General features: G+C 43.1%; 1 protein-coding gene across 1 annotated transcript; it reads right to left on the reverse strand.

Annotated features, from left to right (window-relative positions):
* Positions 1-3,263: 3,263 nt before the first annotated feature.
* Positions 3,264-181,484, reverse strand: EGFLAM (EGF like, fibronectin type III and laminin G domains). Its single transcript, XM_047073875.1, has 23 exons — positions 181,388-181,484; positions 119,415-119,524; positions 118,230-118,313; positions 115,114-115,140; positions 107,218-107,335; positions 105,840-105,975; positions 86,339-86,505; positions 54,933-55,048; positions 54,046-54,364; positions 53,300-53,400; positions 52,062-52,162; positions 49,999-50,143; positions 46,512-46,701; positions 39,654-39,779; positions 38,071-38,314; positions 34,935-35,046; positions 30,322-30,438; positions 27,649-27,829; positions 18,853-18,931; positions 15,059-15,202; positions 8,758-8,841; positions 4,214-4,317; positions 3,264-3,418 (listed from the first exon to the last, which is right to left on the reverse strand). Exons 1-23 carry the CDS (start codon positions 181,482-181,484, stop codon positions 3,264-3,266), a joined length of 3,057 nt encoding a protein of 1,018 aa, XP_046929831.1.
* Positions 181,485-288,358: the final 106,874 nt, after the last annotated feature.

Below are 288,358 nucleotides of genomic sequence, written 5' to 3' on the forward strand. Positions count from 1 at the left end.
TCATCTCTCGCATCTATGGGCTTGGGCTAATAAGACGTGGCAGAAGGGACCCGTGGCAGTTCCGAACCTAGGCTGTCAAAGGCCTTCGACCTTTACTCCAGTTTATTCCTCGCCCTCTCCTCCAGTACGAAGGGCATGTCCACCTACCCGCTGGTCCCACAGGGGGGGGATGAGAGCCACACGGAGCAGACCCAAGTCACCTCATCATCCCCACCGAGGCCATCCTAAATCAGCCAGCCGCCACCCGAGTGAACAGGTCCAGCTGAGACCAGAAGAACCACCTGGCCAAGCCCGGCCGAGATCAGCAGAGTTGCCTGGCTGACCGCTCAATACACGAGAGCAATTAGTCCTTACTGGGGTATGACCCTGGGGCTTTGTGGCCGCCGGGCGTGCAGGTTTTTGTAGCAGTAGACAACAGAGGGAGGGGAAACTGGGGCACCCACAGACCCAGCTTGAGATGGTCTCAGCCACCGACCCCAAGTCTGAGTCCTCAGCTTCAGAACAAGGTTTTCATCCCCACCACCTCCACCCATCCTGTATCTCCTGGGTTTTGTTCACTGCAAGGGCGAAAGAGCCTCGCTCTTGGCTTAGGGTATACTGTCTCCTACCCTGTTCTCTGATCCTGAGCCCTCAGGTGATTAGTTCTTTTTGGGCCACCCTATTCTGGGGCCCTCTTGCCAGCAGGATCCCTGCTGCCCCAGCCCACCACGGTGTCGCCCTTTCTCATCCCTTCTGGACCCGCCCAGGGTGGGGGCTGGGGGGCAAAGGGAGCTCACAATTCTTATCAGCTTCCACACTGGCTCCCAGGATCTCACCCCTGAGTCATCGCATTTTTCTCTGGAGAACACCTGCAGGGAACAGATCATCTACAACACAACTCTTGTGGCTTCAGCACAGCTATTTTGCTAAAATAACAATGGTTTTTGTTTGTTTGTTTTGTTTTGTTTTGGCTGGAGGCCATCTGTGCTATGAAAGCAGCCCCATAGTATCTTGGGAAACACTGGTCCTAGCAGTCTCCAAGGAAAAAGATGTTGAGGTGAAGGTGGTTGGGAGGTGGTAAACGCCACTTTCCAAGACATCTTCTGATCGATTCCCTGAAGGGGACAGAGAATACCGATATGTTGGCTTAAGGAATGTAAAATTCTGGGCTGAGAAAATGGCACAAAATATTGTGCAAAGACATGAAAATCCAGAGTTCAAAAAAGCGTGTAGGATACAGACTGAAGGATATAAGAATGTAACAATATGATAATTCTGTATTTTCGAAGCTGATCGCTAGCAGGAAGATTTTGCAATTAACTAAAACAGGGCACAAAACAAACAAGACCACACTTTCTACCACTTGGCTTTCCCGCAAACTGTACTCCCAAGGTGACCTCCATAGGAGAGAAGGAATTGCCTTGACTGTTGCTGTTATGACCCTTGTCATTATTACCTCTATTGCTGTTATTCCTCCAGGAGGAAGGGTCCTGGTCATCAAAGGTCCCAAAGGCAGGAAGCAGAAGGCTGAAGCACAAAGTGAACGTCTCTAGTTTATTCATTTTTTCAGAATAATTTTTTCTTCTTATTTTAGAAAGAGAGAGAGAGCAGGGGAGGGGGCAGGAGAGAGGAGGAGAGAGAGAATCTCTTCTCACATGCTCCACGCTCAGTGCAGAGGCCAACTTGGGGCTCGATCCCACAACCGTGGGATCACTACCTGAGTCAAATCAAGAGTCGGACGCTCAATCGCCTGAGCCACCCCGGCGCCCCATTTTTCAGAATTCGTAAACTGCCCACACTGGGCTTGGCCCAAAGCTCGAAGTCTTTGCTGCACAAATGGTGCACACGTAAGAGGAGATTCATGAAGGACTAATTATAGGCTCTTACGCGAGTTGGATCATATTTCCCTTCTCTTTGGGGACAGTGTTCATCTCACCTTTCCCTTAGCAAGTCCCATCCTGGAGATGTGCCAGTGAGCCAGCTGCCTGCAGGGTCACAAGTGCGAACAGCGCCGGGGCATGGCCGACGGCTCAGAGGAAGCAGTCCCGCGTCTCTGGTTCTTGCCCAGACACTCGGACCATGCTGAGGGGACCCCCTGGCCCGGAATAGCCTTAGAACAGCACTGTAAGACTTGCAGGGATCGTTTCTACTGTTCGTTCCTAATTGTGTTAGTGTCCCTTTGCGGACATCGCCTCTGTCAGGATCCGTAACACCGCCCCCAAATGAATACCAGACCGAATGAAAGAGTTCTAGCCTTCTCATCTCTTTTATTCAGGTTCCCTACAGACATCCCCCCTCGCTTGAAACAAAAACGACAGTGACCAACCTCAGTAACACAAGTAAGTGCCTTTTAATCTGCTTATTTTGGAAGCTTCATATTCATCTCCTTGAGCCAACGTTTACCAAGAGAGAATGGTCAGCTCCCCAACGTGCTCACCCCAAGCTACCTATCCCACTCCGAATGATGCCAAACGGGCCCAAACAAGTCTCTTTGGGGAGAAAAATTTTTGGAAGTGTGCAAAGAATTCAGGGTGGTCCACGCCCACTGGCAAAAGTATACCGTGCGGACAATCTGCAGCTATAAAAATATACACATACAAAAAGACAGCTACAAAATCATGGTGCCCATTTTCTTAGATTTCCATTATAAAAAGTAGGGGTTTTCCATTAAAGGTAAACTGGGGGGGGGCAGCATTATAACTGTGATTCCATGTCTAGTCTCCCCTCATCCTTATTTTCATGGAATAGAGCACACTGAACTAGCCACTGAGGAGTGGAAGGGGTTAATCCTAATAATTCTCGGACCAAGGTGAGAAATTCGAGGTTCAAGGTCAAATGGTCATTCTGCTGTCAGTAAGAGTGTCATGAGTCAGGGAAGGAGGGAAGTATTTTAATCCTGCCCTTTGGCCCTTTGGGTCTCTATTTTTTTTTTTTCTTTCTTTTTTTATGCACTATGAATCACAACACAGTCATTGAGCTACAGCAGACAGACTCTGGAATTTGCACTGATGTGTGATCTCTGGCAGCCCCTACACATTCAATGGAGAAAATTCGATGCTTCCTACACAGAGTATTCTGCTGGGTTTGGCCCACAGAGTGTCAGCAGGAAAGGCCACACAGGGACTCCTGTCTTGGGTCTCGTTTCTCATCAGGGCGTACTTTCTCCTTGATGAGAGGAAACACACCTGGTCCCCGTGCCTCTGCGTATGGCATCGGGCAGGGGCTCGGGGCCCCTGGGATTCTCAGGATAGAAGGCTGTGTCCCTTGGGCAAGGCCAGCTGGTGTTACTTGGCTCCACAAGTGTTGATGTTTTTCCCATCCACGGCGTCTTCCACGAGGGAAATGTGGTAATCGGTGGACAGGGTAAAATGAGAAATACAGCCCACAAGGCCTCGCATGTATTGCCTGTTAGTGTGCAGAGCAATTTCCTTCATTCCACCTGCCAGGAAGCAAGAGGGAGAGGAGGTGAGCCAAAGGGGAGGATGTCTCTTTAGGACACCTGTCTACTGACCAAGGCGTCCCTTGGCTGACACGATGAGTGAGGGCTATGAGCCCCTTGAACTGCTCAGTGCACAGCATTTGTCCAATTAATGATTGCCCCTGAAGGAACAGGTTGACTGATATCAATCTGACACACACAATCGCTATTTACACCCTCCTTGCATGTGATTTCTGACCCAACTGACCACTTACAGCCAAATAGTATCCAATAAAATTTGAAATGTTATATAATGTCAACAAAATGTAACATGTAAATGTGATGTCATCTTAAACAGAAAGAAATACACTGATATTGAATGCTTTCAATCAAGTGCACTTTTAGGAACTATCACATGGATAGAGATGTATTTTCAGGTTTCTGTATCTGCAGTAGCAGGTTCTAAACTATTTACAGAAACACCACTCATTCTAATTCTGAGAGGGCCAAAGAAAGATCCTCCTTCCTCAGAGGGAACTTTCGGAGCTAAATTAGGCAGGTTCCTGTTCTATAAACAAGAAAAGCATGGTTTTCCTGGTGGCTCAGCCCAAAAGCACAAAAGCATCTAAGTGCTTCCTGCCCCCTCAGCGATGAGTCAGAAGTTCAGAAAATGGAAGAAGAGAATATCTGGCAGGCTTCCCAATTTCTAAGTATCTGATCCAGTGAAGTACACCGCTTTGGGGAGCCCCACCATGAGAAATGGAAGATTAATGAGAAAACACTGGCATAATTTAGACTTGGTCAAAGGTCACTTACCCACATACAGAGCTCCATTGATGTTGAGCTGCCTCATCATGCCAGGTGATTTGCCTGTTCTGGCCCCATAGTCATCCACAGTTATCTTTCCAGATTGGCCATCCCTGTAGAAACCGTGATTTTTGGAGCTTCATTTCATTACCCTCCATTTTAATAAAACTGTATTCAAGTACCTACTCTGTGCCAGGTGCCATGCTAAATGATAGAGGTGCAAAAATGAACAAAAAATTCCTGGCCTACAGGAGTATATGGTCTACCGAGGCAAACAAAAAATCAAATTGTAAATGACCACATCGTGCCCCCAACTCTGCAGTAGAGTAATGCCAGGATGCTGTGCAATTACACAGGAGGAGAGAGGGTCAGGGAAAGCTTCAGAGGAGATTCTGAGTTTCGAAGGCTGGGTAGGTCAGGTGAAGGAGGAGGGTAATGTAAGCAGGAAGTGGCAATGCCAACGGGAGAAAAAACAGGGGACTGGTACAGATTAAGCATAGAGAATTCCGGAAGTGGGAGTAGAGCAGCCAGAAGCAGATGATGAAGGGCATCTCTGCTGACGGGAACCAGAGAAGAACGTGTAAGGGGAGAAGTGGTCGTGACATGATGGCACATGATGTGTTTGAATGCTATTCTAAGCAAAACGGGAAGCCAATGAAGCAGGTATTGTAGAGGGAGGATTACTCTAGGGGAGGACAAAGAACAGCTTAGAAGTTTCTAAAGGATTTAGAGAGTCACCAAGAAGGGACTCTGGGCACAGTGGAGTGGAGGTATTCATCTGTGGCAAGGGCTTTAACCATTTTCTAAGCTGATTTCCAAAACTACCCAGTCCCATGACCTTCAAAAAACTGCCTCTGTTTGTACAGCTTTTGGAGGGGGTGTACCAACACAGGTTGCACTTTTTTTTTTTTTTTAAAGGAGTTCATTATTGATCTTCTAATGTTCCTTTTTTATAGCAAACTGTTCTTGTTTCTTGGGTTAATAGCCTTTCTTCCCTGACAATTGTAATATGTTTTATCTTTTTTTTTTCATTCGTCTGTTTCCTTCAAATTGCTTTGTTATGTTAATTTGTTGTGATACCCATCTTTTACACTGGAGACTTTTCTCAAATGCCCAGTGATTTCTGACTGCCACTTCATAGTCAAGTGAAGAAAAAAAGCACTAAAAAGCAGATTGGAAGCTCTGTGTGCAGGATGGGCTCTGTTGACTGTGTGATGGGCTTCATTGTGCTGTGATCTGGCTCAATCATATTCCTGGGGGACACGCGAATTTTCTACTTCCTTTACTGTGGAGTATAGGCATGGCTGCCAGCGCTCTGTAATCTCACTGGAGGAAGAATTACAGGGTCCTTAATTCTTAATATATATTCAATATATGAGCTTGAACACGTCCCCAGCCCAGTATACGGTCCAGTATTTAGTTATGCCTAGTGCCTCTCATTCCAGACCCTTATTTCACTCTTCCAAAGAACTGCCTTTCATTATTTTCCCATGGTTAGGCAAAGGGAAGTGTGCCAAATATGGGAAGTAGAAAAGAAGTTTGGGGTCTAACTCTTCAAGTAAATTGAAGTACATTTTTTAAAACTGATCTTCCTGCTTTTAGCCCCTCCTTCACCTTCCAGAGGTTCCTGGCTCTACCTCCTTTTTGGGGGTACACTAATATAAATCTGTCGCCTGGGCCTCACATCTTGGTAGCAACTCTTCTAGTAACTAGCTTTAGAGGTAATTCTGTTCTGTCCTCACCCTCGATACCACATACTGCCTCCCCGTTTTGGATATGCTTCTTTTGGATCTCACACCTGAATGCCGTGATGGGCAATGCCCACAGTAGTTCGCTTTGCCTGACCTGCCATTTTCCCCCCTCCACTACTCTAAAAAATTCCATTTTTCCTATTTCATTTCATCAGTTCTAAGAATTTTTCATTTTGTTATATCTCTGAAATGAAGATACTTCTTACAATCACTGGCATCTTAGATTTGAAAAAACATGGTATCGACTTCTAATATAATAAGTAATATACTTCGCTATTAGGTCCATTACTTATTGTCTACTGCCTCCCGTTAGAACGCAAGACCATCAAGGCAAGGGTGATGGTATTATTCGATGATGTGTCTCATGTGTCTGGAATAGCACTGCAGTAGATGAATGAACAAGTGAATGTGTGAAGCTTCAACATCCTCATCTGAAATGGGAGTAACTATGCCTATCCTACGAGGCTACTGATGAGAGATTATACGTGCAAAGCACGGAGCATGGTACCTGATATGCAATTGCTGTACAAAGAGTAGTAGAGGAAGATGCTGCTATTGTTACCAATACCATCATCGTTCTCATCTGTAAAACGAAGATCACAAAACCCAAGTTGCTGTGAATATTGACCAAGATAAAGTATGTAAGGCACCTGGCATCTTGAAGAACCTTAACAAATGAAGATTTGCTTTCTCTTTTCTGCTAGGATTAATTCCTACAAGACCAGGATTACTCAGAGCAAGACAATGTAGGAAGCAGAGCTCCCCTTGGAGATCTCTTCTTCATTAATTCTTCTATTTCTGACTCTGAAGCCTGCTTCAGAGAATTAAGGTATTCATCCAACCCTTCTAGTTCTAGTTGAAACCCATGGCCTTAACACAGTTCCTGCTTGGATCTGTTGTACTAACCCTTCTAGGCCTATCTGTTCCTCTGGGGCACAATTTATAACATCTGCTTGAATCCTCCCATCTCTCCAGTTTCTGGTTAGTTCCATCTGTTCAGTCCTCACTGCAATCTAAGACCCACAGGCAGAGGTATCACTGATTACAATAATAACAGTCAGGTCTACTAAATCATTTTTGTGGTGCCAAGCTCAGTGCTTTGACATTCAAAGTCCTTCTGTTGGAACATGCCCTGTCTTATCCCTCTAAAACATCTGAAATCCTAGCTGGGGTGGGCTGCCACTCCATGGGGTGGGATGGAAAGAGCTTTGATCTAAGATTCTAATTTTGGTTCTGCTCACAGAGAGTTGTATAGTCTTGGGAATGTCACTTGACCTCTGTTCCCTGAGATGTCTAGGAAGTGCCTAGAATCCCCACCAGTGTGTATCTTGATGAGCATAATCAAACCACAACAATTTGGAGGATTTAATAATCATTCCACAATGTCTGACTATTCCACCAACCTTCTCGATTCAAGGAAATTAACAACAGGTGTTCTCTGATGTTCCCAGGATGGGAATTAAAGGGATCAAATGTGGTATTTCATATTCCTTTGGATGATTCTGAGTGAGCCCTTTTACAGATGAGTAAAGAGAGAAATACGAAGAACTCAGAAGCTACATTGTAGTATCTTGAAGTTGAACTACGAGCATTTAAATTTATATCCTAGAATATATTTGAGATCAACATTATAAATACTCACTATGGGAAAGACATTTCCTTTTTTCAACCAGTCAGAGCTAGGGCTTCATAAAAATCACTGTCTCTTTTCAAGGGCTTTCTGAACCCCCCGGGCAGTTGGCACGGCTCTGCCTCTTTACCCTTACACATCCTTTCAGGCATCAGAGGTAGGCAAAATGGGCAGGACACTGGGGTCCATCGAGGCTACTCCCACCACAGCCTACATGTGAGCTGAGCTGGAAACTGATCATGGTAGCCCCATGTTTCCCAAGCCTTACTCATGACCTCATCCACCAACCTCCTCACGGAGGGCTACGGTAAATGCTCAGGGAACCTGACCCAAAGACTCTGTTCAGTTCATCTCCTAGAACCTTCATCTAACATGGCAAGAGTGATTTTTTTTTTTTGCATTTCTTTTTTTTAATTAATTAATTAACTCATTTTTTCATTTACATCCAAGTTAGTCAGCATACAGTGCAACAATGATTTCAGAAGTAGATTCCTTAATGTCCCTTAGCCATTTAGTTCATCCCTCTTCCCACAACCCTCCAGCAACCCTCTGTTTGTTCTCTGTACTTAAGAGTAAGAGTGCCACTTTTTTATAGAGCTAAGTTTAAGCCTGGTGCTATTTGGTTTCTCAGAATATACTGTTAAGAATATGGACACAGGTAGTAAAACTCATTTTAAAGGAATCATTCACCCAAAGTTAATCAGAAGTCAAGGTAGTGACCTCTGTGAGAAGGGAAACATGTAATTGGGGCAGGTTACACACAGATTCTAAGGCTCTGTAATGTCAAAAAAAAAAAAAAAAAAAAAAAAAAAAAAGGAAAAGTAGGCAATTGCCTACACAATGAGAGTTGAAGCATTTCTTAAAGTCCACATGCCCGGAAATCTTATCCCACTAGAGATATCTAGCTCTCACTAGATAGCAAGGCCCCCTTCCACTTTAGCCATCAAAGAGTTCTTTCTCCAGAAGGTCACTGTTGAGTGAAGATTTGGGAGTTCAGCCTCCCTAGTCTGCCAGTGTTTGGGAAAAGTAAGGTGGAAGTCAGTAACAAAATGCCCTGAAAGACCCAGGTCAGAAGTAGTAGGATGCCAGGCAAGGTTGGGGAACAGGACACTGGGGCTAAAGGGACTGGGATAGCACATCGACCTCTGTCTCACCTTTTGGTAGGTACTCACCTAACAGCCTTGACTCGGTGCCACCGACCATCATTGAAGGAGCCATTAACCATGATGGATGCCACACCACTGCCCAGGTTATAGCTGACAGCGTGGGGGAAGAACAAGACAGACAGAATGAAGTACTATACTACAGGCAGCCAAGCATGCACGAAAGATTCTCATCGCGAACATTCTTTGGGACTCAGAATGCAGTTTTCTTAACATGAAACAAAACAATGTTATAAAAAGCATTAGGTTTCCAGGCTAGGCCATGAATGATTAAAAAAAAAAAAAAAAGTTTTCTTTAAATCTTAGTTGTAGTAAAATACACATAAAACTTACCATTTTAACCGTTTTTAAGGGTAGAGTTTAGCAGTGGTAAGTATGTTCACATTGTTGTGCAAGCAATGACCAAAGCTCTTTTTATCTTGCAAAACTGCAACTCTGAGCCCCATAAGCTACAACACGCGATCCACCCTTTCCCCAGACCCTGGCAAACACCACTCTAGTTTCTGTGTCTGTGACTTTGACTCTTCTTGGTCTGTCATATAAGTAGAATCATACAGTGGTTATCACTTTGTGAATGGCTTATTTCACTTAGCATAACGTCCTCAAGGTGTTTGTTTGTTTGGGCCCCATGTACAGAAGCATCAGTACCATAGTATTGGGAACAAGAAGGGTTTTATCATTTGTAATGTGTGCTACTAGGTTAAATGATGTCTCCTGAAAATTAAGGTTCACCCAGAACCTCAGAATGTGACCCTACTTGGACATAGGGTCTTTGCAGATGTAATCTAAGTTTATGATGAAGTCATACTGGAATAGGGCAGCTCTAAATCCAATATGTCCTTATAAAAAGGGAATTTTTGGACAAAGAGACAGAGACATGCATGGGAAAATGCCACACAAATATGGAGGCAGAGACTGAAATGATGCATCTATAAACCAAGAAACACCAAGAATTGCCAGCAACCACTGCTACGTGGGAGAAAGGAATAGAACATTCTCCCTCAGAGGCTCTAGAAGGAACCGACCCTACCAACACCTGTGTGTTGGACTTCTATCTTCCAGAATGGAGAGAGAATTAATTTCTATTGTTTTACGTCACCCAATTTGTGATAACAGTCATGGCAGCTCTCAGAAACTAATACACGTGTTTTCGCCTTTTGAAAAACAAAACAAAACAGAACGCTGCGGAGTAGGCTGAGCCCCAAAGAGATCAGGGGAACTTACCTGAAAATCCCCAAACTAACATATAGGACTTAACTTGGTATCTTATCTGCTCCTCCCTCCCCATTTTATTCTGACATCAGGTCTACTCAGTAGCTTTGTATTTTCTAGCGCAGTTTCCAGATACCTTCCTACCCTGGGGTATCAGAAGACGTGCACATGTTGTTTACGAGAGAGAAATATCCCTCTTAGTCCAGTGTTCATTCAATAATTCTAATTTAATTCGATTCAACAAATATTTGGTGAGTGACTACTCCAGGCTGGGCACTGGGCCAACTGCATAGACCTCCCCTTGATAATGTAATAAAGCCTGTGTAATCATGCTCTTCGAAGAAAATGTGTTCCACCAGGACACCTCTCTCTTCATCTTAGAAGAGGACATATCTCTCCATTACTTCACTGGCCAAGAATTAGGAATGTTGAAAGGAAACCTGGATTAGTTACTGAGCTCCTGCATGCACTCGCTCTGAGAAGAGAGCAAGAACAGAAAGCACTTGGCTTTCCCAGGGAAAGCACTATTGGTCCTTTCTGTAATAATGGCAGATCAACGGAGTCACACAGCCCATAGACACTAAACCAGGCACAGAACCTGGGCGACTTGACGAACCAGGAGACACAGTTGTCACTCTGATCCTGAAAAGTTTACTGCTTTCTAATGAATTTTCCCACATCCTGTGTCCCCTTGTATGAAGCAGCCTGCAGGTGGAATTGTCAGATTTCATTATTTAGTGGCTAAATACTTTTTGAAGAAACGAACGAATACGAAGCAGGGCCAAGAGCTGCTTGGCAGCAACTGAGCTGAATTCCTAGTGTGGCTTTTAGGAAAGGTAGCACAGGGTAACAGAAAGAGCATCAGCTCTTGGATCAGACTAGCCGGCCTTGATTCCCAGCGTTGCCAATGACTAGCTCTGGGACGTTGGCCATTTGCCTGATCTCTCTAAGCCTGTTTCCTCATCTGTGAAATGGGAGTAATATCTTCCCTGAAGGACTGCAGGGAATATTATATACAAAGAGCACAGCACACAGTAAGATCCAAATAACCCCATTACCCCAAATATATGCGGTCTTTAATGCAGCTCATATTCAGGGTTGACAATACATCTGCAGGAACCAGTAATAAGGAGAAAGTTGCCACCAAGAGTTAAACTCATCAGGCCTCTCCTGGAAGAGTAGTCATGTGTGACAGTAAACCCACAGTCTGTCAATATGTAACTAAAAAGGCCAGGAACACCAAGTTTCTGAATCAGGGTGACTTGGGTAAAATCTCAGGGACGCTAGACTGGAACGAGACTGTGATCCAGTGAGTGGAAACCTTTCAGTTGATAAGGCTCCTGTTCATGCAAAGAGCCCGAAAGTGCTCAAGGGAGTCAACACTGAACCCGGCAGACAGGAATCCAGCCCTCATTGTGGGGTGGAGGTTGGAGGGGCCGCTCGGTTGGCATCTCCACGACCTGACTCTCCAATACCCACCACCACTCTATCTCACCCTCCAAATAACCTCTTGCCTCTCCAGACACCCTGTCACTCTGGAATATCTGCTTTTTTGCAATGATAAGAGACCAAGAACAGTGGTTACCTGTATTGGGAGAGGGCATGAGGGAGCTTCCCTGGGTGAGGGAAATGTTCTCTATCTTGTTCTGGGGGTGGTTACACAGGCATCTACATGTTTAAAAATTTACCAAAATCAGGGGCACCTGGATGGTTCACCCGGTTTTAAGCGTCAGACTTCAGCTCAGGTCATGATCTCCCAGCAGTTCTTGGGTTTGAGCCCCACGTCGGGCTTTGTGCTGACAGCTCGGAGCCTGGAGCCTGCTTCGGATTCTGTGTCTGCGTCTCTCTCTGTCCCTCCGCCCCCCCTCCTCTCTCAAAAATAAATACACATTAAAAAAAATTTTTTTAAATGTACCAAATTCATCAAGCTGTATACCTAACATTTGTGTACTTTATGTAAATTATACCTCAGGTTTTTTTTTTTTTTTTTTTTAAAGGTGGAAATATAGAATGAATGAACAAATGAACGTATGTCTGGCTTCTCTATCAATGCCTTGTTAATCTGGTTAGCATAAATCGCTTATTTTAGTCCAAATTTACCTACTTAACTTGCTGTGCATGAGAAGCTATGGGGCTGAGCACCAAGGGGGGGGGGCTGGCTCGAGGAGCCACCAGGTGAGGCCTTTTGGAAGGAAACCACTCGGCTGCCTCCATGTGGTGACACCCCTGCTTAGTCACGTTCCCTTCGAACTGTAGCATAGGGCACTTTGCTAATGGCACATCTCTTCCTTTTTCTCTCTTGCCTGAAAATGTTATCAAGGTCACACGGAAACAGTGGGAAAAACGGTCAATCAAGCGATTGTCACAAACCTGTTCACTGGGTTTTATGCCCCATATCCAACCATAAAGCGTAATGAAACAAAACAGCCAGTATCCACACACTTGGATTCCCTTTCTTTTACTTAATCTTGCACACAGAAACACAGAAAACATTTGCTCAAAGATCACAATTTTAATAACCATTACCACTAACTGCTAGATATGCCAGGCCCTGCATTCTGTGAATTAACTCCTTCAATGCTCACAACTGTTTCCTTTCACAGAGGTCAGGTGACCTGCGAGAGGTCACACGGCCATGGGAATGGTGCAAACCTGATTCAGAAGCCCACGCTTTTGATCATTTCAGATGCTGTTTCTTAGGGCATGGTTCCTGATGGCACCCACTAGGACCTGGTCCAGCAGAATCTCTGGGGTGGTCCCAGGAGTCGACCTCGGAGAGGAGCTCCCTGCTGACTCTGTACATTGACATTTTCAACCCACTGGCCTGAACTCTAATTCCTCTCTCTGCTCAGCCTCCCGCAGCCGAGCTTCCTACGCAGTAGGTGCTGGGTGAATGGATGTGGGAAGGAACTGCCCAGAGGAAGGAAAAGCAGCAGAGGCAACAAGGCTGTGGCCCCAGGCCCAGGGGCGGGCGCAGATGTGTGCCTTGGTGGGGGTGAGGTGGGCGATCCCTTACACACAACACAGCTAGAACTCCAAGGCTTAAGTGAAAAACACTGGGCCCATTTTCAGAATCCCGAGGAAGAACTGGTATCCTAACAAAAATGGCTGGGATGCCGTGGAGTTGTCAGAAGGGTCTCTGGGGGTGTGGGAAGTGGGGGTGGCCGGCTGTGGGAGCCAGAGGGAGAGCTGTGCCGGGAGGGCCCTGGGCCGAGCTCCCATGACTGGGCTGAGTGGATGGGTTTTAGCTGGCGGTTTAGGGGGAAGTGGGGCCTCTCACCCACGGCCCAGCTACTGTTTCAGTTCCCTTTTCTGGGCACAATCAAGCACTTGAGGCCTTGGTGAGGTTAACCACAGGAAAACCACAAGAAAATGGCTTCGCGGCAGCCAGCCTGAAAGTGGGGTGTGAAGAGCTCTGCCTTTGACCTCGGGGCCAAGCGGGGGAAGGGGGACCAGCCGGTGAGAACTGCTCCCACCGGCCAGCCTCTAGCTTCCAACCACACGCGTTCTCACTAGAACCCGGCAATCACAGGACTGCATGGCTTAGCGTGCTCTGCTGTCTGGGGGCAAGCGCGATGTTGGGCAAGTGACATTTCCTCTCAAGATGCCTTTTGTTCAAACTGAAAAAGACTTAACGGTTATTCTACTCTGGCTGTCAGTAATCCCAGTGCATGATCCACAGAAGCCTCAGAATTAAATCTTCCCCTTCTCCACAGGTCAGTCATCTTTGTTTTAATTCCAACTGATGCCCTATCATGTAGTGAATTTGTGCTAGTCACCAGAGGAGGAATTAAAAAAGGGAAAGCCAGATAAATTCCTACCCCCGTGGAGCAGACAGACGATCTAGAGACATGCAGGGGTTTCAAACATTAGCGGACACAGGGTCACTTGGGGAAACCGTTAAAACAGAATGCTGGGCACCCCCCTAGAGTTTTTCTGGTTCAGTAAGTCGGGGGCGGGGCTGGGAATCTGCATTTCTAGCAAGTTCCCAGGTGACACGGATGCTGCTGGTCCACAGACCACGCTTGGGGGAGAGGGGCAGAGGGAGAGAATCTTAAGCAGGTTCCATGCTTAGCAAAGAGCCTGACACAGGGCTTGATCCCCGACCCCGGGATCACGACCTGAGCTGAAATCAAGAGTCGGACACTCAACACACGGAGCCACCCAGGTGAACCTGGACAAGTTATTTCTAAGCTCGAGTGAGGATGTAGCATCATAATCTCTACAGTAGCTTTTCCATATCACACAAGCCAGTGCCTGCCTGGAGAAACCCAGCTCCCGCCCAGTGTGGCAGGGAGCAGTGGTCTAGGAAACCCTTTTGCCACTTCACAACCATCCATTTGACAAGTTTGAGAATAGTCTAAAGTCACTCAAAAGAGGTAAGAACTTCTGGGACTGCCTTATCAGTATCACCCAAGAAGCATTTACAGAAAGCCAAATGTTGGGTCGACCTACTGACGTATGAATCTGTGCTTTGCTCTTCTTTGCCATGGGAGATCGGAAAGCAGGCATTCTCCTTCCAAGGGCTGCACAGCTAATAGGGAACAGAGTCATAATTTACATCCAGGTCTTGCGACCTTCGATGGCTGCATCCGTCTGAGCTAGCTTGAGCTGAAGAGTCATATCCATGCTTGGCGCTATCAAAGTCCTCTCTCTACGACTTCCTAATTTCCAAGTGGGGAGCATATGGCTGCAACATACTAGAACAGGGGTCAAAAAACTTTCCGTAAAGGGCCAGATAATAAATATTTTAGGCTTTGTGATACAGTCCCCACTGAAACTACTCAAGTGTGCCAGTGAAGCACGAAAGCAGTCAGATAATACATAAACGAACGAGTATGGCAGAATTCCAACAAAACTTCATTTACAAAATTGGGTGGGGGCTACATTTGGTCCTCAGGCTATAATCTGCTGACTACTGCTCTAGAAGATGGATGAAACATCGAAGCACCAGGAGCGTCAAATAAGCCTGGTGCTTCAGGCAACAGTCAATTCCAGCAAAATGTGTGCTGGCTTACTTCGGCATGGCTCTGTTTGGCATGATCAGCACTGAGAAAAATCGCAAGGTGGTGCTGCAGACAGCTGGTGAGGGGGTTACCTGAACACCAGGGCTCCATCTCGAAGGCCCAAGGAAATGAAGTCACTGTTGGGTCTCATGGGGCTGTCTCCCCTCCACAACAACAGGCCATCTTTGGCAGTTGTCTTAAACCTCATGAATGCATTTGTTCTTGATCCTGATACCCTGGGGAAAAAAGACAAATAATTGTAACAAACCAACCAGTGCCCACCGACATCCATTCTGCATAATCCCAGTTTTGGCCACCAGCCCCAAGAAGCCAGGAATGAGGGTCATCTGGCCTTCCCGAAACTTATTACCAGGAAATTAAAAATGGCATCACCGCCACGAGTCACAGTATGGGTCTAAAATGCTGGACTTCTCATTCTGCAGCAGTGTCCCCTCCCCACATGTGGTAAAACTCCACGAGGGAGTACTTGATGAGTCACAGAGTAGCCAGAGTCTGGCCAATGCCAGCATCAAAGATGCACCACCCCCTATACACACCTAGGTCTTTCCTCTTTCTTGTCCCACCTTCATGGGGCCTTGGAAAAGCACTCCTTATTCCCCAACAGAGAGTGAGTTTCTTAATTGCCAAGGGGTTCAAGTCAGCAGCCCTCTGGGCTATGATCATGGCCATCGATGGCTTGCTCTGGCAGGGACTGTCCTTTAGGGCAGAACAGGAGGCAGAGTGCCAGATGGGGCAGAGTGCCAGTCGAGGAAGGTGGCTTGATTGGATAATGATCTTGAGAGCTGTTGGGGCAGCAGCAGGGTGGGGAGGAAGAGGAAGCTGAGAGGAATGGAGGGACGCTCAGGCAGGTCAGCTCCATGCCCCTACAGCCATGGCTGGGCATATAATCACATGCTTATGTGTTCTTATCAATTCTTGGGAATAGACCAGTTCAGAAATCTAGTCTCACTAAAGCGACCAGGGTTTTATCTAATAAAAGGAGAAGAGCGAGCATGAGGTCCTTACATCAAAGTGAGATCAAAGTAAACATAATTTAGCATTGCTCCTCATATGGCACTACTGGGAAAGTCTCTTTTTCTATTTTCCTATCGCTCGTGCCATCCTTCTGTCTCACGTACCTGGTCAGGAGCTGTAGAATATATGTTAGTGCAGATCTTTCTCAACTTACTATGGGGTTATACCCTGATAAACCCATCATAAATTGAAAATACCCTAAGTCAAAAATGCATTTAATACACCTAACCTACCAAACATCATAGCGTACCTTAAACGTGCTCAGAGCACTTAAGTTAGCCCACAGGAGAGCAGAATCATCCAAAACAAACCTTAACGTAAAGTGTTGAGTATCTCGTGTAACTTACTGAATACCATACTGAAAGTGAGAAACAGAATAGTTGTATGGAAACAGAATGGTTGTAAGTGCTTTTGTGGTTCACCCTCCTGATGGCGTGGCTGAATGGGAGCTACGGCCACTGCCCTGCACTATGAGAGAGGATCGTATCACACATCGTAGCTTGGGAGAAGATAAAAACTCAAAATTCAAAGTATAGTTTCTCCTGAATGCACATTACTTTTGCACCACTGTAAAGTTGAAAAAATCATTCAGCCAAACCATCTTATCTGCAGTGAACAGGGGAGGGGACTTTTGTCTAGGTTTTCCAAGAGCCCGACCTACATAGAAAGAGATCAAGTTTCTGTCCCCATAGAGCGCATTAGAGTGAAGCAGTGAGAAGCAGGGTCCATAATGGTGACTTTGCCACCAGGCCGGGTGCAGAGAATCCAGCCCTGGCCTACTCACTAGAGATCTGCTTTTTTCCATCTTTTATTCCAAGTTCCTTACTTCTTTTACTTGCTCTGGATACATTGACTAGTATAAGCTGATCATTAATGGCTCCATTTCTCTTGCAGTGATTGGTTTAGGGGTGGCCATGTCACCAATATTGTCCAATGAGATAGAGGAAATTTATCAGGAGGATTCTAGGAAAGATTTTTTTCCTTTTAAAAAGAGTCAGATGTTGGGGTGCCTGGGTGGTTCAGCTGATGAAGCATCTGACTTCGGCTCAGGTCATGATCTCATGGTTCATGAGTTCGAGGCCCACGTTGGGCTCTGTGCTGACAGCTCAGAGCCCGGAGCCTGCTTCGGATTCTGTGTCTCCCTCTCTCTCCACCCCTCCCCTACTCGAGCTCTGTCTCTCTCTCTCAATAATAAACATTAAAAAATAAAAACAAAAAAGGCACATGAAAAAAAAAATGTTTACTTCCACTGGATATTGCCCTGATTTATAGCCATCTTATGAGCATCTTATGGACAGCTGTCTTATAACCATGAAGGGCGGGGCCGTTGGGGAACTTGTTGAGGATAACAGGGCAGGAAGATGGAAGAGACTTATTCTTTGATGATGCAGTTGAATCGCTGACTTAACCAACCCTGGAACCACTCTAAGTCTGGACCGCTTGTTATGTGATGTGATAAATGCCCTTCATTTTTCAGACATTTTGAGCTGAGTCTTCTGTTATTTGCAGCCAAAGGCATCTGACTGAAACAGACCCTGATCTTGACTTCCACTTGCAGCTTCACACACATCGCATATACATGCGTGTACACGCAATTGCTTTGGTTTGGGGTCCTGCACCTCCTCCTCTCACCAAACCCCTCTACTCCCCCAAACCACCTGGTGCCTCTTACTAAGTACCAGGGTGCTCAAGACTTGGGCCCTCTTCACACTGCCTTGTTTTCTGGGGACTGAATGCCCTTCCGTTTTGGGAGGAGAAAGTGCTGAAGAAGGAAGAAGCTCTCTCTCGACTGGGAATCCATATTTCCTAAGGCCCCATGCAAAGACAACCTAGATAAATACAACCTGGAATTAAAGAAATGAAGCAATGCCTGCCTGGTGTGTGTTCCGAGTTACCAGGGACATCCAATGCCGCAAGAAAAGGCCTCATTACTACTTCTGTCCCTTAAAAGCCCCCAGACTCCACCCTAAGAACTGGGTGCCTTTGGCTTAAAGCTTTGCCTTAATCTGTTAAGATGCAGTCAACCTGAAGATGAAGGAAAATTCTAGAATGATGGTGTTGGTGGCAGGGTTGGGGGGGGGGTGGCACCCTATAAACTACAAAGAACCAGAGGAGGAAAAAGGAGAGAAGGGCAAACCAAAAGCACCAAAGATGCATCTCACAAGGGCGAAGACTTGGCCTGGGCCAGCCTTTCCCTTGTCCTGTAAACATGCTCCAAACCAGGAGAATTGGACTGCAGAGCAGTGCTGGAGCTCCTGCCACCAGGGATTGAAAGCCACGGCTAGGATGTGGGCTTCTCCTTGTACCCACAGGAGAGCTGAGAAGCCGCTCCCTGAGTGGGCCAGAGCCTGCAGAGGACAGAGGACCTTTGCTAAGGAAGATACAAAGCGGCACCTGCATTTGAAGACTGGCTGGCCGCGGGAACACCGGGGCGCTTGGGCTAATGGTTCCGGGCAGAACCGCAGACTGCGGCCACAGGACAATGTGAAGAGAACTGCCCCTCCTGGGGACTCATACTCATAACCTTCTTGCTTCTCAAAGCCCGAGTATCGCAAATCCTGGAGCTGGGTAGTTTCTCTCTCCAGGCCCTTTGACCAGAAAGGGTCTGGGCTGTTTGTAATGGGGTTGTTCGAAGGGCAGCATTTTTCAAGTTTAGTTTGTTTTTTGTTTGTTTTGTTCTGGTTTCTATGTTTATGGTGTGTGTGTTCCCCACCCCCCCCAACCCCGAGGCCACAGCAAAAAGGACTTCTTTGAGAGTTATCTTCCGGCAAGTAAGATAAGGAAAAGTCTGGGAAAGACTCAGAAATCTACCCCCACAGAGATGAGAATGGTGCCTGCTGTAACTTCTTACCTCTTGAGGATGTCTGGATTGTCATAGATCAGGTAACTGCGGCCGATAAACTGTGGAATCTCGATGGCTTCCGTGATCGCTGAGACAGAACAGAAAATGGAGGTTACATGGAGTATGGCTCCCTTGACCCCAGCCCTCAACTACATGGCAGGAAAATACAAAGGAAGCCAGCTCCTGGAAATGGGACATTTAACAACCTGTCAGCCCCTTCCTCTTGGCTGCACATGCACTTGGCCAGGTTCAGAACTGCCTGTCGTGGCTGGGAGTTGGTGTCTCCCTGTGGTTGCCTCCCTGGGGCTGGCTGTCACTGCTATTGGCCTCAGCACTACTGAGAAGTCCTTGCAATATGTTGAAACTTGAACTGTGCCCAATTATTCTTGGAATCCAAAAAGCAGGTCCGGGGCCATGTGGGGAACAGCTGGGGATAACCCTAGATGCTCTCCAAGGGAGGCAGAGAAAACATTCTCTGAACAAAGCCCACCAGGACTGCATTGTTTGAAGCCAATCTGCCCCAGGACTCCTTCAGCCATGACCTCAAGAGATCGGTGAGGTGGGCAGGATAAGGTTTATGACTCTTTTTTTTTTTTTTTTTTTTTAACAAATCACCTCCCAGTGTTACATTTCATAGGATCTTCACTACAATCCCATGAAGTAGCAGGGAGTATGAAGGAGGGTTGGTTATTCCCATTTTACAGAAGAGGAAAATGACGCACAGAATCATCAAGGATTTACCCAAGATTACACAGCTAAGACAGCAAAAGACCATAAGCCAATGGGTTCTCCCTAATTCTGGCCCTCAGCCCACTCAGCAAAAACTTTCCAGTATTTTAGAAGTACGTTTCCTTCTTTCTAATTTCTCATCACTTTGTTTTCCTTAGGAATCACCCGTTTCCACACAGTTAGCAATATCTTTTCCTCTTTAGAAATGACAGTGTAAGGAAATTAACATGGAATGAATCTCATTTTCAAAGAAATGTGTATGAAATGAGAGACGAAAATCCAGCTTATTTTTTTATTTAATTTTTTGCAATGTTTACTTTTGTGAGAGTGAGAGAGAGAGAGAGAGAGAGAATGAGCAGGGGAGGGTGGAGAGAGAGGGAGACACAGAATCCGAAGCAGGCTCCAGGCCCTGAGCTGTCAACACAGATCCCAACGTGGGGCTCAAACCCATGAACCGTGAGATCATGACCTGAGCTGAGGTCAGATGCTCAACCAACTGACCCCCCCAAGCGCCCCTAAGGCAGCTTATAAAACGAGTTCTAGTTTCACAAAAATACGCAGTTGACATAAAGGAGACACTGAGCTGACTCTACACCCAGGAGAGGAAGTGTGTAACTATCTGATACTATGAACAGTAGGAGAGTTGAAGCATAACTTCTTAAACATGAAGAGAGAGAGAGAGAGAAAGACAACAGCAAACGCTCAAACCCAAGGACATGGAGCCCCAATAGAAGGTCCTCTGTTGGCAAGTTCCCAAAATCTTTTCATAAAAAATACAAAAAAAAAAAAAAAAAAAAAAAAAGGAAGGAGGGAGAGAAGGAAGGAAGGGAGGAAACAAGAAAAGCAAAGAAAGAGAAGTGAAACGTTTAAGATCGTTTCTGAGGGAACTATGAAGAAATTGGTCTATTGCTCTCTGGTGCAGCACAGCCCTGGACAGGGGGCAGCCAGCTGAGAGGGCCTATTAGAACCCAGAAAGGCTCTTGCCGTCCACACTTTGAGTCGCTTGTGGTCGGCCGCGGTGCAGAGGGACATCATCCTCCTGACAACCCTCAGGAAGTCAGTAGGAGCGTGACGCCTTCCACCTCACTCATCTCGTCACACAGGCATTTTATCATTTCATAGCATCACAGGGTGGGGACAGTCCAATAAGATATTTTGAGGGAGAGACCACAGGCACGTAACTCTTATTACGTGTGTTGTTACATGTATGTTCTATTTTATTATTAGTTATTGTTGCTAACCTCTTACTGTGCCTAATGTAGACATTAAACTTTATCGTAGGTAAGTGCTTACAGGAAAAAACATAGAATATATAGGATTCTGTACTGTCCGTGGTTTCAGGCATCCACTGGGGGTCTTGGAACGTTTCCCCCACAGATAAGCAGGGGGCTATTGTAGCTTAAAATTCTGGTCGCACCATCAGCCTCTCTCCCTTCTGGTTAAAGTGCGTAGGAGGAAGAGGGGAAGAAAAGGAGGGGAAATAGAGGAAAAAAGAGTGGGGTGCAAAACAGCACAAGTTGAGTAGAAAAACAAATGGGAAGAAGGAAAGAGAAGGGAAAGGTTAGAAAAGAAAACGATAAGGAAGGAAGGGAGATGGTGTGAAAAGAAAGGAGAGCCAGGTGGACAGGCAGCCTTCAGGCGGGGAAAGAAATCAGGGCAGGAAAGCCAGGCAGAGAGAGAAGGACCCAGAAGAACAGAAGCAGAAATGAGAGGGCAACAGTGGATGAGGTAAAAGGGGGCTTGCAGCTAGGAAGCGGGCCCCTACTAGCAGGATACGAGTGCCCAGAAGGAAAAGGGAGAGGCTATCCAAGCTGACGCGTCCTCGTTCCCAGAGCTAAACATAGCCAAGGCTCCCCTACTGGGCTTGGCTCACCCCCAGGGAGAGAGGCACAGGCAGGGCCCATCCCTGCTGTTACTGGCCACGGACATGGGCCTGTGGCCAAGAGCCATCGTTCCCCTGGACTCCTTGAAATGGTCAGGATGTTCTTGTCACATGTCATCAGCTCTGCACATGGAGAGCCTCAAAGGGGTCCGTGTGAGCCCAGGCTCCTCCTGAGACAAGCTGGGAGACCAGCGCATTCTCAGGGCTGGTGGTTTTAGAGGGAGGATTCCCACTACCCTGGTAGAGTGTCCAAGGCCCTCACCATTTCCCCGGATCCCTCTGCATGTGGTCGGCCCGTGCTGTGCCCGTGGCCTGGCCAGAACTCTCCCAGGCACGAACCCGGGGTGCTTTCCCAGTGTCTCGTGGAACGTACTGTACTTACTATTGAGGCAGTAGTTCCCACACTCTGCCAGGTGCCAGCATGGAACAGAATAGGGAAAGTCAGAATTCCACAGTCATTATAAAATCCCAATTCTCTTGGTTGCAGATCCCTGAAAACCAGCCTTGTTTCCCTCATAGATCCCTGCAGAGGGCCCAGCTCACCCTCCTAGGGGAATGTGAGTAAGAATCCCAAAGGGACCACTGGGATCTTTCTCAGCAGGATTACACCAAGTCACAGACTCACCTCCCTAACTAAGTCTTCACTGAACAGTGGGGGTGGGGGTGGCGGTGGGCAAAGAAGAGATTTAAGTAAGTTGTCTGACACTTCCGAGGCTCCCCTGACCTTCAACCAACAATCCCCATTTATTCTAAACCTGCAGAAGTAGTTCTTTGCTAAAGAGTCACTTACCTTGTCCATGATTATTACTTTTCTTGCCTCTAGACTACATGTGAAAGAGGAAAAGACGAAAAGAGCTGCCTCTTTTCTCTCTGTAGTGGACAAATACCACCCCAATTCCCACCTTCACCTCCCCTTTGGAAGATCCAAGAACCCTGCTTATTTTGTGATTAACAAACGTCAGGGGGATGCTCCAGAAATGACATGACTGAGTACAAAATGGAGAAAATGCACTCACTGTAGGCAGTACATATGGAGAAATATTAATTCCATACTAAAACATTAGAGCCAGAAATGACCATCTTGGCCCTTTCTGGCCCTTGTGGTTTATGTAAATATTGTAAACACGACGATATTTTATCCTAATCTAATTTTTTTCTACATTGTCTTTTTTTCTGCGGCAACTACACTAGTCGACAAGTATTTTTGTCACGTCTTTCCATTTATACCCAGAAGCTTGTGCCATCTGCTGACACACAAAAAAATACCCCAATGAATAGCAGCATCCAAGCCAGGCAAAGCGAATTTTCCACTTGAGGGACCTGAAATTCCCAAAAGACTCTAAATAGTTTGACGGGAGTGCTGGCTCTCTCACAGGACCACAGCAGAGGAAGGACCTGGGGGGGTGTGATCTGACTTTCCCAACACCATCCCGATGGTGGCAACTCCCTCATCCACAGGGCAGCTCCATCCCTTGCTGGAAAGTTCTACTTGGTACAGAATTCTTGGTTACATGACGCCTACTCTGTAGGCACAGAGTGAACAACAACAGAATACCTTTTTCTTTATGACCAGCTGTCAAGGATCTCAAGAGCAACATCTAGGCCGACCACCCCCACATGTTTCCATTGTTTAATGATACAGCATCCCAAGGGGAAAAACTTCCCTGTATTATGCATAATTAATATATTTTTTAATCTGTGGTTCTATATACTGAGTTTTCATATATTATGGCCTATATTTACTGAAGCTGTTTTTTCATACACTGGGACCAAATAAATAAATAACAAAATCATCTAAATCAGACCCAGCAATACGCTGTCCATTTGCTAAATACAATATAAAATGTTCAAAATGTTGCATTTGTGGTGTATCTGTAATGATGAGGCAAGACCGATCTTTTAGGACTGCGCTTCCCTGACAAATATGTGACCAAACCGGTTTGGCTGTCAGTGGTGAGTGGGGTACAGCCCACCTGCTACAGAGGAACACCCCCATCTAGTGGCCTGCAGGGTCCTGCACGATCTGAGCCCAAGCTTCTCGGCAATGCAGGGAAGGGAAGGGAGGACCAGGGCTGAGTTCTTTCCCAGGTGGCCTGTGTGCCCTTGGCTGGGAGAAGCCCAGGAGGAAGAAGCTGCACCCTGTACCCTTGTCGTAGACACTCGGATCATCGCCAAGGCCCTGAGATGTCCCGCAGAAGAGAGAGCTGTTTAATTGTGGTTGCTCAGGATTACCCAAGCTTATTTGACCACGGAACCCCACTGCCATTTTGTGTATGTGATTGTGTGTCTGCCTGTCTGTGTGTGTGTGTGTGTGCTCAAAGCAGTCATTAATATTTGTTAGAACCTAATTTTTTACACGAGCCTTGTGAAACTCTGCTTTAACTTGCTGGTCACTTACTTAGATACAGGAACTCTGAGGGACTGGACACAAGATGGGTAAATCTGGATGAGAGTAGAGAGAACAGAAATCCCTTAGGATGGGGCATACATTATATGAGGAGGGAGGACTTGGTGATGCCCCTCTGGTGAAATGAGAAGGGGGTCTCAGTATTGGGGTGCTATATGGGATGCCTAAATTTGAGGTGGCAGGAGGCATCTAAGAGTGAGAGCCCCCAAATGGAAGGTGAGAGAATCACCAAAGTCAGGCTTTATGGTTTTTGTAGGCACCTGAAGTTAGAAGCAGGCTGGGGGTTAGAACGTCTGGTACATATATACAATGGAATACTACCCGGCAATGAAAAAGAATGAAATCTTGCCATTTGCAGCAACGTGGATAGAACTGGAGGGTATTACGCTAAGTGAAATAAGTCAGTCAGAGAAAGACAGATATCATATGTTCTCACCCATATGTGGAATTTGAGAAACTTAACATAAGACCATGGGGGAAGGGAAAAAAAAAATCCAAAAAACCTTACAAATGGAGAGGGAGCCAAACCACAAGAGACTCTTAAATACAGAGAAAAAACTGAGGGTTGGGGGTGGGGGTAGAGAGAGGGGAAAATGGGTGACGGGCATTGAGGAGGGCACTCGTTCGGACGAGCACTGGGTGTTGTATATGAGCAATGAATCATGGGAATCTACCTCCAAAATCAAGAGCACACTGTATACTCTGTATGTTAGCTAACTTGACAAAAATATATATATTTAAAAATTTTTAGTAAAATAAAATAAAAATTATTTGGGGGGGGAAAGAACTTCTGGCTTCTCCTGTCCTGGTGGGTTCCCCACGATGGGCTGGAGAGGCTCAGGTTTCTGTAGCTCCTGGCGCTGCGGGGAGCCTGCTGTGCCCTGGGAGCAGCGAGGAGCTCAGCGGGAGCCCGATCCGTCTGGGCTCAGCCTTGCAAGAACAAAGGGGGAGGTCCCCAAACCATAGCGATGGTCTGAGTGTCTAGCACCACTCCAGGATTCGTGTGAGTTTCTGGCTCCAGTCCTCCTGTGCCACCAAGTGGTGAGGACGAGTGTCCATCTCCCAGCGAGGGCCCTCGTGGAAACCGCCTGCCTGCCACAAACTCCCTGACCGGGTTGGAGAAAACTAGACTCACGAGGATCCCCAAAACGAAATTCCTGAAGGAGGTGGTATGGACTGAATGAGGTCAGATGCTGGTGACGTCTGCAATATGTCGTTCAATGTAAAAGGACCGGTTTAACTTCTGGAGGGGATACTATGAATAGGTTTTTGCTTTTGAAACATTATCAGGGAGGGGGGAAAAAATTTAAACTTTTAACTTATGAAGCTAGGGATCACCTTGCTGGATTTGACAAGACTGTCTCCTGTCTACTTGTCAGGATTCATCCTGACAACCAAGGATGGCTTCTAAGTATTCTTGGTCTCCCCAACTAAGAATCCACCCAACTTTTAGAATGTTCTTATGCATCTCTACGGAGGAGTGTAGCTGCCTATCTCTCTCCCCTCTCTTTCCCATCCTTACTCAGGACTAGATGCTCACCCCAACGAGTCTTTATGGCAACTGCATACCACTGGGTGCCTGCTGGGGCCTGGAAAAAAATTGTCCTTAACAGCCCTAACCTGTGCCCAGGCGCATTAATCCTCTCAAGCCACATGATGGGAGAAGACATGATACAGGCCATGCTCCCCATGTATAAATCTTCCTATGGTTGGCAACAGCTGCCATTCTGCCAGGAGCATTATCTTTATTTCAAAGCACAAAAAAAAAATACTGAGATAACACAAGGGGAGCTCATAGTCTGCCTGGGTTTTACTCTTGACTCTAGCCTAGCACGTTGCAGAAAAAGAGGCCTAAACATCCCCTCAGGTTCCCCCGGCTGCTGTCCATTCCCTTGGATCTTGCCAGGAGGCCTAGGCCCTGCATGGAGATCTGACTCCTCATTCCAGTGAGATGTGTTTCTCCCTGAACCAGAACCTACAGTTATGAAGCTATAAATGTGAGCGCTTTGCACCTGTCATGGCTGATATTCTACAGCGGGAAAGGAGGGTTAACAAGATCACAAATTATCCCGTCCTTCTTCCTTTCGTTCTCAAAGCTGCATGTTCATTTAAGCCTGGACTTTATATATTGACCATTAATGTTAGCATTTAAGGCAGGAGCAAACCTGAATTGCCTGTGGTAAAATTGGAGACCCAGGAAATTCAAACACTAATGTGTAAAATCCAAACTCAATTTTCTGAACGAATGGGCTACTCTCGAACTAAATCTCTGCAAGTACCCACTATTAGCTAAACAACGATTTGCTTGTTAGAATTATAATCAGGATCTTTCAGAAATGGATCAATTACTCTTCTTTGGAGGTTCACCGCTAGGGTGAGCTATGTTAATAAATATATTTCATATAATTTGCCAGGCAGCTTTCAGAATTCATTTAAATATAATACTACTCAGGCTTCCCGCCAGCAAATTAGCATTCATATTTCCCAAGACTGTTGCAAAACAACTTCTCCTAGCATTCCATATACCGCAATATCTACCTGTAACTTAACAGTCTTTCCCTAAGCCTTAATTCTGATAAAGATTGGGAACCTGGAAATAAACAGGAAAGAGAGAGAGCACATCCCTTCACTTAGGCTGCCCCCTGCCTTATTTCCTTTGGCCTGTCTACCTTTTTTTCTTAGTTCCCGGACAGGTGAGGCCATACTGATGTTGGAAACAAGAAGATCCATATGGCCCAACATGATAACCATATGCTGGCAGGCCTCTTCTAGACACCAGATCCGTGGCCTCTGCCTCCCTAGGGCAGATGTGAAAATCTCAGTCCAGCAGGGACTCACCACCTGTGACTTGCTCTAGCTTTCAGACAACGGAAGGTAGGGAGCTGAGTAGCTCACCGCACCTGTAGTGCATTTTATTTTTCTCCCCAGTAACAACATGGCTAGTCCTGGTTGAGTACTTACCAGGCACTGTCTCAGCAATATGCATCGTCTCATGTGGACTAAATGAGGACACTACTGTGTTAGACACTATTGCCTGGTTATTCCCGTTTTACAGATGAGAAACTGAGGCACAGAGGAAACAGCATGAAAAACAGCACTTTACAGAAGGTTATTTGTACTTGTAGTTTGAAGCAACCTATTTAGAATTTATACATTTCTGTATTTGGCGCGATTTCTCAGCCACATACAGAACACTTTTTTTTTTAACTTTTTTTTAATGTTTGTTTATTTTTGAGAGAGAGAGAGACAGAGCACGAGAGGGGGAGGAGCAGAGAGAGAGGGAGACACAGAACCGGAAGCAGGCTCCAGGCTCTGAGCTGTCAGCAGGGAACCCGAGCAGGGCTCGAACTCACAAACCGTGAGATAATGACCTGAGCTGAAGCCGGAAGCTCAACCGACTGAGCCACCCAGGCACCCCTAGAACACTTAATAGCGTTCGCAGGAAGGGGTCAAAATAGTTACCATCCTATAAAGTCTCCACCTATGAGGACAGGCATGGCTCAGGTGCAGGGGTCCTGGGAACCTCCCTACACTATGATGTAACCTTTTGGTGGCTAGACCCTGAGAGGATTCTCAGGAAAGAAGCCATTTACCTACTGTTACAGAGGCATTTCAGCATTTCAATTCTTGTTTAATGTAACAATTAACCATCTCATATGCTATTGAATACATTACTGAAATCAATGATAAAAACCACTGGCACGGCTATCCCGGGGTTGCCAGATCCTTCTGGAAAAGCCGGTCCCCTCTGCTCCCCGGTGCAACGTCTGAGCCCCGCCCCGTGTACCTTTCTGGCAGTGGAGCCCCTCGAAGCCCAGGGGGCAGTCACACTCATAGCTGTCCTTCCTGGGCCGGCAGCTGCCCCCGTGCGTGCAGGGGGCCCCCACGCAGGGGTGGGCTGCGTTCTCCACGTTCACGCCCCGTGTGAAGTCGTGCTTCACGTGGATGGTTCGGTCGTTCAGGATGATCTTCGGGAGAAAATGTAAACACAGAAAACATCTTTGCAGTCTGCTAAAGCTCCCCTCAGCCTGTTAACCTCAGCTACATGTGATGGGGGAGCTTTCATAAAAGAGAAAGTGTCTGGTTCCTGTTTTTACCGCCCAGTAAGTGATGCAGGCACTGAAGTGATGCTCTGTGGCCCTTGGGAGAATCTGCAGAGAGTAAAGCGTCCTCTGGTCCTGGAAGATTCCGGGAGGTCGTAAAGAAGTCTCAATAAATACAAAATTAAGGTTCTCAACCTGGCTGCCTGTTAGAATCGCCTGGGGGACTTTAAGAAATACACTAATGCCCCAGGTCTCACCCAGATCAATGGAATCAGAAGCTCTGAGGGCAGGATCCAGTCAACAGTAACTTTTAAAAGCTTCCCAGGTGATTCTAAAATGCAGCCAAGGTTGAGAGGTGCTGCTATAAAGCCAAGTAGGGAAGAATACAGAACGAAGTATCATGCAGGCAGAAATCAAAGGGGGACTGACGCCTTCTAGTGGCAATGGGGCTGGGGAAGCTTCTCCCTGTACTGCTCTGTTCTTCTGGCTGATGGTCTCGTGTCATCTACAGCTCCATCAGTGGGGTCTCCCAGATTGTCCCATCCCTTCCTGCTATCCTCTCTCCCTGACACTCTTGAATTCCCTTCCCCACATCCCCTTCCCCACTATTAAAAAAAAAAAAAAGTGACACTCAGATCACATTCTTGTCATTGCTGTGCAAATTCACTGGGACAAGAGGGCTCCATTGCCTTCACTCCCTTTTCCCTGCAATGGGGGGTCTAGTGAAAATGATGAATTATAGGGAGAGGTCACTGGGTTTCCCAGCCCCAAATAACGCCTGGGGGACCCAATGTTTTCAGCCCTCCACTTGGAGTGTGTGTTTACCTTGAGCTGTTGGGTGTTTTGGTGTCAGGCAGGCTTTGCAGAACCAGGAGACAGAACACCTCTCAGAAAGACCCCCACCCTGCAGGGGGTCCTAAGAGGTTAGCCATGGTCCTTCCTGCCACTAATCCATGGTTCCATAGGCCTGCCTAGTCCTTGGAGGGTGTCAGGAGAGTTAGGAGAACACTTTTTCCCAGTCTTGCATCTTACAAGCTGCAAGAGAGTAGCCAGAATCCTTCTACAATCTTCCCCTTTTCGTACTACAAGGGAAAGACTGTGAAACTCAGTCATACGTCCTTGAGACAGGCCAAGAGGCTACCATCCCCTTCAGGACGTGGCACAGCCAGTGACTCAGCCACTGGGAGGGGTGGGTGGCCTTTCCGGGACGTGGGGAGGAAAGGGTTGTGTGTGCCACGTGAAGGGGGCGGGGGCAAAGCCTGACAAGGGCCAGGAGGGAGGCGGGTGAGGCCTCTTAGCATCTCAGCTTGATTTCTCAGTGAGAATTTCAAACGCATGATGAAACATGGCCAAACCCACTGACGGGGGACAATAGGCTGAGATGAGGTGTCGCTGACATCACAGTTCAGCAACAAAGGGAAACACCTCAGAGTCAGCAAATATTGACTGGACCCCTTTTCTGTGCTCCACACTGGGATACAAGGGGAGGGGAACAGAGCCCCATGGGGCCCTTCCTAGTGCCCAGATGTGCAAATCACAGTAGGGCTTTCTTTCACTGTCCTGCCTTCATTTTAGCCTCTCTCATGTTTCACCCCAAGTCTAGAAAGGATCAATGGCCCACATTCCACCACAGGTTGCTAAAGGAAAACAAGACGAAGCTAACATCCAGCAATCGAATATGCTTTTCTTCAAATGCTTTTTTCCCCTAATGTTTGATGGTCCTGGAAATCTGGTTTGGTGAGTCAGCCTGCACCTCTGTTACAGACAAAACATATTATCGAAACTAGAGAGGTCATGGGCAGCCCCAAGAGAAGGGATAACAGACAAATATGTGTGGGGTCAATGTCCTGTATCTTTCACTGGCTGCATGATTCCACCCCCCCGCCCCCGAACCTTCTATGGAAGGACTCCTTAATCTCTGCTCTTAAGAGCGTGGTTACATGATTGATGAGCTGCAACTGCTTAATCTCGGGGGTAGGAATGGGGGTGGAGGTGGGATGAGAGTTGGCTCTTGACTTGAGCAGGAACTTCAGAGGCACCTCAGAGAGAAGCACAGAGCCAAGAGTTGCTCTGAGACTCCACTGGCTTCCTTCCCTTTGGTAGAAGCCTGTCTGCAGCCACCTGATGCCCGCTGCCTCCCCCAGCAATGCCTGGATCCTTCGGTGGATGTATTGTAAAGACTCATCTTCATTGAGTTGCTTTCGTGGAACGTCTGCTGGACGGGGGCCCAGGAGCAGACGTTATAAGAAAATGGGGTTGGAAAGCTATGCTGCTAGCATTAAAAAAGAAAACCTTAAAACGTGAAAACTTCCTCCAAGCTTCTTTTTTGGATCCTGCAGATTCCACTGATCACGGTTCTTAATTCCATTGTCTGTAGTCAAGGTCACACAATAAACATGCAAAAGCGAAGCCTGTACCTTCTGGATGCTCCCACTAAAGGGCTTGAGGATGCCCGAGTTCTTCTTCACATCATCGTAATTAGGGACTCCACCAATAAAAATGTCCGTGTTGCACTTAATCTGTGTGAAGCCTCCCTGCCAACAGATGAAAACCAAAACACGGTATAGCTTCAGAAAAGGTAGTAAGGTCTGCCAAACGGTAGAGACACCTTGAGGACCCACCGCAACAGGCCGGCTGGACTTTCACGTTGTTTTGCATTGCGACCTTACTGCCTGTTTGTATGTTTGGAAATGTATTAACCTCTCTGGGACTCAGTTTCATCATCTATAAAATGGCAGCCATCATATCTACCACATAGACACGTCACGGTGAATGTGGTGGGTCGCATCACTGTCCACCAGCATTCAGCGCTTCTCACAAGAGCCCCTTCTCCCTGCAGGGAGATGACCTTCAACCTGTTGCTCTTGAGTGGGGCCAGGTAACCTGCTTCAGCCAATAAAGCGTGAACAGAAGGGAAATGAGTCACTTCCGGGCAGAAGGTTTCAGAGCCAGAAGGTGACTCACAGCGCCCTCTCCCTCTCTCTCTGTTCCTTCAGCCGGGGTGTCAGATTAGAGCTGCAACTGAACGTTGATGGACATGTAGTGCAAGTAAGAAATAAGCCCTTATTGTAGCTGATCTTCTGGAGCTGTTTGTGACCCGCTTGAGCGCAGCCTAGCCTCTCTTGGAGGCAGAGAGCCCACCGATTTAGCACTTTGCCCAGAGTAGGATTAATAATCAGCATTCCAGTCTGACCAGCTATTGTTATATTAGGCAGTGGTAAAAATAAAACCTCTTCAGGCCAAGAGAAAAGGAAGGCATGGTGGGTGGGAGGCATTCCTTGCTATCAACTACAAAGGGTAGAGAAATTCTCCTCTTTTCCAAATTCTCAGAAAACTACCCAGGTCAACCCCCAAAGCCTTGCCCTGTTACCGGTCATTTCAACAGCTTAAACTCTAACGGGTGGGCTAGACAACAAGCTGTGTATAATATTTAATGTCTAAACTCTTTCACACATGAGCTGGAAGCAAAATGTGAAAATGTCCTAAGACAACAAATAGAGATAAATGGAAATTTGAGACTCTAACATAAATCATTATTTCCTTTGATTTATGGTAAAAGGAAATATAAATAGTAGCAGCATTTAGTCATTAATTTAACAAATATTACTGGGCATCTACTGTGTCCCAGGCACTAAATGCTAGACAAACAACAGTAAATAAGGAAGACCTGGTTTCTGCCCTCAGAGGCAGAATCCAGACACATAAATGGGCAGGTGGGATTAGCTCAGCAAGGGCTGCTCAGGGGACTCTGGATGCACTTGAGGAGGGAGTGCACATATCCTACCCTAGACACAGATAGTCTGGGAGGTAGTAAAGGAAGAGTCAGAATTATAGAAATCAGTCAAAGTCAGGGCTTGAGAGGAATATAGTAGGTATAAGGGCAGAGGCAAGGAGGGGCCAAATACTGCATGCTTAGAAACGCCCTCTACCCAAAATGCATCAAGCTTTAAGCAGAAAGAAAATAGTTATATCTGTGTTTTAGGCAGATTACAGGCCAAAGGGAGGAGAACAGACTTGCGGTCAGGTCAATATAGAGAAGGAGAGACAGAACAGAGAGGAAGGTAGAGGAACTAGGAGAGTCTCACAGTGCCCAGGTCCCACCAGGGAACAGCATGGGGGTCTTGATTGGAACATAGACAGAATTTCCTTCCATCAGTAACCTTGGGGCAGCGTTCTTATTTAACTAGGCAAGGGTTTGGGGAGGGGGAGGGGAAGGCAGTGTTCATTAAAGAAGCAGAAGGCCTTTCAGGAATTGTAGTGGCTGGATGGAATGCTGACCCTGGAGGGAACTGTTACCACACCACCCCCGCCCCCCCAGACCCCAATCACTGTCTTAGCTCTTCTAAAGTTAAAATAAGATAGTAAGTGGAAAGGAGAAAGGTTGCAGGGTCAAAGGGATGTCAGAGAAACAGGCTGTTTTGAAAAACCTTTGAGTTACAGTTGTATCCAGTGAACAGGACCTGGCCTCATGGGGTGAGAGCTGGTTCCTTTTGGTTTCTCATCAAAACCCTCCCCTGCACCCTTTCCCCCCGCCCCCCCCCCCCTCCTGTTGACAAGAGACAGGGCTGCAGCTGCCACACCCACAGGGAACCGCAGGAGAAAAGCAAACAGACCCCACCGAAAGGAGGCTTCGCCTAGATCTGCCACTTCTGTTTAGCTGGAAGTGGTTGGAAAACCTGAGCAAAGCTGCTGGTTAGGGTTTTCTGGAACCCTCAGAGGCACATCCCATCCTTAAGTCTGGCATAGACTCAACCCTTGGCTGTTAGTATTTCTCAGCTGAGCAACCCAGAGTTTGGCTTTCTCATGGACACTGAGGGGCCTAGGCCCTGGGTTAATCCCCAGAAGAGTTCTTCCATCCCACCCATCTCTAAGCTCTAAGACCACTACTCCTAATCCCATTGCTCTCTAACCGAAAGAGTCACCTATGCCTTTGAACATGGTATGGACAGCTGGGGAGCAGAATCTGCTGCTGGGGGAAGATGTGATTAAGGCTCAACTCACTGAGATCAAGCATGGAGCCTTCCCACTCCTGTCTCAGAGCTGCCTCAAAAAACCCCAAAACAAAACAAAACACCCTCACATGCACACAGATTGGCTACACCTGTACCCACATGTGCACACTGCTTTCCAGGTGGGCAGCACTCCAGCCAGCTTGGTCCATTCAAAAAGCCAATAGGGAGGCACTGGTTCTACCATATTGGTTGAATTCTTACTCTCTGATTTTGTAGCAATAGAAATTCTGAGGTGTGGTTTTTACCTTTGTGTTGTCTCTTCACTGTAGGATCCCAACAGTAAATACTGTGTCCTAAAGAGTTTCTTCTTCATAATCAAAGGCCTTAATCCTACCACCTGCAAATATTCCATTCTGAACTTTTGTTCCTGTTTTACAAATGTTTGTAACTAAGGCCTACAGAGATACAATGCTTTTTCGAATTTATATTAATTCAACATATAGTCAAGTCTAGTCAAGTCTATAGTTGTGAGCTACTAATTCTATCTTGGACTGAAGTCAGTTGTTAGAATTTTCTGGATCATACCAGAAATTACTCCTGTTCTCCCTTTAAAATCCATTCCCCTTCATCCACCTTTCCTTCCTTTCTGCCTTTCTGCCTTCCTTCCTGCCTTTCTATTTTCCTTCCTTCCCTCTCTCTTTCCTTCCTTCTTTCCACAAATACATATATAGAACATTTTCTAGGTTTGAAGAGTGCTCACCTCTTGAAGCAGAACCCAGTTGGGGATTCTTCTTATCCTGAGAAAGTCCTTGGTTCTGACAGGACCTCCCACCACTACCATCTCTGATACTGGCCTTGGGACATACGTGTTCTTCCTTCTGCTCTCTTCTTCAACCAAATACCTCTTTCCTCACCAAAAGTCTTTTTTTATTCCTTTTCTTTTTTCTACCAATCCACTTTCTTATCAGAATACCCACATTCACAAATGCCCTCTTTAAATCTGGTGATGCACAGAACAATGACATTGGGAATTAAAATAGTGGAAACCCTAAGTCCCCTTTAGGGGACTAAACTTTTTGTGTGTAAAGAATCCTAGTAGGTTAAAATTTAAAACAAATCTCTCTTATCTTTTCTTAAAAATGTTATTTTCTTGGGGCACCTGGGTGGCTCAGTCGGTTAAGCATCCAACTTCGGCCCAGGTCATGATCTTGCAGTTCGTGGGTTCAAGCCCCACACCGGGCTCTGTGTTGACAGCTCAGAGCCTGGAGCCTGCTTCAAGTTCTGCGTCTCCCTCTCTCTCTGCCCCTATCCCGCTCATGCTCTGTCTCTGTCTCTCTCAAAAATAAATAAACATTAAAGAAAAATTTTTTAATGTTATTTTCTTTGGATACGACCTTGGAAATAAGATCATGGGTGAAAGTTATAAATTTGAGTAGAAATTCTGTGCTCTTGAGGTCATGAGAGTACTCTATTAACCAACAGGAATAAGTAAAGCTACATAGTGTTGACCATGTACTGTTGTGTTTTACATATACAGTTATTTTAATTGGCACAACTCTACAAAGTAGGCGCTATTATGGTTGCCATTATCCCCACTTTATAGATGAGGAAACACAAACTTGCAGGTCAAGTGACCCATCTGAGTTCACACTACTTGTAAGTAATGGAGCTAGATCTGGAATCCAGGAGCCTGGCATCAGAGCTGTGTTCTTGCCAGATATGTGGCCCCCACAACACTGGCCCGACCTCCAATGTATGTCCTGACCTACTACATTATACACTGACTCAACAAAGACAGGGATTGGCGGTAGGGGTGGGGGTGGCAAGTGATTTCATAAACGATGTACTTGTATTAGTTCACTTAATCCTTGCAACGGCCCTGTGAGACTGCTGCTACTATTCCCCCATTTGCAGCTGAGGAATAGACAGGTTAAGTAACTTGCCCAGTGGGGAGCTTGGGTTTTAAGCCAGGCAATCTGGCCCTGGAGTCCATGTACTTAGCCATTACTCTGCTGCTTTTCTCTCCAGGACAGGAAGAAAACAGTAACCCAGTTTGCACTGACACATGTCCTTCTTACCTCTGCCATTGCCTCCACTACCTTCTGCTTATCCACTTGTAAGATACCATTCTTTGCTGTGCGAGATACATGCAGCTCATGCCAGTGGCCCAGGGCGAGGGGGTCTTCACTCCTGTTGAAGGAAGGAAGCTGAGCGTGGGATAGCATCAGTGGTGGTATGGACAGTGTTCATCAAGCTGCCCTGATGAACCGATGCAACCTTAGCTACCTCATTCATTCCATCACAAGAAAACAATCACTCCTGCTTAGTGAACACAGCGGTGCTCGGTCCGTTTATTGGACCCCTTTATGGTAGGAGCATTGCAATTATCACTTTATTTTATTACTTCCAACAAGCCTGAAATGTGGGTAAGATGAGCCTGGTGTCCTGGAGGAGAGGTGACAGTGAAATGTGATCATACTTGCACACAAGCTTTGAAAAAGAGAAAATTACCTGGACTGTAGTGTAAACCACAGATTCTTTCGTGTGCTGATGGCTACGGCATCCTTTGAAATGCATAAAAAATTAGGATGGATGGATGGATGGATATAAGGATAGCTAGACATGTGATAAAGCAAATATAGCAAAATGTTAATTATAGATGACAGGTGGGAGGAATAAAGATGTTTACTGTATAATTCTTTCAACTTTTCCACATGTTTAGAATTTCTCATAATAAAATGCTGGCGGGGGGAAAGAGTCCATGTTGTCTGATATTGTGAAAAGGATTAAAACTAAAAATTCAATTAATTCAACGTGAAAGTGCTTGAAGTTTAAACGATTTCGATAAGAGTTTTGCACGCTACTTTGGACAGTGAGGTATGCAAGAAGAGGATAATTATTGCATTTGTATTTCTAATGATGTCTAGTTCCTGGCCTTCACTGAACCTCCCAATTATTTTTTGGTCCTGGATCATCCTTAGAAAACTGTCAGGAATACCAATGGGCACAATTATTGAAAGGTCTCCACCCCCTCACTTGATTTTTTTGCTCTGGCAAATGCTTTTGTGATTTGTCCTTAGCAATTAGAATTTAATCACCTTGGCTAAATCAATATGCAATAAAGAAACCAGAGGCACTCTTTAAGCAGCCCCATCTCCATAATAAGTACCACCGCCTTAGTCGTGTTCTTGTCCTGCAGAGGTCATTCCCTGTCAATACCCTGCCTTCCTCGGCACAGTTACATCGATCACAGCCGTCACGAGCTCATTTCAATTGCCTCGATTTTTGAATCAAGTTCATAATGAATTTGACCACCTTATCCTTTTCCTAAAGTTAAAATGATTTGGCCAATTCCACAACTTCCTGTGGTTCAGGATTTTACTGAATTTTCTTAATCAAGCAGGAAGTCTTAGAAATGATCTTCAGAATAAACATCTTGCAACGGGGCACCTGAAATGCCCACAGTAATCCCTGTTGTCAGGTTACCCTGGGGAGGGGATGGGACAGGGGTGGTCTTTCCCTTGGACATTCTGGGCACTTGCCTTCTTTTCGTTACACCTGATACTCTGAATTCTTTTTCCAGGCACTTTTCTGACAGGCAGGGAAACGATATCTTACATTAAAAAAAAAATTAAATAACACTTCTTGTCTCAAATAGGCACAGAATGATGAAACAGAGAAATGCTGGACACTAAGGTCCTATGTGTCTGTGACCCCAGAGCTGGAGCTGCCACCATGGATGGGAGCCATGGGGGGGGGGTGGTGCGATCTGCCCAAGAGGAGGGCTGATGAGCCCGACCCTCCCCCTCACTCTTTCTGGTCATTCCTTATCCAGGAGGAAGCCATTTGAAAGTACAAGGTGATATTCAAGGTGTCTTCCCTTCTGAACTTGACAAACAGTTCTACGTGAATTGCTTAGACTGTTTTGCATAATCTTATGTAAATTGAATCAATTAAACACCCACCAAAGTTGTCTTGAGACATAGGATGTTTTTGTATAACCAGAGGCACAAAAATGTTTGCCCATGACCCAAGGTGGGAGGTGTCAGTGACGTGCAGGAATTCAGCCATAGGACAAAAATGAACTGTCCTTTTTAAGAATTCTTGAAACCTAATGCAGAAAGCATTTCCCATCGGCCGTGAGAAATGATCAGCAATTAAGGGCGATGTATGGCTGTAACATCTCTCCCGCAGTCTTCCTAAAAATGACAGTCTAGCAGCATAAATTACAATTAAATGCAGCCTGCAATTTCCTTTAAAACAACCACTACCTTTGGATTTCCTGCTGCGGGGCACCATTGAAGGAAACATCGTAGAGAGTTTCAAAAGAGAATTCGTCGAATATAGGAACAAGGAGCATGTCTGCATTAGATTAGCAGGCCTCTGGCTGGAGGGTAAAAACTACCGTGGAAGGAACACAGTGCGAAGAGGGAGACATAAACAAATAAGAGAAACGTCTGTATCCACCATCATCAGGCTCTGAGGGTGTTGTAAAAATCGTGACGTGCTGTATGGGAACAATTGATCTTCTAAGTAAATTAATAGTACAAGCTAGATAACAGGAGGAAAGGTTTGAGGACCCAGAGCTACTTCTGCAGATACCAGCAAGTACTTCAGAAGCACCTGTTCACTGCCATGCTATTGAAACCACTCATCACACCGCCTTCTCGAACATATCGGTCAGGGATGAGCCTCTGTGATTTGCAGATTCGCTGTCAGACTCCTTATCTGGAGAATGGTCAGAGATGTGCTAACCATCTAGTCACCATCAAAGAAACAATGCGAGAGGGTGGTAAAAAAATCAAAGTCAGGTCACCAAGGGCATGTCTGTCCATTCAACTTCCGTTCATACTTCTTTCCTAGTCATCCTCTATTGACGGAGTGCCCACAAAATGATGCTAGGAGCACGGATTGATCAACTACAATTCATCAGGTTTTTGTGACGGCCTTGTGCAAAATGAAGGCAGCCTATCCATGGGTTGAAGCAGAGAGTTGCTACCTGCCGGGGAGTTACTTGACAAAAGGAAAACTTGCCAGTAGGAGAGAATGATCCATAATGAAGTATGTCATACCACCAGGACACGTTTCGGAAAAGAGAACCACGGAGGGACGACAGGAATAGTGCAAGCTATCAGGACAAGGCCATCTTTTTCCAAAGTGACCGCTGTTGAGCTTTCTGGGGGGAAAGGAGCCCCTAAAGGTCTCAGCCCTTACCTGAGAACACCAGTACCAGAGCCACAGTCAAAGCGGAACTCCACGTGGCCCCCTGCCATGTTGATGGACACAAAGTCTTTGCTGCCCGTGTCGTAGCTGTAGAGGAGGACACCATCACCCGAGTCCGGCCGAAATGTGATCTCAAACTCCATGAAGGAAAGGTAATGCTGGGGCTCCAGAGGCCAGGGTGTTGCAGCATAGGATCTCAGGGACTCTCTGAATTGAGGGATGGTCAGGGTGAAAGCTGAAGAAAGAAGCGTGCTGTTAGAAATCCCTCTGTGGCAGAACTAGCCATGTTCTCTTCCTCCTGGGTACGGAGCTGACCTACATTTCCCAGCTGCCCTGAGTGAATTGGGTAGTATAACTGAATTCCGGTCAGTGGACTGTGGGTGGGAGTATTATACGCATCCCAGGTCTGACCCCTAAAACTTCCTACCATCTTCCATGCACCCTCTCGTCCCTCACCTGCTAGCTGAATGCAGGAAGCAGGGGAGGATTCTAAGGGCCTGGCAGAGCCCTAGAAGGCAGGGGCCTGTGTCCCTGAATGACTGCATGGCACAGAGGCCACCCCCACCCAAACTCCTCACTGATCTGCAGTGATGTGTGACATGAGCAAGGATCGAGCCTTATTATGTTAGGCTACAAAATATGAGATGATATGTAACAGCTTTGACTTACAGGAACTCACACGCCCTCTTCTAGGTGATCTGAGATCTGAGATTATTCAGTGCTAAAGAAAAAAAACCCCCAGGATGGTGTCTTAGGTCCAAATTTGAATCAATGGTAGAAAAGTTAAAACATGTTCAACTCGGGCCACCTGGGGGGCACTCATTGGTTAAGCATCCAGCTCTTGATTTCGGTTCAGGTCAAGATCTCACTGTGGTGAGATCGAGCCCCACATCAGGCTCAGTGCTGGGCATGGAGCCTGCTTGGGATTCTCTCTCCCTCCGGTCCTCCCACACTTGCACGCGCTCTCTCTCTCTCTTCTCTCAAAAAAAGTGTCCAACTCCACACGTTCGCCAAAATCTTTGAAATCTTTGAAATTTCCCCTGATTCTGTGTGTTTGCGTATGCACATGTGTTTACGCGTATATATACCCACGTATTGAGACAGGTATAGTATCGAGAGGTGGACAATTCACTAGAACAGTAACAAAAAGAAGAAAGATTACTCTTGTGCCTTCCCATTGTTAACGACTCTGCGTGTCTCTTCCCCACATTTTCTCTGAACTTGTCAGACATTCTCAGAAGCATGAGCTGCAGATGCTCTGAATTCAGTCTGATACAGACCACACGCATAAAGGCTTTTCAAAGTTACTTGAGGGCCAAAAGGAGCCCACCAAAGCCTGGCCCAGAAGCATCTTAAAATGAACCTATCTTTGGTTGGCTTGACACTCTGACACTCAAAGGCACTCCAATCTGATAAAAAAGCAAAACAAAACAGATTCTCCCATCTCTCCCAACAATGTATAGATTTTAATCCCATAAACATTTATGGGACTTGCTAAGAGCACGCTGATGAAAAATTACATCGACATGAATTAACAGGGCAGGCAAAGTGCAGCCAACTTGCTTCTTTCTCACCATCTTCACAGTGTCGACCTTTAAACCCAAGGGGACACAGGCAAATGTAGGCGTCGGCTTTGACTGCTGCACAGGTGCCGCCGTTGATGCACGAGGCTTCGTCACAGAGTCCACTGCTGCACTCCCCTAAATACAGAACAGGAATGACAAAACCGATTCATCGCGTCAGCCAGTCCAAGACGCTGGAGCTGACCGCACCAGCTCTGAATACACACGCTCAGCTCCCACTCGTGTTAATTTGTACCCCTGCCCAGCTGCAAAACAGCCTTCAGGGTAGGTGGAATGTACCCTTCATTTTAGTTTGATTTTGGCTGTTCTTTATGAAGAGCCACAAAGAATCTTTAAAACACGGCGGACACAAGAAATCAAACAGTAAATTGTTTGGACGATTTTACGACCACCGACGAAGATGAATGAGTTGTTTCTGCGTTAATCCATCTGTCTCTTATTCCAACAAGAGCGTGTTTCAATCCCTTCCGTGTCAACATGGTGTTTCTGTTCCAAGCATTCTAATTTGTGTGGCCCCAGTTACCTTAAGTGCTACTGCCTTGTTGGTTCAAAGTTGAGGCAATAAGGGGAGCACGGAAGCCACATCTAACTTATTACCTCAACCTTCCACTGCTCTGTCTGGGGCAGGAAGGGGCTGGGGCGGGGGGTGCTTCATAATACCTCAGCATACGCCTTCCAGCATCCCTACTGCCACCTCCAAAACTGAGATCTTATGGGGGACAGGAGGGTGGCCTGGAGTAAAAAGCGCTGAGAGCTTCAACACAAGATGGGTCCATACTCTTTACCAAACACATATCAGAGAGGCCCATACAGGGTATACTCTCACTGTCAAGATCATCAGATGACATGGAAACACATGGACTTCTCCTGCTCTGCTTTTCTCCTGCTTCTTTGGCCCTCCTCTTCTCCTTGTATAGAAGAAATAAATTTCACAGATGGGCCACTAGCTGGCCCAGAACAACACAAGTGAGTACTAAACACTTGCTCCCGGGGTAGGGACAAAGGAGCACATCTCTGACCGAGCCGTGAGGGGCCCGGCCCTGAGCCCCGCAGGCTGTGATGCTGCGCCTGCCTGAACTGCAAGCCCACTTCTGGTGCGATGAAAAGCCTCCGTTGGCCATCTCAGCAGGGCAAGCCCCCCATCCTTTTCTCGTCCGTCCTCTGCATTTGTGGAGCTGACCCCGTCTTTTCTTCCACGAAGCCTCGCTGCGAGCATGAGCAGGGCTGGGTATAGTGTGCAGCCAGCCGAAGAGGCCGACTTCCGGAGCCGAGGACAGAGTTTAATTAAAGCCCGTCCAGATGGCTCGTCGCCACAGCCGGGGTGGGCTGGCCTCGGCGAATTCCAGCCGGGGCCACTGGAAGCTCAGGGCAGAAGTGACCGGTGGCCTCTGCAGCCACCGCCTGAGAACATGGCCAGCATCCAGTCTCCTCGGGGTGATGGACATGGAACCATGAGAGCCGGACTCTCACAGCCCCTGAGCCCCCCCGGGTCTGGGTGGGCTGGGATTCTTTCCCCGAGAAAGGCGGCTCCCACAGGAAGAAACGAGGTTCTTGGGTTATTTTAGCTACACATGGAAAAGATATTACTTTACAAATCTGCATTGTGACTATCCTTTAAGAGGGGGGAGTGGGGTGGGGGTGTTGATGAAAGCAACACGGCGGCAGGATTCTGCTGGCAATTGGTACGCAAGATGGCCCGTGAGCGGCGGTGTGGGAAAGAGGAACGGACTCCCACGGGGAGGGAACGTGGGGCTGGCCGGGGTGGTAGCAGAGGAAATGGACAGGGAGCGAAGACACGGGGAAGGGAGACCCAGCCAGTCCCTTCTAGAGCTTGAAGGCGGAGGCAGACCCTAGCAAGGCCTCCGGGTTCCTCGCCTGGCGGTCTGAAAGGACAGTGGCGGGAGTACAATGATGAGCACGGCTGTGAGCAGGAGCTGGTTTCTGAGGCACAGAGGACCTGGCGTTGGGAAGCAGACTCCGCTTCCCATTCTCTCCCTCCCTCTCTCTCTGCCCCTTCCCTGCTCGTGCTCACGCTCTTTCTCACTCTCTCAAAAGAAATAAACATTAAACAAACAGATTGCATAGCTTTATTTCAATGTAATTGTTCCCTACCATGGATGTTATTCTCTACATTTAAAAACATCATTTGTGTCAAAACATCCGGCTGGCGGGGTCAGTGGAACATGTGACTCTTCATCTCGGGGATTGTAAATTTGAGCCCCATGTTGGAGGGGGAAATTACTTAAAACTGAAATCTTTAGAAAAAAAAAAAAAAAAAGAAAGAGAAACACCATTTTGGGAAGAGTCCACAGGCTTTACCAGACTGCCAGAGATGTTCACAGCACACAAACGGTTAAGAACCTTTGGGTTACTAAATTGATGATCCTGGCAGCAAAGTCCAGGGATGTAGGGAAGGATGGGTGCAGAGTTTTAGAAAGGAGGAAAACTGTCAACTCTGAGAGTGGGAGGAAGGAAGTTAGTCGCAAGGTCATGTGCACAGAGCGCTGGCAGGACCTCATCATCAGTATATAACTTTTACTGACATTGAACCTACTAGATGCCAGCTTTACGCAAGACAATGAGGTGAGGGCAGGAGAGAAATTAGGCCTCGGAGGAGAGAACAGCAGGTGGGATGGGGCAGACTACATGAAGGACGCATGGACGGTGAGCAACCACCCGCCCCTTGTCCACCAATCCGTAACTGAAGCCAGTCTATTTCCCGGACTGAAGATCTGTCCACTCGGTCCACATCTCCACCACCACTACCAGCCTAGAGCAAACCGTCATTATCTCTGATCTGGATTGTCGTCATAGCCTCCAGCCAGTTTACATGTGCCCCCTGGACACCGCTTTCAATAAGCTTTCCACAGCCAGAAGGATCGTTTCAAAACACAGACTAGATCATGGTAAACCACCTCCCCCTCATACTCCCACTGGGACAAGCCATTTCCTCTGCCTGGAATGATCTTCCCTCTCTTATCTGCTTAAAAAGAAATGCTTCAGATATCAGCTTTGGGTTATATGCTCAGAATGGTCCAGCCCATAAAATCCCCTTATTATACACTATTATTACACCACCATTTCTTCTTTGTAACACGCTGAACTGTAATTTTTTCATTGACTTGTGTGACTATTTGATCAGTTTGGTCTTTCCTTGTGGCAGCTACATGAGGGCTGAGGTAGGATCCTGTTTTCTTGTTCATTACTGTCTCCCCAGGACCTGGCACCATGACTAGCATTAAGCAGATCCTTAAAAAAGTATCTTGAGAGAAAGCATGAGTGAAACAGTGATAAACCATGGTGAGACCCATGGCCACCTCACACGTCTTGAGTCTCAAATAACTTGAGAAGTTGGCTTCCCAATTTGTCACATTGACCCAGTGGGGTGTGGAAATCCAAGACAGGATTGGAAAAACTGAGTTCCGGTGGTTTAAGAATTTGCATGGAAATAATAAAAGAAAGTCTGGGCGAGCGAATACGAAATTTTGCTGAGATGACTGACTATTCTAGAATGTGGGTTTAGAGAGAGTCTAATTGCTAGGAATAATCTAAAGAAGGTGATGAAGGGGAAAGGCTTCCGTAATGAAAGGCCCCTTTGAGGAGTTGAGGTAGGCTTTAATGGAGGTGGGGAGGGGGACAGAGAAAAAGCTGTGGTTGAAGATAGCAGTGACAAGTTAGAGATACCAGACAAAGGAACCGTGACTCTGCTACTGTCATTACCTTCTTCTGGAAGCCTGTATCTCCACCAGAAATTCACTGCTGTTTGTATGAGCCCAGTCTTCCCTCATGGTGGCACTGCATTTAATTTAAAAGAACTTGAATTTCTGGAGGACTAACTCAAAGTAAAGCAAGTATGGAGGTTGAATAACCAGCTCTGTTCTAGCACTCAGGGGGAAAATGGGGAAAAAATGAAAAAAGGCAATGAGACTGATGCCTGCCATTAAAGTTCATCACAAGGCTCGTAGACATCAAATAATCCAATAGCAGCTTCGGCGGGGGGGGGGGGGGGGGGGGGTGGCCCAGAGCCAGCAAGGTAGGCCCATTTGGTACCACCTGCTCAATGGAGAGGCTGGTTTTGCACAATGTGAGAATTTAAAACACTGCCAGAAATCGGTCCTTGCTCAACTTTGCAAGGTCTCAGCTACCTGTCAGGGGTCACCATGCAACCTCAAGACTGCAGATCTGGATTTCAGGACTGTTTTCCGTTTGTCCAATGAAGAGAGAAAAAACAACTGATACCCTGCTGAATGGGTGGAGCCAGAATATTAATAATAATATTAATAACAAATACTTACAACATGCTTGCTATATGCAAAGCACCAACTCATCTAGACAAAGGGATTTTAGGAGGAAGTTACTAAAAAAATTCATAGATTGAAGACCGAATTCCCAATGTGACTGCATTTGGAAATAGGGCCTTTGAGAAGCTAATTAAGGTTAAGTGAGGTCTTAAGGGGGGGACCTAATTCAATCTGACCAGTGTCCTTATAAGAAGAGGGAGAGACACCAGGGATATAGACACAGACACAAGGCCCGATGAGGACACAGTGAAAGGATGGCCATCTGCAAGCCAAGGAGAGAGGCCTCAGGAGAAGCTAAACCTTCCAGTGCCTTCAGCTTGCATTTCCAGCTTCCAGACTGTGAGTAAATAATGTTACTAAAACCACCCATTCTGTGGTATTGTGTTATGGCACCCCTTCCAGGCTAAAATGGTCACTGAGTTAACCGACCTTAGAATTATCTATCTGCTTTCAGTGACGGAAATAAATGTCCTTACTGCTTTAAAGACAATCCTAGTCTTTTCAGAAAAATGGTTCTGGAACAACTAGACAACCACATGCAAAAAACTGAATCTAGACACAGACCTTACACCTTTCACAAAAATTAACTCAAAGAGATCACAGCCCTCAATGTAAAATGCAACACTATGAAACTTCTACAAGATAATGTGGACAAAAATCTAGATGACCTTGGGTGAGGCTTGGGATGGCTTTTTAGAGACAACACCAAAGGCATGACCCTTGAAAGAAATAACTAATAAGCTGGATTTCATTAAAGTTAGAGAAGACGAGCCATGTCTAGGAGAAAATATTTGCAAAAGACACATCTGATAAAGGACTGTTGCCCAATATATATATATATAAATCTCTGAAAGTTCAACCGCAAGAAAATAAACAACTTGATTAAAAAATGGGCTAAATAGGGGCGCCTGGGTGGCGCAGTCGGTTAAGCGTCCAACTTCAGCCAGGTCACGATCTTGCGGTCCGTGAGTTTGAGCCCCGCGTCAGGCTCTGGGCTGATGGCTCGGAGCCTGGAGCCTGTTTCCGACTCTGTGTCTCCCTCTCTCTCTGCCCCTCCCCCGTTCATGCTCTGTCTCTCTCTGTCCCAAAAATAAATAAAAACGTTGAAAAAAAAAATTAAAAAAAAAAAATGGGCTAAATAAAACCTTAACAAAACCTCACCAAAGAAGCCATACAGATGGCAAATAAGTGTATGAAAAGATGCTCCACATCATATGTCATCAAAGAAATGCAACTTACAACAATGAGATACCACTACACATCTGTTAGCATCTGAACTCTGACAACACCAAATGCTAACAAAGATGTAGAGCAACGGGAACTCTCAAACATTCCAGGTGGGAGTGCAAAATGGAACAGCTACTCTGGAAGACAATTTGGCAGTTTCTCACAAAATGAAACATGCTCTTACTATGTGATCACCACACCATCACACTTCTTGTTGGTATTTACCCAAAGAAGTTAAAAACTGATGTCCATCCAAAAAACCTGCACACTGTTTACAGCAGCTTTATTCACAATTGCCAAAAACTTGGAGGTAACCAAGATGCCCTTCAGCAGGCATGACAAACATGCCTTGCAGTACATACAGACAATGGAATATCATCCGGCATTAAAGAGAAACGAGCCACCAAGCCATGAAAAGGCGTGAATAAAACTCAAATGCATATTACTAACTGAAAGAAGCCCATCTGAGAAAGCTACATATGATTCCAACTATATGACATTCTGGAAAAGGCAAAATCATACAGAATATAAAAAGGTCAGTGGTTGCCAGAGGTGGGGGGTGGGGTGAGCCATAATATGAACTACGGGCTTTGGGTGATACTGAAGCGGTAATTCAAGTTCATCATTTGTAACAAAGGTACAAAGGCGTGTTGCTAATAGAGGAGGCTATGCATGTGTGGGGGTGGGGGATAGGTGGGAAATCTGTGTACCTTCTCCTCAGTTTTTTTTGTGAAGCTTAAACCGCTGAAAAATAAAAATCAGTCCTAGCTCTGCCTGCTATTTTGGAGAAGTTATTTGACTTTTACAAGCCCTAGTTTCTTCATGTATAAAATAGGTATCATAACAATTTCTACTTCCTAGAGCTGGCGTGAGGAGTTAATGAGAGGGCATATGAGAAAGTTGGACACAGTGGTCAAGAATTAGAATGTGACCATTTCTTTTGGAAGCAGAGAGCATACGAAACCTCTTCTTACATTACTGTGTTGGCTTTTCCACTGAACTGGGTGAGTAAGGGAGGGTGAAAGCGCTGAACTGCTTGCTGCTTTGTTGGATGAGACCATGCCATGCTTCGTGAAGAGAGCCAAGGGCAACAGGACACAACCGGGGGTTTGGTGCGCCATATTGTTTATCCTATCTTGCTATTCAGATCCAGGTCATCATGTCTGCAAAGCACCAAGCTTGTCCCCTGGGCCACCTCCCTCCTAAAGTTTGACATTAGCCAGCTGCCTAGGGTTTCAATCCATGAAGCTTCTTACTGCCCTGGCCCACACCAGAAAGGCAATCCCACAAGAGCACCCTGGCCCACTGGGCAACCACTTACCCACGTCGGCCCCACTGAGTGCTTTCCCCAGTGGCCAGGGCCTCAAGTCGATTCGCTTCCCATTGACAGTGAGCGACTGCACACAGCCTTGAAAGCCTCTGTTTGTTCCTGTTGCTCTGACCAACCAGTAAGCACTGGGGGCCCCACCAAGATAGAGGGGCGTCCGGAAGGTAATTTTACTGTACTGGCCCTGTAAGAAAGAAGAAAACCGTAACTCACTAAACAAAATCAAAAGCCAAAACACAACAGATTTTAATGAGGGACATGGTTAAGATGTAGTTTACAGCCCCACTGCTTTCTTCCATCTGTGTTTATGTTTATGACATTGCCTTACTGGAAAATTAAACCCCTGGTTACCGTAGGAAACTCAGTGAGCTCCTCAGAGGGCTGTGTTTCGAGAAGGGATGATTTTGGAAGCCTAGAAGGGAAGGGAAGGTAGGTCAGAGCCAAGAGCAACCCAACGGGCAGGGTACTGGGCCGGGCATCCAACAAAAACTTTGTCTTTCCAGTCTTGACACCAACTTACTGTGTACCTTGGATGGTTCACAGGGTTATTCTGCGTCTCAAAAGATGATAATGCTAATTTTGTGTATATGTGGGCCAACGCTTACCTTTCCTATTCCCAGCCACCCTTATACTATATCCTGCAAGAAACATTGTGTGTGCGGGGGAGGATTGCCACACAGATTGTGTTGCAAAATATTTTGAAATTTGCTCATGGATACAACTTGTGTGTGTGTGTGTGTGTGTGTGTGTGTGTGTGTGTGTGTGTTACTACGGTGAGGTAGGGACATTTCTAATCTTAGAGAAAACCACAAACTGGATTGCAGGTTTTGAGGTTACAAAACACAGATCTGAACATTAGGTGGGACAAAATTAAGGCACCCTTGGTCATTTTTTTTTTTTATTACAGAAATATTTCATTCATTTGGATTAAAGGGGACTGGGAAAAAGCATGTTGCCAGAATTTTTAAAGTCCAGAACGTAAGCCACTGAAATGTGGCAAACGAAATGTTGCCAACAAATAGAACATCTAATCGTTACTTTATCTTTTCTAATGAATGGATAAGAATCATTTACAAATAGTGTGCTGAATGTGAGCAAGGCAGCTGTAAAGTGCTTACAGTGAATTGTAAGGACTGTTTGCCAGCCTCTGGGCACACTGCTTTTGTGGGATGACCTGAATGCCCTGTTGGCTTATTTCGTTAAGATCCTCAGAATTCACTCCTGAAACCCATCTTCACTCTGTTCCCTGATTCAGGACTGTACCAGGAGCCTGACCACTTAGCGCTTTTTTCCTTTTCTGGAACAGCAACCCTGAGCCCCCCTTACAACGTCCCAGGCAATAGTCTGGTAAAAGCTGGCTTTTACCTTCCTCTGGTGAGGGTTGCTTTGGGTTTCTGGAGCCTGCTTTGCCTACGAGGCAGAGAATTCGAAGTGCCCTGGAGTTTTCATTTCCCCCAACACAGCACTTAACAGTGTTTGATGGGTGCCAAAGTGTGAAAGTCCAATTGACCAGCTTTGGGTTGGGACTGCTCTGAGGTATAACTTATACTACAGAGCTCCCCTAGGGTCAGGCTGAAGCCACACAGACCCTGAAGAACTTTGCAAACCTTGATATAAGACAGAGTCACTATCTCCCAAGATAGTTTACTAAACATTCCACAGCTGCTGTCCTGCTTATACAGCTTGCTAGCCAAGTCCCGGGAGAAGAGTGGCAAACGCTGCCCTGAGTAGCCGTAAAATTGTATGCTTCCTGCAGTTAATTCTTATATTCATTCAAAGGATAAGATTGGCAAAAATACAAACACTCATATAAGCCAAGTTCACATTGACCTCCCTACCAAAAGGTTTCGGTAACTTTTTTTTTCAACACCCCCAAGGACAGGACAGGAAACCGTCTCCTGAGATAGTCCTTTGCACTTCTGTGCACTTTTGTATGATTAAGTGGAGTTAAAATTACTCCCTTAGGCTCTCCCATTCAACATCAGCCTGGGGGGGGGCACAGAGTAAGTCCTTCTCTCCCCAAATTCCCTCTCTGATTCTATGAAAAGGCACCATCCACACCTTCACCTTCTTTTCTCCAAACTAAACAATGCTCCTTCAATGAATCACTCCAGGGATTTCAGGTCAGTTTCCTGTTTCAATGATTGCCTTCATGTTCCAATATGTCTGTGGTCCTCTTAGAGGACCTCTTCGAGTACAATCACAGAGCTGAATGCAATCCTCTTAGAGGATTAGAGTTACCATTAGAGCACTGGAAGCTATATACAGGGCTACTAGGATATCATACGATCATCACCTCGCTTTTTCTAGATGCTATGCCTCTATTAATACAACTTGTAATTTCTTCAGCTTGCTGTTACCACATGGCTCTGCTTATTAACCTTTACTGAACTTCCTTGCTTCAAAACATAAGACATTTTCACATGTGTTGTTGCTTTTATTACAGCTTCTCTGCCCTATATTCACTATTACTATTTTGGATCCAAGTTCAAAGCTTCTTTATTCCTATCAAACTTAATTTTAATCATATTTAGGGCTATTGTTCTGGGATTTATGTGATTCTGTAGTTCATTTATCCTGTCTTTTTTCCTAAGAAGTACATGCATATATGCATAAGCGATCTCACTGGATTCATATTCTCTATATTTGCATTCTTGTTCCTTTGGAAGCTTTGGGGTCCAAATTAATGGGAATCAGCAAAGCATGGCTCTTTATAGGATATATCTTGCCAGTAAAAAAGTCCAGGCAGGGAGGAAGCTATATACATATACACAAAGGTTTTCTTGCTACATTTTTCCTGAGAGAACACAGACACCTGCCTGATTATAATTACACACTCCGTTCCTTGGCAGGTTGCTAATCCAAACTGTTTATTCTAAACATGGTTCTGAAATTGCCCAGAGCATGACGAATATGTGAATACCTAGGTGATTTACTGAGTAGCCCCACAGTTAAATTGTTTTACCGCTTCCTATAACCATGGCCCCCCAAAATGGTAGATGAAAGGATCATTCCTGCATATTGAACCAAGTGAAACTTTCCGAACTCTTTGCTAAAGCCACAGAATTGCAACACCCTTGCCTTGAAAGCAAGCTTTGTGTTTGGCACTAATAATGGCTTCTATTCTTCTGATACAGGCCTTCTTCTACCCCTGGCTTTGATGTCCTTGTGGAAAAAGAACATGTCCCTGGGCACAAAGCCAACTGCATGCTTCTGCGCCCCCACAGTAATGACGCTTGCAAATCCGATTCTGCTCCTCAGTAGATGTGGGATGGATGTGTGCCCTGAAAGCCCACCGAGAGTGGTAAGAGCCACTGAGATACAGGAGCATCTCAGAGCTGGGGTGCACGGGTTTGCCACGAAAACCAGCCCATCCGGAGCTTGCATCCCACCAGCGTGGCCTGAGCTCGGCAGCAGGGCCCTCTTGGGACGCGCGTGGTGGGTGCTGGGTGGGTGGGCAGGTTGGGAGGCTCACACTCACCTGGGACTGGCCAGTCGCCGGGGTGCCATTGTTCAGCTGCAACAGCCCGTTCAGCCCATCTCTGTAGAGTGTAACCGTGTGCCAGCCCCCCAGTTTGATTTTGGTTTCACTTATAATGATGCCAACCCCGGTTCCACAATTAAACCTGTGGGGAAGAAAAAAAAAAAAAGAAAGAAAGGCTCTTGGATCAACCAGCTCGTTATGCTTTCAGGCCCCACGGATACCACTTCTGGGGCAATGGCTTCTCTGAGAGTCAATCTGTTTAGTTACGTTTATGAATATCAAGGACTGTTTAAATCTCTACAGGAAAGAGCTAAACACCTGCTTTCTGGGCCGGCCTCAATCTACTTATCTTAATCTGCCCGCAGACCTTTCAACTGTGGGCCTCCTTCAACCTGATTTTCTCTGCAGCTTCGAAAACGATGGGCAACTAAGATCCTCCCCCTCCTTCTCAGTGACTGCCAGATGCTTCAAGTGGATCCCAAGAGCAGAGAATTAGAACTTGAGTCATTTTGCTTCCAGGTATTTCTCTGGGGACTTCCCCCAACTCCCAAATGACAGGCTCCAGCGATATTATTTAAATGTCAAAAAACACTCAATTTGGCCAGCTGGCTAGCACTGCCATCTGTGTTCAGCTGTGCCCAAATGCAGGTGCAGTTTCCATAGGGGGGGAGGCGTGGGCAGAGGGGGAACATTCTCAGACGATTGCTTTATTCTTGTTTTTGCTTTGTTTTTTCTCCCAGCTTCCCTATGGCCCAGGGTACCCACCAGTCACTATGCCTTACACCCATGATTTTGACCCTTTCCAGTCAACTTCCAGGCAGCCACCATGCCACTCCCCCACAGATCCTGAGATGGCCAGTAGGGAAGGACACATGACCAGCACTGTCCTTCTCAGGACGTGCACTAATTACAGTCCCTTCTCATGGCTTCCCTTTGTCTCCACGATCCTCAGTGGACTGAAATGGGGTTGAGAGGCATTGCGGAGCAGGCTCATCTAGAGGGGGATATCAGACTCCACAGCAGCTGCCCAGTTGGAGAGCGGCCAGCAGCCAATCACAGCCAATGCCACTGGAAGTCTATCAGATCCTTCAAGGGTGAGAACCACTGCCCCAGATCCTGGCCCTAACATCAAACTCCCATGAATCAAAGCATTTAGCAGAGGATAGGGGACCACTGTCTACCCCAAGTGGGATGTTTCAGTCTTCTTCAGCTTAACCCAAAGAATTTTTGTGCTGAAATAATCAAAAGACAATGACAGTTAATGCTTATTGAGTGCTTGCTATGGGCCAGGCACTGCTCTAAGCACTTGTATGTATTAATTCACCTAATCCTCACAAGAGCCCTGGGAGGAAATGCAGGCTCAAAGAGGTACAGTCACTTGCTCGGAGTCAGGGAGCAGAGGAGCAGTGCCATCAGGATCTTAACCAGTACACTATGGAGAAGGACAAGGCTGATCCTCATTGGTCATTCTCAGATAGGTGCTTGTGTACCCTTGAGGGTGGCCAAAACACTCACACCTTCACAAAACTCTGCCCCCAGAAAACCACACGCAAACCAAAGATGGCTTCCAAGATATATTGGGAGAGAAATGACCAGGGCAGAGGAGGAACACCAGACAGCCTGCCACAGCCAGAGGGAAAAACAGGGATGGGCTCTGAGCCTCTGGGAGCCCTCAGGAGGTTGTAGGCTCCTCTCTGCTCCCCAGGAATGTCAGTCCGACCTACCACAGGGGACAGGGAGAAGATCTCAGCCTCCTTCCCATCACATCCACTAGGGCTGTAGGAGCAAAGGGACTAGATCACTTAGGCTCACTGTTGCATTAGCAGGATCTACAACAGTCCCTGGTACACCGTGGGTGCTCAAGAAATATTTCCTGTTGAACGAATGGATGGTTATAGGGTTCTGAAACTCAAGTTCCAAGGGTGACCCTGCAGTCCCGATAAGCCACTATTTAGTAACCTTTATCTCCAGGAATCCGTTCCATGTATTTTTTACTCTATATGTAAAAACATAATGTAGGATGGTATTTTAAAAATCTGTGGGATTTTAGTGAGAGTTACCTGAATTGGAGTGAGCGTCGGATGATGGCCAGAGACATGAAGTCACCCCTCCCGTGTTCATTCTCCCCGCAATAGAGCAGTAAACCATCTTCTGCCTCCGCCTGTTGTACAAACAAACGCCACACAAACAATGAGCACCACCTGGAAACACTCATGAATATGAAACCTGAGCATTCTCCCTGTGGTCCTATTTACAAAGGGGCAAGCTCATGGACTCCAATTAACTCCCAGTTGCCAATTCTCAGTTCTTTTCCCTTTAAAAAACGGCAGCGATATAAACAGTGTGTGACAAATGGCAGTGAGGTTAGAGAAAGGTGACTCCGCATTTGACCTGCTCTTTACTTGGCTTTGTGGGTCCACCAGCAGAGCTTCGGGAAAATGTGTGCAGAGACCACGGTCACAGAGAGGCTGTTTGCGTGTCCATCAAATTCTACTTCCCCAAAGAGCACTCTATTTGTTTTTGTTTTTGTTTTCATTCTTTTTACTTCCCTCCCTGTGGAGAAGCATGCAAATTTGCTTCTTTCCTTCTGTCAGGAGAACAGGACGATAAAATCAGCCCCACTGACATTCTAGTTTGGTTTTCACCCATGTTGGCTGCCCTAGCCTGAGACAGATCATCTTTTGGACGATCTCAACACTCAACACACTCAACACTGTGATCATGATCTCAAAGGAGGCTTGTTCCCAGGTCTCAAACCTTGTTGTCTGAGATGCCCAAAAGAATAACTTGAAGCTGAAGTCGCTGATTGAATTCTGATGTGCAGTTGATTCAAATCAGAGAGCGTCCACTGGGCCCTCACTATGTGCGAGGGCTTTGTATAGCAGCTTTCCTATTTGTTCAGCTACAGCCATAGCATTGAGGGCAGACATTTGGGCTCCCTCTAAAAGGGATTTGGGAATGGGGAATGCATTATACCTCTGAAATCCTGGCCTGTGAGGAGTCACAATTATGAGCAACAGAGCTGGGACCTACACATTCTCACTGGTCGGCCAGTCATTTCCATAGTTCAGTAGCATACAGGACCCACCCTCCACTCGCTGGCACCCTTGAATGTGTGAACGTGCCCAATGTTCTCATTACCTTGTGAACAGGTTTCAGGACAGGCCCTGTGTCATATTTACCTTCTCTACTTACCTCCCTGCTTCCTGCACCCCCACCCGACCCCGTCTGATGTGGCACAATGATGTGTTAAGCTGTCCATCCAATAGGCATTCATCAAACAACTAATCCTTCTTACCCTAAATTCAAGAGTAATTTGAAATGCCTGATAGGAGTTCTTCAGAGGTTCAAAGGTTACAAAGGAGTGGCCAAAGAACTGAGGATACTGTATAACAATATCTAAAAAGAGAAAAAGATAACATAAAAGAATGTTATTTCCTCACTTCTTCAAGTGCAAAAATCAATATATGCCATTGCCCGGATATCATTAAGTGAAAACCCCTAATAATCTATTAAACCTAGCTCATTATCGTCTCTACTTTTTACACTTATGATTCTCATTCTTGGGGACTTAGAGCTTCTGAAATTCTTAGGGAGAAACTGGAGATTGTTAAATTGCTACCTAAAAAGAAATCAATGGCTTTAAGACCACTGACACCTGTTTTCCAGCTGTACGTTTGTGTAAGTGTAAGTTGGCTCAATTATTATCTTTCTTAACCTTCACGCAACATGCTTCAGCTGCATGTTTTCGGTAGAGATGTGATCAAAGTAAAGTCCACCTCCCCAAGGTGCCTTTAGGATGATTAATTGCTTCAAAAGTACTACATGTGTGGCACACATAGACACAGGGCTGCTATTCAACTAGAAGCAACAGAAGTTGCCTTACCTTTTTCCTGTGTAGCTAATTTAATCACGAGTACATGGAAAAAGGGGCTTCTCTTAGAAAAAGGGCTAGAAGAAACCATGTGTGGACCACAAAACTGCCCTCTGGCTCCCAATGGGACCAACCTCCCTACCACATTCTTTTCCCCACCAAGGGCCTACCTTCTGAGCAGCTCTCACCACCTCTGCCCAGGTTGCAGTGGCACCGCGAGCCCCCCCAGGTGTAGTCATTGACACAAAAGCTGTCAGCTGAGCAGAGCGTTTCGTCACAAGACATGTCAAAGAGCCTCGGCATTACAGCCACACCATTCTTCCTTTTCCTCTCCGCTGGAGTGGGCTGGGGAGCCACTGTAGTCATTGGGAGAGACGCTAGGGTAGGGGGGACAAGCCTAGAAGTGGTCTTTGGGTTTGACCTGGGTGCCATCTTGGATTCCCCCCAAAATTTCTTATGTCCTCCTTTGATAGCAGGAAGTGGTTTAACCTAGAGCCAGAGAAGAGAAAGGATTCAGGATTAACACCAACACAGTGTTTAGACAGCCTCATTTACGGTTGGTGTCTAATACTTGAAAAGTCCCTTTTGTTATTTCTCAAAACTAGGATGTAGATGGGGCAGATAGTACTGACCCCAGTTTATGGATAAGAACTTTAGGCTCAAGGATTTTAAGTACCTTGCCCTGTGCTATACAGAAAACCAGTGGTAAAGCTGATATTACATGATTTTTATTGTTATAATATCACGAAGATGCCTCACTTTGTCAAAGAATTGTTCATTTCCTTCTAATACCTGACTTTGTACATTTTCACGTGGTGGGAAATCTAAATATGTTTTTGCCAGTCAGCAGGCAGGGGCTGGCTACACAACATTAGCGTGCTAGTTGCTACTAATTTATAAGCACCTGGGGCCTAATAGAGAAAATAAATACGTATTAAGAGCAAATGGGCCCACTTAAATAAGTTTTAAGTAAAATGTTCATGGTCCAACAGCTAACTTGCCTTGTTCAGCAGGAAAACCAAAAGACACAGGTTTTAAGAGCAGAGATTCTTGTTACCTCCTCGAAGGAAATATCCAAATCTAAGTCGTCTTCAAATCCGTCATCATCCTCACTGACTCCCATGTCGGTTGTATAGCGGGGTCCATAGCGGCCACTTCCTGCCTCCTCAGGGCCTTCACAGAGAAAGGAGCACACTGTTGTCAACATATGCCTTCCCTCTGCCCCTTTCTATCCTAATTCAGCCACAGACAGGACTCTGCCAAATGCATCGCGATGTCTTGGAAACACACAAAGAATTCAACACGGAAGAGGAAGCATCAACGACTAAACAAATAGAAAATGTTTCATCTCATAAGTATTAAGGAAATGCTAATTAATGCCAGAAAGAGCTGCCATTTTATACTGACAAGATTGGCAAAAAGGTAAACGCTGGGCAATAAAAGAATATTACCAAGGATGGGATCAACGGGGACTCATACACCAATGTTACATGTGTGCAACCATTTTGCAAAAATACTTGGAAATAAGTAGAAAACGTTCGTACCTTTTGACCCAGCAATCTCACCCCAATTTAGCAATCTCACCCCAACTTACAAAATCTGGAGAAACCCTCCCACATGTGTACCACAACATGTGCAAAACACATTCAGAGCATCACAATTTATAACAGTAAAAAGCATTTCAAATTTGCTATTTATAACAACAAGTAGCACCCCATATATCTGTCAATAGAGAATGGATAAGTGAATTACAGTAATATATATATATATATGGAATATATATATATATGGAATATATATATATGGAATATATATATGGAATATATATATATGGAATATATATATATATGGAATATATATATATATGGAATATATATATATATGGAATATATATATATATGGAATATATATATATGGAATATATATATATATGGAATATATATATATATGGAATATATATATATATGGAATATATATATATATGGAATATATATATATGGAATATATATATATATGGAATATATATATATGGAATATATATATATATGGAATATATATATATGGAATATATATATATATGGAATATATATATATATGGAATATATATATATGGAATATATATATATATGGAATAGAATACTACATAGCAGGAGAAATAAATGAGCATTTAATGTGTTGACATGGCTTAATCTAACATTATTCCATGCAAAATATGCAAGTTGCAAAAGAACATACTCAGTTTGATGCCATTTATATAAAATTCAACAACAAACAAAATTTAATATATTATTTAGAGATAAATAAATCTATATATCTAAGTATATATATATATATATATACACTTAGATATATAGATTTATTTATATATCTATATATATATATATATGGTTTAACTCCCCCAAAAAGTAAGACAATGACTAAAATACCTGGGGGAAGTTAGAAAAGGGATGTGAATGAGGTGTGAGGCACCGAAGCCTTTGGGTGCTCTGTAATAGTCTATTTCTTAAGACAGATGCCAGGTACCTGTGAATGTTCATATTATTTTTATATGAACTTGATGTATGAAATATTTCATCACAAATTCTTTAAAACAAGAAAGAGATATTGCACTAGAGCAAACAGTGCTACACCCAGAAAAAAGGGCCCCTACAAGGTTATCGTGGGTGCCACCATTTCCATCCATCTCAGGACAATGGGATCTTTCAGACCTGGAAGGTGGGCTGAGAAAAACTCTTAGGAGACAAGGCATTGTCCTTTGGGAGATTGTCACAAAATCTACTGATCCGCAGCAGTCCTGACTTAGGCTCACACAGGTGGCACTCCCCCAGGGTATGAGAGTCTTTCGAAGTGCTGCTCCATAGCACCCCTATTTCCTCCCAATGGGTTTTCACAGGCACAGGTACTAGCTGCCTTCTCTAATGGCCCCAGCCCTTACAGCATAAACAACTCTGGCAACAGAAACTGACTTTTGTAGGTTGCCAATGCCCATCAGGCGTCCAGTGTTTGGATGCCTGGTTAGGAAGGGAAGGGAAAAGAAGGGAAGGAGAGGGGAGGGGAAAGGAGGGGAAGGGAAGGGAGGGGGCAGGAGGGGAAGAAGACACGACAAACATAAACTGAACTTAAAGCCATTCTGCTTTCAGAATAAGCTAAGCCAAACACCTTTGTCATAAAAGCAAACTCACCCTCCTTTAGGCAAAAAATAGCAAGCAGGTTGAAAACAGAAGGATGTGACAGAAAGGACAGAAAGAGGGCGTGGGAAGCCTTCTGGTCAGGCACACTGCTGATCAGAAATCTCCTTTGGACCAGGACGAGAGAAACGTGGTGAACAGGTGGTCAGGAGACAGCAGGGAAGGAGCCGTTCTCAGGTGTTTGGGCACATTTTGGTGGAGGAGAGATGACACAGGGGACGTGGTGTTCTCACTACCCTCACATCAATTCTCCACAGTTTTATTTAAAATAGCCCACGTGTCAGTGGAAAATTCAAGCCTGTTGATTCCAGGTTTATACCTGGATGCAAGTTCTCTTAAGCCACCTGCATCCAGCCTACACAGCTGTGTGCCAGATGTCTTCACACAAAAATCCAGGAATCTTGAACACCACTTTCCTCTTTCTTGTCTCTCTGTATCTGTGTATCTTTCCACCTCTCTCCTCGACTCTCTTTTTCTGGGTCCTTTTCTTTCTTTCCATTTCTATGTCTATCTCTCCATATATTCAAAATCATCAGATTAAAGAGGAAATATTCCATTTGGCAGTAAAAGTACTATATAGCACATATGTGAAGAGAGCTGGGTCTTATTTCCAGGAAGCTGGCCTTTCTACCCCCAAGGTGTTCTCTCTGCCCTGTGCACATTCTTGCCATTCTTGTACTGTGTTCATCAAAGTCAAGGTACTCTTCACTTCGTCTTATGATGCCCTATCTGAAAAATAAAAACTTTCAAAGACTACCACCACTTACAAGATAAATCCTAGGCTCTTGGTTGAGAATTCAAGGATCTCAATGGTAACTCCTTGTTTTCCCTTTTTTTTTTTTTTTTTTTACCATTTATTTATTTTTGAGGGAGAGAGAGAGAGAGAGAGAGAGAGAGAGAGAGAGAGAGAGAATGCAAAGCAGGCTCCAGGCTCTGAGCTGTCAGCACAGAGCCTGATGTGGGGCTCGAACTCAAGGACTACGAGATCATGACCTGAGCCACAGTCGGATACGTAGCCAACTGAGCTACCGAGGTGCCCCCTGTATTCCCTCCTTCTTTCCCCCATCACCATGATTTCCTGAAACCTACTTTCTCCCCGCCAAATAACAGGTATGGTTGTGTGCATAACATAATACATTTCTAAACTTTATAATAATCTTGCAAAGTAATTATGGCTCATTTCACTTTGTAGATAAGTAAGTTGAAGCTCAAAAAGGTTAAATGATTTGACTAAGATCAAAGACTTTGTAACTGGCCGAGCCTGACTCAAAGCCAGGTCTTTCTGGTTGCTGCTTTCCCAGTTGTCTGTGAGAGAAGCAGCCACTATGGAGGCGGAAAGAGCCTGGGAATTAGAAAATCAACATTTATTGACCATTTTTACTGTGCCAGGAACTTTTCATGCATTGTTTTTATTAATCCTCAAAAAGTCCTGTAGAAGTACTATTACCTCCATTTTACCGTGTGGAGATAGAAACTCAAAAAGATTAAATAACTTGCTCAAAGGCATGCAGATGATAAATGGCAGAGCTAGCATTTATCTTTGGTCTCTCTTTTGACTGCATCATACTATTCATAATCTGATTCCAAATTGTGTTTTCAGCCTTTTTTCCCCTATTCAAAAGTCCTAGTGGCCAAACTGGTCTACCAGTTGTCTCCTTAATATATCTTGTGTTTTTTCACCCCAAGACTGGTCATTATGTTTTTCCCCACATTACCATCTTTTCTTCCTCTCCTATATCCTACACATAGCTTACCTATCCTTCCAACTGCATGCATTCTGCGGAGACAGAGCTGAATGTACATCATCAAAATGCTAAAATCAAGTGATATTTTAAAAAGAGAACATCAGACTCTTTCCAGAGAAAAAATGGTTATTCCACAAAAGGTGGAACTACCAAGACCTCTAGGATGTTCCTCCAGCTCCTCCTGATTAGGGTTATCCACCCATGGATGTGTGCTTCTAAATATGAGCTTGGAATAAACTTCCATATCTTGATAAAATCAGCATATATTTGAGGTGCTATTTCCACTGTCTGGACTCCAGGCCCTGGAATGCTGCCCTTGTGTTTCCCAACTCAGCTGTGAACCCCTTGACGGCAGGAGCCATAATTTTAGACTTCTTGACATCCCTTTTATTCATCCATTTAAGTAACACTCCACATACTCATCAAAGCTCCCTCTAGGTACAGAAGACTCTCCCACAATGGCTCTGTCCTGACATTCTGGCTCTGTCCTGGCCTGGCCTAGCTGGCCATGCCTATTTAAGCGAGAGAATATCTGGAGGGGAATCCTTACAGGGTGAGACTCTGCCCCTCAACCAAACATATTCCTATCAAACTACCACCATCCTTGTCCCTTTTCAATTCATCAATGTCCCTTGTCCCAACTCAGACTAAAGTTGAAAGTTCAAAGAGAGCCTAGACACCATCCAGTCCAAACTTCCCATTTCATAAATATGTAAACTGAGGCCACAAAGAAAGGTGACTTGAGATCAAGTTCATGAATCTCATTAGAAGATCTGGGGCCATACTTGGATCATATGACCTCTAGTTCAATATCCATAATACCCTCTCATGCAGACTTTTTGGTGCTAAGTATCTAATAAGATACTTCAGTCAGGAGAACACAGAGAAACTGAGGATGGGTGCAGGTAGCTGAGGTCTCCTCTTGCCCATTAGCCCACCTAGGAAGTCTGTCTTGAAGGCAACTCCTTAGAGAAAAGGACCGCAGATGCATTGCAGCAGCTATGAAATGGTACCTTGATGAGAATGGAAATCACTTCAGATTCCCTGTTCTTTCTAATGAGTAAAATAAGGCATATATTATTCATTGGATAAAATCCTTTGGTATTTATAAAAATTAGTCTGTTTCAACACGATATCACATATCTTTTTGAAGTCAGAGGCTACTTCTCAGTTTGGGGAAACAAAGGATGTGAGATAAACAAAGGGAAAGGAATATGGAATTACAAGGACTCAGAGTCAAAGAAATTTTGACTTTTAACGAAAGACTTTAGAAATCAGCGAGCACAAGCCCATTTTACAGAAGAGTAATCTGAGGCTCATAGAGTCCATGTGACTTGCCCAGAGGGACAGAGCATTGGTGGCAGAGCTGATCTAGAATTCTGGGCTCCTGATGATGCTTTCTGCTATCCTTTACAACCTGTCAAATTCCCTATCCCTCATAATAACCCGGGCTAATAGTAATTTCCCACTTTTAAGGAAAAGAGTACAGCATGACTAGAAGAAAGCTGGAATAAATCTCTCTACTCTTGTTCATGGACGGCCTCACCACCTCAGAGTTCAAATCCACAGCTTACATGAAGTTTTTACCAATGCCGTTTCTAAGTGAACACGGAATGCACAGTCCGAGATAGTGATAAGAATTCTCAGTGGCCTGGGGTTATTGTAATTAAAGTGCACAACTTATCTCTTTCTACTTGGCACATTGTTAATTAGGAAAAGAGAACATTAAAAAGGAAGCATTTATTTAGAACCAGAATAGTCAAACCACTCACTGAATGCAAAACAAGTTCAAGGGTTATTCCACTAGAGGAAAAACTAATATACAAAATACAAATTACTGTTAATAAGTTAAAGGATGACTTATTTTATAAAAACCTGTCTGTTTATTTGTATAAAAGCATCACAAATGTTCTCCAGATAGTGAGTTTCTCTGATATATCAACATGGTGTAGTTGGAAATACCCCTGGTCACGGAACCCAGATAATTAGGAGAGGGACACAGATGACTATGTGACCTTGGACAAGACACCTAATCTCTCTGGGTCTCATGTTTTCTAATAAAGCAAGGAATGGGATTATATTTGATGACCTAAGGATCCTTTCTAGCCCTAACATTCTGTGACCCTTAAGTTTACACTTTTGATTGAGACATATTGCTGGCACCTGTTATTCCAAGCAGCGTTTGAAAAAGAAACAACTGGGGAATTTTATTTATTGTGGATGAAAAAGAAAAAAAGAAGTTAGTTCAGCACAAAAGTTACATGCTTTGGGGATTGTGGCTTTCTGTTCAATATTATAAGCCTCCTAGAAGATAGGATATCATTTATCAGAATTCATCTTCATTAATAAGAACCAGGTTATTGCAGTCCCTTCTCTTAATAGCTCTTGGCAACGGATGAGAGAGGAACAGTTATTCCCCACTCCTGAAGTTGTAATCATGCAAAGAGAGTTCCCCAAAATACTGTTGGATTCTTGTCCAACCCCTTTTCCTCCCTACAGAAGTAGAGACAGTAGCCTGGTGGCTGGATGGAAGCATTTGGTACACATTTCTGAACTGACTGAAGCTAATCTATCAAAGAACCTGGGGCAGGCGAGGAGGACTTGGGGGCAAATTTGGTCCCTCCACCTTCTTTCTCAACCTAGAAAAGTGGAAAGCAGTGACCTGGGCAGGTGTGACTTTGCTGCAAATGCAGGCTTTCCTTCACGTGGGCTCTTCCCTAGTCAGAAGGGAGTCCACAAACCCACTTTGTACTGTAGAGTAAGCTACGTTCTCTGCCCGGCCTTTATCAGAAATAAGGATGGCAATTTGATTCTTTATCTGCTGACTCTGCTGCCGTATTTCTGTTGGTTCAGAAAATGGACAAAGGGGAAAGTGGTGTTAACTGGGCAACCTCAAAACCCTAACACTCACCAAAACAAGAAGGACTGGAGGAAAAGGGTCCCCCGTGAAGCAATGTGTCATGGACAGAAACTAGGTCATCCCTTCCAGTACAAATATTTAAGATTCGGCTGGTTGGATGGAAAAATGACAGGCCAGACCTGTGGCCTTTGTGGCTTCAGAGACTTTCTTGTTACTCTAGCTAAGCTGCATCTCACAGCAATTTATTCCTTCTCATCCTGTTCCATCCAGAAAGAACATTGGTTCTTCTTTCATTTCAGAGACATATCTCCCGCCTCAGGGACTTTAGACATGTTATTCCCTATGCTTGGAAATCTCATCTCTCACTGCCCAGCTTTTGCCTTTTAAATTCTTGTATTTGTTCAAAATCACTTTCTTAGAGATGTTTTCTCTGAACCCTAGATAAAGTCAGGTTCCCTTCCTATATACGCTCATGGTTCTGTCCTCTCTTAGAGCATTATTAACTTACAATTACATATTTATTTGTAGAATGATTTCATAAATGTGACTCTCCCAATAGATTGAAAGTGCCCTGAAGAAGGCAATACTGTCCATATTGGTTTCTACTATGACACCAAAACCTCACTCACTCCCTGGCACATTGAAGACATTCACAAAATGTGTAAGAAATAAAAAGAGTGAACTTTTGAAACAATGCAGGCAGAATAAAAATATATGACAGTAGCATTCATCTGGATTCTTAAATAGCAAAAGTCTAGGGACAAGAGGACCCCACATAAAGAGTTTAAAAGCTAACAATAATTCTGAGATCTTAAAGAAATCATTCCACAGACTTTTCCCGGAAAAGAATCCATATCCTGCACCTCTTCTGGGGTTGGTCTTTCAAGCGGCTCTTCTGCATTAAGTTACTCTGGCTTGGGCTCTATGAACTTAGTCCTGCCACCCTCGCTGAAAATGATGGAACCAGGACCTATGTCTGAGCCTAAACAACCATATCCAGACTGACCACCCCCGGGGGCCTCATGTGAAAATCTACCAAAAGGAGGGCTTCATATCAGAGGGCAAGGCGGATATTTCAACCTTAATCCCTCCTCCCTTACCTCTTCTCTGTAGATACTATAGGAGCTAAATAAATGTTGGATTTCTGAGCCTCCTTTGCATCTCGGTAGTTTGGGTCAGTAAGGTGCAAGTGGAAGTCTGTTGGAACTTCCCTTTCTACTATATTGTCTTTGGCAGTGAAGGTGGTTGTGATGCTGGAGTTTCAGTGCATTCCTAACTGAAATGGATGGGGATCCAATGACACAGTTAGACCCTCTCCTTGGGAAATGTACCCACCGACTGTGTGCATGCTGAGGGGGTGGGGCACAAGAGCTCCCCTGTGAACCTGAAGGTCACTGGGAGAGACTTCTGGTTGTGCATAAAATTAGCCTGCTCAACGTCAGCCTCGGCAGCATAAGGACTCAGAGGGTCTGCAAGGACACTGAATGGTTTCCCTTGCTCCTTCCTTCTCCCCAAATAATCTGCCTGAATGTTTTCTTCCAATTTGAATGGATCTAACCAATCCAGGGTATGTTGCCACAGTGGTAGGAGTGGGGTGTTGGGACAGAGCTGCTCTAAGTACCAGCCGTAGGCAGAAGTGTTTGCTCTTTTCTGCTCATGCTTCAAGAATCTCTCATCTGACTGGGGCTCAAGATGATACCCCAGGCATGGAGTGACCATTAGAGCCCTCACCTCAAAGCTTCTTAAACTCCTTTATCTTTATGCACACACACACACAGGGGCCGCACCAACTGTGCATAACCCCTGTGGGGTGTCGCCTTTTGAAGAACATAAACCATTCAACAGAGAACAAGCCACTGTATCTTTCTCCCTCAGAGCCTCCCTCTCTATGGATAATGGGGCCGGGGACAGTTAAGCAAACGGCCAGAAACCACCAAGGTGTTAGGCACTTACTTCTCTGCTACCCACTGAAGGAGGAGATGCACCGGCAAAGCATAATGTAAGAGGTGGCTGCAAACACAGCAGGAAAACCCAAGGCCATATTTTCATCATGCTGTGCTAGAAATTTCAGACTTGGAATCATTGTAACCTCAGAGAATGATGAATTAGAATTCACTGACAACATTCCATGGCCATACCTGGGGACTCGGGGAGGAAAGGGCAGCGTACCGTTTAGCTGGGCAACAAGAACATTTCTGAACAGCTGAAATCGTGGCTGGCATTAAGAATTCAGTGTTATGTATACAGCAGGCACTCAATATGTATTTGTTAGCTAAGAGAACACATGAATGACTGAATGTTCTCTGCAAGAGCCAAATCTTAGAGTGTGCTCTGCACATGGCAAGTGCAAAATAAATGTTTTGTGAAAGACTGCAATTTTAATCTGGTCAATGCCAATGCTCTAAATGTCTAGTCAGCCATTTTTACTGGGACTTGCGTAGCAATTGTCAATTATTGATGGCAGAAAACTATTGTCCACAGTTCAGGAGGATATGGCTTAAAAAGTGAGATCTCCCTCTTCTTCTCTCTCTCTCTCTCCTTTTCTCTCTGTGGGATAATTTGGCAGTATAATCAAGCATTTGCGTTATTCAATTTTGTAATTCTATTAGAGATTTATCTAGTCAGATGTATTAAAAATGTTCATTATTTTTTAAAATTATTTTCAACTGAATGGTGTGTGCTATGTTCATGGGACGACATTACGTTTGGAAAAATGGAGGTCATTGGCCCTCTTCACATGAGCAGTGGGGGTAAAGGCAGGTTGGAGTTGGCTGAACAGTGAATAGAGGTCAAAAAAAGGGAGGGGGGAGGTAACTGAATATAGACAACACAGTAACTCTAGCTTGAAGGAAAGCAGAGAAATGAGATGGTAGGGGAAGAATTGTGGGGTCAAGGGAGTCTTTTCTGTGAGTATGGCATACGTGTGTTGATGAAAATGACGTAGAAAAGCTGAGAGTGAAAGATGGATCCTGTCGGAGAGACTGGGGGTAACAAACACAAAACTGATGTAAATGGTGTAATCTCCAATCGGCCAGTACAAAACAGGGGTTGGTTCATACCCTGCCTGCACTTGGGACCCAGGAGGCTGAACAGAGACTGAGATGGGAAAGACAGAGGACGTGCAGCTTGAAGTGCAGTGGGGAGGGAGACACCCTGCCCCACAGCACGGGATGACTGATGCTGTGTGCGTGGGAACACCACTCTCTCCGTGGTGCCCTTTGAAGTGGCTTCACATATGGACATCAACTGTGGTCCAGTTCTCTTTTAGAGATCACCAGTTGGTTTAAACCAGAGACGGCGATAGCTTCTCATTCCTCCTCTCCAATTTGAGACACGATGCTAGGAGAAATCATTACCATCACAAAGTTTTATACGGGATTAAATAGTTTTTCAACAACGACAGTGAAACAGAGACTCAATCACAAAGTTAGAGAAAGTTTATCACCCTCTCTTAACAGACCCTCAAGAATTTACTGAAAAGTATACTTCAGGAAGAAGAAGTAAAGAATAAGATGCAGAGTAGTGGGCAGAGAAACTGGTAAACATTTGGATAAATCTAAAGAAGTGTTACTTAAAAAAAAAAAAAAAAAGCCTAACCTGTGGCTATTGGGTAGAATAAAAATACTGAAAGAGAACATGTAAGACAAAAAATAATTCACTTAGATTGAGGCTGGTAAGACTGAGGTTTATGAGGGTAATAGATACTGATTAATCTGAGACCATAAAAGTTTGGAAGTCAACAATTTATGGATGGTAAATAAAAGAATGCATAATTCATCCCAATAGAGGGGAAAGGTAGGGGGCTAAGAAGATGTAGTCTATCCTTTTTATTTTAATTTTTTAATGTTTATTTTTGAGAAAGAGAGGCAGAACATGAGCAGGGGAGGGGCAGAGAGAGAGGGAGACACAGAATCTGAAGCAGGCTCCAGGCTCTGAGCTCTCAGCACAGAGACGGACGCAGGGCTCAAACTCATGAACTGTGAGATCATGACTTGAGCCGAAGTTGGAAGCTTAACCAACTGAGCCACCCAGGTGTCCCAAATATAGTTAATCCTATAGAAAACAGGAAGGAAGCCAAGACAAAGATTCCCCACCCCTCATCACCAAAAAACAAAACAAAACAAAACAAAAAAACAGAGAGAGAAAAGCAGAGTAAAGAACACAAAACGGCGGAAATAAATAAAACATGTTAACAATTACAATAACTGTAAAAAAAAATTCTTGCCATCTAAAGGACAGAGCTTGTCAGATCGGATTTTTAAAAGTTAAGCTGTATATTGTTTCCAGAAAGTACCTACAACATAAGACACAGAGAGATCAAAAGTAAAAAAGATGTAATAGTTTCAAGCACTAGCAAAAGCTACTGGATCTATATTATTACTATATTATTATTAGGCAACAGAAACTTTCAGGGAAAAAAGAAGCAGCATCATTAATGTTAAAAATGGTGGCTAAGTCATCATTAAAGGAACCACCAGGAATATAAGATGATCCTAACCTTGTATGTACCTAATATTACAACCTCACATATATAGAGAGAAAGAGATTGAGATACAGGGAGATATGGTGGGAAATTTTAATGTGTCTCTCTCAGTAACTGATCAGGCTGACAATATAGATGATTTGAACAATGATATTACAAAGCTTGATCAAGTGGACATATATAGAACCCTAGACACCAAAATATGAGAATACATATTCTTTTTGAAAGTACATGGCAGGGGTGCCTGGGTGGCTCAGTTCGTTAAGTGACCTGCTTCGGCTCAAGTCATGATCTTGCGGTCTGTGAGTTCAAGCCCCACATCTGGCTTCTGAGTCTCCCTCTCTCCCTGTACCTCCCCTGCTCACGCTCTTTCTGTTTCTCTCAAAAATAAATAAAAACATTGGAAAAATGATTTTTAAAAAAGGACATGGGAAAAGTGCATGGAAAGAAAATTGTGACTACAAAAAAACAGAGAAAGAAAGATCCACAGATTAAACTAATTTCAAACAGCTTTCCAAGTATAAGAGACTGGAGAGTAAGTGTGACAAAACTCACTTAAAGACTTTAGAAAGATCCAAATAAATGGATGAAATTGAATACACATGACTCTATATCATAAAGATGACAATCCCTCCAGAATTAATTTATAAATTCAATATAGAATTCAGCATAATTCTGACTAAAATCCCAACAGAGTTTTTCACGGAATTGAAAAACTGATTCTAAAATTTATATTGATTAGTAAAGGTCAAGGAAAGACAGGGCAATTTCGAAGAAGAATGAGTGTAGAATTACCTACCAGATAACATAATTTTATAAAGCTGCAGACATTAAGACAGTGTGATATCAAGGAAAGGATAGAGAAATAGACTACAGAAAACTGAGAAACAGATACACAAATGTATGGAGCTGATACATTAGAAAGATGCCATTACAGATCAATAGGGAAAAGGATCAATGAATGACTCATCAGTTGGTGCTGGGCAACTGGTTATTGGTATGAAAAAAAAATATGAAGCTAGGCTCCTAGTTCTCCATACCTAAATGTAAATTTCAGGTAGAATGAGATCTTAAATATGAAAAGCAAAATTTTCAAATTTATAGGATAAACAAAATTTTGCTTAATGACCTTGGGAAAAGGAAGTAGTTAAAAAAACACAGGAAGCAGAAATCATAAAAGAAAAATTGAGATATTTAACTGTATTGAATAAAATAATTCTGTTTATTAATTGATATTATAAGTGAAGTGAAACATAAGTCACAGGCTAGCAGAAGATATTTGCAACACATATTACTAAGGATTAGTCTTTAAATGTATATATCAATGCTTATCAATACATACTATGTAATGATATATACATGTACACTATGTATATCATTAATGTATCTAAATAAATTAATGTATATTTACATATATGTAGGCATATATAGAAATAAGGAAAGGTAAAACATATAAACGGCTAATTCATAAAATGATTAATAAATTTATAAAATTATGTTTAACTTCACTAGAAATGGGAACATGCAAATCAAAACAATAATGCCATATCACTTTACCTCCATCAGATTGACTCTATTTAAAAGTCTGATAATACCAAGCACTGGAAAGGATCTACAGCAAGAAGGGTTTTGAACACACTGCCCATGGCATGGAGATAACTACAAACACCCTGAGGACCAATTTTCTACCCGGTGACAGAGTTGAAGATACACATGCACAACTCAGCAATTTCATTTGGAAGCACATACTCAGGAAAAGCTCTTCTACACAGGCTCAAGGAAACATATATGAAATTGCTCATTGCAATGTTGTTTTTAATGGCAAAAAGGGAACAATTTAAATGTCTAAAATCCAAGTAACTGATAAATAAACTATAGTGTATTTATGTGGTGGAACATTATACAGTGGTGAAGTTGCATGAATTCAAGCTTTACAATTCAACTCGCATGAGAGTCAAAAACATAATGTTGTAGAGACAAGTTTACCACGAAAGGATACCTGCATGTCACTGCATTTATCATAGAAACACTCAAAACGATACCCCATAGTTTATAAATATATACACGTTAGTATATTGATTAAATGTGTAGGGAAATCATAACACAGTGCAAATATATCTCCAGGGAGAAGACAGAAGGATGGTGTTGGGAAGGTACTGGGGACAGGGTACAGAATGTCCCTGTATCTGTGAGGTTTTATTTTTGTAACACTGAAGAAAATATGGCAACCATTAAGATTTCCCAAAGCTGGGTCATGGATATAGGGGTATCCTGACATTTTTCACTATGCTTGAAACTGCTCATAAGAAAAAGGAAGCAACGTAACAAAGGCAAAACTTTATTCAGAGAATGAAAAGCCACACCTAAGATAGCAAAGACCAAAATTAATGCTGTGGAAGCTTGAATTAGTGATGTGGGGGTGAACCTGAGAAAGGTTCCCAAAATGATGAAAAAATATGAGAGAAAATAATATATATGGATGTGGATATAGAGGACAAGAGCCAAACCAAAGGATTATGGGTATTTATTATTTACCAGATGAATGGAAACATAAATATGAATCAAAAACATAAAAATAAAACTTGTCTGAGCCGGGGGGGGGGGGGGGGGAAGGACACCAAAATTTGAAAGAGCTAATATTGCTGCTAAAATGAAAAGACCTGTACCTAGACACAAACTGACAAGATTTCTACAGCAGAAAGAAAAACCGTAGGAATCAGGATGGTGATTTCTGTGTAGAGAAGAAGTTGGGGAAGTAAAGAAATGACTTGAGGCTGAAATACATAGTCCATAAGGTGACTTATCTTGATTGGATTCATATAGACAGGTTAGGAGGGCAAAGGAAGTTCTACCACCTACAGAGAGTGTGTGGACTAAAAGGAATTAAGATACTTTTGAAATATCCCTTTGAACTACAGTTTAAAGGAAAAACCTCAGTATTCAATAACAGTATGTATTCGGTGCTGATCTCTAAAATATACATAAGGAATTTGCTGAATAATTCTGAAAGCATATTAACCATCAATGCTTCTAATTTTCTAAGGGTTTTCCTTCTGTGAAGTTTGATTATCCCCAGAGAAATGCCGTAACTCAACCGCAGCCCAATTTTTAATGAGGATCAGTAAAAATCTAGCTACACAAAAAATATTTCTTCACCCATTAAATCACTATTAAGGTCAGTATTATAATGCTCAATATTATTTTTTTTAAGTTTATTTATTTTGAGAGAGAGCGAGTGAGAGAGAGAACATGAGCAGGGAAGGGGCAGAGAGGTGGGGGGAGAGAGAGAGAGAGAGAGAGAGAGAGAGAGAGAGAATCCCACACAGGCTCCATGCTGTCAGCGCAGAGCCCAATGCGGGGCTCAATCTCACAGACCATAAGATCATGACCTGAGCCGAAATTAAGAGTCGGACACTTAATTGACTGAACCACCCAGGCGCCCCTCAATATTCTTTATATAATGATTCATTTGGTAATTTCTTCCAACAGCTGTATCCAGAAATAAAATTATTTTCACTGAATTGCATTCTTAATTTTTTTTTTCAACGTTTATTTTATTTTTTTATTTTTGGGACAGAGAGAGACAGAGCACGAACGGGCGAGGGGCAGAGAGAGAGGGAGACACAGAATCGGAAACAGGCTCCAGGCTCTGAGCCATCAGCCCAGAGCCCGACGCGGGGCTCGAACTCACGGACCGCGAGATCGTGACCTGGCTGAAGTCGGACGCTTAACCGACTGCGCCACCCAGGCGCCCCTGAATTGCATTCTTGAGTCAGATATGGAGAGTTCTGTAAAACCTTGATCTTTCCTTTGTCTTTGATAATAAGTTTAGAGGTTAGTGGCACCCAGGACTTCAGTGACTATCTCACCTCATACATTTGTGTTTGTATTTCTGATTTGGTTTCTGATCATCTTATCACATTTGTTTTTAATTACGGTGTGTGAATGTATGTGCGTATGGGTATGTATACAAACTGCCTCAAATGATTTTTGTGTGTTGGCGAAATACGAGTGACTTAAAAATGCATTCAAATGTCTTGAGTGAACTCACATTCCCAAAGCTTGCATGGCTTTAGTAGACAGTAGTCCTTACTGACGAGCTACAGAAGAGACCACTGGTGATAACAATTAGGCTGGGAGGGTCCCATGGTCTGCTGTCGTGAAGAAAACAATCCTACGTTGTGAATATCATCATAGGAGTAGAGCCAGTCTGAACTCAGGGAAGGGAGTCTGGCTTAAGTCCTTACTCCGACCCACAATCTTCTCTAACAATTGATTAAAAACCCCACAGAGAGTCTGTGACAGGAGGAAGCTAAATTCTCTCTGGGTCATGGATTAAGTTGTGCCCAAGAAACTTTTTTTCAAAATAAATGGAAACAAGAGTAATTTGTTCTCACTTTCAAATAGATATTGGCATATTGATTAAACCAAGACACAGAGAGAGGAGAAGCCAGGGGTTCAGTGGAGGGTTTCCAAGCCCTGAGCGTCACAAACCCTTCTCCATCAGGGAGAAAATCATGAAATGCTAATTCTGAGAATTCACTGTCTGAATAACAAATGGAAGCATCACAATGCTTTCGATGGAAGAATTTCCATTTTCCATGCTTGAAACCTACACCTGGAGAAATTATCATCTGGCTGGAATTTGCTGAGCAAGAAAAAATGAGGATGTGGAAGAACACACAGACTTCCGGAGACAGTGGGTACCCCTGGTATACCACCTGCTGGGGTGGAGGGCTTGGGCTATGATTGCCAGGAGCGATAAGGCAAGAAAAGTTAGCCGAAGCTAGACTATGAAAGATTGTGAATGTCAGGCTAAGGAGTGTGGCATTTATCCCGTGAACAGGAAGAGCAGGAGAGAGTAACATGTTAATGGGAGTGGTTTTACATTAGCCCAGTGCAGGGGTCCAGCGTGGATTTCCGCATTCTGCCTTCGTGCCCTGTATCTTTCGGCCTCATGCACATCCTCAAAGATCTCCCTCAACACCCCACCCAGAAAACCTTCTACCTGGATTCTCTCGCTCTTCATCCCCTGTCCCTTTGGAGAAATCCCACTCAGCCATCCCTGATGTCACCTTACTGGGGAACCTTCACCAATTCACCCCCCAGTTTCCTGATCCACAAAATCAATCACTGTGCCCCCTCTGAGCTGCAGAGTGCATTCTATGTGCAGAGTGCACATCACTATACAGGTAGTTGTATGATAGTCTGTTCACTGGACTGGATCATGAATCCCAGGAAGGCAAGAACGGGTTTAATTCTCTTTGAAGAAGGTTTGGCAAAAATAGCTATTTGTGAAATTAATGGCCGATCCTTTTGGTGACTTCTGTACAGAATATACCCTTACTTCATGTCCTTCCGTGCTATTATGTATTTACATGAAACTGTGTTCACTTTTCTTCCATATTTTATCCAGTATTATTCAAACTGCAGATTTCAAACACATTAGTGGACAGTAAAAAATAATTCAGTGGGGCGTGACCACGTTTTTTTATTTTTATTTTTTTATTTTTTTTAATGTTTACTTTTGACCGAGAGAGACAGAGCATGAGTGGGGGAGGGGCAGAGAAAGAGAGGGAGACACAGAATTTGGAAGCAGGCTCCAGGCTCCGAGCTGTCAGCACACAGCCCGACGTGGGGCTCTAATTCACTGACTGTGAGATCATGACCAGAGCCGAAGTCGGATGCCCAACCGACTGAGCCACCCAGGCGACCCGTGACCACATTTTTTTAAATGGAACCAAGTGGTATAAAAATATAAAGCTCTGCATTTAGCATGGGTGAGTATTGTCCTGTGAGACATTTGCGCGCGCACACACACACACACACATACATTTACAGATATGTTTGTGTGTGTTGGGCTGTAGTGCAAGGGCATATTCTTACTGTGGGTTGCAGTCCAAAAAAGTTTGAGAAATCCTTCATTCTAGCTGATATTTTTGAATGCTGGTTAATTTTCCCAGTCTGATAGCCATTTTATTTTGAGCAAGGGTTAGATTTTCTAATTTTATTTTTATCTTATAGTAGGGTTTCTCAACCTTAGCACTACTGATGTTTTGGGATGGATCACTGTTTGTTGTGGAGGCCTGTCCTGGGCATTGTAGGATTCTTAGCAGAATCCCTCATTTCTACCCACGAGATGCCGATAGCACCTTCCCTCATTGTAACGGATGAAAATGCCTCCAGACTTTGCCACCTGCCCCCTAGGGGGCAAAACTACCCCTCATTGAGGACTACTACTCTATGGTGCCCCCAAATAATGCTGAGCATTCAGGCAGCCTTTAAGACATGCATTAGACAGATCTGACACAAAGATCTTGCAGGAGTCTAATACAATAGAAGGCCTGGGGATACCGATCTCCAAAGCTTCTTAACCTCTTATTGGGTTCACAACCAGGTCCCTATGGGCCACCTTCTGACTGTACACAACATCTTCAGTCTAACCACAGGGTTTGCATGAATGCAGCTAGAATGTCCTGTGCAGCAGGACACAGCAAGGGTTCAGGGTCAGGAGGCGTTCTTGGAAGCCCCGAGGCAGGAGAAGGAATCCCAGTACTTCTGGTTGAAAGAAGTTGAGCCGTGCAACGAAAGAAGTATCTCAAGAAACTGGGACCACGGAAGCAACAGTCCCCTTGCTCTGAAAAGCAGCTACAAGTATGCAGGAGATACAGGAAATTAAGAAGTGACTCTGCTCTTACGTGGAAGGGCCTGACCATGTATGCAAACGGGGTCTTTGCAGCAGAGACGTGGGTAGGAAATGAAAAGAGCATTCGCCAGAAGTCCCATGAACCTAACACTCGTGGCCACTAACTGGGACCTGGAATTAGTCCCTTAATCTGGTGACTTTTCAGTTCCTTACCAAAAAATTGTGGAAGTTTGGCGAGGTCCTTAACCTACCTGCTAGTTCCCAAATGCCATGATTTGGTTTGGCTCTCTACCTTTCCTTTTCATGTATATTCTCCTTAAAGCTACAGAATTGCCTCTTTGTTGGTCTCCCTTGGTTTCTTTTGATTTCCACACCATAGCCGCAATGATCCTGATTAAAATGTAGGCCAGATCACATCATTCTGCCGCTCAAAACACTTCAAGGGCTTGGCATCTAACTTAGAATAAAACCCACTCTTCACCAGGACCCACAAGTTTGACCCCTGGCCTCTGGCTACCTTTCTGGCCTCACTTCCTATCATTCTTCTCACTCATCATGTCCCTGCCACACGAGCCTCCTTACTATCCCTGGAGTATCCTGAGGCTGTCATCACCCCAGGATCTTTGCACGTACTGCTCCCTGTCCATGGAAGGACTCTGCTCAAATCTCTCTTTTGATAGCTCATTCCAAACAGCAGTCCCCACTATCCTCTATGCCCTCTTACTCTGTCTCTTTTCCTCCTCACACTCATCATTAAAGACGTATCACTGGGGCACTGGGTGGCTCAGGTGGTTGAGCGTCTGACTCTTGATGTTAGCCCAGGTCATGATCTCACAATTCATGGATTTGAGCCCCACATCCAGCTCTGTGCTGACAGTGCAGAGCCTGCTTGGGATTCTCTGTCTCCCTCTCTCTCTGCCCCTGCCCTGCTCTCACACTATCTTTTTCAAAACTAAATAAATATTTTTTAAAAAGACATATTATTTGTGTCCTATAATAAATACTTATTTTATTGTCTACTTACTTTCTGAGACTGACTCTCCCACATATAAGCTCAATGAGGGCAGGGATCATCTACTTTGTTGACTGCTAGACATCAACATCCAGAATTTGCCTGGCATATTATAGGCATTAAATGTATACTTTAAAAAATGGATTGGCAAAAGGATGTATAAATAAGTGAAATAAGCACCGTACATTCAGAAACTAAATTCTTTACTTCCTCCAACATCCTCAAAACATTTTCCAGATTCACATAGAAAATTAGCAGTAGCAATGTATGAAGCAAAAAACAAAACCACAATCAAAAAAGGCCTGACTTCAAGTTGTTTATAGCTTTTCTTATCTCTCACTTTTGTAATTTTAGCTGTTCTAATTCTGAATTTAACAGCCCTTTATTCCCTTTTGTTTTAGAAACTCATTCTATCAGTTCTTGGTACCATGAGGACTCAGCATCGATTACAAGCAGGATGTTATTCAGGACTCGGATCTCTATTTCTGCTTCAGTTTCTGCTCGCCAACTTTTCTTTTGACTGCAGATACTAAAATCTGAAATCACTTGCCCTCTCCCATTTTGACTGGGACTAGTTAACCATGGAAGAAGTCTATCACGTTGGGCAACAGAAGGGAACTTCTCTGTGTCGCCCTCATCTCAACCGCTGAGGGTGACACCAAACTGATTCTAAAGGCTTCTTCCAGCTCTGAAAGTCTGTGAACTATCGCCATCTGCTGGATGACTCGTGAACTACCACCATCTGCTGGGTGAGTCTTCCTACTACCTCCTTAGGAGTTGTTGGTCATTCCCCAGTGGTTGTGATCCTTTGGATGCGTGGCCTTTGAAATTCCTTTAAGACCACAGGACTAGGACCAGGAAGCAACATTCCACTGGGCCAGAACAGACATACATTTACATTTTTAAATATGGTAGACACTACCGTTCCAGTAAGATGGCAGCACTATTCCATGATCTCTGGCAGATCTGTATCTCACCATTCAAGTGGAGTTAAGGAGCCGGAAACAAAAATTCCAATATGAGACCTGAGCTTTAAGGCAAATGATTCTTTTCTTTTGAAAAATAGTTTTGTCTTAAAAGTGTGTATGAACAATGCGCTTTACTATGTACATTACCTATCAAAATATTCACTATTAGTCAGAAAAAGCAGGTGAGAGTCTGAGGTTTCAAATGCCACCCATATTACCAATTGGCCGCAACATTAGTCAACCCATCAACAAATATAAGGAAGGGGTAACAGTCCTGACCCACTGTGCTTTACAGCAAAGTCAAAGGGGGAAACAGAAACGTAGACAAGCTGAAAGTTAAGTAAGAACATAATCAGGATATTGTATATTGCAGTGAAACAATCTAAGTGTCCACCAATAAAGAATTAAATAAATGTAGTAGAGCTTTACAATGGAATACACTATGGTTATTAAACTTAATGATGTAGATGTACATTTGTTGATATTTAAAGATGTGTATAGCATTTTGTTACACAGAAAAATTTTATGTACGAAGATCTCAGTACTGGATTTAAAAAAACCCTGGAAGATTATATACCAATATGTTAATAGTTGCTATGCCCGGATACTGAGATTAGATATAATTTTCATTTTTAGTTTTTCCCATATTTAATGTTATTTCAATGTTTTTATAATAATAAGTATGGATTACTTTTTTCTATTTAAAGACAACAAAAAGAGCTATTACTGCTTCAGAATTATTGCAACGGTTGTCTTGACTGGTCTCGCTTCACTTACTCTGGCCCCTCTTCAGTCCTTTCACACACCGGTAGGAGTGGCTTCATTGAAACCTAACTAAAGGGGGAACTCCCAGTCTTCCCATTTCTGTCCCAGAAAAAGCAAAATCCAATGACTTCCAATGGCCTCCAAGGTCCTAGTCAACCTTTACCATCACTTCCTACCCCTTCTTACCTCATCTCTTTCTAGGCTCCTCCCCCAAATACCCCCAACCCAGCCACACAACCTCCTTGTTCTTCCCTGAACACCCCAGGGTGCTCCTGCATTGGGACTTCTGAATGTGGCTGGAGCATTCTTCCCCCAGGTGGATGAATGGACAGATTAGATTAGATAGATAGACAGATCTATTGGTCGAGGTACATATATCCAGAAAGTTCACCTCAGCCTTCTTACTCAAATGTCACCTTCTCGGGAGGCTTTCTCATATTGCCTATCCCCTTCTCTGTTCTGAATTTCACCACAGCCCTTATCCCCGCATCTGACATACTATCTACATGTTTTAACTGATCTGTTTACTGTCTGTCTGCCTTGATTAGAATGTAAGCTCTGCAAGGTCAGGGATTCTTTTTGTCTGTCTTGTTTGCTGCTGAATCTCCAGCATCTGAAACAGTGCCTGGCCACCGTGGGCACTGAATATTTGTTTGAAAGAGTAAATGGGTATATTGTAAAATAAATTGGGGGCACTGATTTTTTAGGAAAAAGAAATCCCACAAACTTTAGGAATCAAATGGAAAACAAGGTTGTCACCAAACTGCGCTCTTATCCAGGATCTGCAACCAAGTGACCTTGAGAAGACTGTTGAGTCATTCTGAGCTGCAGTTGTCTCCGGTGCAAAACGAGGACACTGTCCTTGCCCACTCTGAGTTTATAAATTTGCAGTGGACAAAAGTTTGGCTGTGAGACCTGACTACCTCCTTTGTTCCAGGCAAAATGCTAAAAAGGCAAAGATGAATGAGGTAAGGTTCATGTTCTCAATCAATAAGAGAAAGACCAAAACATAGTCCATATTTTTGGAATCCATGTAAAAGGCACCAATCTCTTATTATACGAGATTATACTATGACTTTTTTCAGTGGATTCCTTCCCTCTGTCCCCCAGTCTTCCAGCATGTATCTCTGCTCCTCTCGCCTCTGCCCTGGGCCCTGGGAGGCTGACCTGTGAGGCTTCCAGCTGGGATCTGACCATCTGGAGCATCAGCAGGAAAGTGGACAGAGGGAGGAAAGGAGTCAGCATCTTTATTCCCCAACTTCCTTTCCACTAGGTTGTCACAGGATACATGTCTGAAGGTCACAGCTCTTGCCTGATGGCTCTCCCCGTCTGTCTCCAGATGCTGGTAATTGCATCCTTTTAGTTTCCTTACATCTGCCCAAACTTTTGCAAAAAAAATTCCCTCACTAAACTCATTTCACATGAAGCAACTGTATGTGCCCCCGTTTCCTTCTAGAGCCTGCTGACACCCAAGATCGTTAGAGAAGTCATCTTTTCTCCTGTGGTTGTTTCTTACTTGCACATTATTTGTTTCACGTTTGGTTGTATCATCAGAAGAGATCCACCAGACTAAGCCAGCATGCACTGTCACCGCCCACACGTCTGTCACTGCATCAAGCTGATTTCAGGTGCCCCCTCTCTGTGCTAAACCAGTACTGTGGTCCTACTCTGTCATCAAAGAACCTGAGTGATTTAGGGATTTAGATGCTAAGAGACAATCCCAGTGGAGAACTGTGTCAAAGCAAGAAGTGTTCCCAAGGACAGAATAGAAAAGATGAACTATGAAATAATGAATATACAAGAAAGAACAAAGCGAGTGATAAGGAAATAGAAGGAAACAAAAGGAAAACTAGGGAATAACACTCGCGTCGGGCTTCAATCTATTAATGTTTCACAATTCATTGAGGCGAGAGTACCATAAACAGCATATGGTTGCTCGGGTGTGGTCACTAAATAGCAGCTGAGCCAATGAACACATGCTACAGCTGAAACCAGAGCACCATGAGGGGCGCTGGGTGGCTCAGTGGGTTAAGCATCTGACTTCCGCTCAGGTCATGATCTCACAGTATGTGGGTTTGAGCCCCGCATCGGGCTCTGTGCTGCCAGCTCAGAACCCAGAGCCTGCTTCGGATTCTGTGTCTCCCCCTCTCTGCGTCCCTCCCATGCTCATTCTCTGTCTGTCTCTCAATAATAAACAAACGTTAAAAAAAAAAAAAGAAAAAAGAAAGAAACTAGAGCACCATAAGTGCCTTTTCTTGGGAAAATTATATTTTCTTATCCTTTATTTTAGTCTTTCTTCCTTAGCTAGGCAGAGGGGGTAAAATACCTGCACAGTGATTATAAGTAAATGTATGGTAATGTAAGATGTACCAAGGCCTCAGAAGAACAATTAATAGGTAGCAGGTATTTAAACAGCAAAGTGAATCATTCCCTTTAGAACCAATAAAGCTGTGCAAATGAGCGCTACTCAGATTTACATGCAACGAGGCATTAGCAAATCAATACAGCGATTACTGCGGAGGGCACCTGAATGTACAATCATGTCTGAAGTTATGTTTATGCACAAACCTCACACTTAAAATGCATTTTTATCTAGGCTATGGGGGAAACCAATGATTTGTTCTTTCTCCTGCTCCCTTTTCGGTCTTACATTCTAAAGATTTACAAATCCACGAAGCTCATGAATTTACAAGCCTAACCCAAGCTCAGGGAGGAATGCCCAGCAGAACAGCTTTCTCTTTCTCCCTGAAGAGCAGCACAAACCTGCCACCGAGGTTGCAGGCTTTTTTGGGGGCTCTTATTTGTTTCAGACTTTTCATGTGAACATTAAATTGCAGGGATTTGCCTCGAGGAGACAATGTCATCAGCATGCACCAAATGATTCCTTCCAAGTTTGACAAAATTGCTACAGGGAACATTCCCCAAATTTTCAGGACAATCCCTTAAAATTTGAGGGGGAACCCCAGAAATATACCACAGAGGTCAGCTGATTATGTCCCACTGGCCAAATCTAGACCAATTGCTTGCCATTATTTAAAAGAAATTTTTTTAATGTGTATTTATTTTTGAGAAAGAGAGAGAGAGAGAGAGGGAGAAAGCCGGGGAGGGGCAGAGAGAGAGAGAGATACAGAATCTGAAACAGGCTCCAAGCTCTGAGCTGTCAGCACAGAGCCCAACGCGGGGCTTGAACTCAGGAACCTTGAGATCATAACCTGAGCGGGAATTGAATGCTTCACCAACTGAGCCATCCAGGTGCCCCGAGCTGCCTGTTTTTATACTGAGGAAATAAATGTCTAAGCTCAAGATGGAGCCATTTTTGCCGGGGGGGGGGGTTTCAGTAAACAGAAACCCAGGTATCTTGCATGTTCCTATAAACGCTCCTCTTAAACCAGAAATGCAGTATATCCAGCCAGCCAATCCCAAATGCCAAGCCAACTCTGAGCTCTACACTTTTCTCCTTGTTCATTTTCTATTTTTCTCTTCCTGCTTCTTCTCATTCTTTCTCCTGCAAATCTTCCTGCCTTCTGCCCCATTTTGCAGTTCTCTGGACCCTTGAGAATAGAGACTGCTCACTTCTTGAAGTGTTAAAGTTTGCCTGTATCACCTAAATTATCTTCTTTAATCCTTTTTAATAGTACATGAGTTAAGTGTTTTTTACCTTCTTAAAGGGTTGAAAAAAAGCTTTAAAAATATTTTGTAACACATGAAAATGATATGAAATTCAATTTCCCATGTCCATTGATAACATTTTATTGGAACACAATCACACACATTCTTTATTGTCTATGGCTGTTTTCACACTACAACAGCAGAAGTGAACCCAAAAATCCTAAAATATCTACTGCCTTGCCTTTTATAGAAAAATATTCTGATCCCTGTCTAAGTAATTGGTTAACTTTGGGGAGGTTAAAAACAAGCAAACAAAAATCAGAGGTACAGTATCATAACCATGAGGTCTTTCTTTTTGCCTGAATTTGGGATGTGCTTGAGTGGTGAGAGAGATGAAATTTTGTTAGCAAAGTTCAATGTTCCTTATAGTTTTAATTATTGGATGTCTTTTAAATCCGCAGCCTTTTAAAACCAATCAACCAACCCAACCCATCTTAATGATTCTACTTGACCTAACTCTGGCAGTCTCTTCTATTCTTCCACTTCGGTCAAGACAGTTTTTGTCCCTGACCCTTTGTTTCTGAATTCCGAGATTCTAATGCCCTCAGGTCCCAGGAGCAGAACTCAGGGCACAGAGTCATAAAGGAAAATCAATTGACAGGTTAGCAATCACCTGGTCAGTTACACCATCCTTCAGAAATTAAGCATGGAGGAAACACATATCAACATCCCCTTTGTCTCAAAAAGTGGGCAAATGTCATAATCTCTGTTTCACAGGTGTTTCCTCAAAATAACCTTGAAAAATAAAAAATTTTACCTACCTCAGACATTATTATACCCATTTTAAAGATGAGGACACTGAGGCCCAGAGAGATGAAGTGACTTTCCGGAGTTCTCATAGCAAGGCAATAAAAGAATGGTTCTCTACTCAGACCCAGGCATGCCTGACAGATTCTCCTCCATCTAAAGGTACAGTATTTGGGGGCAGTGAGGAACTTCCAAGGTTTGGTGAGGACTTTTCATAGGAACTGACCAAAACAGGCAGTGAGCTGTACATATGTCATGGAGATTTGGGAAGAAACTGCTTCCAGTCCCTTCCTGTTTCTTACCCATCCCTAGAGCATGCCACTACATTCTGTCCCACTCACTTTCCTAATTCAAGGCATTGCTACCAAATAGGAGCCCTTGCTAGTGACTGGGGATAAAGGAAATCTATTCTGTGTCTAGGTATGTGACAACATGTACCAAGGAACCCTAGCTTGCTAAACAGGTCTCTGGGGAGACAATCAGGCAATTAAAGACAAGGACCCAGGGCACCTGGGTGGTTTAGTCAGTTAAGTGTCTGACTTCAGCTCAGGACATGATCTCACGGTTCGTGAGTTCGAGCCCCGCGTTGGGCTCTGTGCTGACAGCTCAGAGCCTGGAGCCTGCTTCAGATTCTCTGTCTCCCTCTCTTTCTGCCCCTCCTCTGCTGGCACTCTGTCTCCCTCTGTCAAAAATAAACATTAAAAAAAAAAACAAAAAAAACAAGGGCCCAAATCTCAGAGCAAAACTGAGCAAAAGCAGATTCACTCACGGACATTCACGTGATAAAGGTATAAACAGATACACAACCAACAGTAGCTGCGATGCCTCAGTAAGCAGGAAGGTAGAGAGCAGAAAAGTGGGGGTGGGGGTAGAGGGAACATTATGAAATCAGGTCTACTGTAGAAATTTTGTTGATGTGGGCCAGGGTGTGTTGTCTCAGCTCAGTAGAAGAGAGTGTTTTTCCAACTGCTGAAGACAATGGACTGTGGGGGAAGAGTCTGGTGAAAACCAAAGCCAGACTGAACCTCTCACATCTTCCTATGCAATCTCTGAAGATCTGAGACCATAATTAGGTTTACTAGAACCAAAGGAAAAATGTACGCGAATTTTGCATGGAAATGTTAAAGCTTATTCTAATGATCAAGAAAGAACATAGGAGTGAACACGGGCTTGCTTAGAAAATATCTCTCCCTGGGGTGCCTGGGTGGCTCAGTCGGTTAAGCATCTGACTTCGGCTCAGGTCATGATCTCACGGTTCATGAGTTTGAGCCCCACGTCGGGCTCTGGAGCCCGGAGCCTGCTTCAGATTCTGTGTCTCCCTCTCTCTCTCTCCCCCTCCCCTACTCACACTCTGTCTCCATCTCTCTCTCTCAAAAAAATAAATAGACATTTAAAAAGAAAAGAAAATGTCTCTCCCTTCCTCATCCCCTTCTTAGAAAACTGGGCTCTTTGGATCACTGGAATCTCTCTCAAAGGCCTCTTCTCCATCCTTATTGCCTTGAATTTAAACTTAAACCCCCAAGTTCTGCTTTCTTTCTTCCCTGCTTCTTCCCCCCTCCCTCTTTTACTCTTTTCTTCTTTTTGTGCAGTCCTGGAGTTGGACTTTTCCTGTGAACCACATGGACTGATTTCATCCCATGGGCTCTTGTCTTAAGTCACATTCAGTCATTCACGTACTCAATAAATATTTATTGAGCACCGACTTTGTACAGGGTGCTGGGAACACAGCCCTGAGCAAGAAAGCTTATCCTGGAGGAGAGATACAGATAATAAAATAGTTTCAGGCAGTGAAACACTCCGGAGAAATTAAAGCAGGAATGGGGCTGAGGTAGCTGAGTGTGAAGGTCAATGAAGCCTGTCTGAGGAAGTGACATCCAAGCTACGGGAGTGCCGACACTGGTCATGGAAAGATCTGGAAAAGAGAGTCCCAGGCAGAGGAAACAGGGGGTGCAAAAGCCCTGAGGCAGGAAAGAGCAAAATGACTTTGGTGAGGAACAAAATAGCACCTTCCGTTGGGACTGCTGTGACTATACCAATTCTACTTCAGTGAAGAATTTATTGGTTCTTTCTCTGCTTAAATAGTGAAGAAAGACCATGAGAAATTAAATGGTTCAGGGTGGTAGGACCAAGTTCCATTCCCAGGGAAATTTATATAACCCTAGAGTTGGTCAAACATGTGAGTTATTTTTTTCATTTTATTTCATTTGTCTTTGGGAAAAAGAAAAATAAAATTGGCTTTTTTGTTCTACCACGTCTATTGTTTCCAGTTCGTGCCCTTTTTGACGCCTTCTATCCTTCTCAACCAAGCTAAGCTTGGATCCCAGCAAGTAAGTGACCACCAGATGGGGTAAACGCACGTTCACAAAGCCCACACGTATGTACCTGTGTCCTCGAGGTTCCAAAGAGCCCCCTTTTCTGACTGGCTAATTTTTTTTTTTTTAATTTTTTTTTTTTTCAACGTTTATTTATTTTTGGGACAGAGAGAGACAGAGCATGAACGGGGGAGGGGCAGAGAGAGAGGGAGACACAGAATCGGAAACAGGCTCCAGGCTCTGAGCCATCAGCCCAGAGCCCGACGCGGGGCTCGAACTCACGGACCGTGAGATCGTGACCTGGCTGAAGTCGGACGCTTAACCGACTGCGCCACCCAGGCGCCCCTGGCTAATTTATAAGATCAATCACAGGAGAAAAAGAATGCCATGAAGCAATAAGGCAAATTATAATGTTGGCATTTCTTTCTTGAAGAAATAAACTTTAGGGAGTGGCAGACCGTGACCTTTGTCTTTGTATTTCCTAAGGGGAACAGTATAGGCCCTGATACCTATGGAAAGTCACCAGTGAGAGGATGGAGATAAATATAGGGTAGTAACCTTGTTACTCAAGGTCACTAAAATGATTCTGTTTCTGGTCAGAGGACCTGGGTGCTGAAACACCTTAGTATTTTCTTCCCGTTGTACTTGTAACTTGGTGGAGCTGAGGCAAGATGTGGAAGCTGGGCACAGCTGGCTGGCGACACTCCAGGGAAGCCATCAAACCCTCGCTCTTCCTCATGCCGGTGGAAGTCAGGGAAATAGTGGGCCCTGGCGTTCATTAAGGACACACACTAGCACCTGAGATCTACCCATTGTCCCCTTAAGCAGTTAAGCTGCTAATACGGTCTGGCATTAATAGGTTCAGGGGAAGCCAATGCTTTGTCAGTAGAGCTGAGGTGTTAGCTGTCCTTAAGAAATGAGGTATGTGTAGGTCTCCATTAAGCAACAGAGGGGCCCAGACTGTGGTGGCGTCCAGGGTGGGATCTAAGGATCCCCACTGGGCACTCTGCACTCTGGTAGTCAGCGTGAGCATTCTGTTCTGTAATTCACCATTCGGGAAGAAAGAAGGTAGGACACCAAGAGAACATCCATATGGGATGGACCTTGAGGTAAAGAAGAGGAGGAGGAACGAAGAGGACTGGGGAACAACCAACAGGCACAAATACTGATCTCACAGACCCCCTCAGGGCAGCCTTCAAAATGTTTAACAACTGGCTTGCCTCCCGTCTAACCAATCAGAAGGCTGCGGGCTGTAAATGCCGATGAGGACCAGTTGAATTTCAGATCTGCGTGTATGTTTTATTCCCATTTTTGTAATGTACAGTATACCTCACAACTTTTAAAAGAAAAAAAAAATCTATAGGTTCGTTCTGTGCTGGCAAACTTTCTTAGTCCGTAGATACCAACAGGACTATTCCTTGTTCTTTATCTAACCGCTGACGCTGACCCTGCCATTCTCGTGCTACTTTGCATTCGAGGAATTAAGAACCTCCCTCCTTCTGGATCTCACTCAGGGAAGTAATTTTGCCATCAGCTAAGCTTGAGTTCAAATCCTGCCTTTACAATTAGGATTCTTGGCAAAATCTGTCACCTTTCAAAGACTCGATTTTTAAAAACCTATTCAAAGGGATGCTGTTCCTCCATCCCAGGGTTTCTGTGAGAACTGGCGTGGAGTTGCCTAGGTAACATGCCCGGTGCAGGGCCTGGCACAGACATGGTTTTCACAGCGGAAGCTCTGAGATTGAGAACTTATTATAATTCAGATAAGTGCTACTTGGCGACTAGGTAATTTCATATATGGAAAAATGGGCTTGGGAAACTAATAATCTAAACTAATAGCAACGTAAGAAGTGTGAATGTGGCAGAATACAGGGTTTCCTAAAAATATTTGAAGCAAACGTGAGAAAACAACTCCCAACTGAAATACCAAACACAGCACATTCTTATGTTCATGAAACCAACCATCTAATCAATTCTATTGCTATTTTCCTGAGTTGAATAACTATATATATGTAAGAAAGAGTTAAATTTTATTTATTTAAGAATATTTCAAAATTGAGAGTTTTCACTGAACCAGCCTTCTCCCCTACACGCAATTACTTTACCATGATACGGTCTTACTTCACACTGGGGACCAAGTGTAACGAAATGTCACGTGTCTCTGAGGCAATTTCACACACCTTATCCCGCTTAATTCACAAATGGGGAAATAATTATCAGAAACTGCAAGACCAGACCAGTGTTGCAGTTTAAAAAAAACCAAAGTTTACAAGATGCCCCAACTTCTGTCCCCTCTGGTGATTCCCACGGCCAGGACCAGCACAAGTGGCTACATCTTGGCCTTTATTTCCCAGTCTCTGTGGAGAAGGAGACTAGCAGGCCTGGAGGGAAAGAAGTGAGCATGGGTTGGCTCAGGAAACAGGCGCAGAGGAGCTGGGCATTGAGGAAGCGAGTGGGGGCGGGGTACAACCACACAGCGCACCTGCTCAGTCTATAAAACAAAACGACGAACTGCGTATTTCACAACAGTCAGATCCCGGGGCCTGCCCCAGCCACAGTTGCCCCAGTTTTGGCCATGCACCACAGAGCTTAACTAAGGATTGTAGCATGGATCTCATGCAGCAAGAGTGGAAGGAGACCCTCTGTCTATTTGAAATAGAATTGTTAACATTTCTTCTAGAAAGAAGGAGGTTCATTCCTTGTCATATGACTGGGGAGTGTTAGCTTCTAAATTCTGAAGAACAACGAAACAATTGTTGGGCGATCATAGTTACTGTGTGTGTGTGTGTGTGTGTGTGTGTGTATTGTAGGTCTGTGTATGTATATGTGTGTGGGGGGGGTGTGTATGTGTGTGTATTTGGGTGTGGGGGTATATAGAGGTTATGTGGGGTGGCCTCACCATAGCCCAATAGCCCCCAACAATTCAATCTGAAGGAAGGAGCCCTGAAATTCAAGGTCAGGGTAAGGGTTTTTTTCAGATAAGCCAAAATTCCTAGGACTTGTGGAATGTAGTGAATCTGGAAACAGCCATGGCCTTGGAAGTCAGCCATGTGGATGTTGTGTGAAGACAGGGAAGGCGTTTATTTAGATCGACTAACAATATAAGTAGGGCTCTGTGTTAGCCAATAGAAAGGCAACTGATGGTGTTAGGTAGGCTTCTTTTCTGAGAGCTCCTCTCCTGGGTAAAGAGGACCCAGAAGTAGCAGAGATCTTTGGACACAGAAACCTGGAGGAATTTACTGTTAAAACTGAAAAGATGACAGAGCTTTCAAACAAAAAGTGCCAACATTTCAATTCTGAGATCTCCCCACTACACAGTGTTCTAAATTTACATAAATGTGCCCCTCATTTCCAAAACACAAGGATTCCTAAGCCAGCTTCGGCAGGTGGTGTAAGTAATCTAAGTGTGGCTCTTGCTTGAATCATGCAGGAACATCTTAAACCCTGGACCACAATCAGAATCTGACTTTTCACAAAGTCCTCAGGTGATTTGATAGACAGTGGCCCAAGCTTCCCCCAGCCTTCCAGCGAGCCACTATGACAAACAGGAACTTCCGCCATTGGCTAGAGCCCCAGCTACACGTCCACCTAACAATGACTTTAATTCTCCCTGACCATCATTCAGAGGGACTGATTTTACTTGAGTGTCCTCGGTTATGCAGGTGAACACAAATCCCGAAGAGTCTGGGAGCATTATCTTTTCTCCTATGACCCTAAGATGAACCCATTTTCTCAAAAGATGAAAAGGGCAGAGCTGGGGGACGGCTGCACATCATCTTGGTATGTGATTTGTTCTGTGATTGTGAAAGAAAACTGACCTCAAACTCCCCAAGGATCATATGTAAAAATAAACTTTCCGCTGACCTCCCGTACATAGAAACAGCCTGTTGTCCCTGTTGAGAGCCTCGAACTTCCAAAGTGCTGGGAAAACAGCAGGAAAAGCTAGGGATAACCTCATCCCAGGCTGTCCTCCTGCAGGGCACTAAGAGACCCCAGGCAGGTGGGTCCTCGCAAAGCAACCTCAGCAATGCAGCTATGTCTGTCCTTCAGACGGGCCCTGGTACTCACGGAAGGTCCTGATGGTGTCGCTGGGCCGGCTGCGAGGGCTGGGGCCGTGGGGATTCATGGCCCTCACGGCAAACTGATAGTTGGTATCTGGATCAAGGCCCTTGATAACCATGGAGTCCATCTGGATCCGCTCTTGGATTAAGGTCCAACTCTTGTCAAAATCTGGTCTTTATTGATTAAAAAAACAAAACAAAACAAGAAGCAGTAACTCAGGAAGAGCAAAGGGAAGGGAGGCTGGCTATGTAAACTCAGCATTCGGACTCTAGAAGCAACACTTATAAAAATGAGTTAACATTTCCTATCTAAAAGTCATCTTGATTTTAAATCATAGGTCACAATTTTTAAGTCCCTGCCAATAAAAGCAAGTAGATCATTTTTAGGGCCAGTTTTAAATCCTGTTTCAAGATCATCTGCTTCTCCTCGGCATGAGCTTGACTATGGTGAAAAGACCCCCACAGAGGAGTTCATTTTCAAGGACTGTGCCTTCCAGATGTTTCACAAACAAACCCTCCCCAAACAGCCGCCATTCCCAGAGGTCAGGAGAGCACAGATTCTGTCTATTCACAATCTGTTCACAAAGTAAACAAATGTTAAGTTTTATAGGGTGACTAACTGCATGAACGACCATGGGAAAACCCACGAAGATTGTGTTTGTGGCCATTCTTGCTCTTAACAAAATTGTGCAACTGTGCCAACTCGCTGACTTCTCACAGGTTCTGCTAAGAACCCTCTAGAGAATGTGGGCCCTCACTTAGAGCTCCCACCTGAGAGGCAATACACAGAGGGTAAGGGTACAAATCTGGGGTTGCTCACAGCTGCTCAAATCCTGCCTCTACTACTTACTAGCTGCTATTTAACTTCTCTAAGTCTCTATTTTCTCATCTGTACAATGGGTATAATAAAAGTACTTATCTAAGAGGACTATCATAAAGATTAAATGAGAGCTATATCCTCAGCATACTGCCTGGCATCACATGGTAAACACTCAGCATTTTTTGGCCATTATTTAAGGGACTTATCCACATCACAGAGCCAGTAGATAACCCTGTGTCACTGCTTACTCCTCTAAACCTGTGTGTTCTGATGCGATAGCACTAGCCCATGTGGCTAGTCAGCACTTGAAATATAGTTAATCTGAACTGAGATGTGCCACAAGTGTAAAATGTACATTGGGTTTTAAAGGACAAAAAAAAGGAATGTAAAATATCTCATTGATCATATGTTGAGATGATATTTTGGATTCAGTGGATTAAAATGCATGTTATTAAAATTAATTTTATTTGTTTCTTATTGCCTTTTTAATTCCACAATTAGAAAACTTTAAATTTCTGGGGTGCCTGGGTGGTGCAGTCAGTTGAGTGTTCAACTTCAGCTCAGGTCATGATCTCGCAGTTCATGAGTTTGAGTTCCGCGTCGGGCTCTATGCTGACAGCTCAGAGCCTGGAGCCTGTTTCAGATTCTGTATCTCTCTCTCTCTCTGCCCCTCCCCAGTTGCACCCTGTCTCTCTCTCAAAATTAAATAAACATTAAAAACATTTTTTTTAAGAAAAAAAAAACTTCGAATTTCACGCAGGGTTTGCATTGTATTTCTACTGGACAACGCTGTTGTCTGGTGTCCCAGTTGGAAGGGGAAAGGAGAGCATCCCAAGTAATATGAACCACAAGATGAAACTTGGGAATGATCGTGCGTGGAGGGGGATGGTGTGAAGGCCTAATTAGCTGGACGCTTTGTGTTATTAGCTAATTAATAATAATTAGTCTATCAAGTGCTTGTGAAGTTCCAAGCACTATTCATAGTATCTATGCAGGAGATATTACATTAAACACACTTCTCCCCTCATTTTTATAGAGGAAACAGAGCCATTAAATGATTAACTTGCCCAAGTTCACACAACTGATAAATGGTGAGGCCAAGTTGGGTTGATGAGGAAGGGTTGGATTAAGAAGATCTTTGACACTGGACACAAACTTGGGGTGATCGTGGCTGAGAGGCTGTTCTCCATCGTTTACTTTACTTCCTGACCACTTCTCAGTTGTTCGAGTGTTAAATACCTCTGCTCCCAGATATTTAGAGGATAACAGAAAGCAAAAAAGATTGATGTTTAGCTTTTATGAACAACTTATCAGGCAAGGAAATAGAGACTTATTTTGCAGAAAGAAGATGCCCGGAGGATACATGGCTGTCTTGAATGTGAGCTTGCTTAGTTTCTCATTGGCAGGAATTAAAAGCCAAACGGAGTCCTTAAGCCCAGTAGAAGATGCTTCCTCAAGCTCACTGTGCAGGCAAGTAGTCTGTGGGGCCTGTGTCTCAGTAGAATTCATCTGTTTAGAGAAGCAGCGGTCACAGGGCATGCTCACTGGAGAAAATCAGGGCTCATGTCTCTTTCTTTTTTTAAATTATCTATTTTTTAATTTACATCCAATTATGTTGGCATATAGTGCAACAATGATTTCAGGAGCAGATTCCTTAATGCCCCTTACCCATGTAGCCCATCCCCCCTCCCACAACCCCTCCAGCAACCCTGTTTGTTCTCCATATTTAAGAGTCTCTTATGTTTTGTCCCCCTCCCTGGTTTTATATTATTTTTGCTTCCCTTCCCTTATGTTCATCTGTTCTGTGTCTTAAAGTCCTCACACGAGTGCAGTCATAGGATATTTGTCTTTCTCTGTCATGTCTCTTTCTTGGTATCCTTTCCCTAAAGATGGACTTCTTGTGTAAACTAATTTTGTCACCAGAGAGAAAATCTTAGTGAGTGGACGGAAACACATTTACAAACTTAACTTAGAACAAAATCACGTCACAGGGGAAAGCCACCGGCGATACCTAAAATTTGACAGAAAAGATATGATCTTCAGATAAAACTCTCCCGTTCTCCATTGCTAAGCCTTCCTGTGGCATTTATAGAGGAAATGCCATGTAATTGCTCTCAGAACATGCCACTGTTTACCCAGGACTGCCTGCAAATATCTAAACAATCCTCATGTGGAAATTACAGCCCCCCCCCACGCAAAAAGGAGATTATACTGTATTTGTTCATTTAACGCAGGAAAGAAGGCTATATTTTAAGCGAATAAGAAACTGAAATCATTAACATTTAATTCCATGATATCAAGTGAGAGAGCAAAGCTCATGCGGACTGAATACCAGTTCAAAACCTTTAACATTTTGCCTCTGATTTTGTCATGGGTTTTGCATTTAAATGTTTTCAGCGTCTCTTGAGGTACAAAAGTGCAAAGGTGAGGTTGAGAGAGAGATAACCCGGCAAAAGCATTGTCTTAGATCATCCTCAAACAATAGCTTTATCTTTCTCCACTGAAGAAAATTATTCTATTCTGACTACAAAGTTGCCAGTCAAATCCCCATAGCAACACTAGCCTGCCAATTTCCCCATCAGCAAAAAGGCATGAGGGGGAAGTAAGCTAGGAATACACTGCCATCCCAGGTACAAATGGGCAGCCACCAGCGGGGTGGACACTTTCAGCACTCTTCCAAATAGTGGGATAGAATGGGGTTGGGAATTCTGCATCTCAGGAGATTAACTGCCTTTGGAAGGTGTTTGGGTGGTGGGGGTCAGGAGGGGGAAGGTTCTGATGGGGCAGACACAGGGCAGTCAGCAGTGGCTACTCAAAACCCAATTAGCTGATTCAAGTGATTGAGACTCACTGGTTCATTTTGGTGGAAACAGTACCACTGGCAATGTTAGAATCCAGCCTGGTTATCAGATATCTTACAGATCAACCAGCCCAGATATCTACAGGCTCTCAGAAATTACACGCAAGATTTTACGTGTGAGCATGATCATTTCAGTTTTCTAAGTACAGTGTCCTTAGCTTTTTATCAGATTCTCAAAGATAATTACGTCCCCCAAAGCTTTAAGAGTCACTGATCTAGTCCAGTCTCTCAACCTACTCATGGGAACACGGAAAAAAAGTAATTTATCTAAAGTCATAGAACCACTGGGTGGTCTATTTTTCTTATTCTGTTTCTTGTGGCATTTTGACCACCTTGCCTATTTTTAGCGTCAGTCTTGAGTGGAAAATCATTTTTCTTGGTACCATCAATTCCGCAGGTGGCTGCCTCGGGCTACTCAATTGGCATGTGATTGATTATCAACAGGGTATCCATCACAGAAGCTATATTCTAGGAGGTTCCAAGGAGCTGTAAACACAATTCCATTCTTACGGAGTTTATAATCTAATGGGGAGATAATATATCTAAGGATCAGTAGGAAGCCAGTACAAAATAGCATATTTCAAGTGTTATACAGCTGATCCTTGAATAACACAGGGGTGAGGGGTGCTGATGCCCTTGTGTTGCCCAAAAGCCATGTATAACTCTTGACTCCCCCCAAATTTAACAGCCTACTGTAGCACTTAACGATAGCATAAGTGAACACAAATTAGCACAAAGTCAATTAACACAAATTTCATATGTTACCTGCATTATATACCGTATTTTTACAATAAAGAGAATAGATAACGTTATTAAGAAAATCATAAGGAAAATACATTTACAGCACTCTACTGTATTTATCAAAAAAGAATCCATGTATAAGTTTATACAGTGCGAACCCATGTTGTTCAAGGTTCAGCTGTATTTGAGTGGGTCGGTTGTAGTGAAATGGAATGCTGTGGAAGGTATGTGAGACCAGAAAGAACTTAAGTTAGATTTCAAATGTATTTGGGTTTTGATAGCTGAAAAGGAATAGAGCATCTTTGGGTGAAGTAGAGACAAGAGCAACATCGGCTCTCTGTATGATCTGACCGTATTACGTACTAGTTACATGTAAAATACAATGTGGAATATCCCAAGACAGTAAATATATGGCTCCCAGTAATGAATGATCAATCAATCTATACAAAAAATGGGTATGACACATAAAAACCCGAGCCAAAAGTAAGTGAATGAATATATGGCACTTTTGTGCAGATCATACATAGTCAAAGCTTTCCTTATCAACCTCTACTAACCAACCTGTCAAATTAACCGTGATCTTCATTTGTTCCCACTAAGTCAGCTATTGGCTTGTCAAGAGTCAGTTGTGTTTATTCCAAAACCTATTGATGACTTTTGTGTTTGTTATTATAATTATGTTATTTAATGTAATATATAAACTTGTGAAATAGGAGTAAAATATAGAGCAACAACTATTTTTGAATGTTTTTGAAAGACTTGATAAAGCTGAACCACTAAAACATTATTGCCTTTGATGTGGTGTGTGTGTGTGTGTATGTGTATATTTAGTTATATATAATGAAGTATTATTCAGCCATGAGAAGAAAATTCTGCCATTTGCAGGAGCACAGATGAAACGAGAACATTATGTTAAATGAAATCAGGCAGAAGGAGAAAGACAAATATTGTATGATCTCACTTTTATATATGGAATCTAAAAAAGTTGAACTCAGAGAACCAGAGAGGTGAACGTTGGTTGCTAAGGTCTGGAGGTGTGGGAAATACAAGAGGTTGGTTAAAGAATACAAATTGTCAGCTTTAAGATGAAAAGGTTCTGGGAATCTTACAGAACAGTGTGGTGATTATAGTCAATAATACTGTATTGTATTCTTGAAATTTGCCGAGAGAGGAAATCTTAACTGTTCTCACCCCACACACACAAAGGTAACTATATGGAGTAACAGATGTGTTAATTAACCTGATTGTGGCCATTATTACACAAATGTATATACATATTAAATCGTCACATTGTATACCTTCGCAAAATCACACGGTACAATCTAAATATATACAATTTTTATTTGCCAATCACACCTCAATAAAAGTGAGAAGAAAATCTAAAATAATCAGAAGAATTTTAGGAAATGCAAATAGTTGCCTGCGAAGTGGCCTTACAAAATAAGATGCATGACAGAATAAAATATCAAAATGATCCCCACATAGAGAAACATAAGGCAAAGCCAACTCAAATGATAAATGTAAAATCTTATGTTAGGTCTTCTGAAAAAGCCAGCGGCACAGATACAAAGATAGAGAAAACCTGGGATGGCAAAAATCTATGGGGAAGGCAGAGGGCATAAAACTGGGCTTTAAAAATTGGTCACAAACTCAATATGAATTCTCTGGACAACGTGCTGTTGACCAGTTCAGCACCCATATCCTGGGGAGATGTGGTTTTCTAGGCCGATCGCTCAGCAGAAGGTGCTCTGGACTCATCTCCTCCTGAGGCAGAGTTCAAAGGGCTGCTACCGCTTGGCTTGAAAGAGCATAGGACAGTGTCTTTAGGTGAGAGACAGACTGTTGTCAAAGGAAGACGGTAAAGTTGCCTCCATGTTGTCCATATTGGACTAGGAGAACCAGTGGTTCCTGACAGGGAGGTCAATGGCAGGACATTACAAGGAAAACCCTTAATGGCTTAGGAATGGTGGACAATGAAGCCAGATGCCTCAGAAAAACTGAACTCTGCATCAATGGCTATGTTGAAGCGGACGTTGGATGGCCATCAATCAGGGATGTAACAAGTGCCTTTCTGAACAGGAGGTTGGACTTTGTTCAGTAACTCTGACGTAGGGTCACGGTAACAAATACATTTATGCATAGTAATGCAATACACTTATACCTATATGTATGTATGCACATGAGCACAAAACTGAAGAGAAGTTTCAAGGAAAATATTTATCCTTACTCTATTCACTTTGCTATTTTCTTTTCTATCTCTTATTTTCCTTTTTTTTTTATACTGGTAAGAATCCACCAAATCAATCTTACCACCCACTGAAGTGTGATGACCCATAATTTGAAAAACACTGGACAAAAAGGTTGTTTTTTTTTTTCCCTCGAATACTTTGGATGGAGCTTTCAACTCCAAAATTCTATGATTAAAGAAAGCAGATTTTGTCAGTTGTGGAAAGAAATCTATGGCTTATAGTTTAATCAAATGTCCCACAGGTGGCAAACAAAGCCTATTAAACTCCAAATAATGCTCTAGATATGTCGAGCTCTACAAAGTCTTTGAATGACCCCCAGGAAGACCTACATTGGACAGTGTGACCCTCTACACACCACACATACGCCAAAACACAACACTGAAGCAAACATTTCATAAAATAATTCCTAGTTTTACTCTGTATGATACCTTCTGATAGTCTCTCTTCTGTTCTATTTCACTTTTGAAAAACTCTTGTTCGGGACGCCTCAACTGCTCCCACTACCTTCTAATGAGTAACTACTCACAGTTTGAGAACCTTTCTCTTCTAGAAAGTTGGGGCTGGGCTGAGGAGGGCCGCTCACGTGTGCTTCAGACCTTAACTAGGAAACTGGGCTAAGAACAGTTAAATTCTGCTAGGGAAACACTTCTGAGAACGGAATTTGTTGGTGCAGAAAACAGTCCTCCAGGGGATTCAGCAGAACATCCAGAATGGCCTTGACAGTAGAGGCCACTCTACTGGTCTGAGAGGGAGTGGACTGAAAGCCTAATTATAGCAAACGAGAGACATGTGTGGCCTCCTTCCCTCAACATCAGATAATGTTTTGGGGAGAACCTTGGATTACTTGGAGGCTCCCTTCCTAAATATTTTCCTTCATATTATTCCTTCTCAGCTTCACCTCAGAAACAGAACTCTCCTCAAGATTCTCCCATGCCTTAAATCTAGTGCTAATATTACACCAATTATACTAACTTCTTTTTTTTTCATTTCTCATTTTTTCATGAGTTTAATGATTTATTGATCTACTTATCTGTGAGAGAGAGAGCGCATGCATAAGTGGGAGAGGGGCAGAGGGAGAGAAAGGGAGAGAGTATCTCAAGCAGACTTCATGCTCAGTGTGGACCGGATGCCGGGCTCAATCTCATGACCTGGGGATCATAATCTGAGCCAAAATCAAGAGTCTGACACTCAACTGACTAAGCCACCCAGGCACCCCATTAATGTTTTTCTTTAATAATAGAGAAGACAGTATCATTCATACCATTAAAATTTTTTATCACAATTTACCCATTTCTTTTTTTTTTTTCTTCCGAGTTTTTATCTAAATTCAAGTTAGTTAACATATAGTGTAGTATTGGTTTCAGGAGTAGAATTTAGTGATTCATCACTTACATATAACACCCAGTGCTCATCACAACAAGTGCCCTCTTTAATGCCCATCACACATTTAGCCCATCCCTCCCCTGCCCACCTTCCCCCCCAGCAACACTCAGTTTGTTCCCTATTGTTAAGCATCTCTTATGGTATGCCTCTCTCTGTTTTTATCTTATTTTTCCTTCCCTTCCCCTACGTTCGTCTGTTTTGTTTCGATTATACCACCCTCTAATGTTATTTTATATTTCTTTCTTTCCTGCCAGGCTATGTGCTCATTAAGCATGCTGATTGCCTTACTCATCTCTGTGTTCCTTGGAATGTCTTCATGATCCTTCAAAAGATCTGAAGGGACAGACTATATGTTCCTTTCCTGCTTAACACTCTCCATTGCTCCCTATTCCCTTCGGGACAAACATGAGCTCTGTTATTATGCCTGTTTTGCTCTGACCCTTTCTTGCTCTTACCCATCTAGCCTTATCTCTTGCTTCATAAAGCTTCAGATTTTCTAAGCAATTCCAGGAACATCTTCTTGCCTCCAAGCCATCACTCAAGTAGCTTCTTCTAGCCTCTTTTCATGCTGTGTCTTCCCTCCTCTTTGCCTGGTTATCACAGATGTGTCCTTCTTTGCTCCTGTAAGAAGCCTTCCCAGACTCCTTCAAAACGGAGTTAGATGTCAAGCTGGTATTCCTCTGGGCCCCCGGGCCCCACTCCTGCCTGCGACGCTCACCACTTGGACTATGGTCTCCTCTGCCTTCCCCACTGGATTGTCCAAGCAGGGGCAGTTGCTGTTTGACCCCTAAATCTCTTGTGCACACTTTGCACATAGAAGATATTCAATCCATACATGTTTGGACGAACATATGCACGTAGTAAGTATCTGATAAAGACTGGCTAAGCTGAATTGAAATACCTTCAAAATTTGACCTTAAGAATAACAAGATGTGGGGCGCCTGGGTGGCGCAGTCGGTTAAGCGTCCGACTTCAGCCAGGTCACGATCTCGCGGTCCGTGAGTTCGAGCCCCGCGTCAGGCTCTGGGCTGATGGCTCAGAGCCTGGAGCCTGTTTCCGATTCTGTGTCTCCCTCTCTCTCTGCCCCTCCCCCGTTCATGCTCTGTCTCTCTCTGTCCCAAAAATAAATAAACGTTGAAAAAAAAAATTTAAAAAAAGAATAACAAGATGTCCTAAATCAGGGGCTGGAAAACTTTAGCCGGCTCCAAGGTATTGTAAATAAAGTTTTATTGGGGGTGTGGGAGGGCACCTGTTAGGATGAGCACTGGATGTTGTACCGAAACCAATTTGACAATAAATTTCATATTAAAAAATAAATAAATAAAAGGCCAATTGTCCTTAACTGACAATTGGTTAGTATCAGAATAAAAAAATATATAAAAAATTTAAAAAAATTAAGTTTTATTGGGACCCAACCATGATCATTTGTTTAGTTATTGTCCATGACTGCTTTCTTGCTCCAATGGCAGAATTGTGTAGTTGAGACAGAGGCCATATAGGTGGGAAAGCACAAAATATTTACTAACTGACCCTGTGAAAAAAGAACTTTGCCAACCTCTGATCTGAGACAACAGTCTCTAACTTTGTACCACTTCAACAGTCTGAGGAAGATCTATGAACCCTTCTCAAAATATTTTTAAATACATCAAATAAAAAATCCTTAGGATTGCAAAAAGACACCAGTTATACTGAAAACAATGATCTAAACAATAAAAAAATTACGATTATGATAATATATGTACTTCTTTATTAGTACATTAAATAATGATGCCTAGTGATGGATTAAATAACTATAATTATTTCAAAGTAGTGATAAACATTACTGGTATTATGAGATATGTACAACAGTTGTAAAGGGACAAAATAACATACCTGTGATTCTATTAGTGGCAAAGCCACGGGAATTGCTAATACCACTGTAGTTTGTTGACTACATTCCTATTTGAAGGACATTAAATTTCAGTTGATAAAACTAAGAATGTAATTTTTGTCCAACCAAGATCCAGGGACCCCCCTGAATTCTATCTATCTATGGACCCTTTGGGGATCTATAGGCTACAGGTTAAGCATCCTACTCCAAGAGAAGAGACATGATCCCATAGATTATCCAGGGGTAAGAGAAAACCTCACACTCAGAAGAGCCTCTGATTCTCTGTCCGTTTTACAGACGAGTTTTATGCAGGATTTGCTCTACACTAGAATGAATTGCAGAGGAAAATCCTAAACTACTAAGTAGTCATAGTTTAAAAAAAATGTATTATTTGACCTTCAGCTTTCAGCCTCTTTCTTTATTTATGAATTGGTTCAACTCAACCAAATGACAAACAGATAAATACAATGGGGGTAATGATAAACTCAGCTGGCAATTTGTCCCAGGCAGGGCAACTGGAGAGCATGCTTTCATTTATAGTTTACAAATGTCTCCCAATGCTGTTACACCAGAATTCAATTTATGTGAGCTCACATCAATCTGACCAGGGATTACATCAGGATAGCTCATGGTAGGAGGGATGGAATCTTTACGGGATCAATTTGTAGAACTCTAAGTCAGACTTCTGCACAAACATTTAGAACCACCCTTCCATTTGACCCTAAGTGGAGGAACTTGCTGGCTACCAGAATGTCTGAGATCAGGCATCAGCCTAGAAGGTGGTTCTAAGATTTTTTATTTAGAAACTAAAGATAAGAAAAAGGAATTTTTTGTGAAGCACCACTTGTTAATATGAAATCTCAGCTGACATCAAAGCAAGCCCATTCTTGCTTCTTTCTGATTCTGGTGGTGGTGGTAAGGAAGACTTATACTTAAACAGCACAACTTCCTAAATACTTGCTTGAAAGGAAGATTTTTTTTTTTTTTTTGCTTTTTTCCCCATTCTTCCCCAAATTAATCAACTGTATAGGAACAATTCTTTAAATATTTTAAGCTTTATACTTTTGGGGCCAAGAAAACCAACACAAGGACTACATCACTGCTAAATATTGTAGCCATTTGCCTAATTATTGCTATAAATTCTAGTAAAAAGCTACACAAAAAGTTGGCAATTCACTTCCATCTTATGAAGAGTTCCAAAACACAGGTTATCATTCAACATGAAATAAAAGAACAATGGGAACTTCCAGTTAGTCTTATACATGAGGTATAAGCTTTGCCATCTACTGGTATTCCTCTTATGATGAGCAAACAAAAGCAATGAATAACTTGGGGTTGGGGGGAAAGAGAAGGCAGACGTGTGTGAAGATCCCAGGTGGGTTTTGCCTGGCTTACACTTCTGCAGTTGGTAAGGTAGATCGTTGGTTACTGGCCTCTGAGATTAGTGGTAAAGGGTTCATTGAACCCCTGTGGCTCATGTGCCAACACATTTCCATTTCCAACACACGAAAAATCTTCTACAAGCCACTTCTCTAAGTATGGTACACACAGCTTTTCATATTCACAAGCCTCCTGAGGTAGCCGTTATTGTCATCCTTACTTTACGGTGGAGGGAAATAAGGCTCAGAGAGGTTGAGGAGCTCATACGAGGTTCCAGTAGTTTTGGCATTCTCTAGGTTCATTCCTGCGACTGTCATGGCCAAATGTTCATCAGCACCTATTTGACACATGGTATGTTTACCCCATGCTAGGTGTTATATTCTACAAAGGGGAACACGTCAAGATGTTGCCCTCATGTCCTGGTGAGGAAGACCTTGAACAAGTAATTAACTACAAGTGTGTTGAGTGTTGCAAGTAAATGTTACAGGTGTATCTAACCTAGTCTGGGGAGGGGGGAAGGGTTTCAAGGAAGGCTTCCTGGACAAGGTGGTATTTAAGCAGGGGTCCTGAAGGCTGAACAAGAGATAGCTAGGCAAAGAGGTAGAAGAACTATCCTGGCTGAGAACAGCAAACATAAAGACTTCTAGCCAGGAAAGAACATGGCTCTGTACGAGAGCAGAAGAGATCTATCCCCAAAGTCACCATAGCAATGTTTCCTCCCATTGACTGAGCACATTTGGGAGCCAGGAGCTGTTCTGTACATTTCATGTGCATCAACTCATGTAAACAACTCCATGAGGTAAATAGATTGTTATCCTTATTCCTCTGTCTGAGACAAAGAGAAGTTAAATAATCTACCTAAGATGACACAGCTTAAAAGTGGTGGAGGGAAGGGTTGGACCAGGGAGCTAGCCCCCAAAGCCTATGCATTAAACTTCCAGTCTGTACTGCCTCACCTTTGTCACGAGGACAGCAAACCAGGGTCACTGGGTTCTAGAGGGCAGATGGTCCAGCCTTATTTATACACAAGGAAGCTAAGAATTAGAATTGAGCAACTCATGCCCAGGATTAGAGAGGCCAGCTCTGGCCTATGTCTTCTGATTCTACATTTGAACAAACTCTAACTTGAAAGATGACACCAAGCATCAGACTAGGAGTCTCAATTCTTTTTTTTTATTAAGTTTTTATTTTAGGGGCTCCCGGACGGCTCAGTTGGTTAAGTGACCAACTTCAGCTCAGGTCATGATCTCACAGATCATGAGTTCAAGCCCCATGTCAGGATCTGTGCTGACAGCTCAGAACCTGGAGTCTGCTTCAGATTCTGTCTCCTTTGCTCTCTGCCCCTCCTCCGCTCACGTTCTGTCTCTCTCTCTCTCTCAAAAATGAATAAACGTTAAAATTTTTTTAAATTTTTTATTTTAATTCCAGTATTGTTACCATACAGTGTTAAATCAGCTTCAGGTGTACAATACAGTGATTCAACACTTCTACACAACACCAGGTACTCATCACAACAAGTGCACTCCTTAATCCCTGTCACCATTTTCACCCATCTTCCCCACCCACCTCCCCTCAGTTTGGTCTCTAAAGTCTCAATTCTGAATGAGAAACTTTAACCTTCATAGGCCGTGACCTTGACCATGAGTCAAATCACATCATCCCTTAAAACTATTCAAGGAAAATCCATAATCCATTGAGCTTCTATTCTGAATCCCAGATTTCATCTTTATTTTAGTAACAGCCTTGACAAGGTAACTTCCTGCGAGCAAACTAATTAAATTCATTTGTTACTTGCAGATTAAGGAAGAGTTTTTGATAGGATGGAAAGACAGATGGCTTTGACAAAAATATCAATTTGTACAATAATTTAAAAAACCCACCCAAGTGTGTATGACCTTAAGATTCTCCCGCGAAACCAATAGGTAGGCATTGCAATCGGCTTAGAAGCAGCCCTGTGTGAAGATGAATTTTGCAAGTCTTATTATGGAAGGCATCTGCAAGAGACCAGGGAAGTATTTGAACAGAAAGGTGTGAAAGGGAAAAGAGGGCAAGCATTGCTTTTTCTCATTTATTAGGATAACTGTCTTGGGCTGAGATTGAGATCAATAGTTCTTGACCAGCGTCCTTAATACATACACAGAAGTATTTTGAACTTTCACATGTACCCCAAATAAGCCAGTGTGGACTTTTTTTTTAAATTAAAAACAGCCACTATCATTTACATGTGGAATTTAAGAAACAAAACAAACAAGCAAGGGGAGAAAAGAGAGAGAGGTAAACCAGGAAACAGACTCTTAACTATAGAGACCAAACTGAGGGTTACCAGAGGGGAGGTGAATGGGGGGATGGGTGAAATAGGTGATGGGGATTAAGGAGTGCACTTGTCATCATGAACACTAGGTACTGTGTGGAAATGTTGAACTTCTATATTGTACACCTACACCTAATATAACACTGCATGGTAACTATACTGGAATTAAAATTAAAACTCAAAAAGAAAACAGCCACTGAAAGCTTTAATCTACCCTTTCCAGCAACTGTCAATGCAAAACTCAAGCAATTTTAGCCCATCAGGTCACACTTGTAGAAAAACTATACTTAAGTTAAATGAAAACTGTTTTTCACCTGTAACCAACCTGATAGATAGCGTATGTGGGTCATGGCACCCCAAATGGAACATCAGAGATAGGGAATATTTTTCTAGGCCTTTAGTTTTCATTGCCACCATAGTATATATTTTTTGCTTATGAGAAAGGCACTTACCCTGGGGAAATTCTTAGGCAGGAGGAAAATTGCTCAGATATTTATAGCTAAAATATTTCAAAACATAGGTAGCTATATTTATGCTTGGTTCTTATTTTAATAAACAGTAAGGACTGCTGCCTCCAAAGAAATTTTCAGTATCACTTTAGAAAAAAAAAACTTCTCCTTCACCTCAAATGCATGGCTTTTCTGTTTTAAAAAAGCAGGTAAACGTTTGAAAGACATTGCAAAATATGTTACAGCCTAGGCTTACTTAGAATCGGCCTCTTCACATTTTTTTCTACACTAAAATAAAAAATCTACTGTTAGTAAGGAAGCAAATAAATAGCCCCCAGGCCAACTCTGGGGGAGATCAGATTACTCTCAACGAAAAGCTTCATCTTGCCTGAACCAGAGACTAAGACACTGAGAGCACCCCTTCAGGGTGGTCACCCTAAGGATGTCTTTCATTTTAAGGAGGTAGAAGCCGGATGAGAAACAAAATTTTGCTTGGTCCTAAGCCCATGACTCAAGACAGCATCAGAAATATACAATGTCTACCTGAAATATCACCCAAACTAGCAAGTAAGTAGTCAGTACCCCCAGACTCTGGTCTAGTGTAATTCCTCAGGTTAAGCTTTTATCAGCCAGTTAAATCGTTTTTAAAAAGGTTTTTTTTTTTTTTTTTAATTTTTTTTTTTTCCAACGTTTATTTATTTTTGGGACAGAGAGAGACAGAGCATGAACGGGGGAGGGGCAGAGAGAGAGGGAGACACAGAATCGGAAACAGGCTCCAGGCTCCGAGCCATCAGCCCAGAGCCGGACGCGGGGCTCGAACTCCCGTACCGCGAGATCGTGACCTGGCTGAAGTCGGACGCCTAACCGACTGCGCCACCCAGGCGCCCCTAAAAAGGTTTTTAGACTACTTCTTTTTAAAAATTTTTTAATGTTTATTTATCTTTGAGAGAGAGAGAGAGAGAGACAGAGCGTGAGCAGGGAAGGGGCAGAGAGAGAGAGGGAGACACAGGATCCAAAGCAGGCACCAGGCTCTGAGCTGTCGGCACAGAGCCCAACACGGGGCTTGAACTCTCGAACCGCAAGACCATGACCTGAGCTGAAGTCAGACACTCAACCGACTGAGCCACCCAGGGGCCCCTAGGCTATTATTTCTTAACAAAGCCTTTAATATCATCATCCTCATCGACTAAGAAGACCAACTGATGTAGAAGTGCCTGCCAAGGCATAGAGATGGAGGAGAAGCTGTTCTTCCAGGGACAGGACTGGGAAGAGAATTTCACATTAAGGTGGTTGAAATCTTGAGGATAACCTCTGGCAGTGAGCTGATTTCTACAATTTCCTAGTGTTGGCTTGCCAAAGGCCTCCCTCTTGGATATAACAAGAAACTAAAGACCTGTCACAGGTGTTTCTGTACACAGGAGGTATCTGGGCAAAAAAGAATTTAATATTAAAATGAAGCAGACCTTTCTGGGGAAAATAGAATGATGACTAAAGACTCCCAGAAGCTTCTCATGCTAATTGCAGTTTCTGATTTAGCCCTCAGAAAAGCTCTCTCTAAACGTATCCTTGAGCACTCACGCGTAATGGGATAGACTCTGAGACGTTTACAAGTGGATATGGGGATTTTTTCTGCAGCCAAACATTAAATACCACGAGAAGCTGTGAAAGCTTTCTTTCTAGAACAACAGCAAACAGCAGCCTAAGATGAAGCTTCGTGTATCCTTACCAGCAGGGCTCTGGGCGGGCTGAGTCTATGCTTCCATTTCTTTTTTTTTATTTTTTAGTTTTTAATGTTTATTTATTTTTTTGAGAGAGACAGAGACAGAATGCGAGTGGGTTAGGGGCAGAGAGAGAGGGAGACACAGAAGCAGAAGCAGGCTCCAGGCTCTGAGCTGTCAGCACAGAGCCCGCCCGACGTGGGGCTCGAACTCACGAGCTGTGAGATCATGACCTGAGCCGAAGTCAGATGCTCAACCGACTGAGCCGCCCAGGCGCCCCTATGCTTCCATTTCTGAAGGTGGATCACAGACATGAAAGGGATATAGGGCTTCACAAGAGTACTGAGCTGGAAGTCAGGAGACTTCCAATTTTGATTCTGTTCCCAACCAGTCATTTTACCTTGGCAAAGCAGCTTAAGCAATTGAGTCTCAACTTCTTTCTTTGTCACAAAGAAGCAGTAATGTGGAGGGGAGGAAACTAACAGATATTCAATATCTGCGAAACACTTTATGAAGACAGTAACCAACAATTTTCCAATGAGAATTACATCAGCTTAGTATCACATACGAGGAAGTGGAGGTTCTGAGATAAAATCATTTGACCAAAGCTACATATTCGGGAAGAAAACAGAGAGGCAGAATTCCTAGTATAGGGGCTGGGAATAGGGGTCAGCTTTCCCCATTCTGCCATGTTCCATTTGAAACTCCAAGATGTCCAAGAGTTTTAAATTCAAAGTTAGCTTTTCAGAATACTGGTAAAGTTTCAGAAAAATGGTAAAGTTATACTGGTCAAGATAAATAGATTTTTTTTTTTTAAAAAATTAAGAGTTGTTAGAATGGTATATAATTTTTAAATGCGTGTACATAAAAATTGGGGGCCTGAGTCCTCAAACGTTAGAGACTGTTTTCAATGTTAGAATGCATTTTTGTTGGTGACAAAGTATAATTATTACATGTAGGTACATAACACCCATATATATCTTACACTTTTGTAGGTTTTAATATCTACAAAGTTCCCTCTCATATGTGATTTCAGTTGATCCTCCTGACCACCCACTGTAAGACTGGAAGGTTTTCACCCATCTAATTGCAGATAAGGACTGGCAGTCAACGTCTGGGGCTCCAAGTCACCTCCCTTTGTCCCACTTCTGGTTGCAGCAGCAGCTGGGGGTGGAAAGTTTCATGTGAGCTCAGATTTGCCTTACAGACCAGGATCCAACTTCAATCACCTGCTGTGCTCGTATCACACCTTCTTCTATCCTGAGATCCTTGTCCTTAATCTACATGCTGGCAGAGCCTAGAAATGTGGGAAGTTATGCCCCTGAAGGAAACCCCTCAATCAACAGAGGAGAACGGAAGCCAGTGGGTAAATGGCTCCTGTCCTTTGAGAGGGATTCTGCATACTTCAAAGAGTGCTCAGTGGGATCAAACCTCCATAGAAGCCCCTGCTACCTCTAGAAGTGACTTCAGCGACATAGTTTTACATCCTCCTTCCCTGTCTCACCCTTTCCACTTTCTCATTCCTGCTTCCAAATAAAATAAACCACTTGCACTCTAGCCCTTGTATCAGGCTATCCTGTGGGGGAGCCCAAACTACAAGAGGGACTGAAGTATCAGGGCTGGAGGTGATCGGCGCAGGGCCTCCTGGCCGGCAGGTAGTGGAGGCAGGGCTCTCTTCCGGTTCTTCTGGTTCGAACCCCAGCGAATCACTTTCATCGTCCACTTTCAGTTGTGCACACAAGTTAAGAAGCTGCAATGTCTACCTTTTGTCAATATGCCAGACTTAAAAAAAGTTTGTTTTAGCTCACAATTAAAAATAAATGGTAGCCATCATCTTTGCTGGTGGTTATACAGACAGTCTGCTGGGCTCGCGGGAAAAAAAAAAAATTGCATTTCCCCAAATTTCAAAGTACTACATTTTGCTTTGGGTGTGCTAGACAGAAATGCATCACAAATGAATGAATGTGAATCAGAAATGTTAAGTTTCAGCCCAAGTTTTGCAGATGAGCAAGCCGAAGTTTTAGGACTTTCAGTGTTTCATGTTTACTCTGGGAATGAGCATTAGAATCTCTTCTATTCCAGGCACACCCCAGCTTTGCCTACCAAATTTGTTCAACAGCAGGTTTGCCGATTATCCTCAATGATGACCATCAGTCTGGAACTTTGCAGTGGGCGTCGTTTCCTTCCTCTAATTTTCTCAGGATCTCTCCTTCCCTCTTTCATTAATAGCACCACAATTTTCCTTTGAGGAGCCAACCCTTCCGAACTCTCTCCATCCGTGTACTTCAGGTGCGAATGACCCACCAGTTCCAGAGCTCAGAATATGACAAATGTTTGCCCAATTAGGGTAGCCTCCTCCCTGGCCACAGTGACTGGCTCAGAGAATGGAGAGGAACCCAACCCTGGCCAACTAAGGTGAACACTGAGACTCGAGTGGGTCCACTGAGAAATGACCACTCTTTTCCTGTGGGGAGCTACGCTAGTGGGTGGCAAGTCTTCAGTGCCTGGTGGCCGTCTTGCCACATCAGAAAAGCCTTCTTGAAAATGGAGCCAATACAGGGGAAAGCATAGCACAGAGATGGACGGAGACAAATGGCTGCTCTGGAACAGATCACATCTTCCCTGAATCTGGATTTTCCACCGGACTTTAGAGTCACAGGAGTCAACATAGAACTGCCTCGTCTTCTTCCAGGCTTCTGCCACTTGCAAGTCAATAAGTCCTGCCTGAAACCAGCTCTGTCCTCAGGCATTAAAGGGACTCCATGCAGTGCTTCTCTGAAGAAACAAGTATCTATTTTTCACTACCAAGGAATAGGCAAGGAAGTCAAGCCACAGAGCAGAGCTAATCAAATCTTGGCAGAATCATCTGTCCCAGCGTCAGAAAGCCTCAGGAATGAGGTGCTGAACTAGTCCCTTTATGAATCAGGAAGCAGCAGGCTTTAGACAAATCCCGCCTTTAATGTAGAGAATACTAACTATGCAGACGTTTCCATCAGCCAGGTGCTCAGTTCACACTCCAGCTGTTACTGGAGTCAGAGAAAGGACCTTAGATTAGGAATTCTTTTTGCTTGGTGTGTGTGGGGGTGGGGGGAGCGCGTGCACATTGTTTTTGTTGGGTTTAGTTTTACTTATTTTTGCTTAAAACTACATAGCAGCATTGAGAATCCATGGTTTTATATCTGTAAGCTTTCGGAAGAATTTCTTGTCACTCTTGTACCCTCTGATAAAGCTGAATAACAAGAACTGGAGAGGCAGATGAGAGAAAAAAACTGAAACTGAACCAAGAAACCGGCCCCACAGCAAATCAGGATGTGAAGGAAACAATGACTTATCGATGTTTTTCCCCCCTCCCTCAAGAAAAATCACCATCAGATATTTATTTCAGACGTAATGTTGCAAAGCCAGGGAGGCGGGTTTCAAGAGTGAAAATGCAGGCAGGCTTGTTGGCAAATGATGCCTTGGGAGTTTTCAGAGCTTAAGACAGTCCTGACTGTGGAGGGGAAATGAGGCGGAGGGATGGTGAGTGCAGATGGGTTTACCAGATGACTCGGCTCCAAAGAGTGGGGACAGGTGCTGGCCCAAGGGCCGGGTAAAAATGCAGGTCTTCAAGCCTTTGTCATCTCTTAAAGACACAGACAGCAGAGACGGCTCTCCATGTAGCATCCTATCGCGCTTGGAATACCCAAGGTCAATACATATGGCTTTTAAATGTGACACACAAACTTACCTGATGAATTCCACAGAATAGTACTGAATTGGGGAGCTTCCTTCGCTCTTTCCAGGTTTCCAAGAGAGGGCTACCTCAGAATCAGAGACCACAGTGACATGTGGCTGCTGGGGTGCTGATGGAGGCAGGCAGGAATCTAGGTGGGACAGCAAACACCTAGAGTTGGCGGTGGTCTTTGCTGCTGGGGATGTTTAATATATAAAAAGCTTGTGCTTCCCATTGCCTAAAGATCTCTGTTCAGAACAGCCTCAAAATCCAAACCAAACACAAAAAATAATCACAACTGGATTCACCATGTAAGGTTTGAGATACTAAAAGTTGGTCTTCCCTTCTTCCCCCAGCCTCCTGGCTGAAAATCCAACTAAATTACGTCCGGACCCCTGGCCCCGGGACACACAATGGTGTGTACCCTTTAAAACCCTCAACCACACTCCCACCTCTTGGTAACCTTTCATCTCTGTTTGCAGGTTGGAATTGATACCTGCAAGGAAAATTGAATGCAGAGCATTGCTGTCACTTACATTCAGTTCTTCTGTGTGTGTGTGTGTGTATGTTGTGTGTGTGTTTTGCCTTGACCATCAGAATGCATCCTAAAGGTAGGACATTTGGGAAATAACCTCATGGGTAAAGATGTAAGAGTCACCCGTGATCCTATCACCCCAAGGTAACTGCTATTACTCTTCATATCTAGACTTTCACATCTCCCGGCCTTTGTTTACACTATTGCTTATGCCAGAAACATTTTTTCCTGTCTTCTCTTGCTAGCAGGATCTTATGTAGTTTTCAAAGTTCGGGCCCCAAATATGGATCTTTCTAAAACCCTCCCTGATCCCTGGAGTAGGGGAGGTGCTCCCTCCTGAGTGCTCCAGAGCCCTTTGCGCAGACCTCAGATGCCCTGGATCTACTCACCTATCATTTGCCTCTCCCTCCACAATGAGCTTGTGAGCAATGATGATTGAGTAACCTTTGTCCCCCATTGTCCAGCACAGTGCCACATCAATGAGCCTTTGTTGGGTTCCCTTTGCCTGTAAATCTCTTCTCCCACTGTCCTTCCTCCCCTTTCTGATTCCCACTTACTGGTCAGACCTTCACTTAGCAGTCACCTCCCCAGAGAATTCTTACCTCACCTCTACATGGGGTCTCCATTTGTACATTCTTACAGCATTTACCACAATCTGTGACTACACGTTAACTAGGTAATGTCTTCACCCACCTCACTGAGTTCTGAGAGGGCAAAGGCTGTGCCTAGTTTTGTTCACCGCCAGAGCCCAGCATGGTGCCTGGCACACAGTAGGTCCTCATTGATACACACTGAAGGAAGGAATGAATGAATAGCACCCATCGCTTTCCTAATCTTAATGAATTGAACCCATTTTACCTTGGGGCAAAGTAGTAACGTGCCGAGGAGAGCTAAGCCGTCCTTTGCCAGTCTGGCTGTAAGCTGCTACACTCACTCGATATTCAGTGCCTGGTTTCAAGTCTCCGATCACTTCCTCCTGTCAATGACCAAATGGGAAATGTGTCAATGACCAGAAGTCCTAGTAGAGCAAACCAGACAATTTCCATGAGGGCTGCATCTCAAGGCCCCTGTGAAACTACAGGGGACAGAGACCCTTTTGCCGTCTCTAGGGTTGGCCAAGTTTTATAATTTGCAGAAAGGAAAACACCATCACATATTTCCCACAACTAGAGAATTACCCTTTACTGGAATCTATATACTGTTCTAGAACTAAGACTCATTCTCCCTATCAGATATGACTTTTAACATTTGAGTTCTTTGATCAGAGTACTGGGCTGCTAAAATCGAGGTAATAATCTTTTTGAGGGTCGGAACCCACCAGTTCTTTCTCTCCACTTGCACGACACAGATGTTCAGAGACTAGCCACAACAGCAAACTGACGTCTTGATTTGTACTAAAGTGGGGACTCCAAGTTTGGTTCTCAAATTTTAAAGGGCATCAGAATCTCTAAGAAGGCTTAAATCGTTGGGTCTGGCCCCCACCCCCACCCCCAGGGTTTCTGACTCAGTACCTCTGGGAAGGGGCGTGAAAATGTGCATTTCTAAGAAGTCTCCAAATGCTGCTGCTGGTCCAGGGACCCCACATTGATGAAGGGCGTATATGAACTTCACCTACACAAATGGCCCTGACCAGAAAGCCCCAGCTGAAGAACACTTACTCCACTTTAGGCTTTGGCAAAAGCAGTATGTCCCTGGGACTACAGTGCTGCGCAGTCAGTGGGAGTCTGGGTCTCACTAGTCCCAGCACACTGTAGCGGAAAGGACACCGGCTTTGGAATCAACGAGTCCTGGGCTTGAATCCTGATCCTGCCACTTATTCCTAGCCGTGGCCTTGATGTCACATCCCCTGAGCCTCAGCTTCTTCCTCTATAAAATGGAGATGATACATAACAATCCTGCAGAACTATACTACTTGGGATAATGTGTGTAAAGTGGCTGGTACCGAAGCCGTCCTCAAGAAACGGTGGTAATGGCTGCTGACTTGAGTGTGTGGGGCCCTTGCTCTTCTCTGCGTAGCTAGGCTCCAACACTTCTCTGAGACCCAAATCTTCCCCACTACTCCTGACCACCCGACCTGATCTTACCCTACCAACTGCTGTGCCGCTAATCTAGCACTTTCCTCTACTACAAACCATGTGCTACTATTTCTCCTATGGGATTGTCAGCGACTTGAGAGCAGGGATCCTGCCTTGTGTTTCCTCGTAACCTCTTCTGCAGATGACCAAACCTTCTTCCCTGTTGCTAAGGAGAATTCACCCACTGATCAAAAAAACTTTTAAAGCATTCAACAAATAGTTACCGAAGACATACTACAGTAGTTCTTAACTTTGAGTGCACGTTAGCATCGCTAAAAATTACCAGTGCCTGGACTCCACTCCAGACTATCTACATCAGAGTCCATGGAAGGCTGGGCTCTGGTGGTCAGTTTAAAGCCCTCAGCTCAGGCTAATGGGCAGCCTGGTGTAGGAACCCCTGGTCCAGGGCTCGGCTCCTCCCCTGTGCTCTGAATTATATCCGTTGTCCACCTTCTGTAACTCCATCCCCTCTCTGACCTACCTGGTCCTTCTCGATTTACTGTGTTCATCTCTCCCACCTTAAAAATGGTCAGCACGCATACACCCACCTCCTCTCTACAGGGGCAGGGGTTACCTCCACTTTCTCTCCTCCGATTCACTCCTCAGCAGGCCTCTCTACACTATAAACCTATTGAGATGCTCTTACCAAAGTTACTACATAACTCTGTAGTAAATCCAATGGAAATGACTCTCCATGCATGACTTTTTGCACCTTCCAATACTGTTGCTTATCCTTGCATCTTAAATTTCTTGGTTCCCTTGGAAGCCTTCTTGGCTCCTTCTTGGTCTCCTTCTACTTCTCTCATTGCTCCTTCTCAATATTCTCCACCCACTCCCCACTCTCTGCTTGCCCCGTACGTGTTGGTCCTTCTCAGGGACTCACCCCTCACCATCTTGCCCTCTCACTCTGTAGTCTTGCTTGGGGCAGCTCATCTACTACGTCCTTAGCTTCTAGCACCACCTCCACTTGACATCTTCCAAATCTGCCTCTCAGTTCTGACCTGCCTCTTGATGTCCAGACATGGGTTTGTGACTGTCTCTAGGACATCTCTACCCCACAACTACCAAGCCACTCAAGTTCGACATAACCAAAGCTCAACTAATCGTTCCTCCTCCTGCTATTGAAAACCAAATAAGAAACTGCCTCCCCTCTTGTGCTCTCTCTCCTCATTACCCAAACCACAAGTTCTTGACACTTGCCCCTTTGTGTTCACCCCTCCTTTCTAACCACCATTCAGTCAGTTACCAATACAGGCACCAGGACTCTTTCACATCACTGGAATCTATTTCGATCTATCCTCATGGCCACTTAAGCGCAAGTCCTCATAATTTTGACAGTGGGTTCAATTCTCCCTGCCACCCACGCTGCCTCCATCACCAGCGTAGACTCCACCTGCTACAGTTATGTTCCTAAACGTCAAATCTGAGCCTGTCACTTCCCATTTAAAAATCCCCTTAGAATAGCCTAGTGTGTCCCCCTGTTCATCCTTCCAGCATCATCTCATGCCTCTTCCCTTCCTTGCATTCTGTATTCCAGGCATACTTCAGAACTTGGCAGGGTGCAAATTTATGCCATTCAATTCCTTGCCTCTGGGCCTTTGAACCTGCTGCTCCCTCCACATGAAATGCCCTTCTCTCCACTCTTGCCTGGCTCACCCCTGCTCATCCTTCATGACTCAGTTCAGCTGAGACATTACCTCATTTCTCTGACCCCCAGCCTCCAGTCTGGTTAGGCCCCCCTCCTCTGTGCTTCCCTGGCGTCCTTGGTGTACCTCAATCTTAGCACCACTCACCTTAGATTGTAATTGTCTGTTTATTTGTCACCTCCTCCCCACCCACTTGAGGGAAGGAGCAAGTCCTTAGTCCTCTGGCAACCTAAAGCTTAGAATAGTTTTACCAGACAGGTAGCAAATACTCAAGCAATGCTTTTTTATGAATGAATAAATGAATGAAGGAAAAGTGAATGAATGAAAGAAATCAAATCAAGGCGTCCAATACAGCAGATTACCTCATCAAGAACCAGCTTCTACTACTGAATCCTCCAGCCCAATACCTCTGTCCCAGTCCCTGGAGTTAGCAACTCCAGCAACAAGGCTGACTTCCTCTTACCTACTTCCTTCCAGCCACCTCCACATGCCTTTCAGATCTGCTCCCTTCTTCCACTTCCTCTGAATCCTTACCTGGGCCATTTCTCCAGCCTCCCTGAAGGTTTCTGTCTCCAATCTTCCTCTCCTTTCCACTCTGACCCCCGCCATCCTACATGCAGCTACACAAGGGGTCGTGGCTGAACGTATGGACCTCACTCCAAAGCCCCCTTTCTGCCCTAATTCTCTGCATCTGTGCACCCTAGTTCCACTATCTGTCCCCTGGGTCCATGGCTAGTCAGAAATTAAGGGACTGGTGGTACCAAGAGGATATAAGGCTTCTCATTCTCTCATAGGCCATGACTAGGCTGTTCCTATGACAGTAAAAAATACACTTTCAAGCCAATACCCTCACAGCCTTTTGCTTTAGGATCCTTTTCTCCCATGAAGTCTATATGCTATATGACATATGAGAGGAGTGGTGTGGTTATAGATTATTAAAGATATTAGCTATGAGCCAATACCAAATACAACTACAATTAGCATGTATTATTGTGTGTTTTCTCTGTTCCAGGAACACATAGCTTGATTTAAATCTTCCTTCAGTCATATGTGGGAGATAGCACTCTTATTTTCATTTATAAGGGAGAAAACAGAATCTCTGAAAAGTTAATGATTTGCTCAAGGACATGAATTTATTAAGTGACAAAGTAGGGATTTGAATTCCACTTTGTTTGACTCCAAAGCCAAGTTCTAACTTGGTAATACATGTACAAAAAATATGAAATATATTTAAATTTTTTTAATGTTTGTTTATTTTTGAGAGAAAGAGGAAGAGAGAGAGAGAGTGGGGGAGGGGCAGAGAGAGAGAGAGAGAGAGAGAGAGAGAGAGAGAGAGAGGAAGATACAGAATCCAAAGCAGGCTCCAGGCTCCAAGCTGTCAGCACAGAGCCCGATGCGGGACTCAAACTCACCAACTGTGAGGTCATGACCTGAGCCGAAGTCAGATGCCCAACCGACTGAGCCACCCAGTTGCCCCTTAAATATATGTAAATCAATAAAAAATACTTAGCATAAACACTGCAGACTAGATTACTGCACAGAAGTTTATGTACCAAAAATTTTTAAGTTATCATTGAAAACCAAAAGACATTAGACTTGTAGAAGTTGCTTATCTAGCTTGAAAAACAATTAAACTGTTTTTTATATATGGAAGAGTAGTCCTACCTTTAGCCCGGGTAGATAGATAGATAGATAGATAGATAGATAGATAGATAGACAGAAGGTGGCCCTCCCAGAAACCAACTTTTTCCAGTCTTTTCCTGTGTCTTTCCTGTTTTGACTAGCTGGTTAGTTGGCAGGAGGGAGTGAGGGTCAAGGGCACTGAGTAGCTGGGGCCATGGAAAGAGGAGCTGGACTCAGTGATTTAACCATCACTTCTTCCTCTGATATAAATCGTCCCAAATGAAACCTCTCACTATATTGTGACTAGTGATAACCCTTGGATTCTTTATGAAAATACCACAGAAATCTTTCTACTTCCATCCTTAAATATCTTATAATGATTTGCATCAAATTAGATAAGATGCTGTATATGCACTTTCTGAAGTAGAAAAACAAAGTGTTTTGTTTTGTTGCCTTGTGGAAGTTTGAGAATAAGTCAAAATGCTTATCTCCCTTGGCTTTTATTTCTATAAAAGACGGTGAAAGACAGTGAGGGAAATTGCCTTCTTGGAGTAGAGTCCAGAGTGAATTCAGCAGTCCTCACTGACCCCTTCCCACACCCTTTTTGGGGGGTGAGGAGGCAAGGCTGGATGCTTTGTTGCAAAATAACCCTGCTTTGTGTTTGTCTAGCCCTTTCTGAAATGCAAAACCCCTTCCAAAAGCTACCTCCTCTGTCTTCTCAGCACCCCCAATGGTTGTCATGAGATCAGAGAATTCACATCTCTGATAGAAAAAAACAAGGCTAGTTAACGTTCACTGAGCCCAAGAAGAAAGCTCAATGACATATAGAACAACAATGGGTCTGGTTTCCCTCATACATACCATAATTTAATATGCTTCTAACTGCCCAACTCTCAAACATAGCATATCAAATTTTCAGGCTATTATTCTGTTTTTCAGATGTCCAGCTGCCTTACCCACATCTGCTTTACCAGTGCCATTCCTCTATTCAGTCTGTGACAGGGATGACTGTTTCCTCATATCCATTTTCTCCTTTCTTATAATAGAACCCCTGTATATCAGTTGGCCCATCACCACTCAAGGATTACATTTCCCAGCATCTTTTGCATCTAGCTGTGGCCATTTGGCTAAAGTCTGTCCAATAGAATTTGAGTTAAAATAATGAGGGCAACTTCTGAGTTATCCCTTAATAGGAAGGGCTGTGCACCCTTTCCTCGTTTCCTCATCTAGTGGCTAGAATGTGGATGTTATCAGTGAGCCAATTTGGACCATGGGAAGGAGGGCCAAAGGGGTTGGCAGAACAATGAGATGGAAGGATTCTGGGTCTCTGATGGAGAGAAGCCACCAAAACTGGTTATATCCAGACAGGTTATATCCTGAAGGAAACATGAATGCACATCTTGTTAGAATCACTATTATCTTGGGATTTTGAACGGTTAGATTTTTATCCTAATTAATACCTGACCCAATGTACAAAAATAATCTGGATAGCTATGTACAAGAAGCCCCTGAAAAGATGGGACTATTCTTAACTGAATACTTCTTGCTTTGCGATGACAAAACCATGCTGAATGGCTCTGAACTTAAATCTCTGACCCTGATTTCAGATTCTATCTTTACCCCCTTCCATGCCATACTTTTCTCCTATGGCTGGAAACCCAGGTCATTTGTTTCCAGAAATGAAGCTCTATGTTTTTTCATTTACTGGTCCAGACAGGTAGCTACTATTCCATAAGGGAATCCAGTGAGCATTGCTGGAAGAAAGCACAAAGTGGGAGAGCACTGGACCGGGAGCCAGGAGACCCTGGTTCTGCTACCAAATAGCTTTGCAATCTTGGAGATGCCACTTAACCTCTCTGGGCCAAAGTTTCAACACTAAAATACTACGATTGCTCTAAAATGACCTTGTTGGTAGGTAGTAACCTTGGGTGCAGCTTCACAGTTGACTTTACAAGTCAAGGCTCGGCCTTGGTTGCCTTGGTAGAAGTTGAGAATATCTAGCATCATGACATGGGAGCACCAGAGAAATAGAAAAATGTTATCTTCCAAACATTCTTTTTCCAATGGCCCTGATGAAAGCTATGCAGGCCAGAGTGGAGGGAAAAATTGGGGGATTCTATTCCCTTAGAGGTCACAGAAAGCTAGAAAGTATCTTCCAGGGTTTCACAGAAAGGGCAGCATTGACTTTGGGACACATCTTCCTTGTATGGGTCTGTCCTGTGAACCGAGGAAAGCAGCATCCCTGAAGCTTGTCCACTAAAATGCCCACACTTAGGCCCATTTGCCCCATGAGAACTAAGAAACTCCCAGTTGGGAACCATTACTAGGCCACCCCTTCATTTTACAGTCAAAGAGAGATTAGATCCAGAGGGGTTCAGTAACCTTGCCTAAGATTATCCTTGCTCTGGTGAAGGAAGGAGCTGGGACTCCATGCAAGTCTCATGATTCTTGCCTACGTCTTCTCTCTGCATCCTGGGATAAGACCCAAGTGCAATCACTATCGTGGGTCAACCAGACCAGTGGACTCCAAAGCAGGGTGATAGTGTATCTCCCTGGGTGAATAAGACAATGTCTTGGGATGACAGAAGAAAAGCACTTTCTATTTTTGTTTTATTTCCCCCTTTAAATCCTGTGGAACTTTACAATGTACATAATTTATTAGTAGAGTAGCATGTGTATAATTTATAACCATACACACACACACTCAAGTATTTTTCAACCAATCGTATGCATGATCCGAAAGTGTGGAGCCCACCAGTTTAAGCATTCATTTCCGCTTCTAACCCTAAAAAGGACCAGATTGCCCTGGTTTATTTTACTACTTATTTTTCCAGGTTGGAACCTGCAAGTTGTTCTTCTAAGTGTCAAATGCTAACCAAATCAGAATCCTCCGTGTAGGCAGATTATCAGAGGATACGATCAGTGGTCAACCTGATCTTCTGTTTGGCATTAAATCCAGCAAGCCAAGCAGTTTTAGGTGACCTGGTCCTGACGTACTGGGAAGGTCTGGAATCACTAGAGGCAGTGAGGAAAGGAGAAGGGAAAAGATGGGTGAGGGGAAGCACCTCCACAGTGATGCTCACTCGTTTAAACACCTTCTCTCCTTTTCAATCTTGCTCACCTAGTCTTGGAACAGAGCTTAAATTACTTCAACCTTTAAAAATGTTCCTCTTAACCTTACTCTGCCACGTGAGATGAAGCAACACATAGGAGAATAAAAGCGACTTCTTTCTAAATGATCGAACATTCATCTAGTATGCTCTGTGGTCCCTGCTTACACTGGAGCTAAGCACTCTCCCTTGGGCCTTAATCAGTATGACCGAGATGCAGGAAAATCAACATTTTGATGAAAAGAGACCCCCTGAATCCTGGGTTGGGGCAAGGGTATAACCTTTCCAAAGCATACTTACAAAAATCACCTGACGATCGGATTGTCCCTGCAGAGGAAAAAAAAAACAAACAAAACAACATGAAAGGAAAGTAAAACTTATAGGTCTAAAATGAAGCCCCTTCTACAGACAGCCAAGGGCAGCAAACACACATCTTCCCATCTGAACTCCCTTGACCGCTCACTTGGTTCTTGTTCCATGAGCGCTGTGGTACTGAGGGCTCTCCGCCCATGACCTTATTTGGCAATCACCGCATCCTTGTGCTACAGGCTGGGATGATACGGTACAGAGGTTCCCAAGCTTTCTATGTTCACAGCACCTTTGCTGTCTCAGTAATATTTTTACAGCACCTCTTAGGCCAAAGAAATGCCTAAGTGTTCCATTTGTTCGGTAGTTACACCCAAACAACTTGGCATTAGTAGTTCACACAGATGTCGCTCTTTCCCTTGAGAAGTTGAGACATTCCACAGTATCCCTGAGAGGTTGGCGCAGAGCCCCGGACACCCTGGCACACAGTTTGGGAACCAGAGATATACTCCCTATAATACAGTTATTATGTGCATCCCCGTTTTGTCCATGAGGGAGGTGAGATCCAGTAAGGTTAGCTTGTTGTAATACAGCATCTCAATACAAGTCTCTGAACTCAGAATTGCTCTGCTATACCAGACCCCTCCCCTCTTCTTGACTCACTGCCTGTACGTCTAGGCATTATTTCTCTTCCCATTCTGTATATTCTGCGCCTCCCCCCACCTCCCTACCTGAACACACAAGCACACGGGCATGTACACACACACAAACTTGTCCTCTTGGTTCAAACCATTCCCTTTGACTTCAGTGCACCTCCCTCTCATCTGCCTTCCAGAAACTGTCCCTGCTTCAATTCTCCGCACCTACTTTGACCACTTGTTTTTATACTAAATCTTCCCTCTTCAAAACTTCAGTCTGTCTATTAAGCATGTTGATCACATCCGGTCTTATGTTGCTCTCCAACTGTGTATCAGTAAGAATGTGATTTTCCCAGAGGACCGAAAGCTGCCGAGAAAAGGGGGTCTGTGTTGTCCTATGCTGGGTATATGGTAGCAGCTATGAAAGTTTGTTGAAATCAGCAAGGTATAATTTGATAGCACACTCTGATGCCTGGATGTAATTAACACACAGATCATATTTAACACAAAGGCAATGATCATCAGGAATGATCATTAACACGTACCTGGCTTTACATTTTAACACCAAAGGCTTTTTTTTTTTTTTAACACCAAAGGTTTTTATTTTTGAGAGAGAGAGAGAGAGAGACAGAGTGCAGGCGGGGGAGGGGCAGAGAGAGGGAGACACAGAATCTGAAGCAGGCTCCAGGCTCTGAGTTGTCGGCAAAGAGCCTGATGCAGGGCTTGAACTCACAGACGGTGAGATCGTGACCTGAGCCGAAGTCAAGACACTTAACCGACTGAGCCACCCAGGCGTCCGCCCACCAAAGGTGTTTACACACACCATTGTATTTGGAACTCACAACAATTATAGCCCTTTTGTGGGAGAAAGGAAAGGGTTAGTCAGATGAGGCGACTCCGGCCGAAGTTACTCAACCTGTAAGTGCCAGAAGGATGTCTGGAAGCCCAGGGTGCCTATTTCCCTCCTGGCTCTCTGCTTCATGTATGCACTGCAGTGACCTCCCCAGAGATGCCAGTGTCCAGCCCAGCTCCATGTGATGGGTCAGGGACTGGATTCCAGAGGCACCGTCCAGACTCCCAGACACCTGTCACCAGCGCTGTACCCTTGCTGCCTGGACTGTGGTGTAGGCAGAGCAGTGAGCCACACTCCCCTGCAAGATAGAAGGCTGGTGGCTGAGGACATTGCTGGCTCCTTGGTGGGGTCCAGATGCTTGTTGAAAGTTCCAGTGCTGCCGAGGTGAGACAGAACCTCTACTGGTGGCTTCCGACGCGGGCTAAGCCAATCTCCCCTTTTAAGATAAAACCATAGCAGTTGGGATGGAGGGCTTCTGGGGCAAATGAGGAAAGCTGAAGCAAAAGTCTGAGACTAAAAGCCTACCGTGCAAAGGACAAGCAAGCTGCAAATGTGCATCTCTTCTTTTTGAAGAGCTTTGGTAAAAAAACAGCCAACAGCCAGAGCAGGACTCTGAAGTCAGCCTGCCCTGGGTTTACGGTTGACTCTGTTACTCGCTAATGTATGATTTCGGGGAAATTATTTCACCTGTCTGAGTCTCAGTGTCCTTGTCAGTAAAATGAGGTCATAGATAGTTGTGAATATGAAATGGAAAAATGAATATAAAGCATGAGGAATAGTGCCTGGCAGGTAACAGAGGCCCAATGAGTGACGGCCACTTCTTCCCGGCGACAAATAGGTTTTCCACACACCAGCCTCGCGAACACTTACTAAGTAGGACTTACAAACAACCCCAGCACCACGGCCCCCATTACAGCAATCTTTCTGGGCACTGGTGCTAACTGCTTGCAGAGCAATTCAAAAGGCTCTAGCCTGTAGGATAATTGTAGTAGAATGGGGAAGGAGGCAGAGAGTGGAGGAAAGAAAACAGAACATGCCTAAGGCAGAAAAATTCACCCAGAGAGACCTTGACAGCAGAGAGAAAAGAAATAGATGGAGAGCCAACAACTGGTTAGTGGAAGGACGGGGTGCCTGCCGAGCTTGACAAGAAAAATAAACAACTTGGACCGTTGGAATATACATTTCAAATTACATCATTTTCTTCTGCATTGTGTCTCCAGGCTGCGGGGGAAGATACAAATGTGTCATATTTATTTATAAAGCTTTACTGGGATTTTTTTAAAAAATGGAATCGAACTTTATGAAGACAAAAAGGGGGGAAACAGCTGTAAGGTGGCTGTTTTCTCACATGACGAATGGGATGGGTTGAGTCCAGGATGGAAGTGTTTATGCCAGAACTTTCTTCATACTGCTGCCTTTCTGGAGATATAGATGCGTGTGGAGAGGGAATGTGCATGAAAGACATTTGTAAATTCCAGGGGACTATACAAATGGTTATTATTATTACATATACAGCATGCGCGCGCACACACACACACGATTAGAAATCCTTCTGGATATCGCTGAAATGCCAACCGCAGCTGTGTCTTTGTGGGAGCTGCCATGATGGAGATACTCACAAGGGCAGGGATGTCCTGGCTGAGTGGCACACTATGGGACCGCTCCTGCAGGGATTTATCGACGCCGACCTCGGAGTAGAAGACCTGGAAAAGACACAGACGTCCAGGGTGAGAGTAGGGCCAGCACTCCTCTACCAGATCAAGGTTCTGGGGTTCTAACTCCACTTACAACAGCAGTGGGTTCTGAGGGGCACCGCCTCTCCTCACAGACACCTGTTCTGAGGCAACAAACATCAGCTTGACCTGGCCGGGCTTGCAAACTCAGAAGCCAGAAGGGAGACACGTATTAGTGAAATGGGATAGAGAGGGCTGGACCCAGCTCCTACTATTTTTCCCCAAACCACGACTTTCTCAGGCAATCTTCCATCTTCCCACTTTGGATACAACATGACTTCAGAAACACATCTCTCTGCTTTAAGAAGCCGATGATGGGATGAGGACCTGTGTGTGTGTGTGTGTGTGTGTGTGTGTGTGTGTGTGTGTGTGCAAGGGCGGCAGTAGGGAGATGCAGGTCCTGGCGTTATTGGGGGAGCTTCCGTTTGACCTCAAGTGGGCAGCCCAGCTCCAGGGGGCTTGGAGCCCCATAGGAATGTGGTGCCCAGTGTGGCCAGCTCTCTGGACGTCCCCAGAGATTTCAGAACTCTAAACATTTATCTGAAATCTCCTAACTCCTAAAAGTTGACTTGTTTTTAAAAACCCTGTTCAAACAAAACATTTTAGTGAACGGAAATCAGTCAAACCTGTAACCTCTGTCAGGTAGGAACACATTCTCTGTTCCCTCCCCCACTTTGCCTGTCCATCCCTTTGCTTCAAGTTAGATTTTACAGTATTTTGTATTTATTGACAACATTCCACAGTGACTCCCTATTACTTCCCATGCTTCTGCTATTTAGCCTCTGAACTTGACTGTGGGTAACTGGATAGCAAGAACCACATCTTCTACTTAGTTTATATTTTCCCATCCCTGAGCAGAGTGAGGACTCCAAAGATCCTAACTGACTTTCAGGCACTTATAAACACCCTTAAAAGGGAAACATTTCCTCTGGTTTCATGTAAGGAGACTGGGGGAGTTATTAATATGGGAGGGTTGATATAAGGAGACCATATATAGACAGAGCAAGGGTGGGAACAGCACAGTTACCCCAACCACACCCACTACAGAAATTCCTGTGCCCAGGTACTCACGGTATACCCAATGATGGGGCTCCCAGGATGCCTTGGCATTTTCCACTGGATGCTGAAATCTGTGCAGTTCAGTGGGTACAGCATGATATCGAGAGGAGGTCCAACCTTGCCTGCCCCAAAGCAAAAGAGATTATGTTAGAGGCTCCACGCATCCCACCTTGAGTGTACTTACAGATGGAGAGCATACTTCAAGATGATGCCACAGGACAGAAATGCAGACATCTCTCTGGTATGCCACACCTCTATCAGCTGACTTCACCAGAATTCTGCTATCCCCTCCCAAACTGGCAATGGTAGGGAAATCAGCCCAGCTATTTCTCTCAGTCTCTTCTGTTAACTTTTTTGTTTTAATTTTTTTATGTTTTTTTATCTTTGAGAGAGACAGACAAGAGTGTGAGCAGGGGTGGGCAGAGACAGAGGGAGACACAATCTGAAGCAGGCTTCAGGCTCTGAGCTGTCAGCCCAGAGCCTGACTCGGGGCTCGAGCTTGTGAACTGCAAGATCATGACCTGAGTCAAAGTCGGGTGCCTCCCTTCTGTAACTTCTAATGCCCCAGGGACCAGTAAAGGGAGAGTCAGGGTAGCACAGACCAAACACTTCCAACTTGACTCTAGGAGCTTGGAATGTATTAAAGGAAGATGGTGATTTTATTTAGTAGCATATATATATATATATATATATATATATATATATATACATATTATGTATGTTATATAGCTATGTCTGTTTATATATATTCTTATTCCAGAACATTTCAAAAATATGGTTAAGTGTAAAACAGGGTTAGGAAATTTCAAATGTTTTACTGTATCCTTACCTTAGATTTTATGATTACAAATAATGCATTTTAGATTTATAAATATACTAGATGTGGATTGCCAAAATTGAGAAAATACAAAAAAATTACATTTAGAAATGAGTCCTGTTGAGGTGCCTGGGTGGCTCAGTCAGTTAAGCGTCTGAGTCTTGGTTTCAGCTCAGGTCACGATTGCGCGGTTTGTGAGTGGGAGCCCCCCATTGGGCTCCACGCTGGCAGTGCAGAGCCTGTTTGGGATTCTGTCCCTCTCCTCCCTCTGCCCCTCCCCTGCTTTTATGCTCTGTCTCTCTCTCTCTCTCTCAAAATAAAGAAATAAACTTAGGGGCGCCTGGGTGGCTCAGTCAGTTGAGCGTCCAACTTCAGCTCAGGTCACGATCACACAGTCTGTGAGTTCGAGCCCCACGTTGGGCTCTGTGCTGACAGCTCAGAGCCTGGAGCCTGCTTTGGATTCTGTGTTTCCCTCTCTCTCTGCCCCTCCCCAACTCGTGCTCTGTCTCTCTCATTCTCAACAATTAATGAATGTTAAAAAAATATTAAAAAAGAAAAATAAACTTTAAAAAATTCTCTAAAAATAGAAATGAGTCCTGTCAACATTTGAATACAGTACCTCCTTTGGTTATATAACATTTTTTTTGTATATATATATACACACACACACACACACACACACACACAAATACATGTACATACAAATTTATATATGTATATATAATTTTTATTTTTCTTTGTTGTGTTCATTATATATAATAAGTATATATACAGTCATAATTTTAAATCTTATTTTCACTTTGTATATATAGTATGTGTGTATATATGTGTGTGTGTGTGTGTGTGTGTGTGTATATATATATATATGTATATATATATATACACATACATATATATACATATATATAAACTGAAAGTATAGTTGTTCCCCCTTATGAGTGCAGGATACTTTCCAAGACCCCCAGTGGATGCCCAAAACCACAGATAGTACCAAAACCTATATATACTAAGTTTTTTCCTATAAATATATACTTGTGACAGTTTACTTTAATAATTAGGCACAGTAAGAGGTCAGCAATAACTAATAATAAAATAGCACAATTATAATAGTATACTGTAGTATAAGTTATGTGAGGTCTCGCTCTCAAAAGATCTTGTTGTGCTGTACTCACCCTTCTTGTGATGACGTGAGATGATAAAATACCTACATGATGAGATACAGTGAGGTGAATGATGTGGGGACTGTGACATAGTGTTAGGCTGCTATTAACCTTTTGATGACATGTCAGAAGGAGGATCATCTGCTTCCAGACTGTGGTTGATGGTGGGTAACTGAAACCAACAACATTGAAATGGCAGATAGGTGGGGGACTACTGTAATGCATATGCCACAATTTCCACTGTTTCTCATTCCACTATTGTTAGACATTTAATTTATTTCCAGTATTTTGCTATTTTAAATAAAGCTCGATGAGGGCAGGAAATGGGTATGTCCAGTTCAGAGCACAGAGACCAATAAATGGGAGAGCTTGAGTGCATGAATGTTCTTCAATTTGATTTCCCACTTGCTAATATGTCCTGATGATCCTTCTTTTTAACAACTGTGTATAATTCTCCAGCATAACAGTTAGGATATTTTGTCTGCAATTAAGAGAGATCTAATGTGTATATTTATTAGACTGCTGCTGGGGCCTCCCACCAATGTATTTAATAACATAGTGGCTCAAGTGATAGAGGCTCAGTGCCATCACTTGGCAAGAACTACAAGTCCAGGAGGCAGCTGCCACCCCTCCCTGCCCATAGACACCTACCACTGCCACCAATGCTATCACTCAGGGATTTGGTCTTCGACTACTCTCTAGCTCTGCCTTGGTTCAAGATCTAAAGTCCCATCCAACTGGCCAGACTTATGTAATGTGACACCTTCTTGGCTCAACCAAGGGGTCAGAAAGGAAAGATCAGTTTTTTTTCTGGTTTCCCAACTGTGAAAAGATGAAGGGAGTCTTAGGAATAGTTCTATCAATCCCATCCATAGTACAGAAGGCTGCTTAGAGGAGAATCAGACCCCAGGAAAAGAGCAGTGGGAGGTGGGAAGGCCTAATACTCTGCTACTCAGAGCATGCATGTACATTAACTGTTACTCTGTCGATTGACATTTAGGTTGTTTACAAAATTTCACTGTTAAAAATAATGCTGAGAAGAACATTTGTGTATGTACCTTTTTGCTCACATGTCCAAATATTTCTAGATGGATACCTATTAAAGATTATGGGTACATCTATCCTAAAACAGTGAAATGCACATTCTTTTCAAGTGCATCTCCAGAATAGATTACACGTTAGGTCACAAAACAAGTCTCAACAAATTCAAAAAGATTGTAGTCATACCATGCATCTTTTCCCACCACAACTCTATGGCAATAGAGATCAACCAAAAGAAAAAAAGGAAAGAAAAAGAAAAAGAAAAAGAAAAAGAAAAAGAAAAAGAAAAAGAAAAAGAAAAAGAAGAAGAAGAAGAAGAAGAAGAAGAAGAAGAAGAAGAAGAAGAAAAGAAAAGAAAAGAAAAGAAAAGAAAAGAAAAGAAAAGAAAAATCAATCACAAGAAAAAAATCTCAAAGACCACAAATACATGGAGGTTAAATAATATGCTTCTAAACAATGAATGGGTCAACTGAGAAATCAAAGAGGAAATAAAAAATACATGGAGACAAATGAGAATGAAAACACAATAGTCCAAAATCTTTCAGATGCAGCAAAAGCACTTCTAAGAGGGAAGCTTATAGCAATACAGGCCTACCTCAAAAAGCAAGAAAAATCTCAAATAAACAACGTAACCTTACACCTAAAGGAGCTAGAAAAAGAACAAACAAAACTCAAAACCAGTATAAGGAAGGAAATAATAAAGATGAGAACAGAAATAAATGAAATAAAAACTAAAAACTAAACACACACACACACACACACACACACACACACACAATAACCAGTAAACTGGATCAATGAAACCAGAAGCTGGTTCTTTGTAAAGATCAACAAAACTGATAAAACATTAGCCAGACCCATCAGAGAAAAGAAAGAGAGAGAGATAGAGAAGACTCAAATAAACAAAATCACAAATTAATTAAAGAGGAGAAACTGACACCACAGAAATGCAAAGGATTATAAGAGAATATTATAAAAAATTATATGCCAACAAATTGCCAACCGAGAAGAAATGGATAAATTTCTAGAAACATATAACCTCCCAAAACGAAATCAGGAAGAAATACAAAATTTGAACAGATGTATTACCAGCATTGACATTGAATCAGTAATCAAAAAATGCCCAAAAACAAAAGTCCAGGACCAGACAGCTTTCACAGGTGAATTTTGCCAAATATTTAAAGAGTTAATAATGTATTTTTCTCAACTATTCCAAAAAAATAGGAGAGGAAAGAAAGATTCCAAATTCATTCTACGAAGTCAGCATTACCTTGATCTCAAAACCAGATAAAGACACTACCAAAAAACAAAAAAGAGAGAACTATAGACATAAAAATCCTCCACAAAATATTAGTGAACCAAATCCAATAGTACATTTAAAAAAATCATTCACTACTATCAACAGGCATTTATTCCTGAGATGCAAGGGTAGTTCAATAGTCACAAATCAATCAACATAATACATCACATCAAAAAGAGAAAGGGTAAAAACAATGTGATCATTCAATAGTCACAGAAAAAGCATTTAACAAAGTACAACATCCATTCATGACAAAAACCCTCAATAAAGTGGGTTTAGAGGAATATACCTCAACATAATAAAGCCCATATATGAAAAACTCATTGCAAACATCATACTCTGGTGAAAACCTGAAAGCTTTCCCCCAAAGATCAGGAACAAGACAAGGATGTTCACTATTACTACTTGTATTCAACATAGTACTGGAAGTCCTAACCACAGCAATCAGACAAGAAAAAGAAAAGGCATCCAAATTGGTTAGAAAGAAGTAAAACTTCCACTATTTACAGATGACCTGATACTATACATAGGAAACCCTAAACACTCCACCAAAAAGCTACTAGAACTGATAACTGAATTCATAAGGTCACAGGATACAAAATCATTATACAGAATTCTATTACATTTCTACACACTAACAATGAAATAGCAGAAAGAGAAATTAAGAAAACAATCCCATTTACAATTGCACCAGAAATAACAAAATGTATAGGAATAAACTTAACCAAGGAGGTGAAAGACCTGTACTCTAAAAACTATAAAACATTGATGAAGGAAATTGAAGATGACACAAATAGAAAGATATTTCATGCTCATGGATTGGAAGAACATTGTTAAAATGTCTGTACTACCCAAAGCAACTTACAAATTTAATACAATCTCTATCAAAATACCAAAGCATGTTTCACAGAACAAGCACAAATAATCCTAAACTTTGTATGGACCCCCAAAGACCCTGAATAGTCAAAGTAATCTTGAAAAAGAACAAACTGGAGGTATCACAATCCCAGATTTCAAGATATGCTATGAAGCTGTAGTTATCAAGACAGTACAATATTGGCACAAAACTAAATACAGATCAACAGAACACACTAGAGAGCCCAGAAATAAACCCATGATTATATGGTCAATTAGTCTTCAACAAAGGAGGCAAGAATATGCAATGGGAAAAAGACAGTCTCTTCAACAAATGGCATTGGTAAACTGGACAGCCCCATGCAAAAGAATGAAAGTGGACCACTTTCTTACACCACACACAGAAATAAAATCAAAAGGGATTAAGGACCTAAGTGTGAGAACTGAAACCATAAAAATCCTAAGAAAAGAGCACAGACAGTAATTTCTCTGACATTGGCTATAGCAACATTTTTCTAGATATGTGTCCTGGGGCAAGGAAAACAAAAGCAAAAATAAACTATTGGGACTACATCAAAATAAAAAGCTTCTGCACCGCAAAGGAAACTATCAATATAACTAAAAAGCAACCTATGCAATGGGAGAAGATATTGCAAATGACATCCGATAAAGGGTTAGTATCCAAAATACATGCAGAACTATGAGAAAGAATGAAATCTGGCCTTTTGTAGCAACATGGATGGAACTGGAGAGTGTTATGCTAAGTGAAATAAGTCATACACAGAAGGACAGATTCCATATGTTTTCTCTCCTATGTGGATCCTGAGAAACTTAACAGAAGACCATGGGGGAGGGAAAGGGAAAAAAATGGTTAGAGAGGGAGGGAGCCAAAACATAAGAGACTCCTAAAAACTGGGAACAAACTGAGGGTTGATAGGGGGTGGGAGGGCATGGTGGGTGGGTGATGGGTATTGAGGAGGGCACCTGTTGGGATGAGCACTGGGTGTTGTATGGAAACCAATCTGACAATAAATTTCATAATAAAAAATAAAAATTAAAAAAAAATTTTTAAAAAAACAAAATACATGAAGAATTTATATAACACAAATAATCCAAATTAAAAATGGGCAGAAGACATGAACAGACATTTTTCCAAAGAAGACATACATATAGCCAACAGACACATGAAAAAATGTTCAACCTCACTCATCATCAGGGAAATGCAAATCAAACTCAATGAAATATCACCTTACACCTGTCAGAAGGGCTAAAATAAAAAACACAAGAAACAACTGGTTAAGAAATTAACCAGTTTAGAAGGAAGAAGATACACCCTTATGTTTATTGCAGAATTATTTACAGTAGCCAAATTATTTATTTTATTTTTATTTTTTCAATATATGAAATTTATTGTCAAATTGGTTTCCATACAACACCCAGTGCTCATCCCAAAAGGTGCCCTCCGCAATACCCATCACCCACCCTCCCCTCCCTCCCACCCCCCATCAACCCTCAGTTTGTTCTCTGTTTTTAAGAGTCTCTTATGCTTTTACAGTAGCCAAATTATTGAAGCAACCAAGTTTCCATTGATAGATGAATGGATAAAGAAGATGTGACACACACACACACACACACACACACACACACACACACAGAGGAAAATTACTCATCCATAAAAATAATGAAATCTTGCCAACTGCAATAACATGAAGCTAGAGAGTATAATGCTAAGTGAAATAAGTCAGTCAGAGAAAGACAAATACCATATGATTTCACTCAAATGTGGAATTCAAGAAACAAAATAAATGAACAAAGAAAAATAAGAGACAAAAAAATAGAATCTTAACTATAAAGAACAAACTGTTGGTTGCCTGGGAGGAGGTGGGTGGGGGGATGAGTGAACAGGTGAAGGGGATGAAGAATCTACTAGTCCTGATGAGCACTGAGTCATGTACGGAAGTGTTGAATCACTATACTGTACAACTGAAACTAATATACACCATATGTTAAGTATACTGGAATTAAAATGTTTGAAATTATGGGTATATGCATTTTAAGTTTTAATGGACTGACTTACTGGTCTCCACAAAGGATTAAACTCATTTGATTTTATTCATTTGGGCAAATTCTTAAAGCAGAATTCTTGTATCTAGGACAGAATTTTTCAGTATCCACACCATTGACCTTTTGGGCTAGAGGTGTTTTGTGGGAACTCTCCTGTGCACTGTAGGATGCTGAGTAGCATCACTGCTCTCAGCTCACTAGATGCCCCAAACATAGCTGGAAAAACCAAAAATAATCTCCAGACATTGCTAAATGTCTCCTGGGAGCAAAATTGCTTCCAGTTGAGAACTATTGATCTTAGAGAATGGATTATTGATTTAGTTATTTATTTATTTATTTATGATATTTATTTATTTTTGAGAGAGAGCACAAGTGGGGGAGGAGAAGAGAGAGAGAGAGAGAGAGACAGAGAGAGACAGAGAGAGAGAATACAAAGCAGGTTCCAGGCTCTGAGCTGTCAGCACAGAGCCCGACACGGGGCTCGAACTCAAGAACCGTGAGATCATGACCTGAGCTGAAGTCGGATGCCTAACCAACTGAGTCACTCAGGTGCCCCAAGAATGTATATTTTAAAGACTTTTTATAAATATTACCCAACTAACATCTGAAAAATTAACCAGTTTAGAAGCTTATGGAGGTGTATGAGGATGCCCAGTAGAAGTAACACACCTTCACCAGATCTGAGTATTACTTAAAAGTCTTTGCTAATTTGATAAGAAAAGAATTGAATATTTTAATATCTTCTTTGGCTATTTTTCTTCATCTATTCATGTGTTTTGTACATTTTTTCAATTGGGTTGTTAATTTTTTTCTTATTGATGTAAAAGAACTCTTACTAGGTTAAACATCCTAATCATTCACCTGTATTTTCTCTGCATATTTTTATTTTGGGGTCTAGCTGTGTAATTAACCACTACTGGCCAGCTTTCCTGCCAAGTTAAGAGGTTTATGCTAACAAAATCTCATAGGAGACTGGCAAGTGGGGGGAAACAGAGTAGAAATGACTTATCAGACCCTCACCGAACCATAGAATAACCAGTAAGCACACCTTCATCCTAAGTCCTAGGAATAGAACTTTCTCCATTTACTTTGGGGAAAATGACAACTGATCAAGGCGGGCTGCTTGGGTCAATAAGCAGGACACCAGTTCTCATGTCTTTTGTATATCTGCCATTGTTCACAGAAACAGAAAACACTCTGAGTATTTGAAGCACAAGCATGGTGACAAAATTGGTGAGAAGGCCAGTGGAATGGAATTTAGAACCCTCCGTTCACTGTATTTTATAGATAGATAAATACATAGATGTATGTATTTCGAGAGAGAGAGAGAGAGAGACTGACTAGCTATAGTGGTGACCCAAAACTAAGAAGCCTCTGCCTTCACATTCAGTCCTGTCAATAGACTACAAGCTGCCTTCACACACCCGCTGATGTGGGGGTGAGCTTTGGAAGGATGAGTTCTCATGTTTTGATGGCCTCGCTTAGCAGGAGAAACAGCAGGAGGAAAGTGGCCTTCATCCCACTCCTGTCTTCCATTTGTCCCAAGAATGCATCCCATTGGCGGAACCTAATTTACATCCAGAATACTGCCTGCAAGGCAGTCTGGAAAATGTCGTTTTAATTTTTCCAGCCTGTGCGTTACAGTAACGGCACCTAGAAGGAGGATGAATAGATGTTGAAGGAGCAAGCTATAGGTTCTATGACATATTCGTACCATACAAAGCATAAATTCCAATATGCTATCCCCTTTACTTTCATATTCTGTAGGAAAATATTCTGGCCGAGCCCTGCTGGGACACAGTTAGGTACGACTTCTATTTTACTGGCATATTCACTCATTCATTAAATCTTTCACATACATAGCAAGTATGTATCGAGTTCCTGTATGTATGAAGCACTGGGTTAGTCAGTGAGGCTACATTAAAGATGAGAGAGATAGAGGACCAGGAACGAGTTAGCAGGACATTACCACTGGGTGTGATAAGCCTAAGGGGAGATGTGGGGCACTTTTGAGGCAATGGCAAGGATGCACCTGAGGCAAAGTGGGGGCGGGAAAGCGTTCCAAGCACAAAAAGCAGTACGTACTCTTCCCCCAAAAGCAGGAAGAAGAATCACATAATGGAACCACTGAGGCGTTGTAGTTGGGTCAATGTGGGGGCGAAGGAAAGGAGTCAGGAAAGCTGCAAGGATTCTGCCTTGGGCAACACAGGGGAGGAGGGTTTAGGCCATTCAGTGTCTGGGAACACAAAGATGGCCGTTACAGTGATGAGGGAGGTGTGGTCGTGGGCAGCTGGTGAGCAAGACATGGCCAGGTCAGACATTCGGACCAAACACCAAAAATATTCCAGATGAATCAAATGGTGAAAGGCTGGAAATCAAATTATAGAAGAGAATTGGATTTTAAAATCAGATTTTTGTTTTTGAGGAGAAGCCTTTCTAACCTTAAAAAAGGTAAAGAGAATAAATCAAAAGAAAATGATGAATTCTGCACCATAAAACTTTCACTATGCTCTTCAAAAATTGCAAAAGAAAATCAAAACAACAGACTGAAGGATAAACGATTGCAGCAAAATGACAGGCCAAGGGCTATCTTTATTTTAAAACTCATACATATTGATTAAAAAAAGACATATTCAGACCCTAATAAATAAAATATGAGGAGACAACTCACAAAAGAGAATGTATAGCTGGTAAACGTGCATGGTGAAATATTCAAATTTGCTAGTTATCAAATAAATACAATTTTTAAAAATTGAGATGTCCTTCTTACCTATTAAATTAGCCAAATATTTAAGTGATAGTAACTAATATTGACAAGAGTACATGAATGTGCTACTCTCAAAAAATTACTTGTGACAGTGTAAATGAGCACAGGCATTTTGGAAGACAATTTGGCAATGTGCAGTGATATCCAAAGCCATAAATATGTTCCTTTCCTTGGGCTCTCGAAGTGTGGTTACAGTCTTCCATGAGGAAAGAATCTTAAAAGAAGAGAAGACCACTCACATGAAAATGTTCTGCCTGTGATCACTTGTGATACAGAAAAAATATAAATAATCTAGATATTTAGAATCAGGGTGGTAGGCCATTAGTGGTGTATTTCACAGGTGGGCTGTAATATAGACATTAAAAATGAGATTTGAGGGGCGCCTGGGTGGCTCAGTCGGTTGAGTGTCCGGCTTCGGCTCAGGTCATGATCTGGCGGTTTGTGGGTTCGAGCCCCACATTGGCTCTGTGCTGACAGCTCGAAGCCTGGAGCCTGCTTCGGATTGTGTGTCCCCACTCTCTCTCTGCCCCTCCCCAACTCATGCTCTGTTTCTGTCTCAGAAATAAATAAACATTTTTTTAAAAAATGAGATTTGACTAAACATAAAGTGGTATCTTGGATTGGATCTGGAACAGAAAAGGACATTAGTGGAAAACCCAGTGATATCCTAATAGTCTGTAGTTCAGTTGATAATATGGTACTGTGACTACTTAGTACTATCCCTAGTTAATTTTTTATTTTTTTTAATTTTTGATTTTATTTATTTATTGAGAGGGAGACACAGAATCCGAAGCAGGCTCCAGGCTCTGAGCTGTCAGCAGAGAGCCCGACGCGGGGCTCGAACTCACGGACCGTAAGATCATGCCCTGAGCCGAAGTCGGACGCTTAACCGACGGAGCCACCCAGGTGCCCCTATCACTAATTAATTGTTTAGATTTGACAAATGTGCCATGGTTATGGAAGACGTTAGCACGAGGATAAACTGGGTGAAAGGAGGACAGGAATTCTTTGATCTTTGCAACTATCTATAAATCTAAATTTCTTTCAGAATTAAAAGTTTATTTCAATTTTATTTTTTTAAGTTTATTTATTTTGAGAGAGGCAGAGACAGAGCAAGTGGGTGAGGGGCAGAAAGAGAGAGGGAATCCCAAGAAGGCTCTGTACACTGCCAACACAGAGCCCAACGTGGGGCTTGAACTCAGGTCATGAGATCATGACCTGAGCCGAAATCAAGAGTCAGAGGCTCAACTGACTGAGCCACCCAGGTGCTCCAAAAGTGAAGCTTGTATCACTCTTCAGCAAAAAATATGATGTGGTATTAAATAAAAAGTATGCCCAATTGCCATGGATACTATTACTAGACTTCTAGGAAGTACTCGAAAATAATTTGAAGGCAAGAGTAAAAAGCAATTGTTATGTTAGGGTGGCTGAGATTAAAGATGATTTTTCTTCCTTCTGTTTTCTTCTATTCGGTAAGCTTTGTAGAATGTTAGTCTATTTTTTTTATGATTTTTAAAAATTACTCTGTAAAGTATTTTTTTTTATTTTTTTTTAACGTTTATTTATTTTTGAGACAGAGAGAGACAGAGCATGAACGGGGGAGGGTCAGAGAGAGGGAGACACAGAATCGGAAACAGGCTCCAGGCTCTGAGCTGTCAGCACAGAGCCCGAGGCGGGGCTTGAACTCACTGACCGCGAGATCATGACCTAAGTCGGCCGCTTAACTGACTGAGCCACCCAGGCGCCCCTGTGTAAAGTATTTTTATAGTCAAAGACCATTGCTCCTTTGTAGCAAAGGAGATCCACAGACAACTGCTTCATGAAGCTTGTATTAGTTGCCTTAAGGCAAGCTTTGTTGTCTCACGGATGCAATCTGTCTCTCTCCATTTAATGGGAAGGCTAAAAATAGTTGGCAATTAATGAAGCAGATCTATTAGCTCTTAACCACCAAAGGTAACATATCTGCATAAAATATTATTCCTGTACCAGAAGTTAATCGTCATGGTAAAACGAAGGCACCCAGGAAGGAGGCTATCGCTGTCATGAGCAGTGCCACACAGCACTGTCAACTGGTAGCAACAGAAGTGCTATTGGGGTGACCTGGCATTGGAAAGAATACAGAACAGGCACTCTCGTGCTCCTCCCTACTTTGGTGGCTGGCTCTATCAGAACAGGATTTTCCAAAAGTTTTTGCTCCCTATGCCCTGGATTCTCTAGAGCAGCTCTGATTCTAAATTGTGTCTCACTGGGGCGCCTGGGTGGCGCAGTCAGTTAAGCGTCCGACTTCAGCCAGGTCACGATCTCGCGGTCCGTGAGTTCGAGCCCCGCGTCGGGCTCTGGGCTGATGGCTCAGAGCCTGGAGCCTGTTTCCGATTCTGTGTCTCCCTCTCTCTCTGCCCCTCGCCCGTTCATGCTCTGTCTCTCTCTGTCCCAAAAATAAATAAACGTTGAAAAAAAAAAAAAATTTAAAAAAAAAAAAAAAAAAAAAAAAAAAAAAAAAAACTAAATTGTGTCTCACAACAATGGAAGTTACAGGGGCATGGCCACGGGGTCTCCCAGAACATGGGTGGAGGATGGCCAGGGCCATGTCTCATTCACAGTGTCTCAGAGAGGAAGGACAGGTCCCTGACCTTCATGAAGATTCTAAACTAGAGCTGGTGGGGAAGCCAAGTGCTCTGAGCATGCTGCCTTTACATACACCCATTTCCATGGCCCTGCATACTGATGAGATTTTGTTTTTCCTTTCTCAAAATAACTAACATTTTATCTAATGGGAGAAATATTTGCAAACTATATATTTGATAAGGGGTTAATATCCAAAATATGTAAGGAACTCATACAATTCAATAGCAAAACAAAAACAAAGCAAAAACAAAACAACACAAAAATACTACAATTAAAAATGGGCAGAGAACCTAAAATTTTCCAAAGAAAGACATTTTCCAAAGAAGATACACAATTAAATAGCCAAAAGATATGTGGAAAGGTGCTCAACATCACTACCCAACAGGGAAACACAAATCAAAACCACGATGACATATAACCTCACAGGAGATATGGCACATTGGGGAGGATGTACGGAAAAGGGACTTTTCTTGTGCACTGTTGGTGGGAATGTAAGTTGGCACAGCCCCAGGGTGCCTGGGTGGCTCAGTCAGTTAAGCATTGGACTCTTGATTTCGGCTCAGGTCACAATCTCACAGCTCATGAGCTCCCGCCCCATATCGGGCTCTGCACTAACAGCTACTTGGGATTCTCTCCCTGTCTCTCTCTGCTCCTCCCCTGTTTGCGTGCATGATCTCTCTCTCTCTCTCTCTCTCTCTCTCTCTCTGTCTCTCTCTCAATAAATAAATAAACATTAAAAAATAAGTTTAAATTGGCACAGCCACTATGTAAATCTATATGGAGGTTCCTCAAAGAACTAAAAATAGAACTACCATGACTGGGTATCTGAAGGAAATGAAAACAGGATCTCAAAGAGATATCTGCACCCCTGTGTTCATTTCAAGCATTATTTATAATAGCCAAGGCAGGGAAACAACTCATGTCTATTGATGGATAAATGGGTAAAGATGTTGTTTTATATATATACACACACACCACCACCACTGATCAGCAAAGTACTACGGAGCCATACAAAAGAAGGAAATCTTTCCATTCGTGACAACACAGATGAACCTGAAGGTCACTGTGCTAAGTGAAATAAGTCAGATAGAGAAAAGCAAATCCTGTTTTATTTCATCTGTATGTGGGATCTAAAAAAAAAGTCAAACCCCTAGAAACAGAGTAGATTGGGGGTGGGTGGGGAGGAGAATGGGTAATGGTGGCCCAAGTATACAAGTTTCCAGTTATAAGTAAGTTCTGGGGACCTAACGTACAGCATGGTGACGACAGTTTACAATGCTGGAAAGCTGCTGGGAGAATAAATGTGAAAAGTTCTTACCGATGTAATAAATGCATCAGCTAGCCTCACTGAGGCAATCATTTCTCAACAAGTAAATCAACTGTGTATGTCAAATTATCACATTGTACACCTTAAACTTACACAACGTTATATGTCACTTATATCTCAATAAAGCTAAAAAAATAAATAAATAAATATGGGGACGAGGAATAAAATACAGCCAAATCTCCATTCTCTATTCCTTTCCTTTTCCTTCTTCTCTTCCAGAGGGAACAACCCTTTGGTGTTCTGTGTCTTATCCCCATGTAGGTTTGCATACTTTGCTTTTGTCTACACATTATTTTTACTGGAAACAACGTAACTGTCCAGCAGTAAGAGAATGGATAGACTGTGGTTTATCCATACCATGTACCACCATCTTTCCCCCTTGAAGGTTGGTTTCTTGAAAATGAAAGAGAGATCTATCTGAGGAAAGATAAAGAGAGATACAGGAGAAAACCCCTATAAACTTGAAAGCATTCCTCAAATAGTAGTCAGCTTCTGAATCTCCCCTCACTGCTGTCCTGGCAATCGTCATTCTTTGGTTTCTAAATCCATTGCCATTGGCCTGTGTGCATGTCAGTTTCCAAAATGTCTCACTGCCATCTTCTGCCTATTCCCTTTTGTCCTGCTCTTTGCCCCAAATTACAATCATTTGAGTGGAATTTGGGAAGGACCAGTAGTAAATACATTTGTTCGACCCAACATCACCAGAAATCAATTGATCCGCATGACAATATGGGACACAGGAGAGAGAAATTATTCCCATTTTCCAGATGAAGAAACTGAAGTCTGAACGGGGTTGACATAAAATCTTATCAATGGGGCAGGAGGCAGAGACAGTGAGTAATGAGGTAGAATTGTTCTTCCTCCTCGACTTTTTCTTGGCGATTCTGCACAACCTCTTCTTCTCGACCCCCACTAGGTGCCCTCCTCCCGGGGGCTCCCATCCCCGCCACTCACCCCTACATAGATGCTGGTGGCTCCCCAGTCTATTTCTCCAGCCCAGCCACCTCTTCCAGAAGGGCAGGTCTATGTCCCTAACTGCCAAGTGGACCCAGGTGTCACATGGGCTTCTCAAACTTCACATGTCAAAACTGAGTTTGTCACCTTTTCTCTTTAACTTCAGCCGCGTCAGTAATCCTTGTCCTGCTAGGTGGCATTACCATCCACCACGATTCCCAAAAGCCTGGAAGTCACCTTCAACATCAAATTAATCACAAGGTATCAATTCTCTCCTATTCGTGCAGGCCTCAGAATCCTCCTCAACTCAGTGCCTGGAAGCAACAGCACCAGCTGCTGTTCAGGGAGGTGCGAGCCGTGGAACATGTTTACCATTTGTCCAGACTCCCTTGGTGGTTTTCTGGTCTTTCCAGATCCTAGGGGATACAGTTTCCTTCTCTCTGCATTTACTCTCCTCTGAAGAGTATGTGTTCATAACTAAATGAAACTTGTTTTCTGCAAAGCAGTGGAATGCAACATTAAGGGTGTCAGAGTCAGGCTGGTGGCTCTAAACTCTGTGTGTAGGAGGCACAAATGAATGGCCAGCTGCTGGAAGGAAGCACCAGAGACACATTTGCATTGTGAGCACAGCTTTTTTTTTTTCCTTGTGTGTTTGTTTGAAGTGTCCTCGAGGGTAGGGTAGGGCGGATCTCCAGCTGGGGGCTGACTGAAGCTGAATTTGCAGAGCAAGCACATTGTTTGAGAATGTAGATTACTGGGGTATACAAGGAGGGGGTAGGTTAAAAGCCGGAGAAAGCTACCCAGTAGAACCACCTTTGCTATGGAGATAGATTCCAGGCAGGGCAGGGTGGTTCTGGAAAGGTCGGAGAAACCATGGGGAAATCTTGACACAAGGCCTGGCATCAGCTTCAGAGATAAGGAGAGAGTGGACTATGGCCCTAACTGGGATGAGAGCCAATCAAAGTATCCTCTCTAAATCTCTTCCAGCTAAGTGAGCGAAACTAAAGAGACTTTCCTTCCATCTCTACAATCTCTGAGTCATCAGGAGAAAGTCCGATCTCTGAACGGGGCAAGCCCGAGCTACAGTCTCCAAAAACACCCAATAAAGCAGAAAGTTTTGAGAAGGGTTACAACACTGAGGTTTTTCTGGGATTTTATCTACTATGATTTAAAAACAGGGGCGCCTGGGTGGCGCAGTCGGTTAAGCGTCCGACTTCAGCCAGGTCACGATCTCGCGGTCCGTGAGTTCGAGCCCCGCGTCAGGCTCTGGGCTGATGGCTCAGAGCCTGGAGCCTGTTTCCGATTCTGTATCTCCCTCTCTCTCTGCCCCTCCCCCGTTCATGCTCTGTCTCTCTCTGTCCCCAAAATAAATAAACATTAAAAAAAAATTTTTTTTTAAAAACATACTAGCACGTCCTCATTATTAAAAAAAAAAAAAATAGTAGGCCACGTACATGTGGACTAAAGACTTAAGCAGTTGCATACAAAAATCACACTCCTATTTAACCAACAATGGTTAGAATGACGGAAAAAATATATTACACAAGAGAAAACTAGTTTCGAAGAACTGTAGCCTTGAAAACTAGGATAATGCATTTATACAATGTATCCTGAAGCTGTGTTCTTGTAAGCTAAAAGCTAAAGTTCTTAAGAGATAAATAAAAACTGTGTTACGTTGCCACAAGGGAGCTATATTCTTGGGCTTTCTTCTTTGGAGGGCTTTCAATTCTGTATTAGGTTTTTGCATTTAGAAACTTCTGAATAATTAGGTCAATTTCTCATGGTAATTCTATTTCATAAAATACTTCAACTTCTTGAGCAAAATTCATCTCTGATTCAATTAGTTTTGTAATATAATTCATAAAAACACTTCAAAACGCAAACAAAAGTATCATCTGTGACAGAAATACATTGCTAGCTTTTTAGTTATTTGATTTTCATGGAATGAACCAAGTTATATTCACTGATGCAATGGAAAGTGCCCAGACTAACTAAAAATAATCAGGAAATTCTGGACAGGGGGAAAAAAAAAAAAAAAAAACCTTATTTCCATCTTTCTGAAGCTTGCTCCAACTATTATTACTAAAGCAGCACAAGGAATATGTAACCACAATCTGTCACTAGAGCCTTCTCCGAGGTGATGCCTTCAAGGCAGCCGTAAAAATGTGGGTTTAAGACAGAACAGTGTTTGTTCTAGTTACCCGGGGATTCAAGGAATTCTCAGACTCTGAGGAGCAGCATAAAGTGTTTTCCAAAGCCCTGCCAGCTTCTCAATGTGGGGCAGTTCTGTTCACATCACAGTCATGTTTCTCTTTGAAATCCACCATCGCCGCACAAAATTCCAGAATATTAATCCCCCATTCCACACAATGTAATTCCCAAATGAAATTCACCCTTCCGGGGTGTAATTTCAGAATGTAGTCCACAACTCCAGAGCGTCAATCCACCATGCCAGAACCCAACTCGCCACTCCAGACCACCTTGATTTTCTCACGTGTTAACCAAGGGGTTTGATCAGATTATTTCTTTTTGTTTTTTGTTTTTTTAAATTTTTTAAATGTTTATTTATTTATTTTAGAGAGAGAGAGAGAGCACAAGTGGAGGAGGGGCAGAGAGAAGAGGGATACACAGGATCTGAAGCAGGTTCCAGGCTCTGAGCTGTCAGCACAGAGCCTAGCGCAGGGCTCGAACCCACGAACCGTGAGCTCATGACCTGAGCCGAAGTCGGACACTCAACTGACTGAGCCACCCAGGCGCCCCTGATTAGCTGATTTCTAATGTCTCTCATACTCTGGCATTGTATGATATGTCCCTTATACCACAGCAGGGAGTATCTGCAGAATACCAAAGCGAGAGGGGACAGGATCAAACAGTTCCTGGCTGCCCTTTCAGACCCACACAAACAGGAGTCCTCCTTTAGAAGCCCCAGTATGGGTCCTCCTTTTGCCATTCAACACTCCTTGGCTGGAGTGTGGTATTCCAGGCTACATGCCTATGAGAGTCCAGGACCCCATGTGTAGACGACTCCCCAAGTGCCTAAGCCCTGGATTCTCCACCCAGATGCCTGTTTCCTGGTCCTCACTGACTTCTCCCCTGGTCTTTCCTTCTGAGGGCGGACCTAGCTGCTGATGTGTGCACCCTCAGGCAACAGGGACGGCGAATGGATTGCCATTTGCCACAATAGGTGGTGGACAGGGCCAGGGTTGGCCGGGTGTCTGCCCATGTGCACGGGGGCCCCCTTCGGAGAAGGACAGAGCGAGAGGTGCACCAGACCAAGGGTTAGAGGCCAGTTCTCTCCGCATTGCCTCTTTTCAAAGTGGAAATTCAAGCGGTCTGAGAAATCTAAATTTGAATGTGGTCTTCCCGGTCACTATATATCTGTCAGGATGGAAGGGGAGAAAATATTGTATCCAAGAGTTTGCTGGCTTAATTAAGTAAGTTTTTACACAAATGGTATATGAGCGTCCGTGTGAATTCTGAGCTTGGTTCACTAGTGTCAGGGGCAGGCCTGCCTCTGAGCGTCACGCTGTTTCATAAACTGGGCTCAGCTGGGTTGTGAGGGGACCTCGCAGAGGACTCTTCCTGGCCCAGCCGGTGACTTCTGACAGAAGGAGAGCTGGGCCAAGAACCTCGAGCAGCAGCTCCTGTTAAGAATCAGCAACAAGCCCAAGGGAACACAGATGCCAGAGATGAGGGAACTACTGGGGAGAGTGATAGCACACGGAGCTGGCACTTAGTAGAGTAGCAATTATTCGACCTACTTCTAGGCCCACCTATACCCCGGACTCCAGCTGTGTCAGGGAAGGTTAAGGCAAAACACAGCTTTTGAGTGCCCCTCAATGCGGGAGTTCGTGCATTGCGATCTTTGGTTTTCGCTGACATAGCTTACTTTTCACTGCGTCATCCAAGAAAACAAGCAGGACGGCCCTAAGTCTGCACTCACCAGCCTCCTGTTGCCCCACACACGCATGCACACATGTGCACACACATGCATACGCACACACACATCCTCCTGGCCCCAAGCAGAAATAATTTAAACTGTTTAACGATGATTCATCTTTAACGATGATTCAATGTTAAGATCATTTTACATGGTTGGGGGGGTGGGGGGCAAAGAAGCATCAGAGGCTATTAAACTTGACAAAAGCATGTGAACAAGAATACAGTAGAGAAGCTTCTAAGCTGGAAGGGATTTTCAAATTCGTCTAATCCAGTGGTTCCCAAACTTTGGGGAGCGTCAGAATCACCTGAAAGGCTGTACTAACTGATGGGTGGCCCTGCCTAGAGTCAGTAGATCAGGGATGGGGTCCGAGGATTTGCACTTCTAACATGCTCTCAGAGGATGCTGGGGGTTTCCTAAACCACAGCGTGAGAACCACTGGTGTGGCCGAACCTCTGGTTTTAATTGTGGAGAAATTAAAACTCAGAGAAGCTAAGTGTCTTGCGTGAGGTCATAGCAGCTACTGAAGAGCTGACATTAAGACCTTGATTTATTGAATCTCTACTCTCAAATCTCATGAAATTGTAGCAGCCTTCAATTTGACCCAGGCCCCTTCCCAGGTTGTACCAGTGACTCTCAACCCTTTTTGTTGCCTTAACATACATCGAACTCCCCTAAGAGGACATCTCTGGTTTAGGGAGACTGCCTCTATGAGATATTTCAAAATCTCTAACTATCTAGGTCAAGAACACTTTTTCACGGAGTTTGGAGAAGTTCCTCGGGTGGTCCTGATGGGCACCTGCCCTTGGCTGAGCCCCACCCTGAGTCCCACTCTTGGGAATGGGATCTCATCCATTCCCACAGTGTCCCCAGGCTTATGCCACGTGTATCTTTTCATATCTAAGTAGGCATATCTAAGTGAGCATCTCAGCCTTGATGGCTCACAAACATCCCAAACTCCAAATGTTCCAAAATGAAACCATCATCTCCAACCTCCCAATCTCTCTCATGTTCTCCATAGCTCAGAAACCTGCAGTACCTTTAACTGCTCCCCTTCTCTTATGTTCCAAATACAGCCCTGATGCTGCCCCAGGAGACCACAGGATATAAACTCTCTGAGCACAAGGACTTTTGTATTCACCCTTTATTCTTGACACCTGTGATAGTCTCTGGAACACAATAAGCATTCCATAAATATCTGCTGTCTGATTGACTAAATGTTTGCCTGAATAAATCCCTACCTTCCTGCTAGCACTCCTGCCATGACCTTAGTTCAGCCTTCTATCAAACAGGACTAACATCCCCAAATAGCCATACACCTGGATCTGTTCTTTCAGGTGCTCAAGGTACCACAGGACAGCCAGAAAAGAAGAAACCATGGGGGCAAGAGTGGGTCTTCTCTCCAACACTAGACCCCTGTCTTGCTCGAGACCAGAGTCCATTTTCTCCAGGCCAGAGACCTGCTGAGGTTTAGCTTAGGCTCCAGTCTGAAGACTAAAGGGAATGTGACCCCTGGGGGTCAGGGGCTGCTGCAGAAAACTGGATCACCTTTCCAAAGAAGGGACACTGGGGAAGGGCCAAAGTAATATTTACTCCTAATATTAATTCTCCTCATCCCATGAGCCTGAGGCCGCAACCATATAGGAGATCCTTGTAAGGGCTAGGGATCGTAATGTCTATAACCAGCTTCTTATAAAATTCTCTTGGATGACCTCAGGGAAATGGCCTATTCTCACAGAAGACAGCCTTCGTAATTCTTCTGGCTCACTGCTAGATGGATGACATTTTGGGTTCTTGTGACTACAATGAGGGTCTTTATGAGGAGAAAGAGAATCACCACGAGAACACCACCATTAGTGACAGTTGCTGCCAGCAAAATCCATGAGTGAATGCAAACTTTAATGGGGAAGCTTTGATAAAGAGGACATTTGCACAGCCTCAAAGAATAGTTACTAATCACTGTGGTGGTTTTAACGTGTGTCCACAAATGCTTTGATAGTCTTCCTCCGGAAGGTGGAGCTTAACTTCCCTCCCTTGAGTGTGAGCCGGATTTAGCGGTTTACGTCTAATAAACGGAATGTGAAAGGGAGAAATGGTAGCTTTACAGTGGAGAAAGATGGCAGGCACCATTTTCACCAAGTGACCCAGGTTAACATCACCAGTGAGAAGACACGTTGGTATCATTTGTCCCCTGATTTGATTGGATGTGAAGGATGATTCAACCCTCTGGTATTCCTGCCCAAAATGCACAGCCCCAGTCTAATCATCAGAAAATATTCGACAAACCCCAATCAAGATGACAGTTTCCAAAATAACTGACCAATAGTCTTCAAAAGTGTCAAGGTCATGAAAGACAATGAATCTGTCACAGATTGAATGAGACTAAGGAGATACAACAAAACGCAATGCAATGTGGTACCCTCGATTAGATTCTGGAATAGAAAAAAAGACTGGAAAAGCTGATAAAATTTGAATTAAGACTGTACTTTAGTTAATAGCATTGTGCTAATGTTAATATCCTAGTTTTGATAGGGGCGCCTGGGTGGCTCAGTTGGTTGGGCGTCCGACTTCGTCTCAGGTCATGATCTCACAGTCCGTGAGTTCGAGCCCCACGCCAGGCTCTGTGCTGACAGCTCAGAGCCTGGAACCTGCTTCAGATTCTGTGTCTCCCTCTCTCTCTCTGCCTCTCCCCCACCCAAGCTCTGTCCCTGTCTCTCTCAAAAATAAATAAACATTTTAAAAAATTTAAAAAAAAATCCTAGTTTTGATAAATGTACCATGGCAATGTAAGATATTAACGTTGGGAAAAGCTGAGTGACAGATGTACGGAAACTCTATACTCTTGCCACAATTCTTCTAGAAATCTAAAATTAATCCAAAATCTAAAATTACTGAAGAAAAAAAATGTGGATCCTTCCTTTTCATCATAATCCCAGCAGGAGACCCTTTTCTCTCAGGCAGGACCCCTTTCACTAGGCAAGGCTCTCTCCCTCCTGGAGCAAGACTGTCTCAGGTCCTGCAAATCAACAACAAAAAGCTGGTATCATCCGTCATTGCCCACTTGTGGTGACTGGGCAGCCCTGTAATTCATCGCTCCTTCTCATACTCTCAGGATCAGGTTTCTTTCCTGTCTCCTCCTGCCAGCACGGACTCCACACCAGATGGCCGTACATCTGGTGAAGGGTGTCTAGGCTACACCTGCCTTAGGAAGAGGTTTCCTCCTTTCCCTTGTGCCGGGCTACAATCTGGCCTCTGCAATTTTCAGGATGGCAGCAAAAAGCATTTTGCCAAACCTTCACCAGGCTCCTTCCTGGTGAAGTCACTGGGTTAGCAGAACATGAAGCTTAATGAACAATGAGCTACATAAGCATGTACACGATCACAAAAGGTTTAAAATATCTTGTCCTACAGAGAACAGAGATTAACAGTCATTTAAAAATGGAAAAGGAGGGGCGCCTGGGTGGCGCAGTCGGTTAAGCGTCCGACTTCAGCCAGGTCACGATCTCGCGGTCCGTGAGTTCGAGCCCCGCGTCAGGCTCTGGGCTGATGGCTCGGAGCCTGGAGCCTGTTTCCGATTCTGTGTCTCCCTCTCTCTCTGCCCCTCCCCCGTTCATGCTCTGTCTCTCTCTGTCCCAAAAATAAATAAACGTTGAAAAAAAAATTTTTTTTAAATAAATAAATAAAAAATAAAAATGGAAAAGGAACCAACTGTATACCTTATCCCACAATGCTGGAAACGTTAAAGACTGTAGGTTCATAGTTTGGGCATGTGAAAGACGGTGATAGCTGTAATTTAGGAACCACTGTCTCTAAGCCTGACACTCTTCAGCACTTTATAAGGAGGGTCCCTTCCACCACTGACCCAACTCCATAGGACAGTTTGGGCAAATAGGAAAAAGATTTCCTGTCTCTTGGCAGACACAGACCCCCAGGCTGGGCAAGAGGACCGGACAGAGGATGGAATTTCTGCCCCCAGGCCACTGCACCCTCAACCACTCAAGATTAACAAGGTGATCCCCAGCTGGATTCCAGAATTCTGCAACTCCTGGCGGCATATAAACGGCCCAACATTATGAAGCTTGTTTTTTTGACAGCGCTGCAAGGTAGGTGTTGTTATACCCATTTTTAAAAGGAGGAAACTGAGAACAGCCGATTACTGACACATTCAAGACCATAGAAGGAAGAATAGCCAGAATGTGACCCCAGACCTCTTTGGCTCCAAAAGGGATATTTGCAATCACTCGCAGGATCATGTGATGAAACAGCCATTGGAATGGTGATGGCAACAGATTTACCACAGGGGCAGGGGCTGCTGGCAAAAATCCTATCAATTGCATATCTTGCTTATTCTGCTTTTGCACCCAAACAGCAAGTCTTCCCTTGCCCTCTGCCCTTTCTTAGTAACATCATAAAAGGTAACATAAGAAAATGGAAAAATTTTTATTTCCCCAGATTCAGGGTTAGGGACAAACCAACCTAGCAAGTTATTCCTCAACAGAGAAATAGTGGTTGGGAGTGCAAACTGGTGCAGCCACTCTGGAAAACAGTATGGAGGTGCCTCAAAAAAACTAAAAATAGAACTACCCTATGACTCAGCAATTGCACTATGAGGTATTTATCCAAGGGATACAAGTATGCTGTTTTGAAGGGGCACGTGCACCCCAATGTTTATAGCAGCACTATCAATAAGAGCCAAAGTATGGAAAGAGCCCAAATGTCTATCGATGGATGAATGGATAAAGAAGATGTGGTGTGTATGTATATACACACACACACACACACACACACACACACACACACACACAATGGAGTATTACTCTGCAATCAAAAAGAATGAAATCTTGCCATTTGCAACTACATGGATGGAACTAGAGGGTATTATGCTAAGCGAAATTTGTCAGAGAAAGACAAATATATGACTTCACTCATATGAGGACTTTAAGATAGAAAACAGATGAACATAAGGGAAGGGAAACAAAAATAATATAAAAACAAGGAGGGGGACAAAACATAAGAGACTCTTAAATATGGAGAACAGAGGATTACTGGAGGGATTGTGGGAGAGGAGATGGGCTAAATGGATAAGAGGCATTAAGGAATCTACTCCTGAAATCATTGTTGCACTATATACTAACCAATTTGGATGCAAATTAAAAAATAAATAAATAATTTACAGAAAAAAAAAATAGATATACCACATGATGTAGGAATCCCACTTCTGGGTATATATCCAAACGAAATGAAAACAGGATAGACATTTACACTCTTATGCTCATGGCAGCATTATTGACAATAGGCAAGATTTGGAAACAACCTCAATGTCCACCAATGTATGAGTACATAAAAAAGTATGATTAATTACACCTACACACACAATGGAATATTACTCAGCCTTTAAAAAGGGAAATCTTCTCACTGTGACAACACAGATAAATTTGAAGGACATTAAGCTAAGTAAAATAAGCCAGATACAGAAACAAAAATACTCACTCACTTATGTGAAATCTAAAACATCATCTCACTTATGTGGAATCTAAAACAGTCAAAATTCATATAAGTATAGAGCAGAATGGTGGTTGCCAGGCATGGGGAAAGGGAAAATGGGGAGATGCTGACCAAAGAGTACAAAGTTTCAGTTATGCAAGAGATATAAGTTCAGGAGATCTAACGTACAGCATGGTGATTCCATAGGCCTGGAAATCTAAGGTACAGTTAACAACACTGTATTGTGGTGGCGCCTGCGTGGGAAGGTTAAGGGCAGACTCTCGATTTCAGCTCAGGTCATGATCTTATGGACATGGGTTCAAGCCCTGCATTGGGCTTTGCGCTCAGAGTATGGAACCTGCTTCGGATCCTCTGTCTCCCTCTTTCTGCCCCTACCCCACTCACTCTCTCTCTCTCTCTCTCTCTCTCCCTCTTTCACTCTCTCTCTTCCTCAAAAACAAATAAATGTTAAAAAAATTTTTTTTTAAAAACCAACACTGTATTGTGTAAGTAAAATTTGCTGAGTAAATCTTAAGTGTTCTCAACACACACAAACACACACACACACATACACACAGAAAATAACTATAAGATATAATGGTCTTGTTAATTGGCTTAATTGTGTTAATCATTTCACAATGTGCATTTGTATCAACATTATTGTTGTATACCTTGAATACATTTACAAGTCTTGTTCCTTTTACTTCAATATAGCTGGAAAAAAGAAAAAAATACTTACATTTACTCATTGGTAGGGTATTTCAAATTAAAGATAAGTTATTATTTTCTACTCTTTTTAAAAACTAGAATGAGAACATGCAATTGTAGTATAGATATGTACACAAAGTATAGAGAGTAACTTTTTTCAAAAATTGTTCTGGAAATGTCAATGAAAAATATACCCTACGACCTCTTAAAACTTCCTTCGTGAATCAATCGTAGAGAAATAAAAGTGCTTTTCTGAAAGTTAAAAAAAAATAAAAAGAGAGAGAGAGAGAAATAGTGGGAGCAGCTGAACTGGACCTCATGTCTCAAGGAGCTTCACAGGGGTAGCAAGGGGCATGTGGGAACATGGGCTTTGGAAGGCAGGAGAATGTAATGGAACTGAGCCTGCAAGGTAGAGAAGAGGTCAAATCTTTAATAAAAATTGCCAAACTTACAAAAAGGTGGAAGTGGACAATAACAATAGAGGAAGTTTTTTGATTGCTTATTATATGTCAGGCACAGTTCCAGAACCATTGGATGTATTAACCATCAGTCCTCGCAACAACCCTGTGAATTAGGCGCTACTATTTTCCTATCTTAGGAGTGAGGGATCTGAGTGGTTAAGTAGTTATTCCAAGGTGAGGGAGATAGACCATGAATGGAGGACAACTCCAGAGTCTTGAGGAGAGATACATGGAGTTTTAGTGCCAAATGTAACTCACCAACCAACCAACCAACCAACCGAGGAACAGGAGGGCCTCCAAAGACATCTGGGCTAAACTAATCATAAAACAAAAACAAAAACAAAAATTTCTGGTTTTTAAGGACCAGATTCTGTGCTTCAATACCTTACATATATTTTCTCATCTAATCTTCACAAAGATCCCCATTTTACAGATGGGAAAAGTGAAGCTGAGAGAGATCAAATAACTTGCCCTAACCACATACTTCATAAGTGACCGCTAGAGGTCTAAGTCAGCTGGAGTCCGGAAGCCAAGCCTTTCAATCACTAGGCTTATAGCATTCCCTCTTGTGGGGGATGGTGTTAATACCCTTCCTCTTCTCTAAAGCTCCTAGTCCCACATCACTTGTGCAGCTCTGTTCCATCAGGAGCAATAAGCTTTTATGGTCAATTAAGAAAATGTAATAGGAGCATCTCACAGATAGACTTTGGAAACATAAGATGCTGTTAGTACATATTTGTGGAATGAGTGAAGGAAGGTCCAGTATGGTGCTATAACCTGTGAAGACCCTGAAGTTGCATAAACATTGGCCATGCCTATCAGGACTTATGACATCAATAAGAAGAAAAGATAAACCGAACTGAAGCAATAAAATATGAAGAGTTGTCTACTGTCCAACACAGAAAATCATGCCATAGGTAATAGAGAAGAAGGGCTAGGATCACTAAAGACTATAAAATCTAAGTTAGAAAATCAATACTAGTAAATGAGATCTGAGATATGCAAAGTCACCTTTAAGAGATGGGGCAACAAGACTTAAATGAAGTACAAGGCTAACAGTCATGCTGGATGCACCTCCATGGTGCCCTCCTGGCTGGCGTCCATTTTGATTAGTCAATGTGCATATCATCCCAATTGTTAAATATTTTGACTCCTGGGCACCTGGGTGGCTCAGTCAGTTGACCATCTGATTTCGGTTCGGGACATGATCTCGCGGTTCCTGAGTTCAAGCCCCACGTCGGGCTTGCTGCGGTCAGTGCAGAGCCCGCTTGGATCCTCTGTTCCCCACCTCTCTCTTTGCCCCTCCCCTGCTCGCACACTCTGTCTCAAAAATAAATAAAACATTAAAATGTTTTTAAATATTTTGATTCCTGCAATCAGTCAGGATAGGCTAGGTCATGCTGCTGTAATAAATGACCTCCAAAACACAGTGGCTTCCAACAGCAGGATTGTTTTACCATTCGTTCTACAAAATCACTGAAGGTTGACTGCAACTCTGCTCCATGCCATCCCCATGGTGGGGCCCAGGCTAATGGAGTAGCCTCTATCTGGAGCCTAGCGAAACATGTGCTGGCTCTTCAAACTTCTTCCTGGTAGTGACACATGTCACTCCCACTTACCTTCATTGACCAGAACTAGAGACATGGCTCCTTTATACTCAACAGGTCTACTATAGTCAACTAGTCAACAGATCATCTTTATGGATGAGTAATAGCATTCTACCAAGATGTGAAGAAAGACGCTGTCATTTAGTGGAGAAATGGGTACTCATGTGGAACCCAGAAGCAGGCGACAGTGGTACCCATCTAGGCTCTGTCCAGGGGAGCCAGTACCTGCGAGGCTTTCGCATCCCATCTACATCTCTGGATATCTATCTCCCTTCAACAAATACCAATCACTCTGTTCAAGGCCCAAAGATGGGCGAGGAGAGCAAAACTATCAGGCATGTGTAACTATCTACTGCCCATATTCTCCCATTCACATAATTGTTCTGGCTCTGCTGGGCTCTCTCTTGAAATAGTGGACTTAAAACACCCTTCAACTATAATTAAAACACCATGGTATTGGCGTAGAAATGGACAAGCAAATCAATAGAACAGAACAGATAGCCCTAGAATGTATAAAAACTTAATTTATGATAAGAAAGGCATCTTGGATCAATGGGGAATGGAAGAATTATTCAACAGATGACATTAGGACAGTTGGTTAGCAAATTAGAAGAGAAAATCAATTTCTGGCCTTAATTCATGCCACATACCAACATAACTTTAACTCCAGATGGATTAAAGAATTAGAGAAATTTACATGTGTAAAGCCATAAAACAAGAAGATTCTCCCCATTCACCCCCACTCACCCCAGCATATTTACTTATAAATTTTTGTTAACAGAAGAAATCATACACAAAATAAACAGATTATAAAACTAAAAAAATTTTAAGCATTTCTTCCTGTCAAAACAACAATCAAAGTTAAAATACAGCCTAGGATAAATATTTATAGACAGAAAAAAAGATTCATATCATTTAGTATATAAAGAACTCATACAAAATACAACAGCAACATTTTATGGTTCATAGAGAAAAATTGACAAGTTATTAAAAAAGATAAACTTTAAATACACACCCAGAACAACATTCAAAACTCATGAGTAATTAAAAGAAGGGACACCTGGGGCGCCTGGGTGGCTCAGTCGGTTGAGCGTCCGACTTCGGCTCAGGTCATGATCTCACAGCCCGTGAGTTCGAGCCCCGCGTCAGGCTCTGTGCTGACAGCTCAGAGCCTGGAGCCTGCTTCTGTTTCTGTGTCTCCCTCTCTCTCTGCCCCTAACCCACTCACATTCTGTCTCTGCTTCTGTCAAAAATAAAACATTAAAAAAATAAATAAATAAAAGAAGGGACACCTTATTGCAAAACGAGAGCCACTGCTTACCTATAAACTGAAACAAATTTTTTAAAATGATACCACCCGGTTTTTCAAAGGATGCCTTTGTATACATTTTGATTGTAGTTTTACTTGGTGTAACTTTTTTGGAAATTAACTGGGCAATGTATGAGAACTTTTTTTTTTAATGTTTAATTTTTTTTTTTTATTTTGAGAGAGAAAGAGAGAGAATCCCAAGGAGGCCCCGCACTGTCAGCACAGAGCCAGACTTGGGGCTCAGTCTCACGAACCGGGGAGATCCTGACCTGAGCCAAAACCAGGAGCTGGATGCCCAACCAAACGAGCCACCCAGGCGCCCCATGAACTTTTAAATATATACTAACATGCCTCAATATTTGTACTTCTCACACTCTATCCCAAGAAATAATCTCTGCTATGGAAAAAAAAGGTTTATGCATACACATGTTTATATCAACATATTTATAATACTGAAAACTTAAAAACAACATTAATTCAGAATGTTTAAGTAAATCACAGTAACATATACATACATTATATATATATAATTGGTAGTCTATCATTAAAATGATGCTTGCAAAGTGCTTATAATGACATGGAGAAATGCTTCTGTTATGACACTATGTAAACAAGGCAGTCTACAAAATGAATGTATACACAATACAAAATTAGGCAGAGCAAAACCCTGGGAAAAATTCAGCAGAAATTCATTGTAGCTGGCTCAAAGTAATGAATTTTTCTATTTTCCCATATATTTGAATTTTCTCTAAAGAGCATGTATTACTTTTATAAGAGGAAAATAAGCATCTTAATCATTAATAATAATAATAACTGAATGTTGACAGAGTCAGATGTCATGCTGAGGCCTTACAAAATCAAGGCAGAAGCGCAACATCTAACATGTATTCAATGCTGGATATGTTCTGATTGATCCCATAGGTTATCCGGTCATTCGGTGTTACACCCCTATTTTATAGATAAGAACCTGATGCACAGAGAGGTTGAACAACTCTTCCAAAATCACACAGCTGGCGAGCATGGGACGGAGCCAAGATCTGAACCAAAACAGACTGACTGCAGAACCAGTGCTTGTAACTATATAGTGATTGTTGCATTTAGTCACTGCAACAACCTTGTGGACAACATTTGATAAATGAGAAAACTGAGGTTCTGAGAACGTTAAGTGGCCACAGTTACACGCTTGGCAAGAAAGGAGCCTGAATGTGAACTGAGGCAATCTGATTCTGGACACACACACCCCTCCCGGCCTCAACCCTCACTCCTAACCCCTGCACAAACTGCCTTGTCAAATAACCAGTACATATAGCTCCCACCCTTTTCTCATTTTCCCTCTGTGCTCCGTTTTCCTGAGTTAAGAAAGTATACTCTCGCCTGCTCAGTGTGTCTACTGCCCAAGACCCTCACTAGTCATCCCTTCCGTTTCTCAGCCTGTTTTGCATTCCTTTACTTTCTCAGCATTTGCAGTTCTAAGCTTGCCAACTTTGTTCCACATTTGCGATTTGATAAAGATCTCTGTAGGGAAGAGTAAGCATGTTACAATGTTTTGTATTTATTTGTATTTACTTCCATTCTTGCTTGCATTAAAACAAAATACACACCCACACCCACACACCAAGACAGGTGGCTGCTGCATACAAGTGTCATTAGTAACCAATCCATCCTCCCAAGTGGGAAAGAGAAAGAAGGTGGAGGGCAGTCAGAGACTAAGCAAGGGGAGCTGCTGATCCCACATCTGGCCCACCTCTAGAAGCAGTGTCCCCAGTGCTGGCCCCAGCACAAGGCTTTTTGGCACAAGACAGTACCGCCCTGAGCCGATCACTCTTCGGTTCACGTGAACAGATCTCTGTGAGAAAAGGCTTTATTGACCACATTGTTTTAAACGGTGACATGTCAGATAAAATGCCTACAAGATCGAGATCTTAAAGAAGGTCAATGCCACTACATTTGCAACCTTGTGCTATGCTTGAAAATTACCTGCAAATTCAGGCCGGACGGGTAGATGATAATGGCCCAAATATGTACCCTAAAGCATTAGAAATAAAAAGACACATTTTTTTTTTCTTTTTAGTAGCTTAAAGTATAACATTCAAAGAGATTCCTAGAGGGGCACCTGGGTGGCTCAGTCCGTTAAGCCTCCGACTTCAGCTCAGGGCATGATTTCACAGCTTGTGAATTTGAGTCCTGTGTCAGGCTCTGTGCTGACAGCTCAGAGCATGGAGCCTGCTTTGGATTCTGTGTCTCCCTCTCTCTCTGCCTCTCCCCGGCTCATATTTTATCTCTCTCTCTTTCAAAAATAAACAAAAACATTAAAAAAAAAAAACCAAAGAGATTCCTAGAGGAGGAAACAATATGAAGAAGACAGGAAAGAATACTGAAATTGTACAGGGGTAGCTTCATAAAAAATAAAGAATAATTATAACAGACACTTTTTGAGCCCTTGTGTGTCACACAGAGTCTGAGTGATTTAACTCAGTAAATTACTTTGTTTAATTGATTGAATCCTCATGATACTCCCATGCAACAGGTGCTATAATTCCCACTTCATAGATGACAAAACTGGCACACAGTTTAACCTTCTAAATGCAGCAGGATTTGAACCCCACTGTGTGACTCCAGAGCTCATAGCTCTTAACCACTTTCCTGATGTAAATGAAGCAACCTCAGAGCAAAATGGTGACTTAAATAAAACAAAGAAGGAACAATTACACTGTTTGGGGATTTGGAGAAAAAAGAGCTAGGAAAGCCTCTGCGGAAGATCACCTAAATCTGTTTAAGCACTTTAATAGACAAGATCAACTTTTGTTCTGGGGATGAAGTACCATCTAGTGTCCATGCTTTGTGTGCTATCAGGCATTCGGCAGCCCTGGAGGCTCCGAGTGCTATCAGCGACTTGGCATTCCCCGTTGTGGCTTATCTGAGCCGTCTGTCACTGCCGATGCTGTGGTCTGGCGTTAGGTCCCGCGGTGGCATTTGGTGCTATTGCGGAGATTTGGGTTATTATCATTCATTATGGTAATGGGCAGGCTGGACTTTACCTGCCCCTAGAGAACTGAATTTACTGTCCTGAAGTGCACTGTGTCCGCTTTTCATCCCCACCCCCCTTCACATCATCACTTAGGTGTTTTATCATCTCACATCATCACAGGAAGAAGGGTGAGTTCAGTACAGGAAGATATTTTGAGAGAGAGAGAGTACATTCACATAGCCTTTATTACAGTATATTGTTATAATTGTTTTTTTTTATTAGATATTGCTACTAATCTAATTTATAAATAAATCTTATAGGTACATATGTATAGGAAAAACACAGTATATATAGGGGTCGGTCTATGTGCAGTTTCAGCATCCACTGGGGGGGGTGTCTTGAAATGTATCCCCCCCGGGAATAAAGGAGGGGGATGACTAGAGTTCTGTTTGCTTATTTTTGCTTTTGTTGCCCTTGCCTGAGGACACAGATTCCGAAAACATCGCTAAGGCCGATGTCTGTGAGCTTACTGCCTCTGTGCTCTTTTCTGAGCGCTACCTTTAAAAGAAAATCCCACCAGGTTATTTCTCTGCTCTGAACCCTGCCCTGGTTCCTCATTTACTCAGTATAAACCTGCCTCTTGAGACCTTGCGTATCTGACCCCCTACTGCAGCTTTGCTCTCTCACCCCTTACCACTCAGCTCCAGCCACCCTGGCCTCCCAATGTTTCTGGAACATATCAGGCACACCCCCACCCTAGGACGTTTTTGCAGATTGTACTTTATACCACTAACTCCCCCTCCTTTAACTTTCCAGCCTTCTCAATGTGACCAGCCCGAGCACCCTGTTTAAAACGGCAGCCCATCTCTGGCCCTGCCTAGCACCCCATATCCTCCTTACCCTCCAGTATTTCTTATTTCCTACACCACTACTAATGTATACTTACATATTTATTTTCAGGTTATTATTTATTGTCTGCCCCCTCTAGAATATAATCTCCCTGACGGCAGAGATCACTGTCTGCTTTTGCTCGCTGAGGCATCCTATGCACTTCAGATGGTGAACGGCATACAGCAAGTGCTCAATAAATGTGTATCAAGTGAATTCTATCTAGCACCTTATTGGAGACCAGCCATCAGCATTCAATGCCATAGCTGAGTCTCACTTGTCACAGTGTCCTGAATTCTGTTCCATCTCACTAGGCTTTAGCTTCTCTATGTAAGCCACATAGTGCATGGATGCTTTAGAAGGAAAGAATCACAGGTGGGCATGGGCACACTGTAGAAAAAGACTCCTTTGTGTCACAGTATCGGGCACCTGAACAGGCACAGTCTGGCCTGCACTCATCTATTCTTTCGTGTTGCGCAATACAGGCAATGACCCGGGGGCAGGGGACCAAGAGCACCATCTCTGAACCCTGTCACCTGGGTTTGTGGCCTGCTGCTACCACTCACTAGCTGTACTTACTGAGGGGAATTTCTTTAACCTTTCTGTACTTCGGTTTTCTCAGTTGACAAATGGGGACAACAGTTGTACCGACATCAAGCATCGTACAAGGATTAAATCAGCTAATACAAGGTAAGAAACGTAAAACAATGCTTAGATATAATAAACATTGAATAATTTTAGCTACTATGGGTAACGTATGTATTTATAGTTTATATTTATAGTTATTTGGGTAATTTAATGGAAATCTTAATTTTATATTCATAGGCACTCAAATAGTTATATAATAGTATTCAATATATAGTAGAGGACTCCATACCATCTCAAAACCCCACACATGAGCTTTTATTTTTTTTTTCCAACTTTTTATTTGAATTCCAGCTAGTTAACAGACAGTGCAATATTAGTTTCAGGTGTAGAATTCAGTGACAACACGTGAGCTTTTGTAAGTGATTAATAGCCCCAGGATGGTCCCAAGATAGGGGCCTGTGACCGTGTGGGCTCATTAGGACTCAGCAAGTAAGCTATTTGTAAAGCACCTGCTAGCGGGGAGCAACAGGAAGGTGCAAGAACCAGGGGTGTTTTACATCTCTCCTAATTGAAGAGCCCTGAAAGCGAGTGGTTGGGAAATTATCTCTAAAGATGACTCCAACATTGCTCAGATATGGCCGGAGCCACAGTCAATTAAAACTGAAGGCTTTACTAATGCCAATTGCTGAAGGGAAGGGAAGGGAAGGGAAGGGAAGGGAAGGGAAGGGAAGGGAAGGGAAGGGAAGGGAAGGGAAGGGAAGGGAAGGGAAGGGAAGGGAAGGGAAGGGAAGGGAAGGGAAGGGAAGGGAAGGGAAGGGAAGGGAAGGGAAGGGAGGGGAGGGGAGGGGAGGGGAGGGGAGGGGAGGGAAGGGAAGGGAAGGGAAGGGGAGGGAAGGGAAGGGAAGGGAAGGGAAGGGAAAAAAGAAAACATCAGTGAAAGATGTACCATCAGTAAAGGTTCTTAGAGCCCAAACTCCACAGGGCAGCATCGAAAGGAATAACATATCCAACTGACAGTTGAATGCAAAAACAAAACTGTGGTATTTGAAATTCATTGCCAAGAGATTAGGTATTTTAAGTATTCTGGGAATATCTGTATTTGTGGATAAGTAAAAGATGATAGTAGTCTTTGTTTGGGACAATAAGATCCCTAGTCTTTATTAATTTAAACTATACCATTATTTTCTTTATTTTTCTAAACTCTTTATTTAATTTAAACTTACAGAAAATTTAAAAAAATAGTGGAGAGTTCCTGTATACCCTTCGCCAAGTTTCTCCTGATGTTAACATTTTCCCTAGCACAAGGAAATTACCATTGTCTTAATACTATTAAGTAAACTATAACTCTTATTCATGTTTTGAAACTTTTCCCACTAAGTCCTTTCTGTGTTTCAGGATCCAATCAAGGATCCCTTATGGCATTAAGTTATCATGTTTCCTTAATCTACTCCAATCTGCAACAATTCCTAAATCTTTCCTTTTCTTTCATGACTTTGACCCTTTTGAAGAGTACAGGTCAGTTGTCTTGTAGACTATCCCCTCCGTTTGGCTTTCCTATTTTTTTTCATGGTTAGATTGAGGGTATACCTTCTGGGCAAGAATGTCACAGAGGGATGCCCTCTCAGTGCATCCTATAAAGGAGTACGGAACGAATGTGTCTTATTATTGGTGGCTGATGCTAACCTTGGTCACTTGGATGAGGTAGTGTCTACCCACTTTTTCCACTGTGAAATTACTATTTTTCTCTTTGTAATTAATAAATTTCTCTGGGATGGGGAGATACTTTGTTACTATGAATTATCCTTATTCTCTTCAAACTTTACCCACTAATTGGTGGATCTTGCCAGCATTAGTTATTAATGCAGCATTTGACTAAGTGATTTTCTATTTCTCTCCTTCCTTCAACATTGATTATTTAAAAAAAATTTTTTTTAATGTTTATTTATCTTTGAGAGAGAGAGAGAGAGAGAGAGAGCACGAGCAGGGGAGGGGCAGAGAGAGAGGGAGACACAATCCGAAGCAGGCTCCAGCTCTGAGCTGTCAGCACAGAGCCCGACGTGGGGCTCGAACTCACAAACCGTGAGGTCATGACCTGAGCTGAAGTCAGACACCCAACCGACTAAGCCACCCAGGCGCCCCAATTTCCTTCAACATTTATTAATGAATGGGAAGTCTTCTGTAAAGAAGATGCCATTCCCTTCAAGTAAGAGGCAGTTGTGCACACTGAGTCTAGATGAATAGACGTCAGAGTTAAACTGCCCTCTTTCGGAATGCAAACTTTTCAACTTAGTAGGGCAAGTATTCAGCAAGTGGATTCTATCATTATCATCATCAAATTATCATTTGCCTCCTATAGAACAATTCCTTAGTTTGGTTTAGAATTGTTAAAACAGTACAAATCACGAGGTGTTCCTTCTATCTTTCTGCCTGGGCTTCTTCCATAAAGCGACTGTGTGGAGACCACCCTGCTTGTATCCTGACCCTATCAAGACCCCACGGGTACTGCGTTCTTGCCCACACATCGTGTCTAAAGCACTACATGGCCAGGAGTTTTGGGTGTAACCAGAAGTAGATTTGTTAACTCACCAAAGTGTCTGAACAGTTATTCTTGGGCTTGCTTCTGGTTGCATTTTGCAGTTTAAATAGTAGCACTAACCCTATATATAAAACAAGCAATCCTCTACATTTCAGAATTGCTACTTGTGCTGCCTACACTGTGAGACTTGCCTTTGCAATGTAGACAGTGTAGAGCTATGGTCTTTCAATCCACTGCCAATTGAAGCAGGAGGTTTCCTTAGCAATAGAAAACATTTTGCTTTCCTTGAGCAGTCTTTCCTACTAGAAATGTGTAAAGTAGCCTTTAGTAGTTGTCTGATAATCAGCACCATAATCTTATTTATTGTCTGGGAAGCGGGGAAGGCATAGCAAACTGCAAAGTTCAAATCAGTATACCCCCTCTCAGTTGCAGCCTAAAGTTTTACAAAAATCAGTCAAGGGGCACCTGGGTGTCTCAGTCGGTTAAGTGTCCAACTTCAGCTCAGGTCATGACCTCACAGTTCTTGAGTTCGAGCCCCGCATTGGGCTCTGTGCTGACAGCTCAGAGCCTGGAGCCTCCTTGGGATTCTGTGTTTCCCTCTCTCTCTGCCCCTCCCCCGCTCACACTCTGTCTCTCTCTCTCTCTCTCCCTCAAAAATAAATAAAAACATTAAAAAAATAATAAAAAAATTTTTTAAATGAGTCAAATTTCTATTTGCAATTGTATTATTTTTTAACTTTTTCTGCTTGATGAAATATTGGGGCTCTTCTAACATACACCCAGAAGGAGAAAAGGAATGTCCTGTTTGGGCATCCCACATTAGACTGCTTGTCCTTCTATGCCTTATTCATCAGCCACATACTTTTGCAATTTTTCATATATATTATGTTAAAACACCCATATACTCAAAGATCAAACAGTAGGTCTCTCCGTGTCTTGATTACTAATGCAAAAATGCTTTCCCTTCCAAGTAAAAACTGATAAAAAGTGAAAAAAAGCCCAAGTCACTACAACACTCCATGAACTTTGCTCTGTGGTCAGCTCTCCAAACACTGGTTAGTGGCTGATGGAATATAGTTGTAGTTCTCAGTCATGACATGCTGCCATCGGTGTGAGCTTTATCACAAGCCATCAATTACGAATTGTACCTAAAGTACCAAAGTTTAAGAATGATTTGCTTTTGAAAAATAAGTCAAGGGAGGTAAACTTTCCTGAAAGGGAGGGGAAAGTAGAACTATAGCTAGAACCAAATCAAACTTGCAGAACCTATAGTCTTTGTTATCTTTTTTTAACAGCGGAAATGACTCTGTATGGGAGTATCGTCCTGTGAGCATCATTTTTATGTGACACTCCGGGATGGCCATTTTGGAGGGACATTGGACCTTCTCTGTTTATACTGTAGACTGGCACCACACACGTCTGTGTATTTCACTTACAGGAACTCAGTTTAAGCACTTGACAAATGGCTCCCTAAATGAGAGTCTCCTGTGTAGACATCAAAGCATATATATACTATACTTAATGAATAGTAACAATAAAGACTCAAAGACTTGCACTTGATTAGATTACTGACCAAAAATATTTAACCTCCCTACACCAACATAGAAGGACCATACTTCCCAGCGCCTTTCACATTGGGCTTGGCTATATGATGTACTCAGGCTTCATGGTACGTAAGATATGTATACTTCCCTATTCTTTGTCTTTAAGCTTAGCGATAGTATTTGCTTTGACCAGTGAGACGTTAGCAGACACGAAGCGATAAGAGGCTTCAAATGTTCTTGTGCACTTGGGTGTGCCTCTTGTGCCCTGTCATGGCCATGACAGTCCCTGCATCCTGCAACAGACACCTAAGGAGCAGACGTGAACCTAACCTGTAACAAGGAATCAATCCCAGAGGAACCTGCACCTTGAAACAGTACTGCCCGGCTGGGTCCAGCCGAGATCGGTCTGTCCCCAGCCAACCTGCAGAGACATGCATGAAAATAAATGATAGCTCTTCTAAGTCATTGAGTTTTGGAGTGCTTTGCTATCCAGTAATCGCTGGCAGAGTAATAAAGAAAAAAGGGGGAAAAAAGAAACATCAATATAAAGGGTGCTCAATGAATGAGCACCAGGAGCGAGTGTGAGATGAGAGTCTTAAATCTATTTTTCCTTAATAGCTCTCAATTCCCACATGCATCTCCCAGTGTGAGTATCAACCCCATGGAGTGTGATTTCAGAGTTTAAAGAGAAATGCTTTTCCTACAAATGGCTCCCTAAATGAGAGTCACATGTGTAGACATCAAAGCACACACACTATACTTAATGAATAATAATAACAATAAAAACTCAAAGAATAATGCCGACTCCTTGTGCAATTTTGACATCATGCACTGACCTTAGGAAATAACCCCACAAAACATACAGCTCCATTGTTCGTATCTTGAAGAACCACATATGAAGACATTTTGCAGGCCTGGTATAGGGCAACTGCTAAGGAAAAAAATCTGTTTTCTGTGTGGTTAACTGTTTACAATTAAAGTATTTCAGGCATGGAAGAAGACATTAAAGGAGAAATTCTTGGCAGCCAAGTCTCCATACAAAGCCAGTACAATTATAGCACTGTTAAAAAAAAAAAAAAAGAACTTAAAATTATATAATGCATATGATGGAACTTAATTCTTACTGTAATTCTGTGGGCAAAAAGTACTGCTATCCTTATTTGACTTATTTTGCAAACAGGGAAATAGATGTTCAGAGAGGTTAAAGGTCTTATCGAAAGTCACACAGCTGAGACTGGTAAAAGGGCCAGGACTCAAACCCAGGTCTTCTGATTCAAATCCCATGTTCTTCCTGTAACAGGGAGGAACTTAGCACGTCTGACTCCATATTGCTTCTATCTCCCTTACTGCAGTGATCTATAGCTTAAAAACTTCTGCTTCGCCCTACATGTAAGCATGTTAATTGTTGAAGGAATTTTGCTTACAGCTGAGATTTGCAAAAAAACCCTGCTTTTACCCACCACCTACCTCACTCAAGAAGATAAGGAAGTATGTACAGAAATGACTGTGCCATGTTTAAGATTTACAGGAAGGACACAACCAGATTCCTGCAGGCAAAGATCAACTCTACAAGGACAAAGACGTTACAAGCCCTTTCTCAGATGTCTACGAACGTCAGTCACCTTTTGACTCCTACTCCCTCCCACTTCCCCCCCTTCCTAACATAGGAGAAGCTCAAATCTTATGCTGAGAGAGATGGTTCTTTGGGACAATAGTCCATCATCCCCTCCGTTTGCTGGCTTTCCAAACAGAGTCACTTTGCTCACCCCCCAATCTTGCCTCTGAACTTACTGGCCTGTCGCATGGCAAGCAGAACGAGCTTGCATTCCCACCACGCAGCATAGGAGGACAGCTGCCTACAGCCCAGATTAGAAAGCCCAGGGTCTTCCTAGTCTGAAACACTAGACAAATTAAAAGGTTAAAAACAAAAAGCCTTATTAGATTGGAAGTCTGCAGTCAACAGCAGTTCACACTCTTCTGAGTGGAAATGAAAAACATATGGAGTCAGAGGCTTAAAGACAGAAGGAAAAGCTGCAACCTAAAAACGACAAAAACAGGAAAGATTTCCAATGGAGCTGCTTTTTCACAAGGACACTCTCTGTCATATGTTCCATAGTGAGAGGAATAGACAAGAGAGCAGGAATTGATTTTTTTTAATAATTGTTAATGGTTCTCCACAGAAATACCAACTAAATCACCAAATACAATAATTATAAATGTTTACATGACTCTCTAGAGCATTATGTCCTTGCCTTCTAACACTGGCATAAAACTTGATTCTTCCAGAAAGTACTCCTTGATTAAGCACCACTCACCCTCCAGGCCCTGACAACCTGCTAACACGGGTATATACGAAACTCTCATAATATCAACATGTACCTTTGCAAAATGTAGTTAAGCTGCCTACACACGTACACCTGTGTACTACCCTCTTGGTACATCTGGGATCTCTGTGTGATTTCGATCAAGGGATCATTATTAACTCATTGACTGTGGGTACTTGGATAATGTAGAACAGTAAATGGGGGGACATGAGTGAGGTATAAGTGGGACAGATATCAGAATCTGGGGTATAAAAGCAAACTTGCAGTTGGCTTGTATTTGCAAGTACTCACAACTGAGCTGCTGATTTTTTTCAACGTTTTCCTTGTAGACTTTCTACCTAAGCAGTGGAGACAAACACATGAAACACAGCAAAGCCATCCTTAAACTCTTACTCAGCCACATGAGAATAAAAAGGCATGGGGCACATGGGCGGCTCAGTCAGTTAAGCATCTGACTTCAGCTCAGGTCATGATCTCAGGGTTCATGAGTTCCAGCCCCATGTCAGGCTCTGTGCTAACAGCTCAAAGCCTGGATCCTGTTTTGGATTCTGTGTCTCCTTCTCTCTCTGACCCTCCCCTGCTCACACTCTGTCACTCTCTCTCAGAAATAAACAAACATTAAAAAAAAAAAATAAATCGGGGCGCCTGGGTGGCGCAGTCGGTTAAGCGTCCGACTTCAGCCAGGTCACAATCTCGCGGTCCGTGAGTTCGAGCCCCGCGTCAGGCTCTGGGCTGATGGCTCAGAGCCTGGAGCCTGTTTCCGATTCTGTGTCTCCCTCTCTCTCTGCCCCTCCCCCGTTCATGCTCTGCCTCTCTCTGTCCCAAAAATAAATAAACGTTGAAAAAAAAAATTAAAAAAAAAAAATAAATCATTGAAAAAAAGAATAAGGGGGCAGTTAATGAAATTGAAAGGCAACTTATTTAAAACACATAAAAGAAAATGAATTTTTTTTTGGTCCACTACATAATTAATTTTAGAATTTGCTGTACAAGAATTGCTAAGGCAAATTATTTGATATAGTTTTTTTAAAAAAAGGATTTGACTGAGAATGCAATCTGTTTTTGCATTCACGGGGGGAAGAAAAGATAAGGGTCATCTATCTTTGTTAAAATGAATCACCATCTGTGGCCAGAAGTTCCTCTCTGGCAAAGCATCTTGAAACAGAACGGCAATATTAATAAGGAGGGGTTGGGATTACCACGTTACAAAACCTCCTGGGTGCACAACCTAGGAAAGTGACACTGTGGATGAGGCCAGGATCATCTACTCTGCTGTTATTTCCTTTCATGAGCCTCGCTGTACAGTGGAAATCTGAAAGCCATGCTTCAGCACCACAAGAATGCTTCTCTGAAAGTGAGGGCCAGGTGGAATCCCCTTCTGCAGGTTACAGCCATTTTCCTAACCCATCAAAAGGGCAACTCTGAATATCAGGTGAAAGCACTTCCAGAATCATCTCCCTTTACGCAGTTCTGAACCAAAGAAAGCCAAAGGTTTTTGTCACCTCCTAATCATTAGCAATCCTTAGCATATTGTGGAGTGTCACCTTTTTCAAACAATGTTTACTTATGTATTGAGAGAGAGAGAGAGAGAGAGAATGCACGTGAGCGGGGAGAGAGGGCAAGAGAGTCCCAAGCAGACTCCTAGCCGCCAGCATGGAGCCCGATGTGGGGCTCGAACCCATGAACCATGAGATTAACACCTGAGTCAAATTCAAGAGTCAGATGCTTAACCAAATGAGCCACCCAGGCATCCCTGGTGTGGAGTGTCACTTTAAGGTGAATTACATTCTCCTCTCATGTCACCTGAATCAGGCAAACTGTCTTCAATGCAATCCTATTTCTTAATTTTTTTTTTAACGTTTATTTATTTTCGAGACAGAGAGAGACAGAGCATGAACAGGGGAGGGTCAGAGAGAGAGGGAGACACAGAATCCGAAACAGGCCCCAGGCTCTGAGCTGTCAGCACAGAGCCCGACGCGGGGCCCGAACTCGGACCGTGAGATCATGACCTGAGCCGAAGTCAGACGCTTAACCAACCAAGCCACCCAGGCGCCCCAATGCAATCCTATTTCTAATGGGAATAATGACAGATACACATTGCTCAGACATGATACATGGAGGGGAGCCTGCCACAAACTGCTGGAAACTGTCCTGCCCTCAGTCGTCAGCTCCTGCCCTTACTCAGGAGTGGCAATTGTAAGTGCAACACAGAGGCCAGAAGTCATGTGAGTAGAGAAGCTGACGGTGGCACAGTTAGCCTAAAAACAGAAACCTCCCAACATCCAGACTTCAACAAGACCTTCAGGAAAGTCAGTCAACATGGACTGAAAGCGAAGTAAATGTGCATATGGATGTGTGTATGCATGTATACAGTCATATTTATCTGTCTGACTCCACTAAGCATTTGAAGTGACTGAATAAAACATGGTCTAGGCTCACAAGGAGCCTGGTCTAATCCAGAGAAAAACCTATAAATGCATCCCTGCCATTTAAGACAGTACAGGGTAAGTGCTGCTGGTGCAGTACTGGACTGCTTCAGGGTTAAGAGGTGAAAGGCTGCATTTCTGATGATCAAAGAAGGCTTCATGGAGAAGGCAGTGTTTGAGCTGAGCAGAGATCACGGACAGAATTTAAATAGAAGGCACAGAGCAAAGAGCGCTCCCAGTGGAAGGAATGGCACGAACAAAGAGATGGAGAAGAAAAAGGACAAGATGGTTTGAAGAGTGATCAGTGACCATTTGGGCTAAAGCACGGATCCATCTCCTGTGTTAGTAAGTAGTGAGAGGTCAGCGTGAACAGTGGGATTTGGAACAAGCGCGTTTGGGTTTAAATCTTATTCACTGTATTCCTTGGGCAAGTAACTTCACCTCTCCATAGCAGAAGCTGCCAATGCCTGTATTCCCCGGGGTTACCAAGATGGCTCTAGAAAACAGCTTGCTCACCTCTGTCAAAGGGTATGTTCTGGCTGATAGCATGTGCTTGGCTTATGGACAGAGCAGGCCATAAGTTCTAGAGAGTTAACATCTCAAGAGCAACCTCCAGCAAATGACATACAGGAGGAAAACTAGCCCAGTTCCTTGGCCCATAAGGGAGAGCTGAGCTCTGTTCCCCAGTCTCTCAGAGGGTCTGCAGCTGGACTGAAAGCCCTCGCAGCCCGCAGTGGTAACTCACTCACTATCACATTCTTGACACTCCTTTCTTGCTGTTACCACAACCCCCTCCCTCACTGGGCTTCCTGGTATACTGAGTCCTCGCCACATTGTCTGAATTTGGAGAAAACTAAACTGGGATATTCTTTAATCCTCAGTTTCCTTATGTGCAATATGGGATAATAACAGCAGCCTTGAAGAGAGTTATGAGAAACAGACAAGATAATAGATTATCTTACTGACGTCATAAGTGCTTCATAACTGTTGGTTATTCAATAAATATTAGAGATTGAATATTCAATCTTCAATATTCAATATTAGATTGAATTGTAGATCATCTGATAGAGATAGGCAGTGGGAACCACTGAAATGTTTTACTTAAAGAAGTGCTTTGACAGTATTACCAATGGCCTTCCTTGGAGGACCCTGGCCTTTATTGGAGGACCCGCTCTTCAGTGTAGGATTCTGGCCTTCACTGTAGGATAGAATAGGGAAGCCTTCGAATGCTCCTCACTATCTCTCTCTCCACTTGTTAAAAGCACATGAGAGGGTCACACATTTCTGCCATGTGACTACCTGTGGCCAGTGACTGTGAGTGAAAGTTAGCACGTCATACTGAACATCTGTCAGTATAAGATTACCCAGTACCCTCTTCCTGCAATCTATGATGACCATGTAACATAAACTCCAAGTACATTTTGTTTTAAACCACTGGGATTTTCTGTTTGTTTGTTACTGCAGCATAACCTAACCTAGTCTGGTTAATACAACTGAGAAGGAAGCAGAAAGACTTTGGCAAGTCAATTCAAAGGCCACTGCAGGCCTCAAGTAAAAAGGATCTGAAATAAGACCTAAAAACTGGAATGTGAGGGAGGGAAATGAAAGATTTATTCCCAAGAAAGAAGAATCAGCAAGTAGGGGAGGAGAGAAAAGGAATTAGAGATAACTCCAGAGAGGCAAGCTTGGAACACTGGAAGGAACACGGCACCATAGAAGAAAAAGGCAATCTAGAAAAGTGGTTTGGTATGAGACATGAGTTTAAAGGGGTTCTACTTCCTATCATAAAAAGAAAGTTTCCTATCCCCTCTAGCCACAGAGGACTCCTGGAATTGAGGGTTAATAATGAGGCAAACCACGCAGGGTTTCCCTATAACATTGTTCCTCATAACAATACATGGTGATCACAGATCCAATCATAGGACATAACAGTGGGGTGGCTCATACCAGGAACCCCTGCCTTCTAACCCAGTGCTCTTCCTACCTCTTCAAAATTGCCCCAGTATTGAAGAAGTAGCACACATCTGGTCTACACAACCAGATGAGGGATTGCTCAACAATGCAGTTAATTTAATATTGTCTAGACAACTAAATTATGTAACTTTTTAGGAAAATAAAGCAAATACTTGTCACTTTTTTCCTTCTTATAGTCAGAGACTATTTTAGTACAAGAAAAATTAGCACTCAGGTTGTCCTCAGCTCCACTATGTAATTAAAGAACACCACTTCTCCCCAAGAATGCACAGAAGCCCTATATTTTCTCAACCTATGGGCCAAAGTCTCAATAACTCAAGACCCCACTCTCAAACCTTAAATGTGGACTACTCAATCAGACTCTTTGATATTACAACATTTTATAAAATTATTTAGGTTTTTTTGGTTTTGTTTTTGCTTTTTTTTTTTTTAAGTACAACTGTGAGATGAAAGCTTTCTACTTGGCCAGAAGATGACAATAATAATATGAATAATAGATAATATCAAAAGGGAGGTCCTTTCGTTCCCACCAATATGTTTTTCCCATTTTCCAGTTTTAAAAATGACCATCTTTCTTTCACAATAGTTACAGCTATTTTACTAATTATATAGAAAGTGCTAGAAGATGTCAAGAAAATTGGGTAATACGATAAAACAGCCTTATCAAATACATTAGCCCTTTTATCTTTAACAGGTTTTTTTAAACTACAGACCTGTGCACTGAATTTTCATTTATGTATGTAAAAATACATTAATAAAGATCTATATTAAGAAGTTATACTGGAAAAGTAGTTCATAATGTACCTTTCAGCTTTATAATTAGTTCTGTAATCTGTAATCAGATGATTTAAATCTCACAGAGTTAAATTACAAACTAACTAATTTCTATTCCAACAGGAATCATTATATCTTTGGAATTTTGCAAAGCGTTAATGAGTTTTAGAGAAATTATTATATTTCTTATTCACTTTATTCCCAGCAGTTAGCACAATACCTGACATAAGGTAGTTACTAAATAAACAATTGCTGAATGAATAAATTAATATGTAATCATAAGTATGTGATTACCAAAAGCACATTATTTATTTGTCATTGTCCCCATCCAGGGCATGAAAGATATTCACTTCCATGTCTCAACTCAGAGTACTGATCCATTGTCTTCTGTTTGGTTGGGTGTCCATCCTGACTAGAAGGTTCCTTTGCCTTGTGGGTTATTAAATGGAAATGTGCTTGCCTCTGGACAGTGTGTGATAAAGTGCGGTGACTGCCAATCTGAATCGGAAGATATAGGATCTGATTGTTCACATGTAAAAGGAAATCTTCATTAAACCTATGGCAAACCGGGCTCAGTGCTAGGCGCATCTAGGTATCATAGGACCTAACTTCTAAAACTCCAAAAGATAAAGGATTTAGCCCCATTTTACACATGAAAAAAACTGAGGCTCACAAAGATTAAGGAACTAGACCAAAGTCACAGATCTAGTAGGCAGGATTGTAAAATCACTCTGACTCTAAAATCTACCACCAGTAACACACTAATGATATGGCAAGAGTTTTTCAAACTACAGCTCTCTGTAAGAATGAGCTATCATCATCATCAACTGTCAGTCTCCTATATCTCCATCAATGCCCTCAGAGACACCTCCTATCTGAAGGTGACAAGTACCACTCAACACATCAGTGGAGCCATTGTTTTGCCAGACCATCCTGGTAGGCTCCGAGCAGGCCTGCTGCATTCAGTTCCTTCTTGGTCTGTTTAGGTCGGACGTGACTGTCTGAGCGTGCTCACCCACTGGTCATCACTTTGTAGGTGCACAGTCACTGTTCAGGAGTGATATCTGCTCACTTTTTATAATCTGTGTAAAGTGTAGCAAGATGGCGCTGGTGGCACGGTACTCCATATTCAGATACTCAATGCAGTGACACAGCTTTCTAATGGCAATTTTATATCCATAAAAGCTGGAATTTCAGGGCACGTGGCTGAGGATTAAAGAGGCTTCTCACACCCTAGCAAGAAAGACCTCACTCTGGGCTGGAAGTCCACCACGGCCCCCAAGTCAAGCGTGTCTCCCTTGAGGAATTAGGCAATCTGGAAAGCTGTACTCCCCTAACATGCCCCAGGCTGATGCCTCGTGATACATTTTGCTGAGAGCCTATCATTTGTACTTATGAGAGTGAACTTTAAAATGTAAAAGATTTGAGCATCAGAGTGGCCATTTGGGTCAAATCTCCAACCTCTCTTCTGCAAGGCAACTTCACCCCTTGAGGGGGCAGAAGGGAGTGGTTGACAAGAAAAGCTTTAGCCCAGTCTGGCTTGGTTCAAATCCCAGTTCAGCCACTCAACTTCTTTTGGCTGAATTAGGATTAGGGGGATTAGTCTCCTCATCTGCAAAATGGTCATGAAGTACCTCAAAGGGATGTTAAAAGGAGTAAAAGTACAATTGTTTTTAAGCATTTGAAATAGTACTTGGCATGTAGTAAAGCCACATGAATGTTGAAGCTATTTAAAAATTCTGAAATAGTTTACCAGTCGCTGTGTTTTTTTGTTTTTTTTGTTTTTTTTAAACGTTTATTTATTTTTGGGACAGAGAGAGACAGAGCATGAACGGGCGAGGGGCAGAGAGAGAGGGAGACACAGAATCAGAAACAGGCTCCAGGCTCTGAGCCATCAGCCCAGAGCCCGACGCGGGGCTCGAACTCACGGACCGCGAGATCGTGACCTGGCTGAAGTCGGACGCTCAACCGACTGCGCCACCCAGGCGCCCCAATCGCTGTGTTTTTTTACATTTGTGTGTCATTACACACAAATTTATTCAACATCGTTGAGTAAATTTCCCATTGCCATCTTTTAAGTGAAAATAGAATGTATCTATATTTAAATTGTCCCATTAACTAACTCTTTCAATTAACTAACCAATGCAAATTGGATTTGATAGGAGGGTTTCTATTGTAATTCTATGAAAATAGTTACTCTTGAGAACAACTGAGTTTTATTTTTTCTTTAAAACAAAGCTATTATCATTATTTTAAAATAAGAGCAGAATGAGAATTCTAGGAAGGGCTCAGATCTATAATGCTTTCTACATATGTGTGTTTTAGATATAGTTATTTATTGCCCATTATCTATGTGAAATGAAAAATTTATTGGTTGATAACTTGATTGTTTCAGGATTAGACCCCCATACCCATGTGAAGCTAACTGCCCTGGACTTGCTCTAACAGCCAACGTTCCTTTTAAGCACTATACCAATGCCATCTTTGTTGGTGTTTAGGAATTGAATGAAGCTATTTGCCAGAAAATAAACTTTCAGCAGAAAAAGACAATGTTAATGATATTAATGATGAATAAAGACACCACAGAGGAAGCAAACAAAAGAGAGCAACAGGCCTGCTGACCTGTACCACCTAAAGGCTTTGGGCTGACCAGAACTCCAGAAAAATATGGCCCTCTGCTTGTTTTGTAAATAAAGTTTTGTTGAAACACAGTTACACACTTTTATTTACATAATGCCTATGGCTACGTTTGCTTTACAATACCAGGCCGAAGAGTTGTGATACAGACCCAATAAATAAAAATAAACGAAATATTTACTATTTGGCCCTTTACAGAAAGTTTTCTGACCTTGGTTCTTAAGGATCAATTCTATGTAAAAAATTCTATGTAGGCAGTGCTCTACAAGGTATGACTGTAACTGTGTTTTTTAAAGATGTTCTGGAACTTTGCCATCATGGATTAATTCCTCAAGGTGACCCCCAACAATGAGAGGCAAGCCAAGTGATTAAGCCACTGATACTGTCTTATGACACAAATTTCTCCTCAATTTCCCCTTCAGGGTGTCTCCTGGAAGGATTCACTTAAGAGCATGCTATGGGGGTAATTCCACATGGGAATTCTGATCCTGTACAACGTTACTTTTTTCTCTGCCCTGACACCCCTGGCTATCTACCTGTGGGTCTCAGTGTCTTAGAAGATGGTGTCTCTCACAGATTCTATAGTACAGCGCTAACCAGGAGGAGCCAAGAAGGTAGTTTGGGCCACGACTGAGCAGCAGGAGCAAGCTTTTCACAGCTCGTTTGTTTCTCTGGACGTGGCACTGTTTTAGGAGCCTGAGCTGAGGGCTCTTTACCTCCAACCAGATAAGCAAAGACCACATTTGAAAGGAAAGAAGAGCTAGTCAATGAAAGCAAAAGTTGCACATAAGAGTCTCTACCTACTCCCCGGTCACAGAGGTGGTGGGGTCTCGCAGACACAGCATTGGGCCACAGGTCAAAAGCCTTGGGTCCTCATGCTCATTCTGCCACTAACTAGATGCATGATCTCAGGCCAGTGACTTACCTTCACTAGACCATACAGAGTTAAGACAGCTACCCGTCAGGTCCCTCCTTGTGCTAAAACTCAGGGTTTCTATGATGCCGGCCTTAGGAGGCTATGCTGTCACTACCAATGCCTGGTATACAGCAAGTACTACATAAATTTGGGCAATCGTCATTGTTTTGTGAAAGCAAGATGCACGCCTTTAAATGCAAATGGAGTTACCTAGAAGCAAATTCTAAACGGAGCATACTCATAAGTAGTGAAGGCTCTAACTCCTATTGGCCTTCTCAATTACTCCTCAGGCAGGACAACTCTGAACCATGTGTTCTGGACCAGTTCCTCCAGTTTCTCCCACCAGTTGAAGCTCTATCATCTAAAATGTAACCTGCTTGCCAAGAAAACCTTCAGGACTCTCCTCTCAGTAGACAGTCTCACTCCCCCACGCTCCTGTTTTCAGCTTTTGTTTTGTTCTGTTTACCTTTCAGATAAACTATTTGTATTCAACTCTTTGTCTGTTACTGGGGAATCCAAACCAAGACAAAGGGTGTAGCCTAATTAATTCTTTTAAGTTTGAACGATAAGCATTTTCAGTTCAGTTCCACTCATCGGTAGAATATCAGATACAAATAGCCAAGAAACCAGAACAGAGTCTAAAAAATATCAAAAGCCTAAAAACCAGCAACAAACCTAAAAGAACTGGGAAAAAGTCCAAGCTTCCCATGGTCTTTTCCCTTGAGATCAAATTCACTGGAGTTATAAGAGGTTAGATTTGGTTCATGGTGATTTTCTCAAGAAATGAAGAATGATCCTCCCTTCATTTCATATGTGTTCTAGAAAGCTCTGGGTTCCTAGAATTTCTACTAGGGGTCATGAATATCACTGCGATCATTTCTCAACACCACACAGCAATGTATAGGTTGGTCTTGATATGCTCTTTCTTACACAAGCCAGCAGATTTGGGCCCAGAGAACAAGCTCATCCTCAAAAAGATCAAGGTTCCTGTTAGTCTTGCCAGGAATCTACAGCAGGCATCCTTAAGCTCAATCAGACCTGATCCTCAGAGAGATCGGAATGCAAGGTACATACAAATCAAAGCATTATGGTTATGCCTAAGGAGGGAAATCGTAGAAATAGGGCATATATTACAAAGCAGTAGTACCAAAGGTATCAGTTAGGGTCCCAGCAGGAAGAAGAATTTATTTAACTAAAAAAGATTTTAATTAAAAGACTACTTACAGACATGTGAGCTGCTTTAAGGGACAGCGAGGGATGTTGATGGCAACCCAGAGCCCAGCACTCCAGAAGTGTTGCCATTACGCCATGAAAATGCGTGTGGAGGAAAACCAGGGGCGGAAAATGCAAGTGGAGAAAAACCAGGTTACTGGAGCTGGCCAGGGCCAGGATCCATGAAGGGGCAGGAGCGGTGGTTTCAGAGAAATGCAGTAGCAAAGCAGGGGGAATCAGGGAAGAAATACACTGGCTTCTCTCCCCTGCTCCCCCTCATCTCCTTCCAGTGCCTCAATCTGAGTAATGCCTTAAGGAGCCCCTCAGGGCAAGGAGTGGGGCAGAGATGAGAGGGAGTGGATATGGGGTGAGGGGTAGGACAAAGATGAAAAACCCCAGGGTGTGTGGGTGCACAGCACAATACGCTGGAATCTGTCTTCATGGGTAAAACTCTGTAGTCGTTGTTTATTTAATACTCAGTTCACCCTTTCCACCCCTTGATTATGAAAATATTCAACGTACAGAAAAGTGAGTTTTCCAGTGAACATGTATTCACTCACCACATGGATTCCACCATTGACATTTTACTACTTGCTTTATCGCGTATGTATCCAACAATCTACCCCTTCTCCATCCATCAGGGAATCTTATTTTTTATGTACTTCAAAGTAAATTTCATATATCAGTAAGCTTCCCCCTAAATACTTTGGCAGTATATCATTTACTTAGTTCAATTTTAATTGCTACTAGAATGCAACTTATTTTCAGCTCTCCGCTCTCTCCATATATATCCAAGTCATATATATGCATATACATGTATACGTATGGGAGTCAACTGGTGAATGGGTCAATCAATTAAATGGGTCAATCAATGGGTCAATCAACCAAACTCTGTAAGCTGCTTTTGGTTAGGCTGCCCAGGGGCATTCATTTTATCAGACATGTTGGTCCTTGCAAAACAAAGACTGGAAAAACCTTTGCAAACACTCCAGCTTTTGGTTGCTTTACTTTCCAGGGATTACAGAATTGATCTTCCTAAGCAAGCCAGGGCCAGCACAATAAAACTGAAGAAGAATGTTGAAGAACTTGAGTACTGTTTTCCTCCCGACCTCACAGTCAGATCTCATTACGAGAGAAGGACTGGCTTTATCCCTTCTCCCGCAACCTGACCTTTTCAATCATGCCACCAATGCCATTCCCACACAGCCTCATTTTCCTTCGGTTTTAAAGACAGGTGGGGGAAGGAGGGGAATTGAACACTGGACTGTTAACTCCTCCTCCCCCACTATCTTTTGATGTACCAGTAAATGGTATTATTGCCTTTGCTTCTTAACCTTCCAAGACATGATAAAAAACAGATCTGAGGCAGCCCTGCATGTTACTTCAAACTCTACCTGTTCTCCACGTATGGAAAATGACATATTTCACAATTTGGACTCGATCAGACACTCCGTAAGAACCCACAATTCCAATAGCCTTTGGCAGCACGTAGGTAGGATTTAAATTACATACTGCTGCAGACTGAGTGCTGAGATATTTCCTTCTCTAAACCAGACTGCAGTGCGGGTTTTCAAATGTCTGCTCAGGTTGAGCAAAACTGTTGGCACATGGAAGTGACACCTCTCCTGTATTGTGCTGGAGGGAGGAAATGAATTCGGGAGCGGGGAGCAGAATCAAATTAATCACACGACGTAAAAAGGTGTTTGCCCACAACAAGGCCATCTCTTTCCATTCCACAGCTGCCAGGGGAAGGCCAACTGCATGCAAGACACTCCACCAGGCGATGGAGGAGACCCACAGGTGAAAGATGTCATAGTGCTTTCCTCAACAAAGTTACAAATCTAATAGAAGGCATGAGTCAGGCACACCGATAACATAATACAAGGGAGAACGGGAGAAAACAGAAATGGATCCTGGCTGGGAGGGAACATGAAGACTTCACAGAACAGGGGGCAACTGAGCCATGCTTTGAAGGGTCATTGCATTTCCCTGAGCAGAGACGTGGGAAGGATGTTCTAAGGAGGCAGATCAGCATGTCGACAGGCTCATATTGGAAAAATGAAGAAGTAGACTATAGAATAGCAAATAATCTAGTTTGGCTGGAATACAGGTTGTGTATTCAGTGAGAAGACAGGAAAAGTAAGTTGGAGCCATATTGTGACAGACCTTGGATGTTCAGCTTTAGAGTTTGGAAGGCAGCAGGGAGCCAGAAAAGAATATTAAACACAAGAGTGACAGGATTAGAACTGCATTTTAGGAAGATTATTCTGGCAGAGAGCACGGTTGACTCAAAATGGGGAGAGAATAGATATCATAGAAATAGCATCTTTTATACTTATTCTCTTAATACCACAGTAAAGAAGGTAGCTAAGGAAACTTTTTGTTTATATTCTAACTGCAAATAGCCTCTTTTTGGGTAAGGAGCCATACAGCTGATATATGAAAATCTGTTACTACTCTAGTAGCTACGTACAATTTTGATATATGATCTTGATTCTTTCGTCTCAGTTTTATACAAAGCCCAAAATGGATGTTGGCTATTTTTATTAAACTCTAAGCCACTTCCAGATCGTTCATCGATAACATGATCTTTATGACTAATCTAGATACCAAGAGTCATCATTTAAGAACATAAACTCCAAGAATCTATAATATAAAATTAAGGAAATGAAATCATTTTCAATTCCATTTTCACGGGAGCCTAACTAAACTCAATTATACATCTGTGTCAATGTTGTCAATATTTGAGGCCTCTCGAGTATGAAAAAGCAACCATCTCCACTGCTGTACAAACTCTACAAATTGTAATGAATCAAATTAATATGGACTAACTCTGGAGTGTAATTATGTACCAAACGTCTAAGTGCTTTCCTAGGTGCATTTCCAGAAATCATCTCATTTATTCATCACACAGAACCTTTGTGGCAGGTACTATGAGCCTTAAGTTTCAGATGGAAATCTAAGGAATAAAGACATTAAGTTCCCTATCTGGAATCAGACAAGAATAAATTTGAAAACTAGGATTCAAACCCAGGTCTGTTTACTGGATTCTCGTTATAATTGCTCGAAGCTGAAGGGATGTGTGTTATGTGTGTAGGTTGTAACCACAGCCCATGAATTACTTTAAAACAGCTAACAGAGGAATGCTTCTTTCTTCAAACTAATGGTTTATTTAACTACACTAATTAGGAACTCTTAGAATATCACAGAGCTGTTTAAGAAACCAACAGCAAGTCTTGAGACTTGAATGATAAACCTTGAAATACACCACGTTGAAGGTCTAGCAAACATCATTTGCCACTAAAGAAAATGGGCTAAACAGTACAGGAATGGAAAGCTTCAAGGCCAGGCTGAGTCCTCTGAGTGGTCCCCGAGACCCCAAAAGGGTCTTCTTGGGGAGACATCTTGGGGGACTCTGGAGCTAGCCTCCAGCTACCACAGTTGTTTCTCGATTGTAAATAGCCCCTCAGTCACCGTGTACTTGACAAAATGCACAACTAACCAGCCAGGAGTATGACCGTACCAGTACCAGATCATTCTACACGGTGTCCTGCGACATGCACTGGAGCCTTTGCAAGTGAAGAGTGGCAAGTCTTGGTAAGTTTCCTCCCGACTGCACGTCATGACTGCAGAGCTGCTCAGGCATGTTGTAGCGATCAGGTTTTTATCTGTTAGCTGCAGGAATACCTCTGCAATGCTGGGAAGCAACAAGGGCTAGGGGCTGGATGACCTAGGTTCATGGCCTGGCTATGCCTACTTCCTCTTTGCTAAGTCATCTGCTCTGGACTTCCCAGTAGAAATGATCAAATGAGATCATTTCGATGAAAGTGTTTTAGGAAGTGCAGTGGTTCAATCAAATGTATCAATTTATTTTTGTTGGGATCAGTCCACACCATCTTCGTTCCATCAAAGCAGGCTGTGGTGTCTAAAAACTGATTTTTATATTTTAAGATGTATATCTCACTGAATAAATTATCCTACCATGAATAGTCCTTTTTGTTATGGGACACAAATAGAAGGAGCTTCCAAAAAACTATAGGGAAATCACTGGAATTCTGGTCGATGTGCCTTAGAAATTTACTCTATTTAACCAACTGGTTAGTTATTTTACTTTTTAAAAGGGATTAGTTTTACTTTTCACAAAATGGACAAAAAAAGTGGCAACAAATAGCATATATTCACGCAAACATATACCCATTTTTGCATCCTTTTGCAAACCAATCTAAGTCAATTTGACTGCCTAGTGTTTAGGATCTTTTGTTAAATTATGATGATTTCCAACACATAGATAGATGGTAGCCATCTGCTTTTCAGCCAGACTGCACACTACAATGGATGCAAATTCTAGGCCAAGTTCTGCCACGTACACAAATATTCGTTGGCAAGAGGTCACCAAAATTCTCATAAACTTTACTCTTTTAACATCCCTTGTCTATGGGTTTAGAAACTCCAAAGGACTGCGTCAGAAACTATCCACCACATCGGGTCACTTTCTTCCGGTGCACGTGGCCAAACTATGTTTCCCAGCCTCCTTACAGTTAGGTGGGAGCCACAGGACCAGGTTCTGGCCTGGCAAGTAAAAATCTCCCACAGGGGCCTTCCTTTTCTTTTCCTTCCATGATAGCTTGGAAGCCCATTCTAAAGACGATGGCATTCCAAGACAGAGGACACAGGGAAACAATGACTCAAGTCTCCAAGTCACACTTGGAGGGGAGCAGTCCAGGAGAGCTTGCCCAACAAGGAGCATCCACTTTGGACCTCCGAGTAAATAAAAAATAAATCTTGTGTTAAGCCACTAGATTTGGGGTTGTTACAGCAGCAAGCACCTTGCTGAGGCAGGTACATCAACATTCTAATGGCGGAATCAGCAAATCATCTAGGGGAGCAGGCAAATGAGTCTACTGTTAAGTGAGCAACATCTAGGACTGAATGAAGCTTTAGCCCACCTCTAAAGCGGCTGGACTGTTGGGTTTAGTGCTTCTTATTCTTTTTCCATTCAAAAAATAGAGGGACATGTATGATCTTTCTAGCTATTCACATATTTCACCAGTGGAAACATTATTTCTAACATAATTTATGCTAGTTAACAAAACCTCTAGATTGGATTTTTGCTAATACTTATTTTCATGTATTTCCCAAGTTGCTTTTGAGAGTGGACTTTAAAAGTTCAAGTGGTAACTCCCTAGCCCTGGAGTGTGGGTTTCTGCCTAGCAAGAGATCAAGTTCAAAATATTTAACCACTGGTACGGCACAGGCAGTGAGAGATTAAAATAAAATGTAAAGTCTTATGCAGGAGTGGTACCTTCTAGGCCGGATTACTTCAAGTGTTAATTAAGCACCCTTAGGGTAGAGATTAAAGTAATTCACACAATGACTGTTTATACTGAAGTATTTTAAAAATAAATTACAAGCAATATAACAAGCATCTAATTCACAGCCACCACCCATTTTATTTATTTCTCTGCTCACTCTAAGAATTACAAGCAAAGGATCATGGGACCTAGTCCTAAGTGTAAAATTAGATCAATAAAATTAGCCATCTGTCCAAGGAAGGCTCTACACTCAGGTTGTATTTAAGTATTATGTTTCCAATTGCCCAGATGTTACAGAAAAGTGCCTGCTGATACAACTCCTTTTGCACAATGTAAACCATTAACTGGCTAACAGAAACTTATTGTGCCAAGATAAATAAATAGCATTAACATTGCATTAAATCTGATTCGGGATCTTGGGTGCCCTGTCAGCAAACACAAGTGTTAAGATTTAAATTGCTCAGGATTTGCAGAGTCAGATGAAGAAAGAATCAAGTGTCTTCAGGGCAGTGAGGAGGAAGAGACTGGAAACGAGACGAAAGCTCGGAAAGTATATCTTTGGTTGGCTAGTTGGGAAGGTAATAGTAATTACGATGATTATTGTCGAATGGTAATATCCCATCTTTATGTACTGCTTCGGCTCTTGCAAAGCACTAGTCTGTTTTATTTCCTTCGATTCTTAAAATAAGCCGGTGGGTTATCTGGGGGGATGCAGGGGCTGCATGGCCGAGGAAATGCAAGAATCATTAATAGGAAAAGAAGAGCCAATGGAGCCTGACCTCTAACATTCCATGTCATTGGTAGCGGCTCATGAATTACTCCCATCTCCCGATCAATGAGCAAACCTGAACCATTTCTTAACTCCCTAGCTTCACAGAGATTTTCTCCGCTCCCAGTTACACATCAGTCTGGCTAATTCTCGTTTAGAAACAGCTGCTCCCCCTGCGCCCCACACCCTGCAAAACCTCCCCAAGACAATTACCAGGCAAAAATCATCCACCACCCTTGGGGTTACTGTTTCTCAAAGGAATCCATTCAAGCAAGACCACAAACCTGGCAGCTGCATTTTCTAAACCAAAAATCAAGGCATGTGGTTGACCAAAGAGTCCTTCTGATATGCCAATTAATTTATCTGAAAAATCTGACAACTCAGTACAAATTAAATCACATGTAATCAATCATATATTAATATGTATGGAAAAGGAACACGAAACCTTAAGTGTCTGCGTTCACTGCTGTTCCTGGAACATATTCTTTCAGTCACACATATTCATTCCGTTTCTTTTTTTTCCTCTGTCCAGATTAAACAATCCCAGTTTCATAAATATTGCCTTCAGCCTCAGGCTTCTGTGCCTTTTAAACGCTTGAGTACATGTATCGCTAGAAGGACTGCATCCTTCTAGCAACCTTAATGTCAGGTTCTTTCCTCATCTTATTTTTACAGACAAAGAAACTAAGGTTTACCAAGCTAATATAACTTGCCTTACATCATCAAGTAACTAACAAAAAACAGTGTCAGAACTTGAACCCAAATTTGCCAAATATTAAAGTCTGTGCTCTCACCCAAGGAGGAGGCAGCTTTGGAGGCTGAAAGAACAGGTGCAGGGTGGGGGTTGGGAGGGTACAGTGGGTCTGAGGAAAATGGGGGCCGAGGGGCTAGCTACACAGTTCCATGGGGCTTCTGTTCATGCCACTACAGGCTTTCCCTCCTTTGTGCGGCCACCTCTCAACGAACGGGCTGGTGGCGGGTGGGGATTTGCCTAGTAGAGATGTTGCTCAGCTATCTTCTGAAGACCACAAGCCCCAAATCTAACCTTGAGAAGACCTGTGGGGTCTAAGGTTACAATACAGACCCAGAGCAATGAGTTGTTGCTGCCAATCACACGTGGTGTGGATGAACAAAGCAAGGGGAGACTGTCAGTGTCCTGCAGAGTATTTGGGGAGCAGGTGCAGAGGAGGAGGAGGCTGAGAGGAGCCTAACCTCTCCTTTGTCACATCTCAAATGGGGCCTGCAAATCACCTCAAGTCATCTGAGGTTCTTGTTAAGAAGGCAGATGCCTGTGAGGCACTCCAAGAATTCTTAACCCACATGGAAGGTCAGGAATCACTGGCCTGAGATCTGCAGAGGTCAGATCTGCTCCGAGCCAGCTCTGAAAAGTGCATCCTCTGCTGACAGCGGTTTGACTTGACTTTCCCTTGTGTCCCTTGCTGGCCCGTCCCCACCCCCGATCCCATGAGACTGCGGGGCAAGTAGTGACTAGGACGCAAATGTCTTCCAGCTCGTTTCAAGAAGCTGAAGCCACACTCTGGGGTCTTTCTTCAAAACAGGAGTGGAATCAAAGATGGGTTTGGGGGTGTCCACTACCAAGTGCCATTTAGGCTCTGAGGTACCTCTTATCCGTTTCCCTGTTTCTATCCCTGAAATAGCAGGTATACTTCCCATATCTGCAGTTTGACACCTTATGGCCAAAATCAGTGGCAGGGGTCCTGACCAGCTCAAAAGATTTTCTGTTGCGATCATGACATCACATCATTCATTTAGTCGATTGAGAAAAACTAGTCCAGCTCACCGAGTGGGTGTGGCAGGAAGACTCAGGACATCCACAGGACAGCCCAGTGGAAGCTGAGGTCCCACTACGGCCTCAGATGCCCGAGTCCCTGTCTTCCCAGAATCTAGTTCTGTGTCACTGGACCCCTTTTGAGCTAGACAGATGGACAACTACTCCCAAAAGGATTCTAAGGTTATGAAAGCCCTGGGCTCAGGGTAAGAAACAAAAAGCAAAAATAAAAAACACCACTCAGTTCCTTTCTGGCCAAGTCACTCTTCCATGAGAAAGAATTCTGAGAAACAAGTACCGCCACATGTTATGTGACATTTACCCCTGACCTTGACCTCTCTGTCCCTTTACCTCACAGAGACTCAAAGGAGAGAGAGAAAGCCATGCAGGGGCTTCTTAGAGGAATTAGATATGATGTGAAAACAAATAAGAGGGTAGGAGGGCTAATGAAATGAAACAGCAGGGGAAATATTTCTGCTACATTGCCTGGACTGCATGGATGCTAGTAGTTAGGTCCTGGGGATACACACACACACACACACACACACACACACACACACAGACACACACAGAGCATTTATGGGGGGATACATACGTGGCCTTTATGAGCCCCGGTTTTCCCCAAGAAGCCAGACAATCTGGATAGCATTGTAATGATGTACTTCGGGTTGAAAAGGGACAAGGAGAGACACATAGAAAACATGAGCCCCCAAAGACATGCTTTGAGAAGGGCGCTTGCATGGGAGCCATGAGGACATAACCAGTCTCTTGCGACCAGCAGGTTGTTCAGATTGGCATGGGGGGAAGTAGAGCTGGAAGATCCATGACCCCTAGCCATTGAACCTCACACTAGCAGCAGCAGAAACCACCTAGAGGCACGTGTATTCACCACCATCAACGAGCAAGATCACTGCCCATGATCTAACTCCGCTCTTCCAGACTTTTGTTTTTTGCTCTCTGAGTTTCTTTGGATCTTCCTTGTAGTCCGATTTTACAGGCAAGGAAATGCTGAGGAAGCAGAAAGGAAAAGATCAGAGACCCGCATCTCCCTAACGATAGTTCTGGAGCCCCAGCTCTCCTAGGGATGACCTTGAATTCTCAACTCCGACCTGACCTGGTCTCACTGACCCTGGGACCTCAGGCAAACTGGAAAGACAGGAGGAAAGGCAGGGCCTTTATGCAGTCCTCCAGCCCCTGTCTCTGTGCCAGAGACTTAATTAACACCATGAGTTACCAATCTGCCTATGGAAACGTGTGTGTGGCTTGATGAGCGCTGGCTCTAGCACATGTGTCTGGATCTCCTTTTCCCATCTTCCTGCTCCACATCAGAAGCACAACCGTCTTTCCCGTACTTCCTGGTGAGACTCCGGATAAGGGAGAAGTACCCACTCAAGAGGGCCTGGGTACTAGTTCCGGGTCAGCTTCTGATGTAAAGTTGGACAAGCCCCTTAATCGCCCTCAGCCCAGTCGTAAAATGAGGGCTTTTCACTTCCTTCCAGGTCTATGATGCTAATTCATTATCTGAAAAGGAATGAAGGGTATATTATGTTTCCACGCCATGAAGACCCAGAAGATGACAGTGTCCTATACCCTACCTATCTCAGAAGCCTCTTTTTTCTCCTCCAGGTACTTGGATGGATCCTCTGGCCCTCCCGAGCCTTAGCACCCAGGAGTTCAACAAGAGAAAGGAAGTGGTTCAGCAGCCCGTAAGATTACATCCCCTGATTCTTGCGGATGAGCTCAGTAGACAGTGGCTTCCAGGACTCCCTCTCAGTATATCACTCACACTGTTATCTTTAAAGGCCTGGGCATGATCCCATGTACAAACGTTTAACAGCATTTAACAGGCTCCCCATGCGCAGCAGCAGGGATAACGCCCTCCATCCAGCTCTGTCCATGGGAGCTCCCTGGTTCAGCCAGGAGGAAGATGCCCTCCAAGGCAGGCTGCGTACCCCTGCTAACAGGACGCTAAGGACTCCCATTCCTGGTCCTGAATATCACAGCCTGAATCCTGTTCCATAACTCACTAGTTGTGTGACCTCGGAAGAGATATTTAATTTCTCTAAGCCACAACTTCATTTTCAGTCAAACAGAGGTAATAATAGTACCCATCTCACAGAGCTATTGGGTTGATTAAATATCAGTATGTGCCAAGTTCTTAGAACAGTGTAGCAAGCACTTCATTAGAGTTAGTTATTATTATTTAATTTGACTTAACTTAAAAGCTGTCATTTCTTGTTAGTCTCAGCAAATGCAGAGGATTCCTTATTAATGCTCGATGACAGCAGATGAGCTATCTTGGGGTCGAGGGAAAGGCTACCTACGTCTGACTCAAATTAAACTCATAATTAAACCTGCTACTTGTTTACTTGTTTTTTTTCCTACTAGAGGTAGGTGGGGACGGGGAATTTTCTGGTTGATTTTGAATACAAGACTTCTCCACCAAAGCTGTACTTGTCAAAAGTAGATTTAGGGGCATTAGGAAACATACAGGGTCATCTAAAGAAAACAGGACTGGGGGCACCTGGGTGGCTCAGTCAGTTGAGTGTCTGACTCTTGACTTTGGCTCAGGTCATAATCCCAGGGTTGCGGGATCCACGCCACGCAGCGTGGAGTCTCCTTAGGATTCTCTCCTCTCTCTCCTCTGCCCTTGTTCTAGCTTGCACTCTCTCTCTCTCTCTCTCTCTCTCGCCCTCTCTCTCTCTCAAATAAAAAAAAGTAATAATAATAATAAAAACAAAAACAAAAAACCAGGACCGTTCCAGTACACCTACATGGCAGTCACACCACCTTCCAAGTACCGCTCACAAACCGATTTCTATTGAGGAAACAAGGTACGAAGAACTCCTATATGGATTCTGGCAGGACTTGCTGGTGTCTGGGGAAGATTACAAATTAGCTGGTTGCTGTTCACATCAGAGCCAAGCAGGGCACATTCAGTTTTTAATCTGGACCAATTTTCCGGATCAAAAACTAGTCTTTCCAAGGGATGTAAATGAGCCCAGGAGAAAATTTTCCCCTGAAGTTTATGAAGTAGCTGTCATTTTAATCTGAGCAGCTGTCCAACCTGAAAGCCAGTGTCTGGATAAAATTATAAAGTAATGAAAAGCTCTTCTGGGCTGAACCTAGTCCAAACACCCCCTCTACCTCAAATTTGATGTATTTAATATGCTAAAAATATTTAAAAGATAGAGTTTCCACTATCAAAACCCTATCCATGCTTCAGATAAAACCAAAGAGGCCACAACGGCACATTCATGGCATGAGTATCAGAATGAGATCCTAGATGAACTAGGTAGAAAATATTTTTAGGAGACAAACTACAAAACATAAGAAAGGAAATATGGTAAACCACAGGAGCAGTTTTATACAGGAGACAGTTATGAAATGCTTTTTAAAAAATTCTGCTTAAATGGGTTGAAATCTATCCTTAAAAGAATATTACACACAGTGCTTAAGCTTAAGAACTATAGGTGTAACTATGCGTTATTCAAAAATTGTGACTAGATGGTTTTATGTGAATAAACCCACAGAATACAATTGATCATGATGTGGTCACTTTAGAAGGAAAGTTAGAAAGAAGCCCCTTCACTGAAATCCTTGAAGATGTGTGTACGTGTGCATGTAAGAAGTAAAACAATATAATATTGCCTTGGACTGCTGCTAGTATCTCCAAAATGAATTGAACAGAGGCTATAGAATAGCTCGTAATTTCAGTGCGTTGAAGATTAGGATAATGACTCTAAATTTCAAGGCAGGTAACAAAGCACAGGTAATAGTAGATACAGCTTGAAGAGTGAGTGCGTCTCTTGGAGCTGAAAGGCAACAAGTCATGTTTCCAAATGGAAAGATCCTTGAGCAGTGAAAATATTTAAGAAGCCATATGGGAACCGCCAAGATTATTTTCTTTGCCCTCTGATAAATTTCCCCCGGTTGGTCTCTTATAGACAAACTGCACTTTCTGCAGAGTTTTGCAGACGGCATTCAAGTAAAGTTACATTGTTTCCCATTGTTCCCAAGATGTAATTAATCCCATAAGACAACTTTGCTTACAAAGTAAATTAAAAAAAAAAAAAACCTCAAAACCAGGAAAACACCGATTTTTCAGAATTCTAAATAAGTCTTAGCAAAGAAGAATAAAAATCGTTATTTGGGAGATAATGTTTAGAACTTTATTGTTTAGGACGTTGTATTTTGAATAATCTCACAACACATACCAAGTCAAAGTAGACAGAAATAGATGAAGAACTTTTTACCCGTATAACCAGAGGAAATGCAAGTTACTGTGTTTCCAGTTCTCTACAATTCTTTGTAATATCGTACAACACCATACATCTGTGTTTAAATTGCCGAGCAAACAAAGGAGTTCAAAACATTGGGCACCCCTTTCTGAGAAAATGGCCCCAGAGAGGGAAGCATCCTTAAAAGCAGAGGCGACATCCCTACACACTGCAGGGTAAGGACCAGAGATGGGCATATAGGGAACTCCAGGCAAATCTTCAGACGCTTAACAGGAAATGGCCGGGCCCTGGGCAATATGAATTCAATAAAGATGTTTAGAGACACTGGAGGAGCTGTTTGACTTCTGCACAGTTGCAGTCCTCTGTAATTGAGACAGCATGATCGCGGTCCCTACTCTCAGCTCTCCGTGGTCAAATACAGAGCCCTCCATCTATACTGTGTCTGCAAAACAGATCATTCCTTTAACAAACAAACATCCCTGGAACCGCCTGAGCCGGGGAGAGGGCGAGGTTCGCACCTTTTCTCAGCTTTGGGCAGAGATGGACCCAGTTAAACCGCCGCCGGCCAGGGGAGAGAGGGGCGGTGCGTCGCCCGCTTTGCGTCCCGGCGGGGACCGAGACCCGGGCGCTCCGGGCGTGGTGTCCCCCGAGCGCACTGAGCGCGTTACCTGATTTTCGGAGAGCCGTTCTGAGCGACACTGCGCTGGGTCCGAGGCTGGCAGCCAGGAGCAAGAGCCGGAGCAAGACGCCTCGGATTAAATCCATTTCACCGCGGGCGCCTGCAAAGTTTCACCAAGTCCCGGACGCACAGAGAAAGGGCGTCTCCTGGGGGACCTGGGGGGGGGAGGCGGCCCCCGTGGATCCCCTGCCCCGGGTGAGGTGGTGCAGGGCTGAGGGAGGTTGGACCAGGTACGACCGAGGAGTCCAAGGAGGCAGGACAGCAGCCGGGAGGTCGGCGTGCGGGAGTGAAGTCGGCGGCGAGCCGCAGGGCTTTTCCGGGGAGGGGGGCGGGGGCGGCGAAGGAAGCCGACGGGGAGGGACCTGCTGGCCGGGGGAGGGAGGGAGGCTCGACCCGCCGGGGGATGGAATTACAATCGAGTGGAAGTGAGAGGGGCAGGCCCTGAGACCACTTACTCTTGGCCCACCTCGGGGGCAGGCAGCCCGCCCCTCGCCCTCTAGCGATCCCCCTGGCTCGGCCCTTCCCTGCTGGTGACCTAGATTGGGGCGCTAGGAGGGGCCGACTTCAACCACTAGAGTCTCGCAGGGCAGGAGTTGGGTGACTGTGAGCCCAGGACCCTCTGCTGTGGTTCAGACACCGAAATCATGCGGCGCCTCCCCGCGCTGTACCCTCCTCCTGTTGCTCCCCTCTAGGTCATTTCCACCAGCTTGGGGACTTTCCCCAACACCTCCAAAGGTTGCTCGGGTCGGTCCAGCGCACTTGGGGGAAGGAGGACTGTGTGCGATTTGCAAGTGGGGGAGGATAAGACAAGAGGGGGCGGGGCCGACCGAGTCTCGGGCGCTAAGAAGATAAATGGGATTTAAGGCGCGCAGATGGAGAGTGGAGGCCACGCCACTCCATTGGAAACGCGGGGTGGAGATTAGGGCCCAGCGCAGGGGATTGGGGTCCCCTCCCTGGGCAGAGGAAAGCAACTTGAGACCCTCCAGGGGAAGAGATGAAAGTCCAGGTTAAGCCTGGCGTCGGGGTGAGGGATCCTAGCTCAAGCCCCCTGGCGGACGGAGAAGACCCGAGCGGGACACCGCAACCTCCCTCTGGGCTGGGGTTAGGGGCGGGCGCGAGGTCCGGGCCACTGACTCCACGGGATCTAGGTTCCCGGGTCGGCTCCCTTCTCTGGATTTGCTGCCCTAAGACTCAGTAAAACACGCCTTTTCCCGGGTTTCCTGGTGGCACTGCGAGAGGGGGAGACCCCGGGACTCAAGTCAAGTTACACACACTGGCGTGCTGATCTTCAAGCCAGCGAGAAGAGAAAGCAGATACAATAAATAAACCAAGAAAACAGTCTTCGCCAGTCCCTGGGGAAAGATCAAAGGCCTTAGGAAGTGCCCCGCAGAGGGAGACAGTGGCTGCTGGCTGGGAGGACCTTGCACCTTCTCCACCCTGTGGTCCTGCGGAGGCTCCTGGGGGTCCTGGCCCTTCATTGTTAACCTAGGTTTCGGAGAGCCAGAGGGAAGGGCATTGATAGCTGATATCTGTCAGCTGATAGCTGAGAGCTGCTAGCTCTCCCCGCCCCCGAAGGTTTCTCCTCCTCTTTTTAGGAATGAATATTCCATGGCTAGAGGGTTTATAATGAGCCCAATCTTGTTTGTTTGCCAAGCTTGAGAATATGTTCCCTTGGCCTTCTCCCGCGCCCGACTGCCCGTAATAAATTCAAGTCCACTCTGACTTGAGTATTTGGAAGTCTTAGCTGTGACACCTGAGCTTGTCCTTTTACGCAGAGCTAGAGTAGAAAAGTGAAACAGACTGTGTTCTTCACTTCCAAGGTGATAACAATGCCGTGTTTGAAAGCCAGGCAATGTGACTGCCCCCAGGACTGCTAGGCTCAAAAGTAGCAGAATCATAGACCCTTGGGGTTGTCGGGGGGGGGGCACCCCAGAGGTTATCCAGGCTCTGCCCCCATTCCCTGCAGAAATCTGCTCTCAGCGTCTTTGGCAGGTCATTCCCCTGGGTTTAAACTCCACCTGTGACAGAGAGACCCTACCTCACCACTGCCCCTAAAGTTGTTGGATAGTTCTCTTTATGAGAAAGTGATTTTTTATATCAGACCTAGGGTGATACCAGGAACCAAGCAAGTGTTACCAGGAAGAGAGCTTCCAGGTTGGTTCCACTCTTTCCCACTTAAAAATAATTCTCCCTGATCTAAAAATTGGAAGTAATACTAACCACTATATGGCTAACGTGTATATAATACCTACCGGGTAACACACCCTCTCTGAAGTGCTTTATAATCCCACTAACAACCACACCAGGTAAGTACTATTAGTATTACCCCTTTGACAGATAAGGAAACTAAGGCATGAAAAAGTTAAGCAACTTTCTCAAAATCACGCAGCTCCCAAGAAACAGAGCTTCCGCTGAATCCGGGTGGTCTAGTCCCAGAGTCCAGGAGTTTAAGGAGACCGAGGGGGAGCAGACAGAAAAGCAGACCAAGAATCACAAGCTCTTGGTGTGTAATCTCAGGCTCTGCCCACAGTGTACCTTGGTAAAATGAAGGGGCTGGATGAAGTCATTGCTATCTCCCAGGTTTTGCTTCCTCTTCATCATCTGATGAACAGCACCATCTAGTCCAAGGCATTTTTTTGCTCTGAATGTGCCTTTTAAAAGACATGAACAAGCTGTCCGTTGTAAATTTTGCAAGCCCGAGTTTCACCCTTCTTGCATACCTTCGACCTCCATGGGATGATGGAGGTGCCCATATCACCTCCTCATCCCTGGCATGGGCTCCCTTCCGTCTCTTGCAGATGGCTACAGGTGATTGGGAAGCCGACTTGGGGTCTTCAGAGTCCCCACTTGTTTCTTCCTTGCGAGATCACCTTCAATTATGTTATTATATTTTACTTTCGAGTGCCCCCAAATGCTCTGGGTCCTCAGGCCTTTGGATTAGACCTTCTTGGGATCAGCTTGTTACAAATCTAGGGAACACCTTAGAGTGAAGTTATTTCCTTCCTTTGAGAGTCAAATCACATCCTCCAAGGTTCCCTCTCCTTCCAGTTGGACAACCAGTTTGTGGCATTTATAAATCTGACAAAAGATAAATAGACACTTGCCTTTCACTTCCTTCCTGCCTTCTGGGAGGAGAGGAACTAGAGAGGGCAAAGAGGCTTTGAATGTTTCATTTTTAAAAATCTGTTCAAATTCACCAGAGGTTTAAACTCAATTAATAAGGTCACCAGCAGAAGAGTGACCTGCCTGCTTTGCTCAATATCGTGGGAGAAGCGTCTGACCTTTGCTCCACGGAATGGATTCAGAGGGTGTTTAGATGAAACAAAGACAAACTTACCAATGACAGAATGTTGAGGAAGTCCTAACACAGGATTCAGGAAAAGCGGCCGATAATTAACGTTAGATCTAATTCATTTTTTTTTTGAAGAGGTTCTATGTACATATAAAATTTGAAATATGCAGAGCATATGGTGAAAAATAAGTTTCCTTTCACCCAGCCTCTCCCAGAAGCAACCACTATTATCAGTTTCTCGTGCACCCTTCCAGACACACTCTATGAACATACAAGCACACACATATACTTGACACAAACAGGAGCAATTCATACATGCTTTTTAACCTGAAAATCCACCCAAATCAGCAGATAGAGATCTGTCTCCCTCTTACTGACTGCTGAATATTCTGTTGTGTGACGTACAATTTATTTGTACTCTCCTTATTGTTTCCTATGGCGCTATTATGGACAATACTGCAGTGAATGACCTTGAATAACAGTTTGCACATGTTATAATAGACTGTAGGGCACAATTCTAGACTAGCCATTGCTCAGCAGAAGGGTAAATGCCTTTTCATTTTGACGATCTGGCAAAATTGCCTCCCTAGGAGAGCATACAAATTTACATCCCCACAAGTGATATGTAAGCCTATTTCCACAAACTCTCATCAACACAGTATCTTATCAAACTAGAACTGTATATTACTTACATATCTGTTACATGTTTTAATCATCACTCAACATATAAAGAAAAGTAAAGCATACCAATGAATCATAGCCAAGTGAGTACACTTATATAACTACCACCCAGATCAAGAGCAAGAAAACTGCCAGCACGTCCAGTAATCCTTCCTCACACTTCCTCTCCAGATGTGTATGTTCTTCAGGAAGGATGAGAAGAGTTCAGACTGCCCATTTAAATACACAAATGAAAATTAAAGTTACACAAATAAAATACACAAATGAAAATAAATCAGTTGAAAAATGTAAGCATCCCTCATCCCCAATACGAAATAAGCATTCATCGAGATTTGATCCCACGACATGTAAGGCTCTGTACAGAGAAGACTATAGGAAGGAAAATACAACAATGCCTTCTGCACTCAAAAAGACAGTTGAGAGAAGGGAGTTGCATAGCCAACTTCTCCACAAAGCAGAACAAAAAGGACACTAGATAAGAGTGCCAACAACATGCTGTTGGTGTGACAAGGGAGGAAAACCCTGTATTACAAACGATAACCTATGTAGCAATATACTGTAAAAGATAGCCTTCGACCTCATGAATGTTTTTCCTTTTTCTTAAGTTTATTTATTTATTTTGAGAGAGACAGAGACAGCATGAGCAGGGGAGGAACAGAGACAGGGAGAGGGAGAATCCCAAGTAGGCTCCTTACTGTCAGCGCAGAGCCCCAGAACCCAACACAAGTCTTGAATGTCATGAGATCATGATCTGAGCCATAATCAGGAGTCAGATGCTTAACCGATTTAGCCACCCAGGCACCCCATGAGTTTTTTGTTTTTTTTTAAATTTATTTATTTATTTTGGGAGAGAGCGAGAGAATGGGGAGGGGCAGAGAGAGAGAAACCCAAACAGGCTCTGTGTTGTCAGCATAAAAGCCCAGCGGGGCTTGAACCCACGAACCGTGAGATCATGACCTGAGCTGAAATCAAGAATCAGTCGCTTAATGGACTGAGTCACCCAGGTGCCCCGGCCTCATGAATGTTTAAATCATGCTAATATACTTAGTAGGGTTCACCAGGGACAGGACTGGAGTTACAAGGGTAAATTACCTGGTATTCCCAAATCTGTCCTTCCTTCTGCATACATTTCTGAAAGCATAAATTAAAAATGACTGGGGAGGGGCACCTGGGTGGCTCAGTCGGTTGAGCGGCCGACTTCGGCTCAGGTCATGATCCCGCGGTCCATGAGTTCGAGCCCCGTGTCGGGCTCTGTGCTGACAGCTCAGAGCCTAGAGCCTGTTTCCAATTCTGTGTCTCCCTCTCTCTGACCCTCCCCCATTCATGCTCTGTCTCTGTCTCAAAAATGAATAAACGTTAAAAAAAATTATTTAAAAAAAATAAATAAAATAAATAAAAATGACTGGCGAATTATAGTTAAGTTAGGCAGCCTGATCCTCCAGCCTTTATTTTAAGGTAAACTTTTCAATGAAGTATAAAAATGCGTAAGTCCTACCTACATGTATAATTCAGTGGGTCATTATAAAGTGAATAAACCCATGGGATAAGCCCCCAGATAATGAAATATAACAATTCCAGACCCTAAAAGCCTTTATATTTCTCCTACTAATTATAAGCTACCCCATAACGAAATAGGAAACCATTTTCTAATTTCTAACATTAGTTTTGCCTGTTTTTGAACTTTATACAAATGGAATCCAGTAATTTCCAGTGACATAGTCATTTATGTCCAGCCCCTTTTACTCAATGTTATGTTTGAGATTTTCACCCAAGTTGTGTGGTTATTTCTTTTCATTGGTGTATGGTATTCCATTATATATACACATTACAATTTGTTTACATGCTACTGCTGATGAACATTTAGGTTGTTTTCTAGTTTGGAATTACAATAAAAAATGTTTCTGTAATTATTCTCATTCATGTCTTTGGTAAACTTCAGTATGCATTTCTGTTGTGTATACCTGTAAGCATAATTACTGGGTTATGTGGTAAGCATATGTTTAGGTTTGGAAGATATTGTCAAGTAGTTTTCCAAAGTGGCTACACCAATTTACACTTTCACTTACACTTACACTTCCAGTCATTCTACAATCTCACCAACACTTGGTATTGTTTGTCCTTTTCTTTTTAGTCATTTTGGTGACTGTGCAGTAATGTCACATGGCAGTTTTAATTTGTGTTTTCTTGCAAACTATTAAGTCAAGTACTGTTTCACTTGTGTATTAGCTATTAGAAATCCTAGTTTGTGAAGTGCCTGTTCGTGTATTTTGCCCATTTTTCTAGTGGATTGTCAACCTATTTCTTATTGATTTGTAGAAGTTCTGTATATAGTCTGGATACAAGTCATAGGACTTTTTTGTTGGTGGTGGATATTTATGTTGAAAATATTTTCCCCATTCTGTCTTGTCTTTTAACTCTCTTAATGATGACTTTTAATAAACAAACATCTAGCATTTTTAATGTCCTATTTAAGAAATATTTATTTACCTCAAGATCATGAAGATATCAGTTCAAGTTTTCTTCTAAAAATGTTCTTTCTTACCTTCCACATTTAGATCTGCAGTTGATTTTTGTGTATGATGTAGGATAGTCCTCAAGTCTGTTGGACTGGATGCTCCCTCTTGATTTAGATGAGGACAGGTGCATCTTCATGGGGAGATGTGGCTTCTAGAGTGTGGCTTTGGAAGGGTATCTTTTCCTCTGTAAGCATCAACCAAGTTGATATTCAAGGCTAACACTGTGACTACACTTCTCACCAGGTATATCCAAGTGGATAGCTACCTTGCATTATGTCTTTTGGAGCATAAACAAAGCCCACTTGCTCCAAAATATCTCACCTACAGGTCTCTCAGTTTCCTTGAAATTTCTATCATTTTAAATGTTTCCATGAGTTCAAAGTATTACTTGTTTACGGCCCATATCCATTATATCCCACAGAGCATTACAGAAAGATGGAAGAGAGATATTTTAAGAAGTTTTATCCAGGTGGTTCTCTTAACATGGCCATATTCTTCCTGAAAAGGAGAAAGGACTCATTCATTAATACTCTGCCTGTTAACAAAGAGGTAAGGACTAATTTATTAGCTAATTTAGCTGTCACCTACAGTATCAGCTCCAGGGTCTATAGAAGGTAAAGTGTATGAATTTGAAAGTGACTTGAGAAGGGGAAATTTGTGGTGGGCGAGGTTCAGAATGTGGGATATGGCTTGTTTGCAATAGCACAACTCTGTAAGTAACAAACAAATCCATCACTAGGGGAGAGCAGGTAAAACACATTATGGGTTATAATGGAGCAGTAATCAGCTATCTAAGAAGTAATAGATTTAGAGCTTCATGTACCAAAATGGACAAAGTGGACAAAGCAAGATGTTGAACAGAGTGCAGGTGTTCACAGAGTGTGGGAAGGGGATTAGGGGATCTGAGATGAATGTGGGGCAAATGAGCAATGTTATTTTTTTTACTGGTTGTGTTTTTAAATTATAAGGCTATTTTAATCTGGGCTAGGAAAAAAATGTATGAATGCATTTTATTTTTTTTATTTATTTATTTTAAATGTTTTTTATTTATTTTTGAGACAGAGAGAGACATAGCATAAGCACCGGAGGGGCAGAAAGAGAGGGAGACACAGAATCCGAAGCAGGCTCCAGGCTCTGAGCTGTCAGCCCAGAGCCCAACACGGGGCTCGAACTCACGGACTGTGAGATCATGACCTGAGCTGAAGTCGGATGCTTAATTGACTGAGCCACCCAGGCGCCCCAGTATGAATGCATTTTGAAAGAAGACAGGTCAGTCTGGGTGCTGTAACAGTAGGAATCATGGGGACTGAGAAACCGAGAGAAGAAACACAGGTCTCACTCAACTTGAGAGAGGGAGAGAATGAAGAGTTTGAGACAGGCATTCCCAAAGGGGAGGAGGTCATGAAGGGCAATCATACATCATGTGATTCTGTCTGGTGCTGCCAGATCTCACGTGCAAGGAAAAAACCAAAGAGCTACTGTCTTCCTGAAATGCAGGGAGACCCTGTAGCACGTTGAAGATTGGGGCTCCACACACAACACGACAAAACACAGGAGCGCTCCACAGTGGCGGCAGGTAACTGCTCACCACACTAAAAGACATCTGTTTTGAGAACCTGCATCCCATTTCAAAATGCAGGGCTTGTTTGGGAACGACACGATGTCCGGAAAATCTCATTGGACTGGAGGTCAGGAGGCCTGCACTCCTGCTCTGGCCCTGTCACTAACTGTCAATGGGACTTTGGTGACTCAATCGACCTCTTTAGACCTTACTTTTCTCCTCTATCAACCAACAGTGCTGGATAAGATGACGTCTCAGCTTGTCCTAGGGCTCACAGTATCATCTTCCATGGAAGAGCCTCTTTACTTTTTTCAAGATAGACAGATGTCACTACTTAAAAACAAGGAGTCTTGTAAAAGGTTTGTTCTCAGAAAAACTTTGAAATTGGAAAGCAATAGTCTTTTGCCAAAAAAAGAAAAGAGAAAAAAAGAACACAAAACAAAACATTTAATACACATTCACACACACACAGAGAAGGCAGGACAGAGGCAATTCCTTGCCTCTGAGAAGGCTGTAGGAAGCAGACTCAAAGTTTCCAAGCAGCCCACATCCAGTCCATCCAGACAGAGGAAATGGGGAGGTGTGAGTAAGGAGGGGCAGGGAAGACCAGGGCTGGGAGGTGGGCGTAGGAAGCAGAGGAATGCTGGCTCCGTTTCTGGGTTAGTTAGTGACAGTGCAAATAAATGCAGATTTTCTGACGCCGAGAGAAAACCTGTGGAAAAAAGAAAAAGGCCAATCTCTTCATCTGAGTTTTATTATACTTTTATTTGTGCGTTTCTTAAGAGACGAAGTGAGGAGGAGGGGACTAGAAGATTTAAAGGTATGATCTGATCGGTGTCCCCAAGCACAAGGGGTTAAGGAAGTGAAAAATAGCTGGGTGAGGGTGACACTTGGTTTGTACCCAGCCCCAGGGGAGGAGGGTACAAGGTTTAAGCAAGAGAATAAGTTGTGTGGCTTGCCAGGATGGCAGTGCTGCGGGAGGAAGGAGGAATGGGACAGCTTCAAAGGCTGATTCAAAAAGTAGGAGGGGATGGCTGAGATTCATGTTTTTAAGTTAATTGACAATATGAAGAAAGACCAACAGTGCAGGATGAGGGAGAAGTTAGCCTGGGTGTCCTCCCCTGTGTAATGGGATGTAACACCCACTGCGAAGGCTGTGCCCATCAGATGGGATGACCCAGCACACTGCATACCATGCACTTGGAACTCTGAATGTGGGCTTTATTTCATTTTATCACTCGCATCTATCACAGAGACAAGCTAAGTGCTCTCCAGAGTTAAATTCCAGAAGCGCTAGTAGATTATTGCCAGCATGACAAAGGAGACTCAAGGCCGAAGATGAAGCTTTGATCCAGACACGTTCAACATGAACTGGAGATAATGGAAAATCAAGGTTTGTGTTTTGGGACAATGAAAGACATGCCCCAAAAGATTATGACATCCTAGATAGGGATTCTCCCAAGAAGTAATAATAGCTGAGCCATCGACATGAATGAAGCCACACAAATAAAATAAGTGTAGGAGAAACCTACAACTGGTAGGATGCCAGTTGGTTCTGGATGCTCCTGGGACCATCGAGCTTATTCATAGTTTCCTTCAGCTTTAGTGCCTCTTAATTGATCCAGTATGCATGCCTTTCATGTTCCCTATTTCCTTCGTTGTTTATTACTCATTATATGTCCCTGGATGAGTCACATTGCTTTCCTAACATTAGTTTCCTGGGCTGAACTTGGATGGAATTCAAGATGCTTCCCAGCTCGGACAATCTTGCATCCGTGTTTGAGCATGGTAGCCCCAGGCACATCCTCCTCAGTCGTGTCTAGACCCCAGCAACTTATCGTGGGAAATGCTACCATGGCTCTGCCGTCTGAGCCAAAGGAATAGACCAAAGTGGAGATGTTGACTTGCATGTAGGGTAACAGAGAGGGATGGCTTTAATCGCTCTTTGTTCCCAAGCTCTATTATAATTGTGGGTTTAATTGGAAAAAAGCAAACAACACAGGTCAAGCACTCCACTTTCAATGGGGTGAAAAGCAGTGTATGGCAATATAATGACTTTATTTTGAATGCGTAAGCAAGTACATGTGCATATTTATGTGTCCCCCCCCCCCATATCCTCACCATGCAGGTGTATGCCTGGGCTTTCACAAACAGTAGAGAACTATATGGAGGAAAAGGAGGACAAAGAAAAAAACCCCGAAGTCAAGAAAACAAATAGAGAGTGGAGAAAGGAACAGAAGTGGAGGATACAGAGATAGGAAGAACATTCTCACCATATTCCAAGCCGTCCACAGAACTGTAGCTCAGAAGTTTAATAGCACAATTTCAGATTTTAACTATTTAGCATTTTAATAAGTCAAATAGATACACAAAATTGCCAGTTCAAACTGATGACTCTTTACAAATGTGTCCTTCTATAAGAAATCTAAATTTATGCAAAAGATTCATTTGGGGGATAATTGGGATTTTTTCATGATTTTTAAGAAAACTTTTAGGTAGTAGTTACTACAGGGAGATTTTTCCAAATGTTTTGAATGAGAGTAAAATAGACACTTAAGCCAAAGTACAAGCTTTAATTTAATTTATATGTATTCAAATATAAAGATAAAACATTACTGAAGTGAAAATGTAAGCCAATGAAAAAAGTGGAATATATATAATCTAAATTGCCATTTTGTTAAAATTTTTAAAAATACAAATATTTCATTATTGGAAGAAAACAATTAGACTTAGGGAAAAAAAAATCATTCTTAAAATGTTCTCCATCTTCCTCTCCCACATTTTCTTAGGAAGCCAAACCACATGTTCCATAATAGAAAACAGAAATACTCTAGGGGCTCCTGGATGTCTCCATCGGTTGAGTGTCCAACTCTTGATTTGGGCTCAGGTTATGACCCCAGGGTTGTGGGACTGAGCTTCATGTCGGGCTCTGCACTGAGCGTGGGGCCACCTTAAGATTCTCTCTCTCTCTTTCCCTCTGCCTCTCTCCCCCACTTGCATCCTCTCTCTCTCTCTCTCTCTCTCTCTCTCAGGAAGAAAGAGAGAAAGAAAGAGAGAAAGAAAGAAAGAAAAAAAGAAGAAAGACACACTCTAAAACTCAGCTTACCTTGTCAAGGCACCAAAACATATCCTCTTTTCCTACAATACTTGCTTAGTCTAAAGAGTAAACTTTAATAGCAAACTATCTCTATGATTACCTATTGGGATGTTAAAGAACTGAGAATCAACTTTATAAATCCCTAAAGCATCTAAAGCTGTCAAATGTGTCAAGTCCATGATTAAACCATGCTCTAACATGTTTATCAGATTGGAAGGTGAGGCAAGCTGAAAATGAGAGGGAGAAGGTGTGATGGTATTTTATTCTCAAACATCCAAACTCATTAGACTACTTTATTTTGCAAAACAAGTAAGCATAAAAAAGAGTTTGTAAACTATTAATTTTCTAGATTGTATGTTACTATGTGAATGATACTCAGAATCTAAAATGCTAGAGCTTCCAAATTTATTATTGTTTGTGTATTATATTTTTATTAATCATAAATTAATATGACTGTGGGTAGTTGATTTTCCTTTTATTTATTTATTTTTTTTTTTTCAATGTTTATTTATTTTTGGGACAGAGAGAGACAGAGCATGAACGGGGGAGGGGCAGAGAGAGAGGGAGACACAGAATCGGAAACAGGCTCCAGGCTCTGAGCCATCAGCCCAGAGCCTGATGCGGGGCTCGAACTCACGGACCGCGAGATCGTGACCTGGCTGAAGTCAGACGCTTAACCGACTGCGCCACCCAGGCGCCCCTGATTTTCCTTTTAAAGTAATATTTCCTCCCTCCTCCCCAAATTTTTTACTTGATCCTATATTTAACCTGCTCAGAATTACTGTTAACATGATATATATATTCCCCAAACAATAATTAGTTTAATGCAACAATATCTAAATAAAACTAGATAATTTAGGGGTACCTGGGTGACTCAGTTAGTTAAGTGTCCAACTCTTGCTTTTGGCTCAGGTCATGATCTCACAGTCTGTAGGATCAAATTCTGCTTCAGGCTCTGTGCTGACAGCATGGAGCCTGCTTGGGATTCTCTCTCTCCCTTTCTCTCTGCCCCTCCCCTGCTTATACGCTCTCTCTCTCTCTCTCAAAATAAATAAACTTCAAAAAAAAACCTAGATCATTTGAAAGCTAATAAAACGTCAACAAAATCGTTTTCCCTTCAATCTTACAAAAATAAATAAAAGCAGATTTCAGTTTCTCGAACAGTCATGTCACAAACAAAAGGGCATATTACTCAAGAGGACTACCTTGTGAGGAAAACAGCCAGCCGCTTTTAGGCCAGCAAGATTATGACGTTAGCAAAATTTCTCTTAGCACCGTCAGGCCAGGACTATACTGGCGACCCCATGCACAGCGGATGGAGCTCACCAGCCTGGCAGCTGTAGAGGTTTTGACTCCCTTCTCCTCCCTCACCCTGAGGACTACGGGTGCAAAAGCAACAAAATGGGCGGCAAGTTTGAAGTGGGCTGGTCAAAGGAGAGCTTCCGGTTCTTGGCCTGGCCCAGCGCCTTCCTGCCCATGGTAATTCAGCTGAGAACTGGTTCCCAGGAGGCGTGAAGTATACCCCTCAGCAGCCTATCTGCCTGTCATACACTTTTGTCTCATTCCCAATCCCTAGCTCCTCCATCACCGAGTACTGCTACTTGTCAAGCCTACTAGCGTATGCTGTTGAAGAGTTTGCAAGAAGTGATTTAGGCTGCTGTTAAAAAGGGCCCTATTCCCAAGCAAAGTGCAAATGAGAGATAACAGTTTTGCCTTTCTGAGGGGCTATTTGCATTTCCACAGAATATCCAAGCAAGGAATGAAGTAAATAGCCCAAAATGCAAACAGGTGGCTCTCGATCAGTGGCTCATAACTTAGATGCACATTAGAATCTCAAGGAGAAATGTCATAAAATTGTAATGCCTGGGCTCCATCCCTAGAGATTCTCATTTAGTCAGGGCTGAGGCATCAGCACGGGTTTTTAGAAGCTCCCCGAGTGATTTCGGTGTGCGGTCAGGTTGGGAACTCTTGATCCAGAGTGAGAGGTGTTAACACTGAAGCTGGAAGGTGAAGGCTGATGAGCACTGGAGAAGCAGTCAGGAGGAGGACGGTGCAGATAGGACTGCTCTAGCGGATGGGAGGCTGGTCTGGAGCAGCACTTCTCCAACTCTAATATGCACACTCATCTCTTGGGGTCTTGTCAAAGTGAGGATTATGATTCAGTAGGTCTGGGTGGCTCCTGAGAGTCTGCATTTCTATCAAGCTCCCAGATGATGCCCATGCTGCTGATCCAGAGGCCATATTTGACTGGCAAGGATCTAGATGATCTTGAAGATCCCTTCTGATCCTAAGATTCTACGATTCTCTGAATCGAGACCAACGGGAGCAGCAGAGAGATTTTTCCAGACGGGGAACCTGAAGGCTTGAACCACAGCACTGTATTTTCCTAGCCCTGAAATGATGATGAACAAATTTGCCATGGGGCAAAATTCCCTCCTTGTACAGTCAGAGGAGTCAGGTTGCTGTGGACCCAGTCAAGAAGCAGATGTGCTAAGGAAGCATTTCAGAGGTCAGAGGGAATCAAGGAGCCTACTCACATGCTCTCCTGAGTAGACCTGGAATAAGCTTGGAAATCCAGGCATCAGAGTAAGGTACAAAAAGGTAGGAACAAGACTGGGGCGCCTTGGTGGCTCAGGCAGTTAAGCGCCCGACATCAGCTCAGGTCATGATCTCGTGGTCCGTGAGTTTGAGCCCTGTGTCGGGCTCTGTGCCGACAGCTCAGAGCCTGGAGCCTGCTTCGGATTCTGTGTCTCCCTCTCTCTCTGCCCCTCCCCTGCTCACGCTCTATCTCTCAAAAATAAACATTAAAAATATTTTAAAAATGTGAAGACATATTTGGACAAAAGAACTAAAGATAAATGAAGTAAATGCACATAAAGGATAATCATACTAGCTTTAAGTGAATTGATACAATAGCAGGTGGGATGATCTATTTTTTTTTTAATCTTTTAAAATTTTATTTTAGAGAAGGAGAGAGTGCATGAGCAGGGATGAGGGGCAGAGGGAGAGAGAGAGAGAGAGGGGGGGGGGGGGGAGAGACTCTCAAGCAAGCTCCATACTCAGCACGGGGCCTGATGCAGAACTCGATCCCACAACCCTGGGATCACAACCTGAGCCAAAATCAAGAATTGGACACTCAACCAACTGAGCCACCCAGGCACCCCAGGATGATCTCTTCTGCAGCAATTTAAAAATCTTGCAGGGATTCAATAAAACACGTTTTTAATTTTGGTGTTATTCTTTATCAAATATTCTGTCTAAAAGCAGTACTACCTTTTGGGGTTTTGGTTTTCTGAAGAAATTTTTTAACTGTGCTGAGACCATGACCACGACCCATCATAGGACAAAGACGAGGATGTAAACTGCAACTGGAAAAGAAACAAAATCTAGAGCTAGAAAGAGTATTTTCACAGAACTTCTGAAGTCAGCGATTTTACAAAACACCAAAAGCCTATCCACACAATGAACGTGACAACTTTCAAAGTCCTCCAGGATTCCCAAGAGTGATCTAGTGCAGTGGTTTTTTAAAATGGTATGGGGGGGGGAGGGTCCGTGGATGGGGTCTCTGAGACCTTTTCAGGGAGTCTGTCAGTTAAAACTATCCTGATAACGATAGTAAGATGTCATTTTGCCTTTTTGACTTACATGAGTCATGAATATCTGCTGGAGATTTCCAGAGGCTGTGTGTCATGTCATGTCACAGCAGACTGAATACAGAAGCCGGTGGAGAACTCAGCTCTTTTCTACTAAACCTGACATTAAAGAGATGTGCAGAAATGGGAAATGATGTCATTCTCACTAATGTTTTTATTTTGAAAAATATATTATTTTTTATTAAAATATTTTTATTAAAATATATTAGTTTTTTATTTTTTATTAAAATAAAATAATTAAAATTTTTTATTAAATTATTTTTTATTAAAATATATTAGTTAGGGGCGCCTGGGTGGTTCAGTCAGTTGAGTGTCTGACCCTTGATCTCGGCTCAGGTCATGATCTCACAGTTGGTGAGTTCGAGCCCTGCATCAGGCTCTGCATTGACAGTGCTTTGGGATTCTCTCTTTCCCTCTCTCTCTGCCCTTCCCCACTGTGCTCTCTCTTTCAAAATAAATAATAAGCATTTAAAATAAATAAGTAAATATATATATATATATATATGATTTACATGAACATATATAATGGGTTTAATTATTTTTAAAAATATTTTTAAAATTTCTTAGTTTTAGTTTTTACGACAGTAAATATTGACAGAGACAACCCATGTAAACAAAAACTCTTTGGTGTCCTCAATAATATTTAATAGTATAAAAGGGTCCTGAGCTAAAAAAAAAAGCTTTGAACCGTTAGTCTAGGTCCTTGTTCTCAAAATGTGGTCCATGGACCGACAGCATTGGCCTTGTTTTCAAAGTGTGGTTCACAGACCAAAATCTTGGTGCCTCCTCAGACCTATTGAATCGGAACCTGCATTTTTGCAAGGTCTCCAAGTGATTCGTGTACACAGTTAGGTTGAAAAGCATCGGACTATAGCCTTTCTTTATTCAGTCAATCCTAATCTTGATACAGCACCGTGATGAAAAATGTGGACTCTTGGAATTCCATCTTCACTACACCCCAGTTGGGTGAAGTTAGGCAAACTACATAGCATCTTCATGCCTCAGTTTCCTCATCTGTAAAATGGGGGAAATAATGATACCCAGCTCATAGAGTTGTTACGGAGATAAATGAACTAATATACGCAAATGTGTAGAATGATGCCTGGCCTAGAATAAGCATTCAGTGAATACTGAGAGCTTAGTAAATTTTCATAGTTTTAGTTGCTGTCCCTACTTCAGGAAGTGTAAAGATCAGTGGGAAGACAGAGATCCAAGCAACTGCCATACAGTGAAGCTGCCAGAGGACTGCTTGTGTGTTCAAAAAGGCAGAGGGAGCCTGGGGCCTGCCCTAGGAAGCCATGGACTTTATTCTGAAACTCCAAAGATAATGGGTCTTTCCAAATGGCCAAGTATGGAGAAGGCACAGTCCATAGTTTCTAGAAAGGCAGAGAAACTAGGGAGAGTGTGACACAAGTGAGGAACTACTGTTCTCCTTGCCACAAGCCTTTGAGTTCCACAGATGAGAAAACTGAGGTACCGAGAGGTTAAGGAACTGGCCCAAGGTCACCGAGCTAATAAAAGAAGCAGTCAGGATCCAAACAAAGGCAGGTGGGCTCCCAAGCCCTTGTATTTCCCACTATGTGAAACAGCCTCTGTCCATAATGCCAATACTCAGAGATTTTTGAAATTTGTTCTATGGCTAATAAGTGACATACATGTGTTTGCAAATGTTCCAGGTTCTCTATTCGGTGGGGTATTGGGTTCTATATGCCTCCATAAATCAAATCTATTTGCTGTACTGCTCAAATCTGGAGTCCATTCACAAAAGGTTTGTTTGCCAGACAAAGGAATCCAGATACCATCCTGTAAATCATGACGGAGCCTTGCAGACTTGTTATGGGAGGGTGGAAATCTAATCTCAAGATTCTAAAGATCGGTCCATTGGATGTTGTGGCAGATTACATTCATGCAAAGTGATACCATGATGAAGATCTTCTAAGAAGGCAAGAAAAAAAAATACCTCAAAGAGCATGGGACATAAGCTAGATCCTACTAAAAGTGCACCAATGTTCACAAGTGGAGGTCTTCGCCTACATGCGCGGGTTGGGCATTGTTCTCAAAGGAGAGCCGAACCAAGGAGGGCTCTTTGTTAAACTCTACTTGGGGATTTGGGATTTAAATTTATCCTTAGGTCATGAGACCTCTGACCAGGAGGTGTATATGTTTTAATCAACAGAAAAATCAGTCTAAAAACTATGTTGGATTTTGGGAAGTCATCAAAATGGGCCATCTGAGCAGGTTCCTGCCTCCTTTCCCATGGAGTTGTAAACAAACAAGTTGTAGAAAGCCCCAGCAAATACTTGTGCCTGCCGCCCCACACCCTTCACCCATCAGAGTAAAGTGAAAGGGACCTTCCCTCAAATAAGTTCCAGTGGTGGCCAGCCAGAGGGAGGGGGCTTCCTTTCAGCCCCTAAAGGGGCAGATGCCCATCCACATAAGAAGGGGGCAAATCAACACATGTGGGTAATTAAAGGAAGGGGAAAAATCCATATTAAAGGCAAAACTATAGGGACATTAAAAAGATTAGTGGTTGCTAGGGGCTGTGGTGGGTGGAGGGATTGCCTACAAGGGGTATGATATATTTTGTGGGGATGATAAAACTGCTTTATATATTGACTGTGGTTACCCAAGTGTATGTTTGTCAACTTTTCTAGAACAGTATACTATATGTAAATTATACCTCAATTAGCCTGACTTTTTAAAGATTGCGTATTACTTCTCTTCTATTTTTAATTTGTTCTCTCTGTATTTCCTTAACATTCTTTCATAGCTAATATTTCCTGAGTGCTCAGTATTTGCCTGGTACAAAGCTAAACGTTTAATATCATGTCGAACCATTTCAAATTGCAATTTCCATAGGCCAAAAGATACTCAAATATCAGCTATTTCATGTGCTTTAACTTAATATTTACCACAACCCTAGTACCATTATTATCTTCATTTTGAGGTATAGAATGAGGCTCAGGGTGGTTAAGCAATTTTCCCCAAAACACAGTGAGGAGTGAAGCCAGTTCCAAAAAATATACATACTTAATGCAGCAAAGTGGTAAAACACTGAGATTCCCAAGGAAGAAAGAAGACCCTCCCACAATACCATCAACCAAAGTGATAACATCTTGGTGTATTATCATCAAATATTTTCCTAAGCGTTCAATAAAAACTATTCTGATGCTTTTTTTTTTTTTAATAAACGAAGAAAAGAAATACAGACATTGAATAACTACAGGAGAGGTTATAAATGAAGATTTTTGTCTTACTTCAGCTTGCCAGGCATTCTGATAATTGAAAAACAGTTTAATGCTATTTTCCGCACTAACAGTTTTAATTTTTCCAATTCATCTTCTCCTCTCCTCACTTTCTACCCCTTAATGGTGGAGTCGCCATCACATATTTAAGATGGCTATTGATAATTATCACGAGTTTCCAATGCAACGGTAGCACTTAGAAAGAGCCTAAGAATACAGGGGTCCATGTAACTAATTACCACACGAATTTATCTCAAGGGCCTCCTTATCTCCTCCCTCCTGTGAGTCATTGATAACTTGCCGGCTCCAGATGAATTCACTGTGTCAGAAATAGAGAAAGAGCATTGTAGAGTTCATTCCAGCTGCCAGAGAGGCTCAATAAGCCCCCAAGAAGCTTTTGAAAAATCAAAAAACTCTTAAAAAGGTCTTTAAAAGTAGTTTTTCACGTTTGGCCCAACAGAGTGATAATGCTTCTTTAAAGATAGCGGGCATATGAGCCAATCAATACACTATTAAGACACTGGCAGCACTGAGATAGGATTACACGGTGAAGAAATTGTGAAACCTTTAACTTTTCATTTTCAGCAAGAAGAATTGAGGGAAGTGGCTTTTTAAAATTTATTTTTATCTGAATAGCCTTAGGTAATGCAATTTTTCATTTTAGATCAGGAAGTTCACCCTCAGTCCACATACAACCGAAGGCTCGAGTTAACTTTATATCTTTTTTATAGCATGACTTTATCCCCAGGTCTGGTCCAGCTTCCTGGTTTGGTGGGAAAACACAACTCCTTAACTCATAAAGACTTTTTCCAATGACTGCCCTTATCCCATTATTGAAACTATAGGAGCTTAACCAGATAAACTTACAAAGGAATCTGGCTGCACTTACACGTTAACTTGAGGTCTGAAACACTTTCTAAATAGAAGTCGGTGGTCTGTAAGAGATTTTTTAAGGCTGGAAGGATCTGTAGAAGTCATTGTATTCCACCCCCAAATTCACAGACAACGAAATGGAGACCCAGAGGCGTTGACTTAAGACCACACAAATGGATGGATAATATTGGAGTTCAAAAATCATCCTAAAACCTTGGCCCTTCCTACTCTACGTGTATCTTAGTATCACTTTAGGGAGCTTAAAAAATTCTGATGCGCAAGCTACACCTCAAAATAAGTCAATTACAATCTCTGGAGTGGGACTCAGGCATCAGTGTTTTTGTTTTTTTTTTAACGTTTTATTTATTTTTGAGACACAGAGAGACAGAGCATGAACGGGGGAGGGGCAGAGAGAGAGGGAGACACAGAATCGGAAGCAGGCTCCAGGCTCTGAGCCATCAGCCCAGAGCCCGACGCGGGGCTCGAACTCACGGACCGCGAGATCGTGACCTGAGCTGAAGTCGGCCGCTTAACCGACTGAGCCACCCAGGCGCCCCGCATCAGTGTTTTTTAAACTTTTGGGGAGACCATGATGTTTACTTCCAAGTGCAGAGAACCACTGGGTTGAGCTTCTTGCTATTTTGAGTATTCACTTTTACAAAGGCAACTATCAACATTACTAGAAGCATTTGACATGCATGATTTTGAACATACTCCAGGTCAGATCTTGTCCTTCAATTTTAATGACATGTGGAAGTCATTAGTACTATTTCAAAAATATCTTTGGCTCTTTGTCTTCCAAGTACTCAGTAGGATGACACATCCTGGCCCCTTGTGATTGAGTGGGGCATGTGACCAATGCTGGTCAATGAGTTGAGAACAAACATTTCTTTGGGCCTGAGTACTTAATTCCTGGTCCAAGCCCTTCCAAGGCTCTCAGTCTGTCTGTGACAATAACTAACCGTGATCCACAGAGTGGCGACTCTGTAATCCTGGTCCCAGAGTGAGGTCAACACTCACAATGGATATGTTGCATGGATGAAAAATAGATCCTGTGTTTTGTTTTTTGTTTTTTTAAGCCACTGAGATTTTGAGGTTCTCTGTTACCACAGGATAACCTAACCCATCTTGAAAGATTCACCATAGAATCTTAAGATTAGTATTACATGAGGGGCACCTGGGTGGCTCAGTCGGTTGAGCGTCCGACTTCGGCTCAGGTCATGATCTAGCGGTCTTTGAGTTCGAGCCCTGCGTCAGGCTCTGGGCTGACAGCTCAGAGCCTGGAGCCTGCTTCCAATTCTGTGTCTCCCTCTATCTCTGCCCCTCCCCCACACATGCTCTGTCCCTCTCTGCCACTCAAAAATAAAGAAAACTAATTTAAAAAATGAAAAAAAAAGATTAGTATTATATGAAAAATTATTTTTAAAAGAGAAACATGTTTTCTCTAAAATCAGTATTCAAGATTTCATTGTTTTCCCCTTTCTGCTAAGAATGGATCTTAAATACTTAATCTCAAACTCAAATTTTTGAAAAGTCTTGTCTTGTTCCCAACATTCACAGTGTTATTTTCATGTATCATCAAAAGTCAGCTAAAAGAATCACATACAAGATCCCCAGATATTCAGAAATGAGAACATTTCTTTAGGAGACTTAAGTCTTTTCAACACACACATGGGGATTTCTTCTAACATTACTGCTGTTGTAATATTTACCAGCGGACTCACACCTGAACCTATGTTTGTCTTTTTACACTCTTGAGTTGTTGTTTAAAGTTGTTTAGAATTTTTAAAGTCTCCAATGGGGTCAGTCATTTGCTGTTAAAATCCATATGGTTATATGACTTATGACCCAAGTTATTGGCCAGACCATCACTCTGGGGTCTGGAGACATGACCTCTAACTTACTTCTTGAGCTCAAATCTTAATGTTGTTATTCCTGAATATAATATCTGTTCCCTTCTTCTTCTTCCCTAGAAATTTTGGTAATAACAGAGGTCAACTGGAGCCCATGTATATGACTGCCTCAGAGGAAAGGCTACAACTCAACCTACAGGTGGAAGAGGCAAAATGCACCAGCACCAAATACGGGCTTAATCCAGCCAAGATGATATCACGGGATGGGGAGAAATAAATAATGGGTAACTGAGGGTCAGAGCCATGGGTATAAGAGGCTAGGAAAAGGCTGGGGAGACACCACACGAGGTCTAATAACCCCTAGCCAATTAATAATAAATTCACTTCGCATGCAGGCAAACGCAACTGACAGGACAATCCAGCACTGTAAGGGTGAAGTGGAGCGAATTTGTTGACCTAGTAATGAGCTTTTCCTCTTCTAACATGTATAAGTCTATGACTAGCACTGGAGCCTTGTTACGCTGTAGTACTATTATAGACTTCTAAGTCAGGGTGGTCCTTCAAAGGCTTCTTGGACCCTGTAGGGTCTCATTTTATGTAGTTGATGAAACAGATCCATTTTCAACATTTACTTTCATTCCTTTGATTCCTCTGGGAAATTTCTCCACACCTCCAATAGCCAATCCTGCAACTTAGTGATGGTTCCACAACTTCAAGAATAAAAAATGTGAAGAATAGAGGTGAAGTTAGTTTGGAAGACAATCAAGAACTTTCTAAGCATGCTTTTTTTCTCTGAAAAGGGAATACATTTCTACTGACTGAAAGTTAAAATCTGCAATTTGCTCCAAAAATATGATCAGAGTAGTAGCCTCGACTATGGTCTAGAGGAGAGACTACACATTTCGAAACAAAGGTTTCAGATTCAAGTCTCACCCTCTCTTTCACCAATTCTGCAATTGTGAGAAAATTAGATATACTTTCAGACCTTAGGCTTTTTATTCTGTAAAATGGGATAATAATAAACTTGCTCTGTCTCAGCTATGGCATTGGGATCCATTTGAATGATATACTTTTCAAACTCTGGGCTTCATATTGTTATTGACATAAGAGTATCTGAAGGTTTAATCATAATCATTAATGAAAATGGGTTTTGAGAAGCAATAAAAGAAAATGTTATGATGATTGCTATTTATTTTTAAAATTCCAAAACTGGCAAAGTTCTGGAAATGTACTAAATACTCTGAGGCTATTATTGCCCTGGTAGGACAAGCACATTTCAGGGGTGTCCTTTAGCAGTTAATAAGCAGTCCCTATTTCAGAGGCAGCTGCTGTAAGCACTGCAGCTATCTTTATCCCTGATCCATACCAGAGGTTTTGCTAAGTAGCAAAATGTATATTAGCAATGGGTTTTCGTTGTCAAAAATAGCAGTGCTTAATATATGTGGATTGGCTGGTGCAGTGGTCAGAAAACCTGTTTTGTAAAGGGTCATATGGTCAATTATTTTTGGCTTTGCAGGTAAACGGCCTCTGCCACAATCACTCAACTCTGACATTATAGCACAAAATCAGCCATAGACAATATGTAAATGAATTCTCATGACTGTGTTCCAATAAAACTTTATTTATAGGCACCGACCAGATTTGGCCTGTACACCATAGTTTTGTCAACCGCCAAGCTAGAATAGTGTAGAAACACTGTCCTTGAGTGGAGAGAGTTTAAGAATAAAAATCTTTTCAGATATTAAAATGTTTCCCCAAGTTGAGTTCTAAAACAGTCCTACGGGGCGCCTGAGTGGCTCAATCAGTTGGGTGTCGGAGTTTTGGTTTTGGCTCAGGTCATGACCTTGCGGTTCGTGAGTTTGAGCCCCACATTGGGCTCTGCACTGACAGTGTGGAACTTGCTTGGGATTCTCTCTTACCCCTTTCTCTCTGTCCCTACCCCACGTGCACGTGCTCTCTCTCTCTCAAAATAAATGTAAAAAAACAAATGTAAATAGTTCTGAATCCATTGCTGTCATGGAGGACTCTGGTTACCTGGTGGCAACTACAAGGTTAACTGACCCCTGCCTGTGGGATGTTACGGAGTTTGCCCCAAAGGTGCCATTTAAACGGGGAATAACTGGAGCATTTAAAAGGGAAAAGACCTCAAGTCACTGACTGAGTTGCATGCTTTCACGCCTGCTTGTCAATAACTGTGTAGCAGCAAAATTCGTCAGAGTCTTGCTTGTGTTACTTGTAGCACGACGCCGGGCTTGGAGATCTGTAGTCCTCACCTACCTCTGACTATGGATACACATCCAACCTGAAAACTCTATGCTGCCAAATTGGTTTCGGCCACTTCGGGGCAAAAGTAGACACCAGAAGGGAGACAGTATCACCAATTCAGGAAAAGAAGAACTGAAATTAGAGAAAAGGCAAAGGGCGAGCAAAACAGCCCTGCTCCGTGAGGTCATAACAGCACAGCCTTCTGTGTCATGGGGAACCCAGTCCTTCGGAGTCAAAGATGGCATTATCTCTGCAGGTCTTTGCGGCTGGAGAGACCACCCCCAGATTTAACAGCCCTTTCAACTCAGGGGAAGACAGTTCTTTGACTCCGGGCAGCAATTACTTTTACAAAGCTTGTTATTGTTGGCAAATTCGCTGCTTCGAATTGTGGTATGTGCTTAGAAAGATCTCCTTCTTTCCAGCGGCTGGTCACCAGGCAGAATTTCCAACAACCCTTTTATAGGGATTGTAAGGATTAAGTGCAACAAGGTATGTAAGGCCTGGCCTTTAGTAAGCACTCTATAAATGTGAGGTGTTTATTATCATCTCCCAAATGTAATTGGCTTCTGTCCCACAGAGACCTTGGACTTTTTTTTTTTTTTAAGTCCCTGCTCTTTCCCTTGTGATTTGGTTCACAGAATTCTACAATTTTAAGACAGAAAAGGACATCCAAGACTGTCTAACCCAATTTCCTCATTTCGTTTTGAAAACCTGATCCCTGATTGGTGACAAAGTGTGAGGAATTTCCTTCTTATCTATCTTCTTCCATATGGAGACATAAACCACATTAATGCTTAAAGGAGGCTTTAGAATTATGTAGCCAACAAAAGGGAACTAGAGTGCATTAATCTATTTCAACCAGAACGTGGGTCAAAAAATAGTTAAAAACTACAGAAAAATAGAATATGGGGTAACTTTGTTAATAGTTCAAATCACTGTAATATAAATATTTCAAATAAAAATATTTCAAATTTCAAATAAATATTTCAAATAAAAAAATTACTCTTTCCTTCCTCCTCTAGGATTGGGGAGCCCAACTATTCCATGAAATAATTTTGGAAAGCATCCTGGAAAGTTTATTCATTCCTTCAATCAAATCGACAAATTTTCATAAAATACCTACATGGTTAGGTTTCCCTTATAATGTTAGGACTAATAATTATAAAGGTAGAACTCCTAAAACTATATCTCCAGCCATAATCAGCCTCTCTCTTTGCATTGCCATTTCCTTCCCCAGTTAGGTAGAGATGACCTGAACTTCATTCATTCAATGAATGTTCTTTGGGCACCTATTCTGGGTCAGTCATAATTCTGGGCATCAGGGACACAGTAGTGAACAGGACAGACATAGCCGCTGCTCTCATGGAGTTGATGCTCTGATGAACTTTCTATAGTGAGTAGTCCTTCATGCTTACACATGTCAAAACCTAAATTCATTCGGATTCCACTGACAGTTGTTAAGTTTATAGTGTTTACCAGGCATTTTCACACGCGTCCTCTCTTTCTCCCTTACAACAATGCTATAAAGTAAGCTGTTCTATCCTAATTTGTCCAAAGTGACACAGCTCTAGTAAGGGGTAGAGCCAGAGCTCAAACACAGGTCTTCTAACTCCAGGCCCCATGAGGTCAGTCTCTCTCTCTCCCTCCACATTCGTACATTGATCTTCTCCAGGTAGCTGCCCTTACCCAACTTGTGCATTTCCTGGCACCTTCAGCCAGGCTGTCCTTAATTCTAAATGTCACCAGCCTACCCCTCTCACTCTTCTCTTACCTCCTCCTCCCCCCAAGCCCCACCATCTCTGCATTTTGTAAATTTGCTATCTTCAGGTCTAGGCTTTGTATCTATTTAGCCCTTCAGTTCGGCCCAAAGAGGCCAAACAAGTTGCTGGCTCCGTGTATCATGGGAATTCTTTGGGAGAAGTCTCCCTAGTGGAGGAGTCCAATACCAGTCATTGCAAAGACATTATTATGTAACCGTACTCCTTCACGATATCTCCCAGATTAAAAATGTCCCTATCATGGGGCACCTGGGTGGCACAGTCACTTAAGCATTTGACTTTGGCTCAGGTCATGATCTCACCATTTGTGGGTTCCAGCCCTGCGTCACGCTCTGCGCTGATGGCTCAGAGCCTGGAGCCTGCTTCAGATTCTGTCTCCCTCACTCTCTGCCCTTTGCCCACTTGCACTCTCTCTCTCTCTCTCTGCCTTAAAAATAAATAAACATTAAACAAAATTTTTTAATGCCCCTATCTTCTGCTCCTTGGTGTAATAGGTCAACTTATAAGATATCAGAAAGCTTATTGTATATAAGTTCAGCTTAAACTCACCTTTCATGAATAATTGAGATAAAAGGCTTATGTAGTTGCCTATTAGGGTTATCAGAAATTACTAACCGCCCTATCTCGCTTCTGTGACCTCGCCTGCTTGCTAAATAGATAACTTAGGATGCAAAATGCTCCCTCTCCCCCTCTACCAAGATCTGGTCTAGGCAAGACCAACATGTAAAAAGTCATGTACTTGCTGCCCTATGGTATCTCAGGTATCTAACTATGATTGGTCATTTTAAACCCTCTTAGGACAAAGAACTTTAAATTGATAGGTTCCCACCAAAACTAACTGCTGTGTGTCACAATATAATTGGCTACCATGAAATGTTGTAAATTGTAATTGGTTAACCAAATAATGACGTATTCTGACTTGCTAAAATCCATATAAGCTCACTGCTACCTTTGTTCGGGGCCATTCTCTGCACTTTTCTCCTTAAGATCAGGAGATCAGGTTTGGCCTGGCTGTGAATAAAATCTTGCCTTGCTTCTGTTCAGCGTCTGGTGGTTTTTTCGACAGCACCCTGTTTCACTTGGTATTTAGTTAACAGACACTCTCACATGCACAAATGGCATTATTGGGCAAATCTACTCACTGGAATATCGTAATAGCAAAAGACTGAAAACCACTTAAATGTCCATTAATAGGGACTAGTTGAATAGAACACAGTGCATTGGTAAAATGAGATAACAGAGAAAATGGAGGAAGTTCCTTAAGTATTAATATAGAAAGATCTTCTATACAGTGTTGTTAAGTTAAAAAAAAGTTTCGAAGAAGTATTTATAGTATAATATATTTGTGTGGAAAATGAATATATACATGTTTATTTAAATATACATAGAATACTTTTGAAATGATATGTGGCTGACTCTTAAACAACTCAGGTTCATGTCCACTTACACATGGATTTGTTTTTTCAATAACTACAGTACAGTAAATGTATCTTCTTTATAATTTTCTTTTTTTTTCTTAATTTTTAAAAAATGTCTATTTTTGAGAGAGAGAGACAGAGACAGAGCACAAGCTGGGGAGGGGCAGAGAGAGAAGGAGACACAGAATCTGAGGCAGGCTCTAGGCTCTGTGCTGTCAGTATAGAGCCTGACATGGGGCTCGAACCCACGAATGTTGAGATCATGACCTGAGCCAAAGTCAGACACTTAACCAACTGAGCCACCCAGGGGCCCCATCTTCTTTATAATTTTCTTAATAACAATTTCTTTTCTCTAGCTTACCATATTATAAAAATACAGTATATAATACATATTTCATACAAAACATGTGTTATCTACTGTTTATGTTATCAGTAAGGCTTCTGGTCACTGTAGACTATTAGTAGTTAGGTTTTTGTGGTCACAGTTATATGTGGATTTTTGACTCCATGACTTCTGGGGAGGTCATCCCCTAACCCTGTTGTCATTCAAGGGACAACCTTATAGGAAATAAGTAACAGTGGTGACTTCCAGAGAAGGAAACTAAGTTTCTGGAAAGTAAGAGAGAAAGAAAGACGTGCTATTTTTCACTAAATGGTCTTTTACATTGTTTGGACATTAAATGCATTATATTATCTATTCAACAATAAATTAAATCGGGGCACCTGGATGGCTCAGTCGGTTAAGCGTCCAACTTGGGCTCAGGTCATGATCTTGCGCTTCGTGAGTTTGATCTCCACGTTGGCTCTGTGCTGACAGCTTGGAGCCTGGAGCCTGTTTCAGATTCTGTGTCTCCCTCTCTGTCTGCCCCTCCCTGTCTTGTGCTCTGTCTCTTTCTCAAAAATAAATAAATGTTAAAAAAATTTTTTTAAATAAATTAAATCATTTAAAAAATGTAAAAGCGATATGCCCCAAGCAGATTTGTGTAGCTCAAAAACAAAGCCAATTTTAAGAGCATTACATGCTTCCCTGAAGCTCAAGTATTGGTACCTAGGAACGCTCCTTAAGGTGTCTTGTCTGCCCAGATGCCTCCCAAAAGGCTAAAAGTCAAACAATATCAGTGCATTAGCTCCTGATAAGTAGATTGAGATTTAAAGAGAATTGCATATGTTAAAGATGTGATTTGAATTTGAATTTCCGTAGCCATCAACCTCATTAGGCTTACAAACCCATTGCTCTCCAATAATGTACAAGTGAATACTTAGAACATCATTAGGAGCCCATTAAAACAGAACCACAGAAAAATATTTTTCTGTTAAGCAAATCAGGAAAAGCAAAGGGGGAAAAAGGCCATTTACAGCTGAACTTATAACCAGAAGCATATGCTTGGCCACCAGGAATCAATCTCCTAAGCCGTTTAATTACCAAATCTGATGACCACATCAGAATTTCTTTTTGTTTTAAAACCGGCTTAAAAAATAAATACGTATGTTTTAGATGCCATGGCTTCTGCATTGAAAGCACTATCAATCTGAAAAAGAAAATGACAGAGTGTTTTGTGGCTCGCTGCTTTAAGTCTCCTGGGTAAAAGAGCTGGTTAGCAGTCTTTTCACACAAGTATATGGGCAGACGCGACTCCGTGTTTTTTGTATGGACAACCACCAGTCCCATCGTGCCCCTTCCCAGGCTGGACTTGGGTACAGCCAGAGGAGAACTCCGTCTAAGAATGCTGGGAAACGAGGTTTAATGCGAATTGGTGGGAGAGTGGGAGAAGGAGGAGGGGAAGGGGTGGGTTCTGCTCCAAGCAATCATTCAGGACCACAGGGTCCTTCTATCTTGCGACCCCATCACCCCCAAAGCAGAGACTCAAACGTTTCCGTGCGATGGAACCCACTTGGCAATCTGGTGAAGCTTAAGGACTGCTCCCACCTCACTGCCAAGGAGCGTGGGACAGGCAGGCCCACTGTGTGCCCTGGAGGAAAAGGGCAATGATTTGGTGAAGAATGACACAACCTCTGCAGGGCTGTTTTGAAGACCGAGTCTGAAGTTTTTACCCTATTTTCACAATGGGGGGAAATATGTGCTTTTTGGTCACTGACTCTTTTGCATTCTGAATGTTTAGTAATTCCCTCTATTGTGGACAGAGCATGATTCTGACCTCAGGGATATTTGTGCATACAGCAGGGCCAAGACTTAAGAATGGCCATCTGCCCTGGGCATTAGGATTTCAGTTCCCACTTAGCCCGCATTAAACATCAGAGACTTCATGGGGTGCCTGGGTGACTCAGTCAGTTAAGCGTCCGACTCTTGGTTTCAGCTCAGGTCATGAATGATCTCGTGGTTCTGGCTCTGTGCCCACAGTGCAGAACCTGCTTGGGATTCTGTTTCCCTCTCTCTCTCTGCCCCTCTCTCCCCTCCCCAGCTCTCTATCTCTCTCTCTCAAAAAAAAAAAAAAAAAAAAAAAAACAACCAAATTAATTAATTAAGAAAAACTCGGGACCTTCATCCTATAGCAAATACACTTGCTCTGTTTCCTATAGACAGACCCTGTGTCTTGTCCCTTCTTGGCCCCCAGCGATTTTCCCTGTTCTCCTGTGTGCTGGAAGGCAGCAAATGATCCACATGTTTGTTTTTACTATTTTTTTTTGTTTATTTATTTATTTTGAGAGGAACAGAGAGAGCATGAGTCGGGGAGGGGCAGAGAGAGGGGGGGAGAGAGGATCCCAAGCAGGCTCCACGCTACCAGCGCAGGGGCCCAAGGCAGGGTTCGAACTCATGAAACCTGGAGATCATGACCTGAGCTGAAACCAAAAGTTGGATGCTTAACCGACCGAGCCACCCAGGCGCCCCTGCTTTTACTATTTCCAAAGGTGGTGCCTCTTCCATAACCTGACACATCATAAATGAGAAGAATTAACAAAGGAAAGAAACTGTAGTGAAGCCCTGCAGGGGGTGAGAGCCAGCTTCCCTGGGAATCACTAGCCTTCAGCCTCACACCCGCATCGCATCGGAGCCATTCAAGTGCCTGCTCCCAGTGTCCCCACCCCCACCTCCCCACCCCCAGCGGAGGGCTGAGTTCTCATGTCCTGTGTGATGCACACACGCCACAAGTGACAGAGTGGCCTGTAGAAAAGCAACCTCATTCCATTCCCAGACCGAGAAAGGCCAAAAATTAGGACACGTATGTGGTGGCGGCTGCCCTTATTTATTGTCAGAAAGCATTTAATTCTCCACGCTACACTCTTCTGAAACGGTATCGGCATCTGCCCTTACTAATGAGCCCCCTGACGTGGGCTTTCCGCTGGAGAGTAAAAGAAATCACAGCCTTCATGGCACAAACATTGATTGACAGGATTATTTACTCCATTGCAGTAGCATCCAGAATAATACAAAGAACAGGAGAGTTTTGTTTTTTTAACTCTTCTGGGAATTCAAATATCAGCTTATTTGGAATTCAAGAGGGCAAAACAAGTGAACTCCAGTAAAGTGCAAATAGATTTCACTTAATTATGTATGTATTTACTTTATAAATCTATTATCTGTATACTGTTGATTTCACTTAATTATCCTATTGTCTGTTGCTAAGTTTGTAGTCTAATTACCATTCCAATAACACTTTTTCAGAAACTCTAGTGGAAGTATTTTCTTAATTCCGCATCCAGTAAGTGAGGTTTGCAGACAGGTAGCCTCATTTTCCCTGCAGTCATTAGAAAGCACGGCAGACTTCTATTTGAAACATGTATGAAGCACACACAACGAGCACACACACACAGTATGCTGTACCCAGTACAGCTCAGACTGCCCTGGGCCTGGTGGAACTTAGGTTAAGGTCAAATACCCGCACCTTGAGTTTGAGGCCAGGCAAGGGACATGCACCCCTGGCTGTGTGTCCCCTGGGCTGGCCGTCTCCCTAACGAGCAGGAAGCAATATGCAGAAACAGCCAATTCTCAATTACTCAGGGGCTCTTGTCAAGCTACTGGATTATCCAATACCTCCATATTGTTTTCTTTTCCCCTCATGAGGCTTACCCCTAGAAGGTGATGGTGCAATCTGCGATTTTACCTCTTTCCCAAAGTTTTGGTGGGGCAGATATAGCACACTGCTGAGGATGGGGGGGAGAGAGAGAACTGTTAGCTATTTATTAGGATCATTTTCACTGGAATTGGTTCATCATTATAGGCAGAAATCAAATGTTTCCCATATGTGCAAAGCAATTCCCAGTCCTCAAAGTACTTTCTTTCTCTCTCCGCCTCCTTTTCTCCCTCTCTCTTTCTTTCTCTGTTGGCCCACTTCCTTCCAAGATGGAGAGGTGCTAAAAACCAGCAATTTCAACGTCTTGTTTTCATTTACAGAGTATGTACGCTCTCTGATTTATCCTCACAAGAAGGTCCTTGTTTTTCTACTGAGGAAATTGAGCCTCAGAGAGGCTAAGGGACTTGTCCAAAGCCATACAGCTAATAAGCAGCTGAAGATGAGATTCAAAGACAGGTTTTGTGATTCAGATGCTGTCAGCGTCTGTCCACCAGAGCCATCCCACCTGAAATAGCATATTCTTCAATGTGAGCTGCTGGCTAAGGTTGAGGGGCCAGGCATAGGTTAACGTTGAGGGAGAACTTTCTGCAGCAAGGGTAGGTTGACCTATAAACTATTTTCATTACATAGCATTCACCATCCATGGAGAGTCTGGAAATAATTCAGAGATGTAGAACTGAGACAAAATAGCAAATGCAGAGGGTAAGTGTGTTGCTCCCTTTGGCTTGAGTGAAGAAACGGAAGTCGAGGCCAAAACCTACACGGGGAACACATATTCTTCAGACTTGACAAAATCCTACTGCTAAAGATCACTGCTCCTTGACCTTTGCAAGTTTTGAGGGCCACCTTATTCCTGATCTTCCAACATTTGCAAACTTACAGTTGCTTATTTATGAAATCATGGGCTTTAAAAAATATCTGCAAGATGAAATGAAAATAATTAGATGGGATAATCTCAATTACCTAACACTGGGTTGAGCACATAGTTTGGGCTCAATATGACAGCTGCTACTATGGCCATTATCGTCACCACTGTCGTGGGTGTTAGAATAAGGCTGCTTTAAAAACGTTGAAAAAAAAATTAAAAAAAAAAAAAAAAGAAAAAAGGGGCGCCTGGGTGGCGCAGTCGGTTAAGCGTCTGACTTCAGCCAGGTCACGATCTCGCGGTCCGTGAGTTCGAGCCCCGCGTCAGGCTCTGGGCTGATGGCTCCGAGCCTGGAGCCTGTTTCCGATTCTGTGTCTCCGTCTCTCTCTGCCCCTCCCCCGTTCATGCTCTGTCTCTCTCTGTCCCAAAAATAAATAAAAAAACGTTGAAAAAAAATTTTTTTTAAAAAGAATAAGGCTGCTTTTCTCCTTATTATGAAATAGCCAAGCTATATTTCTTTACTTTGCCTCTCATACAACACATATAAACATTTTGTCTGAAATTGTATACCTTTTTATTAAAGATAAGCACAGTGACTCATGGTGATAACCAAGCCAACTTTCATACCAAATCCACTTTGATCTAGAATATGTTCTAATCCCAATGCTTAGACACTCCCACCAGGGTCGCTACTAAACATATAACTGGATTATTAGAGAGGTATTACTACATAGCCAGATAGGGTCAATAAGCTATTTCAATTAACTATGCCAAATAGTATATTTCCTTTCCTCCCTCCTTCCTCTTTCCCCTTTTTGTCTCCCCCCAAGCATGATGGTTCATAGTACATCACATTTAAATACCTTGAAAGAGAAAACAGAAAGCATCTGTGAGCAGTAATCAGATTTGCACACAGTGGTTTGGTTGGTGTCTTGTTTCTCAATCCTGTCATCATTTGATAATTGTTTTCCCCACTGGGATTTATGGGTGGAAAGCCCCTCCCCCCAAATCTTCCCCAAGCCTGAATTTCCTCCGCTGGGGATTTGTACTAGGAACTGCCTTGTCTGTTTCCAGAACTCTCTTCAAAAAAGCAAAGAGTTCTGGGAAGGGTGACCAAGCCCTTACAGCTTGGGATAGAAAAGTTTATTGGATGCTTTCTTTTTTGACCTGAGTTATCCAAGTACTTTGAGGATGTTGAGCAAAGGGATGAGGAGGTGGAAGAAACAGTGAAGGATTTCTGAAGAGAAGCACTATCTTCCCCACTGTTTGCCCAGGGCCAATCTTAGCTCTGAGTTCATTAACTCTGCAATGCAAACACCTTCCAGTAACACCAGACCGAACCTCTGATCCTCCCGCAGACCAGCTGACTTCTACAAACAGGCTTTCCATAAGGATTATCAAAGAAACAAACAAGTGGGTTTACACCAAGTGACTCAAGCCAGGCTCTTTCATCTTCCCACACTGAATCCTGCAGCCTGTAGCCTCTGTGCACGCTCGCTCTGCGTCCACTCTGGTCAGACCCAAGGTCTCCCTGTTCCTATGAGAGACCAATCTTCCATTTGTCCTCTTCTCCTCAAGGACTTTGCTTCTGCGGCAATTTCTTTCCTCCTCCACCTTCGCTTTCCTCTATTCATTTATTCCCCATTTACCTAAAAGCATGCTAACTTCTCCTGGCTCTCCTGTGTCAGTGTCCTCTCCTTCTTAGCCTCCTTTCCCCTCCAACGGTTCTACAAACAGAGATTGCCCAGGGCTTTGCCTACTCACTTCATTTTCCTAACTGCCCCTCTCCCTGACCTCATCCAGCACCAAGGCTTTAAGCAGTATCAGTATGATGCTGCTGCTCATATTTGCATTTCCAGCCTAGACCTACCTCCTCAACCCCACACTTCCCCTTCTTTGGACTTGATGTATCTGTGTGGGTGACTAATGGGCTCTGGTAAGGGAACTATTGATACCTGCATCCCCCCAGCCCAAAGTTACTCCTCTCTCCATCTTAACCATCTCAGTAAACACTCTATTTTCCAATCAGGAAATCCAGGAGAAAAGCTAAGAGAACACTTTTTCTCCCCATGACAAATCCAACAGGAGATTCTATCACCTCTCCCTCCAAAGCGCCTCTCAAATCCATTCAGTTACCTCTATCCCCACTATTGCTTCTTTGTCCACACCATAATCGTGTTTTCCCTAAATTCACCTCTTACAGGCTTCCAGATTCCATATTTACCTATACAACCCATGTTTCATGATGTCAGAATTATCTTTATAAAATATAAATAGTGCCATACCTTTTCTTTTCTTAAAACCCCCAAACAGTTTCCCATTGTACTTAGAATAAAAATCAAAGCTCTTTATCATGATAGCCATGGCTGCCATTAAAAAAAAAATCTAAATGGACATAAATGAAAAACTCCTAAGCTCACCAGCACAGGTGTAGATAATAAGAGATTGTCCCAATGCTGACAGAGCAAAAATTTCCTGTCCCTTAACCCGGTCATTACACCTAGTTGACACAGCTTTCTAAATCAGAGTGATCACCTCATGTTATACTTGGGCTTCCTCACAATGTGGAGGCTGGGCTCCTAGTGTTAAGGATACTGGGAGGTGAGAACACTAAGTACAAGTGCATTCTTTTTTTTTTTTTTAATTTTTTTTTTCAACGTTTTTTATTTATTTTTGGGACAGAGAGAGACAGAGCATGAACGGGCAAGGGGCAGAGAGAGGGAGACACAGAATCGGAAACAGGCTCCAGGCTCCGAGCCATCAGCCCAGAGCCTGACGCGGGGCTCGAACTCACGGACCACGAGATCGTGACCTGGCTGAAGTCGGACACGTAACCGACTGCGCCACCCAGGCGCCCCGACAAGTGCATTCTTTTTATGACCTAGCCTTGGAAGCCACAAAGTATCATCTCTACCATACTCTGTGGGTCAGAGCAGTCACAAATTTCTGTCCAGATTCAATAGGAGGAAACACAGAGACCACCTCCCAGTGATGGAAGTGACAGTCACATAGGTCATGTGAAGAATATGTGGGATGTGATATGCAGATGAGTGTGGCCATTTCTGGAAAGACCATCTGCTACTCATGTGGTCATGGTTGTGATATTACATTGCTTGGTCAAGATTCAATAAAATTGTCCCTAGTTCATATCTTAGGAGTAAGCAGATGATAAATTCTACAGTATTACACAAAGACTTGTAGGTGGTCTGCCTCCCAAATCTGAGAACTACTGGGGTCACCCAGCTGTTTCAGTTTGTAACTGATGGACCAAAGGACTAAAGAGATGATTATGATCGCCTGCTGGGAGATTGCCTGAAGCACAGCTATTACCAATCTCATTCCTATTCTGCCTGGCTTTAGAGGCCATTCTAGAGCAGGTGGAATTGGACACTGATACTAAATGATGGAAGAGATTGGGCAAGTACTCAGGTGCTATTGACATGTGGGATGGACTTTGGGAAAGTTTGGGGTCACTTGGGTTTCCCCTTGATGTGGACCCTGAAGAGTTGTGTCTGGTGGTAGGTACTGGAGAGAGTACAGGATGAGCAGTAGGGGACAGCGCCTGGAAGGGGATAAAGCAAGGCAGTGTTTCTCAAAGTGCCGCTGGTGGACCAACTGTGCGAGAATCAGGATCACCTAGAGTGTTTGTCACAGGGCAGGCTTTTGGACCCCTCGCCTTCTCAATCAGAATCTTTGGGAGTGGGGCCCAAGGAGCCATAGTGTAACAGGCTTTCAGTGGATACTTCTGCATTGTAATGTTTGAGAATTACTGAGACAGATGATGAGCCTAAGTCTGGCTTATAAAATTGAGCCTGGCTCAAAAATAAGAAACCAGCAAAAGGGCCATGAGTATCTTGTGTGTCATCAAGATGAAGCTAATCAAATGCAGCGGAAAGATACTCTAGCAACGAAAGAGAAATGAAGATTTCAGTGCGCCTCAAAATAAGAACATAATTTAGGAGAAACGACTACATAAATCTCAAAAGACTTCAGTTTGTACCCTTAAAACGCGATTCAGCAATGTTTTACAGCCTGTTGTCATTGTCATTTTTAATAAATGAATCTTCCCAAAAGAAAGTTTACAGTTTGACTTCAGAAACTCCCTCCATCTAGTGCTTCACAGAACTCAACAGGAGAGGGAACACATCTCTTTCTGTCACATTCGGCTGATTTGCACATGCAAGAGTCAGGGAGCATACATTTCCACAGAAGTCTAAGGATGAAAAGCCAGAACACTATTTGTATTGGGGGCACTTATGATATGATCCCATTCTGCTTTGCCTCACAACCCACCCGTCCATGGTTTCCATTAATATCTTCTCTGTCTCATCTCTGAAATTCTTCATCATCAATGGCTTATTGTGAAAAACTCTCTTCCTTAGCTTCGGGCTACTTTGCCAGACGGCTCCATGTTCCCCTGCCCCCCACCAAGGATTCTTTTTTTCCTGACTACTAAAGAATGAACTTCCTGATGATGGTGGAGACTTGGACGTGGAGACTTTCAAGGATGTGGAGACTTTCTGTCCATGCCAATGGGATTTACCCCCTGGATCTTATTGGGCTGGTAAGACACCCTCACCCATCTAATGAACACCCCAAAATGCCAGAGGCTCCCAGAGAGCTTTGCCCTAGACAGCTAAAAATCTCCATGGCAACAGCCATCCATCTGCTTAACTTTTCCAGACAAGTTTTCTCTCCCTGGGGAGAGCTGATGGTGGAGCCTGTATTATTAGATCACACTTTGCATTCTTATCCCACGTATCGTTTAAAAAAGATGTTCTTTAACTTTGTTTCTGAAAGCAAAATCGTTGCTCTTTCTTTGGACGTCTCTGCCTCCTTTCCACCCTGCCTCCTCTCCCCCTGCACTCCCCACCCCGCACACTGGCCGGCTATTAAACAACTTTAACACAGTTGTACTTTCTTTGCTCCATATCTGTGTTTTTGGCTTTCTGAGAGGAGGTATTGTGCTAGGCAGGACTATTTGATTGGAGAACTGTTTGGACTGGGGCAAGTACAATAGTTAAACAGGATTTTTTTATGGAGCTCAATTTCAAGGCAAAAGAAGGCATCGTGAATGCACAGATAAGAAAAAATGAAAACGTTGGCATAGACAGGACACTTGGGTCCTCCTAAAATAAGAGTCCACACACACAACTTCAACTCAGCTTCACTGAGTTGGAAAGTTGACTTTGAAATGGAATCCAATTGCTGAACATCTCAGTCTGTGAAGAGACAGAATCAGAAAAAATAAAAAACATACACGCTCATGAACGCAAACCAAAACTTTCACAGCAGTACTTCTTAAAACCCAGCGTCTTCGTTTCTTCACAATTCTTCGTTTTTTCCACCGTGTGGGTTTCACCAGCAGAATGGCCTTTCTTTCTCCAATGCTTTTTATAAAACTTCTAGGGATTGGAAGACATAAGCTTTATGTCAAAATGGCCCCCAAATTCTGATGCTGCAGTGAACCACAGCGTAGTGGAAGAGAAAGGTTGCATGAACTCAAACCCTCACTGGAGAGAGAACAAGGCACTGTGACCCAAGGAAACAAACACAAACACATGGCCAGGAACCAGAGACCAGGATTCTGAGCTCGACTCTTCCACTTTCTGGGTGGTCTTCCATGAGCTTTTCAGCTTATCTAGGTATTGATTTTTCTCACCCATGAATAGGTTAAATGAATTCAAATTTCTTCATAGCTCCAAATTTAGCAGGTACTGCCACTTGAGAACTAATATTTCTTTTTACATTTCTGGCTCATCTTGCAGAGGAAACTAAGCATGGTTTTCTTACCGCATGAGTGCTACAGGAAATCACTTGCCAGTGTTATTAGGATGAATCAAAAACTATTTTGTTCATTTTATTTTCATTTGCTGTCAAAACGTCTGTGCTCCTCATGCTCAGAATGCTTCATATTGAGATAGTAGAGCGGCTTGCATAGCAACTTCATTTTCCACGACATCTTTCCTATACACTGTATCTCCAAGCACTTTACCGAGGTTCCGTAAATACCACAATTATGGAATTACAGGGGAGAAAGGAGTTTGAGAAAAACACAAGGAAGAAAAGACATGAGGTGCAGATTTTTCCCCCCAACGTTTTTACTGTGTGTACTGATATAAAGAAATTCTGCCCTCACGAGAGAATAATGTGGGCTAAAAAATATCACCTGTCCGGGGCTTTTTAACGTGATGGGACTTGTTCTCTGTGCTATTGCATGTGTTATGAGCTCAAACAGCTAGGACAAAATCTTATTAATTTGAAAGTCCCCACTTTCAAGTGGATATGCTGGATGTTCCAAAGTTTGGAAGCTTAGAAACCTGGGGAGCATTTGGGTCTCTGAATCTCAGACCAGAACACATCAAAGTAACACTGGTGGGTCAGGGGGGAAAAAAAATTCCATAATAAAAACGTTGCCTCAAACCAGAGGTTTATTAAATATCAATACGGTGCTTTTCAGTTCAGTTAATAATTACTAACGGGTTGGGTACACCAAGCACAGATGTTGACGTGACACGACAAACTTTTGGAAACAAGAAGTTCACATGTCCTCATGGTCCAGATGTCAGAAATACTTCCTGCCTTTAGACACACATCTAGAAAGAGGTGAATTCATCCCATGCCATGGCTGATGCTCATTTATTCTCAGCATCACCAATGATTAGTATAAATTAATTTTTTTAAATTATAATTACTGTATACCTATACATAAATTATTATCATTATTATCAATCAACGTAAATAACTAGTAATACATTAATGGTGTGCATTTATGTTGCCACCTCTTTTTTCAACACACGAGTTAATTTTGTCAAGAAGAAATAGCTATTGCCTTCTTTGATTATAAAAGCAATATGTACTCAAAGTAAAAAAAAAAAAAAAAAGGAAAGAAAAAGCAAGCAAGCATTGGAAGAAATTATATGATTTAGGCTGCAAAGCCTTCTCATCCCTCTAAATTCCTGAAATGTGTTAACCATATGTACTATTCATTTGGGTTCCCTGAAACGTAGTGTTGACTTTTCAGGGTACAGGTTCCCTCCTCTCTGGCTCTGCCCAACAGGGGCGGGAGTTCCTACACTTCCCAAAGCCCCTCATCCCATTCTGGCTCTAGACCTTCTTTTGTCTCCTTTATACAACATGAGTTCAAGGTTGCACTCCATCTCTTCCCACTCACTCAGCTCCTCGAGAGACCCCCCTCCTTCCTGCCTTGACCCCAGAAGAGTTAGCCTTGAAAAGTTGACGCATGCCTTGCAAAAGTTGGTCACTCTCCATGGCATCTGGGAGGTGAGATGTTAAGAAGAGGTTGGAGAGGGAGAAGGTCACCACTTTGCACAACTCCTGAGAGCGCACTCGTGCTGCGTTCCGTGGGACGAGCATCCACGCAGCCCCTGACAGGAGTGGATGGTACCTCAGAAGCTGTGTGACGTGCTGGCTTGGTGGCCGGCATGCTCAGAGAAGGATGGTGAGCTGGCACAGAGGAGGCACTCAGTGCACGCTCTCTGTTGTTGTAGGGGAAAGGGCAATCAATGGCTCCCACCACGGAGGCTCATCCACTGCTCACACACGAGGCCTCCTGACACGGCTGCCTCTTGGCCTTGTCTATGCTGGTCACACAGAAGCCCACCCACACTTCAGAATGACCTGTAGCTCATCTTAAAACAGACACTAGTTGCCCTTTCCAGGACAATGCAAAAATCCTCCAACCTGTAAAACAGTTCCCCCGATGCCCAAATGTGGTGAAAGTCTGCCAGTCTGAGCCAGCGAACCTTCCACACATCAAATGCCCTGCACTATCAACCAAACGTGCAATCTGGAAGTATTCTGACTGAAAATGGGAAGGGAAAAAAGTAAATGGCTTACAGTTCACATAATTTCTGTCGTTCCCTCCCCTCCCCGACCTCTTTTTGTGCCAATTTGAATCTTTTTAAAACTGGATTGATAAAAATGATGAAATGGCCAACCTCTTTCTTTTACTTTCTTAAATTAAAAACTCATAGCACTCCTGGGTCTGACTGACATTTGAAATTGTGTCAGAATGATTAACATTTGTATCTGTTCCCTCCTCCTCCTTTCCCTTTCAGCCCTCCCTCAAGCCCAGCACCTTGAACCCTGGCTGCTTTGGGTTCTCCATTTCCAGGAAATGTCTATGTATGAGCCTTTCCCTAAATCCTTCTCAAAATGTATTTCTCTTAGGCCTCATTCATTTACCTTCCAGGTAATAAAACTTGATGCATTGGTTTTTATTTATGACTGCTAATAACTTAACGTATTACCCTTTCTATAACTGCGCACCTGCATGCATTTGCACATACACACATTTTAGTAAGAGTCTTTAGTATTTTACCCAAAGGAATGAGCAGTGATGAAATTTTAAAATGGCCACAAATGCAGATATTTGGGGGTTAAGACTGCCTAAAGCTATGATGGAAGTAACAACAGGGCAAACTGGGTTGTCACCATCTTCATTCAAAGAGAACCTTGTCCCCCTCCTGTCCTCTCTCCTACACCCTAACTAAAATACCCTAGACACAGCCAGCAGTCACCCATCACTTCTCCACATCACAGGGTAATAACTTCCCATGGCAAAGACAATGAAGATTCTACTCCTGAAGAGGAAGAGGTCCTTGGGTTCTTAAAACTCCAGAGTTTGACCTGGAGAGAATCTTAGTGGCTGACTTGTTGGTCAGGATAGGTTAGCTGCTACTTCAGTAACAAACAGCCCGGGATCTCAGTGGCTTAAAAACCAAAAACAAGTGTGTTAAATGAGGATCAACCAGGGGTTCTGCTCTGTATCGTCCACACTCTGAGACTCAGCTGGCAAAGCTTCCACTTTCTGGTTCCAACATATCTGGTTGCCATGGTAGAAGGGGAAAGATGGGATGGGGGAAGCGAGAGGGGGTGTGTGCACAAGCTATGAACATTTGATCAGAAGTTCCTCTAACAACTCCTCCAACACTTCATTCACCAAAGCAAGCCCATGGCCACACTCACTACCAAGCAGGTGTGGAAGCAAGATTCTACTGTCTGCCCGCAAGAGCAGTCAGAATATTTACGGAAATTCCAACCGATTAACTTAGAGTATCACACACTATCATATTACAGTAAAATGCTGAGAACAGAGCCTGGCATTTAGCAAGAGTTGTTGTTGCTGCTGCTGCTGTTGTTGTTGTTGTTGTTACTATCTATGGGACAACAGATCCAGCTACATGAAATGATTACCTGAGGTCATACAACTAACTGGGAACAGTGATGAAAATGCACATTTATTGAAATCATATAGTTTTTTTTTTCTCTTAGTTCATCTGAATTCCTAGAAAAGACATGATCAAACACAATAATTGGACCACCACATTCAACTAGATAACCAGTGTGGGGTTTGCTTTGTTTTCATACAGGATGACTTTCTAGAAGAGGGATCAGCAATTTTTTTTCTGCAGTGGGCTAGTTGGTAAATGTTTTAGGCCTTGCAGGCCATACGGTCCCTGTCATGTGACTCAGCACTGCCTAGATTCTAGCACAAAGCAGCCACAGACAAGACATAAACCAGTGGGCAGGTCTCTGTTCCACCAGAACTTTATAAAAACAGAAAGTGGGTTGGATTTGGCCAGCAAGCTGTACTTTGCCCAACCCTTCTTCTGGAACATCCTTCACTGGAGAAAGACCGGTCAATGGAAAGTCAGAACAAACCCAAAGAACCCTTGGGCGAGTTACCTCACCTCTCTGTGCCTGGGGGTCCTCTTCAGTACAAAACCTACTGTACAGGGTCGTTGTGAGCAAACAGGTCTGTATGTGCACCACACTTAGAAGAGTACCTGGCACACAGCAAACCCTCAAGTCACTGCCCCTTACTCTGTGCCAGCCGCTGTCCCCAATGCTGGAGGCTGGGTGGCAAGCAAAACAAAGTCCCTGCTCTCTTGAAACCAGTATTCTCGTCTAGCAAGTCAGACATAGAGACAACCAGATATGTAAGATGTCAAGGAGTGACAAAGGCTGAAAAGGAAATAAAGCAAGATGGAGGGGAAAAGGGGCAGGGGCAAGACTCCAAGCAGAAAACTCCATGGTGGGAGTAAGCAAGACATGTGGACACCTGGAGACACATGGGGCTAGCACGTTTCAACACAGGTAAGAGCAGGTGCAAAATCCCCGAGCAGGAGCCTACACCAGTGTTCCCAGAGGGGAGAGGGGGCCTACCCAGCCGGGGGAATCACTGCAGAGGGAGGAGGGGTTCAAACTGAGTCCGGGGGGAACGTGAGGAGGGCAGGTGACTGGCCCTGGTGAGGACTCTGGATGTAATTCTTCACGAGACGGGGAGTATTATCACCATCATCGGTCCTAACGATTGTTATCCTGTATGGTCAGCCCTGCTTGCCAGCACTTTTTCATCGCTCTTCCTTCTCCCCACCTCTTGTCCTTCTGCCCACCCTCTCTCCCCATCTATCTCTGCCTCTTTATCTGTGCTCCTGTAGGTGCTTTTTTTGCCCTTTTGTAATCTTCTTTTGGGTAATGCTTAGCTCAGTTGGTGGCACGTGAAACCAAGTTGCTCACTGCCCCCTGGGAAGGGTGGCCCAAGCCAGGGGGAGGATTTGACCTAATTCCTCAGATGCTGGGCATCAGACTGAAAAGGTTTAAGAAGAACAAGATGAGAACTAAAGCAAAGACCATCAAGAATATTTTGTTATTTTTTTTTAAAGATGTATTTTTTTTGAGAGAGAGAGAGAGTGTGCAAGTGGGGAAGGGGCGGGGGGGGGGGGTGGACAGAAGATCTGAAGCCCAAAGCAGGCTCTGCACAGATAGCAACGAGACTGATACATGACTCGAACTCATGAGCCTTGAGATCATGACCTGAACTGACATCAAATGCTCAACCGACTGAGCCACCCAGGTGCCCCTTCCATCCTTTTTGCCATGGGAGTTGTGAGTGCATGAGCGTTTACCCCAGAATATAACCAACTCTGGGGTGCCTGGGTGGCTCAGTCGGTTGAGCGTCCTACTTTGGCTCAGGTCATGATCTCGTGGTTTGTGAGTTTAGGCCCCGCATCGGGCTCTGTGCTGACAGCTCAGAGCCTGCAGCCTGCTTTGAATTCTGTGTCTCCCTCTCTCTCTGCCCCTCCCCTGCTCATACTCTGCCTCTCTCTGTCTCTCAAAAATAAACAAATGTTAAAAAAGAAAAAAAGAATATAACCAACTCTGGTTGCCAGGACTAATGGAGGTGACATAAATATTCCAAGTAGCTAAAAGTCGTCGTGCTTTCCACAGATACCTTTGTAAATAAACTGTTGTGTTCTGGTTAAACAAATATTACATATAATATCTATATCATATATAATATATATATATGATGGTGGGTCTTTGGATATATATTCCACATAGAGAGGAGTGAGAGATGGCTAGGAGAGAGAGAGAGGGAGAGGGAGGGAAGAGGGAGGGAGAGAGAGAGACAACACAATATGACCATCAATAAATCAATATCCAGGATTGCTGTGTAATGTGCAGATTAAATCCAAGCACAAGAGCCCCTGGCCAAAAGTGCCAGCGGGTGCTGAAATCTTGTTGTGCTCACACATTTGTGGCTGCATCTGTCTGCAGGGAAGTGCTTTGTAAACTTAATTTACAGAAGACCACATGTGGGCTCCTGACTCTTGTGTGCTTCTCAAACTCAAATGCAACATGAATCACCTGGGGAATCTTATTCAAACACAGATTCTGACCCAGTGAGTCAGGAGCAGACCCCGAAATTCTGCATTTCTAACGAGCTCCCAGGTTTTGCCCTTACCGTCCTCCCTGGGCCATGCTTGAGTAATACAGTGGGATTTTTAACACAACAGTAAATTCAAAAGTTTAAGTTACATTGAGTGTCTATTTTATTGCACTAAATGGTAACATTTGTAATAACGTCTTGGCCAGCAGTGGACAGGTGTGTCATTTTTGGGTTGGGGACCGCTAAAGTTTCTAAAAGGAAACTTCCACAGTAAATTGACTTGGAAAGATGTTAACACATCTGTGGGAAAAAAATTCCAAATGTAGTTTGAATGTTGGCCTATTGGTATCCAAACGGCTGCAACCCAAGTGGATGCTTCAACTCTCTGATCAGCTGTTCCAGGTTGGACCCTCTGGCATGAGCATGGTGTGAGGCCTGTCGTGAAAGGGCCAGAATATTTGGCAAAGTGGTGCTGGGCAGTGACACAGGGCCAAACGAGGTTGGCTTGTTAGAGCTTGTTGGCCTTGGGCGCCATCTCGTGGTGAAAGCAAGAAAAAATGTTTTAAATCTGGAACCGACCAAATTTACTGCAATTCTCCCTATCTCACAACTACGCTGTTGTGTGAGGCATTCGAATGAAGAACGGTGCATCTTAAAAATATTGGATTTCTAAAATGTATGAGTGGGAGTTTATAAATTCCTCTTATAAGTTGCTTTTCTAACTGTAAAGTTGACATTCTTGTTAAATTCACCACGTTGAGCTGGTGTCCACTCTTATTTGCTGTGTGACCAAGGCCAGATTATTTCATATTGCAGGGTCCTGAGTTCTGAGTCTGTAAATGCGACTAATAAATCTACTTCATGACACTCTGGTGCCCAGGGAAGGTGCTTGGCCCCAGTGCCTGGTAAGTGCTCAACCACGAGAGAACAAAAAGTGGCAGGAATTGTTATTGTTGGTTATAGTAGACAAAATAACAATGGTGATCAGGAAAAAAAAGAAAAAACACAACGTTTTATTTCCAATTTGCAAACTAGGAAAATGAGGTTCAGAGGTTGAGCGATTTATCCAAGACAACAAATCCAACGTCAGATCTAGGGTTCAAATGCGGGTCTTTTAACTCTAGATCACGGACGCTTGCAATGACAAAGCTGCTTTCATCGTATGTATGACAAAGGGCAAAAAATATTAGTCAGCTTTCACTGAGTTATGCTGAAGCCACAACGGACTCCAAAGTCTCAGTGGCACATCAAACACAACGGCCTATTTCTTGCTCATGTCACATGGGCTTCAACAGTTGACTGAGCTCTGACTGCTCCTATCAGCTGTGGGCAGAGAAAGTGAGCAGAGTTGAAGGTCCACTGGTGAAACTGGTGGGAAAGCAAGGCATCTGTATACTGATTATTTCTATATTTTCTATGAAGTTATGAAGCAAGGTCACCTAATGACCATGAGGCAAGAAAAAGATTTTGGAAATGCAAGGAAAGATAAGGTGGGGCTGTGTACTTATTAGGAAAATGTAGTCTTCTGTTCCATGGTAAGAGTCCATTGGAGCTATTGGTCATAAGTGTGAAGCGGGCTCAGCCAACTCTGCTGTGTGATTCCCTCCAGGAACACTGAGCTTGCTTGGGTTCTGGTGTGGACTAGGCAGAAAGTTGGGTTGAGGTCTTGCTGGGTGAATACAACATTGGGAGAGGGGGCAAGGGAGGTAAGGATGTTTTAATATTTTTTGTCAAAAACATAAACTTCTAAGTCTGGAGGGAACTCGGAGGTCACGTAGCACCTTCTGCCCACTCTACAGGTGAAAAATGGAGGCTCTAAGTAGACAAAGGACAGCCTGAAAGTTATGAAAGGAGGCAGAGAGTATCCTGGAAAGTAATCCTTCGTGAGAAAAGAATGTTCACATGGTGTCGCATTGCTGTGGGCCACTCCTGTGCCTGCTTTCCTTCACACACCTCTGCCCCTGCCTTGAGAGGTCCCCTTATGCCACCAGAGCTTTCTGAAATGATGATTTTATCCAAATCCTGGCTATTCATGGCTTTGAGTGCAGCAGCTCCTGTCCCGGGAATTGGGGATATGGTAGATTGAGTTCGGTGGCCCCAATTTTTCAGCCCTCTCCATTTTCATACTGTTTATCATGTGGCTTTGAAGTTCTTCCTTCCCCATCCTCTGGCCTTGGGTTTGGCCATGTGACATGCTTTGCCCAGTGGGATGTTAGAAGAGGTGATGTAACCAGAGGCTTGAATTGTGCCTGGCCAGTTGGATTGCTGTCCTCTCCATGACAAAAACATGCTCAAGAACCCCACTGATCCGAGGGTGAGGAGAGACTCTGAACAGAACTGTCACCAACCTGCAGCTTTGAGCCCAGTCTAGCCCCGCCTGGATCAGTCGCCTGCAGCTGACCTGCAGCTGTGTGAGCAGTGGTAGATAATCCCACCGAGGTTTGGGGTTATTTGTTACACAGCATTTTTGTGGCAATAGGTTACTATGTAGAAGTATCCTTTTGAAAATTGATTATGCCTACTTTCTTGTCATTCACCTTTCTCCTAAATATAGGGCACCACAGCACTTGTAGAAAATTGAGGATCTCCATTTATCAAAGCTTTGCCATAGCGTGATGCCATTTCTGACTAAAAATGTACAAGCCTTGTGGGAAGAGAAAAATGTTGACGTGCATATTCCAATTCCCCGGAAAAAAGTTAGGGGAAGGGAGGAAGCCACTTTTACTCAGATTTTTGGTTTTTCATTTTCATTTGCCATCCACATATCAGCTGTAAAAGAGAGATGACAAAGAAGAATGGTGAAGTGAGAGTCTGAAGCCAGGGAAGGAACATGGGTGGGTAAGAGCAGGAGGGGAGAGGGGAAGGCTGGAAAAAAGTCTAGACAGAAAGGGAAAGGGGCAGATTTCCCACTGGAAAATACAAGGAGTTGGGGATGAAGAGAATAACAGAGAAGGTGGCCCTCCTTATTGTAGAATGTTAACAGACATATTTATTTGTTTTAACAAACAAAAGGTATTAGCATAACAACTAAATTTCTGAATTGTGTTTCATAGTGTACGTAGCTGATTTCAGGTACTTCTGTATATCATGCCATAGTACATTGGAGACAGTTACAACTCTCCCCACCCAGCCCCACCCAGCCTTTGGGACATCATGTTGGAATTTGGTAGGTTACAACATAGGCAATATGGACCCCCACTCTCTGCTTCCCCACCGCCGACACTGTTGATATTGGGAAGTGGCATCTGGAACGAAAGGTAGTAAGAACAGGAATAGGGAAAGAGGAGAAAAGAAGAGCCAGAGTGGTCACCAAGAGATGGTCACCCATTCTGCTCCAGCAGACACTTTGCACTCCTGGTTGACAGCCCAGGCCCAGCCCAGAGCCAATGGTTGGCTGGCCTCCGTTCTGCAGCCTGAGGACAGGAGCGGGGCATGGGTTTGCAGGGCTGGAAAGTGGGCAGATGACGTGACCACCATTTTCTCTACCACATCTAAATGTATTTATGGGATCTGGGTTTGTGCAGTCATGCCTCTGTCCTTTTCCTCATTCCCATATTTCTTTCAAGAAGTCTCCCAGTTCTCAAGATGGAACCATAGGTATAACTGCACCTATGCCGGAATCACGGCAGGTCAGCTTCCCCTCGGAGATGGCCCACTGGGGCCTCCAGAACACCGTTCTCCCAAGTTATTTCGCCCAAAGACATCACTTTCATTCACTTAATTTCCAGTGTGCTCTCCTGAGTGGAGGAGTAAAGGGGAGGTACACAGGTCAAGGCTGGGAGTTGTGCACACCCATGGGGAGTCATCAAACAAGTAAATCCAATGTGAAGAAAGAAAGGTTGAGAACCATATTTCGAATGCATCTTCTGCCATAAGGCATACTATGTCCAAGCTTTCCCATATAGTATTATGTACCCCATTTTGAAAGCTTTGGGGAGAACAAGGGCCCAAACACTCCTTAATAGCACAAGCCTCTGAATCTTTCCTTTTGTGTAGACATATTCCCTCAAACATGTTTTCAGGTAGGCTCTACCTCCCAGCCCTCGCGGAAGTAAGTGGCTTATTGGAACACTCCTGCTGCCCTCTGCCTTCAGTTCCTCTGCTATTAGGGATGCTGGCTGTTGAATTTTGGTTTTGCCACTTTCTAGAATTTCTAACTTTAGGAAAGATGCTTTGCCTCTCTTCCTCCATTTCCTCACCTATAAAATGCGGCAAGTAATAGGATGTCTTTCATAGTGTGGTTGCAAAGATCAAATAGTAAAGTAAATTAAGTACCTAGAACAATACCTAAAATAGTCAGTGTTCTATAAATATTAGCCAACAATAGTCAAATTATGGAAAAAACCCAAGTGTCCATCAACTGACAAATGGATAAAGAAGATGTGATATATATATATACACATACCTACATACATACATACATACATACATACATACAATGGAATACTACTCAGCGATGAAAAAGAATGAAATCTTGCCATTTGCAACAACATGGTTTGAATTGGTGGATATTATGCTAAGCTAAGTAACTCAGTCAAAGAAAGACAGATATAAAATTTCACTTGTATGTGGAATTTGAGAAACACAACAGATGAATACAGGGGAAGGGAAGGAAAAATGAGATAAAAACACAGAGCGAGGCAAACCATCAGAGACTCTTAAATAGAGGGAACAAACTGAGGAGTGCTGAAGGGGAGGTGGATGGGGGGTGGGTTAAATGGGTGATGGGCATTAGGGAGGCCACTTTTCGGGATGCGCACTGGGTGTCATATGTAAGAGATGAGTCACTGGGTTCCACACCTGAAGCCATGACAACACTGTATGTTAATTAACTTGACTTTAAATAAAACAGTCCGTGAGTTCAAGCCCCACGTCAGGCTCTGTGCTGACAGCTCGGAGCCTGGAGCCTGCTTCGGATTCTGTGTCTCCCTCTCTCTCTGCCCCTCCCCTTCTCATGCTCTGTCTCTGTCTCAAAAATAAATAAAAATAACATTAAATTTTTTAAAAAAAATTAAAAAAACAAATATTAGCCACTTGTAGCTGATTTTGCCAACAAAACAAATCTAATAATAGTAATAATAATAACAACAGTAATAATGACCATTGTTTGAGGATTTATCATACCTTAGGCAGTATTCTACATGTATTTGCCTATATCAAGTTGGTGATTAAGGTTCTAGAGCCAAACTGTATGGTTAGATAAGGGGATTGGACAAGATCAGATAAGCAGAATCTATGTGCTAAATTCCTCAGGAAAAGGAATTTACAAACCAGATGGAAAGGAAAAAATGACTTATTGTTGGTGGAATTTAGGCATCAGCTACAATGTAAGACAAGGGGTGTGGTGCAGAGAAATGACATTTATGCCTGGACATTTCCAGTACCCTTCAAATAACACCTCATATAGCTGGCCATGGAAGAATCTTTTTTCAGCCAAGTGCAAGATGAGCTTACTGGGGCTATATTTTCAGGTGTTTGGGGGCCAATACAGGGATAGTATGGAATGAGCCTCCCTTTTGTACCAGGGCACATATGTTGCTCTTAGTCTCCTGGCCCAGAAAGCATATCTGCTTCTATAACATCAGCCCCTGAGACCAGAAGTGGCACCAATGAAAAACCAAATAATAAACAGGTGGAGAAAAGTAATAACTTGAGCTTTGCCTGGACTGGATTCAATTTCTGCCTGCAGCATTTCAGTTTCAACTCACTAAACCTTGGTCAGAGTCTTGGGAGAACAAGACAGTACAGTTCTGAAAAGCAATCAAAAAGTGACTGCCAAGTTATTGGGAGGTTCCATGGTGCGTTCCTAAACCAGTGCTAATCTAATAAATGTACGGGCAATGAACTGCGAAATTGAGAACATGATTGTCCACGTTCCCTAAGCCAAAGGAATAAAACGGTCATTTTCCCCTTTATTTCATATGAAAAAGGAATGGCTAATAATATGTTATTTTGCACCTTTGTATAAAACACGGAAGTCTGTATGTCTAATGGCATTTGTTAGCAGGGAGAAAACACTTAGAGAATTATGATCCTGGGTTTGCCAGACCCCACCTTCAAACAAAAGGCAAGGAGGAGTACTGACTTCTGAGCCAAAAGGCCTGGATTAGGAGCCCAAACTCTGCCATTTAGCACTTCGTGAAGTGAGTATTAATTCCTATTTTACATCATTGTGTGAGCTTTAAATGAGATAATGTTTGTGGAAAGCACTGTTTGAAGTGCATGAATGAATGAGTGAGTATAAGGCAGGAAATAGGGAGAGCAAATATTTTCATTTCAGTTTGGGGAATTACCTTTTTTTTTTTTTCACTTTAATCGCAGTTTTAAAAAAACCCACAAATTTTGTGGGTACAACTTTTACAACATAGCAAAAGCAGTAGAACCATTGAGGACTGGCAATGACACTCTAAGATCTTAGGGTTACCTTCTGGGACATCAATTCAAATCAACCAGTGTTTGCTCAGAACATCAGCTGAGTTGTGGAACTGAGCTGGTTGCTGTAGAAAATACAACAATGATTAGGATTCAGTGACTGCTTCTGATGTCATTACGAACTAATGGGAATCAGATGGGATAAAATAAGTGAGTTTTAGGCGAGATGAAAAATTGTAAGTGCAAAAGATGTTCAAAAAGCGGTAGCTAATTGCAAATAGTTACCTCTTGCTGGGTGATCAAAGATAAGACTTCATGAAGGAGAACGCATTAGGGATATACTTTGAAGAATGGATAGTGTATCATTCTGGACCTAATCTGGAAAACAGATACCAAGCTAAACATTTCTAACATAGAGGATTTAATTCAGGAATCAGTTACAAAAATACTGAATGAGCCAAGAAAGCAAAAACGGGAAGGCCAGGCAAACCAGAGATTTATAGTTTAAGGAAGAAGTTTCCATCCCTCTGGATGTAGAAACAAAGAAGAGGGGGCCATCTTACCCACAACCAGGAGCTCATTCTCCTGCACTGCTGGGGGTGCCCCCCCAGCTATCTGGGACCTGCTGTAGAGGGGCCTTTACTTGGAAGTGTCCTGGAACCATAAAGGCCCAGCAGCTGGCACTGGGACATCCCTGATGGGAATCACCATGCGTGCATCTTTCAAGTAGCACTAATTTAATATGAATACCTTCCTCACCAACCCAGGAATGTTGTATTACTTTAAAACAAAATTTTTGATAGGGCTTTTGGGGTCTTTTGGATCCTTCCAAACATGAAATATCTTACTCCACAGCTAAGGATTCTTTCATTAAAATACTGATTTTTAACTATATACCCAAGGACTGGTGAAATAACCAAGATGTGCTTGGGATCGCATTAAGCTGTATTTAAGGTGGATTTGGACAAAACATCACTCATCAATGCATCAGCCTCCATAAGCCCCCTATTTAGTCTCTAAGAATTTGTTCTTTTTAAAAAAAAATGTTTATTTCTTTTTGAGAGAGTGCATGTGGGGGGGGCAGAGAGGGGGCAGAGAGAAAAGGGGACAGAGGATCTGAAGCGGGCTCTGCACTGACAGCAGTGAGCCCAGTGTGGGGCTCAAACTCACCAGCCACGAGATCATGACCTGAGCCAAAGTTGGATGCTCAACTCACTGAGCCACCCAGGCACCTCCAGTCTCTAAGAGTTTGTTAGAGTATAGTTGGTGTCGAAATAGTATGTTTCCCCAGTACCCAGTTAGTCTGGTAGGTGGTCTTCAGGTATCTTGGAAAGCCAGGAGGAGGAGCCACCGAGTGTGCTTGAGGTGTTATTGCAGAGTCTTTCCTAATGGCGCCCAATTCCTTCTTGTGCTGCCTATGGCTCCACCTATTGTCCCCTTCTGCCATGGTGCCTAGTTCAAGTCAGACACATGGTCACAAGATCTGGAAGTTGCTTACGTAATATAATATTGGATCAACTTCATTGCTAACTTGCAAATGAGGCATCAGAGACTGAGAGAGAAGTGTTCGATTTAGTTTATCAAAATACTTCATGTTTCTAGTCGAGTCAGGGATGTTGCCTTATCGCCAGGTTGCCAACAGGGTGGACTTTTCCATGCGGTCAGTGTACTGGAATACTTGAAACAAGCATAGTATCTTGCTCACTACTCTGCCAACAGGGAGGTCATCCATTCTAAAGTACTGTTGGATTCCATCCTTCTTCATCAATAATAAAGAGACCTGAAGACTGTGTCCTGTGCTCTCCATACATGATAATTCTTTGAGATCTGATGGGTCAAATCTGAAAGAAGTGAGATCTCCCCAGACCCAAGCCCTCTTCATGGGGAGGGGGGAGGTATTCCTTCTCACTATAACAGGTAAATCATGAATCAGCAGGGCATGCTATCACTTCAGTCTTTATAGATCTGAAGTCTCAAGTCTGTTGCTAAATCGATCATTTAACACAAAAATGTGAAATCAAGAAGAAAAAAAATATATGGATTTCCCTGTGACCCAGTTAAATGGAGCTCTTCGGGTTCTCCATTTGTCACTGCTGATACTTCCCAGTAAGGTGCACATTTGGCTTTGCTGAAGTGCAGGCAGTGGTCAGGCACGGGCACCCTACATGCCTCTCTGGTGTCGATGCTCTGCCTACATCAACGTGGCACTCCCTTCCACTGTCCTCAGGTCTGACTCCCATAGGGAGTGTTTCAGTGTTGTTCCTCCCTGGCCATGTGTTCATGTTACCTAAATTCTGGCAAATCCACAGTCTCTCACCCTGAAAGTTACTTTTACTTACACCAATCAAGTAGGACCTTGATGAATTATCCATATACTCATGGAGCTTCAGAATCAGTTAACTTCTGCCAAAGATCCTCGTCAGTCAGCTCATTGCTATTACCAAATCCACTCTGCTGCCTGTTACAGTAAACAAACACCTTTGTCTCTGGTAAGTCTGGTAAGTGTAGGCACGCTTCTCCTATGGAGAGGCCGAAGGGCTCTCCAGCCCCACCGAAATCAGGGAAACCCATTTCAATCGTAGAACCTCCCACTAGCATACTCAGTCCACATTCAATAGCCATAAAAGCACCACTCAAAGACAACATTGGGCGGGTCTCCTTCCCAATGTTATTTCCAAAGGCCTTGGTGAAGAGCATGGTAACTGGACCCTCTCCGGAAACACAGAGGATAGATGCTGATCAAACACACTAAATGTATTCCAGCTTTCCCATCTTGACTTCTTTTCCTACATCATGATAAGAAACTTATCTCATCTTGATATCATTTAGTGGCTTCAGTCTATCAACCAAGCTAACAACAAGCATCGCTTCCAGATGATTGAACTAAATTCATGGGTAGGTGCTCTTTTATTGATAAGTCCAGTCCTGGCTAAAATTATCCCCTTTCCTCCTTGGGCAGGCAACCCAAGAAAACACTCTTATGTTATTCCCCAGATTTTTTGCTGACAACATTAGAAAGAGGCCACATTTTTGGGGTGGGGAGATATAAGCTTTTATCTAGATTTGTCTTTATCAGTGTACCCCCGAGGGCATGGCTACTGCTGGCAAGGAAGAGACTTCAACACCTTTTGTTGGTTTTTTTAATGTCCATAACCCTGCCCATACCTCTGTTGATAGTCTCTTCATTAAGAAATCTGCAGCTAAACTCTCTGAGTGTTTCATCTGATACCACTTGAGTACTTTGAGGGATCTGTCAAAATTCAGAATTTCAAAAGTCCCTCAAAATTCAGAATTCTGAAGAGTGCTTCACGAGGGTAGGACCTTGTGAATTGTTTAATGTTTCTTTTTCTAGAGGTTAGTCCAGCGCCCGGCAAACAGTGAGTATCCAAGCAATATTTATGATTGAGAGCCAAGAAACAAGGATTAATTAGGAAGCTACTGAGTTAGCTCTGCTGAGAAAAATCAGCCCTGCATGGGAGGAATCAATCTTATGATGTACATATTGTTTCCATTTTACAGAGGTTTAAATGAATTAAGTAAAAAGTCCACATTCCTACATGTAATGAACAGCAGAGTTGGGATTTGAACCCAGGTCTAACTGTGAAACTCACACTCGCCCATTATATCATGCCATGGGGTGGGAAGGGTGGTCCAGCAGTGAGGACCCAGTAAAAAGAGGCAAGATACAGGAGGTATCGGCAACTGACTAGATGCAGTGGGTGGGACAGAAAAATGAGGCAAAGTTGAGGGGTTCTGGGTTCTGGGCCGGAGTTACAAGGAGAGTGGTGATACCATTAAAAGAAATGGAGAAGCCAAGGAAAGGCACTTCCAAGGACAGGCTTCTGGGGTCTGCTTCGGACTAAGCGGGGCTAATGGAGGGACAACTGGATGGAGCTGTTCTCCGGGCAGCTGGATAGAAGTAGGCATCTCAGGATCAAGGTGGTGGTAAGGAAATAGATTTGCAAGTGACTCATATCGAGATGCTGATCTGAAGGTATGAACACTGAGGAGAAAAGTTACCCAAGTACAAGGGGTGAATGTTTGTGGTCCAGGCATGACCTGTGGGTGGTGCTGAGTACATACAGATCCTAACGTATGTCCTAAAAGCAGGTCTCCTTATTAACTCTTCCTATCAGCGGTTTTCTTGTGATTTTCACATTTATTTAAGTGGGGTGTGTTGGCAGGGGATGAAAAACACATAGAGGATCTCTGACCAATGAAGGATCCACTCTTGGTGTGAGTTGGGTTCTGTCTGTGCATGACTTAGTCTTCTCAAGGAGACTTTATTTATTTATTTTTTATGTTCATGTATTTATTTTGAGAGAGAGGGAGCATGCATGCACACCAGTGGGGGGAGGGGCAGAGAGAGAGAGCAGGAGGGAGAGAGAATCCCAAGCAGGCTATGTAATGTCAGCGTGCAGCCCAACGCGGGGTTCAATCCCACAAACCACAGAGGATTATGACCTGAGCCGAAATCAAGAGTCAAACGCTCAACCCACTGAGCCACCCAGGCGCCCTCTAGGAGACTTTAAATAGCCAAGTGAAGAAACTGCAAATGCTGGTGATTCTCTGTCTGGGGGCTGAAAACCCAACCTCCGGGAGCCATGACTCCTTGGGTCACCCACCCGTCAGCGGGGCTTTGACTGTACAATCCCCAGGCACAGCCTCCAGGATTGGGTGTCTGCGTCCGCAGGCTGGGGATCCCCTTTCCTCTCCATCCTTCCCTCCCTGCCTTCCCTGAAGATTTACTGGGCTGCACCACCTTGTCTGATGGGTCTTGGCCGGGGCTTTCTAAGAAGCCAGGTTCCCCCATGAAAAATAGTACTGAAATTCCACTTCTCGGGTCAAGTTGCCCGATTACAGCCGTGTCAGACATGGCCACCTCTGTCTTTCTATCAAATCAAAAAACGACCTCAGATTTCTATCTGAACACAGATAATCCAAAACGGCTGGATTGATTTTAAAAGAGTCTTTCTGCACGCAACATTTTTATAGTGGAAAAGTACCCTGATTAATTTAGGAGAGCATTTTACCCTAATTTAGTTATAAGTGACTGAAAATGTGCTTTTGCACCTGTTTAGGATGACATTTCATGGGCATCTACCCTACATAGCCTTTCCATGACAATAAACACGTAGACTTGTTATTTGCTAGTTGCATAATTGCGGTTTTCTTCTGCTTGTTCTCAGAAAGCTGGAGAGCTGCTGGTGTGCTCTTTGTTCCCCTTTCTTTTTTTTTCCAGGGGAAAAATGTAAAACGCATCAAACCTAGGGAAAGAAACAGTCAATATGCCATTGCTGCATGTAGGCTGCTGCACGCGTATTTATTTGCCAGTTCATTCTCTGAATTCTCCTCTGAAGCGCTTTGCGGGCTGGTTGGGCTCAGGGCACGCTAAGTGGCAATGCATGCCAATGACCGCCAGAGGGCAGTCATGCCCTCATAAACTTTAGGAAGGCAGTCCTCCATCCGCAAAATGAGAATGGCTCTTGCAATCTGTAACTCCAACCACCTCTCTCAACCACTGAATAAATAATTGCTATGATAGAAAAATCACTGCATGTGCTCTGCAGTCAGACTGCCTGACTTAAATCCCAGCTCTGCCACTTACTAGCTGTGTGACCTTGGCTGAATTACCTAACCTCTCTGGGTTTGTTTCCTTCTTGTTTGTAAAATGAGGATATTAATAACATCCATCTTGTAGGCTTGTTGTGGACATCGAATGAGTTAATATTTGTCAAGTGCTAAGAACAGAACCTGGTGCATGATAAGCTATTATATTTGTTGTTGTTACTAATAATATTAAATTAAACCGGTTTTATTTTCTCTTTCAGGGGCCCAACCGAACTGTCTAAGGAAAAGGGACATGATTGAGGAGAAAGGGGGGGAAGCTGTGCCCGGAATCTCCGGGTGACGGAGAAGGGGGTGTCAAACATGGCAGCACTCTGGGAGGAGAGCAGGAAAATGGCTCTAGGGAGGTTGGAAGGGGCAAAGCCTGACAGGTTTGTCTGTTTCTTCCCAAAGCTGGAATGACAGACCCAAGCTTGGGCCGCGGGAAGGCCAGCAGGCGTCTGGGACAAAAAGGGCTTGAGGCGAGCTAAGAGCTGTTTTCCCCAGCAGCGTTCAAGCAGGGCGCAATTAGCTGCAGCCTGGGGAGGTGGCTGTGGGGTGCCTGTCGCCTGGGCACCTCCCCTCACAGGCTGGGGGAAGGACAAAGGGAGGACGCCAGCTCTGAAACTGAGGCCTTGGGGTTGTCACCACCAGCATGGCAGAGGCCGAGGAGACAGGGGGATGTTTCCAGCTGCCTTTAGCAAAAGCTTTAAGGTGGGGGTAAGGCGTGGGGGATTTGCAGCAGAAAGTGGGGTGCACTCTTGTGAAGGTTTCAGAGGCCTCTGGTAATGATGTGGAGGTAAGTTCTGGGCAAGCTTCTCGAGGGCCAGGGGCTCAGCCATCCTTATAAACCGGCAACCGCACCTGCCCTAGGGCTGTGGACAAACGCTCCGGCTCCCCCTGCTGACACACAATAGGATTGCACTTCCCGGCTGTTTCGAAGTCGGTGTAACTTTCGTGGGCTAATGAAATAGAAGCAGCGCTAAGAGCCAGTGCAGACTTTGCTGCGTTCTTTTTCGCGCCTGACCCAGCGGTGCGACTTCAGTGAGCAGAGTGTCCCCTACGCCGGCCTGTGGCAGACGTGCCACACGAGTTAAAAAAAAAAAAAGTCAACCTTGGTTGCTTTAGGCCATTAAATGCTGGGGCCACCACAGCATGACCCGGCCCACCTTGGCACGGCCCTCTGTCATACACACGCGCCTTTCCCCCGCCCCACCACCTCACTGGATCCTCTGGAAAGCGCTGTGGGGTAGAGCTGTTACCTCAGTTTTCCAGGTGAGGAAACTGGGTCCCAGAAAGGGCGAGTCTTCAGGATGTCAGAGCAAAGCGACAGAGCTGGCAATCCACCTCAAGCCCCACGACTCCACCACCCTCCCTAAGTATGACACCCGAGGACGCACAAACATGCATTGATGTAATGGAAATGGTAACACCGGCCACCAGCACAGCCCAATCACTGCCATCACATGGCTTTCACGTGGACGAGTCTTTTCTGGGGCCGTGAACACAGACGTACAGCATGGCTAGTTCTGTGAAGAGCAAAGGCCAGTAAGAAACAGCGCCTCAGAGAAAGGACACACATCGGAAAACATTGCCTCGGCAAGACTTACTGTGAAGCATCACCTAACACTCATTACGGTGGCTTTGAACCCAGTTTCTCTCATACCACTCCCTTCATCACCGAGTCCCTCACCACGATCATCCCAAGGCTGGCTCTCTCGTTCTTTATACCAAACCTCCCTCCGATCACACTGACCTGTTCTAGTGCCTCAGTCCCTCAGGGCCCTTTTCTCCCCCTTGGGAAACTAAGTCAGGAGAAGGCTGTGCGTGTACTCTGTCTCCCACATATCACTCCTGTGGGTTAACCTGCTCTCCCCGCGCTGGTCCAGCAGTGAGGTTTTGGACCCACTCAGCCGGCTGGTACGGGAGGTGTCTGGGCTCTGGCCGGCTTTTCATTGCACCTCAAATCACATCCTGTAATCGGCAGTCGATTCCACCCACGCTGAGATCGCTTTCTGCATCCATCCATCCTTCGCTGCTAACTTTGGAGGGATCAAAAGAGCCCTGTGTGTTTTCCTAATCTCCCTAATCCTCCTGACTCTCCCTGTGAGGATGCAGGTATCATCGCCACCAGTTTTCAGATGAAACGAAAGGCCCAGAAAGTTTTAGCCACAGGCCCAAGGTCACCCCCGTGGGCTGGTGGCAGGGATGGGAGCAGAACTCAGGCCGGCGGATCTCCCGGGCCATCAGTCTCCATTAGACCCTGCTGTCTCGCTGAATTCCCCCCGCAGTTTTAATTGAATATCATGTTCTTCACTTCCTGCCCTAAACAGAGCAACAGCTGCCACTCACCCTCTGAGCCGGCTGGCGGTACTTCAGTGGGGGGAAGTTATCCTGGGATATAAAGTGGGTGAAGCGTTTCAGGATAAAAGGGCCCATCCAAACGGAAGATATTCACGAAGGTATAAAAGAGATGCCTCGACTTTACTGCTCTCCCTGACTTTCAAATGACATCGTGTCGGGCACCGGGCAATCCACAAGGGAGGGTGAGTACCGGAGTTGGAAGGAGGGATCCTGTGGAGGAAAAAAAAAAAAAATGTGGGTGTAATTGGATGAAAACTTCTCCCCATAAGAAATAAAAAAAAGCGATATCATTGGTGAGACGCCAGTGTGCGGCCTTGTGGGACCGTCCTGGGTTCATCTTCTTTTCTGGGGAATGATGCGATAGGGTTTCAGGAGGATTAAAAGGAGGAGGAGTGTAATTCGCTGCACCCTGGTCCATCCACTGGACGGGGTCTACACCAGGAGCTCTCAGACTTGGGGCGTGTTGGCCTGCGCCACTGGGGAGACGCGTTGGTCTCTGGCCCCGTTCCCGGGAGGTGTGACTCGGGAGGATTTGCGGCTGACTCGAAGGGAAGGCCCATCTGTGCCCCCGCCCCAACCCCATGCACTTTGAGAGGGTCTTGTCCGGTGGAGGACAGAGGAGCAAGCCCCAAGGAGGGGCTGGTTGTCTGCAGTGCAGCGTTGGGTCTGGTCAGCCCCAGGCAGCCTGCTCCGCCAGGGGCGACTGTCTGCCCGCTGAGTGAGGCCCTTGATCACACTTCAGGGCACGGAGGACCCGTGTGGACAGGGGAATCTCGCCCTTGGAAATCTGAGCGGTTTGGTTCAGGCCAGGAGGAAATTGAAAAACTTCCCAACCAAAACGTTTACTTCCCGAAGAGATAAAAAGCAGCTCAGGGTCATAAATCTGTGCCAACAGTCGGGACCCAGAGGTCAGGCTGGAGGCCCAAAAGGGAACCAACGGCCCTGAGAATGAGAAGTGTAAGGGGGGAGACCCTTGGCCGTCAGGGTGCACAGCTTTTCCACAACCGCTCGGGTCACAGGAGCCGAAAGGGTGCCAGGGGACACCTCCCAGGAGGCAGGGGCTTCGGGGTTCATGGCATTCGCACACAGCGAGGCAGCGGGGCCCTGGGGATGTGGTCCACCCGGAACCCCGGATCCATCACAGCCTCTTTGTATTTTGCAGAGTGGCATTTTTCCTGGAACCCAGCTAGGCAAGTTCACCGAAAAGGAAGCAAATCATCAGGGAAGATGGTGCAAACAGCTGGCAGGCTCTCTTTTCTAAACTGAGAAGCTGAGCTGAACCAGGAGGCCGGCGGACCAGGCGCCCAGTCCCAATGCCCAGAGGGGGGCTGTTTGTCCTACTGTGCCCCATCTTGGGCAAATGGGCCCCTGAGAAGGCAGCCCTAATTACCCTCAGGAACCTACGCAGTGTTCAGGTAATCGTGGATTATGACTGCCACAGCAAGGACTGAATGAATTATGACTCAGGATGCCTTTGACTGTTAATTTCCATCTGCAGGGGCTTCTTCTTCTTCTTCTTTTTGTTGTTGTTTTTGTTTTCTTCTTCTTCTTCTTTTGTTGTTGTTGTTTTTGTTTTGTTTATTTTGCAGGGGCTTCTTATTTCAACATGCTAACTTTCCCATTCTGGGTAGCCTTACCCACACTCCCTCTCCCCTGAAAGGTTCCCCAAGGTTAGGAAAGTCTGCAGAAGAGTGTCCTTAGAATCAAGGAAATTATTTATAGTATCCTCACTGAACCCTTAAGATTTGAGGATCACACTAGTAGGGAGGAATTGTCATTTCCAAGGACAAATGGTGGTCCTGCTGATCCTAAAACTTCTTTATTTCTATATTTCAGTCATCTCCCACTGCTGGAGAGTGAGGTAGATAATCATCCTCTGATATGAGGGTGCGGGGGAGTCAATGTGAACTTAAAATAAAGCTTGTTTCCCTCAAGAATGGCATTGTAATGTTACATAAGTCCTTTAACCTTCCTGGGCCTCATGTTTTTCTCACCATAATACAGCTGTCATTTCATCGAGTAAGCAAATCATGACTCTTAACTGCCTCCGAAGGGCCTTGAGCTCTACATTTGGAAGGCAGAGAAGGCTGAGCAAAATATTCATGTGTGAGTGCTTATAATAAAATCAGGAACTCAATTTAAGAGCCTGTAGATGTTGGATGGGCAAGCCTCACAAAGATATAAGTAAACATTTAGAGACATCACTGTTCAAAAAAGAGTGGATTCTCTTCTAGAGCAATCATCACAGAAGGCCATCTCACATCTCTGAAATGGAGTTACAAATAAAACAGAAATCAGAATAAGGAGAGGTGGTAAGGCATAGGAAAAGGCCAATGATCTGGACTTAGCCAGTCCTGATTCTGTCCCAGCACTAACTAGTTCATGATCTTGGGTAAGTCATCTGTCACTTTGGCCCTTGCTTTCGTTGTGTTTATGTTTTGTTTTGATTGTAAAAAGAATATAACAAAAACTCACCCTCTTAATTGTTAACTATATACTGGGCACTGTGTGGTACTATGGATTCTAAAACTTTTTCATCTTGTGTTAATAAAATTATACCCACTGAACAACAGCTCTGTGTTTTCCCTGGCCCCCAGGCCCTGGCAACCACCATTTTACTTTATGTTCCAATCAATATGATTGCTTTAGATACCTCATGTAAGTGGAGTCATGCATATTTGTCTTTTTGTGATTGGCTATTTAAGTTCACATAATGTCCTCAAGTTTTAGCCACATTATTGCACATGCCAGGATTTCCTTCTTCTTTAAGGCTGAATAATATCTCATTGCATGTATAAACCACATTTTCTTTATCCACTCATCCACTGATGGACATTTAGGATGCTTTCTAATCTTGGCTATTGTGAATAATGTTGCAGTGAACGTGAGTGTGCAAATATCTCTTCGAGATCCTATTTTCAATTCTTTTTAATATATACTCAGAAGTGCGATTGTTGGATCATAAGTAGTTATATTTTTAATTTTTTTGAGAAAACTCTATACTGTTTTTCAAAACAGCTGCATCACTTTGTAATCCTACCAACAGTTTGCAAAAGTTCCAATTTCTCCACATCCTCGCCAACACTTGTTATTTTCTGTTTTGTTCTCGATTGTTTGTTTGTTTTGTAGTGGCCATCCTAACAAGTATGAAATGATATCTGATCATGGTTTTTATTTGCATTTACCTGATGATTAGTGATATTGAGCATCTTTTCATTTGCTTTTTGTCCATTTGCACATCTTTGTTGGATAAAATCTATTCAAATCCTTTGCCCATTTTTAATCAAATTAAACAATATTTGTTTGTTCTTGTTGTTGTTGTTGTTGGGTTGTAGGAGTTCTTTATGTATTCTGAATATTAATCCCTCATCCAATATAAAGTTTGCAAATATTTTCTCCCATTCTGTAGGTTGCCTTTTTACTCTATCAATTATTTCCTTTGTTGTGCAGAAGTTTTTAAGTTTAATATAGTATTGCTTAACTAATTTTGCTTTTATTACCTATGCTTTTGGTGTCATATTCAAGAAATCATTGCTATTTCAATGTCATGAAGACATTCCCCATGTTTCCTCCTAAGAATTTTATAGTTTCAGGTCTTACATTTAGGTCTTGAATCCATTTTGAACTAGTTTTTGTATTTGGTATAAGCATCCATCTTCATTCTTTTGCATGTGGATATCTAGTTTTCCCAGCACCATATATTGAAGAGAATATCCTTTCCCCATTGTGTAGCCTTAGTATCACTGTCAAAGGTCACTTGATCATTTATGTGAGAATTTATTTCTTATCTCTCTATTCAGTTCCATATATGCTTCTTTATGCCAGTACCATACTGTTTTGATTACTATTACTTTGTAATATGTTTCAAAACTAGAAAGTGTGAGGCCTCCAGTTTTGTTCTTCTGTCTCAAGATTGTTTTTGTTTTTTGGTGTCTTTTGAGATGTTATGCAATTTTTTTTCCCTTTCTGCAAAAAATGCCATTGGGATTTTGATAGGGATTGCATTGAATATGTTTATGGGTTTGGAAAGTATGAATATCCAATATTAAGTCTTCCAATCCATGAACATGAAAGGTCTTTTCACTTACTTGTGTCTTTAATTTCATCAGTGTTTTGTAGTTTTTAGCGTACAAGTCTTTTACCTCCTTATTTATGTTCATTACAAAGAATTTTATTCTTTTTGGTGCTATTTTCAATGAGATTTTTTTCTTAATTTCCTTTTTGAATCATTCATAATTGATGCAGAGACATGCAACCAAATTTCTAGTGCTGGTTTTATATTCTACAACTCTGCTGAATTCATTTATTCTAATAGTTTCTTTTTTGTGTGGCATCTTTAGGGTTTTCTACACAGAAGATTATGTCATCTGCAAGCAGAGATAATTTTACTTCTTCTTTTCTAATTTGAATGTGTTCTATTTCTTTTTCTTGTGTAATTGCTCTGGCCAGTACTATGTTAAATAGAAGTGGTGGGCATTCTTATCTTGCTCCTGATCTTAGAGGAAAAGTTTCCAGGTTTTCACTCTTCAGTATGATGTTAGCTGTGGGATTTTCAAATAAGACTTTATTGTATTGAGGTAGTTTCCTTCTATTCCTAGTCTGTTCAGTGTTTGTATCATGGAAGAATTTTTAATTATGTCAAATGCTTTTTCTGCATCAATTGAGATGATCATGTGATTCCTGACCTCCATTCTTTTAGTGTGGTGTATTACATCTATTGATTTTTGTATGTTGAACCATTCTTATATCAAGGGATACAGCCCAGTTGGCCATGGCATGTAATCCTTTTAGTGTGCTGTTGAATTCAGTTTGCTAATATTTTGTTAAGGATTTTTGCATCAACATTCATCAGGGATATTAGTCTGTAGTTTTCTTTTCTTGTAATATCGTTGTCTGGCTTTGGTATCAGGGTAATGCTGGTTTTGTAAAAAGAACGTGGAAGCGTTTCTTCCTCTTCAGTTTTTTGGAAGAGTTTGAGAAGGATTGATGTTAATTCTTTTTTTAAATGTTTGGTAGAATTCTCCCATGAAGCCATCTGGTCCTGGAATTTTCTTTATTGACAGGCTTTTGATTACTGGGTCAGTCTCCTTACTAGCTATAGGTCAGTTCAGACCTTCTATTTCTTCATAATTCAGTCTTGGTAGGTTGTATGTTTCTAAGAATGTACCTTTTCTTCTCGATTATCCAGTTTGTTGGCATATAATTGTTTACAGAAGTCTCTTCTGATCCTTTGTATTTCTGTGGTACCAGTTGTAATGTTTCCTCTTTCATCTCTGATTTATTTGTCATCATGTTAAAAGGAGATTGTTGACTTAGATTATTTCTAAGGCCTCTTTATCTCTTAAATTCTTTGGCACCTCAAAGGAACACTTAAAAATGTATTACAAAATATTTAAGGGATACAAAATGATATAAAATACAATGAATACCTACCTGACTTAAGAAATAGAAGTTATCAAGGTAATAGACAACCTTCTGCGTATCCTTCCTTAAATGCGTTCTCCATCCCAGAAGAACCCGCCATTCTAAATTTTGTGTTTTTCATTCTCATGCATTTCTTCATAATTTTATTGTACACATATAAATGGATCCATGAAAATTATGTGGCATTTTTGCCTGCCTTTAACTTTGCATCAGTAGTGTCATACTATATTTATTCATCTACAAGTGGTTTTGGTTCTCTTAACATTTTGTGACCTCCATCCATGTTGATGTATGTAACATTTGTTCATTTTCAGCCCTGTCTAGTAATGATTATATAAAGGTGCCACCATTTATTTGTGCACTGCTGATGGACATTAGGTTGTTTCCACTTTTTTTAAGCAATGCACTCATATGATACTTGCTGTAATAGTGGATTACTTGAAGCACAGGGAATGTACATTTTCACCTTGACTAAATAATGCCATTTTTTCCCCTAAAGTAATTGAATGAACGTATACTCCCACGAGCAAGGTACAAGATTTCCCATTGTTCAACATTTATACCATCACTTGGTGGTATCAGGCATTTTATGCCCAATTTGATGGACATAAGATGGTAACCTGTTGGAGTTTCACGTGCATTTTACTAGTAACCATCATGGTAGTTCATTTTGTCGTATGTGTAGCAGCCATTCATGTTTCTCCTCTGTGAATTGCTTCTTCATATATTTTGCCTACCTTTGATTTTTAACATGGATGGACTGTATTTACTCCCACTCCCAGGAAAGCCACGATTGTATGACCAGATCTCACTATTGTGCAGTGCATTCTTGGGGAATTTATAATATAGCTCCCACTTGTACCACAAGAATTTGTAGACAAGCATCGCCTTTCCTTAGTTGCATTCACTGCATCCACATTTTCTTCACACCAGCCAGTGCAGGTGGAGAATGTGAGTCTCCTGTTAGAGAACTGAAACTCGGGGTCCTCATGGCCCTTGTTGCTGAGCTGATGCTGATTCTATCCAGATGGCCACCTGCATCGCCTGATCTGGAGAGGCTTAAGCATGCACTGAAAGGAGGCTGTGCACACTGATTCTCCACAGAAAGAGTCATGGAGTTACGGATCATGCTCTAATACTTAGAATTTCCTGGGTTTTATGAAGAAATGTGTATTCCTGGTATTTTTCATGGTTGCAAAATACTAACATTTATATAAAGACATGTCACAAGTGAAGCCGAAAGAAACATGCCCAAGGTTGAATTTGGGATTTCTCTCACTGCAACTTTGGAGCAGAATATTCACCAAAGAAAAGTTGGCAATGAAGAGGCAAAAAGCCTATTGTATGAATCTTTGTTTAACTGTTCTTATGGACAACTAATTTTGTCCATCCAGGTTTTAAACAAGTCAGGATACAAGAGGCGGTGGGTACAAAGGATAAATTGACCTTAGTTTGTGAATCTGTCTAGTCTCTGATTAGTGTGCATTATTGCTGCTGTCACTTCAAATTGCTGCCCCAGCTGTAGTTAGGTTGGTTGATTTGCAAAGTGTAATGCTAATGTAGACTGGTATGTCCACGGTGGGTACAGTCCCATTAGAGAATACTAAACGCTCACTGACAGAGTCCAAAGTAAAAAAATAGAAATTGTGGCTTTGTCATTGAGACACAGTTCATAGGACATTCAAAAAGCAGAGAGGAGTAGGTTTTATTTTCCATAGTCCCCAGTCCCTTTCAAAAATATGTACACACACACACACACACACTCACATACACACACACGAGTTCAGAAAAGCATAGCTACTCCATGCAGCCCCCATTCTGCTGAGTTTAGTTTGTCCTATTTCAACTGCTCAGTAGCAAGAAAAGCCAAAAGTCCGGGAAATGAAATAAAGAACAATAAAAACAAAAAGCAAGACAAATTCTATCAGACCTAAAATTCATAGAAGAATGAGCAAACATGTTCACCAGAAAACCACAAAGCAAACCAGCATGCCACCAAAGTGCCAATCAATTAACACATGATTATGGAGTCAAGGTGTTCTGCATCTTCTGGATTGGGAGGCTCCTGTGGCTGCCCTAGCGCTTACAAGAACAGGAATTTAGGAATAGCCCGCACTTGGATGGCTGTTTCGATTTTCAATCAGCATCATGCACACAGCCAGCAAAAGGAATATAGAAACAGAGAGCTAAGTAGAGAAGAAATAGATGACTATGCAAGACCTGGGCAAAGAGAATCTTTGAAATAAATGAACCTTGACTAATCGATCCATCTGCAAATATTTATCTAGGACTCAGTATGTGCAGTCAACGTCTATGCCCTATCAGCAGCATGACACTATCTTTCCCTTTTTGCTTCAGTTTTCTCAGCTGTAAATTGGGGACAACAATAATACCCACCTCGAAGGATCGTGGTGAGTGTTAGGTGAAATAACACAATTAAAGGATGTAGAGCTGTTCCTGTGCTGGTCAGGCAATCAATATTAAGGAAGGAGACAAATCCTAAGCACATCGAAACTGAACAACAATAAAGACATCAATACAAGAGATGTCACAGGCAGTGCATTATTAATTGCCAAACAAGTGCTTCTCACCCCTGAATGTCAAAACTGAGGGCACAGAGCTAAGAGAGAGCCAAAAGGAGTTTGGTTTCTCTCACTAGCCAAGCACCTGCCTTTTGCACGTGTCTGAGAAGCTGCAAACTGGGTCCCTCCAGAGACACCATGAATTGTGATGGGCTTTTGGGAAAAAACCCAGAGCTGCCCCTTGGCATGGAGGTGGTGCAGCAGAGTGCTGGAGAGCATAGCCATGGTACCAGACCGCCCAAGTTCAAAGCCCAGCACTGGTGTTTACTACTGGTAGGATCCTGGGAAAGTTACTTAAGTCCTGAGTCTCCGTTTCACTGTATGTAAATGAAGAAAGATAGTAGCATCGATTTCATAGGTTGGCATCAAGATTAAATGAGAGGGTTCATATTATGCTTGCAATAGAGTACCTGGCATGTACAAAACCATTTCTCATCTAAATTGAATGCTAAACCAGTTGCTTCTTCAAGATCTCCTAGGAAAGAAATTCCACAATCTGCCCCAATATTCAAAACTTCCCCCTGTGAGGAAATCCTCCCTTTTTAAAGTTCATATGATTGGAGAGGGCCATTAGAGATTTTATAAACCAACTCATTCTACAGATGAGGAAATTGAAGCCTGGGAAGTTTAAGCAACATGCCTAAAGTTACCCAGACGGTTAGTGGCAGAGCTTGGGGCTGGCTCCCAGTCCTTCTGACACCCAAATCCATACTTTTCCTACAAAGGCTGCATTTATTGCTTCCCTCTGCAGGCCCTCTCCTCCTGGGATTCCAAACTCAAGGCAGAGCATTCCAAGCCCTCCATGGTCTGGCTGTCATCTGCCTGGTGCGGCATGCAATGCATAGCATCCCTCTTCCCTACATGGGCTCTGGGAAAACTGTGAAATAAAGCAAGGGTGCAAACATGGCCAAAACATCACCTTTGTTATCGATAAAGGCTAAATTGGAGAATACAGCTTAGTATGAGAGCCAACGAGCCTGCCAACTATACCCGCCTCCCCTCCCCCATTAGGCAGACTCCTACAGACAGCCCCAGGCACGTGGACTGCTTCACAGAGAAGCAGATTTCCCTGTGGCAGGCATTTTCAATCCCAAGAGGAAGAAGGAGGACGGGGCTGAGCAGCACATGCCCAAGCATTCTTCTGCAATGTGCCGATCAGAGAAGTCACTGCACCTCCCTAAGAATGGACAGAAGTTAGGGGCATGGGTAGGGAAAATCCCCTTTCATAGACACCAAGAGTGGGAAAAGACTTGCTTTTCTAGTTCCACCTTTTTCCAACTACCCTTCCCTTGTTCCCTATCCTGGCCCTACAAATGACTTGTAAGCCTGTGTCCCCTATTCACTATTCCTGTTTTTGTTCACATTACCTGTCTTGGATAGATTGCCTGTGCCCTCTGGGTCCCTGAGTGTCAAGTGCCCTTCCATCTTTCAAGACTCAGTTCACGCATCACCTTCTGCATGGAACGCCTCCTTTTCCTTTCTCATTTCCACCCTCAGCATCTCAGAGGGAAGAATGGGCCAAACCCTTCTGTGTGATCCCATTGTGTTCGTACACTTTCCTTTCCCCTCAGCCCTTTGAGCACTTTATTCCACTTAATTTCCTGTGGCAGAGGCTACATCGTACCTATTCTGGGTTCAAAGCCTTGCATGGAATTTTGAACAAGGTAGGTTCTCAATAACTTCTGGTTGAATAAATGATGAACTGGGGCACCTGGGTGGCTCAGTCAGTTAAGCGTCCGACTTCGGCTCAGGTCATGATCTCACGGTCCGTGAGTTCAAGCCCCGCATCAGGCTCTGTGCTGATTGCTCAGAGCCTGGAGCCTGTTTCAGATTCTGTGTCTTCCTCTCTCTCTGACCCTCCCCCATTCATGCTCTGTCTCTCTCTGTCTCAAAAATAAATAAACGTTTAAAAAAAATTAAAAAAAAAGATTTGAAAAGAAAAAGAATAATGAATACTTTTCCTAGGTATATGACACGAAGCCAAGTCCTGTCTTTTTCTCCTATTAAAGGATCTCATTCTTTCATTTACCCTTTAAGCGTCAATAGGTGAGTGGTACTGTGTTAGGTACTACAAAGATATATAACTTCTAGTCTCCCCTTTCTAGAAACCTCAAGTCTACTTGGAGAGATAAGGTATGTTCACAAGACACAATTGAGTGCATGTACATCATTGGTACAAATACTTCTTTGTACCCATAGAACGCTTTACAATGTACAAAGCGACATCTGCGTAATTTGCCGTTTGATCTAAAGACCACCCTGTGCCTCAAAGTGCACTGACCAGTCCCATCTGACAAATTAGGAAACTGCACTTGAGGAGCACCAGGTGCTTTACCCGAATGCACACACATGGCGGATGACAGAGCTGGAGCCTGAACCCACGCATTGGCTCCTAACCCACATTCACATTAAGCAGCCGAACAGAAGTGATAAAATGTAGTGTGTTTGCGATACCACAAAGGGAGGGCAGTGTGTGTGCACACTCCTAGTGCCCCTGTCTTTGGCCAGGTTGAATCCCAACATCCTTACCCGTTCCTCAAAATCTGGCAACAGACGAAGCCCAGGGTCTTCCTGCCAAACAGATGAAAACAGTTTTTTTTAATGTTTATTTATTTATTTTGAGAGGGGGTGGGAAGTCTAGAGAGAGACAGAGAATCCCAAGAAGGCTTCACTCTGTCAAGAGTGGGGCTGGCGTGGGGCTCAATTTCATAAACCGTGACATCACGACCTGAGTCGAAATCAAGAGTCAGATGCTTAACCAACTGAGCCACCCAGGCGTCCCTCATGGGGAGTTAGAGGGAGTTTAGGGGCGGAGAAAAGTATTACCTAAGTTGGGATGTTAGCTATCCAGGTCCATCGAACAAACTAGAATCTGAAAGAAATACGGATCTGGGTATGTAATATCAGTGTGTTTAAAGATTCCTGCTATCCTAGCCCTGAAGATTCCAGTCCACAGGAAAATTCTTGTATCAAAAATACCTCTTGAAGACTGTGTGGGATAGTTGTGGAATGAACAAATTTGAGTGGGAACTGAGTCATTTCATGGCCAAAAGAAGGGATTAACAATAAACAAGCCATGAGATGGAAATCATTCAGATCTGAGAAAGACGGTATTGTTTCTTCCTCCGTCTAAACAAGTGACTGCAATTTCACATATATCTTTAGGTTTCACTTGAAGGACAATTGAATGTAAAAGGAGAACATTACAAGGAAAAGCTGTATTCTAAATTACAAGACGTTTCCAGGCAACAGATATTTAAAACAGAATGGTTAAAGTAACCCGTGGCTAGAAGCCAAATTCTGGAGCAGGAGGCCAAATTCTGGAGTTCAGACTCTGTGGCATAACAGGGAATTAAAGTACAGAAATAAAATTAAACGGTATTGGGTACACCACTACACTGGTCACAGTTAAAGAGAGAACTTATCAATTGGAAGGCAGTTCTGAAGAATTCACCCAGAATACAGCCCGGAAAGATAAAAGAGATAAATATGAAAGAGCTGTGAGACACAAGGAGGAGGACTGATAGGTTCCAATGTAGTATCTTTCATTTCAGTGAAAGAAAAAGAGTGGCTGGGGGAGAAGCAATACTTGCAGAAGTAATGGCTAAGACTTTGTAAGAACTGAAGAAGGTCATGAACCCTCCCGATTAAAAGCACATACTTACACAGGGCAGCATTAAAAAAAATAAAGCAAAACCAGATGCTTCGTGGTGAAGGTGAAGAACACCAAAGAAGAAAATCTTAAGCTGGAGGTGGTGGGGTGGGGGGGATAGGGACCTGTCTTCAGATATCTGAAAAGCTGTGTCTTGGGAGAAGAGTTAGTTAGGATACCTCTGAGCCCCTCAGGTGGTGACCTAGAACCTAGGAGTAAAAACCACATGCAAGTGGATTTTAAGCGACTTTAAGGAGAAGCTTTCTAATAACAAGGGCTTTCCAGAATGCATAGCTTGTCTTAAAATAAGGAAGTGAGTTCTGTCACTAGAAATTTTCCTTCCCAAATTAAGTTCCCCATTCTAAAGGGCCCTGGAGGAAAGCTAGGCAGACATGGGAGGTACTGGCTGGTTAGGGCCAGGGTGGTAGGACCAGGGCTATCTGAATGGCTTAAACACTGGAAAATGGTGCCTGAAGGATGCAGGGAATTAGAGAGAAAAGAGCAGTATCCAAAGGGGAAGTGTGATTTTACCCCTATCATGGTTCATTTGGGTTTATCCCCTTCCTTGTCATCTTCTAAATGAATTATATACCTTTCCTCAAATTCTACTCCACCAATTGACCCCCCCTAGAGTCAAGCAGTTTTCTCTTTCATTAACCTTTCTTCTCCCACCTGGATCTTTCAGCAGAACTATTTGCCATCTTGAAATTCATCACCCCCATCACCTTTTCTAGAGGAGATTAGACAGCCAACATAAAACTTAACTAGCAATTTCCACTTAAGAAGGTGTCATTGAAAGATGTCTATTTCTAAGTCCTTTTCCCTTAATTCTCTGATATAGGAGACAGAGTGACTGCTCTAAAATGACAACTCAGAGAGCAGACTTTGGTTTTACAACGCTCTGTTATGTATACGGACCTCATTTAATTTTTACCAAAGGAAGGTAAAGCAGTCATTATCGTTACCAGGAAATCAAGGATCCAGCTGGTTGTGTAAGGTGTCCAAAACCAACACTCAGCAACAAACCGAGTGCCTGAGTCTCCAAATCAAGAGATGGCTAATCATCCCAGGTGGTTGAAGCCATCTGGTGAAGAGCAAATGAAGAAGAGACGGAGCTAATGTTCCAAATTGCTTCCAGGAAGATTTTTGTCTACCGGGCATTGTATCTTACCTGCCTCCTCCCTGAGTGGGCTCTGTATGTCCCTAACCCTCCCCAGCTGACACCCAAAAGAAATATTCCCAGAGAGCCATGGTTATGGTAGTTAAGAGAATTAGCAATATCCCCCAGCACTAGTCCCTGGTAGAGAGAAGGTGTTCAGTAAATGTGTATTGCATTGAATTAGAATTATAGCTCAGACTTGTTATGGGCTGAAGCGACCACCAGTGGGTAGGCCAGGGAAACCAATCAGTGTTTTTCTATCCCCAGTGCTCACTCTGCTATAGCTACTCTGGCCTTCTTGTTGTTCCTTGAACATACCAAGTTCATTCTTGCCTGGAGTCTGGAACGTTCCTCCCCTGCTCTCTCACTCCTTCAGGTCTCTCTCCAATAAGGTGTCCCTGAGTTATAATCCCAGCTCCTTCTGGCATGCCTCGTTTCCCCACCTTTCTTTATAGGATCACCCAACGTAGCCTACATTTTACTTGTTCGTTTGTGGTTTATCTGTCTCCCCTGACCAGGGTATCCACCCCTTGAGGACAAAGGATTTTTTTATCTACTTTGTTCCCTGAAGGTTCCTCAACATTTATACTTGTCATATAGTCGTGCTCAAGATGTATTTCCTGAATGAATGAACGAATGAGTGAAAACATTCATTTACAGTACTATTTCTGTGGGCTTCCACATTCATACGACTTATTTTCAAGCAGTTTGTAAATACGGACCTTGTGGAAATTTTTTGTGTACTAATAATGAAACACAGAAATAATTTTTAATAAGCCTAGTCTCCCCTCAGGTCGAGCTGTGCACCACGCAAGCCTTGAGACAGGCACAAGGAAGAAGACTCACAGAGACCCGTGGGTCAGCTTGAAGCTGTGTGAGGACAGAGTGGGTGCTTTGCTGAGTGGGAGGCGTAGAACTGAAAAAGAGGGAAAGACATCCAGAAGGAGAACACCAGTCCATCAGCCTGGAAACCTAGAATGTCCTTGGTGTCTTGGCCTGTGCTGGGCAGTGAGGGCCAGACAGTCTCAGTTATGGTCCCAAGGAATCCACAAAGGGGGGAAGGGACAATCAAAGGGGAGGAGCCCAGGGGTACACAGAAGAATGGGGAAGCATATTGACAAGGAGAGCTCCATGGAGGAGGACAGAAGAGGCTCACTGGAGGAGGTGGTCCTGCTGCTGATCTGGAAAGGTGGGTGGGTCCAGGGCCTCAGGAGAGGAGGGGGGAAGGGAGGGCCCGTTCCGACCTGGGCCAGTACAACTGCTGCTGAAGAAATGGGGCCGAGGGTGCTGCAGACACGAAGCTCTGTGCCAGCAAGTCTAAAAATACCCACCCTCCATTTTTTTCTTTCCTTCTTGGTCCCTTTTCTTCTCACCTTCTTCCTATTTTCTGCTTTCTCTGATTATCCCTTCTGGCCGCCTGCACCCGTTTTCTCATCCCCTCCCCCCCAGGGAATCTCTTCCCCTGGGGGTGGGTCAAAACCTTCCTGGACTCCCTGCTGTTCAGGTACAGGTTGGCAGCGGCTCCAAAGGCCTCCCATCCCCCTCAACTCAGCTCTTGCGCATGCCAATTAACAGGTGTCAGCAATGCTGGCCTGGACTAAGAGACCCACGTCTGCATAACAACCCAACTATTTTGGCTATCCAGGCCAAGAGCATAAATATGGTGGTGTTTGAGCCCCCGGGGCCCGCGGAGTTCACAAGTATGCTGTCCAGCTCTCTTCACTGGCCTAGCGCTTGAAGTGTTGCCAGAAAGCCAGGGGACTCCTGTGCTTTTATGTGTTCCCAAGCGCAGTCCTCCCTGGCTCCGGGAGCAGCCCTCCGGGGACCGCGCGTCGGTGTGAATCTCAAACAGCAAGCTGACATTCCGGTTGGGAGAGTGACAGTGCATGCCTGGGTGATGATGCCAGGGCGGCAGGTGACACGGGTCGGCCGCAGAGGGGGAGAGTAGTCGGAGTGGCTTCTAATTACATGTCCTCAGAGTTCTGAAGGATGGCATTGGGGTCGGGGGAACAGTTCTAAAACGAGGTTACAAAATCCGGATGTCCTGATCAAACTGAGACCACTGAGATGGGGCATTGGGAGCACAGACTACATCCGTGTTCCCCCCAAAAAGCCTCTGACTTGGACGGATCTAGGATTAAAACATTGCAAGCCAGACAGACCACTGTCTACCAGTGAAAACACATATGCACCGTCTCTCAGCGAGACCAAGAGGCGGCACCCATATGATGTGCCCTAGATGCCTCCCTGAGGAATTCCTCCTTCGGGGCCATGTTCCCTACCCGGCCCCCACCTCCACCCCAACCCCCACTCCCATCCCAGGCCTCATGCCGGCCACTGAGGTTCTAACTCAGGGTAAACATCTGAAAACAGAGTGGCTGCCAGGGAGGAGAAAAAAAAAGGTGAGGATGGAATGGGATGGGGTGGGGCATGGCGACAGGAAGAGCTCAAAAGATTCTCAGGTTGGGCGACTACCAAGGTTGTCTTGTCCGGGAGGGCAGTTTGGCCGCGACCCTGTGGGCATGGGGGGGAGCAGTGTAACGCGCGCTTCTGCCGGCGGGGGCAGCATTTCCTCCGACTGCTGGGGGTTCAGATCTAAGTTCGTGGGACCTTTTGTTTAACCAACCAAGCCACCCAGGCGCCCCCGTGGAACCTTTTGTAAACTTGGTTCCACTCCAACAGAACCGTATCACAGGGCCTGAACAAACTTTGCCTCATCTGCTTTGTGGTCTTTAGAAAAGTGGGAAGAAGCCACAGAAGGAGGCCTGATCCAGGGGCTACTGAGACCTCCCCCTCAGGATCAGCCTGGTTATGCTTTTGTGATCACTGTTCCAGAAACTCCAAGGAGGGAGGCTTTCCTGATTTCCCCAGCTCTCTCACCACTTGTCATAGTAGCCCAAGATATTATAGATTTTACATTCATGGGGACCAACGCCCAGAGAGACACAGATCAAGATCGTACAAGATCACATACCTCCCCTTGGTCCCTAATTACCTTTCTGCAACACTATTCCTTGTTCTGTATTGTACATATCTCATTATCGTATTGAAATGATAAAGCATGAAAAGTATAAATCCCTGGGAATGTTTCCTCTTCACTGAGGTAGACGATAAACTCTTTGTGAGCAGGGTTGGACTTTATTCCTTCACTCTCTGATCCTAATTTAATTTATAGCCTCTGTTCAGTGCCTACTTCAGATGCTCCTGACCCCTGACGATCTGAAGTTAAAACAAAGAGTCTGCACAGCCCTGAGCCGCCCTGAGAAATGCGCGGATGAACATAACAAGAGTCCCAAAGACAATGCAGAGTCCTGCCCCTCATCTGTTTGGACTAGAAAGTAGTCGTCTGCCTCTAAGCAAAAGCCAGATGCCTGCAGAGGTGAAGTAGGAAGCTTTCAAGAGGATGAGGTCAGTTCTCCTGAAAAGAAATCTTAGTGGATGAAGACAGAAAACAAATAATTTCACCCAACACGAGAAAGCTATTTATTTCTCTGCTCCACGGTGGCCAGAGGCTACCGATCTGTAAAATCTGAAGGCCCTGTAGGTTTTAGAAGGTTGTCAGTGGGGTAATTTCTATTGTACAGTGAGTGCGTGCCCCAAGATGGCCAAAGGGGAGTGTCAGAGTCTCACATCTTGGCCCTTTTTGGGGAAGGCCGCTCTGGGCAGATATTTTGCTGATCATAATCACTTTTATATGTAACTGGACCTTAATTCATTTGGTAGTTTGAGCTACGGAAGGGCGGCACAGATTAGAGAGCTATGTCTGTAACTGACGAAATCTGCGCCTGGCGTGCATTTGTGGGGAAATTAAAAATAAAATGAGGCTCATCTGAAAAATGCCTGGACTGGAATTAGCCGTCTCCTGACCGGTCACGCATGGAACTTGTCGGAGATGACCAGGACAGAAAAGTGAGACCTGGGCACAGATCGGGCCGCGCTGCCCGCCAGGCTCCTGGGAGCCTGTCATAATTTATAATGGATTATCTTAGGAAATAGATGAGGACGGCTTGTGTTCAGGAGCCAGGAAGGACTACTTTGGTTTAAAAGAAAAAAAAAAAAAAAAGCCCCGAAAACATGCGTCAGAAATGCGTGACCCATTGTTATTTATTCCACAAGACATTTAATGCCTTGACTTGGCTTGAATTAGCTCATCAAATCCTGTGCTATGAATATGACATTTTTGAAGGGAGCTAATACAGCCAGATCAGGTAAATGGCGCCTCTTTCCAGCACTGGTCTGGGGGCTCCTGCTTGCACTCTTTGCCATAAGGTAGCTCTCCTAATGTATTGGAGTTTTCACTTTATGCTTTGAGTTTCAAAATCTGGGGCTTACACACACACACACACACACACACACACACGCACCCCAAAGATATATTCCCTCTGTGACTTCTCTTTCCTTCCAACACTGCCTTTAATGTCCACTTCATGTGATTTCATCAAATGTTACTGCTCTGGACCAACTACATTTGGTTGCATAGAGAAGAGAAAGGGCAGTAGCATTGTTGACTTTTCTCTGGGCCGTATGATAGGGCATTGCATAAATTCTGTTTACTTTCACAAAGACCCTTGAAGGTACTATCATTCTGCTGATTTTATTGGTGAGGCCACTAAAACATGGAGAGATTACCTGACTGCCGAGATCTACTATCCAGTAAGTGGCCCAGCTGGGCTTTGAACCCAGAACACAGGTATAAGCCTGGGCCTGTGCACCAGGTCAAAGTGAAGTCAGAATCTTGCTGTAACTGGGCAGGATGTGCAATGCCAGAAGTTCAACGCAGCAGCCAGCTCCATCTCAATCTTTAGCTCCTAACCTAGTCCTCAAACGCTTCTTTTTCTGGAACGATTATGAAAAAAAAAATGCACTTCCAACATGCAAGGGTAATGGCAATTAAACAACTCACATTCCATTGTCAGCCTGGTTTCTCTGCCTCCGTAGAAAGTCTGATGGGATGTTTTGTAAGGCTGACAGAGACACATGATGAACATCAGGCTTGTGCACAGAGCTTCCTCGAAAACTTGGTCATTGACAGCGGCATTGTTCTGTGATAACAGTTATCTTTTTAGTGCACTGGAACAGAGGTGCACTTGTGTGCACTTGGAACAGAGGTGATTTGCATTTCAGCCACTCTGTGCACCGACGCAGACGCTAGGTCTTCAGGCAGAGGAACTGCATTTCCGCCTCTGTAGAAAGAAGACCAAGAGGCTGTTTTGTCCAAAATGTATCTAATCGTGTAGTGCATGAGAGATGAGGTGTGAATCTTCACATCTATATTTTGGGGAAAGCTTCTGAATTGAAAGGAGGGACTGACAAGAGACCTGGATGCAAAGTATAGTCTCAACTTCCCTGTATGACCCATCTATGTCACCCAGGAATGGAGAGTATGTGCATGTGTGTGTGTGTGTGTGTGTGTGTGTGTGTGTGTGTGTGAGTTGGGGGGGGCACTCACTGGGGAAAAGTTCCATGTGTTCCCCCACAATATCTTGCGTTGTTTATGGAATAAAGGAAATAGGAGGTCATCTGCTTTTGAGAGATTTCAGAAATGTGTCCCTGCCTAACTTCACTCCTGCTTAGCAGAAGCATGAATTCTGAAACTGGGTGGAAAAAAAAAAAGGAAGCAACACTGAACAGGCACCTACCATGTGCCAGGCTCCATGTAAGGTTCATCCTCCAATCTCCTTAATCCTCATTAATATCTCCTCTGAAATATTAGTCTCTTTTTAGAGATGAAGAAATTGAAACTAAGACAGGTTAGGTTACTTGCCAAACATTACATAACAGTAGGCAGCCTAGGATTCAAGTCTATGTGTGTCAGACTCCTAAGTTGAACTTTGTTCCCTGTTAAAGTATGACTGTCTCTGGGAAAGGTGGCACATGGGACCCTGTCAGTTATTTACACTGTAGTCTAATGAATCGATCCTACCCTTTCCTGAGAGAAAGTTTTGCTTAAAGGGCCTAATGATCCTAGATTCCACAAAGGGGAAGAAAGAGTCCAGAAGAGAGGATGGTGACGGCACAGACGCGCATCAGTCACTTCCCAATTTTGTCCAGCCCAGCCCTAAATTCCCTGGCAGTTATGACAAGCAGGTGGAAGGGGGAGGGAAGATGTGACCTACAGTGTCTTCCTTCGATTCGCATTTCTGACAAGATAGTGAAGAATGGAAATGCTGCTAACTTTCCAAGAGCAATGACATTGGGAAGGGAGACGGGGCCTTATCGGTAGTTGCGTGTAGCACAACTCAAGATACAAAAGCGACTGACACCACCTGGGCGACAGCATGGCTGCGGGGCTGTGGGGCCTCTAGACTGAGTGGGTCTAGGAATTATTCCTCCTGGTCCCTTTCCTCAAACCAGCCTGCTCAGCACCACACTCCTGGCCCCTGGGATGTAGCACTGCGGGTGCCCGCAGGGTACTGGCACTGGCTTTCTCCTGTCCAAGCCGTGCGGTCTGCAGCATATGACTTGCTCTCCTGTTTCTTCATTTTACAAATGAAGAAAATCATAAGGCCCACTTCACAGAGTCATTGTGGGAATGATGGGCATGGCACTTAGCAAACAGTAACTAAAGCTACACATAATTGCAGCCAAGAGACAATGGGGAATTGGGATGGGAAAGCTGTGGGGCCAAGTTGACTTGAGCCATTGATATCACTTTCATTACTACTCAGTGTGAACAGAGGCGCAGGGGGAAGAACTGTCAGCTCCAACACCAAATTACCTTCCTGACCCAATGCCACAGTGTCTGAACCTCCACATTCAGGATACATCCCTTTGGCAACTGCCCCAAACATCTTTTCACTAATTCTTCTGATGGGTAACCCATGAAATCTACCAATTAATTAAAGCCACCAATACCAGCTACCCATACGAATTGTCTGGGCATAATAATAATAAATGCTGATGCCTGGGCCCCACCCCAGGCCCCCCAAATCAGAATCTCTGGGAGGGGCCCAGGCACTAAAAAAAATACTTGCCAGGTGTTTCTAAGTTGCCAAATGTGTAGCCAAGGTTGAGAACCCCTGCATTAAACTATTTCACTTCAGAAGAATGTAAGCTCCAGAAGACCAAGGAATACAGCACAGTGTCCTCAAAGCTTACTTATTTATGCACTTGGCAGAAAATCAGTTAACCTACAAGTTCATGGTGACTCTTGTTGCTGAATAAAAGTGAAGATGTTGGTGACTCTAAATGGACTGCCGTGAGACCCAGAATCAAGGTAAGGGACAAAGGGCTAAAAGGCAGAGAGAAGAAATAGGCTCTGGGTTATTACAGGAAAGCAAGTCACACTTCTAAGGAAATTCGGCTGCTTGTTACTCTAATGATATTTCTTTTTTAAATTTTTTTAACGTTTATTTATTTTTGAGACAGAGAGAGACAGCATGAACGGGGGAGGGTCAGAGAGAGAGGGAGACACAGAATCTGAAACAGGCTCCAGGCTCCGAGCTGTCAGCATTGAGCCCGACATGGGGCTCAAACCCACAAACTGCGAGATCATGACCTGAGCCGAAGTCAGATGTTTAACCAACTGAGCCACCCAGGCGCCCTCTAATGATATTTCTAAAAGCAAGATAGACCCCTTGGAAGGAGGCACAGATACTACACTAGGACCGGGGGGGTGGGGGGAAAGAAAAAAATGCTTCTTCAAGTTTCTAGAAGTATCAGAATACGAAGAGATATTTTTTTAATTAAATGTTTCCCGAAGCCCCATTGGTGGTTAGAAGAAATAGAAAACCATGTGCTCTGGAATCAAAGGGTTCTGGCTTCAAATCTCACGCTTCCCACTTCTTAATAGGATAACCTCATAGAAGGAGATTAGGTTTTTCGGGTTTTTTTTTTCCTATTTTTTTAAAGCCCTTCTGATCCTTAGTTTCTACATCTATAAAACCATGAGTAATATTATAGATCTCCCAGGGATGATAAGGATGCTAGGTGAACTTGCCGGCACATAGTAGGTGACTGACTAATCCATGTAAATCTCCCCCTCTGCTCTCTCCATTCCATCCTAGCAAACCAGGTGATTCATGACTCTAGAGAGAACACCTTTTCAAAAATGAGAAATAAGCTCAGTGATTGCTACATTTCTGAATGCTAGTTGTTGTGAGAATGTTCAGGAAAGGTGAGGTGAGTGCATGAATCCTCAAAAATGCAAGAAAGGAAAGAATTACACAAGGAAAGGCCAGGTCCACGAAAATTCAGCCCCATAAAATTGGCAGGCAAACTGTGAAATAACCATGTGGTAGTTATGCTGACTTGAGAAAACATGGGGGAGATGTCCTTCTTTTTCTAGGGCCTGGAATAATGTAATCATAAGGTTGGAATTGTCTCTTTTTTTATAGGAGAACTGACTCAACTGTAAAACTATTTCAGTGGAAAATTGTAATCACTTACCTAATATCCTCATAATAAACTTTCGATTCAAGGTTTTCAATTAGTCTTTGGTTATTTTGGGTACTATTTTTCTAGAATTCTATATCAATTTATCTATGGGATTTTTAGCTATGCCTATTTGCATTATTATAGTTTTTTACAGTTGCTCTGTGGATTAAGATGCATATTATTAATATCCCACATTCTCCTCAGAGTTACTATTCTTGTACATTGCAACTATATAGGTCAATTTCCCCCTACCCTGTATTGTATGCTATAGTTGTCATAGGTAATTCATCTGATATGTGTTATACATCCACAAAATAATGTTAAAATGTTATAATTTTTGCTTTAACCAGTCATATGTCTTTTAAAGAGCCTAGCAGAAAAAAATCTTTTTTTATTTTTATTTTTTACCAAAAAAAATATTTTATTTTTATCCAGATATTTACCATTTCTGATTTCCCTCATTCATTCCTGGAGATCCACATTTCCTCTGGTATCATTTCCTGTCAGTTATGAATTTCCTTTAGCTCAATACTGTAGGGCAGACCTGCTGATGACAAATTCCCTTACTTTTCTTTGGTCTGAAAAAAACATCATTCTCAAAGGATATTTTCACTGAATATAGATCTCTGTCTTGCCAGGCTTTTATTTGTTTGTTTTGTTTTTCTTCCAACACTCTAAAGATGTCTAGTTGTCTTCTTTTTTTTGTTTTGTTTTGAAGAAAGCTATTTTTTTTGTTTATGTATTTATTTTGAGAGAGAGAGTCAGAGAGAGAGAGAGCATAGGAGAGGCAGAGAGAGGGAGAGACAGAATCCCAAGCAGGCTCCACGCTGTCAGTGAGGAGACTGACATGGGGCTCAAACTCACAAAAAGACTCATGAGATCATGACCTGAGCTGAGATCAAGAGTTGGATGCTTAACCAACTGAGCCACCCAGGTGCTCCGATGTCTGGTTGTCTGCTTAGCTCCATAGTGGCTGATGAGGCAAGAAATCATTTGAAATATTATTACCCTCTATGTTGTGTGTCATTTTCCTCTGGCTATTTTCTTGTTTCTTTTTTATTTTTTTAAAATGTTTATTTGTTTTTGAGAGAGACAGAGTATGAGCAGGGGAGGGGCAGAGAAAGCGGGAGACACAGAATCCAAAGCAGGCTCCAGGCTCTGAGCCGTCAGCACAGAGGCCAATGTGGGGCTTGAACTCACCAACCACAAGATCATGACCTTAGCTGAAGTTCGACACTTAACTGACTGAGCCACCCAGGCGCCTTGTCCTCTGGCTATTTTCAAAATTTTTTCTTCATCTTTAGTTTTCAGAAGTTTGATGTGATTAGGCATGATTTTCTTTGTATTTATCCTACTTGGAGTTAGTGGAGTTTTTTGAATTTGTATGTTCTTTACTTTTTTCAAATTTGGGAAATCTTTAGTCATTGTTAATTCAAAAAATTTTTTTCAGCCCCATTCTCTCCCTTTTAGGACAGACTCTTCTTCCTGAGATTCCAGTTGTACACTATTAAACCTTTTGTCCCATAAATTCTAAGGCTCTGATCATTTCTTTTGGGCATTTTTTCTCTTCATTCTTCAAATGGGATCATTTTTATCCATCAAAGTTCATTGGTTCCTTCCTCTGTCATCTCCATTCTGCTTTGAATCTCATCCATTTTTAAAATTTCAGATTTTATCATTTTTATTCTTTTTTATGGCTTCCATTTCTCTGTTAAGATGTCCTATCTTTTCACTAATTTTGAACATATTTTCCTTCATATCATTGACCATATTTAAGTAACAGCTTTAAATCTTTGTTAGTTCCAATATCTGAGCCGCCTTAGGATTCTTCTTTCCCTTAAAAAATGGGTACATCTTCTTATTTCTTTATATGTCAAGTAACTTTATTTCTTGAACATTGTAATGTTAAGTTGTAGACACTGTGCATTCAACCTTGTTTTAGCAACAACTAATTTGGTTGGATTCAAACCACAAACAATCTCTTGGGTGGCACCTCAAATCTCCGTTCCATTCTTTTAGCCTTAGAGGGGTCTCTCAGAATCTGCTTCTTTGTAATAGTTCAGAGATTTGAGCGGAGTTTACACACAACTTGGAGCTCTCCTTTCTGGTTCTAACAATCTCCTTACTTTCTTGTGGCTGTAGTGGTCCCAATTCCTCTGGCTCTGCAAGCCAATAACATCGGGAGCTTTTTTTCAGAGTTTTTGCCACTTTGTATGCTACAGGCTAAAACCCGCCCTCTGAGAAAAAGAGAAGGGAACTCACCCCATGCTGTTTGCTTCTTCTAAAGGTCAATCCAAAATCTGCCTCCAGAATCTACCTTCCCAGTGCCTTCACGTAACTGTATTCTTATGTTTGTCTACACTATATGGTTAGTCTGGTAAGAGCTTACTTGTCTGTACTATAAATAGAATCAGTCCATAGTTTTCAACTTTGTTACCACAGGGGAGTTGTCTCATAATTACTTTAATTTCATGGAAATCTATATTACGTCTCCATTTTCATTCCTTATCTTTTGCACTTTTTCTTTCATCAGGCTTGAAAAAGTTTTTTTGTCTGTTTGTTTCCCTCCTTATATTTTGTAAATATTTTTGAAGAACTACTTTTGGAATTTATCCTCTTTTCTAATTTTTCCCTTTATTTCAGTTCATCTTATATGTTTGTAATTCTAGGAGAAAAGTATAAGAAATAGTTGTGTGCTAGCATTTGAGCTGGAACAAGGAGATCTGAGAGGTAATTTTTTTTCATCTTATTCATCTACACCCATCCAGGTAGAGGGATGCTTAGGAATATAGAGAGGCAGTAGGGGAAGAAGAACCCTCTAACCCTCTCCCAATCTCATTGGTCTTGGACTTTTTTTTTTTTTTTGGATCTTAGAACAATTTTCCTGTTTTTATTTGTCTTGTTTGTTTTTAGGTCTGTACACATCTTGTTCTAAAAGGACTACTGAAAGACTTTTGTTGAAGCATTGATAATGCAGCCTGGATCTGACATCAAAGGGGAATAAATAAATAAATATTATAATAAGGACTTGAAGAATGCAACTGTTTCTTTAAGATAATGTAAATGGCCTGGACCTAAAGCATATCCAAATGAAACCATGTCTCAGGAACTGACAGAGGAATTACACACGGAGCAAAGATTTCTCCCTGTGATAAAGTTTTCCTCCAAGCTGATAAAATGTTGAAAAACCTGGATATGGTTAAGTGATAGCAATTAAATGTCAAAAAGAAGCTTAGCCATAAGCATTGGCATTGATCAGCTCCTGAGTACTCCCAACTCACTAAACCCAGAGAGGACAATACAGCAAGAGGAATAAGAAATCCCTGGATAGATTTAGTCTACCAACTGTTTATTCCTGATTACAGCAAACATTTGGACCCCCTACCTGTTTTGAGGCAGATATGCTCCCTCAGCTCCAGCCAAACTGACTTACTCATTGTTTCTGGGACATGATCTGTGGGTTCAGGGCACACTGTGAGCAAAGCACAGAACGAAAGGCTGCCAAGGCATGCCTCTAGGCTATAAGTAAAGCAGTTTATGTGGAGGGCACAAGAAAGTCTACTCTTCCAAGCAAATGATGGGTGAGTGTACAAACTTCAGTTATTTGTGTATGTGTTTTGCCTCTATGGTTCAAAGCTCTTTAAAAGTAAGGTTTGTGCTTTCTTCAATTTTTATTGCCCATAGCATCTAGCATAAAGCCTGCCACACAGTAGGTTTTTGATAAATATTTCTTGATTCCAGCCCACTCAACTTTTTCTCTTTCATATTTACTTCCAGCTTCCAATTCAACACCACTATCACTCCCAGAGACAAAATAATCCTATCTTTCGGCTGCAAACTTTAGGAAGAAAAGGCTTGAGATGGTGGCCAGACTGGATTCTCTAAGATCAAAGACTAAAATATGAACACTGACATTTGGAAACCCATTGTGGTAGGCTGAATAACGGTCCCCCCAAAGGTGTTCACATCCTAATTCCCAGAACCTGTGACTACATTGCCTTACATTTGCAGATATAATTAAGTTAAGGATGTTGAGATGGGGAGATTATCCTGGATTGTTTGGGGTAGGTCCAATGTAATCACAAGGGTCCCTTAATCATGGAAGAAGGAAAGAGAATAGTTAGTATTACAGTGATGCAGTGTGAGAGCAACTCAACCAACCACTGCTGACTTTAAAGATGGAAGGAGCCATGAGCCAAGATATAGAGGCATCTTCTAGAAGGGAAAGGCAAGGAAAAAGATTCTTCCCTGGAGCCTCTAGAAGGAGTACAGCCTGCTAACATCTTTATTTAAGCCCACTGAAACCCATTTCAGACTTCTGACCTGCAGAAACATAAAGTAATACATCTGTGTTGTTTTAAGCCACTTAAGTTTTTGTAAATAGGAAACTAATATGCCATCTGGATGTTTTTTTTTTTTTTGAAGACTTTTCTGATTGCACTCTATTAACTCTAATTGAGAAGGATGTTTCATAAGCCAAAGGATCTTCTGAATATGCCACTTAGTTTTCTGAACTATATTAATTTCCTCTTTGTCTATATATTACTACCTAATAATCTATAGATATAAAATCACCAGTAGAGAGCGTATCTAACACAGGGTGTAGCAGCATAAAAGTGTTCAAGTTAGAGGTTTCACAACTTATTTTTCTCTACTTGTTTTATTCTTTGCATTTTAATTCAGCATTTTGTGCAATGGTGATAGTCAAATAATTAATTAACTAGTACAAGATGGACGACCACCAATAACAGAATGGATGCTGGCCAAGATGCTCTGCCAGTGCACACCAGATGAAAATAGACCCTGATATCAAACGTCCTAAAAATTACAGATACCTCCTTTTACATATGTATTTGGATAAGGTCTAAAGAATTCATCTTTGCTGTTTTGTAATACATCCCACCTCCCAATCCTCAATTAGAATCTATCATATGTAGCATGGTCTTACATAGATCTCGGTGAGAACTTCACTCAAATATAGTTAAAATAGCTGGGGAAGTGAATTCCAGAACTTTGGACCTGCCACCAAGAATCTTTGAAGTACAAAATAAAGATCTAAGTATTTGTGGTGGAATTGCACACGTAATCATAGCTGCCATGATGGAAAACTACCTAGAGGAATAAAAACCCCAAGGAAACTAGGTCTCGTCTGCCATATTAGGGGTTCATAAATCAAATCAAACAACATGAATAAGAATCTTCTGAGTCATTTGGAGAATAAAGAATGGAGGGGATATTTGGTCATTGGCTAGTGTCAATTCAGGGAATAGCTGGAACTGTAGACAGTGGTAGGGAGCCCGTTCCCCATGGATAAGAACATCTGTCAGTGCTTGGGAGAAATCTCTACTCTGTGCCAAATGCTGAGTTTGGTCAAAGTTGCCGTTGGACCTCATTCCAACCCCTGCACCCACTCTGAACTACTGCAGCATCTTGGTGTTCTTGTATTGCCTCTTGGATGTCAAAGACATTTCAGTGGGGGGACTTGTCAGAACCTGAACTTCTCTAACTATGACACTTGTCCTGAATGTTTCATCTTTTCTAGATCATTGCAATTATCAAAATGTAGAATCACTTTATGATTAGCTAGGTCTTTCAAATAATTAATGAATAAATAACTGTCTTTACCACTGCCACAGTTGATTACCATCCCCCCCATTCAATATTCATCAATCAAAACCATAACAATTTCACTAATAAAAGCTCTAATCAAGAGGCACTTCCTGAAAAGACACGGAGAAAACAAATGCATATTACCAAGTAAAAGAAGTCAGTCTAAAAAGGCTTTTATACATATTGTGTGATTCCAGCTGTATTATATTCTGAAAAAGCAAAACTACAGAGTCAGTAAAATGATCAGTGGCTTCCAGGGCTTAGAGGAGAGGAATGAATGGGTGGAGCACAGAGGATCTTTAGGGCAGTGAAACTATTCTGTATGATACTATAATGGTGGATACATGGCCACATACATTTGTCAAAACCCATACAATGTACAACACCAAGAGTTAACTCTAATGCAAACTATGGATTTCAGGTGATAATGGTGTGTCATTGTAGGTTGTAATAAATCATACTACTCTGGTGTGAGATATTAATAGTGAGGGAGGCTGTCCATGCTTGGGTGCAAGGATATATGGGAGCTTACCATACTTTCTGCTCAGTTTTGCTGTGAACCTAAACTTCCCTAAAAAATAAATTCTATTAAAAAAGTTATCTCGTTCCAATATCTTTAGTGGGTCCTCTCTATATTTGTCACAAATACCAAGCTCCTTGGTCTAGCATCAAATGCCAACCTTAGGCTACCAACATCTTTCCTCCAGAAAAAAATCTCTTTGTTTTTCCTGCATGCTCCCTGTGCTGTCATCTCCCCATGAAATCTTTATGTCTCAATTGTTCTTTCCTCTGTCTCAATATTAGAGTCCTTCAAGGTGCATTCAAAGACTGCCTTCACCACCAATCCTCCCTCCATCATCTACACATTCAGAACTTATATTTTCTACCAAACTCCAATAGCTGGCATCTCTATGGCATCACTTTCTACCTTGTTTTTTGGTGCACATAGCTCACTCAAACTAATAGATTGTCAGTATGGAGGACTATTTGCATCTCCCATAGCACTTAACATAGTGTCTTAAGAAAGAGTTGCAAAGCTAAACATTAAATGCGTAACTAATTTACTGTGCTATACTAGTCCAAAATTATACTGCATTTTATTAGCTGCTTTCATTCTGGATAAAGCTATTTTTTTAGTTTATTTATTTTGAGAGAGAGAGAGAGAGAGAGAGAGAGAGAGAGAGAGAGAGAATCCCAAGCAGGCTCCTCCCTGTCAGTGCAGAGCCCAATGAAGGGCCTGAATTCATGAACTGAGAGATCATGACCTTAGCCAAAACCAAGAGTTGGACACTTAACTGACTGAGCCACTCAGGAGCCCCTTGGATAAAATAATTTAACTGAAAGGAATAAGAAAACTTTTCAGGAGACTCATTAGTGATAAGGGAAGGTAAACATGTTCATCCATCATTCATACTTTAATAACCCCATATCTCCACTTATAAACCACCCTTACAAAAAGTCACATCACACTCCTCAAACACTTCTCTCCCCTTTGTAGTGGCAGGTAGAGCTGGATTCATGGAAAGGCAGCTAGAACAGACATTGCTGGTTTCTTGGCCATCACCTATTCCTCCTTTTCCTTTCCTTTTGTTCATATCTTCACCCTTTCTTTGACTCAGAGAGCAAATCTTGATTAATCTTAATTATTGTAATTTCATCTCCCTTGTCAGAGATTGGTTTAGAAAGAAGCATGGATCCAATCTTGGCCAATGTTATATAAGGACTTGCTTGGGGGATTCTGAGAAGATTTCCTTCCAGAAAAACACAGATACATGAGAAAGGCAGCCTCTCTTCTGCTGGATATCCTATCTGAATTATCTATTCTATAAGATGTCTACTACTATAAAGTTATCAATCTCATAAATTTAGGCTTTACTAATTTCATATTTTCAATAAGACAGGCACTTAACTGAATTTTACCTTTGCTTTAAAAGAATTTTATAAAACCAATTCACAGTGTAAATAACATTTTAGAAAGCAAAAAGAAAGGTACTAGATAAAACAATGAATAAATGGATGGATAAATGATATTATAGTTTGTTCATTCATTCATCTAACTAAGAGTTGATAAACCGACATTAGCTGTGGTTACAAAGCCCCATCTTTGACGGATCAGGGAATCAGTACGGCCAAATTGTGTCAAAATGATCCTTTTTTTAAACAAAGTATGCTTTCTCCTGGAACAGTGGATGAAGGCACTAATAATAGCATATCCTAATTTTATCAAGGCATTTGAAATATCTTCTACAGTGACATTTCTTTCAATATAAATTTTGGTACAAAATATTCTATAATTCAGTCATTAATTAACAATAATGATATTAAGACTGATGTCTCAGTAAGTCAAAATTCATGAGATACAAACCTACTTTCTAGTGATTTCACAATGTCCTGCTTCTGTGTGACAAACTTTGAGGTTGTCAAAGAAAGCCCCTCTTTTGAGTATAAAGTGTTATTGATTACTCCTTGCTTTGACATAATTGAACTATGGGACACTGATTGATTCACATTTCTTAAGGGATTACAAGGGGACAAAGAAGATACAAATTCAGCTGATCGGTTTCAGAAAAATCATTAGATTTGGTCCATGGGTCACAGTAGTTCCCTTTCTTTTCCCAGAAATGTTCTTGGTATTAATTTTGAACAGTTGAGCTTTAGAAAGTCTGCACGTCACATTAGTGTCAGGGGATGCACAATAGAGTAATCATCACATGAGGACAGCGTATTACAGATTGGCACCCCATCTGAAAAAAATCAAACAGAAGGAAAGAGAGTCATGGTAGTGGGTTCATCTCTTGAATATCCTTCCTGATGGGCAACTAGTTGATGTTAAAAGCCTGGGCTCCATCAACTGTCATTGGCTGGTCAGCAGCAATTTCTCTCAGTGCTTTTCCCATGACGCAAGCAAACAGACCCTACTTTTGTTCTGCTTCACCCCCACGCCTGACAGGCACAAATGCCTTCTTGATAGATTGGCTCCTGGAATTGTGCAGCCCCCACAGCTGATTTCCTTTCTGGCAAGCTGCCTCCTGGTAAACACCGATGGGATGAGCAAGAGGATGTGTGGGTACAGAATAGTGATACAGGGCTTTGACTATGATTATGCTTTCGGTCATCATCATTTCCAAATTGCATATTATGAACACAGATTGTATTGGGGATGTTGAGGATGGAGAGGAAGGCTTGTGCATTTCTATTCGGGGAACAGTTATCAGAGTTTACCGTCTCCAAACTTCTATTGCTTTAGAATTGAAGGAAGAAAGGCCCCACAGTAGAGTCTTCCCAAGCCTCGAAAATAATTAGAGATTCACTTCTGGTTCAGCTACATCATTACTCCCTCCCTCTTGGCTTTCTTTTACAGACCTTTCACCCACATTGGAAGATTGGCATGTTTCTTTATTTTAGGGCAACTCTCCCAGATGCGGATTCTGAAGATTTGTTCTATAAGGGGGTAGAGGAAGATGAGTGGTGGACAGGGAAGGGGGAAAAGCCAAGTACAGCTGTGATTTTAGGGAAAGTTTCACAAAGGGTATTTGAGCCTGATCTTTTTCAGGAGAACTCTGGAGTGTGGATTAAACCTCCAAGTCTATCCCAAATTGAGGCAGTGGGTCTGGGCTTTCACTCTCTTCTGCCAGTCAGTCATTGGCTAAGGGCTGGACAGGGAGATACAAACTCTCAGGTGCTCTGGCTTTCAGGTTGCAGGCAAACAAAGGTGCAGTCTTCTGAGAGAGTCACACGTGTGAACTTATTAACAAAACACACAGAAGCCGGAGAAGAGAACAGCAAAATGGTAAAATGGATCAGAGGGGATCTGAATAGAGCAGGGTGGGGTCCTCTACGCTCTTGGTCAGAGCTGCTGTATCCTTTGGCTAAAGTTGGTTCTGTAGCTTTCAATGCCTGTCTCGGGAAACTATCCAAATCTGGGTTTTGTGAGAGTCATAACAGGATCCAAACTCAATAGAATCAGTACATACAAAGAATAAGTTTATAGTCTGTACTTGGTAACTGATCTGGCCAAAATATTTTAAGGAATCTTGAGAATCATTAGACTGACTGGTATTTGGTTTTACCCCTTTCTCTGCATCTCTGGTTTGCCAACATCAATTCTCTCCACTTGCTTTAGCTTCACTAATCCTTTACTTTATAAACACATCTGCCTTCAGAAAGGCTTCCCTGATACAGTGAGGTGGTGGCACCATTGCCTGAACTATCATATAAAGAACATTCAGAATCTGCCCCAGGTTATTCATTTTGTGTACACACACACACACACACACACACACACACACACACACACTAATTAGACAAACTGTAAGATCCCTGGCAAAGCTCAGTAACCACCTCTGCTCAAGCAGAGCCTTACATTTGTCCCATTTGCCTCAGGCAATTTTTATGAGGACATAAAGGTATTTGGGGTAAAAAAAAGTGTAAAAGAACTAAATAATATAGGGTGACATGTTTATTAACTAGTCAACAGTAATATCATTCATCCATTTGAAGTTGCTTCTTTTCTCTCTAAAGGCAAAATATGGATTGGTTAACTTTTCTGTAATTTGTTTTACAAGTTGCTTTTTCTTTTAATATACAGATTTGTTTGTATGTATTTTGAAAAACAATCCAGTTGTTCATTAAATTGCTGTACAGTTTTATGTATTACACTTTCTCATTCCTTTGTTCCAACTCAGAAAACATAGAAATATATTTCTGTGGAATGAGGAGGGAAATACGGTCAGCTTACTTAATAAGGACTGGTTAAAAATTATCCAAAATGTTTCCTTTCCTTGGCCGCCTAGGTGGCTCAGTCAGTTAAGTGTCTGACTCTTGATTTTGGCTCAGGTCGTGATCTCACAGTTTGTGAGATCCAGCCCCACGTCAGGCTCCACGCTGACAGCGCTTGGGATTCTCTCTCTCTCTCTTTCTCTCTCAAGATAAACAAATAAACTTAGAAAAAGAAAACCCACAATGTATTTCCCTTCTAGGTCAAAAAAGTATAATCCCTTGCAAATAACTGAATGTAAAAGACCCATCAGATGGCCAGTGAGTAGTTGAAGATGCTTCTTAAGTCAGTCCTCCCTCTGGAAATCAGAAAAAGAAGACTTGAAGAAGTTCAGATTTGAAAATTCTGACACTAGGAAAATCAAGTCAACAAGTAAAGTTGTTGTCAAAGAATGTAAACAAGGCCTTCTGCAATTTATTCACACCTAATTCTCCAGCTCTTCATTCACTCACCTTCTCAACATCCATTGAGCAGCTAGCATATGCAAAATTTTGGGCTGGGTGCTGAGCAGAACATTAGGCTTTTTACTAAAAGTTTGAATCATTTGTGGACTGGGCTATTACTGAAATCACAGACCAGTAAAGCACATTACATCAAGGGGACACGAAATGGAACAAAGCCACTTTTTAAAGGCCCCCTTTTAAAATCAGGTTGACCGGCTCTTCCTATTTGCCCAACTGCTAACCTTTAGAAAGATTTTTCTTATTGCTGATAAGGCCAGCTGGTGATCACCCTGTCTCCCCTCTATAGGGCATAAAGGGTGCCTTTGTTTTCCTCAGCACGAACTCAGAGGCAAACCCAGGGAACAGTGAAACACCCAGGATGGAAATGAGGTGTCTTTGTGACAGTAAATTCTTTCTTCGGCCCCCATTATCGAGATCAACATGACTGAGTCACCGGTGGATGAAACCAATGATTGTTTTACTCTGCCTACCCAGAGTCACTCACTGAGTCAGTGGGTAAACTGGGATCAGAACCCAGACTTGTCCTACCAAGGCTGAGCGGTTCTACTATATTTATCCAGGGTCTCATGATTCTTAGTGCTTTTGCTCTGCCCTCTAATTTGCACTGTGCCTGCTATAATATCTGAACGGGAAGTTGCCAGCTAAAATGGTCATTATCCGAGAAATCTATTTAAACATGTTTGTAAGGTCAAATGAAGTGGGTGGTGGATAAGCTAGACAGAAAACAACCCAAGCTTTGGCTCAGCACAGCCAGTGAGGCTAAAGCAAAAAGAGAGCAATGTTTAATGTCAAGCTAGCACATGGTAGGAAAAGGCAATCTAGCCAAAATTATATCTAAATGTAGGAATGAGCAGTCAAAATATTCAACCAACCAATTGATTTCTATGCAAGAAGTGGAACAATGATTTGACTTATTTTTTAACTCAATGGATTGAGAGTTTGAGGCAGCATGCCAATAGGGTTCCAAATCCAAACTTTGTAAAGGATCTTTATAGCCATAGTTTATCCCAACAAGAGGGAAGAGTCGGAATATTGAAGAAAAATGCCCAGAATCAACCAAAAATGGTCTTTGATGGACTTAACAATAGGGCCACAGAGAAATTAGGAAACTGGGGGAAAATCTAATGTCTCTGGGAACCCAAACTAGACTTCCTATACATTTGAGACTTTGAAGAACAGCTTTCAGCCCCAGCAAAACCCACATCTCACAGTTTAGAGCCAACCACTGCATTACATGACCACCCAGACTCTGCTCAATTATCTCTGAACATCAAAGAGGAAGAAGGAAAAGGGTATGTCTTCATTTTCGTTTTCTAAGAAATATGGGTACATGAGTTGGGAGGCTTTAGGTAGCAAAGAGAAATGTAGCATCTAAAATGCTTCCTACATGTTCTGCATGAGTGTGGATGCTAGTTCATAAAGATAGAGACTGAGCAATTAAGCAGATTCTGTGCAACTGAAAGATCCCGTATGGTTACTACTGGAAAATATGACATACATGGACATCAAGTAATTAAGTCATAGAGGAGAGTATTTCTTTTTCACTATGAATGAAATTAATTTAATAAACACCTGTGCATACACAATTCACTTACAAATATTATTTCTTCCTAGAGCTTGATGTGGTAAGTTTTGGGCTAGAACTGCATAGCATTCGTCCCAGATTTCTTCCACTATACCAAAACATTAAGCACTTTCTGTCCCTTTCTTTCTGATTCTGACTCTCTTCTCATTTCTAATGATTTCAAAAGTGATTTATACAGGTCATTGCTAAAAGAAAGAAATGGAGAGCGAGAAAGGGAGGAGAATATTGGAAAAGAATTTGGGGAAAAGAGGGGGTAGGTCAAAAGAAAGGAGAACTTTCAGAATGATCAGCGAGAGAGCACAGGGAAGACAGATCAAAGTGGCTTTGATATATTGCAGCAATGGATGTTCCTAGAACTGTGCTAATCAGTATAGTAGCCGTTAGCATGTGTAGCTATCGAGCACCGCAATTTAGCTGGTCTGAATTGCAATGTGTAAGTACAAGATACACGTCAGATTTTGAAGACTTTTGTACAAGTAAAAAAAGGTCACAAAGTATTAATAAGTTTACACTGATGACATTTTGATATATAATACTTGGGATACGCAGTTGACCCTTGAACAGCACAGGTCTGAACTGTGTGGGTCACTTATATGCAGATTTTTTTTGGTAATACAGTACAGGACTATAAATGTATTTCTCTTCCTCATGATTTTCTTAATACCATTTTCCTTTCTCTAGCTTCCTTAATTGTAAGAATACAGTATGTAATACATATAACATACAAAATATGTGTGAATCAACTGTTTATGTTGTTGGTAAGGCTTCCAGTCAGCAGTGGGCTATTAGCAGTTAGGTTTGGGAGAAGTCAAAAGGATTTGGATTTTTCACTGCGCAGGGTTGGGGCGGGGGAAGAAGGTAAGTGCTCCTAGCCCCCATGTTGCTGCTCAAGGGTCAACTGTATAGCGTTAAGTAAAATATGTTGTTAAAATTAATGCCATCTGTGCCTTTTTAATTTTTTAATGTGGCCACTAGAAAAATTAAAATTCCATATGTGGCTCACGTTATATTTCCACTACTCGGTGCTCTTCTCCATCTTCAGGAGAAGTAGTAGAATGGCATTCCACTCTCCCCACTGTCTCTGCCACAACGACCCCCAAACTCTCAGCCCAAAATTCGGGTCCTGACATATTATAAAGCCTGCGATAGCAGTGTCAATGCCTGAAGTTTCTTTTGGGAGGCAGGAGATATCTCCAGCAGCTTCTAGTTCTTGGGAGGCCAATCCATGGCCAACGTGCAGGGGCCTTCAGAAAAGGCGGTCCTCAGACCCACCCTGGGGCCTTGGCGGGCCTGCTGTAGTCCTGACACTCCCCACTCCAACCCCAGGGGACCCTGGCTTTGTCTTCCTCAAAGCCCCCTTGTCACAGGATATTTTCTCCCCCAGCTACCTTTCCCAGGATTTACCTTTTTTTCCCAAACATAGGTAGGCACCTTCTCATAATTTGGAGTAAACCAAAAAAAGGACAAAAACCTTTTACGACTCAGAACATAATACATCAAAGGCAACTTGGACCTGGCCTACAGTGTGTGTAGGGTGCTACAGAAACCCTGGGTGATTTTGGAGCAGAGATTAGAATAACAAGGGACGCCTGGGTGGCTCAGTCAGTTAAGCATCTGACTTGGGCTCAGGTCATGATCTCACGGTTCGTGGGGTCAAGCCCCGCATGGGCGTCCGGGCTGTCAGGGCAGAGCCCGTTTTGGATCCTCTATTCCCCACTCACTCTACCCCTCCCCCCGCTTGCACTCTCTCTCTGTCTCTCTCAAAATAAATAAATAAACTTAAAAAAAAGAGAGATTAGAATAACAAAAGGGCTCCAGGTGGAAAGAAAAAGGAGGGAGCAAGAGGAAGGAGGGAGAACTGGTAGAGCATGTGAGATGCAGACACATCTGGAAGAAGGTAGTCAACTGTCAATCATTTAGATGCACTTGCTGTGTCTTATCTCTAAAAAGTCATTGTATGCTACAGATAGCAGGTGACTGTCTGCAGTGGCACTTCTACCCCACATCCAGTTTACCTGTTTTCAGAGCGATGGCCAAGCCCAACTTGATTTCAAATGTGAATACAAACACTGGAGTGGAAATTCTACACCCCTACAGGAGACATAGCACAACTCAGATGCCTCACAGAGGAGGTCGCAGTAGCATCATGTCCTCCCGGATGAACTACTCATCTGGCAGGAAGCTTATCCTTTGCACCGAGTATTTCCACTCATGGCACTTCCTCTGCCGAGGCAGTAGAGGCTTTATGTGAGAAAACCTGTGTCCTTGTCCCAAAGCACGGCCAACTCAACCAACAGCTCAGAGGATCCAACAGTTATGCTGTAGCTTAATACAACCGTTTACCCAGCATAACAAATAATCCCATATTTGATCTGCACCTCAGCATATCTGATGGGAAAAAATACACCTTTTCACGGTCATCCCTGAAAGCCTGGGGACAATAGTAATTTCCTTTCTCCTTCCCTCTCTTCTGTCACTTTTTATCCTATCACTTAGAATTGGGTTAAGTCTGGTGATTCTCAGGCAGACATTAGAAGAAAGGCCAGAGAGATCTCTGAGCCAGTTTTCACTATTCACCCCAAGTTGGAAGATTCCTGTGATTTTAATAGCTGCCTGCTGGGTTGTCAGTGTCCCTTTTTTAGGTCAATGACCTGGGAACTCATCCTTTTTGTAAGTTCCCAAAGGAAGTTTTCCTTCCTTACTTAAATTTTGCGCCCTGATGTACAGAAACAATTCAGGATTTTGGCGTAGTGTGGCCAAGATTATCTACCCATTATCACTTTCTTTCTTACCAAAGTAATCCTAATTTTATTCCAGGAAACAATGTGACCAGCTGAGAGATGATAGTCTCAGGCTCCCTTGTAATTAGGAGTGGTCTCTGAGATGCAAGTGGTATTTGTCAGGTGGGACTTCAAGGAAATCTCCTTAAAAGAGGAACAGACAGCTGGTATATGCCCTTTAGCCCTTTCCTCCCCTCTCTCTCTTTCTTCCTGTCTAAACCCTGGAAGTGATGGCTGGAGCTTTAGCAGCCATCCTAGACCATGAAGTGACCTGAGGATGTAAGGCAAGCCCTAAGGGTGATTAGGAAGAAGGATAAAAAGAATCTGGAACACTGATGATCTTATAAGCATCCATAACAGTCTGGACTGCAGACCTACTTATTTTACAAAAGAGAAAAATTGAAACCTGTATCTTAAGCCACTGTCACTTGTGTTTTCTGTTGTAAGCTACCCAACCTAATCCTAACTGATACATGTAGAAAGAATTCTAGGTTTATTTTCCAGAAATCAATTTCTGTAATTAATTCTATAATTAGCCATTCATCAATTTAGCCATTTGCTAAATTATCCATTTGCTTAAAACCTATTTCATTTTTTAAAATGTTTACTTATTTATTTTGAGGGAGACAGAGAGAGCACACTCATGCATGGGGGAGGGACAGAGAGAGAGAAAGAGAATGAGAATCCTAAGCAGGATACCCTGATATGGGGCTCAATCCCACAAACCATGAGATCATGACCTGAGCCAACATCAAGAGTCAGACGTTTAACCAACTGAGCCACCCAGGCATCCCAACTTGTTTCTAATAATTACTTATAAAGTTTATGCCAATTTGCATTTTTCTGAAGCCTTTTAAAGTACACTGTATTTTGAGGTAGTAGTCTTGTTTTTGGTAGTGTTGAACATATAATGAAATGAAAGGATTTTATAAACAACAACGATCTCTTTTTTTCCAAAAATTGTTCAATTTTATGTCTACAACTTTTCACAGAGAAATAAAAGTGTAGGGCCCTGCGTGGGAATTGGGAAATCGTGACTAGGAATACCTTTACACATGTGTCCTCCTTGCGCAAACACCCAGCAGCCCTGTATGTGCTGAAGAAAACATACCCTCATGTACACAGAGACACCCCTGGCCCACATGAAAACCTCACATTCAGATTTATACAGATTTGGTTTGCCCATTTGACAAAAGAAAGTTTCCATTTCATCTCTAACAAACAAGCTACATTTAAGGAAAAGTCATCCCATTCATATATGAAATATTCAGCTTTGGAGAAGTGCTCAGAATTGTCTGAAATATGAAACACTCATGAAATCGACCCTCAGTAGAATGCACTGACAAATATATATACTAAACAGAAAAGACAGTGAATTGTGTTCAAAGGATGACTTCATCAGATTCGGTATGCCATTTATGTTTCTTCATAATAGCCTTTCAGACATTTTCTTCCTACTAATTTGAAGGTTCGACATTATGAACTATCTAGTTTCTTCCTGCAAAAGGCTAAGTCAATTGTTCTGTCACTTTTTTTTCTGATTTATAAAATGGGAGTGCTAACAACCTCATAGGAGCATAGCAGGGGTTAGGTGAGAGAATGTACACGAGTAGAGTATCGTCCCTGGCATATGACAAATAGATGCTCAGTAACTACTGGCCTTATTGAATGGCCATAACAATGACTGGTATGACGACTGCACGTTCCTGAGCTCATCCATTTTCTTTTTTTGGTTAAGTTTATTTATTTATTTTGAGAGAGAGCAAGTGGGGGGGGGGCAGTGAGAGAGAGGGAGAGAGAGGGCATCCCAAGCAGGCTCTGCACTGTCAGCACAGAGCCCGACACAGGGCTCAAACTCACCAACTGTGAGATGGTGACCTGCGCCAAAGTCAAAAATCAGACGCTCAAGTGACTGAGCCACCCCGTCACCCCTTTTCTAATTCTGTTTCCTCTGCCCTCTAGAAGCCCTGAGCAACCCATCTCTGCTCTGGATCACTCTCTCCTGCTCCATGTATGTCCTTATCCAGGCAAACAACTTCCTTCATCAACTTCCACCCTCAATAATTTCCACGGCCCCACCCCAGCTGCCTCTCCCACTCCTTCCTCTGGCTTCACATGAGCCACCCTCTAGCTCAGCACACATCACACCATCTTGCTATTGTCCCGTTACCTTGCTTGTCTCCTCCCATTTACTCATCGTTGTATCTGCAGTGTCTACTGTAACCAACTCCTGACAGTCTTGAGAGATACGTTCTGGGACTGTCATAAATGTCTAGATTTGTCAATAGTTTCCTTCTTTTCTTTATTTCTTTCTTTTGAACCTAATTTTTTTTAAGTTTATTTATTTTTTGAGAGAGAGAGAGACAGCCTGAATGGGAGAGGAACAGAGAGTGAGGGGGACAGAGGATCCGAAGCAGGGTCCATGCTGACAGCAGCAAGCCCGATGCAGGGTTCGATGTCACGAACCGTGAGATCACGACCTGAGCTGAAGTTGGACACTTAACCGACTGAGCCACCCAGGCACTCCAAGGACCTATTATTTTTAAGTTCAATGTCTATCATTAATTTTATTCAGACAGCCTGAGTTCAAACCCCATCTCTACCACCTATAAGTGGAGACCTTGGTCAAGTCATTTCATCTCTCTGTTGCTTCAGTTTCCTCATTGGTTCCATAGGAATAACAATAGTGCCCATCTCAAAGGGTTGTTACATGAATTAAATGACTTAATACATTTTTTAAAAGTCCTTAGAACAGTGCCCATGACATATGAGGCATTATTAAGACCGACCTCCAACAAATAATCATGAGTGCCAACTTCCCAACAGGCACTGTGCCAGGCAGTGTGGGTGCAGCAGGGGAGGGAAAACAGATCATCCCTGCCCTGCTAGAGCCTGCAGCACCCTAGCAGATTTCCTCAGCCCTCCCTCAGCGATCCAGTTTCAAATGTGCCATAGGGGTCCAGGAACTTGCATTTTTAAGTATTTATTTATTTTGAGCGGGAGGGAGGGGGAGAGAAAGAGAGAGAGAGTCTGAGCAGGAGAGGGCAGAAAGAGAAGGAGAGAGAGAATTCCAAGCAGCCTCCATGCTTTCAGCACAGAGCCCAGCATGGGGCTGTATCTCACAAACTGTGAGATCATGACCTGAGTCGAAATCAAGAATCAGATGCTTAACTGACTGAGCCACCCAGGCACCCCTAGGAACTTGCATTGTTAATGCAGGTGGTGACTGAACCAAAATTTGAGAGCTGAACACAAATCCAGTCTGGTATATGTACAAGATTTAAATTGCTACTTCAGCTCAATCACAAATGGTTTTATACACTGAGCCTTTGGGAAGAGCCAGACCTTGGAAGACCAAGCACCTCAAGGACAGAGTCTGGCACACAGTGGGGAATGGAATTTCATTTCTATGAAAGGTTTGAACACAGGTCTGTGTGTGGAGGGACGAGGAACAGGGAAGGCAGGGAAGTCTCTCCCAGTATTAATGGTCTTATGTTGTTCTTTAGGAAGTGAGCAAGGACCACAAAACAGTTACGTTTTGGAACTGTCTGACCACCATGTTCTTTCTTATCTCCCCCCCCCACCCCACCCCAAATATGAACTTGGAAACAAACACATTTGAGTTTGTCTGTAACATTAAGTAGATTGGTTGAAAATAGAAATAGATTCCAACAAGTTCTAGATACATTCGGGGCATACATCCATAGTGAGGTGCTAATTTCTAGAGATGTTTAGGCCACTCTCCTCTTTACTTTGAAGAGACAGTGAAGCAGATTTGGTGGTCACTGCTCCTGTTCCTCACAAATCTTCATTTTGTTGGGAGGTGCAAGGCACCTCCCAGACACAGCTGTAGCCTTTGAGGCATGAGCAGGAGCCTTGTGGGTGGGGCTTAAGAGAGGACAAGCCCAGCAGGCTTGCACCTCTTACCTCTTTGCTCCTCCTGGGGCTTCCCACATACTTGGGCCTTGGTCTCTTAAAGCCACTGAGCCAACGTCACTAACCACTTACCTCCAGACTTCTTGAAAGTTGGGTAAAGTAAACGCCCCAGTTTGTGTAAGCTGTTTCTTGGGGGTAGGCTATTTACCTACAGCCTAGGTAAGGGGGCGGGGCTGTTTCTTGTAACTGAACACATTACCTGATACAGATATCAGGAAATACACATCTTTGCTTTCCCGTAAACATCTTTGCTGCCATGACCGGTGACAAATACAGACCCATGTACTTCCTTGAACTAAATGAGAATTTGACTCTGCATGTTGGGGAAAAAATAAAACAGTAAACTGTCTTTGTGGTTTTCCTTCAAGTCTTTAAAGTAGTTTATTACTCTCTCATTATTTTGATTATTATTTAAATTTTATTTAACAGAAATAACATTGCTGAAAAAAATCACACATTTTCTTCCATAAATTTAGGCATGAGAAAACCTTCAAATGGCACACAGCTTTAGAAACTATATAGCACCTATCCTTTTAAAATCACCTAATAGTAATTCTTTTATTGTCAAATTGAGGCTTAAAACAGGCAGCTACAGTTGAATATTTCAGGAAATATCTTGCCAAATTAACTTTCAGAAACTTTCTAGGCCAAAAGTCTGTGTAGCTAATGTGGTAATAACCAGAGGCCACCATTTATCCCATCAAGTGACTGGTTTGTATCGAGCTGAAGGCCAGCTGAGGTTAATGAACCCCACCTGTGTCCTTAAGGACCCCTGTAAATCAACCTCAGGTGGGGGTCACTCATTAATGTAAAAGTATCCAGTAGGGATCAACTATTTCTCTCCTCCTGGGCAGTTGAGATGATGTTCACAAACAATTTTGAGGTAATTCTGGAAACAATGTCATGCAATTTGGACAACCATTAAATTTATCTCCCCAGACACTGAATAGGATTGGATTCCAGGTTGAACTCTAAAATGAAGGAAAATAATTTTTACCTTACATTTAGGTATCTACAGAGCACCTCAGTATTGGGAATGAATAAATTCTAAACTAATTATTTCCCATGTAGAAAATTCAACTGCTGGTTCTTTCTATAAATCACATCTTCAAAGGCCCAACATCATTTTTCCTCTCCTAATTGCTATTATGAGACAATAAATTTCTTATAGGGAAATAATGCAAATATAACTGCATGGCATATGTAGGCCACGTGTTCTAGCAAATCCATAAAAAATGTTTCATTTATATTTTTGATGAAAGGTACAACAATCTTCCAAGACCAGTAATCATTAATTTTGAAAACATAGGATTAATATGCGACTTATCTTAATACTGGAATAGGGCTCAGTAAATATCTGTCCAAGGAAGATATTTCTTTGTTTGTCAACAACAAATATTTAGTGAGTCCCTACTATGCTGGAATTTAAGTATCCTGTCTTCCCTGGCTTAAGTGGCATTTTATGTAATAATGTGAATGATATACATATGACATTTTTAAAAATGTGTTACAGTTTACAGTTTTCTAAAACAAAATACCCAAGATAAATTATTTTCAGGATCCAGAAGGACATTTTATAATAACAGAGAAAAGTGTAGACTTACAAGGAATTAGACCAGAAACCGTACAGCTATCAGACTCAAAGTCCATTTCTCCACCTCTCTGGGGTGATGTGGTCTCTCATTTCTGCCTTGGTCTGCATATCTGCAGCATTCTATTTTTCCCTTTCTGCAGACTAGCCTTTGATGCTTCTGCCTGAGACCCAATTTTGCATCAGGGTCTGGCCAGCATCTTAGAATCCTAATTCTGGATTCTGGGAAAAGAAGATTTGATCGGTTCAACCTAGGTCCCCCACTCATCCAATCAGCTTTGACAACGAAGGAGAGTTTCTACAGTAAAGATACGCCATAGGGTCTATCCCTATGGTGGTGAGGAGAGGTTCCCAGAGATAGGGAGCATGGGTTGGGCAGTCACCTCCAAATTTTTTTCCAGTTGAACTGCATAGAAAATATTTTTAGTTGTGGGCTTTTAGTATAAAGATAACCATCTAATTCTGAACCTCACTCAACTTTGCAGAAACCTACCAGAACAAATTTCTCTCTCTTAGCTGGAAGAAAACTTGCAATTCATTCTTCCTTGGTCCTCTGAGAAAAACTAGCTTCATTGAGCATCACAGAGCATCTCACTTTTTTTTTAATTTTTTTTTTGTAACATATTGAGAGACAGACAGAGACAGAGCATGAGCAGGGAAGTAGCTGAGAGATGGGGAGACACAGAATGTGAAGCAGGCTCCAGGCTCTGAGCTGTCAGCACAGAGCCTGACACGGGGCTCAAACTCACAAACTGTGAGATCATGACCTGAGCCGAAGTCGGATGCTCAACTGACTGAGCCACCCAGTGCCCCTCACTTTTTTTTTTTTTAAAGAATGTATTAAGAGGTGTGCATTCCTGTGAAGTCTTAGCTTCATTCAAGTTTTTTCCATGTATTATCCATGGGAGTTTCTTAGTGTTTCTTATTGATTGATTGATTGATTGATTTGAGAGAAAGAGCATGAGTGGGGTAGAGGCAGAGAGAGGGGGAGAGAGACAGAATCTCAAGCAGGCTCTGTGTCATGAGTGCAGAGCCCAACATGAGACTCGAACTCGCGAACTGCAAGATCATAACCAGAATGGAAACCAAAAGTTGGCCACTTAACCAAATGAGCCACCCATGTGCCTTTCTGATTGTGGTTCTGTAGTTCTTCATCCCGAACTGTCTCCTAAAACATATCACCCCACTTAGTCATGGGTACATTTGACACAATTTACATGATTGCACTGGCTTGGAAATCTGTCATCCCTATCATAACACAATCCTCAGAAACATTCCCACAATTCAAATTAAAACCAAGAGCATATAGGGCACTTGGGTAGCTCAGTTGGTTAAACGTCTGACTCTTGATTTTGGCCCAGGTCATAATCTCCTGATTCGTGAGATTCAGCCCCACATTGGGCTCTGTGCTGACAGCATGGAGCCTGCTTAGGATTCTCTTCCTCCTTCTCTCTCTGCTCCTCCTCTGCTCACTCTCTATCTCTCTCAAAATAAATAAATAAACCTAAAAAAAAAACAACAACAAGAGCATACAAATTGCCCCATATTCCCATATCCAGATCAACAGTTTACATCTATTTCAAATTCTCCAATATCATTTTCTGGAACCACCTCTTTGCCTTGTCTCAACCCCCTTCCTGTGATTGCTCCAAGATAACCCCAGTGACCTGCACGGTTTCACTCCAAGCCTTCTTCCTCTATAGGAGATCACGTCAAAACTTTTCTCTCATGGCTCCAATTTCTACAAACTAATTTCAGTGAAAAATTATAAAGCTGATGAATACCAAAAGTGGAAATGCGGTTTATTAAATACAGCTTCCCTCCCAGACATGAGAAACTGATTGAACTCTTCTATTCTCATCAGAGGATGTTTATCAGATGAGGGCAACAGGCTTCCATTCTAGTGTTGTGACTCCACCTAGGGTCTCACTTTCTCAGTAGAGATAAAAACCTGCCCAGAATAAAACCAAGTTTGCCTGTGTTTATTAAGAATACTATTTTATTTAGCTCTTCTAAAGTTCTTTTTCAAAACACACCACATAGATGATCTTGCTCTATCCTTACAATTCTATGAATGAAGCAAATAATAATGAAGGGAAAATATTATACATCCCATTTTATTTAAACATTTTTTAATGTTTATATATTTTTGAGAAAGAGAGTGTGAGCAGGGGAGGGGAAGAGAGAGAAGGAGACACAAATCCTAAGCAAGCTCCAGGCTCCACATTGTCAGCACAGAGCCCAACGTGGCTTGAACCCATGAACCGTGAGATCATGACCTGAACCACAGTCAGAGGCTTAATGGACAGAGCCACCAAGGCGCCCCTATACATCCCATTTTAAAGATGAACCAACCAACACCTGAAATAACTAGCTTTGTGGCACGGTCACAACCTTCCAAAGGAGCTTTGCCATGATCTGTAGAATGAAAGGGTGAACCGAGGGTTCCCTAAAGTCCTGTCCAGCACTATTTGACTTTTAATTAGTATTTTCTCAACAGAATGTACAGGTTAGTGATAGGGCTGAGGCGCAGTAGGGAGATTTCATAAGATCAATCAACAACAACAACAAAAAAAGAGGATGTTACAATTCCAGAGGTTGAAGTTGCCAAATTCGAGTTTCCATTTCTAAGGTTAGGACAATACTCAGAGTGGATTACAGAAGACAGTGTAAATAATTCTGAGGGTAAAGCTCACTTTTCACTGGCAGAATCTTAGCAACAAGTGGAATATTTGAAGCAGAACAAAAAAAAAAAAAAAACGTTTATCTTTGAAGCTGCAAAATGGTCATGTTGAAAAATTCCATCCATTTTCCAGCCAAATGGCCCAAATAAAGTTACACATGCAGGTGCACCTGGAGTAATTTTTCAAAATGGAAAGGTTTTTTATACAAGTAACATAGTTTTCACAAAGATCCTCTTTGGATCATGGCTTATTGCCTGGGCCAGATTTAGCTCACAGGTCAGAGGCAAAACACTCTGAGCTCAGCACGGGACTGCTGAAATTCTGCTCTCCAGTGTGTGCTTGAGCTGCAGTGGATGCTTACCCTCTGCAGAGCAAAGGCCCAACCACTCGGGGACATTGAGCCTCTTGGTTCAGGAAGCCTTTCGCCAGATAACTTACTCTCTTAGACCAGCTGTGAACATGGCATTGCTTGGCAGAATCTTTAACCCTTCATTAAATAAAAACCCTGGCCCAACTACACGGCTCCACCTAGATCAGTATTTCTAATTTGGAGTGTCTGCCCTTGTGATTTTTTATTATGGGCTTATGATTAAAATTCCTATTTATATTTTCTGTCCAGAGTGTCTTAAAAAAAAAGACTTATTGCGATATAATTTGCACATCATAAAATTCACCAATTTAAAGTGTAATGGTCTTTAGCATGTTCAGTGTTGTGCAACCATCACCATAATCTAATGCTAGATTTCCATCATTTCCAGAAGAAACTGTATATCCACAAACTGTCACTCTCCACCCCCAAGCAATCACTGGTCCACTCTATGGATCTCTGTCTCAGTACAGCTGCCTACGTAATACACGGTCTTATGTAATTGGCTTCTTTAAGTAGCACAGTGTTTTAAAGGTTCATCCATACTGTACATGTATCAGTACTTCATTCCTTTTTGTTGCTGAATAATATTCCACGGTATATCACATTTTGTCTCTCCATTCATCATCTAATGTACATTTGGGTCATTTCCACTTTGGGACTATTATAAATAATGTTACTATGAACATTCACATGCAAGGCTTTGTGCAAACATATCTTTTTATTTATCTTGGGTAGATAACCCGGAGTGGAATTGTTGCATTATATGGTAACTCTATGATTAACATTTTGAGGACCTGCCATCTGTTTTTCCATGGCACCTTCGCCATTTTATATTCCCACCAATGATATAGGAGGTGCTGATTTTTCCACGTCCTTGCCAACACTCATCATTGTCCGTGTTATCCATGGTGTCTTCATACCAATGGCACGACTCTCCCAGTTGGTTCTTCGTTGTAGTTGTGGTAACTCTGGAAGATAACTGTCCATCTCTTTGAGAGCATCTCTTTTGGGACTCCCAGAGTGTCTATTTTGTGTAGACCAGTTAGCTCACCCCAAACATACCAGAAAAAAGATTCTGTATCATTTTTGCATGATATGAGAACAACAATTAAATTCATTGATGTAGTTAGGTTGTAACCATTTAATGCCTTCTTGGTCTCCTTCTCTCTAGGGTCCCATGACTCAGAGATCCAAGCACAGGAAGAGACCAGATCATCCAGCCAAAAGAAAAGTTTCAGACTTCTCGAAAATTTTAGTTAACTCAGAAACTCACAATACAATCACTACTTATTATTTTGATATTTGATACTACTAACTGGTATTTACTTTTTAAAAAGAAATAGCTCTGCACAGTGAATGAAACAATCAACAAAACTAAAAGGCAACTGATGGAATGGGAGAAGAAATTTGCAAATGACATTGATAAAGGGTTAGTATCCAAAATCTATAAAGAACTCATCAAACTTGACACCCAAAAAACAAATAATCCAGTGAAGAGATGGGCAAAAGACATGAACAGACACTCTTCCAAAGAAGACATCCAGATGGCTAACAGACACACGAAAAGATGCTCAACTTCATTTATCAGTGAAATACAAATCAAAACCACGATGAGATACCACCTCACACCTGTCAGAATGGCTAAAATTAACAACTCAGGAAACAACAGATGTTGCCAAAGATGCAGAGAAAGGGGAACACTTTTGTACTGCTGGTGGGAATCCAAAGTAGGGCAGCCACTCTGGAAAACAGTATGGAGGTTCCTCAAAAAATTAAAAACAGAGCTACCCTACAACCCAGCAATTGTACTACTAGGTATTTATCTAAAGGATACAAAAATGCTGATTCAAAGGGGCACATGCACCCCAATGTTTATAGCAGCACTATTGACAATAGCCAAATTATGGAAAGAGCCCAAATGTCCATTGATTGACAAATGGATAAAGATTATGAGATACACACACACACACACACACACACACACACACACACACACCACATTTCCATTCATCAAAAAGAATGAAATCTTTCCATTTGCAACAACATGGATGGAACTAGAATGTATTACGCTAAGCAAAATAAGTCAATCAAAGAAAGATAAATATGATTTCACTCATATGTGGAATTTAAGAAACACAACAGATGAACATAGGGGAATGGAAGGAAAACTAAGAGGGGGGAGGCAAACCATAAGAAATTGTTAAATACAGAACAAACTGAGGGTTGCTGGAAGTGTGCTGGGTTGGGGGATGGGCTAAATGGGTGATGGGTACTAAGTAGGGGACTTGTAAGGATGAGCACTGGGTGTTATATGTAAGTGATGAATCACTAAATTCTACTCCTGAAAACAAAACAAAAAGGATACAATCCAAAGACCGTAAAGCATCAGTTCTCAAAAGGATGCCTGTGAACTACCTGGGAAGAGAAATGGCTTGCTAATTATGCGATGTCCTGGCCCAGTACAAAGCTATCCCTTGAAATGGAATCAAGGAATATGCAGTTATAAGAAGAGGTGAGTCTGGTGTGCCTGAACAACTTAATAATCTCTGCAACCAACCCTGAAGTATGTGTCTGAGCCTGGCCATCCTCTAGAGAAGAGTGGAAGAGCTCAGGTCCACATGCCCCTGACGTTGTTTGCATGGATACCGCAGTAGGATAGTAGGGAGGCTGAATGGAGAAATTCTTACTAAGGAGAATCTTAGAGGCAAGACCCCTTAACTTATTTAAGGTGGGGTGGGGAATATACACTATACCAAATTGAAGGCTTGGGACTATTGTGTCCGTCTCACTGAGCTGAGCCCCTTCAAGAGGACTTGAATGCCAGTCCTCTCGGCGAAGTGGAAATGAAAGACCCACCATGTGAGACATGGGTCCTGGGTGGAGGGGCCAAGAGGACAGCTGAGATGCTGGAGTGGAGAGAATAATTAGGGTGATTCTGCCAACTCGGCTCTTCAGGTAGAGCAGTGCAGACAACCTCTGGCACAGTGGGGGAGCGGAATCTGGGTGTTTCCCAGGGATTTATTTCCCAGTTCCCAATAGAGAGAGGCTTTCAAGAGTGGTAGCCTCAGAATTAGCCAGAAGAATCTCACCCAGTGAGCCACAGCTACTTCTCCAAAGTATCCTTCCCCACGGATGGCAGGTGGCAACGAGGTAGCTACTCCCTGTAGAGGGAAGCCTGGGAAGGGCTGTGGTGGGGGGCAGAAAGCAGCGGGCAGCCATTACCAGGAGAACAAGGTCTCCAAAGCCCATGGCTGCCAGTGCCTGCAGCAGCAATAGGGATGGTAATGGCTATTCTCACATCGGAGAAGGGACACCTCCTTTACCTGAATCCCACCCAGTAGCTGCAGTCAAGCGTGGGTTCACAGTCCAAAGGGCTGGTCCAAGGCAGGAGGAGCCAGTGAGGTGACTCTGAGCTACAGTCCCATAGGGGACCCTGATGAAGCCTGCAGGTCAAGTCCTCAAAGGGATGGTGTGGAATCATGGACAGACTCAGAAAGCAGATGCCATCTGGATTGAAACAAATATTGATCCCAGGTGGTAACTGGGTACCGTTAAGGAGTGGGCACCTTTATCCGCTGGCAGGTGAGGGCACAGAGTCAGGGGACATACGGACAGGCTGGGAGCTTATGCTCTCTGTGCTTCCTGGGACTGGTCTACGGTAAAGGCTTGCTCTGAGGAGAGAAATCCGGACCGAGTTTTTCTGGGGCCTGACACATTTCACTCACCAAGGAGTGAGCCTGAGCCTTTCTGGTTCTCTCTGGAAGGAGCTGGAAAAAGACACCTGGGGGTCAGGAAAGGAGTTCTCAAACTACTAGTATCTGGGGTTGTCAGTCCCTAGAAGCCCAGGGGTGTGCTACTGACTGTTCACCTTTTGAATTCCCCACTAGGGTTTTAAGTATAAACCTAGTGAGTTTATTGTCTGGAAGATTCCCAAATAGTCTACACTCAGCGCACGTGCACGCGCGCGCGCACACACACACACACACACACACACTCAGACATACACATAATCAAATACACATAGATTACGAATGCTGCTCTAGAGAATTTAGAAAAGAGTCGATGCCAATGTGTCTGAATCTGCCCTGAGAGAAGATTCTTTTTCAGCCAGGAGACAAAGGGACGAAGGCAGCTTTGTCCTCAGCAAGGCTGGTGTAGGCTGGGATACTACAACTCTCTGGGCTGGAAACCTCGAGAGATCAGGTTCCCTCACCAAAGTCGAAGTATTTCCTGGTCTGAGCCGGCCCTACAATGCCAGAGGTGCCCTGGAACTCCTGGCATTTTGGTATTTCCAGCAATTAGTGGTGCTGAAAATCCTTGAGGGGAAAAAGAACCCAGGCCATGATTTCACAAAGAGAAAACAAACAAATCCCCAAGAGGGGGTGAGAAGGTGAGCCAGACTTCTACTTTAATTTTAAGAAAAGCATAATTCTGCATTTTCCCCGCTCTGGCTGGCTCTCTGGCATGTGGGAGCAGGGCAGGTAGGCGGCCGTCCCTCAGGTCAGGCAGTGTATCCAATTTTTGTCCTCTGTTAGTTCTGCCTTTTAAAGGTTTCAGACAGACTTAAAATCATCATTTAGGAATCTTAATGTGAACAGAGGCTCTCAAAGCTGCCTCCTTCTGGTGCTGCCGAGAAGGCTGAACGGGGACACGCTTGAGTGGTGACCGAGTGCTGATAAGCGGGGAGGGGTGAATTTATGAAGTGAGCAGTTCGTCAAATACACAAGTCACTCAGAATTCATCGAAGCAGGTGTGAAACGACCAGGTTTCAACAGCCGAGGTGGGATGGCACTTTGTCGTG

Source organism: Lynx rufus, unplaced genomic scaffold (genome assembly GCF_022079265.1).
Source record: "Lynx rufus isolate CCGP_SWC_20201006 ecotype Redwood Valley unplaced genomic scaffold, mLynRuf1.p SCAF_1, whole genome shotgun sequence".
Classification (NCBI taxonomy): Eukaryota; Metazoa; Chordata; class Mammalia; order Carnivora; family Felidae; genus Lynx; species Lynx rufus.

What these genes read in the sequence shown, in the direction of transcription:
- EGFLAM (XM_047073875.1), bottom strand. Translation starts at nt 181,484, where the DNA reads ATGGATTTAATCCGAGGCGTCTTGCTCCGGCTCTTGCTCCTGGCTGCC. An exon ending in TATTCTGTGGAATTCATCAG is followed by an intron (nt 86,506 to 105,839) that starts GTAAGTTTGTGT and finishes TAATCAATAAAG; the next exon opens with ACCAGATTTTGACAAGAGTT. An exon ending in CGGCGACTGGCCAGTCCCAG is followed by an intron (nt 46,702 to 49,998) that starts GTGAGTGTGAGC and finishes TCTTTCTTACAG; the next exon opens with GGCCAGTACAGTAAAATTAC.